General features: G+C 42.3%; 5 protein-coding genes and 1 long non-coding RNA gene across 9 annotated transcripts; 4 read left to right on the top strand and 2 right to left on the bottom strand.

The window, feature by feature from the left end:
- The first annotated feature begins 4,132 nt into the window (after positions 1–4,132).
- LACTB (lactamase beta) lies at positions 4,133–16,135 on the top strand. 2 transcript variants are annotated; one of them, XR_006523243.2, is made up of 6 exons: positions 4,133–4,572; positions 5,031–5,097; positions 6,622–6,812; positions 7,102–7,453; positions 8,679–8,840; positions 15,355–16,135. XR_006523243.2 is itself a non-coding variant. In XM_014850790.3 (6 exons), the coding sequence occupies exons 1-6, from the start codon at positions 4,210–4,212 to the stop codon at positions 15,884–15,886; spliced, it is 1,671 nt and encodes a 556-aa protein (XP_014706276.2). In that variant the 5' UTR covers positions 4,136–4,209; the 3' UTR covers positions 15,887–16,135. The 2 variants fall into 2 exon arrangements, 1 of the variants encoding a protein (XP_014706276.2); XM_014850790.3 differs by having other exon boundaries at positions 4,136–4,572; positions 8,675–8,840.
- A 13,726-nt stretch (positions 16,136–29,861) lies between these two features.
- On the bottom strand, positions 29,862–33,988 carry RPS27L (ribosomal protein S27 like). Of its 2 annotated transcripts, none has more exons than XM_014850776.3 (4): positions 33,549–33,988; positions 32,545–32,653; positions 31,759–31,869; positions 29,862–30,059 (listed from the first exon to the last, which is right to left on the bottom strand). In XM_014850776.3, exons 1-4 carry the CDS (start codon positions 33,552–33,554, stop codon positions 30,031–30,033), a joined length of 255 nt encoding a protein of 84 aa, XP_014706262.1. In that variant the 5' UTR covers positions 33,555–33,988; the 3' UTR covers positions 29,862–30,030. The 2 variants fall into 2 exon arrangements, with proteins under 2 accessions (XP_014706262.1, XP_070360561.1); XM_070504460.1 differs by lacking the exon at positions 33,549–33,988 and adding an exon at positions 33,270–33,288.
- Positions 33,989–56,118: 22,130 nt separating this feature from the next.
- RAB8B (RAB8B, member RAS oncogene family) lies at positions 56,119–123,117 on the top strand. Its single transcript, XM_070500443.1, has 8 exons — positions 56,119–56,367; positions 105,349–105,409; positions 108,219–108,279; positions 113,303–113,380; positions 114,350–114,439; positions 115,658–115,723; positions 117,924–117,974; positions 118,823–123,117. Exons 1-8 carry the CDS (start codon positions 56,244–56,246, stop codon positions 118,913–118,915), a joined length of 624 nt encoding a protein of 207 aa, XP_070356544.1. The 5' UTR covers positions 56,119–56,243; the 3' UTR covers positions 118,916–123,117.
- Positions 123,118–129,831: 6,714 nt separating this feature from the next.
- Positions 129,832–198,082, top strand: APH1B (aph-1 homolog B, gamma-secretase subunit). Its single transcript, XM_044764768.2, has 7 exons — positions 129,832–130,031; positions 131,424–131,594; positions 137,271–137,341; positions 138,428–138,550; positions 149,331–149,458; positions 156,521–156,715; positions 197,670–198,082. The coding sequence occupies exons 1-6, from the start codon at positions 129,919–129,921 to the stop codon at positions 156,686–156,688; spliced, it is 774 nt and encodes a 257-aa protein (XP_044620703.1). The 5' UTR covers positions 129,832–129,918; the 3' UTR covers positions 156,689–156,715; positions 197,670–198,082.
- On the bottom strand, positions 175,033–224,717 carry CA12 (carbonic anhydrase 12). Of its 2 annotated transcripts, XM_014850704.3 has the most exons (11): positions 224,201–224,717; positions 218,432–218,452; positions 192,296–192,475; positions 191,265–191,407; positions 188,541–188,636; positions 187,580–187,643; positions 187,199–187,356; positions 185,371–185,497; positions 179,473–179,505; positions 178,512–178,599; positions 175,033–177,719 (listed from the first exon to the last, which is right to left on the bottom strand). In XM_014850704.3, exons 1-11 carry the CDS (start codon positions 224,451–224,453, stop codon positions 177,647–177,649), a joined length of 1,236 nt encoding a protein of 411 aa, XP_014706190.1. In that variant the 5' UTR covers positions 224,454–224,717; the 3' UTR covers positions 175,033–177,646. The 2 variants fall into 2 exon arrangements, with proteins under 2 accessions (XP_014706190.1, XP_014706194.1); XM_014850708.3 differs by lacking the exon at positions 179,473–179,505.
- LOC123282907 (uncharacterized) lies at positions 224,380–232,479 on the top strand. The gene is made up of 3 exons (XR_006523242.2): positions 224,380–224,515; positions 228,357–228,527; positions 228,974–232,479. It is a non-coding gene; the product is annotated as an uncharacterized lncRNA (long non-coding RNA).
- Positions 232,480–288,358: the final 55,879 nt, after the last annotated feature.

Here is a 288,358-nt window from a genome sequence, read left to right as displayed (position 1 = left end):
ACAATACTACATATTATAATATAGTATATACTATACTGAGATATAGTTGAACAGAACTTGTGTCCAGAAGCAGCTCCAGAAGAGTATTCCTTCTTCCAAAGAAATAGCCGGGGAGGAGGTCCCGAATAGTCACTTCCTAGCCTCATCTCTTACCTCACTCGCCTTAGGTCTCCATGGCAGCCGCCATGGCCATCTCTTAATTCCGTAAGTGAAACCTCCTCCCTCCCACCACAGTCTCTGCACTCGCTGATTCCTCTGCATGGAACACTTCCTCTCTCTTTCTGCCCAAGGTCTTAGATCTACCTTCACTTAATTAGGAAAACCTCTCCCGATCTCCCAGACTAAATCAAACCTCACAATAATAGCCTCTCAACGCACTATGCATCTCTCCTTCTCAGCACTTACTACAGCGGGATTTTACATTTGTTTCTGTGTTTATTTGACTCATGACTTTCTTACCCTCCGGCCTGTAAGTTCCAGGAGGGCTGAGACCATGTCTGTTTTGAGTCACCATTATAACCTCAGCAACAACTTTGTCTAGCAAAGAGCAGATACCCATAAATATGTGTTGGATGATTAAAAGTAGGGTTCTGCAAAAGCCTTAAAAGAACCTGAGGTCAAAAGTACAAAGGAAAATATTCAGGAGAGGAAACAAAAGTACTACCTCCGAGTCTCAGAATAGCAATGACAGGCTCCCAGCTGTATGAACAACCATCTCAAAAGAGTACTGGCTACGGGACCTCTGACCCCCTGGAGAGAGGTTCCTACTGGTGTACCAGTGGGTTCTATCTGAGGTCCAGCCCTATTCAATACTTTGAATGAGACAGAAGTTTTGCCTGTCTTATTGGAAGAAGATATGAAAGTCAAAAGGTTTATGATATAGCCAAAACCAGAATTTAGATTAAATACCATAGAAATACTAACTCGAAACCAATAAGATAAAGGTTAACAGAGCTATATGTTAAATCAATTTTGCAAGTACATGATATGGAAGGGAAGCTGGATTTGACTATAACATTTATGTAAAAAAAAAAAAAAGACTTGATTGCTGACCACAAATTCATTATGAACCAATGCTGTGATTCAACTGGTAAAAATGTTAACTGTCCAGAGGATAGGAAGTGAGGGTCTAGTTCTTAGAGCCAGTTTGGGGCCTGGGAACCTTGAGATATGAAGAATGGTTAGAGCAGCTGGAGAAGTTTAGCCCGCAAAAGTAAACAAGAGAAAACAAAAACTGACCTCGGAGGCAGGCCACCGCCTTTGCGCTTCAAACTCCAGAGGGAGAGAGATGCCCTTTTTAAAGCTCTCAGGACTTTTTATTTTCCAGAATTTCTGATAAGCTCTTTTTCATATCCTTATGTTCTTGTTGCATTTATTCCTATTTTAGTTTCATAATTCCTTGTTTGTTTCTTGAATATTGTGATTCATTTCTCCCTTTGAGAATTCTTTGAAAAAACACATATTTAGTTTTCTATCGACTCATCTTTTTTTTAGCCAGAGAATGCCCTTTTTTTCACTTTTCCTGTAGATTGTTCTACTGCTTTCATTTGTCTGAGGTTATTTCACTTTTTGATTATTGATTTTGTTGCCAATCTTTCGTAGAAATATTTTCCTTCATATGTTTTGGAAATTTGGTTTGCAGGTTTATTTTTAGCGGAAAAACTCTTTCCTTCTTCTTTTTCCTTCCTTTCCTTCTCCTCTTTCTGTCTTCCCACTCTTCTCCCTGTCTAGGGATTTACTTTTCTTCCATCTAGTTTCTCTGGCTCCCAATCCAGAGCCAGCTAAAATATTGGCACTCTGGGCTCCCCTCCGAGGTGACAGTAAAGATCCTGCCAACACATCTGCTACCTGCTGGGTCAGGTTGCCTCCTAGGCATTGGGCTTGCTTGGAGAACCTTTATTTTGTTACCTTCACAGAAGCCATACTTTGGGTGGCCTCTACCTGCTTCTAAACTGGTGGAAGTCCACAGGAGCTTAGCTTTTGCTCTCTATGTGGCTCTGTGTTTCTGTTCCATTTCTGATCCAAAGAGAGGTAGAGAAGAGTGCATAAAATATATATATATACAGTTTTTAAAAGAATGGTAAAATGAGGACTTATTGTAACCACCACTGGTTATGTCTGTCACATTTTTCTCTTTATATTTTTTCTCTCGCTGTCACGCACCTCGATATGACCTGTAGGGACCCTGTGATGGCAATCTCCAATACCATCTTGACAGAGTGCACATGTCCACCCTAACTGCAGGTGCTGCTCCAGAGACCTGTGAGTTTCAGTGCCAAACCCTGTGGGTCCTAGGATACCCTGATCTCTTGGGGGTTGTGGCTTTGTGAGCAGCCTCAGCACCTTATAATTATTTAGCCCCAGTATCTCCTCACTAGGTGTGGTTACCATTATTGCCTTGTCCTCCAATTAAACAATTATTAGCTCAAGATGTTTACAGCTTCTTCTCCTGACAACAGCTTGTGAATTCAAGTCTGCGAACTCTCTCTCTCTCTATTCCACCTGCAAGGAAAGACAGCAGCATTTTATACATTGGGTATAATGTCCCAGTACCTAAGGCCTACAAGCTTTCAAAAATCTTTAAGAAATATATATATCAAAGTATAAATAGAAAATTGTAAAATCAGAATGGATGTTTAATTATCTTCAAAATTAACATTGTATTGGGGCCAGCCCTGGGGTGTAGTGGTTAAGCTCAGCGTGTTCCACTTCAGCGGCCCAGGTTTGCAGGTCGGCTCCCAGGCGCAGACCTATACCACTGTCGGCCATGCTGTGGCAGTGTCCCACATACAAAATAGAGGAAGTTGGCACAGATGTTAGCTTATCGCTAATTTTCCTCACGCAAAAAAAGAGGAGGATTGGCAGCAGATGTTAGCTGAAGGCAAATCTTCCTCAGCAAAAATATATGTATCTATTTTTTAATTAATATTGTGTAACTAATTGTTCAATTAGGATTCACACATTTTACATTTTGTAGCAATTTGAGGTTTGTCCACTATAGTGGAGCCATTTTAAATGGAGTCGAGCAGCCTTTCCAGAGAAACTGCCTTGCTGTCTTCAACCTTGGGCTGGGCAAAACCTTTGGAGTAGGCCAAAACAGCAATTGTTTTACAAACCATTGTTTGAAAAGTCAGCAGGAGAACTGGACATCCTGATCACAAGGACTGAGGATTGTGGACTTTCTGAAGATAAAATCAACAGTCAATCAATGTTTAGCCAAGACTAGCTCTCTGTCTCCAACTCCAATTAAAATTCTTTGTAATACAAACTTCCTCCTTTGCCTTTAAAAGCCCCTAACTTTTACTCCCTAGTGGGACACTATTTGGGTTTCTACCTGAATCTGTCAGGCTCCTCGAATTGGAATTCCTGAGATCCCAAATAAACTTTTTGCTTCTCTTGCTATGCCTCTTATTCGTTGACAGGTTAGATTTCTTATTTCAAGAGAATCTCTGATTATGTACAGATGTCAGAAATCATAGCTAACTGTAATTTTATGAGTTACTTTTGGATTAAAATTTTTAAGTGCCAAATTTAAAACTTTTTTACAGCAAAAGAATTTTTTTTAAATATAAGGCCTGGATATAAGTTACTAAGTTTGCTGTGGTGTAGAGCTAGACCTCCAGAAGTAAGAGATTTTAAAAGAGCCTTAGGTAAATGGAAGAAGTTGAAATGAGACAAAGAGTGGAGATGGCAAAAGAGAAAAAAGAGAGTTCTCAGGGGAAAAAAGATGCCTGTTGAGCGGCTGCTGTGTGCCAGGCGCTGTTCCAGGAGCTGAGGATCCAAAAGCAAAAGTCCTGGCTCTCCAAACAGGTCACAGCCCGGTAAGGAATCAGATTAGTTCAGCGAAACAAAGCGTTAAGTGTTATTAAGGAGGGGTGCGCACTGGCAGTCCAGGTGTGGCGAGAACATCCACGGGGACGGGAACTAGGAAGTCTTCTCAGATGAGGTGACAGCAGATTTGATGAGAGGCAGAGAGGGAAAGTCGGGGGAGGGGGATGAAAAAATACCCAGAAAGAGACAGGCAAGGAGAAAACAATGAAAGGAGGAAGGGCTCGATGCGATCGGCGCTCCGGACGTCGGCCGTTGACTGCTAGAGTCTGAGCGCGGTCCCCGCCCCCTCCCCTCCCCGGCCGTCCCCTCCCTTCCCCGCGCCTCCGCAGCCCGCCCGGCCAGCGGGAGCTGCGAGGCTGCCGGCTCGCCAGAGACGCCATGTACCGCCTCCTGTCAGCCGTGACCGCTCGGGCCACGACCCCCGGGGGCTGGGCGTGGGGCAGCGGGCGGCGCGGGGCCCACCAGCGCGCCGGGCTGCCGCCGCTCGGCCCCGGCTGGGTCGGGGGCCTCGGGCTGGGGCTGGGACTGGCGCTCGGGGTGAAGCTGGTGGGCGGGCTGAGGGGCGCGGCCCCCTCGCCGCTCCCCACAGCCCCCGACCCCGAGGCGTCGCCTCAGACCGAGCCGCTGCCACCGCAGGAGCTGTCCCTCGCCCCGTGGTCACCGCAGACCCCCGCGCCGCCCCACTCCAGGCGCTTCGCCAGAGCCATCGAGAGCAGCCGCGACCTGCTGCACCGGATCAAGGTGCGGCGACAGGGGGCGTGGGCGGCCGGGCAGCCGGCGGCCCACCCCCGGCGTCACCTCGGAGTGGGGCCCCTCGATGGTCGTTTCCTGGGGCCGAGCGGACCCCAGCCGGGTGGTGGGATGCCCGCGGTCGGCTTCTGAGAAACACTTCCCATTTCCTGACCGCACAGCCACGGTCAGATGTTCTTGGGGGGTTGCCCAAGTCGAGGCGGAGGTCACCGCCCGCCTAGGGGACCGCCCCTTCCCCCTCCGTGTGCCGACGGCGTACACCCCTCACCAGTAGCGCCCGGCCGGCCGGAGGCGAGGTGGGCGGGGCCGAGCGGAGGGGGCGGGCCCGGGCCGAGGGGCGGGGCCTAGCGGAGGGGGCGGGGTCTGGGGGCGCCGGAGGAAATCGGTGGCGGAGGGGCGGGGGCGTTGGGCTGTCTTTGAACTGTCGGTTGTTTCTCCTTCGTTCTTAGGATGAGGTGGGCGCGCCGGGCATAGTGGTTGGAGTCTCTGTAGATGGAACAGAAGTCTGGTCCGAAGGTGGGCTCAGAAAGTGTTACTTAGTGGCTTGTTTTGTGCCAGTTGGTGAATGAAATCTTGATGTTTTACCGCCTGGCGTGAATCCCATGAAATGCTGTTCAGTTTACTTCAAGCCACACGTATTGTAGAGAAAACGTGTCTAACAATGAAGAATTAGGTTTTCTATAAACAAGATTTAAAATGTGACTCTAATGAGTAAATTGGAGTCCTCAAGATGGCTTGTTTCTACCTTTACTTTTCTGTAACGACTGGATTTATTCTGAAAGTTGTGTATAGAACCATCTGTTAACTGCGTATTTGTAGATACCCCTGATGACTAGATAAAGCATGAGAACTTTGTGTTTTTCTTTTTTAATTCAGTCAACAATTCATTGAGTCCCCTGTTTGTAATATGCACTGTACTAAGTACTGGAGAGAGACACGATTCCTCGTCCTTAATGAGTTTACGGTCTACTTTATTACTTTCTTTCAGGAGGCAGAAATGTCCGCTACTTTTTCAAAGAAAAAGCTAGAAACTTTGGGAGGAGGATTTCTAATCATTTTATGATACTTTTATCAAAGCATATTTTATAACTTGATTTACATCTCCATTGCACACCAATTGGTCCAACTGGTCATCCCAGGTTTTGAGGAACTGTGCTTTTAGGAAATGTTGTTTCAGACATCATTTAAAGAAAGTAGTACTTGTTTACTCCTTACTATCGGAGCAGTAGGGTTTTGAATTTAAAGAAAAATGATTCTTCTCCCAAGTATAAGTATAGTCTAATTGTGATACCTAATTCATGGAAATATTTTAGTCAAAAATGAATGTAAATATTAGCTTTATGGGTGAGGGCTTTGTTTTTATGTAGATATTTTTCAGCATAATCCACATTTAACAGTTTAAAAACAATCATTATACCTTTTCTTTCTTTTCAAATCTCAGTTATTTATATCTCAAAGTTAGATTTCCACACTTTCAGCCTGTCAAGAAGGTGAAACCAAACCTAAAAAGTTTTCTAGAAGGAGCTTTAAATTAGTGGTACATTGTTTTTCTTCTAGTTTTTAACTGAATTAAATTGATGGTTAGCTAGATTGGATTTGTGGGACATCTTTTCACATTCATTTTTATTGGGTGACTATTTTAATGAATTCAGTGGAAACTCACTAAAAAATCGAGAATAAATATAATCTGAAGAAGAATGATGTTTTCTTTGAAGAAGGTAGAGTAATTTATTTGAAATGTAGAATAACTAAATTGTTTAGTTAAGCTAAGAAAAATTAGTGTCTGAATCAGAAAATTACTATTGTGCACATGGTACAATTCAGTTTAGCTATAAGGTTAAATTGTTAGACTTACTGTTGTCAGTGTTGCTAAGACACTCATCGCTTACATGTTCAGTTTTAATTCACTTATAAGAGTGGAATATCTTTTCCTTTAGATAAATACACAGGATGTTTTAAGATAGTGTTATTTCAGTTTTTCAAGACTCCTTTGACAATGAAGTCAATTAATAGTGACTTTTTGCTTTTTTTTCCCCAAAGGTTTAGGTTATGCTGATGTTGAGAACCGTGTACCATGCAAACCAGAGACAGTTATGAGAATTGCCAGTATCAGCAAAAGCCTCACCATGGTTGCCCTTGCCAAATTGTGGGAAGCAGGGAAACTGGATCTTGATGTCCCAGTACAACATTATGTTCCTGAATTCCCGGAAAAAGAGTATGAAGGTGAAAAGGTAACAAAACTCACAGTTCATTTTACTAATGACATGTTAAATGGTTTACAGTTTCATAGGATTCTTTGGTTTGTTTTTAATAATTGTTAATGGATTAAGTTTTCTTAATCCAGATGATAATCAAGTGGGTATTTTTCTGAAATTTAAGGCTAAAGATCTGTATATGATATATTTTTCCAGCAGCAATTTAACATAGAAAATATTAATTCCTGATGCATTATTCCAAGGCTACTTACTTTTTATTGTACAATTTAATCATGTAATTGAATTTTCATGTTTTTACAATTAGGTTTCTGTCACAACAAGATTATTGATTTCCCATTTAAGTGGAATCCGTCACTATGAAAAGGACATGAAAAAGGTGAAAGAAGAGAAAGCTTATAAAGCCTTGAAGATGATGAAAGGGACGATGGAATCTGACCAAGAGAGAGAGTTAAAAGAAAAAGGAGGCAAAAGTAATGAAAAGAATGACTTTGCTAAAGCTAAGATAGAGCAGGATAATGAAGCCAAAGGCCGGAATTCAAAGCCTGGCAAGAAAAAGAATGATTTTGAACAAGGCGAATTATATTTGAAAGAAAAGTTTGAAAATTCAATTGAATCCCTCAGATTATTTAAAAACGATCCTTTGTTCTTTAAACCTGGTGAGTTTTAATTCCTTCTCTTAATGAAGTCATCATTATTTGAAGGATTAATTTTCAGAAAATCCAAAATGACACCACTCTGAGTGCATTCGATGTGGTGGGTGATTGTGGCGTGGATTTTGTTGTCAGTGCAGCGCTTGCCTTTTTGTCTGTGGTTCCTCACACAGCCTAGCATCTAGGTGGCCAGTTGTCTAGATTTAGCCTCGTTAGTGGCTACCCAGTCATTCTCAGTATCAGGATGCTCAGTATCAAGATGTTTGTGGAAAAATTATGGAGAAATGTTGGAATGATAGTTCTCCAAATAAAATCTGGACAAAGTGGACAGAATAAAGTATTGCTAACATTTTAGTATTTAGTTAGAATTTAAATTGCTCAACTTATTTTGTACTTTATTCCTTAAATTAGTGTTCATCAACTTAATTTTATTTCCCAAAAAGCTGATCTGTAAAAATAATTCTTTGTTTTTGTATATTTTTTGGTGCGATGCCTACTGAAATCACTTAATATCTTTAAATTTACCATAGATTTATTTACTTTTATTCCATTTTCATTTTTAAAGTTGTTTTTACTGTGAATATATATTATATAGGTATAGTTTTATAAGGGCAAAGAATATAATTATGGATTTTGTCTTAAAAAATAAGGTTCCTATCCATTTTTAATACAGATCATACAATCTACATTTCCAGAATCCAAAATGATTCAAAGGTATATATTTGAAAAAATATATATATTTGAATATGTATTTGTATTTTAATATGTATTTGAAACAAGGTTCTTATACCTACATATATTTTATTAAAATAGCATGTTCAACTAATTATGCCTTAAACAATGGGTAGTAGTATATTAAGAACAAGACAGTTGACTCAAGAAACCGTATTTGCTTTTCTTTCTCTTCCTGTTTTGTTGCTACTTTGACGGATTTTTGTTTTGTTTTGAGGTAGGATTTATTTGCTTATTTCATTATCATAGAAAGGAATAGATTCATATGAAATTTTAAGTATATTGTCATCATTTTATTCTTATGTTAGAGACATGGGATAAGTAAGGCCATTGCAAAATTGACTAAATTTAATATATCATCCATGATGTTTTTCTAAAAGCTGAAGTAAAATATTCCAGTTTTAAGGTATGGCAATTTTCATTGGGAAACTTTTACATGTTTTTAAATAATAATGAAGCATTTTCTTTTTTTTCCCCTTGCAATGATGTCTCAAGGTAGTCAGTTTTTGTACTCAACTTTTGGCTATACCCTACTGGCAGCCATAGTAGAAAGAGCTTCAGGATATAAATATTTGGACTATATGCAGAAAATATTCCATGACTTGGATATGCTGACAACTGTGCAGGAAGAAAATGAGCCAGTGATTTACAATAGAGCAAGGTAAATGAATACCTTCTGGTGTGTCTAGCTATATCACATCTTAACACTATGTTATCAATTAAAAGTCAGATTTTCCTTTTCTTCATTCCAAAAGCAACTTGCCACATTTTGGGAGCTTTTCTACATGTCTGTTTTTCCATCTATAAAGTGAAGGAAATAAAATGTATTTGTAGAGTACCCCAAAGATCCTTAGATAAAAGACAGCAATAATAATTTAAGCACGTAAATAATTAAACCAAAAATTGCACCCATCATGACTATCTATGATTTGCTCTTCAGTCATCTCTTTCTTGTATGTTTTAGCTAATGCTTTGTTTGCTTGTTTACCTTTTATTATTTTTTGTTTTAACTTTATTTTGAAATGATTTCATACTTATAGAAAAATTGCAAGAATAGTACAAAAAATTCTTGTATACCTTTCACCCAGATTCCCCAAATGTTATCATTTTACCACACCTGCTTTATCTGTCTACATTTGAACCATTCTCTGAACCATTTGGAAATAACTTGCAGACATGGTATCCCTTTACCTGTAAATACTTAAACATATATTTTCTAAAAACAAGGACATTCAAGAAATTAACATTGACACAATGCTTTTATCAAATCTACAGACCTTATTCAAATTTTGCCAATTATCCCAATATGTCCTTTATAGCAAAAGAAAAGAACAAAATTTATTTCTGGTCCAGGATCCAGTCCAGGATCACACATTACATTTAGTTGTCATGTCTCTCAGAAGTCACATGATGTCAGTTTGTCCCATTATTGGTGATGATAATTTTAATCACTTTGTTGAAATGGTACCCGCCAGATTTCTCCACTGTAGAAATTTGAAAGTCATTTCATTGAAATGTATCAAACTAAAACTTTATCATAACTTTTATTAGTAATTTGTAAAAGGGACGTTGGGAGAGAATCTTGAGGCTAATGACTAATGTGAGTTTTATGGTTATGGTGTTTTCTTTCCATTTTACTCTTACTATTATTTGATTTGTTAGAAAGCTAACACATTTAACAGATCAACTGTTACTTTTAGCTTGCGTATTTCCATTAGTACATACTTTAAATGGCTTAATGGTACTTGAAATAGATGAAATGATGGAATTTTTTTAGCTTTATCTTCCTATCCCCACACTAGTTTTGTTCAATCTTATGTTGTATTTAATTAAATTACCATTTTTAAATTCCCAGCTTATTTAAAAGGTTTAATGTGCGTTGCAAATCAGCCCGAAAGAGATTTTTTTGGATCCAAAAGAAATTAGGTTAGCAGCAAGCAATGAATTTTAATTTTTTAAATGGCCTATAGTTCTTGACCACTTCATACTCTGATGTTTATTAATTTTAGATCCAACAATTATATGCTACTGGAAAGCATAAGAGATATTGACAAATACAAGAGGTTGTCAATTGAATCTAAAAAAGATTCTCTAGTAAAGATGGCATATATGCATGACCTTATTTTGATTTTGATCTAGGCATTTGAAAATGAATGCCTAGATTTATATATGAGGGAGAGAAGACATTATGTATAATCATTGAGCCTCTTTTCTAAACTGAAAATTAAGGCTCTATGAATGTACACACTACAAGCCACTTATCATTTGCTGTTTCTTAATGAGCAATTAATTTACAAGTTGCACAAAAATCAAAATATGGCATATGATGATGAATTAATTTCATTGTATCTCCCATTTTTTGAAAAAAGGCCGTGGACTTCCATTTCTGCTGTTCAAGGTTCCTATCAGCTCTGGGCTTTTTCTTTAGATTTTGGTGGTCCCCAATGGTGCTACAGGGGTACTTGATTCATTTTAGTTAGCTTTGATGGGCTGCTGTAATAAAATAGGGCATGAAAAGAAGGAAATATTGTCACCTAGGAAAATGTTCTGTCCATTTGCTTTGTTTTTATTTTACTTGATACAATATCTATTTGGGCCTCTAGAACTCTGATTCTTTTTTTTGTAATAATCATTTTAAAAGAGCTTAAAGGCATCAGCTTTTGAGGGAGTTCAGGGAGTAAAAGGAATCTTTTCAAAGATAGGAACAAAAATTTAAAAACCTTGAAGTAAAACTTAGCAAATGCATATATTTCTATTCATTTGTTTTATGGCATCATTTTGCAGCAAATAAAATTTCCAGCCAAAGTTTCCAACTCCTTGATCGTAATCATAAATTAAATATGTTTATACTGTCCTGACCAAGGCTTTTTAGAGTTATCGTATACCAAGAGTAAATATTTATCATCTTTATCACTTCTCTCTATGTATATGTGTGTTTTTAAAATAGTGCCTCCTAGTGTCTGTCACCTATTTAAGACATTTCCCCAGAATCCCACCCCAAAATACTAGTTACATTTCTTTGGCCAGAATTTTAGCCACAGGCCACACTTAGCTGTAAGGGATACAGGAAAATTAGTTTTTAGCTGAATACGTTCTTGTCCTAAATAAAATTGGGGTTTTCAAAATTGACTCTCTATGGGCAGGGGACAGGGGGCAAATAGGATGAGGACTGTAAAAAGTGAATTAGAAAATCTTTCATAACCGACAAGACAGCTGTTTTGCACTGATAGAGGAACAGAAACCAGATTTTAAGGAACTGAATGGATGGAGAGGGTGAGTGCATGGAAACAGTGCATGGACTATTTTATGTAGTTTGGCAGTAAATGAGGAGAGAGAAAGGACTGGTAGCTGGAAGCTGTAACAAGGATAAAAAGATAATAGGGGTTTTTTCCTTAGGATATAGGAAACTAGAGCATTTTGTGAACTAAGGTGAAGAAGTCAAAGTTCCTAGCATGGCACAGAAAGTCCTTTGTGACCTACCCCACATCCCATGTCTATTCCTCCAGCATCATCTCTTGCCACTTGTCCCCTTAGGCTCTCTGCTTCAGCCAAACTGAACTACTTTGCTTCCCAGGCTGGCCTCTGTGGGCAGCTATTTCATCAAGGCTTGCTCTTGATTCCTCACCTCTGTCTTGCTAGTCATCCCCCAACCTGTTACTCAAAGTGAGGTCCAGGGACCAGCAGGATTGGCATCACCGGGGAACTTGTTAGAATGGCAGAATTTCAGGCCCTCCCCAGACCTACTGAAGCAGACTCTGCATTGTAACAAAATCCTCAGGCGATTCATCTGGTTCTTTGACATTTAAGAACTATCCAGCAAGACTGTTAGCCCCTTGAGAGAACAGCCACAGTGTTTGGTTTTACTTCTCTCTCCAGTGCCTTGCAAGGTGTCTCCATTAAATATTTGGCGAGCAAATGATGCTTTGATGTATTCAATATGTTTAATGAGCACTTAGTGGATGGCAAGTACTGTTCTAGGTAGGGGAATCATCAATGAACAAGGTAGATAAGGTTCCTGCTCTTATGAAACTTGCATTCTGCAGGAAGAAACAGACTAACATGTAAACTAAGAATTTCAGGTATTATATTAAAAAATAAAACTGGGCAATGAGATGTAGAGTGACAGGGAGAGGACGTCAGGGGATCTACTTAAAATAAATTCATTTAAGGCCATGTCAGTTGAGCTGAGACATGAATGATAAGGAAAGCTAGCTTGCCTTGTTGCAAATACAGAAATAAGTCTGGCATGAAAGAAGCAAGGCAAAATGTTGTAAGTGATAAAATCAAAGAGGTAAGCAGGGGCTAAATCATATTGGACAGTAAGTCTCAATGCCATTAGGCCCACTGCCCCTTAATTTAATAAATATTTTATAACACCTCCTTTAATATCCTGAAATGAAAGTCATAGATCATATAACCTAGACTCAATACTCTAACTAAAATATAAAAAAGAAAAAGGATGTAATTTATAATAAATAAATGATATTTCAAAATGTTAAAGTTTACTCATGACAACATTAGGAGTCATAATAAAGGTCAGATGCAACTATTTAATACATAAAAGCATTGTAATTGTGACAACTGTAAGTGTAGACCAATACAGGTGTATTGTATTGGTGCTTCAACTCATGCCCTTGGTGGCCAACTCTGGCTAAAGTTGTGAACAAAATAAAGTGTGGTCTTTCTTCAATTTTCACAATGGTTACATTCAAGAAAAATTCATTGCAGAGTGAAAATGTGCAAAAAGTACATTGTGTTTATATGTGAAATGGAGAGGTTCTAGGGTCAGCTAGTTGTAAACAGATTTTTTACTTATATGAATATCTGGTGGGATAGTTGAAGGTGTTACAGGATATGGGAGAATGTACCCATTGTGGTGTGACTTTTCCATACATCACAGGACATTTAGGACCTTTGGACTTCTATCCATTGAATGTCAGTAAGAGCCCCCTAATAATTGTGACAACTAAAAAAATGCCTCCAAAAATTTCCCTTAGGAAGTTGGTGCTGCCTCTGTTGAGGACCATTGAGTGTGTTGTAGGCCATAGTAAAAAATTGAGCTGTATTCTCATTACAGTGGTAACCATCGAAGGGTTTCAAATGTATAGGAAAAGAGGGAGACACAATCTCTGGCTTCTGCATGAAGAATGGACTTCAAGGAGATAAAGTAATCTAGGAAGTGTAACTGGAGGAACAAGGTTGTAGAGGCAAAAAAGAAGCAGTCAAAAATGCAGGTAGTAGAATTTTAGTCTTAAAAACAAAAGGAAAATTTCTTAAGTGACGAGAGAGAAGGAAAAAATAATGGATGATGGCGTAAATACATTTTAAGATAAAGGTGGGCATTGCTAGCTGACTCTAAATGGCCTCAATGTCCTCAGTAAAACAAAGGATATAGTTATCTGTTGACTGGGCCTGAGCTAGGGTAGAGGACTGAGTGGAAGAGATTGGGAATAGCCACTATACACCAGGGAATGACCAGAAAGAATGCTAACAGCAGTGGAGACCCTTAGCAAAAGTATGAACTGATATCAGTCAACTCAGCTTTGTTATATGAACTTCCACAGCCTTTCTTGGCAGATAAGGAACCAAGGGAAGGGTACCTGGATTTATTCAGGATTGGTGGATTGGTGTAATGTAAGGTCACGAGAGTGAGGAACCCAAATGTGCTAGTGAGACCACAGCTGAAATAGCTGAAATGGCTGATGATATAATTCAGGCTGGAACAGAAAATCAGGTGAAATCAGTAGGAACTGAAAGACCTAGGAAAATTGGTCATAGTCAAGGAGAATAGATGGAGGTCACAGTGAGGGCAGAGAGCAGGTTCAGGTGGAGAGTTGGAAGGATTGGAAATCATTGTCATAGGAAGAAATTTCTGAGTTTGAGACCTTAGAGATAAAACAGTTTAAATTGATGGTGAGATTGAGGTCTGACAGTGCTTATGAATAGCCCAAGGTAGCATGAAAATGAAGATCATTAGAGGTGAGACAGTCAGCAAACTGAAAACCTAAGAGCACCATTTTATTATGACTCTCAAAGGAAAGGATCCTCATGAGCCAAGTTTCATTTTTTGTGTAATTATTTTGTAATTTCATTTCATTTACTAATATTTATGGTACAGTCTCCCGATATTAGAGTAGAAACTTCATGAGGTCAGGCACTTTGTCTCTTTTGTTTAACGCTTTATCCCAGCGTCCAAATAGTACCTGACACATGGTAAGTGCTCCATCAATGACTGTTGAGTGCACGAGTAAATAACAGCTACCAGTTATTAAGTACCTACCAGAAATATGCAAAGTGTTTTAAACATGTATTCCTAAGCGCAAAGTAGATACTTTTGTCTCCATTTTACAAATTAGGATGCAGAAACAGAGAGGCAACAGACTGCCTCTCAGTTTGAATCCAACTCTGCCACTTACAAGCTGTGTGACCTTGGACAAGTTACTTATACTCTCTGTGCCTCAGTTTCTTCATCTGTAAAATAGGAATTATAATAATATCTACCTCCTAACATTGTTACTAGAATACAGTAGTTCTTATTTATATAGTTCTTAGAACAATTCCTGGCACATAGTAAGAACTAAGTGTTTGTTAATCAAATAAAATAAACATAGCTAGTAAGGGTGAGAGTTGGGATTCAAACTGAGGCTTGCTAACTCCAGCTTCTGCCACTACACCAAGAAGGTACTACATATCATTCTACATAGTTTTTCTATGGTTTTTTTAGCAGGAGATATAGTCTCTTTATATATTAACCTTATTCCTGAACATCCCACTGTGTGCACTTTTCGTTATAAAACTCACATGGCACATGATTCACCGAGCCCAAGGACTGGGAATGTCTACTGAATGACAGGTGTCTCTGCATACGCCTGGGGCAAATATATCATGTGTAATATTAATCAATACATTTTTGCAGGTATTAAAAGTTTGATACCCTCAGCATAGGCGAGCCATGTCAACAGAAAAACAACCCGCTTTCTATGCTTTAATTACCCAGTTATCTGTGTTTCATCAGGATCTGAATCATACTGAAAATTAATGGTTAGTTTCTCAGAATGTATGATCACTACATTGCAATACAATCTGTCTCATGTACACATTTTCCTGTTTGTTTTCATGTGTAAAGTCAATAATAGACTATTAAATTTTTAATGACCATTCTTATTTCATTTTAGATTTTATGTTTACAATAAAAAGAGACGACTTGTCAACACACCTTACGTGGATAACTCCTATAAATGGGCTGGTGGTGGATTTCTGTCTACAGTGGGTGACCTTCTGAAATTTGGGAATGCAATGCTGTATGGTTATCAAGTCGGGCTGTTTAAGAACTCAAATGAAAATCTTTTACCTGGATATCTCAGACCAGAAACAATGGTTATGATTTGGACGCCAGTCCCTAACACAGAGATGTCTTGGGATAAAGAGGGTAAATATGCAATGGCATGGGGTGTTGTGGAAAAGAAGCAAACATATGGTTCTTGTAGGAAGCAACGGCATTATGCCTCGCATACTGGAGGTGCAGTGGGTGCCAGTAGTGTCCTGCTGGTCCTTCCTGAAGAACTGGATGCAGAAACTATACATAACAAGGTTCCCCCAAGAGGAATAGTTGTTTCTATCATATGTAACATGCAATCTGTTGGCCTCAATAGCACTGCTTTAAAGATTGCTCTGGAATTTGATAAAGACAGATCAGACATACCTTAACATCACAAGTGCAAAATGAGTTGTTTTGTTTTGTTTGAAACATTAAAGTCCCAAAATACATGAGATTTTTAAGAATAAATTTGTAATAGAGTATAATTGAATGCAGAGAATTATGTACCTCTAATGGCTTAATTTTGTAATCGTCTTTTATTGTAGGATTAGTTCTTTATACTCAGGGAAGTAACTATATTGTTTTTACTTTTTGAAAAAAAGTGTTAACTCTTGAAATAAAATATTCTGATAAAAATATGTACTTTTGAATGTATAATATAGAGGAAATCTCATTCAACAGGAACCTCCAAATATTGTTATTTAATATGACAGCAGAAACAAGATTATGATAAATGGTATATTAGTTATCTATTATGGTTTAAAAGAACAAACCTTTATTATCTCATAGTTTCTGAGGCTCAGGAATTCAGGAATAGCTTGACTTGGGTGGGTCTGGTGCCAGAGTCTCTAATGAGGTTGCAGACAAGAAGTTGTAGTCATCTAAAGGCTTCTCTGGGGCTGGAGGAAATGCTGCAAGTGATTCAAAAGAGAGAGAGAGCATACACATGCACGCACAAGCAGGCAACCCAGACAGAAGTCAGTGTCTTTTATAACGTAGCCTCAGAAGTCACATACTATCACATTTGCTATATTTCCTACATCACACAGATCAACTCTGATACAATGTGGGAGGGATTACACAGGATGTGACTATTAGGAGGTACACATAATGGAAGGTCATCTTGGAAGCTGGCTGCCAAAGTCTGACCTCTGGCCCCCAAGGATTCATGTCCCTCCCACATGCAAACTACACTTTCCTCCTCCCAAGTCTTCCAGAAATTTTATCCCATTATAGCATCAGCTCAAAGCCCAAGATCTATCATCCAAATCAGATCTAGGTGTGGATGAGGCTTCTTAGGGGTAGTTCCTTAAGTACCGCAACTAAAATACAGTACACTTCTTGATCTGAAGACCTGTGAACTAAAGACAAGTTGTTTGCGAACGTAACCACTCAAAAACAGGGCCGGCCCCCATTTTTAGGATTCTTGTTGAAGCTCTGAGAAGAGCTGTGAACATTCTCAGTAACTGAGCCAATACACAAATGTCAGGTGTTCACAGACCTCAAGGTTAAGGTTTCCTGTTTGAGATATTTTTGCCACAATAACTTCTTTTCTTACTTAATACTATTAGAAACAGTATTGATAAATTTCCACATCTCCCAGAGTGGTATCTCTGGGGTGGCTGATCCTTAATATTATGGAAAAGAACTCAAGAGAACTTAACACAAATTCCTTGTGTTTTTGTTCTTTTTCCTGAAGTTTACAACTTGTCAAGGTGATCATTGGCTATGAATCATTTGCTTTACCTTCCTTGTGTTAAACTGATGTTTTATTTTGTAAACACTGCCCCAAGACTGCCTTGTAAGGAAGCCAGACTAGCTTACTGGAGCATAGGAGGCCACACAGAGAAGAACTGATATCCCAGTTGACAGCCAGCACCAGCTGCTGGACATGTGACTGAAGCCATCTTGGATCTTCCAGTCCAGCTGAGCCTCCAGCTGAATGCAGACATGAATGAGCCCAGGTAAGACCAACTTACAAAACTTGAGAAATAATAAATCATCATTACTTTAAGCCACCAAATTTGGGGGCAGCTTGCTTTGCAGCAATAGTTAACATGAATATGCTCCAATGTGGTAACGAGGTGGGTATATAAGTTGGGAGAGAAAAATAGAACTTGATAGCACTTGATTTTGAATGGATAGGATCCTTTTTATTTAAAAAAAAATTACTATTAACAGAGCACTTACTATGCATCACGCATTGTGCTAAGCACTTTATACATGTTATTTCATTTTATGTTCATAACAACTCCATTAAGTAGAAATTGATATATTATTTTGCCCAAGGTCACACAAGCATTAACCATTAGAACTTGTTTCAAGCCCAGGTATATCTGACTCTGAAGCCTGTTCTAACCATTATCTTGCTTTCCCATAAAAAAGGTATCTCTGAAAATTTACAGATCCAATAAAAGACACATTTAGTGACATTCAATTTTATACATGCTATGTTTAGTAAATATTTTTTAAGTCAGGGCCAGCCCTCTTGGCCTAGTGGTTAAGTTTGGCACACTCCACTTCAGCATCACAGGTTCAGTTTCCAGGTGTGGACCTACACCACTTGTGTGTCAGTGGCCATGCTGTGGCTGCAGTTCACATAACAAAAAAAAAGAGGAAGATAGGCAATGGATGTTAGCTCAGGGTGAATCTTCCTCAGGAAAAAAAATAAGTAGGTAACATGAAAAAAATAAAAATAAGCATATACTGGCATTTTAATTAGTAAATCTTGCTGCAAATAAAGAAAAATACACAACTTCTATTTAATACACAAATTAATATAAAGACAAGACAAAGATGGCACAGTAGGGTCATCCTTTTACACACCCCCTTCTTTTAAATACATAGCACAATATATAAAATGCAAAATGAGAAAATGAAAAAGACATTCATGGACTTAAAACACAAACACAAAACACTGAGCAGAGCTGAAGCTGATGTCTGCTGAACCCCAGGTCCAGAATGCAGTGGCAGCTCTGATTTCTGTTCCTGTTAAATAATCAAAACTAAAACTCCTTCCCTAAGAATAATTTAAAATGTCGGCTTTTAACTAAAGCCTACAGGACAGTACGATTCTGATTTTTTCCTAAGGTGAGGTTTCGCTAGGCAAGAAAATAACAGTAGACCTGGTACATTAAGGGGGGAGCTGAGCCAGAATATGTAGAACAGAGATAAACTTAGCTATCCTGGCATCCTCTTAGAAACAAGGCTCAAGACAAAGGAATAGGTTATAAATAAGGGAAGAGGACAAAACCCCAGAAAAAGAACTAAACAAAACAGAAATAAACAATCTTCCTAACAAAGAGTTCAAACAAAAAGTCATAATGATGCTCTCTGATCTTGGGAGAAGAATGGATGAACTCAGTGAGAATTTCAACAAAGAACTGGAAAATATTTAAAAAAAAAAACAATCAGGAATGAAGAATACAATACTGGAAATGAAAAATTCACTAAAGGGACTCAATGGCAGAGTAGATGATACAGAAGAATGGATCAGTGAGCTGGATGAAAGACTAGAGGAAATCACCCAAGCTGAACAGATAAAAGAAAAAAGAATTAAAAAGAACAAAACAGTCTAAGGGACACCTGGGACAACCTCAAGCACACTAACATCTGTATGATAGGTGTCCCAGAAGGAGAAGACAGAGACAAAGGGGCAGAGAATCTATTTGAAGAAATAATAGCTGAAAACTTTCCTAACTTAATGAAGGAAATAGACATCCAGGTACAAGAAGCACAGAGAGCACCAAACAAGGTAAACCCAAAGAGGCCCACACCAAGACACATTATAATTAAAATGTTAAGAATTGAAGATAAAGAGAGAATCCCAAAAGTCATAAGAGAAAGGCAACAAGTTACATACAAAGGAAACCCCATAAGGCTATCAGCTGACTTCTCAGCAGAAATCTTACAGACTAGAAGGGAGTGGCACAATATATTTAAAGTGCTGAAAGGAAAAAACCTACAGCCAACAATATTCTACCTAGCAAGCTTATCATTCCCAGAATGGAAGGAGAGAGAAAGAGTTCCCCAGACAAGCAAAAACTAAAGGAGTTTATCACCAAGAAACCAGCCCTACGAGAAATGCTAAAGGGACTTAATTAAGTGGGAAAGAGAGGCCCACAAATAGGAATAAGAAAGTTATCAAAAAAAAAATAAAAGCAATAAAGTCACTGGTAAAGGCAAATATACAGTAAAGGTAGCAGATCAACCACCTATGAAGATAATATAAAGGTCAAAAGATAAAAGTACTAAAATTATCTATTTCCATGATAAGAGGGTAACAGACACACACCAAAAAAGAGGTTAGATATGATATCAAAAACATAAAATGTGGGAGGAGGGGTGTAAAAGACTAGAGCTTTTAGAAAGAGGTCAAACTAAAGAGACCATCAACTTAATATAGATTGCTGTATATGTAGGTTATTATATATGAACCTGATAGTAATCACAAACCAGAAACCTATAATAAATACATAAAAAATTAAGAGAAAGGAACCCAAACATAATACTAAAGAAAACCATCAAATCACAAGGGAAGAGAGCAAGAGAAGAAGAAAGGAACAGAGAAGAACTACTAAAACACTCAGAAAAAAAAGTAACAAAATGGCAATAAGTACATACTTATCAATAGCTACTTTAAATGTCAATAGACTAAATGCTCCAATCAAAATACATAGGGTGGCTGATCGGATGAAAAAACAAGACCCATATATATGCTGCATAGAAGAGACACACTTCAGACCTAAAGGCACTCACAAACTGAAAGTGAAGGGATGGAAAAAGATACTCCATGCAAATGGCAATGAAAAGAAAGTTGGGGTAGCAACACTTATATCTGACAAAATAGACTTTAAAACAAAAACTGTAACAAGAGACAAAGAAGGGCACTACATAACGATAAAGGGAATGATCCAACAAGAGGCTATAACACTTGGAAACAGCTATGCACCCAACATAGGAGCACCTAATTATATAAAGCAATTAACAGACATAAAAGGAAATAGACAGTAACACAATAATACTAGTGGACTTTAACACTCCACTTACACTAATGGAGAGATCATCCAAACAGAAGATCAATAAGGCAACATGAGCCTTAAATGATACATTAGACTAGATGGACTTAGTAGATATATACAAAACATTCCATCCAAAACCCACAGAATACACATTCTTTTCAAATTCACATGGAACATTCTCCAGGATAGATCACATATTAGGCCACAAAACAAGTCTCAATAAATTTAAGAAAACTGAAATAACACCAAGCATCTTTTCTGACCACAATGGTATGAGACTAGAAATCAACCTGGAGACAAATGAAAATGAAAATACAACATGCCAAAACTTATGGGATACATACAGCAAAAGTGGTTCTAAGAGGGAAGTTTATAGCAATACAGGACTATCTCAACAAACAAGAAAAATCCCAAATAAATCTAACAGTGCACCTAAAGGAACTGGAAAAAGAAGAACAAACAAAGCCCAAAATCAATAGAAGGAATGAAATAATAAAAATCAGAGTAGAAATAAATGAAATAGAGACTATAAAAAAATAGAAAAAAATCAATGAAACTAAGAGCTGGTTCTTTGAAAAGATAAACAAAACTGACAAACCTTTAGCTAGACTCACCAAGAAAAAAAGAGAGAAAGCTGAAATAAATAAAATCGGAAATGAAAGAGGAGAAATTATAACAGACACCTCAGAAATACAAAAGATTATAAAAGAATACTACAAAAAGCTGTACACCAACAAACTGGATAATCTAGAAGAAATAGATAAATTCCTAGAATCATACAACCTTCCAAAACTGAATCAAGAAGAAATAAAGAATTTGAATAGGCCAATCATCAGTAAGGAGATCAAAACAGTAATAAAAAACTCCCAAAAAACAAAAGTCCAGGACAAGATGTCTTCCCTGGTGAACTCTATCAAACATTCAAAGACATAATACCTATCCTTCTCAAACTCTTCCAAAAAATTGAAGAGGAGAGGAAGCTTCCAAACTCATTCTATGAAGCCAACATTACCCTGATACCAAAACCAGACAAGGACAACACAAAAAAAGAAAATTACAGGCCAATATGACTGATGATCATCAATGCAAAAATCCTCAACAAAATACTAGCAAATCGAATACAACAACACATTAAAAAGATCATACACCATGATCAAGTGAGATTTATTCCAGGGGTGCAGGGATGGTTCAACAGCCACAAATCAATGAACATGATACACCACATTAACAAAATGAAGAATAAGAATCACATGATCATCTTGATAGATGCAGAGAAAGCATTTGACAAGATACAGCATCCATTTATCATAAAAACTCTAAATAAAATGGGTACAGAAGGAAAATACTTCAACATAATAAAGGCCATATGTGACAAACCCACAGCTAATATCATTCTCAGTGGAGAAAAACTGAAATTTATCCCTCTAAGAACAGGAACCAGATGTCCACTTTCACCACTCTTATTTAACATAGTATTGGAAGTCCTAGCCAGAGCAACCAGACAAGAAAAATAAATAAAAGGGATCTAAATTGGAAAGGAAGAAGTAAAACTGTCACTATTTTCAGATGACATGATTTTATATATAGAAAACCCTAAGAATCCACTAAAAAACTTTAAGAAACAATAAATGAATATGGTAAAGTTGCAGGATACAAAATCAACATACAAAAATCAGTTGTGTTTCTATACACTAACAACAAAGTAGCAGAAAGAGAAATTAAGAATACAATCCCATTTACAATTGCAACAAAAAGAATAAAATACCTAGGAATAAACTTAACCAAAGAGGTGAAAGATCTGTACGCTGAAAACTATAAAACATTGCTGAAAGAAATTGAGGAAGACACAAAGAAATGGAAAGACATTCTGTGCTCTTGGATTGGAAGAATGAACATAGTTAAAATGTCCATACTACCCAAAGCAATCTACAGATTCAATGCAATCCCTATCAAAGTTCCAACAACCCTTTTCACAGAATTAGAACAAAGAATCCTAAAAATTATATGGAACAACACAAGACCCTCAATAGCCAAAGGAATCCTGAGAAAAAAGAACAAAGCTGGAGGTATCACACTCCTTGATTTCAAAATATACTACAAAACTGTAGTAACCAAAACAGCATAGTTATCACACAAAAACAGACACACAGATCAATGGAACATAACTGAGAGCCCAGAAATAAAATCACACATCTATGGACAGCTAATTTTTCACAAAGGAACCAACAACAATGGAGAAAGGAAAGCCTCTTCAATAAATGGTGTTGGGAAAACTGGACAGCCACATGCAAAAGAATGAAAGTAGACCATTATCTTTTACCATACACAAAAATTAACTCAAAATGGGTTAAATATAAGACCTGCAGCCACAAAAATTCTAGAAGAAAACATAGGCAATACACTCTTCAATATCAGTCTTAGCTGCATATTTTCAAGTACCATGTCTGACTGGGCAAAGGAAACAATAGAAAAAATAAACAAATGAGACTACATCAAACTAAAAGGCTTCTGCACAGCAAAGGGAACCATTAACAAAACAAAAAGACCACCCTACACTTGGTAGAAGATATTTGCAAACCACATATCTGATAAGGGTTAATATCCAAAATATATAAAGAACTCATACATCTTAACAACAAAAAAACTAACAACCCAACTTAAAAATGGGAAAAATCTGAACAGACATTTCTCCAAAGAAAATATACAGATGGCCAATAGGCACATGAAAGGATATTTAACATCACTATCAGGGAAATGCAAATCAAAACTATCATGAGATATCACCTCACTCCCGTCAGAATGGCTATAATTAACAAGACAGGAAATAATAAATGTTGGAGAGGATGTGGAGAAAAGGGAACTCTCATACACTGCTGGTGGGAGTGCAAACTGGTGCAGCCACTTTGGGAAACAGTAGGGGGGGTGGGATAACTAGTGGGCCAGCCCGGTGGCACAGGGGTTAAGTTCACAGGTTCCACTTTGGCAGCCTGGGGTTCACCAGTTCAGATCCCGGGTGCAGACCTACGCACCGCTTGTCAAGCCATGCTGTGGCAGGCATCCTACATATAAAGTAGAGGAAGATGGGCACAGATGTGAGCTCAGGGTGAGTCTTCCTCTGCAAAAAGAGGAGGATTGGCAGCAGATGTTAGCTCAGGGCTAATCTTCCTCAAGAAAAAAAAATTGAGACTAGAACTACCATACAATCCAGGTATTCCACTGCTGGGTATTTACCCAAAGAACATGAAAACATGAATGTGTAAAGATACATGCACCCCTTTGTTCATTGCAGCATTATTCACAATAGCCAAGACTTTGAAGCAACCTACTTGCCCATCAAGGGGTGAATGGGTAAAGAAAATGTGGTATATATACACAATGGAATACTACTCAGCCATAAATAAGGATGAAAACTGGCCATTTGTGACAACATGGATGGACCTTGAGGGTTATGCTAAGCAAAATAAGTCAGATGAAGAAAGTCAAATACCATATAATCTCACTTATAAATAGAACATAAAAATAACAAAGAATCACATAGAGACAGAGGTTGGACTGGTGGTTATCAGAGGGGAAGGGAGGAGAGAGGAGGGCAAAAGAGGTGATTAGGCACATGTGTATGGTGATGGGTTGTAATTAGTCCCTGGGTGGTAAACGTGATGTAATCTACACAGAAATCGAAATATATAACAATGTACACCTGAAATTTATATAATGCTATAAACCAATGTTACTGCAATTTAAAAAAAAGAAACAAAACTCAAGGGCTATTTGAGCCTGGATCGATAGCAAATATCTTAACTTGATATAATTCTTTATGCCTTTAGTTGTGAACATGTAGCTGTAAAATCCTAAAAGATTATAAAGTGAGGTCATTATTCTATAAAAGTAGTGTTTTTCCTTTGTAAAATGCAATAGTGAACTCTAACCCTTTCAGGCAAAGATTTAAGTTTTTTCCATTGAAAATTACAACTACATCTTTCCAGAATCTGTTTTCAAATCTGGGGTAGAATTTTATTTTGTTTTATTTTATTATTTTTTGTGAGGAAGACTGGCCCTGAGCTAACATCTGTTGCCAATCTTCCTCGTTTTGCTCGAGGAAGACTGTCACTGAGCTAACATCTGTGCCAATCTTCCTCTAATTTATGTAGGATGCCACCACCACGCTTGGGATCTGAACCCACGAACCCTTGGCAGAGTGTGCGAACTTAGCCACTACGCCACCAGGCTGGTAGAATTTTAAAACTTTGTTTTCTGTGATAGGCAGAGTAATGGCACCCTAAAGATGTCCACATTCTAATCCCCAGAACCTGAAAATATGCTCCTTAAATGGCAAAAGGGACTTTGTAGACGTAATTAAATCAAGGATCCTGAAATAGGGAGATTATCCTGGATTATCCAGATAAGCCCACTGTAATCACAAGGGTCCTTATAAGAGGAAAGTGGGAAGTCAGAGTCAGAAGAGGTATGATGACAAAAGTAGAGGTCGGAGTGATGTGGGGTCATGAACCAAGGAATGCAGGCAGCCTCTAGAAGGTGGAAAAGAGAAGGAAAACTTACTGTTCCCTAGAGCCTCCAGAAGGCATGTAGCCCCATTGACACCTTGATTTCAGCCCCAAGGATTCCATTTTGGACTTCTGACCTCCAGAACTGTAAGATAATATATTTATGTTGTTTTAAGGCACAGATTTGTGGTAATTTGTTACAGCAGCAACAGGTAACTATATTCCAACTATTTTTAGCCATATTTATAATAGGGAGAATTTTTTCTTATTGTAAAAGAAAAAGCAAATGAGAAGGCATTCTAGGAAGATAGTAGCTTATTCTGGCTTCTTTCCATTTCCAAACTCATCAGTAATCAGATATGTAAATTAGAGTAACAATGATATATAACCTTACAATCATCAAAATGGCAAAAAATTTAGATTCCATTCATTAATGGAAGAGATAGAGATTGGGGAGAATATTTTCATATATTGCTAGTGGAAAGCAATCTGGCATCACCTGTTAAAATCGAAAATACATTTGTCAGGGCCTGCCCGGTGGCACAGCGGTTAAGTGCTCACGTTCCACTTTGGTGGCCCAGGGTTCACCAGTTCGGATCCCAGGTGCAGACATGGCACCACTTGGCAAGCCATGCTGTGGTAGGTGTCCCACGTATAAAGTAGAGGAAGATGGGCATGGATGTTAGCTCAGGGCCAGTCTTCCTCAGCAAAAAGAGGAGGATTGGCAGCAGATGTTAGCTCAGGGCTAATCTTCCTCAAAAAAAAAAAAAATTGCCTTTTCATCCAGCAATCCACTCCTGGAACTCTAACCCACAGAAATAAAAGCACCATTATTAAGGACATATTTAAATGTATTTATAGTGGCTTTGATTATAGTGGAAAAAACTAGAAACAAAGTGCCCTTCAATAGGATAATGCTGAATAAATTATGGTACTTTCATACCAAAAACTATTATGCTGCCATTAAAAAGAATTAGAGAATGAAGTTGGACCACTGCCTCACACCATATGCAAAAATTAATTCAAAATGGATCAAACCTAAATGTAAGAACTAAAATTATAAACCTCTTAGAAGAAAACAGGCATGAATCTCTGTGACCTTGGATTAAGCAATGATTTCTTAGACATGACGCCAAAAGCATAAGAAATGACCAAAAAAATCGATAAATTAGACTTCATAAAAATTCAAAATGTTGGTGTTTCTAAGGACAAAAGATAAAAAGCCACACACAGAATGGGAGAAAATATTTGCAAATCGTATACATAAGAGATTTATATCTAGAATATATAAGAACTCTTACAACACACAATAAAAAGACAACCCAATTAAAAATGGGCAAAGGATCTGAATAGACAGTTCTCCAAAGAAGATATACAAATGTCCAATAAGCACATGAAAAGATGGTCAATGTCATTAGTCATCAGGGAAATGTGAATCAAAACCATAATGAAACAATTCGTCACACACTAAGATGGCTATAATCAAAAAGAGACAATAACAAGTGTTGTCGAGGATGTGGAGAAATTGGAACCCTTGTGCATTGCTAGTAGGAATGTAATATGGTGCAGCCTCTTCAGAAAACAGGCAATTCCTCAAAGAGCTAAACACAGAATTGCTATATGACCCAGCAATTCCATGCTTAGGTATATACCCAAGAGAATTTAAAATGTCTACACAGGGGCCGGCCCCATGGCCGAGTGGTTAAGTTCGTGCACTCCGCTTTGGCGGCCCTGGGTTTCAATGGTTCAGATCCTGGGCATGGACATGGATGGCACCGCTCCTCAAGCCATGCTGAGGCGGCTTCCCACCTGCCACAACTAGAAGGACCCACAACTAAAAATACACAACTATGTACCAGGGGGCTTTGGGGAGAAACAGGAAAAATAAAATCTTTAAAATGTCTACATAAAACCTTGTACATGAATGTTCATAGCAGCATTATCTGTAGTAGCCAAAAAGTGAAACCAACCCAACTGTCCATCAACTGAGGAATGGATAAACAAAATGTATATCCTTACAACAGAATATTATTCAGTTAGAAAAAAGTACTGATACATGCTACAGCATGGATGGCCATCATAAACATTATGCTAACTGAAAGAAGCCAGACACAAAAGGCCACATATTATATAATCCCATTTATGTAAACTGTCCAGAATAGGCAAATCCATGGAGATAGAAATTCTATTGATGGTGCCAGGAGCTGGAAGGTGGAAGGAACCGGGAGTGATTTGGGATTATGAAAATGGTCTAGGATTAGACAGTGGTGATGGTTGCAAAACCTTATGAATACACTAAAAACCATTGAATTCTACATTGTAAAAGGTTGAATTTTATGGTATTTACATATCTCAAAAAAAATTAGAACTTTATCAGATGACTTAGAGGGGCAACCAGACAAGAAAACATTTGTCATCTGATCAGGTCGGAAGCCAAGAATTTCATTTTATTTTATCTTTATGTAACTGGTTTTTCTATTTGTGGAAGAAATATAGTTTCCTTTAAAAAATATTTACATAAAAAAATGAAGTCAATATACATAATAGTATTAAAGAAAAGCAGTCAGTAATAATGTATATAGCAGACCTTGAAGATTAGAACAGTCCTAGTGTTCCATTGAGCATTTTTGAAACCCAGTAATACTGCTTACTACACCATTCAGTTCCCAGCGCCAAGCGTCTCTATAACGTAACCCTTAGATACGTTCTTTAAAGTACAATACTTCCTTCAAGGAAATTGTCAGGGATTTGCCCTCTAGATTACTCATCACAGGATTTGCTCCTTTCCATATCACTAGCCCGTCATCCCCACTGGCTCTACTCGGAGCCAGAGTTCCTAAATTGTGCAAATTGAGGCACCTTGGGGCACCATGAGAAAAACAGTGATACTCAGCATCTTTTGGATACCATGCAAACTTATAGTTCCAGGTATTGTTACCTTAGATGGCACCACATTCCTTTCTATGATGTCATATCTTTGTGAAGCTGGGTTTGGGGGCATTGCTGTAATAAAAAGCAAGTACTATGCAAACATCAATGTGGCAGAAATGAGGATGGCAGTGTCCAATCTGATCCCATTTTGAGAAACTGTGCAGTGCCCAAAAGGCACATGATTCCATTAATAATTGTGATCATTTAAGATAAAAAATTATCACTTTTGTTTTAATTTACTGGGGTTTTTTTAAGATTTTATTTTTACTTCTCCCCAATGCCGCCCAGTACAGTTTTATATATTTTAGTTGTGGGTCTTCCTAGTTGTGGTACGTGGGACGCCGCCTCAGCATGGCCTGATGAGCGGTGCTAGGTCTGCGCCCAGGAGTCAAACCGGTGAAACCCTGGGCCACCGATGCAGAGTGCGCGAACTAACCACTTGGCCACAGGGCCAGCCCCTATGGTTTTTCTCCAACAGCTATTAAAGTTATTAGAACCTAACTAAATACATCTAACTGGGGTCAGCCCCATGGCCTAGTGGTTAAGTTCAAGAGCTCCGCTTGGGTAGCCCAGGGTTTCGCCATGGGCGCGGACATAGCACCGCTCATCAAGCCGTGCGGTATCCCACATGCCATAACTAGAAGGACCCACAACTAAAAATACACAACTATGTACCAGGGGGCTTTGGGGAGAAAAAGGAAAAATAAAATCTTTAAAAATAAATAAATGTATGGGGCCAGCCCAGTGGCTCAGCCGTTAAGTTCGCACATTCTGCTTTTCAGCGGCCCGGGGTTCGCCAGTTCAGATCCCAGGTGCGGACACGGCACCGCTTGGCAAAAGCCATGCTGTGGTAGGTATCCCACATATAAAGTAGAGGAAGATGGGCATGGATGTTAGCTCAGGGGCAGTCTTCCTCAGCAAAAAGAGAAGGATTAGCAGTAGTTAGCTCAGGGCTAATCTTCCTCAAATAAATAAATAAATCTAACTGTTAGGTATTTCCTTTGGCCAAGGGACTCCATGAAAAAATTACTGAAACTCTAAAGATGCCATAAACCAAGAAAGTTCGGGAACATCTGTTATTTACTTCTCCATATATTAAATACACCCCAAACTTTCCAGAGTTCTTTAGTTTTCCTGCAACATTCCTGTGATATATGAGTCAACATGTTAAAGAATCAGTCTCTCCCATCGGGGGTGTATATGTAGAAACACCTCTTAATAGGAAATGCCTGTCTTAAGTACTTGCCTTAAAGTTAACGAGTAAAATAGAAGAGGTTATCTTCCCCCTCGAGAGAGCAGTAGGATAGTGGCTAGAGAGGCAAAGATACAGTCTAGTTCCTAGTTCCCCAGGGTCACTTCATAAGCTATAAAAATGACAATGAGACACCAAGGCCACTCAACACACATCTGTAGTCAGGAGTGCTTACCTGTCTGGACCAGAGAATTCAACACCATCTACTATCACCAGCCAGGATATCCTGGAGTAAATCACGCTACTCCTGATTCCTCCTCTCAAATTTTCTACTCCAAAAGGAGCTTCCTATAACTCAACCCCAGCTGCAGTTATTGTAATAAATTATGCAGTATGTTAGGGCCACATGAATCCAAGGCATTACACTGTGATTTCTACTGCATTAAATATGTATTTCTATAAATATGTGTTTCCATAGTTACAAAGGCAAAACTGTATTTTGAATTAACAAATAATGGACTTCTTTGCATTTGTAATTATTTAGCTCATTCATAACAATTTTGAAAACGACTAAAAATCAAATATTTAGGGTTTCTATTCTTGAAATGAGACACAAACTAATCAAAATACACTATTTAAAATGTTTAAACCAAATTCACATTCACAGTATATATAAATGTATAGCATATTCACACATACTTAAAAAAAAAAGGGAAAATTTGCCCATAATCAAAACTTTATTGAAAAACTGACACCCAAATAGGAGATCACTGTTGTACACCTTACAAAATTAAACATAATTACATTATCTTGGTAGATTAACTAGAATTACTGAACTGATAAGGCTTTCTGCGATGTAACACAAATTCAAGAAGCTGTGTGGATCATTAGTGCTGCTTTCTTCTAAATGAGCACCCTGCAAAAGAATCACAAGAGCGTATTAAACACTGGCCTAGTCTATCTTTGCCATAGTTTCAACGACAACAAGTACTTTTTAAGTATAAAATAAGTTTTGGGAATATTACATTAATGTTTATATACAGGTTAGCCTTTAATATCAGAAATTTGCTATAATAAATCTTCTATATTTCAATTATTCTGATGTGACTATAACTGTCACTCCTATTTCTCACATGCTATAATGGAGTTTAAGACCACAAGCCTGAATTCAACAGTTAAATTTTAGATTTTATTTTTCCTTTTTCTCCCCAAAGTCCCCTGGTACATAGTTGTATACATATATATTTTTTTTTAGTTGTGGGTGCCTCCAGCTGTGGCATGTGGGACACCGCCTCAGCATGGCTTGACAAGCGGTGCCATGTCTGTGCCCAGGATCCAAACCAGCGAAATCCTGGGCCACCGAAGCAGAGTGCTCGAACCCAACCACTCGGCTTCTGGGCTGGCCCCACAACAGTTAAAATTTTAACGTAAGGTGTCAAAGATGCAATCTTAATTTTTAGGAACTATTCTGAATTATTTTCCCAAGAAAGTAATTTTGATTAGAATTCTTTTCAGATCTACTAGGAACTCTGGTATAGATACACTCTGTTAATCATATGTCAGCACATGAGCACAAAATTCCAAGATCATGGCATGATATAAAGGTTTCAGAAATCTTCCAAAGACACTTTTAAGAGCAATACTGCAGTTAAATATCATACACTGACTTTATACTTAGATCCCACCAGGGCACACCAAATAGATCTCGGATTTGTTGCCAATCCACTTATGACTCTTCCAGTGAGAACAAGGACTCACAAGCAAATTTCAAATATCACTATGGAATTATAGATCTATAAGTACTACTATGGAAAACAATATACATAATTAATATTTTCTTACTGTGTAAAAGTGAAAGACGAAGTAAAATTGGATTTTTATATTAACCATTAAATAGGTGCTCATGGAAATCAAACCTCTGGCATTTTAATTTATACATTAGTTATCTGTTGCATAGCTAGCAATGATAAAAACTGTCTTACGTCATATGTACCAAATACATAGGAAACAAAATATTCACAAGAGAAATTTGAAAATCCTATGGTTTCAAAAATCCAAATGTCCTATTGTATGTAGTCCTTTTGTTCCATTATGGTTTATGTTTAATATTTCAAGTTAAGCAAACTAAGTGACTAAGTACAACACAATGAGGTGTTCCAAACTAAGGAAAATAATAGTTAAAGGAATTCTGTGCAAGTTGAAGAGTATAAACTTATCCAGTTAATAGGGCACTCTACTGAAAGAGCACACAATGAAAGATAAAATTATTTTGGTAACCATGAATTTAAGATTTCTTTTAGGGGCCGGCTCTGTGGCCAAGTGGTTAAGTTCGCGTGCTCCGCTGCGGCGGCCCAGGGTTCAGATCCTGGGCGCGGACATGGCACCGCTCATCAGGCCACGTTGAGGCGGCGTCCCACATCCCACAACTAGAAGGACCTGCAACTAAGATATACAACTATGTACAGGGGGGGTTTGGGGAGATAAAGCAGGGGGAAAAAAAAAAAAAAGATTGGCAACAATTGTTAGCCCAGGTGCCAATCTTTGAAAAAAAAAAAAAGATTTCTTTTAAACTGGTTTTTCCTCATCACTGCATTAGAAAATGCTAAATGATATACCTTCTGTGAGCCTGGCCTTTCCTCCTGTTGGCTGGCACAATACTGTTGAACAACCTACACAAAGAACCACTGTCTGAGCATGGCTGAAAACCGTAGTAATCTTGTAGCAACCTAAAAAAAAGGGCAATGTTAAAAGTGAAAAGCAGAAGAAAATAGAGCATTTGTTCAACATATATCTAGTAAAGACCTTATAAAAAATTAAGAACTTCGATGCTGTGCAAGCCACATATGTAACTTAAAGTTGTCCAGCAGCCACGTTAAAAAAAAAGTAAAAACAAAATAAAACACACAAACCCAGCAGGTGAAATTATTTTATTGAACTCAAGATTTTCAAAATATTATGATATCAACATGACTTTTTTTTTGCTACATTTTCACAATCTGGCGTATATTTTACACTTAAAGAATATTTCCATTCTGATTAGCCACATTTCAAGTGCTCAGTAGCCACATACGGCTAATGGCCACCATACTAGGCAGCACAGCTTTACATTTTAAAGAATCAGTACACTTTTCACTGCATCGTGAAAAGAAAACTCGTCATCTGAACAGCTGAAAAACTTAGTCAAATGTCATATCCCTTTGGAGTCCCATCTTCACCACCCCTTCAACTGTTTCTAAAATCGTTTGACTACGTTTATGATGAAAACGTCCCTTACGACGTTTCCAATTCTGTAATCCCACTTCTACTCAACAGAGGGTCCTAATGTATCTAAATATACACACCACACTAGCAATCCCTATAGAAATTTTCCTTGGGACGGGAACTAAAATTTAAAATATTACCTGGACATTTTACATCCATAAAATAAGAATTCGGACTTTGAACTAGCCGTTTCTTTTTATGTTTTTTCTTTTCCTCTTCCAAGGACGGATGTAGTAAATCTCTTGCCAACTGAATAAAAAAGCATATTATTACTACTAGAATGAAACCACAATGCTGGCAGATTTAACCATAAGTGAAATATACATGCAAAAATAGGAATAATAGGCATACTCGGCAGAGGCAACGCTTCAGATGTTAGTGACTTTTTAAAGCCTGTTAACTTTCATCAATACTTTTTAGAATGCGTGCGTTCTCCAAGTCCCGGTAAAGGGGCTCTGTGAAGGTCAGGAAGCATATGGTAAGCATATGGTAACCCTGTTCTTGTTTAGTCAACTGAATAATAGTCCCCAATGAAAACAAAACTGCGGTGCTAAGTAAGAACGTGACCCCGACCCTGCCCGCTGAGAGAAGTCGCCGAGGCAGACCGAAAGTGCCTGCGCCGGGGCGATTTCTGCCTCCGGGGCTCAACATCTGATCTGACTTGAACTCTGAGCTGCTGGGCCGTGGCCGTCTTGGACGGAGTTAACATGTCAGGCAACTGCAAAGACAGTTTTTAAAAAGGAAACAAGCAGGAAATCGCTTCTGAGAGGAGGCAGAGGGGGTGAGAACCATGAACCACAAGAGCAACTCGACTCCGAAACCATAACCTCTCGGGCGCCCACCAAAACCAAGACGGCTAAGTTACCCGGGCAGTTGTCCACTCCCAGCCACGGACACCAGAGACCGCAGCCCTGGGCGGCCCGGATCCTCCCCGCCCCACGCCCAGGCAGGGCCGCCACGACGCGCTGCCTGGGCAAGTCCCGACTAGTCCGCCACGCGCGAAGGGCTGCACGCTCCGAGCCGCCCAGCCGCTTTCGGCAGGGGCCGCCCGACCCCGGGGTGTGCTGGCCTAACTCGCCCCGCTGGACCCTTGACAGAGTGAGAAGCCCAGCACAAATCCGAAGCCCGAAAGTAAACAACTCACAGGCATGCTGACGCTTCCGCAAGCCCAGCCCGTCCAGATCTCTAAGGCGACACACACCCTAGCGAGCCGCACGCGAGCTGCGGCGCGGCATCAACTTCCGGGATAGAGGAGGCTGGGAGGAGCGGAGCAGCGGGGCGGGCGGGCCGGTCCGCTCTAGGCGCTGCTCTCGGTGGTGGGGGACGGCTCTGGCCGTTCCGCAGATCCCAGACGAAGGAGAGGCTCTGAGGCTCGCGCCAATCCGAGAGCCCCAACCCCGCGAACCTGACGGTCTCCAGGGCGGGGCCGCCGGTCCTAGAGCTCCGCGCTGGACTAGCCCGGCTGGGAAACCGCCTCGGGCTTTAGCTGCAGAGACGGAGCGCTGGCGGCCGCCCCGGCCCGCGGCATCGCGGAACAGGGCCGCTCGGTCGCTGTCCGGCCAAGCCCGTCGGCCCTCGGTGCGCTCTGCGGGCGGTGCCGCCCGCTATTGTCTGTTCTTTTGTGTATTAAAAACAGTATTATTAATTAAAACTTTAACATGTGCCAGCGAGATTATGAAAGAGGCTTGTATACTTGTGCATCCAGCTTCCAAGTTACCGGTTATTAAATTCTTTGCGGGATGCGTCTGTGCCTTGGGTATGCTTTGCCTTGAAAAAGTTTCTTTTTTCCTTTGGTGAGGAAGATTGGCCCTGAGCTAACATCTGTTGCCAATCTTCCTCTTTTTGTTTGAGGAAGATTGTCGCTGAGCTAACATCTGTGCCAGTCTTCCTCTATTTTGTATGTGGGACACGGCCACAGCATAGCTTGATGAGCAGTGTGTAGGTCCACGCCAGGATCCCACTCCCAAATCCGACCACCAGCAAGCAGAGTGTGGGAACTTCACTACACCACGGGGCTAGCCCCTAAAAAGTTTTTAAAAGCACTGTCCTGCCTGCTTAGTTCACGTCAGGCTATTTCCTGTCCTCTGAGGATTATGCCTACTTCCCAGAGGGGACAACTCAAGCCTAAAAAAATGGCGCGTGTCTCAGATAGCCAGACATGAAATGTCTTTGATCAGGAAGACAAGCTTGAGGGATGGGTGTGAGCGAGTGTGATTGAAAGCTAAGAAATCACGGAGAGAGGCTTGACCAGAAAATTGTCCTAGACAGACGTTCTCAATCATCTTTTATTTCTCTTTGCAAAAATAATACGTGTATTCTGCACATTTTGGAAAATGCAGAAAAATAGAAGAAAATTAAAATTACCATCCAGAGATAAACGTTGTTAACATTTTGACCTATATCCTTCCAAACATTTTTTATTCACCTGCATAGGTTTGTTTTGGGTTTGGGTTTTACATAATTGGTATCATCTTGTGCATATTCTTTTTTAGACTTTATTCCCCCCACACGCTTACCATATAATGAACATTACTCCATGTTACTACATGTTTTCCTATGTTATGACTTTTAATGGGCACACAGCATTCATCGTATGAATATATATCCTTTCATCTGTACACTAAATTGGAATTAGGCTTGGGTTTTTTAATTTAATAAATATTAAACATTCTCAGTGAGATAAGTATATAGAGTAATACAATTGTGTAGGCAGAATAATGGCCCCCAAAGCCTTCAATGTCCTAATCCCCATGACCTGTAGTTACATGGCAAGTATAATTAAGGTTGCTAATTAGCTGATTTTAAATAGGAAAATTATCCTGGACTGGCAGGGTAGGCCCAATGTAATCACAAGTGTCCTTAAAAGTGGAAAAGGAAGGCCGATAAAGAGAATCAGAGAAAGAGATGGGGTGACAAAGAAGGGCCTGAGAGATGCTATGTTGCTGGCTTTGAAGATGGAAGAAGGGGCCATGAGTCAAGGAATGGGGGCAACCTCCAGAAGCTGGAAAAGATAAGGCCTGGACTCTCCCCTAGAGCCTCCAGAAGGAACACAGTCCATTTTAACCCAGCGAGACCCTGGTCAGACTTTGAACTACAGAACTGTAAGATAACAAATCTGTGTTGTTTTAAGCCACTCATTTTGTGGTAATTTGTTACAGCAACAATAGAAAACTAATACAATAATGGAGACCCATGTACCCACCACCCAACTCGTCAAATCTTGGCATTCAATACTCCTCCCCTGCAATTTTTCACTATTAAAATAACACTGCAGTAAAACATTCTTGCAGATAAGTTCCTCCCCGTGGAGCTGTCAGGAGCCCAGATTCCTACTCCTCCAGGGTAACGAATCAAGGATACTTCCCTAGACTGGAGCAGGGAAGCCCGTCTTCCCCTGCTTCTCCAAGATACTTTGTTCATCCCAACAAATCCCATTATCTCATACTGTGTCTAGGAACTCTTTAAGTCAATGATCCTCAAACTTGGTTGCACATTAGAATCACCAAAGGAGCATCCAGTCAATTAAAATAAAGTATTTGTGGATGGGATCCAGGAAGTAGTATTTTTTAGAACTCCCCAGGTGCTTCCATGAGGAGGCAAGGTTGAGCCCTACCTCTCTAACCTCTCCAGGGGGCTCAAAATTTTCAAAAGCGAATCCCAGAAAGAACAACAGGCTACTCCTGCTTAAAGCTAGAGAGAGGAAAAAATACAGAGAGAAAAAAAAATTATTAATTAATATTCGAAATATCCAGGTGACATCTCCCAGTACTGTCTTGCATGCCTAGAGGATCAGGTCTCAGGCATTCTCCTCCTCTCCCTGGCGATTGCTTCCTGCAAACTCTCACTGTCTGCTTAAATCTCTAAGGAAGAAAGTGAGCTACTTAGAGGCCAGGTGCTCTCTCCAACTTCACTGTCTCCCCACAGCTCGTAGTGAAGGTGTTTTATGAAGATGCCTGAGATCAGCAAAAATTAATGCAAATGTCATCCCTCCCTTTGCTGAGCTCCTGCAGTGCTTATTGCCTGCATTAATCATTGCTCGATAACCACTGCTATCTTGTGTAGTTTTTCTTTTTATGTTCTTGTACTTCAGTTTCGCTTTCCTTGTGTCTACGTCTTCTCTAAAAGTACATAGGCTTCTTAAGATCAAGAGTTGGTCTTATCTTCTTACATGCCTACTACTGTGCATAAGTGCAGGAATGTGTCCACTGAGTGACATACTCAGTGTAACTGACTCAATGGTCATTCTTTGAGGACTAACTGTTCTGCCTCTGGTTTATCCAGAACCCTTCTTTTCCAATCATAACTGTACTAGGTTCTTCTTGATACATGCCTTTGGTCTTTCCTCTTCCTCAATTTGGTATGATCAAAAGACCACTGAATTCTGAATTCTAAGCCTCAGTTAACTTGTTTCTAAAATTGGGAAGACAATTCTTAGCCCTTGTAGGGTTAATGAGATATTATGGTGAGCTCTTCACTTGGAAAATGTGTACAGGCAAAATAAATGAAAATTATTCTGTTTTCCCGTTAGATAAAAGCTGATTAAAAGGCTAATGGGTCAAAGGGCTCAAAGTACTAAGAAGAATGGTGCTCTATTTATTCACATTAAAAAACTTATTCAACTATTTATGGAATGTCTGCTATATACAAAGTAGTAGGCAATGTAAACCCTGTTTCCTAGGAGCGCAGAAGCTTTTCAACTCTAATAGCCACTTAACCTCTTTAAGTTGTTTCCCAACTGTAAAATGAAAATATTTATACCTATTTCCTAAGGTAATATGAAGATAAAGTGACATAATGCTTGTAAAGTACATAGTATACTGCAAGTGTTCAATAAATGCCAACTGTAATTGCTAGAGCTTGTTGATGATATAGAAATCAGTTGGCACTGGGAATCGGGCTGATGGTGATTTCCCTCATAAGGAGTTGTAAAATGCAATGTTTTTAGAATGGTTCTCCCTTAAGGAAGAGTCTCAATACATTCTGTCTGCAGAAAATACTTGCTGGAGTCTTAGCTTTGAATTGAAAGCTGAGCAATTGTTCTTTCAAAATCCAATAGGTGGCACAGGAGCCACTTGTAGTGCAGGACAAGCGCTGGCCAGCAGAGAGCTTTATCTTCCCATTTCCAGAAGGCCTTTGTCTTGGGCATGGTGTTCTAGTCTGTTACACAGTCACTCCATAAGAAGATGTGCATAATAGACTCTTTAGATGTACAGACCATGGTTATTATGGGTTTTCTTAAAGGAAAAAGAGATGTGGCTTAGAAGGCAGTTGAGACTGAGTCTAGTCCTCCCCAAATATGTTCCCCTAAGTATTCCACTCGTCTGAAACTAGTTAACTGTATTACACTACTTAAATTCTGAACTGCCCTTACATGAAAGTTAAATACCATTGGCTCTAAATATATTTTTTCTAGAGACACATAGTCCAAAAATCTAGTAGAACGTCTGTCGACATTATCAATCATGCCAGCCCAGTAGTCATTGGGTAGCATAGACTCTAAAGCGGGGGAGCACTAGGAAGTGAGCTGGGGAGAGTCGTGTTGCTGATCTATAGTGTTTGCTAATTTCCATAAATGTTTCCACTATAGCGAATTTCAAGTCCTAAGATGAAGTCACTTTATACAGAGTATGGAAGAGATGAGTACAATCTCCTGATCAGGTAATGCCAAAGTCTTACTTTAGGAATATTTCCATTATCATCAGAAGTGCTGGTAAAATATCCATATTGATGATTTGGGCCTTCCTTTTCTCTGTCCTCTGATCAAAAAGCAGAGAGCAGGACTGAAAAATGGGAGAAAGAATGGACTACTAGACTAACCAAACTGGATGACTGGCCTTGAATAAAGAAGAGTTGACCTACTTGATCATTGTACCTACCTGAGCACAACACATACAGACGAAGAGCTCTACAGGATGTTGCTCTCTGACTTACGAATAAAGAGGTGATTGATTTATTTATTATTATTTTTAAAGATTTTATTTTTCCTTTTTCTCCCCAAAGCCCCCTGGTACATAGCTGCATATTTTTAGTTGTGGGTCCTTCTAGTTGTGGCATGTGGGACGCTGCCTCAGCATGGCTTGATGAGCGGTGCCATATCCACTCCCAGGGTCCAAACCGGCGAAACCCGGGGTCACCGCAGCAGAGCGCGCGAACTTAACCACTCGGCCACCGTGCTGGTCCTAAAGAGGTAATTTATTAAATGTGGAATTTCAGGTTAGCAAGGGACAATCCACTCCAATTTTAGTCAGCTCTAATTGTTCCTTATATCATGTCAAAATCTGCTTTCTTTTAACTTAATCTATTGAAGTTCTGACCCAGGAAGAGAACATAGAAAATACATGTTATTCGTTTTCCAAATGACAGCCCCAGAGCTAATTGAGGATGGTGTTTTATCTCCTCTTGGGCTTTACTTCTCCAGGATGAATATCACGGGCTCTTACAAACAGTATTTGCAATTTCTCATCACCCGTTTCATGTTTCTCTGGACATGCTTTAATTTACCCACGTCCCTCTTAAAACAGTCCCAATGACTGAAAACACTGCCAGCTCAGAATCACAGAGAACCATTGACTTGTCTTGTTCTGATCATCATATGTGTATCAATACAGACCAATATCACATAAACTTTTTTGGCAATACAATGGCATCACGCTATTGATTTATATAAACTTACAGCTGACTAAAATCCTAAGTCTTTTTAAGTGTTATTAGATCTCATATCCCTTTTGCTATGACTGCATTTTAAGAAATCTAACTCCGGTGAATATACTAAAAACCATTGAATTGTACCCTTTAAATCAGTGGATTGAATAATATGTGAATTATATTGCAATAAATCTGTTAAAAAATCTAAGTGCAGGAAAGAAAGATGAATGTATTTTATTAACACTAAATTTTGCATTTTATTAGATAACTGCTAAATTTTGCCAGACACGTTATCATTATATAACCCTTTCAAAATCTTTTTGAGTTCTAGAGGAATTAAGAAATTTGTGCAAGTGGAGGAGGAGAGATTTGAACCCAGGCCTGCTCAGGTTGCCCATGCTCATGTCATGCTCATTCTACCACACCACATTGCTTCTCTGTCTGCGTGCTAGGCTTTGTGACTGGTGGCCAGTTAAAGTCAGTGGGAGGAGGTCTGCCAGGCAGGCAGAGCTTCAGGACCATGTAGACCCTCAGAGTAGTTTCAGGTGGTATGGTGATTTAGAGAGATTCAGGGTTAGAAAGGTCTAGAAGGTAGGTGTACCATAAATGGAGCAAATATGATTATTGGCAGTTGTAAAAGTAGGGGTGATGGAGTGGTGGGGAGATGTTGGGAAGAGCAATGTGAATGACACGACTGGAAGCATGGGTCAGACTGGACAAGGGGCAGGTAGCAAGCTCCCAGCTTGGTCTGCATTTCAGTTGCATTCCCTGGGGAAAAAGATATAAGCAAATTGGAGTCCTGATTTTGAAGTGACCAGGATCTTGGTCAGGTTACGGAGGCAGGGGCTGAAACCTGAGGAATCGAGGACTCAGGTCCTGGAACAGGGACTCAGAACTGAGACTCGATGCCAAGACGAAGGCAGAAGCCCAGAGGCTAGAACAAGGGCAGAGCAGGACAAGTCACAGGATAACTTAACTTTGTCCCCTGAACTACTAAAACAGGGCTCCTTGAAGCCTTCAGCTAGAGATGGGATTTGCCCCCTGAATCTGGGGCAGGGCCAAAGCTGTGGATGAATGTCAGTTGGCTAAGCAATGGTGATTGACAGATCATTAGAAGAGACTAGTGCCTATCCAGTTGTTTTGTGTGTGTGTTCTGAAACATGCATGACCAATGACAGCCACAGGTACACATACCCCTGTCGAAGTATTCAGGGTTAGGCAAAATTCTGGGTGTGCCATCTCTAATGCCACCTGCTTCCCTCCTACACAAGAAAGTGTATTGCGAACTGACTAAGAGAGAAGGTTGTTTCAGGAAGAACTTGGAATCTGTTCCACTCAATTTTATCATCAGCAAAAATTACTTGTGTGCATGTCTGATTTTTGGCAGGCCAGAGTGATGGGACCACCCAGGGAGCACATCACCAGGCAGACCCTGCCTGCGCAACCAGAATCCCTGGCTTAGCCTCTCTCTCTGTGCCAACCCACTCACTTAGCCAAGGCTCCTTGGGTTTCACGTAACAGATACATCTCATGCTTCCCTGAGCTAAAATGGAGAGTGTGCTGGACACAGGCCATGGCAGGAAGGACAACTGGGCCTCATGAGGGTCAGAACAAAGCCTGAGAGGCCACTGGGAATGGAGACAGCTATTCTTTTGCCACCTCCCTTTTACTCTCAGGAGCGACCTGGTTTCTCATCTCTACTTCTCCCTGACACTGTTTCACTCTGCTTTCCCTACATCCCAGTTTTTTCTGCCTCCCAGAGCACATTGTGAAGATGGTCCTGCCCGTTCCCTGTTATATGCTGTCCTTGTTCCAGAGCCAATAGTGACTGACCAGAAGGCCTGTGTCACCAATTCCAGATGCCCTGGAGAGAGAATCTGGTTGTCTCAGCTTGGGTCAGGAGTGTCTACTCCAATCAGCTGTGGGCACTTGGGGTGATAGTGACTCCTGGGGCCCACCCTGTGGACGGGGATGGGGAAGCTCTTAGGAAAGGAGGCGTAGTCTGAACAGAGATCTCATAGGTGCCTACTCCCTACAAACTGTTGTCATTTCTGTCTTGGGCAAGGCAACCTGTGGGCCAAGTCCTCCTCTCCTCCGCCTCCCTGTGCTCTGCCTTCTCCCTGAAACACTGAACATTAACTGGACAAAGTTTGTTAACTGAGAATACCTTCTTCATGAACTTCAGCAGACTAGTGATGAATGTTGCAACAAAAACATTTTTTCACATAGAAAAATCAAATCTAGGGACCACATGTTGAAGGGAGAAACCAGTTTAAATTAAAGACATATCAAGTACATTGGAACGGAGCCCATTTATAAGGATCCACATGGCCTAACAATATATCTTACAACCAACAAAATTACTTATGCATATGCACCAGTAATTAATTTGCAAAGTGCCTTTGTAAATAGACCTCATATTATGTCTGAAAGAGAACTGTCTTATTCATACTTCTTTAAGTATCCAAAGAATAAAATCTGAAATCAGGGGCTAGAAGCAGAAAATCTGGTGGTTCTGACCTAAATGGGTTTCTGCTTCAGATTTATATGGTGGCATTAAGGGAACTATGGGGCAGGTTGTTAAATCTGAAGGCTATACTCCTAGGCTGTGAGAACAGCCAAGACTCCTTTCCCTACGATCTCTGGTGATGATCATGATATTATCTGAGCACTTATTTCGTGCCAGGCACTGTGCTAAGCACTTTACATGGATTATCTCATTTAATCGTTACAACAACTCTGTGAGATAGTATTATTATCCCCGTTTTACAGATGAGGAAACAAAGGCACAGAGCTAGTTAAGTACCATTCTCAAGGTCTCATGAATGGTAACTTGCAGAACCAAGATATAAATCTAAGTTTGAATAAAGCTGAAGACCTTTGATCTTAACCAGTATGATATACTTGGATCTTCTAACAAGAGATTTTAAAAAGATGTTTGAAAATGAAGCTCCCTAATGGACATTAGACCTTTCTATCATTTTTCATCACTCATTAGGTCTTTTCATTTTTCAATGCATTTGAACAAGTATTTTTTTGTGTCTCCTAAAAGGAAGTTACCGATGTCCAGGGCAATGTAAAAATGATTAAGACTCGCTTGGAGTTTTCAAGGAGCTCAAGATCATATAATATTAAGGAAAAGGCTGTGCAAGCATAGTAATAATATACAATACACCATCCTTGAAACACAGAGGCTCCAGGAGATTAAGAGAAGGAGTGATCAGGTCTATTAAGTATATAAAAGTTATGATTTGCTGCATATGAATGTCGTTAGATAAATTGTGTGAGAAAGACCCAAATCCCACATTAGCCAAAGCAATCAACAACTCCCAGGTGTGATTCTCAGTAGGCTCAGTATGACTTCTGGTAAATCATGTAGCCACGTCTTTAAGCGAACTATGGGATGTGACCCCTATGAACAAGACACAAGACTTTAAAGGAAGGAATGGATCCTAGACAGACTTGATCCTTGTTGCATGTTCTCTGTAAACACTTCCCTGAAAAAAGTACCTCTAACGTGAGCTGTCAGCCAGCAAACTGAGGCAGAGACCACAGGAAGAAGTGCAGGGGAGATCTTTGGAAAGAACTCTCCCCTCACTGTGACACTTAAGATCTCAAGGATCTTTCCAGAACAGTTCCAGAAATAAATGGGCACACCTGTTCTTTGTCCTTTGATTACAGAAACCAGCCCATTATCTGCCACCAGCTGGACCCAGTGGCTCTTGGTGCTGCCTGCCATCCAGAAATCTGAAATATGCACGAATTAGTTGCTCTTTGCCCCACTCCCATTACCAAACCCTGCTTTCTGTTCAGGTAATGCGAGCCCAACTGTGCTTTTCTGTACCCCTGAAGCCTGCAGTAATTTGTGATCAGGACTTAGAGGCTTAAACGGTGAGAGTGGAAAGCAGAGTGCACTCCAGACTTTGGATAAAATAGCTCTAATGCTCCTTTTCATTTATATAGACTTTACATTACAAAACCCGTCACAATCATCATTAATTAAACCTGCCACTGGTTGCCGTCCGAGGTAGGGCTGAATTTGTCTGCTCATTTTACAGCTGACAAAACAGTTAGAAAAGCCTAGGGATTTGCTGAAGTGAAGTGGTGTTCAATCAAGGAAGCCTGGCCCAATTCCTTTTCTAGTTCATTCTTTTTCGCCTGGAAGAGGCCTTCAAAGTGCCTGGCCCTTAACTCCAAGCAGCTCAAAGAAGTCAACTGGGAAGAGTTGCTTGTCAGGGAAATGGCAGCAATCTAGACCAGAGCAGCAGTGTGAGGACGGAATTATTTGAAAACAGCCAAATCGTGTTTTTCTGGTTCTCAGTGGATGTTAAACACACACACACACGCACATACACAATTTCTCCTGTCAGGCCAGGGAGCAGGGCCAGGACATGGGACATAGTTGTAGCAATGCTGCACTTGACCGGCGGAAAACGGCCTACCCACTAGCCACACTGCAACCATCCGTTACCACGTTCTTCATATTAAGATTTTAAACCAACTCAAAATCAAACCTATTCCAAGAGCAGACCTAGTCCCATATTTGTGGGACCTGGGGTAAGAGTAAAAATGGACACCCGCATATCATGTGACTAAATATTTAAAAACTATGGCTGAAGCTAACAAGCTAGTTTCCTACCTTGACAGATAGATGTTTATAATGACCTATAAAAACGGTTTGAATTTAGAATATTCTGGCGCCTCAGAGCTCCGCAGCAGAATGTGATGGTTCAAGGAGAGCAGGCCTGGCCTGAACCAACGTCCTTCTTTCCCACCCCTAGGCCTGGCCTGCGTCGTGAAGGGCCTCACACATGCATGATGGGGATCCCAACCCATATGTTCAAGCTCTGGCCATATCACCACCCCGTTTTGGCCACCACTTGGACCCATGGTGCCATGCCAATGGCACAGTCCACCCTCAGAAGGATATATCAGGAGAAGAGGCCCACACCAGTCCTGAATGCAGGGCCTCTGGCAAGGAATTCTGGGGTCTGGGTACCTGGAGTGTGGCCTAAAAGGGTAATGTCTCTACGGGAATAAATCCACGTGGCCTGCAGATTCCTTGCCCAGTGGGGAGGAGTGACCAGAAGAGAGCAAGCGTAGGGCTCTCTAAAGAGTGAGCCCAAGGTGAGGGGCCCCTCTTGCCAAGACCTAAGAGTGTATGATATCTGGCCAAATAATGAATAAGCCCAAAGTGTGAGTTAATACTAGAGTCTACTCAAATCTGGAGATCATAAGTAATTTCAACCTAAACTATAAAACACAGAGCCATGAGCTCTTTCAAGTGTTTTGTCTGCGACCTTCCACAAATAACTTATTCTGGGCAGTAGGCATGGCCTTTGGTAGATAGAAGGGCCAGAAACCAAATGAATAGGCTCTGTAATTAAATATTTTACCAGAGAAGTTGAGCTCCCACTAGAAAAATAGATACCAAAGCTCTAGATGGTGACCCTAGGGGGGGTGCCCCTGCTGTTGCCTCTGTGAAATGGACCAAGTGGAAGAAGAAAAAAAGGGTGATTCCCTGGGTCACCAGGAGGGCCGCACTGCCTTGCTGTTTGTGGAGGGGTCCATGGGGCAGCTGAGGTTGTGAGGAGCTGTGGGACAAAACAGATCCCTCTGTCCACATCATTCCCTCAGAATCAGCATTATGAGCCCAGTCCTGGCTTGTAATGCAAAGAAGTTAAAATTACGAGCTTCCTTATTAATTCGTATCACAACTTTGTTTAATTATTTACAACATTTAATTTAAGGGAACTATGTTCACATATAAAAAATATTTTTATCATTGAATTCTCCAGGCAAAAGATGTAAATAAGGAAATGTGTAAGGTGTGTATTTTTATGCTAATTTATTGTTGTTGTGTATATCAATGCTAACAGCATTGAATTCTGCATTCGTGACTCAGACAAAGGCTTTAGTCCAAACTTCTCTGACAGCATTCTTCCTAATATATGAAGGACATATTTCCTTAATGATCTTTGGATGTTGGTTATATAAATTAATTCCTTAAAAAATTTTACCTTTAGGGGGCTGGCCCCGTGGCCGTGTGGTTAAGTTCGCGCGCTCCGCTGCAGGCGGCCCAGTGTTTCGTTGGTTCGAACCCTGGGCGCAGACATGGCGCTGCTCATCAAACCACGCTGAGGCAGCATCCCACATGCCACAACTAGAAGGACCCACAACGAAGAATATACAACTATGTACTGGGGGGCTTTGGGGAGAAAAAGGAAAAAAATAAAAATCTTTAAAAAAAAAATTTTACCTTTAAAATGGAAGTAAAAATACAGCCTGAATCAGAATAAAGAGTTGGTTCATGCCATCAGGTGGTGGGCGCTTCTGGGGTGCAGACAGACTGGTCTTCCTCCTGCTCCTACACCTTCTCCCCTCAGATCCACTATCGGTTCAGACAGAGCCACTCTGCAGAGCCAGGGACAATTTGTGTGCCTATAGTGACCCCATTTCTGGTTGTCACTTGACAGCTTGGCCTGTCTGCTACTGTGTTGTTGCCCACCACAATATCCACTTCCTGCAAGCATGACCCCAGCCTCCCCACCACAATTCAGGTTCCCACGTCATTGTGACACATCCTCCTCCAGTTCAGGTGAATTGTATGTCCAGAGAAAGTGACTTAGTGCTGGTCAGTAAGATCTTGGTGGGATGGTCCTGTCCTGCCATCTATTGAGAAATGCGGCTCTCGGCTAATGCTGATGACTCCTAGTGAAACCTGACGTCAGCGATACCAAGTAATGTACCCTTCCGTTTATCCAGGACAGTTAGGGAAAGGGGTATTCTAATACACTGGGTAATGTGCTTAACTGTAGACTATCAGTTTTGAACGCAATATAAACTAATTTTGAAAGAACTATAAACTAACACAACAGCACATTACTGGCATATCATAATTCTACCTAGCATTGTAATTATTTACGTGTGTGCCCCACTTTTCCTGCAAGACCATAGGCTTCTTAAGCGAAAGTCTGTATCAGTTTTGTCTTTATTCCCATTGTAGTACCTAGCAAGTTGCTTTATATACTGTAGGTACTAAAAAAAGTTTTTATTAAATGAATGAAAATATAGAGCACAAACTGTCATTTACCAACATGACTTAATCCTTCTTCGATCCCTCAGAAGGCCCTCCAGAGTGACACACTTCTTCAGGTTTAGTATTATGTGTGTCATCTCTGGGGATGTTAATACAGGCCGAGTGGCTGGAAGGGGAAGTGTACAATGACTGGAAGTTAGGACTCCATATCTACTGACTCATTCCGATTCTAAGTCTATGTGCATGTGTTTAAAAGTCAAATATAGAAGTGATCCCGTTTATTATTATATAAAAGAAACACCACATCACAGTGTAATTGTTTATGAAAATAAAAGATTACAAATAAGGAGTGTTAACTAGCTTCTGTTTATAAACCTTAATCAGGTCAAGGAATTTATCTTTGAGATTTTTGAAAAGGTAGGTTATCGTTAGTACCATTAGTGTATTATAACAATTTTATTAAACTCCAATCGTCAGATTATAATTTATTAATTAATGCAAACATATTTATCATTATGTGCCTAATATATGCCGAGCCCTGTGTTAGTCATTGGGGGTACAATGTGAATATAATTCATGCCCTCAAGAAACTTTAAATAATTCATGTTTAAAAACATTTTATTGTGCAGATCATTTCACAGAACTTTGGATGTCGGTGCAGGAGATGAGCCTGGGTGTGATGTGACCCCCTAACAGATCCTCTAACTCTCAAAATACAGAGTGATACAAAAGGAAAAACGTAAATGTTAGCTTAATTACTTGACATTAGTCTTTTTCTGAAAAACATCACATCTAGAATGTTCATTTAAGAATCAAGTGTTTTGTACTTTGAGAATTCTGGGTGAATTTGCTTATGCACATAAGGTGATTTTCATTTCAGTTTAATACAATCCCTGCCAGTCTCCCAGGACTTGGGGGCATTAAGGCCACTGCCCCCGGTGGGGAGGAAACAGCCGTCACAGCACACCCACCCCCTTGACTGATCTTTCTGTGGGTGTGCTAATGACAGAGGCAGCATGGGGGAGCCCTGCCCTGGGAGTCAGGAGACACCTGGGAGGCAGGGACAGGTGTTCTCGGGCCAGTTTGTCAGGAACTCTGGTAATGGGTGCTGCCTCCCTTCTAGACAGCTTCCTGTAAACATGCTGATTTTCATCATGACAGTAGGACTTTACAATTTAGATCTTTATATCTAAAACTAAGGGTTTAGATTAAATCAGAGTTTCCCAACATGTATTCTACAGAACACAGGTCCCTTAGGATGCTCCATCAGAAAGGGGCCTGGGGCTGGAATGTGGGGAAAGCCACGCACGGCATCCAGTCGTGGAGAGTCACGAGGCACATTAGCGTATAAGGGTTCTGAGAAGCTGTTCCATCAAAACACTATGATAGCAGCATTTCTCAAAAGGGTTTGACCATGAAACCCTTTCTTCTAGTTTCACCTACTAACATCTGCTGATTCACTTAGTGATCTGAGATACAAACTTTGGAAACATTAGAATAAACCATCTCTATGTTCATTGGTTTTATAGGATCCTAAAGCACAAAATAGTCTTAGAAGTCAGAGGTCCCTTGAGGTTAGGTATCCTATCAAGGACCTCATAGCTAGTCAGTGGCCAAACTAGGTCCCTTTCATTTGTCAATTTCTTACATTCTATATGCTAATAACCCCAATAAATTAAATTTTACTGTGAGGAGGGCTAGGAAAAGCCTCAGTAATTGAAATCTATAGAGCATCTCTAAGCTCCAGGGTTTCCACTTGCAGTTAAACTCTGTTGGTTGAACTTACTCCTGATTAAGCAAAACTAATGGTGCGTATCCATAGGCTGGTGGAGATGTTACGAGCAGTTATCCACAATTCACGAAGCTAATGAGAAGAGGGGAAGGGGAAACAAATGGCACAGAATGAAAAACTGAGGTAATTAGCTCCTGGGTAGCTAAGAGTTAAATTACCTTTTTTGATATTGACCTCAAGGAGACCCTTTGTTTTTTCATTTTTTTTTTAAAGTATTGAGTCATATATTCCTTTGGTGGCAGGACTAAGAAAAGAGAACTGATGCTTGCTGTACTGATCTTAAAATCCAGGATCCTAGATAGTATCTCCTTAACGCTAACTTAAGAAAAGCCCCACATCGCTTCACTATGATCTTCACCTGGAATTAAAAGGACAAAGATCACTTTAGACTTCAATTTCTTTTCATGCTATTTGCTTGTAAAGAATTCTTTAAATTGGTGGCCAAGCAAACAATAGTGTTCTCCTAGCAGTGAATGGGCTGTCCCACAGTCCCAACTATAGGATAGCTTAACCTCAAAGTAATTAAAGAACCAAGAGATTTGCATTCTTCTTCTACAAAACGACTCTTGAGAAGCAGATGGCTAACACAAATGTTTTGCTCTGGAGACATATGGAAACCTCTCTGTTTCATAAAAGCCTCAATGAATATTAAATGCCGAAGGATGCCCTTCATTGCAGAAATAAGATGTTGTGATAATCCCCCAAACAGGCCTAATTAGGCCATACAACTACTTGGGATTCAGAAAGTAATAGGTGGGAAATTACTATGTGATTGGGATTTCATTAGCAGTTTTTCTTAATCTGAATATTCATGCTGGCCCCAAAGAATCACCTTATCAGCCTTATTTCTTCAGCATTCTATTAGGATTTCACCATCATTTATAATTGTAAATCTCAAAAATGAGTAATCAAAGAGTTCTGTTTGATTTCATATTAACTTCAGTTCTGTCTGAACAGTGAGAGCAAAGAATTTTAAGAAAGATATAGTATTATATCATAGGTTCTACAGCATTCAACATGCCCCCTGATTAATTCCATTTATAAGCCCTTGTTGCTGTTAAATTATATATATAAAAAAAAAAAAGAAAAAGAAAAGGGGCCGGCTCAGTGGTGCAGTGGTTAAGTTTGCACGTTCCACTTCGGCAGCCTGGGGTTCGCCGGTTCAGATCCTGGGTGCAGACATGGCACCCCTTGGGAAGCCATGCTGTGGTAGGCATCCCACATATAAAGTAGAGGAAGATGGGCACAGATGTTAGCTCAGGGCCAGTCTTCCTCAGCAAAAAGAGGAGGATTGGCAGCAGATGTTAGCTCAGGGATAACCTTCCTCAAAAATAAAATATAATAAGTAAATATATAAAGTGGTTAAATTTTTTTAAAAAGTCTATGTTTAAGGTTATTCAGGAAGTGATTATCCATATTAAGTAGGAATTGGAGGCAGGAATCTGACTGGATATGGCTCAAAATACAAAACAGAATTTCATTTTTTTCTTAACTTTGTAGGTTGGCAACACAATAAATTGTTGGCAACCCTATAAATTGTGGTTGCCTTCACAGTGAGACTGAAACTTTGCAGTCTTTGGAAAGAGAGAAGTACTGATAACTGAGTCATAGGGTGAACTGAATGCTATTTAGAACAGGGAACTAGGTGTCTTGAGCTCCTTTCCCAGAACCACACCCTGCCGGGCCTCTATGGGATCTGCTAAGCCTCGAGGCTGTTGATAAATCCCCTTGATTCAGCAGGGTGTTTGGTTGGCCTGGGAGACCAATGTCTCTAAGGCCAGAATCCCCAGGGCAGATCTTAGGTCATCTCTTATGGGAGTTTGGATTCAAGAGTCAAAGGATTTTATAGACAGAAAGGAATTATCTAATCCAGCCTCCCTCATTTTACAGATGAGGAAACTGAGGCACAGAAAGGTGGTTGTCCTTGTTTAGGGTCACAGAGCTAGTTAATGGCAAAGCTGGGAACAGAACCCAGGTCACTTGATACTTAGTTCAATTCTCTTTCCATTACAAAGTCCCAGGACAGACTTGTCAGAGCCTGTTGGAGAAGTTAGAAAGTTCGAGGCTGCCTAAGCGGTTAACCTTAGCTGGTTGCTGAAGTAGGGTAGGAAAGGGACCAGGTGTCTAAGTGCCTATGTTAATTCTAGCTTTGGACCACTCATCCCTTCCTTAAGGAAACAGTATTTCCTTCTTGCCTCTTCTTCACAATTCAACATCAATCCATCTGTTTAAGAGAATAAGTCAGAATTTTCCTGGATTCAGCTCCACGACTTCTCCAGAAATTCCAATATAACCAACCCCTTAGCAGTACTTGATACAAATATCAATATGCATTTGACACTGCAACAGGTGGTAGTATGCATTTGTTGCTTCTGTAGCCTTGTCTCCTCCTGTCTTCTCTATTTCTAACTGAACCCTGTGATTTAGGGTGAGTTTGACCCCACACTCAGCTCCAATGGCTTAAGCCATTTGGCCTAGGCTATTCTCTTGGACCCTAGAATTGATCCACAGAAAGGCACTCAGGGCCCATGGAACTCAATTCTAGGGCATTTATTTGAACTCTTGAGGAAAAGGATTTTCTCTGCGTTCTGCTATGTTTGAATTTGGAAGCAAGGAATCCCAGGAGTTTAAGAAAGACAATTTGCAACAACATGGGACTGGGCTGTTGAAATAAGTATTACTTTGAGGAAGAATTGCTAAGAAACCAAGAGAGAGAAACCAGAACCCAGGCATGTCATTTGAGCTGCTGAAGCCTCACCTGTCACTAGTTCTATATCAGATTCTTTCAGCATGTGATTAAATAATGATTTTTTATTATTTAATCCATTTAGTGTTCTGACGTTTACTACCATAAGCACCCCAATATCTGTTAGGATGTTGACTGTGAATTTCAGCACATCTTGATTTTGCCATTAGATCAGAGTCCATTTTAAAGTTGGTCCCAAAAGGACTTCTTTAATCACTCAAGCTTAGAAGAAACTCTATGCAAAACACATAGGACTTACTGCATATGCCTTATTTGACACACAATCTTACATAGCAATGCCTAGGTTAATGAGAGGAATGAATTTTACCAACATATTTTGTTTTCAGAAACTTTATTCAGAGAAAGAAATAATAAAGAGGTATTGGAATGGATTCCTTCCAAGTCACCCTTCAATAGAGTAAAATATTGAGCCCTACTCTCTAGTAGGTTAAGCTCTACCTCCCCTTTCTGTAGGTTGGACCCTATCCAGAAATGGAGCCATCCAAAATAGTTGCAACTTGGGTGGCTTCTTCTCTATTCTAGGTGATTAGATATCCACTCCAGACTCCCAAGAAAAGAGTTTTGCCTTCATCTGGGCATTGGCCACGGCCCTTGCTCATATTTTATGAGCCTGTGCTATAGATGATCTCCCATTCAGTCATGCTCATTAACAGGCCTGAGAGATGCAGAATATTCTCTCATCCCCTCTTCACCTTGCTGACTTTGTTATAAGAAGCTAGGTTAATAGAGATTTGTTAATCAAACAGATATTGTACTTTCATGTAGCAGTTTTTTTGTATTATCATGTCATTTTTATTTAACTTTTCATCCACTGGTGGTATGCAAAATATTTAACATTCAGTTTGGCGTGAACATTTGGCCAATCAGATTGGAAGCCTGACCAATCAGAATGTATGCTCAAATAATCTAAATGGACACCCAACCAATCAGGATGGATGCCTGACCAATCCAAATGAAAAGCCAACCAATCAGAATGGACACCTGACCCATCAGAATAAATGAAGCATGTACTAGCCAAATATCTGCCTCTCATTTATCGCTGAACTTTTCACTTGTGAGTTCTCCCCTCAATTAGCTGGGGAGCAAACTGAGGGCAGGGACCACGTGATAGATCTCTTTCTATCCTCCAGGTGGCCTTGCTGAGCTGGTTTCATAGTGTGAGCTTAATGAATATTTGCTTGAGTGGTCATTATTCACCCAGTGATTGCTCAGGAAACATCAGTGGGTGGAAAGAGTACAGTCTGTCCCTCTCTGATGAAGATGATTATAGAATTATCCCACTAGAATATCACTAAACAAATAGCATGTTTTTGGATGACACACAGGTGATAAAAGAAATTGGTATTTTTGAGGGCTTATCATTCAATATGATCTTGACAAGCTAGAGAAATAATATACAATCACACTGATTTCTTAAACAAAACAATGAATAATATACTTACAGAATGAATAACATATAAACACCAGGTAGAATACAACCGGAAAAGTATAGGTGAGGCCAAAAACACATAGCTCTTAGAGCAAATAATAAACTGAAAGTGTCCCAGATGTTTTTAAAATACCTAGGCTGCTGGCATGATAGTCAGATGCTCATCCATTCATTCAACAACTTAAGTGAGTACCTACTCTGTGTAAGGCTTCATGCTAGGCATGCTGAGGGCACAGTAAGAAATTAGCAATGTCCCTTTCCTCAAAGAGCTCAAGTTTTAAGAGAGAAGACAAAGAAGTACACAAACTAGTAGATAGAGAGAGAACTTATTCAATGGCTGAGTCATCAGTCAGTGAAAATAATCACCATGAAGGACATCTTTGTAGCCCACCGGGACAGCTGTGCTCAACAGATGGCAGAGGACCAGAACCAAGAGTGGTTGGGACAGAAGTGTCAGCACTGATGAGTGCAGACTGATGGCCAGAGGCTGCTTTGCCCCTAATTTTTCAGGACAATGTAAGCACATGGAATCTTATAGGATACAATTAAGGAGAAGAAAAGTCCAAATAACGATTGATACCGGTTTGGCCAGCTCTTGACAAGTAGGGGTCTCAGCCAAATTTAATTTCGTTTAAGCAATTAAGAAAGGTGACATTTTTTTTGCAATCAAGTGTTATGGAGCAATTTAAACCAGTTAAAGAATGCTTGAATTAATTTGAAAGTTTGCTGGAGAACACACATACCCTCAAGAATATGTAGATTCTTAGGGATCTTTGACCCCCAAATGAATAAACTACTGTGAGAAGTGAATACGCAGCCGGCCCCATGGCCAAGTGGTTGAGTTCGCACGCTCCGCTTCAGCGGCCTAGGGTTTCACCGGTTCGGATCCTGGGTGTGGACATGGCACCGCTCCTCTGGCCATGCTGGGGCGGGGTCCCACATGCCACAGCGAGAAGCACCCGCAACTAAAAATACACAACTATGTACCAGGGAGCTTTGGGGAGATAAAGGAAAAATAAAATCTTTAAAAAAATTTTTTTTAAAAAGTGAATAATGCCGTCAGCATTGTGGAACATAGCAATCCTGCTTGCTACCATGAGGAAAGCCAGCCTCAGGACAAAGTAGCTGTATAGAGGAAGGCAGCAACAAGAGAATACAGGAAATTGAACTACAGCTCTGATCCAAACCAGCCTGAAGCTCACACAGACCTCACACCAGACAGACCTCCTTTCAGCGTCATCACCCCACCTCATTAGAAAATTCACAGGGAAGAACTCAGATTGACCCAGCCTGGTCACATGCTCACCTCTGTGGCTGGAGGAGTAAAGTACCATGATTCACAGCTGTCATGGGGGAAGAGCAGCTTCCCAAAAGCAGGAAGGGAGAGTGCTGGCCTGACAAAAACCACAGAGGGTAACCCCTTGGACATCTAGATTTCTGTAAGCAAGCTACCATGTACATGTTAACTTTGTCAGGCTTCGGTAAACATTTACAGAGTCAAACTGACGTGCTGGGCTGCCCAGTCCTCTGCAGTAAAGTAGCGTTTCAAGGGCGGGTTTGAGCAACTGGCGAAAAAGTATTGATGTGGTTTCCTCAGGGTACAGTAACATGGATTTTTAGAAAGGAGTCCCCTGATGCCACTTGGAGAAAGAATGGAAAGCGGCAATCAGCAGCCTGTTACCTGTGTTACCCTCAGCTCTACAAATAGACTTACTGTCCAGTCCTTTGGGCAAAGTGCCTTGATTCAATAGTACTCTTACTACTACCAAAATCTGATCTGTAAGTAACATATTGATGTACAAAATATGAAAACTAATAACATGTAAGAGGAAAAAATTGGATTCTTCTTGAAGTAGTGTCAATATATCAAAATGCTTGACTAGTTCACTAGTGGTGCACAGACTTACTGGCTAGAAAGTCCCAATGTTATATACACTTGGTAGTAGAGAAAAACTGGGGAAGTGAAAATAAGACAGAATTTTTTTTTTAATTCCCATCAATTAACAAAATTCCCCTAAGGAAATTTAGGGACTTTAAAATTCCTAACTTTAGTTTCTTCTCTGAACTTAAGTTCTTTACCCCATCAGTGTGTTCTTATTCATACAGAAAGAGAACGCCAAAAGTTGCATGCAGATAGTGGGACTAAAAGTTATTTTAATCATAGACATTTTATATAAAAAAGAAGATTCGCTGGTCTTTGAAGATTTTTTCCCTTCTTTTCCAGAATGAAGATGAAGGTATGGAACTGATCTGTCCCCTCTTTTCAGCCCTGGCTGAGGCCAAGTTCACAGACTTGCCCAAGGATTGGCTGGGGCAAGGAGGCTCAGCCTATGCCAGAGGGCAGAATCTCTCCTCATTAGCAGACAGAAACTGTGGCTTTGACTTTCTTAGAGCTTTGTTCCCATCAAGCGGACTCTAAAATTAGACATGAGATTAGCAGCAACCCTCTGGGTACTGTAAGATCAATAAGTATGAGTTAATGATGCCTTTCATCTTCTTTCCATATAGAAGGTGAAGGGTGATATTAGGGCCAACTGGATCTTCTGCCACAACTTCATTTGTCGTGAAGTCACAAGGCACTCAGGATGTGTTTTAGAAAAGCCAGCTGTCTTGTTTAATTCTCCAAGTTTTATCCTTATTCCACTAGTGGCTGAGTCCACTGGTTTCCTTAATAACCTCTTCTAACCTTCCGGAAGGTGTTTCTTTAGATCTAAGGTAAATGCCTAGGCGAGTGATTCTCAAATATTTTGGCCTCAGGACCCTTTATCCTCTTAAAAATTACTGAGGACTCTAAAGAGCTTTTGTTCATACGGGTCTTATCTGTCAGTATTTGACATATTAGGATTCAAAACTGAGAAGGCAGAAGAGATGAGGGACAAAGAGCTCTGACTGAATGGAACTTCTGGTGTGAGACTTGCTTAGCTGTTTGCTTTGCCCTTCAGCTTTACCTGAGCCAGTAAACCCCCCTTTCACAAGAGCCAGTGAATGAAAGAGGCCTGAGCAATACACCCACAAAACAATTAAAGAATAGTCTAAGAGAGTAAGTAAAGGATTAAACTGAGTATAACAGAATTTTGATTTTCCCCCATTTGTCATCCGTTAAGTGAGAGCCTACCAGAGCTGAAGAAGGTAACCATCACCATTAACATTTCTACAATGACTTACGGGTTTCAAAGTGCTTTCACATTCAGCATCTCATTTAATTTTCCCTACACCCCATGAAACAGCTTGTTCTCTACCCATTTTGCAGGTGAGAAAACTGAGGTGCGAAGAGCCTGTGTGTGGTTAAGCGGCTGAGCCAAGACAAAATCCAAATCTTATTCTCTACATTCCCATGGTCACAGTTCCTGCCTCAGATGATGACTGTAATTTTATAGGGCACAGATCTGCACCACAAGCCTGAATATTTTCAATTCCCCCATTTTTTGTCCATCCTCTTGCGGGCGGAGGGGAGAGGTCTGCATAGCAGATCCTCTAAAATACCCATCGTACGTGTTTGGCTCTAGTCCGTGTGGCATGAATAAGAGAACACTATAGGGGTTCAAGTTAGAACTGCAATCATTCTTTTCGAGTTCTGTAACTGCTTAGAGGTGACGCTGGGCAGGAACTGAAGGAGAAGCCAAATAATGTACTCTGCAGATAATCCACAGGCTGCGCCACAGCAGCGTGAAGGAAAGAAAGCATCTCTGCTCTGGGTCCCTGCGGAAGAGATGCGGAAACCACACGATTCAGATTCCAAGGTCCTGGATTTGAAACGTGCCCGCAGACAAAGAGACCACGAAGTTAAGTTCTACCGGCGCGACGCGAAGAGTTCAAAACCGGGCTTCTCTTCCCTGCTCGGGTGGAAACGCCTAATCCACCCGGCCACCGCACCCGGAGCTGATCTTTCATCCACTCCGGCCGCTCGGACAGCCCGCGCTGGGCACGCCCGAGGCTCCTCGAACGAACTACAAGTTCCATGAAGCCCCGGGGCGCGGGCGGTGATGACGAAGCCCCCGCAGATTGGCCGCGCGGGGCGGGGAACGCAGGCCTTCTCCAAGGGAAGGGGCGGGGAGAGGGGCGGGGCGAACAGAGGCGGCTCGGCGGGCACGCCCCCTCGCCCGCGGCCCCCTCCCGCCTCTCTCCGCCGCTCCTCTCGCTCCCGGGTCAGAGGGCCGGAGCGAGAAGATGGCGAAGACGTACGATTATCTGTTCAAGCTGCTGCTGATCGGCGACTCGGGGGTGGGCAAGACCTGCCTCCTCTTCCGCTTCTCCGAGGACGCCTTCAACACCACCTTCATCTCCACCATCGGTGAGGGAGGGGCCGCGGTCGGGGACGGGGTGAGAGATGGGGGGCGGGTGCGAGGGGGCCGGGAAGAGGGCGCGGGGGGTGCTTGGGAGTCCCAGGGTGGGGACCCCGGGGACGGCAGAGTGGCGTGGGCTGTGGGAGACGGTGAAGGTGTGAGAAAGAGGGGGGGCGAGGACGTGAGGCTGGGAGTAAAGGAAGAATTTGGGGGCAAAGGAAGGGGCAGGCGAACCAGCGGAACAAGGACTACGGGTATTGGGGGAAATGAGAGAGTTGGGGGCATGACAAGGAAGGGTCTCAGAGAGACAAAGTGGGGGGGATACAGGAAATTTCATGGAGAGAGAGAGAAGAGGATAGTGGGTGTGAAATGGATTAAAAGACAGGAAAGAGGAAGGAAATGTGAAGGGGGAAATGAAGGGTTGGAGGAATGGGAGGGACCTGAAGTAAAGGGACACAGGACACAAGGGACAAGAGAGGTGAGAACTCGGCAATTGGAAGCAATTCAGGGGACTGAGTGATGAGGAGGTGAGGGATGAGGGGCACTACCTACAAGAGGTCTGGAACTCTTATCATCGGAGGGGGCAGAAGAAAATTGCAGGATGGGAGGAAGAGTTCAGGGGCCCAGAGGATGGAACGAGGATACTTGGTGGAGAGAGTAAAGGGGAGCTGGGTGTGAGATAGAAAGGAAACGGGGAAGCAGACCATACAGTAGAGAGGTTGAGCGGAGAAGACGGGAAAGGGAGAGGAAATGGAAAGGAGTGGGGCACAGGACTTTCTCCAGTAACTGGGAGCACTGGTTACCATTTTCTTTCTCTACTTTGGATCCAGTGCAGGAGAAAGAGCAAAAAGTGACTAGTAATGGAGTAATGTTTATGGAGCATTAAATTGTTCTGAAAGTGTTAATGGATGTTAAGAGAATTGGTGACTTTTGGGAATGATGTGGTCAGGAAAATATGGTTCATCCCTTTACTACCATCTCCTGAGAAGCAACACTTCTCTGTTTTTTTAATTCTTGGGCTTGAGTGTTTGGTAACTCCTCAGCTGAGGAATTGATCTTACATTCTGCCTGCCTCCCTCTATATTTTGCTTTTGTTTTAATTACTTGCTAAATTAATCACAACATGCAATATACGCCCCAGTTACTTTCAATTGATTCAGTTTTTTCTGATCTTGACTGGGAGCTGTCCTTGCTTTTGCGCTGGAAGACTATGTTCAGGTAACAAGATCTCTGACTTACTATAACTGAGGAGCAAATCAAAGCTGGTTTTAAGCTGCTTATACAAGTGACCTTGATATCATTTCCCTTGTTAAATAGTTGCAGTTAATTAAGTACCATAAGATTCTTAGCTTTTGGTTGTCTGGGTGATGTTTGTGGCTGCTAATAGTAGCTCACTTAGGCATTTTTCAGATGGTTTCTTACAGAATGTTTCACCATGCATTTCTGGGATTATTAAGGGACTAGTGCTATGGTAATAAGTATATTTGAATATTTCTGTGTTTTAAGGATAATTTATCATTTAAAAAACAGAATATTTGGGTATAGAGCGTCCTTCAAATCAAGTACTAGGAAAGGCTATGATTTGTTTGTTTATTCTGGCCTCTTTTGTATGGAGTGAGTGGTCTGAAATCTCCCGGGTGTTATGGTGTCTCAGCTTAGGGAAGTTTGAGTTGCAAGTTCTTGGCAGTCAGTCTTGAGTGGGACTTTTTCTTTTCTGAGGAAGCAGATTTTAAATGTCATGTATCAAGTATATTCCTAAGAGATTTCATGGGAGCTGTTACAGTAACTAAAGTGTGTTAATTTTTGATGCTGGTGCTAATTTCAAAACCCTCGAATAAACCTTTTTCATTGCTGAAGGCGTGCTGTAGTCTGGATGGTAAAGGATAATTTCTGACAAGTTGAGCCTGTAGCCTTTTGTCCATTCTATGTGTGGCCCTCCCAGAGCATTTTCCGGTGTTGCAAGTGAGTGAATCTCTCTGATGCTGTTTCTGTTAAGCTCCTTGAATGACTTTTGCTTGTTTGTAATAGTTTGATTAGTTTTCTGTTTTGCCTTAAGTTTTGTCCCACGTTTCCTGTAAAGGTGTCTGCTTCCTTTTACAATAGTAGCTTTTAAAAATTACTTTGCATTTTGAAGGATTAGAATCTTGCGTGTATTCTTTTTTAATGATTGAAATTTGGTTCTGTGGAGGGTTGTAGCTACTAAGGCAGGAAAACCAGAGTCCTGAAACTGTTTAGAACAGGAGGTAGACGTTAATGGGGTGAATCTCGTGTATGATCTTGGTCTTTATACTTTCTGTGGGGTAGATGTGGTAAAAAGAGGCTTTGAGCTGTGTCGTCAGTTGACTTGGTGGGGGGGGGGAATCCCATGGCTCTTACTTAGCCCCAGAGCTCTGACAGGAAGTGGTAACACACTGCCTTCAAACAGCAGAAGAATTTATCTACCTGAAACCTAATGCTTTGCAGTTGAAATTAAGCTAGGAAAAGAAGGTAAATGTTAACGTTCTAGTGAAAAGTTCCACACGCTCTTCACCAACAACAAACATAGGCTTGGAGTGTCCACATCGCTAGCAGCAAGATGCCCCCTCCCCAAAACTTTCACCCCTCTCCCCAGGTGATCTGAAGTTGTTCAAGCGAGAGTCGGTGGTCTGTCTCCTTCCAGTCATAATGATTTCTTGAGGTACCTAGGCATATAAGTCCCTGGGCTTTTCTGACTGGGTTTTGACAAGGTCGCCTACAGGATTGCTGACAAAACTTGATAAGGTCGGCACAGAAAGATCCATTTCTTAATGCCCGGGGTTTGTGTGTGTGTGTTTGGTAGATATGTGTGCGTGCCTGTTTCTTCCCATGAAGATACATCTAGAGTCTTAATTTTGCTTTGTCAAAATTTAAGTAGTTTTGAAAAAGAGCGTCTGCCATCTTTAGACACTGTTTTGTTAGGGGTTCTGCCATCATGAAAGGAAGGAGACAATTAGTCATTTCGATTACAGAGATACTTGTCTCACAGATACTTTTCCTCTTCTCACTTCTCTAAGGTTCTACTTTTTTCTCTGATTTCCTGGCTCCCCTCATTTCCTTTTTTCTCTGGAGGGTAGTAGAGAGTATATTTTCTTTCAACTGACTTACTGGGAATCTTCCAGTATATCAGTCGGATAATATTTGTTAACTATTGAGTAGGAATGTTTTATCCATTTAAAATTATAGGCCCAGTGCCTAGGATTAACTGGCCTTTCAGTTCAAATGTTTGAGAACTGAAAAAAGTTTTTTGATTGGCTCCCCCAAACCCCTTACATAATCATATTTAATGTTTAATTAAATGTCTGTAAAATATAACCTGAGAGAATTAGGAAATGGTAATACAGTTAGCTATGTATTACCATTTCCTATGGGATACGGATGCATTTCAGTATTGATCCGATGGCGTATTGATGTTTTGGAATGGCCTGTAGCGAACAAGGTCCTGGTAGAACAAAAGGAGAAAAGCCAGTTCTGGCCTCTGACAGGACAATCTAAGCTTCTTCCCTTTGCTATCTCTTCCCTGCCCTGCCCCCTTCTTCCTGTTAGGGTATTTCCTGAGTGGTTTCATTATTTAGTATGGTCATAGTTTGACAGCAGGAGGAGTCTTAGAAATTATGGACTTTATGCCCCTGCCCCAGTTTTATAAATAAGAAAACCAAAGTTAAGTTGACGCCGTCAAGATCACACAGCTGGTTGTAGCAGAGCCTCTAGTGAAACCCCAAATCTGAGTCTGTGTCATTTTTCACAGTCAAGCTGCTGCTATTTCTCATCAGTGTGATCAGATAAATTCAAGTCAGTACCTTTTCCAGGGAGGAATTAAATTTTGCACATATGCTTTTATGTGAGGAAAGTTAAGATATTCCCACTCTGATTAGCCATATCTGTTCAGGGAAATGATAAATGCTAGTATAATGACTCAGGGTCCTATAGGAGTTTGTACTGGGATAACGCAGTATATTATGGCTGTCCTTTACCCTTTCTTTCCATGTCTTTACTTTCAGGTTAGGAGATCAAAGTGCATCCTGTCATTAGAATTCCTTCCATGTGCAAAATAACTAATGAAATCATATTAGGAGCAGTGTGCTGGTAATTGCTGCAGCCTAGTCTCCTCAGAGCACTTTTAGAGGTTTCATTCTGTAACCCTACATTTTTTTCTTGGATGCACTTTCCTTAAAATCAGGGGTTGCCAAACGATGGCCCACAGGCTAAATGTGGCCTGCAGCCTGTTTTTGTGTGGTCCACAGGCAAAGAATGGTTTTTACATTTTTAAAGGGTTATTAAAAAATAAAACAAAACAAAGAAGAATATGCGGCAGAGACCATATGTCTCCCAGAAAGTTTAAAAATATTTACTAACTGTTCCTTTATAGAAAAAGTTTGTTGACCCCGGCTTAAAATTAAAAACTGTTTTTGGTTGGTAGCAATTCAAAACTTTTTTTTATCAAGACTTATTGACTGAAAAACAAACTTTGTCATATTTACATTTTTATCCAAGATGATATCAACATTTGGCTGAGCACACTCCAGATACGTAGTTGATTTTAATTTTCATAGTTGTTTTCCTTGGTTTCAACCTCTCAAACAAAAATATGCAAGGAACATGCAACTTCAAATTGAACATTTTGTACATAAAGCCTCAGTTTAATGTCATTGTGTTCTTTCACAGCTGTCAGTAGACTTCCCATCTAAGTGAATGCTTCGATAACAAAACCATTTCAGAAAAAGTATAAGTTAATACTTGATCTTAAAGGGTTAAACTCATCTCCCCAGTTAGTGTTCTAGCGAATGAAAATAGCCGTTCAACAAATGAAGGATGGAAGGGGGAAACTGAGTCTTGGATACAGACATGGGTATGTCTTAAGAATAAGTGAACTTTAATAAAGAGCTTCGCCAGCTGTTCTGCATGGCAGCAAATCGGGGAGGAGCTTCTCTTGGCAACAGCCCCAAAATTGTTTGGATCCACTGAGAAAAGCTGGAGGGAAAGAGGTTTGAATATTGTCTTAGAGGGCAATAAGTCTAGTCTTTGAAGACAAGGAAACATTTAGCAGTTGATTTTTGAATTGAATCCGATAACTGAATCTGAAAAGAACCATGGAACGAGAAATGGAAGACCAGGGAGCTGCGGCTGGGCCCGAGGCTGGCTCTCTTTTAGGTCTACCTGTCTGCACACACAGCTGTCCTGGGGACCAGCTCTCTTGTGTGTGTTAGGATTGCTTCTTGGGAAAATTTTTCAGGAAAGAGTTTTTATAGTAGGATGAGAAGACGGTTGGAGTGGGATGGGGAAGTAGATTTTAGGTAGTGAGTAATATTGTGGAACATACATAACAGTGGAGCTTCTGAAGTGTGAGTAGCAGATGAAGTGGGCTCATTCACGTTTGGTGTGAGGGAGGTAGCATGGTGAATTAAGAAGAACAGGGGGTCTGGAGTCAGATCTGGGCTCGTGTCCTGGCATCTGCTGCTCGTCGTTTCTGGCCTTTAGTGAGTCAGTTCTCCTTCTAGGGCCTTAGTTCCTTCATCTCTAGTAGAGTATAATAATACTGTGCCAACTTTTCAGGGTTGCTGTGAGTTCCCCGGGGCAGGAATCAAGGCTTGTTCACCTTTTAAATCTCCAAGGCCTGTATTAAAGGACTAATCAACTGGATGAATGAATGGCTGGCTGGCTGAATTGTGAAAGTACTATATGAGCTGTAAAGCGTTGCTTGAAATTTAGTTATTATCTTTCATAGTATTATAGATAATTAGACGATGTCTGAGATAAGATTAAAAGTGCTTAATTTAAATTCTTAACACAAGAATGCTATTTTCTCCAATATAAAATGCTGTAAATCTTTCTATAATCAGTTTTACAGGGATGTTTTAGAATATGAAAGATATTTCACGTATCTTTCAGTCTCCATAATAAGCTGTTTAACACACCCTGCTTCCAACCCCCCACTAACATAAATACCAAATAGAAAATGAGTGAAATCACTGGGTTAGCTTTAGAAGAGCCATTTCAGCTTTGTCTGTGCCCATTAGCTTGAAACAATGCAACAGATGCCTGTTAACAGTTTCATGCCCAGTTTTAATTAGCAGATGGAGCTGTGTTTGTGTCTGTGTTCTGCCCAGCACTCGCTTGAGTGAGGGTACTGAGTGGATTGGAATTGGGCTGGGCATTTGAGTTGAATAAAGCCAAATTCAATTTTTAAAAAGATGAATATAAACATTTATTAGATAGATTTGCTTGTATATCTCACTGGAACAGTATGGTATCTAGAGTAAAACTAATGTTTGCAGTTATGTTTTCTGCTCTTATTACCATTTAAAAATAAATGGAAAAATCTCATTTTATGGCTTAAATAAAGGTTTTATTGTAGTCCTGAAACTATCACGAAGTGGCTTGCTTTGAAGATCCGTTTCAGGATTTTGGCACTGTATGTTGAGGATATGCAAAGCCAGGATGAAATAGCTTCAACGTGGGTGCCAATACTGACGGATTGGTAGCAGCCTCCCGGAATGCGGTGTTGTGTAGAGTTCTGATGTCTTGTCTGAGCTCAGCAAGACCCAGGGCTGTGATGGATTCCTGATGTGGGTCCTGGGCAGTGGAGGGAGAGAGTGAGTGGCAATGGTCCTACACATTTGTTGTCTATTTTCTAAAGTGAATAGGTAGCTATTTGCTGTCCAACCTGTTATGGCTAAATGTTGGTATTAAAAACATTATTTAATTGTCAGTGATTGATTGTTGGATATATTGTGTCTGAAGATGTGTCCTTTTCCTATGTTCAGCTTTGTGTTTTGGGACTTTTCTTATTTTGAGCTGAATTAATAAGAACCTTAAAGGAAGTAGGCACCTGATTATCTTTAGAGGAAGAAATATCTGCTTTTTTAAAAAAAACTTTTAGTTACTCAGAAAGTAATGGAAGCAATTTGGAAACAAGTCTCTGCAGCAGCCTTGTTATTGGCTGTGATAAAGTATTTTCTTGCTGTTACCTGTAGCATTCAGCATCAGTTTAATTAGGTGATTTGGTATTTACCTGTTGCTGAACCTTTGGACATTTTCCAAGGAGCTCACATCTTCCTTGGCCCAGAATTTTAATTCTTGGCTCTGAGGAAATAATGCAAAACTCTGCATGTTCACGTTTATCAAATTTAGGCTTGCTGTCACTAAGATAGACTGGATGACAATGCTGCTTGCAGTCCCATGACAGCATTGCAAGTTTTCAAAGCACTTTGCAGAAGCTGGGTTAGGTATGGAATCCTACCTCATCATGATAAAAACCACCACAAAGTGGTTAAGCAATGTGCAGTGTTGCACAGCTTTCTGCTGGCAGAGCTGGGGCTGGCATGACTACCCCACATTACACTGTAATTTTGGGAAAGAATTTGGCAGTAATTATTTTAATAATTCATAGATATTTTCCTAATGTATAAAGTGGAAGGACAATCTCTAAAATATATGATCACGTTTTGACATGAAATATAGGGTGATCTATTTAAAAGTTGAATTACAGGAGTTCATTTCTTATGACCCTCTGCAATATTTGTTTATCTGGAATAGGTATTGCAAAATATTCTAATCTCATACACACAAATACATAAAGTCCATTACCAAAAAAAAAGTCTGCATTGTGAGATGTCAGTGACTAACTCTACTGTAATTTGTTTGTTGCTTATGAATTCAGACGGGGTAGCTGTTTTGGTTTTCAACAAGGAATTTTTTACTTCTCTTCTGAAGGTCTCTGAGTAAAATCTTGAGATGGCATAGAAAACAATTCTTTATTGAGAGTTAACTATTCCATTTTTGGAGTGATTCTGACTGCTTTCTCATTTCACTCTCGGTTAATACCTCACCCCTACCGGGATTTGGGGAGAGGGGATTGGGTTGGAAGAGGAGAGGAATGAAAACGCACTTCTGCCCTCCGTCCCCGTCAGTTTCTTTGGCTACTTGTTCTGTGTCTTTTGCTTCCATTAGCAGTTGGAGTAAATTATTGGGTGAGGAGTTAGAAGCTTCTGCTTAAAGTAGCATGAGAACTGATAGTGGCATGTGACTGCATTGCTCTCTTATGTTGTTTAAAACTAGATAATTAAAAATTAGTGTTTGTGGCAGTCTCAATCAGTAATGAACAGTGACGCTGATTAGGGTGTCATCCACAAACAAAATAATTTGAATGAGTGCATTTCCTATTTTGTCTTATTATTGTTTTGAAAATTTCCAATCTTATAGAAGCATGAAAAATTTGTGGTGCAAGCAAAATAATTTCTTTCACTTCCACAAAATTCCATTGTAATTAAATTTTAAAACAGACATATGTAATATCATCAGAAGTGGGTCTCTCTTGGTGCTTCAGCCTTCAACTTTGATAAAGTGTTACATTTTACATTTATGTTGTGATCTCATTATATAATTTACCACATTTTTTGTTCAAATCGTCTCTTTGTTTTTGGGAAATAAACTACATAGTTTTCTGAAAAACAATTGGTGCACGTTTCCAATTAGTGATGGCACAAGCCTCTCCTCAGGACATGAGACTCGCCTGTTTTCTCATCATGAAAGGCAAGTGCAGGCTTCCATGGTCTTCGTAGTCTCTTCTGGCTGCAGCATTCTGTGAGTCTATGAAATCAAGTAGTATCTGTAAAGAAGAAGGGGTTTGTCCTTTTCATTCTTCAGTTAATGATTGTGGGTGAGAGTTCTTTTTGCAGGTGGACACTAGTGTTTTGATGAGGTGAAGACAGAAGGAAGAAGTGGTAGCATTTGTTAATTCAAGCCAGGGCTGTGTTGATCTTGTAAATTGCTTAAACTTTTTGTAGTGCTAAAGAGACTGCTTAATGAATTTGAATCCTGTCTTTAAAAATGCCTTGGTTTAAATAATAAACCTTAATGTCACCAGAAAAATAACTACTTGAAAGTTGTAAAAATATTTCTTTGAGAAGAGCTGTATAAGATATTTTCGAATTATCTCATTTTCTTCACATAAAACATGATGAGGTAGGTGAAAAATAATCTAAAATAGTAGAAAGCCTTTTGCTGCTTAGGTTTCTGGTGCTAAATTTCTATTTGACAGATGCCGGGCCTGAGGCTCAGAGGCATGGAGATTGTTCAAGATCACCTAGAGCCTGGCCTTGAGTATTAGTTTTCTGATTTCAAGTCTTTTCTCTTACACCTCATCTACCTTCAGTTCTCTTGCTCTGAAAAGACACTGATGGTATAGCATAACATCTGGAAAGAGTCAACATTTTGTGGGAGAAAAGTCACAGATTGAACTAGGAGATGTGGGGTCCAAGCACATCTTTGCCCTTAATTAGCCGTTTGCTTTTTGGCCAAGTCTCTCAGGGCCTTTGTTTTGTGTTTTTGTTTCAGCTTTTGTTTTCGTATCAGTAAAAAGGAAAGGCTAGGGGCGAGAACTGCAGTGATTTGTTAATAGGCTACTAATGTCAGACACTGTCATTTTCACTAAATTTGCTCGTTTAGTGAACAACATGTTTTAGTCCACAAAGTTCTGAGAAGGGAAAGAGTAACGAGTATCCAGGTGATTTTAACAGAATGATGAAAGGGCTACAAAGGGATAAATATGAGATGTTATGAAAGCATGGAGGAGAGGTAGAGGAAAGCTTCTAGGAGGAAATGACATCTAAGCGAAAGTCAGAACCCGGAGGAGGAGCCAGTTGGGTAGAATGGAAGAGTGTGAGGAGGGAGGGCTCCCCGGCAGGTGCGAGAGACAGCACAGCCTCTGGAGGAGCTCCAGGACATCCTGTTTGGCTGAAGCCTCAAGTGAAGTGGGGCATGTGACGAGAGGTAAAGTTGAAGGGTAATTAGAAGGTAGATTGTAAAGGGGTTTTAAACCTGTCCTGGAGTCTGGACCTTATCCTGAGAGCCCTGGGGAGTCACTGGTGATTTTACACACGGAGACCAATGAGCTTAGCAGACAGTATCGTTTGCCCCTTACCTTCACTTGGGCCTTTGCTGTTGGCAAAGTACTTTCACTTACATCACTGTTTAAACTCCTCAATCATCATATCCGTGGACAGAGATTATTATCCCCATGTTCTGGACAAGGACTCTAAGGTTCTGAGAGGGTAGTTGACTTGATCAATCCAGTAAGTAGGTAGAGGAGCCAAGACTTGAACCTTACACTTCAGTTCTGGACCACAGTCTGTCCACGGCAACCTGTTCCTCTCAGAATGGGTCGTGGCGTTTTCCATGGGCCTCAGTGCATTGGCACTTAGCCTGCAATAGCGTTCACTTCCCCTGGTCTGTAATCAACTATATAAACTGACCAGCAAACCCTTGAGAAGTGTGTTGGGTGGAAAGATGAAATCAGCCTCCTCCTGGGCAAGCCACAGTAACAGGTAATACAAACAAGCATGGTGTTGCCTGTTGGCCCTGGGAGGTCAGTGGACTTGTGCTTCACGTTGTCTCTTAGCCTCTAACCCAGTCCCTTAGGAAGCAGTCAGATATATGCACAGCAGAATGGGGGCAGGAGGGGACAGAGTTTAATTATGAATCCAAGCTTTTTGTAAGAAGGAAGCTAATTATATCGCATATCTTGGCATTGTCCCTCCACGTGGAGCCGTTAGTTTGTTATGCTTGTATGTTGTTGGCCTTAGGTAGACTGAAATGTGCTAGGAACAGCTACTTTAATTGTGAGCTTCCTTCCTTTGACAAATTAAGTTTAAACTTCATGTCAGCCTGTCCTTTCCTTTTTTTCAGGGTGAAATTCTCTGTACTCTGGGTTTTGTTTGTAAAGCCCTGTTTGGCAGTTTTCCTCAGAATGACAGTGACATTATAGACTAGACTAACATCTGATTTGTATGCTAACCTTGAGTCTCCAGAATACTGCTGGGAGCCAGAAAGCAGACAGGCCCAAGCAGCTAAGCTTGGTATAGTAAAGTCTGTTTGCTAAAAATCACAAACTTGCCTCCTAGGGGAGCCCCTGGATCCTCCCTTAGCCTTTGCTTTCTTGATTTGTACAGTGGTCGTTGGTTTCTCTGAGCCCCTAAAAGATTAGGAGCAGGGCTGAGGGCCTCCTAGAGCCAGGCCACCAACATCTGAGAGGAGAAAGTGACAGCGTGGCTCCGAGGCAGTGGCATTCATTATATGACTTGGGGCAAGTCAGTAGTAAACTTTCTGGGCTTCTGTTTTTTCATAAGCAAAAAGGGAACGTTGTGCTAGATGCACTCTAAAGTCCCTCCCAAAACTCTGATCCTAAGTGGTAACCAATGGACGTACCAACAAAATGGAAAAAATAGACATAAGAACTCAAAGTAACATTGCGTAGATTACAGAACTTGGGCTTTTGAGACAGAAACTCTCAAATTCAAATCCTGATTCTGCTACTTCCTATTTGAGAAGCTTGGGCAAATTGTTTAGCCATTTTCTTTATTGATAAAGGAAGGATAGTAACTCCCTTGCAGGATTTTTGTTTTGTTTCATTTTGAGAGTGGAATGCATTATTGTGTGTATAATATCTTTGGCACACACAAAAAAGGCGTGTGTGTGTGTGTGTGTGAATGTCTGTGAGTGAACTCTGTCCCAGTTCTCTGAGGGTAGGTCCGGACAGCTGTGAGAACCTTGGTAATCCCTGGGGGCTTCATTGTTATAATACTTTTTAATGATATGAGCTAACATTTGTTGAGTGCTTACTGTATACCAGGTACAGTTCTAGGCATTTTACATGAATTAACATTTTTCATGGGTTGACCCGTTTGTTCTCTCAGCACCCTCTTAGGTGCATTCTGTTATTATTTCCATTTTCCAAATGAAGTAATTGAGGCACAGAATGGTTGAATAACTTCTCAAGGTCACACAACTGGTAAGTGGTGAAACCAACCCAGGTTTGAATCCAGGCAGTCTGGTTCCCACTCTGTGCTTTTAACCACTATGCCTTTCAGCCCCAACAGTGACTCAGAAATATTAAAAAAAAAAAAAAAGGTAGTTATTTTTAAGGAGGCAGTGTAGGGCAAGGTGGACTGTGGTGCCACTTCATAGCAGCGGAGTGGCATCGCCAAGTCCTTTAGCCTCTTTGGTCCTAGTCTGTCTTCTGCAGAGGGTTGTTGCGAGGTGCTTTAGTGAAGCACTGCTGTAGGAAAGCATGTAGCCGACCTGGCACACAGGCAGGCTCAGTAAAGGGTGAGGGGTTTTGTTTTTTCCTGGTAACTTAAGACTCACTTGTTGGAATGAGTTTCATAAAAAAAAAAATGAACAAGAACATTTTGGTTACTTAATGGGTGTGCTTCAGTGTTGTAGAAAATTAGCTCTTACAGTTTAGGACCACCTACATTTTACAAAGCTTGAATGAGAAATATTTGTCTTCAAACTCATTCCCAGAGTGAAGGTGATTGTTCCTGGCCTCAGCTGGTCTAAGGAGGCGTCCAAGAGCAGCCCTTGACCTCGGGTGCCGAATGTCAGTGTAACGTATGTCAGTGTAACGTAAGGAGCAAGTTCTTCCACAGCCTTCCAGCTGCTGCAGGCTCTCAGGGCTTCTTGAATTCCTCCTTCCGGTGAAAACAAAAACAAAAACAAAATCAGTAAAGAGTGCCCTGTCTAGAAAGGACAAATGTTTCAACTTAAATATTCCAGGTCAATGTCCGGTAGGTCCCTGAATTTTAAGTGCAGTGAGTTTCTGAGTGAAGCCTCCTGAATTTTAATGAGTTTGTTTGCATACATGAATTTGAACAATACATTATATCTTGAAACACCGTAGCTGATCTTAGTGGAGTCAATTACCCAACTTGAAAGTTAGCTAATAGGCTTTTCTTACCTAATAATCAAGATAATGATACTTCAATCTCAAAAAAGTCATTATTCATAATTCTATAATATCAATACATGCTATTAATTTCTTTTTAATCATTAAACTGTCTCATCAAGAGAATTAGGGAAATAAATGTGTCAGTATAGGCAAAAGCATAATTTTTTTCCCCTTTTAACACTTTTCTCCCTTGTGATATTTAGTGCATAACGAATGATTCGCATGTGCATGGTACGCATAATGTACATAGGCTTTGGTTTTGTACAGTACTTGCTTTGGACCAGGAAGGTGAGGTGAGATGCTCTTCACTAGCTTAAAAGTGTTTTTCAACATTAAAAAAATATATACAAGGATGGTGCAAGAGGTGATGGGGACCAGGTCATACAGGACCTTGAGGGCCAGTGAAAGGAGGATAGATTTTATTCTGACTGTAGTTGAAAGGACATATGCAAGGTTATGTGCAGGGAAATGACGTATATGATTTCGAATTTTTAAAGATGCAGTGGTTTTAAGAGAGTTCGTTTTGGGGTTTAACGGCACTGAAAAACCATGCCATGGAATGGACTTAGTCCAGTCCATCCCTAAAATTATGTTGCATCCAGAAAAGTATCTTGTTAAAAGTGTTCAGATAGCCAGAGTCTTACCTTCTAATGAAGTGTAATGATTGTGATGGTGGGTTCAATTAATGCTCTAAGCAATGAAATGTACCAAAATGGAGGAAAGAACAGAAGCTTTCAAGACGTCACAGCTGATTGTGACCTTCTGGAAAACAGGAACCCTGACTTGCCCCTTCAGAGCTCATTTATCTGATGCTCAGGCGCACAGTATCTTTGGAATAAATGAACTAACACCATACATTTCCTTCTGAGGAATGGATTTTGGGCTCTTGCAATAGTGATGTCTCATCCATTAGCACATACATAAACTTCAAAGAGTGTATAATTGTCACTTGTTATTGCTTATGGTCTTTTTGTAGATGTGAGAGTGATAAAATCAACTTGTTTCTCTTTTACCCGGAGTATTTGTCTATAGTAACAAATGCCTACTAACTTCATTTATGCCCATGTATAAAAGCACAGTTTCTGGTGCATGGAAAGCCCTCAGTAAATGTTTGTTGAGTGAATGTGCAGTTGATGGCTGATGGCACTCTCCTCAAGTCTAGCTGTTTGTGTCTCATTCAGATCTCTCCTCTCTTCCACTGTGTTCCAGAACAGACCCCAAGACCCCCGAACAAGAGCTTCCTCAACATCCTTTCTTTACCATCTCATTTCTGGGTATTTTCACCTTCCCTCATTTTCTTTCCCCTTTTCTCCAAGGAGCCAGTGCTGACCTCTTGGTTGATGTTCTTGATGTAAAACCTTCTCATCTGGGACCGGGCTTCTCTCTTACATCATCTGTCTTCCTTCTCTTTCTCTGCTGGCCCTTTCTGCTCTGCTTTGACTCCTGTTGAGATCATCCCCATTCTAATAAGGAGATCCCTTAAATTCGCTGTTTCCTCAAGTCATCTCCTTTCCTTTGTTGTTTAACTTCTTGAAAAAGAAGTCTTGTCACCCACACTTTTCTGTGTCCCCTCCCTCTTTAACCCCTCGAAATCCTGCTCCAGCTGCTTCCACGCCGCGCCTTGGTCATCACATCTTCATCATTGAACAGGCCAGGGGCCTTTTCTCAGTCCTCGTCCCCTTGGCCTCTTGACCGTATTTGCCACTGTTTGTTACTTGCTCCTTGAAGCTCATTCCTCCATCAGCTTCCAGGAGTTGTCTGCTGCGGTTTGCTTCCTACTCTTCCAACCGTGCCTTCTGTTTCCATTGGTTGTCTCATTTTATCTTTTAATTGAAGTCATTTTCCAAGTATCTGTTCTCTATTTTTTACTTTTTTCTCTTGGAAATTAGACACTTTAATACAGTTTGTAATCACACCCATTTGTGTGATTACTGCGTTAATGTCTGTCTCTCCTTCCAGGTTGAAACTCTCTGAGTGCGGGTACCTGATTTGTTGTTCTTCCTTGTGTCCCTAGCACCTCGTACAGTGCCTGGCACATAGTAAGGGTTCAGAAATCCCCAGGTGTGAAGGACATAAGCCTGCCCCCTTCCACGCCTTCTTTGTATGACTCCCCAACTTTCTGTCTCATTATATTCCCAGCCTTTCCCAAACTCCTGCCCTGCATGTCCCACCCCAAAATGAATTCATTTCCTCCTCTTTTCTAGTACCCTTTCGTGAATTTTCATATATCTGTTAACACTACCATCATTTTTTTTCATTCATCTAGGTTCAAAAGCCAGAAGTCATCTTTGATTCTATCCTTTTCCTCAAATTCTTTGTGGCCAAGCCCTCTCCATTCTTCTACCACCCTAGTTTAGGCTGTCAACACTTCTCAGCTGGATTTTGCAATATCCTCCTAGGCGGTCTGCACACTTCCATTCTCTCTTGGGCAGTACACCCCTACCACCCCCACATTCCGTCCTATGCACTTTGATCAAATGAGTTGTAGAATATAGCTTTGATGGTATATCATATTGATCCCTTCCCCCTCCCCCGGAAGTCTTATTTTTCACTTTGCCTAATTGAATATATCTTCCTCAGTCTAGCGTTCCAAATTCCCTACCATGTGGCTTCAGCTGTATTTCCTTCCGCTCCTTACAGTAGTCCTAGACCCTAACCCAGGGACCCCGAAACAGATGTGTCCAGTGGGCTGTGGCCAAGTTTTTACCTGACCAGCGTTAGGTCACTAGCTGCCCTTTCATGAGAAGGAATGCCATTTTTAAGTTTCTGAGATGATGTGCTTCGTACATTTTTGGAATTAAAATGCTCCTTTACTGATAAAATTATGCTGATAATAGACAGTCATTATTTATCTCGCTATCGTTTGCAAAATAAAAGAAAATTGCAATAGGATTCTTGCTGTTTTGTTTCTCTGAGACAGAAAAGCCTTTTTCCAGCCAAGTTTTCTCCCAGGCAAATTTTATGGAACACACAGTTCCTAGCTTAGTATATTCCTTCTTTCAAATTCTTTCATTCTCCTCACCATCACCACTTTTTTTTCTTTTCTGGAAATTCTACTAATCCACAAATTTAAAAGTCTAGTAGAGGAATCACTGCTCTACCCAGAGTGGATGGTTCCATGAACACACCTCGTATCTTCCTGTTGACATCCTACCTTTCCTTCCTGATGCTCCTCACATGCCAAATGTTCTACTTACCAAACATTGTACTTGGCACATATTTGATGCTCAAAAAAATTGTCATTGAACTGAAATTTCAGGATGATATTGGTGAATTAAGTAAATCTCTCATCTTTGGGGAAAGGGGTCCTTTAAAGGTACTAGTTTAGAATTTTTTTTCTGGTGATTCTAAAATTAGAATTACAGTTGCTTACTAAAACATGTTAAGAATGATTGCCCGTTTATCTTTTAAAGGTAAAATAATCTTAGATTGCAACTCTAGATATCTCAGCATGAGATTAAGGTCTGCTGTGGTTGAGGTAGTTAAATTGAGAAATTACACATTTCATTTGACGTTCTTCCATGACACCTTTGTTGGAAGGTTGAGGAGGCCCTAGAAATCTTTCCCCCAGGCGATAGGCTACAGTTTCTTTGCCTCTGGCCTTTTCTAGAGCTGTCAGCACCCTGTGAACATTGGCCTGATCGAGATAATGAGGGTTTCTCTGTGCTTTGAGAAAGCCATCACTGAGCTATGTTCAGGCCTGTCACTTCCATTCTTCTTCTTAAAAAAATTTTTTAATGAATTTGGTTCTTCCCGCTTTGTCTATTTTTACCCTCTCCCTCAAAATCTTTTGTTACTGTGTTTGAATTGTGCAAAAGCAAACCTAGGTGGGAGACAGGTAGTAGCACAGCTAGGCTTCCTAGTAGATGCCTGAGGCAGCCCTCAGTGCAAGGTACTTTCTGCCTTTGGGTTCCCAACCTTCTGTAGTGGAGCCATTTTTCAACTTTTTCCACTGAAGCACTGAGACCACTTCGGACTTGGGGAAATGGCAGGGTTTCTGACATGGGAGACCCTGAAAGGAGAAGGAAGAGAGTGCCACTGCCTCTTCTGTCTTGTCTTTTCTACTGAAAAAGGGGTAGGGGAGGGTGTTGAGTAGCAATGGCAGTGCTAGTGACTGCAGCTGTGGGCAGTGACTGGTGGGCCAGTTCTTGGCCTTCTTTTTCTAAACTGTAGGCTGGTTTTGTGTTATGAGTGACTGGTATGTAAATAAAAGATGAGAAATTGAATTGTCTCTTGAAGAGAATGAAAGTTTAACATCGTACCACAGGGGTCGGCCCTGTGGCTGAGTGGTAGAGGGGTTTCACTGGTTCGTATCCTAGACGCGGACATGGCACCACTCATCAAGCCATGCTGTGGTGGCATCCCACATAGCACAACTAGAAGGACCCACAACTAAAAAAAAAAAACACACAACTATGTACCAGGGGGTTTTGGGGGAGAAAAAAGGCAAAATAAAATCTTTTAAAAAACCCCCAAAACCTCACATCATACCACAGGCATTTTCTAGCAGCATACTAACAGTACTATGTGGTGTGGTTCTAATTAGCTTTGAAAAGCCAGGCCTTAACTCAGCCTAAGGAAAGTTCTTTTCCAAAAGATACCACTGCACCGTGACCCATTGGAGCCCCTGCAATGTCAAAAGACAAAAGCAGGGATAGAGTTTGGGGAGGATTCTGTGGTTTGTTTGAGATGTGTGTCTTATCTGCAAAAGCCCAAGTAAAAGTGAATGATTAGGGCCAGCCCCGTGGGCCCAGTGGTTAAGTTTGCACGTTCTGCTTCAGCGGCCTAGGGTCTCACCGGTTTGGATCCTGGATGTTGACATGGCACCACTCGTCAGGCCATGTTGAGGCAGCATCCCACATGCCACAACTACAAGGACCCACAACAACAAAAAATATACAACTATATACTGGAGGGATTTGGGGAGAAAAAGCAGAAAGGAAAAAAAAAGAAGGTTGGCAAGAGTTGTTAGCTCAGGTGCCAGTCTTTAAAAAAAAAAAAGTGAATGATTAACTCTGCTTTCACTGGCATAAGTGTTTTGCATTAAAATCTATTTTGGCTTCTCTGGCCTAACTTTTCTTTTTTGACAGGGGAACAAATTATAGAATGTCCTTCGTAGATCAGAAGTATAGAAATTACTGAGATATGGGGAAATGCTTCACAGATGTTTCTGAAACTACAGCCAAATTGAGTGAATTCTTGCCCCTTTACGTGTTGGGAGGTTGGGAGATTATTGTCTCACTTACTGGAGTATTATAACTGTGCTCCGCTCCAGGCTGTAGACACTCACTGTCTCTCTCACTGACAGGCTTATTTAACCCTATTATGTCTTAACGAGGACGGCCATTTGAACAGGAAAGAATGTGTAAGACTTTAGAGAGAGCCTTAGTTTGAAATTTTCTTTATAAAGCTTCTTGGTTCTGTATTTAGCAAATACTTCCTTTAAATGTATCTTGTTAAAAGTAAAAGTGAGTGTGGTAGAGTTCAAAATTAACCTCTAGTTAAATCCAGTTATGGTTTTAGTGGATTTTTTGTCAAGCACCACGTTTTCCTTAGTATTGCTACATACTGATTGACCAGTACATCTCGTATATAACAGATCCGAAGGTGAAATGTCCCAGGTTCAACATCATTCAGAGTCCTGCCTTCCTAGCACAATGTGTTGTGGTCCTGCCGTCTGAGCTGGTATAGAAACATCCTTGATACATAACAAGCAGAGCATGCTGAGCTAGTTCACAGCAAAAAACAAACAGCAACAAAAACTTGATATCCAGGTTGTTGCGTAGGTCACCGTGGTTATCATTTTAAAGCATCCGGGGTTGTGAGATAAAGTTTTTGAGGGAGGGATTTCACCAGGACATTTTCTGTTTCACTTCATATTCAGCTGTGACTCATATTTATTCTAGTTTAACCTCATTCTGCTTGGAAACTTTTTGTACTAGAAAATGTCACTTTCAACCAGGGGAGGGGAAATTCTGATTGGGGATCAGAAGAGTCAAGTTATTGTAGTGATAATTTGGTATCACTTTTGACTCAAGGAAAAAATAGAGAATCCTTACAAAGAAAAGTGTTGTAAAGTTCAAAGCGATTCTTATAAACAGATAGGGGAAAGGAAATGTCACCTCTGAGCTTTACTGTGGGAAGGAGAGGGAGGATCAGGGAAATTATTATAAAATGTTCGTACATGGAGGGGAGATAGCCTCTGGACTTCCCCATATGTTTCCCTGTTCCCTAAAACAGCTCTAGTGAATTGCTGCACGATTGGTGTATGAGTAGAAAGAAAGACACTAGAATTCTTAAACTTGATCTTGAAAGGCCCATCTTCATATATAATCATCCACAGATGTCTGTATGTGATTATATATTCCCATAGTGAGGGAATGATAAATGTAAATGAGAGCCATGATATAATTTTGCCTTGCTTGCTTGCACATTTTCAGAATATAATTAAAAGCACATGCCACTGTCAGTAGTTAACTGTGGGGTTCCTGTTAGGTTTTTATAAGGCTTTGGCAGAAACCTAAGACATGTTTTAGTGTCTCAGTCTTCCTTTTCTCCTTCCTCCCACCTTCCCTCCTTCTCTCCCTCCCTTCCTTCCTTTTTCTTTCCTTCCTCCCAGTTTGGAATCAAAAGGAAACTCTCTAGGTTCTGACTAATCTCTTTTCAAAACTAGAGACAATTTCAACATGTACACAGATTAAATTGATTTTCACTTTCTTCTTTGTAGCTGGTACCTGAAATTAACTAAGTTAATACTAGATAATGGCTTTCTGACTTCTTTCTTCAAATAAAATGCAGTGAGGATAATTGTCTTCTAGGCACTATTTCAGCACTAAAAACAGGTGGATATGGACAGCAATGGCTACCGCCAATGTCTCAGTCTCCAAAGAGGTCTCACCTCTCACTGAGAAGTGCCCAGAGCCTACCAGAAATGCATCTTCTTCAGACGTTGGGTAAAGAAGGTCTCTGAAGCCTGTATCTGGTGTTACTATGGCTGCTGCCCGACCTCCTTCCACATCACGTGTGCTCATGCCACTGGGGTGCTGTGGAAGCCTGACGACTGGCCATATGTGGTGAACTTTACATGCTTTCAACGTAAGGTCAACCCAAATGTGAAGTCCAAGGCTGGCGTGAAGGGCATCTCCATGGGGCAGACGGAGATCACAAAGCATCAGAATACCCAGTACTACAGCTGCTGAGTGATGGTGGTGGCCTTGCAGACCTTCTATGGGGTTGTGTTTGATGATGGCTCCTTCAGTAGGGACACAGTCCCTCAGGATACCATGAGCCAAGATTGTGTACAGCTGGGCCCTCCTGCTGAGGGAGAAGTTGTTCAAGTCAAGTGGCCTAATGGCAAACTCTACGGGGCAGAGTATCTGGGATCAAATGTTGTGTATGTGTACCAGGTTGAATTTGAAGACGGATCCCAGATAACAATGAAGAGAGAGGACATCTACACTTTAGATGAAGAGTTACCCAAGAGTGAAAGCTCATTTTTCCACAGCCTGTGATAATGTGATTTGAAGACACCTTTTATGGAGCAGACATAATCCAAGCAGAGAAGAAGAGACAGAGTGCTGAGCTCCAGGTTTAGGAACAAATATGTGGATGACCCCGTGTACCGCACTTTTTTGAAGAGCTCTTTCCAGAATAAGTGTCAGAAGAGACAATAGTCTACCTATACTGCTGTAGGCAGCAGAGCAGCTTGGGCCTCAAGAGGAAAGATGAAGGGACAGCCTGGGGGCTGTGTCATGTGTTTCACTGGGGTAGGTGACAGAGTCTGTCTCTGACAGTGGAAAGTTTGGCTTCCCAGAGCATGGTCACCAACATACACGTATTATGAATTGGAGACAGCAATCTGAAGTCATCTCCTGTTCTTGCTTTCACTTGTGAGCACTTGCCTTCTGTGATCCCAAATAATTTTTCTAAGTGAAAGGAAATAATACTGAATCACCCATAAAAAAAGCCACTGCCAGAGAGGAGGTAGGTTCCCAAGGGTTACTGAGGCCCCTGGTCAGGAAACACATGGAGACACCTGCCCCTACCCCATCAGGTGGGCGCTCAATACTCAGGTGGAAGGGTGATCATTTATACAGTTTTCACAGTCAGGGAAGGAGTCTCACTTAGTTGTTTTAAATGGCAGTTTTATAAAACATTTTTAAAACACAAATGGCATGTATGGTAATGAGACTCACCCTGTGCTACCTGTATTTCCCTTGTACAGAAGTTTTACATTTTTTTGTATCCCTATTTATTTTGATTGTGTCTGATGAGAACTGAGTTGTTGGCCTTGGCGAAATTTTTGGCTCTTGAGAAAGAATTCTTATGAAATGTATGGGAATTTTATATATTTAAAGAGGGAGATCTGGGACTATTATTTTTAAACACTTTTTTTTCATAATACTTATTCTTAGTAGATATTTACAAAATATGTTTCTTCCATTATGTGTTTATAAAACTAGATTTTAAATAAGTATGCTTTGATGCATAATTTTGAACTAATAGGATTTTTCCTTTTTAAAACAGCCTGTACTAGTGTTTAAAAATAAAGATTTTCATTTTCTCAAAAAAAAGGTAGATATGTAGAGAGAGTGGAATATGAGAAGGGAGGCAGAGGTTAGGTTAGGGGAGCAATCATAATATGACTTAGATCACTGGATTGGTACTTAGTAAATCATGCTCTTCCAAATAGTGCCGAATGCTCAGAAAAGCCACTGTACTGCCTAGAGAATTTCTTGTTCATTTAGTCACTCTACTTACGCTTAAAGCTGTAATGTGTGTGTCTTTTAAATTCAGTAGGCTGTGCGTTTATGACTACAGATCTTTCATTTATGAAATAATGATAAAAGTTCAAGTTGTAAACTTAGTTATAATATGGGCATTAAAAAAAAAATCCAAAAAAATCCCCCCAAACATTCTTCCTCTGGTTAAGGGGAATTCTTACATGAATTCTTTCCAACTGCTTTTGTTTATGAGTATTGAAACTTAAAATGAGTAAATTCTGTCTTCCAAATAACTTTCTACATTTTCCGTTTATTCCTACCTCTCATATCTGTTCTCAAGAACAAAGCGAAAGTAGCTTTGTAAAATATAGAAATATCCAGTGCTTAAAAATTGAACTTGGTCATTCCTTTCAAGCTATTATAGTGTAGGAGGTAAAGGGTCTGTCTAACGCAGTTATCCAAGAGCTTAATTTCAGTTTGAAAAAGAATTCTGCAATGGTATTGAATTCCTTGGAAATGGGTGTGTTCAGTCTCTGACACTCTACAAAGCTTGTGCATCTGACAGTGGATGTGATCAGGGCGGGATCTCCTGCCTCCAATTTCAGCAGCAGTTCATTTCTCCTTTCTTATGTAACCCTTTTTTTTTTTTTAAAGGATTTTTATTTATTTCCCTTTTTCTCTCCAAAGCCCCCCGTACATAGTTGTATATTCTTAGTTGGGTCCTTCTAGTTGTGGTACGTGGAATGCTGCCTCAGCATGGCTTGATGAGCGGTGCCATGTCTGCACCCAGGATCTCAACCAGCGAAACCCTGGGCCACCGAAGCAGAGCGCACGAAGTTAACCACTCGGCCACGGGGCCGGCCCCTTATGTAACCCTTATGATGTGAGTTTCTACTTTTGAGAGTTCACATTTCTGGTTTTTTCCTCCTAACTTAAAAACTGCGTATAGTGTGTGTGGTTGTTTTTTTTTTAAGAAAAAAGTGTTTTCTGTGGAATACATATATAGTATTTATATTTATTTTTCTTGCTTATTAAGGTCTTTAAAATTAAGGTCTTCTGTCCTCCTACCTTCCACTTCATTATCATCAAGTCAGGTGTCTGCAGTCTTGACGGGATTCTGAGCTCCTTCCTGTTCCAAACATGGCAGATACCTGCTGTGGCTGTTTGTGACCAAATCCTATGTTTGTCCTAAACCACCAACTGGGGCCCCGGGAATGTGGAAGTTGAAGATTGATGTCTGCATAATTCAGTCCCAGGACTTTCCTCTCATACCCATCCTTCCTCCACTCTCTGATTTAGACTTTTGCCTTCCTCTGTCTGGACCTCAGTTTCCTCTTGTGTGATAGGGATAATAATACCATTCAGGCTTGTTATGAGAATAGTGATAAGGCGTATTAAGTACCTAGCACAGTGCCTGGCACTAAGTGGTCTCTTGAGAAGTGATAGCTATTTTTATTAATGATAGCCTATCCCATTATAGCTGTCAGTATCATTATCCTTTGGGGGAGGGAGGGGTCTCAGGAGAGTATCTTGAGGGATATTATCTGATTCCATTGTACAGGATTATCTAGTCTGATGCTCATTTTGTTTGGCTACATTTTGTTCTTTGGTACAATTTGTGCCCTAGCCATTCTGGACTGATTTAAGCTGGAGTCCTTGATTTTGCAGGCAATTATTCTCTCATTTAAAAGGTATAGTCCCACTTCATTCATTTGAAATATGGTCAGTTACCAAGCCATGTTGAACTCTTCTGCCCTTTTGTGATGGGCCTTTTTCTCTTTTGCTTCTTCGCCTTAGGCCCGATGGATCAAGCATCTCAGGTGATGGAGCAGCAGAACCTCTGGCATTGTCATGCTCAAAAAATAGGGTGTGTTGCCCTGGTAGTATTTCCATTATTAGAATTCTCCTTTTTCTCCTTTAAGTCTTAGCCCCCCCCAACCCCCCGCTCCTTTCTGTTATCTTACCCACAAAACAGGAAAACACAACACACACACACATACGTACACTTTTTAATGGCTTCTTAAATTTAACAAATATTTTAGTGCTTACTATGTGCAAGGCCCTAAAGTTGTCATTTTTTTTTTCTCTCTCTCATTAAAAAGTGAAGCTAGAGTGGCCTTTCCTTATCAACAATACATCTTTTAAAAAGAAAGAAAGAAATAGCATGTGACCTTTTGTTGACTTCTGGAATGATCTTACGCCAATGTTTTTCAATGTGGATTGAAACCCATTATTGGGTCATGAAGTCAATTTAGTGTGTCAAGACCAGTATTTTTTTTTTTTTAATGGAGGAGAAGAGAGTAGACCAGAACATAAGAGAATAGAAAAGAAAGTACAGCGTCCATTTCATGCACAAGAGTAATAAGGAGTAAGGGTCGAGTGCTATTTTATGAAACTTTTGTTTCAGTTATGTAAGTATGTATACATGTGTAATGTGCTATGCTATAAAAAGTCTTTCTTAACTGAGGGTCAGAAAAGCTAGAAAGCCACTGCTGTGGCTGGATTTGCCAAAGACTGGTTTTTTAAACAAAACCCCAATTCTATAGAGTCTGTATTTAATTGGAAAATCCCTTTTTTCCATGAAAGAAAACTGGGCCTTTTAACTGGCAAGCCTTTATTGATGGGGGGCTTCGGCAGCTGGTTTGACTTGCTGTGTTTTTGTTAGGGTCTTTTGGGTAATGAGCCTATTATCCCTCTCCTATTTTGCTTTTCTTCTTTTTCTCTCTCTAAGTGGACCCTAGAAGCCATTCTAGTTGTTGGAGCAATGGCATAAGTTCCCATACAACAGAGACATCTGTAATGTATGGTTTTGTGATTGTTGCTAAAGTTTTTAAATTTTATTTTATTTTAATTTTTTTTAAGGTTTCATTTTTCCTTTTTCTCCCCAAAGTCCCCTGATACCTAGTTGTATATTTTTAGTTGTGGGTCCTTCTAGTTGTGGCATGTGGGACACCGCCTCAGCATGGCTTAATGAGTGCTGCCATGTCCGCGCCCAGGATCCAAACTGGTGAAACCCTGGGCCGCCGAAGCAGAGAACACAAACTTAACCACTCGCCCACGGGGCTGACCCCTGTTGCTCAAGTTTTTAAAAAAATTATGGTTTCTGAAGAAAGTAGAAATCTCTAAGCAACATGAAATAACCAATTCTTTTTTCCCGTCTGGTGGTAGCATTTATAATAGTCCTAATATGATTACAGAATTGGTGTTTATTTCATTGTGTGTGGATTTTTATTTACTTATTTATTTTTTTGGTGAGGAAGATTGGCCTCGAGCTAACATCTATGCTAATCTTCTCTATTTTGTATTCAGGATGCTGCCACGGCGTGGCTTGATGTACGGCATGTAGGTCTGTGCCTGGGATCCTAACTGGCGAACACTGGGCCACCAACGCAGAGTGCACAAACTTAACCGCTATGTACCAGGCCGGCCCCTGTGTGTAGATTTTTAAAAATCACCTACACTCCTAAGCCTGTCTAAATTAATCTGTGATTTTTAAAAATTAGGATTGAGGGGCCAGCCCCGTGGCTGAATGGTTAAGTTTGTGCCCTCTGCTTCGGCAGCCCAGGGTTTTGCTGGTTCAGATCCTGGGCGTGGACATGGCGCTGCTCAGCAGGCCACACTGAGGCGGCATTCCACATGTCACAACTAGAATGAACTGGAGGGATTTGGGGAGAAAAAGCAGAAAAGAAAAATGATTGGCAACAGTTGTTAGCTCAGGTGACAATCTTTAGAAAAATAAATAAAGATTAGGATTGAGACAATGATAACAGAACCTTTAATTCAGTTCCATTTCTCTAGAAGAGATTGCATTGTTGTCTTTTCTCCTTTCTAAAATGAAAAGAGATTTATTTTGTGTGTGCTTAGTACTGTTTTGTTATTTGTTCTTTTCTCAATAGTTTAAATATTTTAGTGTTTGTGTGTGTGCATTTATCACCTAAAGTTAACCAAATATGTAACTTAATTTAAATGTCAGTCATTAAGATGCATTCCAGTAGGATCATTTTGGAGATATGTGAACCTGATTGTATTTAGAAGTAATTAATCAATGTCAAGAGTATTTATTGAGTGCCTGTGATGTGGTTGGCAAACAGGAGAGAGGTTCCTAAAGAAGTGTTGTAAGTAAAGAATGAGGCTCCTGCTTCTAAAAGGCTTATCTTTCATTCATTCCTTTAAACTTTTATTGAATATCTACTCAACTGCATACTGTGCCAGATTCTTTGCCCAAGTCTAATTGGGAAGGCAAAACTTACGTGAAACAGCAAGAATTATTAAATGCCATCTCTAATGATATTTATATTCTAAATTCAGAGTTGCCTGTTATATCTGGAGGACAGAGGAGTGGAGTTACTGAGTCTTGAACCACTGTCAGGATTCCAGTGGGAAGGATAGAGAATATTCCAGACACTGGGGGAATTCTGAAAAATTCTCGGTGGGGAATGTCAGAAAGGAACATGAAGGAGACATTTCTCAGGGTGTGTACTGAGGAATTGTGAAAAGCAGGGTTGGATGTGTTGGGTGGAGCCATATATTTTAAGGTGACTAATTGTAGAGTTTCATAAGCTAAAAAGGTACCCCACACCCTGCTGGTACTAACAGTCTACTTTGGGAGAGGAGAGGGATTATAAATAACTATGGAGGCTGTTCTGTGAGTACTAGGATGGAAGCTGTACTACGATGGTCTACCAGCTGGTCATATTTCAAGTAATATAATTAAAAAGCTTGGAGTCACCATGTCAGTGGCTACCCTTAAGCTGTATTGGTACTGCTCTGGCTTAGGGCTTGGCAACATCTCTGACTCAGTGATAGACTTCCTTGTTGAAGGCCTGGCTCCTAACTTGGCAGCATATGACACTCCCAGTTGCCTAGGTCATCCTGTCCCCGGCTGCCCAGTTGATTGTGAAGCTGCAAAACATACTGGCCAGGACTCCTTTCTACCTCTAGCTGAGGATCCTGTCGCATTCCTAGACAGGTTCTCGAATGTGCTTCTCCTTCAGGACCAGGCCGTGGGTGGGGATCTGTACAGGTGCTTGCCCTCTGCCTCAGGCTCACAAATTAATGGTGGAAATATTTTCCTCAAAGCAATTATGGAAAATAATTATTAATATTGCTTCACATTTGATTCTCCCGTTTATCTGTTTTTTTCTGTCTGCTTATTTATTTGCCTGCTTCATGTTGTTTGTGGTCGTATCTATCAGTCATCTTTTGCTGTCATACAATCCCAAAATCTCAGTGGTTTTCAACGGTAACACACATTTCATTCTTGCAGCTAACGCCAATCATATCCTTGGTCAGTTTTCCCTCAGATCCATTCATTCCTCTTTCTTCCCCTGCCCTGGCTTCTGGGTCAGTTAGCTTCAGACTGGGTTCAGCCAAACAGAGACAATGGCAAGAAATTAGAGAGGAGGAAAAAGGGAGAGACCAGGGTATTTCTCCTTCTCCCTTTCTGCCTCTGGTGGTGTCTTCATTAGAGACTGTTGCTCTGGGGCTCCAGCTCCCACTGAACAGGCCCACCATGGGTCCACCCTCTTGTCAGGTGACACTAGGCCTTGAGCTGCAGTAACACCACCTCCTCCTTTTGTCTCTCTAGCTTAGGAGTGGTAGTGGCTTCCTGCTGTTAAACCTTTTACCATCTCCTCTTTGGCTCTTAGCAACTTTATGTCTTGTGTAACCAATTCCCTGTATTAAATTCCTTCTGTTGTAAATACTTGAAGTGGTTTCTTTTTCCTGATTAGACCCTGACTGAAACATTCTTCCAAAAAAGAAATTTTTCTTTTGTCTCTTTTGTTGCTTTTTTTCCCCTATGGTGCATCCTCAGGAATAGCTATAAACCAATCCATTTTATTATCCTACAGAATGTCTCCTAATGAAGCAGTATGATGTAGTGAATAGAGCATTGAGTTTGGAGCCTCAGTGATGTCACAGAACAGTCTACCAGCTGGTCATATTTTAATTTTTTATGAGCATTTGTAGTTATTTCCGACATAGTTTCTTTCTCATTTTAAACTCAGAATTGGAAGATGGAACTATAATTAGATAGAGAAAAGTTATATAAAGCATTCATCTCATGTTGGAAGAAATTTATGTGCATTCAAAAGGTATCTTTCAAATGGCCAAGAAGTACATTGGACCACTGATAATACCCCAGGTATCCCAAACTTTTTTGGCCCTTTCTAGCTTTCCTGTAGAACCAAGAGCATGTTCCCCGGGGCAGCATGAGTGTCACAATCCCTGCCTTGCAGTCATAAGAGCGGACAGTTTGCCTCTTGCTCCTTCTCCTGAACATCCCTTATTGTGGGCTTTGCCTTGAGGGAGAGATTCACTTTGATTCAAAGCAGCCTTGCAGTGATGGGGCCTTTTCCAGTTCAAAAGATGCCGGGTTGGTCAGATCTATTTCAGATTAATCTTGAATAAGAATTCTTTATGGAATGGCTATATTGAGCATACTCAGAGGGCTCAAAGAACTAATAGCTAATATTCAGGTCCACCCAGAGTGAACTGATTCTCCTTTTGTGACCTGGAGAAGACCTAGAGCTAGTTTCAGCTTTCAGTGCTCTGTGGGAAACTGGTTCCTCCCCAATCCTTTGTCATCTGAGTTAGTACCTCCAGGGGGGCTCTGAAAGGTGATTCCCGTTGGGGCCGCTTGTGTCACAGAATTCTCATCCTTAGCATAGTATGTAGCCCAGTGAACGAGGTAGGCAGATGTGGGCAAACATCCCAGCTCGACCACTTACTAGCTTGTCTTCTTGGACAAGTTTACTTGACCTCTTTGAGCCTCAGGTTCCTTGTTGGTGAAATGAGGGATAATGATGGCTTTTTGCTAGGATTACACCTGGCACAAAGTAGGTACACAATAATGCTCTTTAATATAATTTTGTCATGCTTATCAGGTAAAGGACTTTTGAATCAGGGACTCAAGACTCCACAGCTGAGCCATAGAGGTTTGCTGAACCCCCCAGCCTTGCTAATATGACTTACAGCTGATGGAGTTTTTAATATTACCATTCTTTGTCAATATGGTGTTTGCTAATTTTGATTTTCAGCTCGTCATCAAAGCTCTTAGAGTTCAGAGAGAATTTTAAACTTGACCAAGACTGTAGTTTATATACTCGAGTTCAAGAAGAAAGTGTGACGGTGATGGTATAGTGAGTACTTTTTTTAAAACTGTCTTAAATCTTAAGCCAAATTTCTTTCTAAACAACAGTGAAAAATTGCTATTACCATTTTTGCCATTTGTGATAGACAAATGCCGCTTGTTTACTCTCAGCATTTGAGGAGATAATTATATGTTTGCCTGTGGAAGTGGCACAATTCAAGCAGGCAGTTTCATATCTTAGGAAATCATGTTTTCTATTGGTTTATCATCTCTTATTAGGTCCTGCTCCTGAAGAGCAAACCTTAGGATACTACCTTTAGCAAAAGACGCAGGTATGGCATAGGATTTTCATGTTATGAAATTTTAGTGACTAGTGGTAGTAGTCTACTAGTAGCACTTGTGACTAGTAGTAGCCTAGGAGCTCCTCGAGGCCCATAACTTTTCATCTTTATATTCCTCAGTGCCTAGCGTAGTGTCAGTCTCAGTACTTCTTGTCAAATTAAATATTGAAATTTGCCCTTTCGTTAGTCAACTTGGTTTTCCTTAAGTGTAACTCACTGTATCTATCATATGTGATTGAGCACTCTTTAGCCAGATCTTTAGGTAGCCAAAATGAAGCAGTCCCAGACAGGTTTCTGTTCTATAATTTGAGGAATGGATTATCCTCACACATAGACTGAGGAATTGGTTGTAAAGTCTGAAGGGAGCCAAGTCTGCTACTTCTCTGCCTTCGGTATCATATCATCATCTCCAAGCACGGACTTCAAACCTGAGGCCTACAAAGGTTTATCCAAAGTAGATTAAATATCAGTTCTTCTGAATGTACAGTGGGTTTTTTTTTTTGTTTTTTGTTCTTTTTGCTTTCTTCTGTCACTTTCAGAAACTCAAGAAGTGCAGCCCAGTGGTTGATTTCTTCTGTTCCCAAAATGGCCAGTGACATTTTCCTTCACACTTCTCGTTCTGCTGACAGACCGTTTGGGGTTAAAAATACACAGTCATTGTGTATCATGTTTCTTAACTTCTTTGCATCACTGTCATGTCCATTTCCTGACCTAATGACTATGCTGTCCAAACTGGGAGCACTAGCATTGTGACCACCAGATGTGGAAATCCTGCCCCAGGCTTGCTTGAGGACATCCTTGAAATTACAGTGTGTCTGTAAAATGATCATGTGAGTGGAGAGTTCTGTTTTTGTTTTTCACGTTAGTCACTGAGCGTTACAGTTAGGGTGCCGCCAGTGTACTTCTGGATCAGACAAAAACTGGGTAGATGAATTTAACATTGTCAAATACCACCTTTTCAGTTGCAGAGGTAAATTTTTCAACTTGATGGACAAGTTTGTTTTGTTTAGTTTTTTTCTCAACTATTTATCTATGGCCATACCCTGGCTTGATCCACCCCTTACACATTCAGGAGCCCAGAATTCTCTACCCTCTGTACCCCTGAGTTTACGCATAAAATAATCTATAGATACCTGCTGTAGTTTTTTTTTTCCTAATCCACATTTTAAGAGGCCTTATAAGTAGAAAGATGAGTTAAAAATATACGAAGCGCATTGTTCATCTAGCCCTGTTGCCCTTTGTGTGTGTGAGAATTCACCGGGAGCCTCAGCTGAGCAGCTTCGGAAGTCCAATGAGCTCACTTTATTAAAGCTTGCACTGTTGCCCTCTCCTGTTTACAGCTGATTAGATTAATTAAATATGATTAATAAATTATAGTATGGCAAACTCAGAATTATCTGTGTTAATTAGGGACAAGGATAGCATGGAAAAATGAAATCTGCAGATGATGCCTTTCCTCCTGGGTTTGTTTCGGCAGATGCCACAAAGACACATCATGGGAAAGCAAGCGCACATTTGTCTGTCGCTGTATTTGTCTTCCCACACATTCCGGCAAGTAAACTGGAACTGTAGGAATTAGAGAAAGGGGGACAAATTTGTCTGGGCTGTTTGGTAAATAATGGTTGCAGTCTTCAGTTAACACCAGCTCTTTCAGATGGCTTGTGTGAATTGGTTGGTCGGTGTGCTTTTTTCACAGAAACGGTATACTCAACGGTATGACTTTGCAAGGGCGGGTCCCAAAAGCTTCTTTAATCCAGAATTTGAAGTGTAGTTGTAACGAATACAATTTCAGCTATAACATGTGTAATATTTTCTTCAAAATTGCTTATTGCAAAGGTGAATATGTGACAATATTAAGTTCATAATTTTTAAAATCATCTCACAGTAACATACTTATCCTAACATAACTACTTTACTGTTTTACATGTTGCTTTCCATATGCACATGTATTTTTTACATAGTTAAGATGTAGTACATTTTATGTTTTGCTACTTTTATAACATTATAACATAAATACTTCCCAAGTTTCTGTATAATCTTGATAATGATCAAGGATTACTTTTTTTTTAAATTTTTATTTTTTTCCTTTTCACCCCAAATCCCCCGAGTACATAGTTGTATATTTTAGTTGTGGGTCCTTCTAGTTGTGGCACGTGGGACACCGCCTCAGCGTGGCTTGATGAGCAGTGCCATGTCCGCACCCAGGATCTGAACCGGCGAAACCCTGGGCCGCCCAAGCGGAGTGCGCCAGCTCAACCACTTGGCCTTGGGGCCGGCCCCAAGGATTACTTTTAATAGCTTCAAGATATTCCTTCATGATGAAAAAAATGCAAAGCCTTCAGTGGCTACTCTAGCTTTGGGAAGTAAGGGGAGGGGATGGACTCAGGGAGGGACGGGAAGGAGAGAAGGGAGATGCTATTTTCAAGGAAGTGGGTCTGTACCTGCCTAAGAGAAGACACAGCTCTTGGTCTCTCACTCCTAGGTATTCTTTTGTGGGAAATAAGGGTCATTGCCCTCCAGGACCCAAGGTCAGGCTAGAGATTTCCAAATGAGTCTTTGGTATCCTACATGCCTGTCAGTTGGGGCAACTGCCTGATTATTACCTGTTTAAAAACCATATTTTGTATTTGTAATTTTGAAAAGCTTGCCTGAGAAAGACAGGTGGTAACAGACATTCAGTGATCCTTACAGTGCTTCTCCAGGATTTAGAAAGAACTGTCTCTTTTAAAGAAGTGGGTAAAGGGCAACAAGGTGAATAATTCTTCTGGCAATACTGAGGGCTTGTTGGTGGAAACTGTACAGGTAGTTTCTTGCTCTAACACTTGAGTGCCTCTTCCTTGGTTAATGGGGGTTGAGGGTAGGGGCCTTGAATGGGATGTTCCATTTAAAGTTAGTTTTATAAAAACAAGCTGATAAAATATAATTTAAAATAATTTTTTTGGTCAGTTTTAGAAAAATTATTTTATGTGGTACTGGATGATTTTCCAAACCATTCAAATATCAGGATGGCTTTGTAAAAACAGTGGTCTTGTCAATATTGTTTAGGTTTTCCACCCCTCCCCAAACACTGGGATTTGGGAGTAGGGAGAATAATGATCAAATGTGAAGTCCACTGTAGCATATTTTGACAACCCACTCATTTTATGCTTTGATATAGTTGTTACTCATTCTTTGTGTATTTGAAGTTTAAAGTAGCAATTAGCTGGGGGACAAGGGAGACAAAAGAAAATATGACATGTTCTAGCTCCTTCTCTAGTCCAGACCACATCTATAAATCTGAAACATAGGTTAGAGAAGATTTACCAATCCAGTTGTAACATTTTATTCTGTTATAAAAGCCGAGCCAAAGAAGTAGTAGGTGCCAGAATCCTTTGTTACCCTATAAAGTTAGAAAAATGTCTTAAGTATTTGGAGGCGGTTGGCTATTTATATGAGAGATGCATAATTGACTCATGGAAGCGTTTACTATATGCATGAAGGTTTTATAGAATGTTATCAACTTTAAACTTTTGTATCATAGGGGATTGTGTTTACAAATCGGGGTGATACAATCATCAGTAGAAGTTTTTCATTTTTGATTAGGAAAAACTGTATTCTGTTTGTGCCATTTTTGTTTATTTCGGTCTCATCCTTTTACTTGCGTATACTCCATCTGTTTGTTTTAACTTTACTCATTAGCAATAACTATTATAATTATCCATCTGTCACCCTGGCTGCAGTCAGCTGTAAGTGCTGCTTAATTTTACTATACTTTTGTGGTATTGGTGTTGGTTTTCATCAAGAAAATGCTTTTTTGCTAACTAGATTGAGAGCACTGTGAGTTTGCAGTTATGTTTGTTTGTTTTATAGTCTCTGATCATTTCCCATTTATCTAGCGAGAAGTCAGTGGGAGAAGAGGATGGGAACGGATGAGGTGGGTATTGCGGGAGAAAGAGGGTGACTTTAGATGGTTCTTCTCTTCAGCCTCCAATAATTTGGTACAGACTCCCCTCCCCCGATAAAAAAGTTGATTTGTATTAAGCAGGTGAGGAAAATTAGTAAATTTTATATTTTGCACCAGTATAAGCTGAACTCTTTCTTACATGAGTGATTTGGAAAATTTCTTGGAAAATAATAAAATTGTAGCTCAAGTTTATTTCAGCCCTAGTTGCTAACTGATATATTACATTGATAACAATCTTTTTTGTTTTTCCTCTTTTAAGAACTCCTTCTCAAAGGGAAAAAAATACATCATGTGTTTTTAGTTAGTTGCACCATGTAGTGTTGTTACTCAGTTGTATTGCTTCATAATTTTTTTCTTTTTAGCTTTTACTCACCTCCAAATGAGTGGAAAATATGATACATGGTCAATACTTGGAAAGATCTAAAGGATTAGTTTCACTGCACTTTTGGTGCAACATCATTGGAATGTGGTTGTAATTTTTTCCAGTGATAATTCCAGTGATTTGGCAGTTTGGTTTTCCCAGAGCAATAGTATGTAAAATCAGGGATTTGCTTTTTTATTTTCATCTTTTGAATAACCACAATATTCCCTTCACCCTTAAATGTAACAGACCTGACCCTGAGTTGTCAAAGTGCAAACAAGGAAATTCCAGGTTTGGGAAAGTGCTAGTGGCTCATACTGAAGGAGTTTGCCTGCCCTGAAAGTACACTTGCTCAGAAGCAGTGGACGGAGCAGAGGAGATGCAGCTGGTTTTATTTGGGAGCACTCTGGTTCCTAAGATCCTCATGAATTAATAATGGAGAAAGGGATGGAAATCTCAGAGGTATTCTGAACTTTTATTCTTCAGCAAAGTTTAGTTTGTAAATTAAGCTCTTTATGAGAAGAGATTTTATTGAAAATAAAACTTCTGTTCATTGAAAACCTCTAAACCCCACATTTTGACAGCTTCAAGCATATTGCTACTTCCAGATTGAGTAACACTTAAAACACATTTCCTTTTGAAAATGCAAGATTTGCAAAAGAGACTAGTCATGCATTCATTTGGCCATTCTCAAGTGGTGAGCTGAATGCTGGGTAATCTCTGCTGGCCCCTTAATAAGATTTAAAATTCTCAATCCTTTCTAAGTGTTTCTTCCTGCTTAGCTGAGTTGTTGTAGCTGTGTTATTACACTTTATTTGCTGTTTCTGTTTTTCTCTCTTGACGTTTTGGTAGTTCTAGCATTTACAAACGTTTTATTTGTGATTCAACACACAGTTATATTTTAGTAGCTATCATTTGGTATATAATGATTTATTTTGCCCTTTTATTTCCCAAAGACATTTTAAGGGTTAATTAGATCCTTATATTTTAATCTATAAAGCCCTTTGAGACTTTCAAATATAGACATTCCTTACAACTATTCTTAACTGCACTATTTTTGTATCTGTCACACGTGTTTATGACTCAAAGAAAAATTAGTAAATCCTTCCTGATTTCTACAATTAATTTATGAGTTTATTATCTTTTGTTGGTGTGATTAGATTTCATGGGTACAGCTGTCTTACGAAGAATGCCAAGAATTGGATTTAATTCAGTAACAAGTAGGAAATTCTAAAACAGTGTAAAGATGTGCAGCTTTTTCAGCAGGAAATGGTAATATGTGTCACTGTTGATTTACACCATAAATAGGGTTTAATTTACCACTTCCTGTTCACGAAATAGAAGAACTAAAGAAATCTGAAAACTTCCAGTCTAGCGTCTTTTTAGTATATCAGGTGTCCCTTGTAAGGGCAAATTATATTCCCAGACCACTTGTTACTCCACCTTTAAAAAAAATTCCCGTTTTCCTATGTTGAATTTAACAAAAACTAACATATTTGGTTGCCAGTGATGATTTCAAACTGTTATTAAAATGTCTTCTAAACTTTCTTTTAATATGTTTTTCTTCCTAAATGTTAGATTTTCTGATTTTTAAACAAGAAAACAGATTGTAAATTTGAATATAAATAAACAAAAAATTAAATGGTTCTAAATATACGGAGCAAAATTGGTACATGGTGAAAATATGCTTTTATGAACTTACAGAATGTGTATTTACAAAACAACAATGCCTTAAACTTCTCTCTTTCAATCTAAGTAGCATTCTTAACTTTATTTCTACTTTTACACATTTTCTCCAAATCCTTTCTTTACTTTGGAAAAAAATATTTTAAACCTTCCATCTTTGACTCATGTTTTTTCCTGTTTCAATAAGCTGTTTTCTGAGTAGAAATTTTAGCTAATTATCCTAAGGTCAGCTTCTCTGAAATTTCGTTAATCTCCATGTTTGAAGGGCCACAAAAAAAAGCATAAGCAAAATGTGGATTTCAAAGTTTCAAAACTGGCAGGATGCATCTACACTGTGTCTTCATCATTAATAATAAAAATCTTTAGTAAATTTTGTGGATTTCAGTGTTTGAGAAACTTTTTTTCTATTTCTGGAATATCTCTGAAATGTAAATAGACAAACCACATAACCCATATTCAGATGGCCTGGGATCACAGATGTTCTTTCCAAATGTACTTTTGAAACAAAGCACTTTTTTTTCTTTCAAATTAGAAAAGCACAGTGTTAAACTTCTGCTTCTTAAAGTGGGTCAAAGGGGATAGATGACCCATGCTTTTTCTCCACTGTGAGTACACGCAGCATCGGAATCCTGCATTGCTATCATTCATTGAAAGGCTAAATGTCTCAGAAATCTGAATTTTTTTTTCATGACTCTCTTGACTAGAGCCAAATTGGACTTTTAAAACGTCAGTGGGAACCAGGTGTCTAAAACCTCAGTTGAAGGTGCCTGCTGTTTCTCCACTCCTGATTTTCCTGGGCCAGGCAGCAGACTTCCCCAAGTAACCCGAGATAGAAGAGAGAGCTATGTGTGTTCTGAGTTGCAGCCCCCACAGGGCAACAATGCATCGAGTCACAGCTTATGCTGAAGGCCAGGACAACTGGCTGGCCTGGGGTTAGTTCTGAAGGCCAGGAAAAGCCCTTCTTGCTACTCTTTCCCACGCTCCAGCAATGGTATCCTTTCACCCATTCCCAACCCCAGGGGCAACCTCCCCATTCTCTGGCAACAGAAAAGGTTATGCCATTAATATCTGTTGGCTAACTAATTTGACTTTAGTGTAAAAGAGTTTTGTCAATCTGTTCCCTCTCCATGTTAAATTATATCTAATTTGTTGAATGAAAGGTGGCCCAATACTACTCATTCCAAGGTCCTTTTCCCTGTTAGGGTCTGTTAACAGTGAGCTTGGGCCAAGTTCAAGGTTTGTTTCTCCCTGTTCTGCTGGCCATGCCCTCCCTCCAGCTGTTTCTAACTACACCACTGGTTTCTGAGAAATATCTGATAAGCAGTGCTTTGGCCGAGTGCTCACTCCATATCCCTCACTAGAGCCTTGCTGCCAGGGGTCTGCCAGCTCTCGTGCCTTGTGGGTTGCCTGGGACAATGCAGAGGCCTCAAGTACAGCTTTACCTTCTCCTCAGAGGTACAGGGCAGAGGCGTCCCCCTTCTCACCCCCCAGCAGGGGAGGAAGTCTTCTTCCTTCTCCTGTTGGAGTGGAAAATCAGAACTCCTTTGTTCGTTTCCTGGAGTGCCACTCCCAATAGTGACCACATTTATCTTCTTCCCATGTCCTTGGCCCAAATGGAACTCCTTTCCTCCAGGCAAGGGAGAAATATCCCTGAACCCCTGTTGAAATCAGAGTGACCAGCACTCCTTGCTCCTCCAAGCCTCTGATCTGCCCTCTTACTTTCCAAACTTGATCCACTTGCTGTCATCCCATACCTGATCAGCAAAGGCTTATAGGCCCTCTTGTATTGAACAGGTGGGGAGCGGGTAGTGCCTGCTGTTCCCTGGACTAAGTCTTCTAAGGTGCCTTCATCTCTAAAATTTGGTTCGGTTTTTCTACTACCATGAATGAATGACTGCTACCATATGTCATTTTTCCGGATAACTAATCATTGCTTTTTAGAAATTATGAACAATTCAGGCATACAAAAGTATGCCTAGTATAAAACACTCCCGTGTCCATGTACCACCGTCAGTTTCAGAAATAATAAATTATCGAGTTGACGTCCCTGTGAACCACCCCCCTAATCCCTCTGCTTCCATTTCCCTCCAGAGGTAACAGCTATCCTGATTTTGTTGATAATCATTCTCGTGTATGTTTTTATATTTTACTTACACATGGATGTCTATATAAGTGATTTTGGTATTTTTGAGATATTTCTGCAGTTGCTCTTTTTACTTAACATTATGTTTTTAGATTCATCGTGTTGATACACGTGGCTCTTGTTCACTGCTCCTAAATATTCCCTCGTGTACTGAGGTCCTCTCCTACCAGTGGACATTTCCGTTGTTGCTAGTGTTTGCTGTGATCTCCTCAGGGAGACATGGACATTCTTGTTCACATGTCTTTGAAAAGACCTGACCTTTAAATGCCAAAATTTTATTTCACCCTCTTTTTGTATTGGTCTTTGTGAATCTGGATAAGTTGCTGCATCTCCCTGGGCCTCAGTTTTCATAGGCACAAAGGGAGAACTGGACTAAACAATCTTTAAGGTAGTTTCCAGGTCTAGAATTCTGTGATTCCTTTTATACTTGCTTCCCTACCTCCTCATAGTATAAAGTATGTATCGATTATGAGCAACTGTTTAGCATGAGAATCAATTCAGGAAAAAAAAAACCTCTGTGTGTGTGTGTGTGTGTATGTGTGTGTATTTAAGTTCAAAATGAAAATGGCTTTGAGTCCCTTGGGAATGTTTTACAGTTTAAATTTCCTATTTATTGACTAGATAAATATTAATGAGAAAACTTGCACTGCTTTAAAGCCATCAAAAAATTAATGTTGAGGCCTGTTTGAACAACATGGAAGTGACGGTGGAGTCTTGTGTCTGGAGCGGACACCTTGGGCGGTGTTGCCAGCTGGGTAGGCTGCATGTAGCCTGGCGGCTCATGGATTGCTCATGAGTTGGGATGACTCAGGCTGGTCATTCTGGACATGAATTATTGTATTATGTGCTGCCAGAAAACGATGCTTTCTGAAAGGCCATTGAAATATGAAGGACTTTTTGACCCTAAATGTAATGCCCTTCAGAAGCTATGGTTTTTGAGATTGTATAGTTCTTTTAAATGAAAGAAGAAAAAAAAAGTCACCCCTTACTGCCAGGATGAGCTGTGGTTCTTGTTGCTGTCGATGTGACAGGCCCCTTCTTCTTTGCAGTCCCTAATCATTTGGGGCTAGAGCACGAGCCAGGTCTTTGGAACTGTAGGCACAGGGACTCTGCTGCAGTGAAGAACACGGCCTTAGCACAGAGGTGTCATGGGAGCCACTTAGGTTGCTTATTGTCCTTTTTTTCCTCCATATTTTCTGGTTCCTGGCTGAACACTAGATGAAATTACTTTCAAAGAAGTACTATAGTTATCAAGAAGTTTAATAACATTTATGCCAAGGTAATAGTGATAGCTGTTAGAATTTGCCCATTTTATATAGCTGTGAATATAAAATTTTATTAGTTAGATAGATTTGAGTATTATTCTAACAGGTACTATGATTGATTCAACAGCTTTTCCACTCTCTCTCCTATTTTTAGCAGCCCTGTGGATTGGGGGGAGTGTCCCAGCTTCAGGGATGCGCCTTGATTAATCTAAATTTAGGGATGGGTTTAGATTAATCCAATCTTGGTAACTGCCCACGGCAGTGATTGGTTCAGGAACTCAGCCTCAGCCCCGAGAACGTTCCCGTGGTTATAAATTCAGAAATGAGACATGAAGGAAAGGTTGCTGGAGGCTTTGGGGGAACATTTCTTCACTTTTAAGAGAGAGGCACAGAAAAATGATCTCTTTTCTTCTCGGTATTGCTGTTGTGATCAGGAACTGCTATCAGTCAGAGGATGAAATTGATACTCCCAGGAGGGCAGAGCCAAGGGAGATGCAGAGAAGTGAGCCGGAACAATTGGACTGAGCCCTCCCTGAACCCAGCTCACCACTGGGCTTGTTATATGAGTCAACAAATTACCTTAAGCTAGTTTGATTTGGGGTTTCTGTTATTTGCAGCAGAAAGCATCCTAATTGATATATTATTATTCTTATAACAAGTTATTCTTTTAATCCTGGAGTAGCCTCAGGAAGTTTTCTTTCCTTTAAATTTTAAAGTGAACATTAATCCATTGTATGTTCTACTGATGTTATTGTCAAACTAATTGTACTGTAAAGGTCTTCATTTTCTTACTGTAGTAAGATTTCTCTGCATCCTTACTATTGTTACTATAGTATACTAAGAAAACTTTCAACTTCTAAGGTTTTCTTAGCTCTCTCCACATTTAGTAGAATTTAACCTTTACTTAATTATATAAGAGTATTTAATCTTTCATTTAGTATCTACTGTATGCATGTTTCTGTGTGCAAGCTTACTGACAGAGAGAGGCTGGAGCCCTTGCTTGACGTGGGAGCAATTCAGAGCAATGTGTTAATAAGACCAGTAACACAGGATTGAATTACTGTGCAAAAGCCAGGCCTTGAGTTAGGGATGGACATGGCTAAGTGGAGAGCTGAGGAGGGAAGGAGGGAGGGGACTGCAGGGGTAGAGTGGCATCCTCAGAGAAGGCTGCTGGGTGAGGTAGCCATGCACGTCAGAGGAGAGGAGGTGTGGGGCCTACCGAGAGAAACAGAAGGCCGAGTGGACAGAGGCTCTGAGGGTTGCAGTTTTAGGAGAGCAGTCCATCCGGTGGGATAGGCTGTGTTGCCAGGCCAAGGAAGTTGGTTGGATTCACAGCTTCTTACATAGTGAGGTGACATTACTACAGGGATTGTTGAAAGTTTTTCTCACACTGGCATGCAGGGGAATTAGACCAGGGAGAGATGTTGGCATGACGTCCTGGGAAGCTATTATCATAATCCATGCGTTTAATGACAAGAGCTGTAGGATAATAGAATCTGAGTGTGCAACATCTTACATTTATATGGACTTTCAGAGTTCCCACAGCACAATCAAACACATTATCTAATTTATCTAATTAGATCCTGTCAACCTTTTTATGGATGAGGATATAGAGGTTCAGAGGAGGTAAGCAACCTCCCAAAAGTTGTTAACAGCAGAACCCGGCATTCAGTTTAGGTCTTTTGACTTCCAGGTCCAGTGCTTTTCAATAATACTATAAACAATATTTTCCATTTTTTGTGAAATTGAAGTTGTGCTAATTTGACTGTGCCCTACAGCATTTGTTTTATTGTAGGGGAGGAGGACTTCCCTTCTTCCTTTCTGGGTTCTTTGGCTGGTCTAATAATTAAATTGACATAAGACAAATGAACAGAAGAAAAGTAACAAATTTAATTTCGTATGAATGGGAACCCCAAAGATATGAGGCTCCTTGACAGTCAGACGATTCAGGCTTATATGCCGTCCTGACCTCAGAAGGGGAAACGGGTCTGGGACTTCAAAGGGAGAGGAGTACGATTCACAGGAAGATAGGAAGAGCAAATGTTTGGTAAACAAATGTGTGCCCTGCCATGCAGATGAGTCTTTCTGATGTGAAGTTACCTCTGGTGATAGCTGTCTTCCTGGTACAGGCCCCCTATCTAAGTTCCTTTAGGCAGTTAAGGGGGAGGTAAAAAGCTCTTCTTGAGTCTGTTGGGCCTTGATTTTTTTCAGTTCCAAATAATCCATATGCCAGAGTGGCACATTTCTGTGGCAGCCTGCTCTGAACTCCATCGGTTCCCTCCTATGAAACTTCCCTGAAAGTTTCTTTTTTTTAAATTTTTTTTAAAGATTGGCACCTGAGCTAACGACTGTTGCCAATCTTTTTTTTTTTTTTCCTGCTTTTTCTCCCCAAATCCCCCAAGTACGTAGTTGTATATTTTAGTTGTGGGTCCTTCTAGTTGTGGCATGTGGGACGCTGCCTCAACATGGCCTAATGAGCAGTGTCATGTCTGCGTCCAGGATCCAAACCGGCGAAACCCTGGGCCGCCCGAAGCGGAGCGCGCGAACTTAATCACTAAGCCACGGGGCCGGCCCCTCCCTGGAAGTTTCACATATTAAAAGCTGAGCTGGGGGCCTGCTTTGTGGCCGAGTGGTTAAATTTGCGCACTCTGCTTGGGTGGCCCGGGTTTTGCTGATTTGAATTCTGGGTGTGGACCTAGCACCGCTCATCAAGTCATGCTGAGGCGGCATCCCACATACCACAACCAGAAGGACCTACAACTAGAATATACAACTATGTACTGGGGGGCTTTGGGGAGAAGAAGAAGAAGAAAAAAAGAAAAGATTGGCAACAGATGTTAGCTCAGGTGCCAATCTTAAAAAAAATAAAAGCTGGGCTGGTGGCTGCGGAGAGAAGAATTGGGTTGGTAACTGAGTGGTACATGGCTCCATATCTATTGAATCAGTCTGTTAGTCCTGAGAATAGATCAGTTCAATTAAACAGTTGTGACTCATTCAGGAGGCAGTGATGCAGGCAGGCTCCCAAACTTAGGCCTGTATTGTATAAGCAATCAGGTATTTAATGAGAGGCATTTCTATGGAAACAAAAGGAAAACAATGGTTAATGTTTGGAGCAGACTATAATTCTAGTTTCTAAGTTCTGAAGGCAGCCAGTTAAGATTTCTGGATGTCAGGCCTGAAGCATCTTCAGATGGGATGAGGGCAGGCAGTGATAATCTGACAGATTTTCCTGGTTTTGCAGTTTGAATGTCTCTGGTGATCTTTCTGAGTGGCCACATAGCAACAGGCAGGAAAATTGTCTATATATGAGCTATTGTGCTGATTTCTCTGAAGAAATCAAGTTGTACAACTTTAGCTTGCATGGCTTCGGAAAAAGGGCAGTTTAATTCTCAGTGATTCCAGGTCAGGGTGGGAGAAAAATTGGAAACATTAGTTTGAACATTTGTAGCCAGATAGTTGAGGAAACTAGAAGAATTCAGAATCCAGTCCTGTTTACAGGTAAAAAAATCTAAACCTCAAAGACGATTAATAGCCCTAAAATGTACTATCTACAAAAGTAGAAACAGTTTTTCTCTCTAAAATAACCCCATTTCTATCAGAAATGATCAAAGAAAGACTAATTTCTTTGCACAACAAAGTCTCGATAAATTTGGCTTGATTCTTTACATAAGTGCAGCTAGAAGAATGATTGATCATAATATAGGCTCTTTTAAATCTGCTTTACTGGAATTTTTCATCAGGAATCTCAGATTGTACTTTTAAAAGCCTTGTGTCCAGGAAGCCAAGCCAAGGACTTGCTATCAGACTTTGCCAGTGATATGTATAGATTTGGGTGAATTCCTCTCTTCTCAAGGTCCCCCAAATATCCTGAATTTCCTGGGCCAGCCAGGAAGTGACTTTCCTTACTCACCTGGTAAAGCTGCTTGAAACTCTGTAAGCAAGGTACCAGGCCAATTTTTCCAAGGGGCATCATTGGTTCCATAAAGTCAACCTTAGTTCTTTAAAGCTGTCTGGTGATATCTGAGTCTGTGCATGTCTCTCTCAACTATGACATTCCAGTCAAAGCCTTGGTAATACAACCAATGTTTCCAATTCTGTCCTGCTACAAGGAGAACATGTTCTAATTGAACTTGTGCAAATAATTATATTGCCATGAAAATATAAGAATACTCACTGAGAGTTTCCAAATTCTGGAGGGATCAGGTAGGGAGAAAAAGTAATTGTTTCATCTTTGCTCACAAAGGTATACTTTACCAAATTGCTGTAAGTTGTAGCTAGCTTAAGAGAAAAAGTCTCCTTAAATCTGGCAAAAAAATGGTGAAAGAACTAGCAATATTTCAAAAAAAGTCATAAAAATTATAATCATCCTCATCAGTTCATTTAGTCTCAAGTAATTAATTCTTGGTGATCTTGATCTTTTGTTACCAGTTTTATGAAGCCGTTAGGGTTTTTTTTCATTAGAGTTCTATATTTCTCACCCAGTTCAGTGGTATGATCTGAAAGTTATCAGAAACCTGTATTTGATAGAGTCTTTTCCATTAATCTCTTTGAGGATAAAGCACTCTTGCAGGAACACTTTTGCAAAAGCATATGAGTTACAATAAGAACTGTGTGTAGATGACAGAAAACTTAAAAATGGCAATGGTTAAAGATCAGATGAGTGTTCATTATAATGCAATTGACAAGGAAATTTGGTTATTTCTGTGACATACAGCATTTTAAGATGATAACTGAAATTATGACTGTTAACATTATATATCAGATTTTTAAGAATTTCATATAATTTCTGGAACACTTGTATTAGTTACATTCACTCATACAGTATAATTTATTTTACAATGCTTCCTCTGTAATTTAACATACAAAATAAGCCTGATTAGTTTAATATCTCTCTTTTATAAGGAGAGAGAACAAATCTTTTGAGATGTTCCGGGAGCTCTGTGGAAAGTCCCAAAGTTATTTCAAGGTCAAAAAAACTTCATTTAGAATTTGATTTGGGGAAGTTTGTCAAAAATATCAAAAGGTTTTAAAACACTTGGTCAAATAGGATCATAGGTCAATGTGAAAAAAATACCTAGTTATCCATTTAACCATAGTGACAACTAAAGACTTCACAGGCAGAGTTAATACAGAAAGTTAATAGTTGTAAAAAAAGAAAAGCTTAACTCTTTTCATAGGGAAGACTCAGCTTTCTTAAGTAATCGAAAGACCTGATTAAGACAACACAGGAAATTATTTTGACAAGACACAAAATCTTTTCTTTCTAGTCAGATAACTTAAAAAGTAAAGAAAAATCTTTCATAATCTCTTTCAAGAAGCAGACCAGTAGTCCAAGAAAACTTTGTTCTGTTATCAAATGAAAGAAAATTGTTCAGTGTTACCTAAGTACACTATTGATATTAAATCTTATTTTTAAACCCTTATAATATCACTTCAGTTCTTATCCAAGTTGACTAACTATACAAGGTAAAATTTTCTTTCTCTTTTTCTCTCTTCCCAACTTTTTATTTAATTCATCCTTTATTTCTCCCTTTCCCATTTTGACATAGGCAGTTTTACTTTAGGACAAATTTACTTTCTTTTCCCTTACAAAAACCCGATATATGTAATGTCCATACCTCATACCTTTTCTTAGCCAAAATATATCCTGCTTTCCCTTGTATACAGAGTTGTTTCCCATATTATTTCTGGTAGCTTTAATTAAATATATTAGAATTTCTAACCCTTAAAAGCCTTCATTTTTAGTGAAAATAAAGAAGTAGACAGTTACAAACTCTCTTTTACATTATCATTCTGTGGCTTGGCAAATTTATAAATACATTTTATAATTTCCAGAAACATATATGCTTCGTCCTAGTACAATTTCTTTCAATAAGACATGTTTTCTAATAGATCCAAATTTCTTTAGTTCCTCTGTAATAAGAGGTCAAAAGTAGGTAAACTTAGACTTGTTTAGCAATTAATGTTTCAGTATTTTATCTTATTTGGAAGTGATCTAGACATCCAGTAAATTTTCTGTCATTTCATTTAACTTAGCAAAATTCTAAGGGTGGAAGTTACCAAAGATTTGAGAAACAATTTTTATGTGGAAATACCCTAACATATAATTATTGCTGAAAAGTTCACCTAAAAACTTTTATCTGACTTACATCTGTCTAAATCGTTTACCCTCAACAATTATGTTTAGACTACTCACAAAAACCTCACATGATATTGAAGTCACCCATCATTCTAAGCTACTTTTCTTGCTGACAAATTTTGTAGCAGAGATAACATGATTTTGTTTGACTTTTAGTAAACCTAGGTAGGATAAAAGTATTATACTTAATACAGATAACTAAAGATATGCTTGTTTTAATTAAGCCCACAAACTTAAACTAGCTTTTATTTACTGAAAATTATCCTAGATCATGTGGACTTGAAAAACATTTGGGTTAGTTTCTATTATATTGAGATTTGGAAATAATTCATAAACACTTAATTTTAAGCCAATTAAATAGAGCTTTCATACAAATTAATTTTGGCTGTGCTATCCGGAGGTGTTAAAGTAGCTTATCTATAACTTACACATAGAGACATACATAAACATACAGACAGTCACAAAGAGACCCTATAACTTCTGTTTTAAAATTTTAGCCATCAGTCAGGCACAACAGTATAAAACTCACTAGTTTATAAATAACAATTGGAATAAATTAAGTTTACTTGCTTGGATGGCTAAAGCTTTTTACTATTTGTGGAGAAGACTTCTAAGGTTTGTATTTGCCCTGACAAGTAATCTTATGGAGGCTGTGGCAAGGGAGACTTTATGGCAGTTTGTATTTTAAAAAGGCAGACCCCCCACTCTCCACCCGCCCCTTGACTTTTTTTCTTCAGTCTCAAGCAAGTTTTAGTTACCTCCTGGGGTGTTTACATTTCAAAGACATGGTAAGATTCACGTCTTCAAAGGACAAGAGAAAGAACGCAAGTTTTCTCTCAGGAGTTGTGGGTGTAGTTTTCTATTGTCAGAAGTCTAGGGTAATTACTATTTAAATGTTTCCTTCTTTCTGAGTGCACAGTTTAACCTTAGACTAACTCACCTTAGAGGGGAAAGCCTGTTAATGTTTCCGTTAGTACCTGAATATCAGCATCCCACCTGAGCCATTTCCCGGTCATTTGCAGGAGGGCTTGGGGGAATTTCTGGCTGTCTGTTTCTTCTGGTGGGGTGGGTTTGTGAATGGCCATTAATCTTTTAATTCCTCTTTAAATTTGATCTGAAAGTGGAGGTTAAAGGGCTTCATAATTTAGAAGATCTCCTGTTGTCCAGAGGACATGAATTCGTTGAGTAAGGGTCCAGGATATATCCACAAAGGACATTGCATAGAAAGGCCTGAAGCTGGCAGCTCTGATTGTAGAGTGCAGCAAAACGAGCCTTATTGTCCATCCCAGGTGCTTCTACTAAATTTACTTCCTGGCTTTTAGCATTTTCATGAGTAACATGTATTCCCTGGGTGTAGAGATTAGGTTGGAGTGCTCTCTGTAAATCTTGTAGGGAAAGGGAAGCTGAAACAGGCAGCTGGTGTTTAAGGGATTTTCTGGGGAACATGGAGAAGTGTTGGGAATTTAAGAGAATTTGCTCATGCGACGGGCTGAATTTTGAGAGGGGGAGTTTAGACCAGGGGCCCAGAAATCCGAAAGATCTTCTGGAGGGTCAGGAAATTGGGGATAAAGTGATATGGGTGGAGGGTAGGAATAAGAGGGTGGAGAAGGAATTTACATTAGATGTGGATTTTAATTTTTGTTCTAATGTCTGTTCTTCTGTCATATTGAGTCCCTAAGGCTAGCCATTATATTCTTTTGTATACACTTTTCAACTTGGTCTTTCCATAGGTATCGATAAGACAATTGTTTAGGATGAGAGCTCTCAAAAAATTTTTTTTTTCTCTTTTAAATATAGCCAATTCAAAGGATCCATCTTCTGGCCATTGACAAGTAGGATCTTATATTAATCTCAATAGCAATGCAAACCAAGGAAACAAGAGGCATCCCATAAGTGAGTGAAAAGTTGGAGCCCTCACAAGATCCAGAAAATTCATTTCCAAAGATAACCAAAAGGAAGACTTAGACACACATCTAGCTACAGATGGGGTGCAACCCACATTTCTGTCCAGCCATATTTTACAACAGAGACAAAAGAAAACAGTGACCATCTCTGCAAGGAAACAGGTCAATAGAAAACAAGACTACTCATAGCAAATTTTTACAAAAGTCACTATGCCCAAGAAACAAGTTAACCCAAATATTCTCTCCTGCTAACCTAAATTTAGAAAAAGAAAAGGAAACTCTTGCTTCCAACAGACCCTGCAGGCAGAGATCCAGAAGACTGATGTGGTAAGAATTCTTACCTTCTGCCATGCTTGTCAGAGGTCCCAGGATCTCTTCACTGCAGTAGCCTCTGAACGAGTAGGGTCCAGCCAGGGAGGAGCCTCATGTTGGGCACCAAAACTGTAGGGGAGGAAAACTTTTCTCTTCTTTCCTTTTAGGTTCTTTGGCTGTTCTAATAATTAAATTGACACAAGACATTAACAGGAGAAAAATAACAAATTTTATTTCATACATATAGGAACCCCAAAGATATAAGGTTCCTTGACAGTCAGGCAATTGAAGCTTATGTGCCATCCCAAGCTAAGAAAGAGGTAGGGGTCTGGGACTTCAAAGAGGGAGGAAGATAATTAATTCACCGGAAGATAGGAAAAGCAAATGTTTGGTAAACAAATGTGTGCCATGCCACGCAGATAAGTCTTTGTGATATGAAAAGTTATCTCTGATAATAGCTGTCTTCCTGGTACAGGCCCCCTATCTAAATTCTTTTAGACAGTTAAGGGAGAGGTAAAAAGCTCTTCTTGAGTCTGTTGGGCATTGATTTTCTTCAGCTCAAAATAATCCACATGCCAGAATGGCATTCTAGGGCAGCCTGCTCTGATGCCCATTCCTATCGGCTGGCTCCTGACAGCAGCATAAAGAAAAGCTAAATACAAGTTCACAACTCTTATAAACATTGAAATCCTGTGAATGGTGAAGAGGTGGTTAAGTATCACAGATAATGGTAGGACTTTCTCAAATAACAGAAAGGTAATCCTTCTAACAAATACGAAAAACAAAAGGCTGGGTCAGTAGAAAGTTTCCTGAATATTTTAAATGAATGGAGAGTAACTGAGACTTTAAGGGAACCTCAAAATGGCTTTGTTGAATGAAGGTGGAAAAGTTGCCCATGACTCCCAAATACAGGAAAAAACAACTTTGAAAGAACAGGAGTTATCATCTTCATAAACCAGAATAAGGAAAGTAGTCATTTGGACAGGCATTTTGATATACGTCATCTCTTATTTGAAACGTGAATGAACTATTAGATGATGGAATGTTGAACATCGATCTTCCAATTGAGCGAGTTATTTTCCAGATAATACAGTAGACAGTTTGAAAGTCATGATTTTTTTTTTCTTTTTTACTGTGGTAAAAAACATAAAATTTACCATCTTAACCATTTTTAAGTATCCTATTCAATAATGTTAAGCTTATCCACATTGTGGTAAACTGAATCTCCAAAACCTTCTCATCTTGCAAATCTGAAACTCTATACCCATTAAACAACTCTCCTTTTCCCCCTCCTGCCACCCCTGGTAACCATCATTCTATTAGCTGTTTCTATGAATTTGGAAAATTGTGAATTTTTTAAAATGTTAATATCAAGAAACATTTATTGGGGCTGGCCCGGTGGCATAGTGGTTAACTTTGGATCCTCTGCTTTGGCGGCATAGGGTTCACAAGTTCAGGTCCGAGGCGCAGGCCTAGCACCACTTGTCAAGACATGCTGTAGCTGTATCCCACATAAAATAAAGGAAGATTGACAAAGATGTTAGCTCAGGGCCAATCTTCCTCACACACACACACAAAAAAATCAGTGCATATTAAGTCTTAAATGAGTAATGGCCACAGTAAATTCTTTGTGATGCTAACAATATATTCATGCTGTGTTGCTAAGTTTTGCCTCTGCCACTGTAGACCCTGCAATGCTGAGGTACCTTAGAGGAGGAAATGTGAGCCAGATAACCTGGGGATAGTGAATATCATATTGTATTTGTTAACAGTACATGGTTATTAGTGAGGGGAAAGAATGATTGAGAAGCTGTTCTGCTGGATTAGCTGTGGTGTGATTGTTGTCTGTTTCAAGATTACAAATAGGCCTTAAATTGGCAGGGTTTTTTTTTTTTTTTCCGTTAGTCAGTTGCAAATTCTAAAGAAACAAATGGAATGACATGAAGGAAGACATTGTAAAGAGGTCCCACGGCCTTCTTTAGGGAAGGATGGGGCGTGAGGAGTAGGAAGCATTTCTTATATGTATTTCAAGAAGTAGAAAATATGGTGTGTTCTTAGTCTATCTAAGTTATATAACTTTGAGGGATATGATCCATTTGTGTCAAAATAATGAGGCATATAATACGTTGCATTTAACATGTGTGGGAATTCTTTGCAGAGTAATTAGCATTCCTTTCTTCAGCCTGTATTCAGAGGAAACATACCATTCACACCCTCTCTGTGTTCACATTTTCCAGTGCGTTGGAGAGCTTTTTTTCAATAGAAACCTTTGTCCTTTTCCTAATAAGACTTGGATTCTATTTGAAGAAATTTAACTTGTCTTTCTTTTTCTTGCAGGAATTGATTTTAAAATCAGAACGATAGAACTAGATGGAAAGAAAATTAAGCTTCAGATATGGTAAGTAAAAAATATATATATACACACAGAGTTCCTACCTTAATCAGAACTTGAAAGTAGGAATTAAAATGTGAATTGTGATGTTAGAGGTATCCTGTGATAGTTAAAACATTTTTTCTTTATCAGAACCAAGGCGAAATGGGTAAGTATTCAGTTATCTGCACCAAGAGTGGGAAGGTAAGGAATGATACCACTAACTCTTAGAGCCAGAAGAGATCTGAGAACTCATTCTTCCAAAATGGTAATTTTAGCAGGGAGGAAACTAAATTCAAAGAGTGTAAATTACTTTTTCATTGTAGCTGTGAAATCAGATAAGGCAAAGCAGTCAGGTGGTAGGAGCCCTGAACAGGAAGTACAGATGTAGGGTCTAGCCTTGATTCCTCTGAATTGAGGACTTGGGGCCAGTTGCTTCCCTTCTTAGGACCTGCTTTTTCTCACTTGTAAATTGACTGGTTAGACTGACGACATCTGAGTTCCCCTCCAGCTCTGATATTTTGTAATTTATTTGCATATGTCTTCTCATTAAATAAAACAATGAGGAACACTGGATTGGGAAATAAGGGAGAAAAAAGTCATGCCTCTCATCTCTCATGTTGCAATCCGCAAGGCAAAGATCTCCTTCTGAGCATCCGTCTCTGGTTAATTTCTGAAGAATTTATCCAGCTACGGTGAATAAATGTAGTTCTTCCAGATTGCCAGGTTGAATGTTTTTGGTTTGAACTCAGAAGCTCTTCTTAGGTTTTTTTTAACCTCCTATAAGCTGGTTTAATTTCTTTTTGGAATAGGCCCTTCTATATAGAGGGAGCCATATACAGCTATTTAGATGGGAGCCTTGAGGAAGCTTTTTGATGATGGTTACTTATGTAATGTGTGATGATGACAGCAGTAGACAAAGCTTGGAAATTTAAAATAGCATAGACTAAGAGGGAGGCAGGACAAAATTATAAAGTAATATATTAATGAGCTTTTTCCTTAGGCTGTTTTTCTCCTTTGACTCTCAGAACTGGGAGAGAACTAGAACATTACATTGAAATCCCCTGGTCCTTCTTTTACAGAGGAGAAAACTAGGACTTAGAGTGGTTAAGTTCATCTGACAGCATATGTCTGCCTTAGTGATACAGCTGGGGCAACCGCCAAATCTCCTGGAACGTCATGTCAGCTTTATATATTAACCTAGGGTAGTGGTTCCCAGTGTACTTCATTGGAAAACATTGTGAACAGTACCATAGGCTGCCCTTTTCATCTATTGGTATATAGTAAGAAGCCAAATATAAAGCTATCAAAAAATTTTTTTAAAGAGGGAAGCAAAGAGAATTTTTGACTCTGTGCTGTATAGTCCTGATCATAGCAATAAGGAGTGTTCTAGGAGCCTGTGGATGATCAGCTAATTAGAACTTAATATAGATGGCCATAACATCACGGCACTATTTCTCAATACTGTCAGCAGCAAAATAGTCTTCATTCAATCTTCATGACCTGTGAGGTTTCTCTTCCTTCCTTGCTGCAAAGCTGGTTCTAAATCAAGCAGTATGTTAGAATCAAGAAAATATGGTTAGTCTGCTCCAAGGTACTTGGCTTCTGTTTTCCCCATGATTTGTTTGGTGTATACCAAAGAAGTGCCCCGTGTCTCTAATCCTGATCAGTGAAAAGAATGGCAGGATAAGATGACTGTGGTGTGAGGCCTGGCCCTGCACTAAACTGCCAAGACCTAGGATGCTTGAATTTCATTCAAGGAGATGAGCTGTCTAGGGGCAGAGCTGGGACCACAGCCCACCTGAGCCTATTTCCTCTTCTGCAGAACAAGGGTGATGGTAATGTCACCACAGTGGGCTATGGTGGGCATCATGTGAGCACCATGTGAAAGTATTTTCTAAGGTATATATAAAGGTTAAGGTATTTATTAATGTTTTTAATTTACCATGTTTCCCTTGGGCCTTCATCTCTTGTTTGGGTTTGATATGCATTCGATTTCTAGTATATTTCCACACATGCCTCTTTCTCCCCAGCAATTAAATTGTCTGTACAGTGTAGCACAGGGAGTGAATTAGTTCTGGCTGTAAGTGGCAAATTTAGGAATATTGATTTTCCCAGATAGCAAGGAAGTTTGAATTCCTTTATAGGGATTGCTTCAATAAATGTAATTAGAAACTTTTGTATTTTTCAGAATATATTTTAATGGTATGCCATCAGCTAAAAAGCAAGAATGTATGAAAGTTGATGTAATTTTGAGGTGTTGTCCATATTTTGAAGTCTTTGGAAACATTGTCAAGAATTATGTATTGAACTCCAGGCTCCCATTTAATCATGGGCTCCATAGCAAAGAGGTTGAAGAGATCGTTTTAGTGTGCTCCGCTGAGCAGAATTTACCCAGTAGTCAGTCCAGCCCAATTGCTTGCTTTGTACAGAAATCAGACTTTCAATCAAGAAAGCAAAATGCCTTAATCATTAGGCATTTATAAAGAGGATTATAACTCTAGGAGTCCAAGAATTATTCTCGATTCTCTCCCACATGTGTTTGACTATATAACATGCCGCTTCCCAGAGGGCCATGCATTTTCCTGTTGTGTTGTTATCATCAAGGTCCAAGGTTTTTACCCAAGTCATTATGAGCTCCTGACAGGCTCCATGGCTACCACCGCCTCCGGCTCACAGATGCATAGCAGTCTCTCTTTGTGTCTCATTCCCCTTTCCCATGAAACCACTGCATTTGTGAGCAGATCAGAATTATATCCCCTACAGCCTGGAGTCTCTCCTCAGTGATGCTGCTGATGACTTTTAAAACCACTCTCTCCTTTGTTTCAAATTTTAGGGACACAGCGGGTCAGGAAAGATTTCGAACCATCACAACAGCGTACTATAGAGGAGCCATGGTGAGTGTGTTTTAGGGGTTTGTAACTCTTCAGGTGAAAGTAAAACATGAATATTCATTTGTCAAGTTTATAGGATGCAAGCTGGAGTCTAGTACAATGGGGAAAATGGATTTTTTGATATGAAAACAAGACATTTAAAGGGTTTTTCATGTTTTGTGTTTAGTAATTGTGTGGTTTGCCATTGGTCTTCATAATATGAATCAGGTAATTAGCTTGTAGATGTTTCCGAATTCTTCCACACGTTCTGAGGTGATTGCATAGTTTTGTGATCTTTCCTTTTATTAATACTTTCTGTAATTCTTAGGAAACTTCAAATTCTGTGACTGAGTATTCATTTCTTGCACCCTCTCATCATTCAGCCCTGCCACCATCATCCCTTATTTCTCACCAGGTCCACAACATCTACTGCTTATGGCTCATCTCTCTGGATTCTCCTCCAGCAGCATTCTGCCAGCTGGCCAGGAAGTAGCTGAATGATCTGTGATTCTTTGAGGCTTATAATCTGGTGAATCTGGACTACCAAATCCTTCTTTACTACATCCTAGCCTCATCCTTGTTATCATAACTTCATCACTTGGATATTTTCCATCCTAAGATGCTTCATCTATACAACGTGTTTATATTGCTTGTTGCCTTGGGGCAGATTCTGTGTGGTGCTGAGAGTACAGTGGTAAATAAGGCAGCTTAGAAGCAGAGCTGTACTGAACCATGCCTAGAATGACAGGCCCAGACCAGGGCTTTATCTCTGGCTTTTAGGCCTAAGTCAGGCACATGTTGGAGCTATGAATTATGATGAAACCCAAGGTGTCAGAGAGTCTTTGAAGTCTGAGTAGTTGAGATCATGAAGCTCAACCCAGTAGATTCTGGAGTACCAGCTGCCATCATACACAGTTCATCATACTCAGCTCACAAAAATCTCTTGTGCTCCTGGGAGTGGTGTCAGGGTGACGGAGCTGAAGGGATGATAGCTGTCCCCTTGCCTCCAGGAAGATGTAATCTGAACCCACAGATCCGTTCGTTATCATGCTGCTCTCTCTTCCTTCTCCACTGCCTCTCACCCTCATTATCTGAGTACCAGTAATTCATTCCCACAAAAAGATTAGGGATTCCCATTTGAAGCTGTATCACCTTTGCACTATACATCACTAAGCAGTTTATATGTATGTGCTCTCCACACTTCACCCTTTAATACTTTTAAGATTGTGAAAGGCCATCATTTCAGAAAGACAGTTGTGAGCTGTTCTCTATTTTGCTTAGATTGGAATCAAAGGGAAGGGACTTATCTTGTGTGCCGGGAAGAAGTTTGTTGTTTCTTTCCTCCAGGAACGATTTTAGGCATAAATAAGAACATCTTAACAGAGATGATTTGGAATAGTTTACAGGTAATTTTGATGAGAGGCATCTTAGAAACACAGCCTTTTCTATTGAGCAGTTTTTTTATTTTCTAGGAGCGGTATCTTGGCACCACTTTCATGCTCATTTTCACTAGAGAGTGGACAGAAGCACTCAGAATGTAGAGGAAATGTTTCTCTTGAATAACTAGCTCTAGTTCATGGTATGAGGAAAGAGGTCATTGAAATGTGTTATTTAATTTAGGTGTGAGGATCATCCGTCGTTCCCATTTATCTGCTGCCTAGTCTTTCTTCATATGATTTCAAATAATTAGAAATTGTTGCTATTCTAAGATAGAATTGTCTTTTCCATTTTGAAGGTAGGGGTTTTTGTCCCTGTTTTTTTTTCTGCTGTAATGCCAGTGTCTGACCCGTAGTAGATGCTCAATAAATACTTGCTGAAGGGGTATTGATCTTAGGTAGATCTTCAGGAAATCCTGCTCTCCTCGAGCCTTGGCTCTCTCAGCTCATCTGTTCCAGTGGGATGTGAGCCCCTCACGTTCTCGTTGGAGCCCTCATGTTCTCTCTGGATCATGTTCTCATTTTCAGCAAGTGGTGGTTCTGGCGGGTTTAGTTTGGTTGGTTGAGGTATGCAGCATGTTGATAAGCACTGTACTGGACCTGCTACCACGGTGGAGTCCTTTGGTCTGTTTCAGACTATGCAGCAACACTCATAGTCACAGCTGTAACCCTGATGGACAGTCAGGCATTTGGGACAAAAAAGGACCATATCCTTACATTATCAACATCTCTCATAGACCAATACTATCTTGTGAATTCTAAGGAAGCTGTTCTTATTATAGGTATATACCACATGTATAATGTTTTAACTGATAGGAACATAGGAAGTAGTTGAAGGGTTTCTGCTATTGAAACCAACGATAGAAATTAGTAATAGCTGCCATTTATTGAGTCTAAGCTGTGTCCTGGGTTCTAGGTGAAGTCCTTGGGTTCAGTAGGTCCTCAGAAGAACCCAATGTGGAAGATATGCTGTCCTCATTTTGCAAATGAGGAAGTGGAGACTGAGAGGGATAAAATAACATCTCCAGGATCTCCCAGGTGGTACATGGTCGCGTGTGGGCTTGACGCCTCTGACTCCACAGCCTGTGCCCTCAACCGCTACAGAGTTCATACTTCCTGTGCTAACCACCCAGCGTGCCACTTGACACACATGAGGCAATAAAGATCAAGGTTGTGCGTTTGGCCCAAAGGTTATAGAGCTCTGGCAGTTATTTGGTTAATTTTAATATTGTAGGCAGCTAAACTCTTTGAGTCAGGAATTATTCAGACTCCACTTTGGTATTTTTTTTATTGTGATAACATATACATAACATAAAATCTATAATTTTAAGTGTACAGTTCTCTACTTTGATTTTTTAAAAATAAAATTATTTGCATTGACACTTGTAAAATCTCCTTTACAGTGTAGCCCAAGTGAAACATTTCATTTGAGGCCAGCAGGAGGGCGGATAGAGGAGAATATTGTTTGTTATTTAAACCATACTGTATATTTTTCTGGTTGTCAAAAGTTTACATGTAGTGTAGAAAACTTAGAAAATCCCAAGAAATCATCCAAAATCCCACCACCCTGAGAGAAAGCTTCTGTTAACATTCTGTGTATTTCCTGGATTCTTTTCTCTATGTGCACATGTGGTTTTTATATGATTTATATTTATTTACAAAGTTGGAGATCAGACCCTGAAGGACTTTGTTTACCATGCTAAGAAATTGTAATTCAATTATGAGTGTAATGGAGAGGTACTGAAGGATTTTAAGCAATGAAATGATAACTCTGGTGCCCTTATGGAGAGTGGATTAGAGGAGGTTGAGAATGAAAGCAGGGGGACTATGATAGTAATCTAGGGAGAGGCTAATTGATGAGAGTGGGAATAAGGCGACGTGTGTGTATCGAGGTGTCAGCTTCCGGAAATATTGAGGTTGCTGGGTCTACGGGGCTTACTTAGTAGCTGCCTGCCTGTGGAGGAGATTGCTACCAGGGGTCTGCTTGGGCTGGCTGGCTGGGTTGGATTGTTCTTCATCAAAATGAGAGTACAAGCAGGAATGGCAGATTTGGAGGGGATAAAGACAGCCTCATGTTTTACTTAGTTGAGTTTTCAGTGACCACAGGGGACAGCTAGGAGCTGATGTCCTATCGGTGGTCTCCAAGGCACAGCTGACCCTAAGTATCTCTTCAGTGTCATCTTGTGACCTTCTCACATTAAATTTGTGCATTTCTGCTGGGCTGACTTTGTTATACTCAATCTGGTGGGTTCTGAGTCTTCCTAGTCAGGAGGATATCTAAAACGTCTCTGCTGTGTGCCTGGCACTGTGGGCTTCCCCTCTTCACCCCAGTCTCAACCCCTTTGCCCAGTTCAAGTCTACTCAGACCTCAGGCCCTGGCTTTAATGTCGTTTTCTCAGAGAAGCCTTCCCTCACCACCTGAGCCCCACAACCAGATTAAGTTAGCCTTTGTTCTCAGAGCTCCCCAGGCTTCTTCACAGCAATTGTCAAAATTATAAGTAATTGTGTAATTATTGGCTCATTGTCTGTTTTCTTTGCCAGCCATCCGTGAGAGGAAGGAGCCTTGTCTATCTTGTTTCCTGCCAGTAGCACTTAGTATAGTATCAGCCACATAGAGGGTGCTCACTCATTACTTGTTGAATGGATGGACACATGGGTGGATCTAGCACTTAGTATGGCAGTGTGGACTGGGGATATAGATTTTGGGATAGTTAGATACAGGTGTTAGTTGGAACATTTTGAAGGTAACTCTTTAGAAATACCTGACATGGGGTCTTTAAAAATATGAGGATAGTGCCTTTTGTCAAACCTGTATAACAAACACATTATATTTTAAGTGTCTGTGATTTACTTACATTGTTAATGACATTTTGATCATTTTTCTTATAAAAAGAAGTAACTTTAAAGAAGTATGGTTACAATCTTAGTAGAGGAGTAAGGGACAAGACAATTTCTACTTGGAATAAATAAGTGCACGACAGAAGTCGTTGCCTCTCACTTTCCATGGTATGTCTGTTTTAACTTAAACACTCTTTCCGCTCCGGTTGGTGTCGATTCTTATCATGTGAAGTCAGGCAGAGAGGGAGTATCACCTTTACCATAATCACTCATTGATAAAGGTTAACAGTGAAAATGTTAACAGAGTATTTATTTGCATGGTGAGACAATGGAAGAATTTATTTATTTTTGCTTCTCTGTACTTTTAGAATTTATTATTAGGGGCTGGCTCTGTGGCCGAGTGGTTAAGTTTGTGCACTCTGCTTTGGCGGCCCAGGGTTTCGCCGGTTCGGAATCCTGGGCATGGACACGGCACCACTCAACAAGCCACGCTGAGGTGGCATCCCACATATCACAACTAGAAGGACCCACAACTAAAAAAATATACAACTATATACTGGGGAGGGGGTATTGGGGAGAAAAAGCAGGAAAAAAAAGATTGGCAACAATTGTTAGCTCAGGTGCCAATCTTAAAAAAAAACTTATTATTCCTTTTATAAAGACAGAAACAAAGGACAAACAAAAGGTTTCTGGAGAGGAGGAATACATTGACATTACATTCTATAACTTTAAATATATAAAGTACTAAATTAAGATCTTTTTTTCTCCTATAGGGAATTATGCTGGTCTATGACATCACAAATGAAAAGTCCTTTGACAATATTAAAAATTGGATAAGAAACATTGAAGAGGTATGTATGGAAAGAGAACGATGATTCCGGAGATCATCAAGTTGCTACTGAAATGATGATCCCTGCTGGGTGCTTGTAAAGGGCTCCTCCTGTCTCTAAGAGGCAGCTGAGCTGCTAAGAAGTAGGGCATGGTCAGGTCAGGCCCTCTTGCTGTGAGGAGCGCCATGGAGGGCGGGCCAGTCTGACCACTCTGCTGAACTGGTGGGTGCAGAAGAGGAGCAGTTTCACAGAATTTTAAACTTGTGCCGGGTCTTGAAAATAATTTAATCCAAGTCCCCATTTTACATATGAGAAAACTGAGGTCAGAAAGAAGTGACTTGTCTGTGCTTGTCTAGCCTTCAAAAAGGAGAGCCAGGATTAGAACATCTGATTCCCAGGTTCTGTCTGTTGCATCACGCTGTTTGGCAAAAATACACCTTTATTCCAGCAACTTGTCATTTTGCCCTTCTAACATTTTCTCCATCTTAGATATTTGAAATCTGGTTTAATTCCACATTGATTGGTATTAAGTTTTTTTTTTAAGTCTTCGACATTTCAGAAAGAAATCTGACTCTGAAATGGTTTTGTACACGTTTATATTAACCTACATGAATTTATTTTTAAGTATTTCAGAATCCAGAATACCTCTTTCAAATTGGCTTACCAGAGTTTTGTTTTCTTCTTTGACCCAAACTAATATTTGGAAGTTTTGTTGTTAGATAACAATAAGTTTTATTTCTGTTTGTTCACGTGCAAAAGAAGCCATGAAAATGATGGCATGCCTTCGAGAAAACAGCCTGCATGTGCTCTTATGCTGTAGCTTGCCCTCCCTCCCGTCTTTTACATTTGTCTGTGAATCAAGGCTTGTGTTGAGTGAAAGATTATTTGTCTCTTAAATTCATGGATGTATTTCTCGCAGGTCAGAATTTGTCTGTTGAATAACTGTGTTTCCTCAGGCTGTTTTTATAACATATCATTTTCTCCCTGCAGCATGCCTCGTCAGATGTGGAAAGAATGATCCTGGGTAACAAATGCGACATGAATGACAAAAGACAAGTGTCAAAAGAAAGAGGGGAGAAGGTAAATTTGAACTGAATGCATAAAGATTAGAATTCACTCACATCAAGCCTTTATTTTCTTAGTATTATTTAATTATTGATTTGTTTTAAAAAATCTATATTTTACTCCTAAAAAAACAACAAAGAGACGTAATTCATACTTGAATGGTGTGAATTAGTATTCGAGATCCAACTCCATATGCTGTGTAGTCATGACTCATTCCTAAAGAATTTGCTGTTTTCTGGGAGATACAAATTGGTCCTTTTTAAGATGCCTGCAGCTTAGAGTTCAGGCTGTTTCTTCCATAGCTGTGTGAAAATGCCCAGTTCTCAAGTTGAAGTAGTTCATTCTCTTTGAAAAAAGTAACAGGATAGGTAAAGTTTCAATAGTAGTCATTGTCCTATTCATTATTTTTTTCTAAGAATTTTTTACTACTCAGTAGATTTAGGTCATGATGGATAAACTCCTTGTAAATCTTCAAGCTATGGATGTCATTTATAAGTCATTTCTAGGCATTTCTGTTTTTTGTCCTGTAAAGTAAGAGTTTATTATATGCACGTATTTAATTCTATGACATTTTCTAAATTAACTTAGAGCCTTCAATTTTTAAGTCTTAGAATTTTGCTTTAGCCTTTTTTTTAGCAAATCATGCAAAATGCATTCTGTTTTTCAATCTGACTGCACACTTTTTTCCCCTAAAAACATTCACTTAATCTTGATATTTATTGTAAATGAAGTGGGAACTCTGGGAGTAGGTGGAAATATGGAAGAATTCACAATTTGTCTCAATCAATAGAAACAAAGCAAAACTTCGTATTTTAAGCTTTTGTTCTATTATGCACTAATTTATTAAAAAATAATTAAAAGTCAGTATAGTAACTGTTGGAGAATTTACTTAAGGAGCATAAAAAAGGGGCAGATGAATCCCAAGTTAATGGTAGGAGTGGGTGTCTGTCTCATAGTTTTTCTTGTAAGTATACTAGAGAACTAAAAATATAATGGAAAAAAAAGAGAAGTACTTAGGCTATGTTTTGAGTGGAAGCTGTGCCATGTTATTTATGATGAGTAAGTTAGATATCTAAATTCCAAACCCAATAGAAGCAAGGAAAGAAGTTTGAGAACTACAGGAGTTCTAAACTAGACACTCTACCTTTGGAACTTTGAAAACCTAAAAAATATAGATGCCTTATGTAGTCAAGCACCTTTCACTGAATTTAAATATTTCTCTTTGCCTTTCAGTTAGCAATTGACTATGGGATTAAATTCTTGGAGACAAGTGCAAAATCCAGTACCAATGTAGAAGAGGTAAGAAAGCAGCGTTTGGGGACTCGTTCGTAGAGGCACTAATGCTTGGGTCCCTGTGCTCGGGCACTCTCAAAGCCTTGTTCCTTGCTGACTTAGTGAATGCCCATGTGAACTCCACCTCCATTGTGTGAACTTTTGTGCCTCTGACTTTTGTGTGGAGCCTGGTGGTTGAATTTCCAGCGCCCAGCCTCCACAGGGCATATATTAGAGTGCTCAATTAAGATTCACTGAACGGAAGTTAGAAGTTTAAGTTCAGTTTGAGTTCAGTTTTGCCCTTTGTTTGGGAAGCTGGAAATCCTGTACTAGCCAACCAAGCTCAGTGTCCTCTGCTCATTTATCATAGTTCATGTCATCCTGTAGTAGCCTGTAGCAGGAGAGGCGTCTGTACGTCTGTACTCTCTCAAGAGAGAATTAAACTGTTAGCTTATTGAACAGATTCCCTTAATGTTCACATTTGAAGTAGATTAAGCATGATACATTCTAACACAGTGGCATTTAGTAGAAATAAAAAATTGTGTTTATCAGAGAGTAGCTTTAATAAATTTTCAGTAAGTTAACTGTTGAAGAAAACCGAATCATCTGAAGTCTTCTAAGAATAGATTTTCTGCACCAAGGGCTGAATTATTGATAATATTTTCTTCTTTAAAAACATTTTTTTAACTGATCATAACAATAATAATATGTGTTAGTACATGTAATTCACTTAACAGTACTAGTGATGGTTTCCTAAACATTTAAACTCTTAGGCTCCTCATTGTTCACCACAACATCACAGCTGAAAGTTGAGACTTAAATGACTTTATGTGCTAGTGGATACTGATCAGAGCTTTCTCTTTGTTGTAAATAACTAACACTCATTTCTTCAGGTTAGCTAATGGGTGTTAGGAAACAGGAAGCATCTTCTGATTTATTTCCATAAGCATAGACAAGCAGAAAAATGCTTCCTTCTGCTTGCCACAGAAGGATTTCCCTCCATCAGAAAGAGGGGAGCCTGTTAAGTCAGCTGTAATGGTGAAGACAGGAGAAGACCTTTGTCACTGAGATGGCTCACCTAGGATTGCCCCCACAGAATGAACTCCACACCCTGGCTTAGTGGAGCAGGCTTAGGTCTCTGTTGGTACCTGCACCCGGATCACAGCTGTGGCTTAGAGAGAGCACCGAGTTATGGAAATCTAGAGCCGAGAGTTGCTCAAACTGCTTATTCTGACTAGGTGTTCTGCAGAAGTTAGCAGTTTTCCCAGAGTTTTAACTTAGTGTGGTTAGCCTCATAAAAACAGGGATGGGCTTATGTAGAAACTTAGACTCACAGGTGACCAGTGTGACAGTGAGACACTGACAATGAGTGATGATAGTAGTTATCATATTGTTTCTATTTGACTTGATTAGAAGTAATCCTTTTGCTGAACATTTTTCGGGGCATTAGGAGTGGTTGGGAAGAAAGAGACTGACATACAGTGGGTTTAGCATGGATGCAACTGAAGAATCTTTAACAGTCTTGGCTCTGTAGAAAGAAAGTAGGGATGATAGATTTAAAAAATGTTTGGTTGGGGTCAAGAGACACTAGGCATAAAATAGCACTGAGATTAATCAGATTTATCCTGCTTCCATTTGAACTGATTTCCTCTGTGTGGAATTTAGCTGCGCTGTGGGAACTATTGGGATTTTGGAGTGTTAAGATGTGGAAGATGATATATTCTCAGGTATAAGAGTAAAGATAATTGAAAGAGAGGAGGTTGAGAACAAAAGGTGGAGATTTTTGTGAAAACAGATTTTAGAGCTCTAGGTTAATACAGAGCATTAAATAGATCCTTGGCATCTCCCAGACCAGGCCCTGTGTCTCGGTCTGGGAATGCAGGGGTGGCTTAGACAGAGCCTCTGCCCCGCAGGTGCTCTCAGTACTGAGGAGGCTGCCCATAACTCAGCGAGTGTCGTGTGGGGAGCTTGTGCCAGATACTACGTGCAGGAAATATTTGATGACTGCACGACTGGCAGTTGGATAACACTGGAATGTTTATGCTGTAATTGAAAAATAAGAGACGATCTTTATGTGTATACTATGATTATAATTATTTTCTTTTCTCAATTAAAAACTTCAAAGTAATATATTTATATTTTATAATGAAATAATGAAGAAATTCTGCATTTTTATTTGAAAATGTATTATAAATGTATAATAATGAAATTTTTGGGTTACCCTTAGGCATTTTTTACACTTGCACGAGACATAATGACAAAACTCAACAGGAAAATGGTTTGTATTACTTAGAATTTTTCTTTTTATTATGCTATTTTTAAAATCTGTTTTCTTATTTATGCTGTTTATTTATTTGATTAAAAGAATAGATGATTATAATATATTGACATTAACCCATTTTTTTCCTGACTCACATATTCACCTGACTGAACTTTCTTATGTCTGTTTCTTCAGTTTTATCTTCTGATATTGATGTTATCTTCTGTTTCTTCTTATTTCTGAACTGCAGCTGTTTCACTTCTTTCATCTAGCTCTTTAAGTGGTCTTTAATTGAATTTAGATCGGAATAATGAAAATAATGACACAAGTTAAATTTTTGCCATAAAATTACCTAGTTGTTTTCATGTGACAGATATTTATGTCTGTATATAATTATGATCTTGAAGTTGCTAAAGTTTGCTTAAATTTGAAATGATTTCAGTGATGGATCATTAGGACAGCCTTGAAAGTTTGTGTTAACCTGAATCCTGGATATAATTGTATACCTTATGTCACCAACTCTTCTTACCTCTAACTGCAGAATTGCCTATACCAATCTTAACATTGTTTCCCTTGTTACCCTTGAAAGTTTACACTCCATTGGCTATAATTTCTTTCAACTGGAAATAGGAGCTTCCTATCTAATATATTACTAGCATGAAAGGTGCTATCCTAGAAACAGTTTTGTCATTTTAATCCACCATTTCCAAAGAAACAGACAACATCAGAGCTTAACTCTAGTCCGCTTTCTAATAAAATACTACTGAATATACATTATGATACAGATTGGTATTTTTATTTTTTAGATATTTGCGGTCAAACCATGAAACTTTTATTTCCTTGGTAACTTTATCTTCATTTTTTAGAATGACAGCAATTCATCAGGGGCAGGTGGACCAGTAAAAATAACAGAAAGCCGATCAAAGAAGACCAGTTTCTTCCGTTGTTCGCTACTTTGATGAACTCTTTCTGAGAGACTGCAGCACACCTAGAGGACCCTTTCCTGCTTCTCTGAAAGCACAGGTCACCCAGCCTCAGAATCACATCGCCCAGCTGCTGCTGAGAGCACCACTGAACCTAGAACTCTTGAGACAGAATGCCAAGTGGATTCCAGCCTCATGGCCTATCAAGATAACAGGCTCCTTTTTCAAACATGGAAGCAATGAAGTGGAGACACATGCAGGACTTAACTTGTTTTTTCTTTGTTTTATTGCCTGTTGCAGAAGCTGCTATCTTTCTTTTTCACTTTGCACATCAGTGTTAACCCTTCCCTGTTACAGCACAATCTTAGACTCCTATTTGCACACTTTTATCTCATAAAGTCCCAGACAAATTTGTGCAATTGGGGATGTTTAAAAAAGAGTAGAGCATTTAAAGCAGAGGCTAATATACTAAAATTAAAGGACCCTTGGTCTGGTTCATATAGCCAAATGTTATTGCATTGATAGCATTTATTTAAGGGCTCTGACTTATGATTTTCTTAAATAGGAATCATTAAATTCTGATAAAATTTATCATAAAAATGCCCATCTATTCATCAGAGGCCACAATTTCTTTATTTCTTCAGATTGTTTAGAGCTTTGCTTCATTCCTGACTTTTCTGCCAGAGTCTGGGTAGCTGAATAATCACTTTTTCAGTTGATTGCCTCTGCCCGCTCTATAGAAACGGTATTTGGAAAAGACCTTCATCTCACTTTTCCTGGGTTTGTATTTGCTGTTGTCTTCAACGTTTGATTTATTGTAACCACTCATTTATCTAAAACATAACATATTTGAACAATGTTGTCTGCTTCTAACTGTGAACTTCTTGAGCTGAAATTTTACATAGGCAGAGAGATTTACCATTTAGGATTTTATTTCAGCATCTAATTGTGGTTCTGTCACATCAGCATATGTAATATGTTTTTTCTTAGGTTCACTCCTTAGCTTGCTGGTTTAGTTGTAATAGCCAGTTTCCACCATAATCCCTGTCTGCAAGAGTTCACAAGAATTAGATTTAGATTTTAGTTGACAGGAAGCTTACCTATACGGAGAGAGATTAACTTGTTAATGTAAATTTAATAGGGATAGTTCTTGGTAATGGTGAAAATAATGTTTTTTGTTCTGTTTTTATTTGGACTTTTTTTTCCCCCCTTAAATAAAAGTAATTAGACCTAGTGCAGCCTCTAGGAAAAGTCTTGCCTTTTCATTAGAGAAAATATGAGCAAGGTTCAGTTTTAAAATAGCTGTTGTTGAATGTCTAGAACCCAGTTCCATCTGTTCAGGTTGGTTGTTAGAGAACTTGGTCTAGTCATATGGGCCAAAGCCAAACAAAAGCTTAGCTGCCTTTCTCAGCAAACACTGGTACTGGAATACCTTTTGTAGATGAAACCATCACATAGGAAAAACAAATATTTAGTGTAAACTTATGTGCCAAATTCAGATCATCATGTCATCGCTGTTATTCTAGCCTTCAGTGTCGTAACACAGAAGGGAGTGATGAAGAGGTGATTAGGGAAATGTATTCTGTTAATGATTATTCTTCCTTTTAGGCCTGTTTTGTTTCACAAAGGTTACCATCATGCTTGAGAGTTAAGAACGCGAGATGAAAGTGGACATGGATTGCTTGTTACCGCAGAATTCCACTTCAGATTAAGATGTATCATTAGAGTGCTTGGACCAGTGAACCTTTACAACTTGTTTGAAAACTTACACACAATTTATTGGCAGCAAATATACCAGAGCTATTTTTGATGGATACACTAAACTTACTGTTGAGAAATTTCAGCCTCTTTGATTTTTTTTGTACTTACCTATAGGCTTAAAGGCACCTGTTGGTGTCCCCATATAATCAGTAGTTCCTTGATTGAAAGTTGATTGTAAGTCTACTGTCTTAAAATTAGATATATTTTTAGGAAGAAAAAATCATTTCTTAGAAACATCCTGTAGTCACTAATTTTCTGAAAAAGGTCCAAGCAGTTAAGCTTTGTGGATGGTAAGAAAGTACTTTCTAAAAGGCAAGTGCTATGACACCATGTATGAATGTAATTCTCTTAGTAATTTACCTCTGACTATTTGGTGTCTTAACACTTTGGTTTCTATCTCAGGGGTTGTCTGCAAACCAAAACTGACATATTCTGTGGTTAGCTTTTTTTTTTTAACAGAATGTTTTGCTTTTTTTCCTTCCTTCTTTCATCTCATATGAGTTAATAACTAGTCTCCATGAACTTCCCTTTGAAAGAGTCTGTACAAGTTAGATGAGTCTAAAAGTGCTCTTTGAAGTAGCAGCAAAGTGGGGGGGGATATGCTCTCTTATATAGAAATAAATTGTCCTTGCTATTTTCTTACATTTAGCTTTGCTAAATTGTATATAATTCAAGCTAAGACCATAGGAAATTCACTTTCTGCATGGTAAAATGACCCAATAAATATTCCACTTTGCTTAATAATGTACATATAGTGCATTATTTTTTCTACTTGTAGATGAATTTAGTGACAGATAATTGTCTGTTCCCTGCTGAAACTGAAAAATCTAGTTTTGTGTGAACATTTTCGTGGTCTTATGGATAAGGTACATGAAGATTTTTGCAGCAGTATTACTGGTTTAGCGGCTGCACTTTATTATCAGTGTGCTAACTTTTGACAATGATTGGACTAGACCTTTTCAAATAGAGTCTGAGGGTCTCAGACAATGAAAATGTGCTGTAACTAAGTAGCATGTAAATCAGTTGATTGTAAACCGTTTCACTGGGAACTTATTTTAGCTATATTTTACTTTAGACAGATGATGAGAAAATAATCCACCTGTGCATCATTAGGAGGTGCTGCAGGCTTTCTTACTATTGACATAAACATTTTGTGCAGTCTTTGGTATAAATTTTCAGAAGACTATACTCTTTACTTTGAAGGACTATTTTTTAATTATACCTCATTTAGCTAACTAGTATTCTAATATCTGGTAGAAAAACAGTGAGCCAGCCTTTAAGCATCCATCCCAATTTAGATTATATGTTTTGTTTTAAACTAAAGGCATCATTGGAAAGGTAGGAGGTAGTTTAGTTTAGAATAGAACATACATGTCATATCCAATAGTGCACAAAAAGTATTATCTCTCTGTCACCATTAATAAATTTAGCTGTGCAATATAGATAAATGTTTGCAGAAATTTCTAAATAAGAGATTATTACTCCATTTTACAGCTTCTGAATGCTGAGAATCTGTATTAAGGCTTATAAAGTTTTTCCTGTGAACAGTAAGTGATACATTTAAGCAGACTTTCCTTTCTAGTTCATGACTTAGGTTTCTTTATAAATTTAGTACTTAATCTTTAAAGATGAGCTTTTAAGCTTAAAATTTTAAAACCGCATTTCATTATGTTGGTTTACTTATCTCAGATTTTAATCACTCATTTCTGCTGTCAGGTTTTTTAGAATTTTTCTCTTAACAGAAAGGACATTCCTTTTTCCTTCTTGTTATATCCAAAGAAAGGGGGAAAAAAGGAATGTCTAAAAATGAAATTCCTTGTCCTAGAGGGACAGGATATGCTAATAAAATTTCAAATGCTAGCACAATTTTACAATAGAATCAAGTCTTTTAAGACTAATAAAATTAACAGGTGTCATGTTCACTATGAAAAGATCTAAGTGAAATTTACAGAAATGAAAATTAGCAAACAATTATTTTAGGAATATTTTCAAATTTTACCTTCATTTTTTGAAATGCTTGTGCCATATGCAGTTGCATTTCTTATTGCCAAGAACTATGGAACTTCTTGTTTCATGTTCTTACCTTTTTTAAAATGTGAATTTAATTGTTATAATTCATTCCTATGGCCTTACAGATGGGTTTTATTTTGTTTGTTTGCAGCTGACACTGCAGTTCCTTTAATGCAAAATACCATAAACTGTTTGACTAAAATCATGCCCCAATGGGAAATATCTACTTTTTCCATACAATTATCCTACTATGTATGTTTCAGCATATTTTACTTTTGCTCCAATGGCTTAATGTGAAAAGCTCCTGCAGATAAAGTGGACCTGTCATGTGGTTAATCTTGTTTAAGCCAATTCATTAACTGTGTACTGATACTGATGCTGTGTTTTTTTTAAAAAAATGAATTTTATTCCAGGTGAACTTTTTTTTACAATAATGTTCGTCTAAAATAAAAACTGCATAATGGAAATACTCATGACTCTCTGAAATGGATTGTACATTTTAAAAATACTTCTTCAGGGGCCAGCCCCATGGCCTAGTGGTTAAGTTCAGCATGCTCCGCTTCCGTGGCCCAGGTTCGCAGGTTCAGATCCCAGGTGTGGACCTGTACCACTCATCAGCCTTGATGTGGTAGTGTCCCACATATAAAGTGGAGGAGGATTGGCACAGATGTTAGCTAAGGGCTAATCTTCTTCAGCAAAAAAAAGAAGTATTTCTTCACATTTGCTAGGTGTGTAACTCAAACCATGGTAGACTTAAGATATTTTAGAAAGCTGAACATCTGACTTAGAGTTGTTTAAAGACTTAGAAAATTGGCCAGATCTCCTGCTCATACTTAGTTCAGAATACGTTGAGGTTATTCTGTTATAGAACTGCAGCCTTAAATTGATCACCCCTCCTTTCTTCGTCCTTGCGAGTTTAGTTTCTGTTGTTTTCACTTCCAAATAACACAGTTTGATGGCCCCAGCGCTGTTGATGTTCTGTCACGATGCCTGCGCATGTTCCCAGTCATAGCCTTTCCCGTTCATCCACACAACTATTTTGAACCTACGCTAATTCTTCTCAGGCTTCCTACTTCTTTCCTTTCACTCTTGGTAGACAGATCTTTCCTCTCCTGCCTCACAGAGAAAAGCATCAGTCTAAAACCACCTTAGCCACCTGTCCCTCCCCCACCTATAGCCTACCATGGGCTGGCTGCTCTACATCTCCCCTCATCCTCACCTCCTTCCTCTTGGAGCAGAGGCATTCCTCCTATTCCGTACTTTTCTCTCTGCCTCTTCCTCCCACCTCTGTCCTGCTTCTTAGGGAACCCGCAGCTCTTTCTCCTACCCCTTCAAACACTTACCCTGTGTTGTCCCTTTCACCTCAGCATCTAAGCATCCTTAACCCTCCCACTCCTCTGCCTCGTGTCCCTCTCACCTATTGCTCTTTTTCCTGTCATAGCTAAGCTGTTTCAAAGAGTTGCCTATGTTACTGTCTTCAGTTTTTCATTTGCCAATTATTACTCAACGTATTCCAGTTTGGCTTCCACCCCTCCCACTTCACTGACATTGTGCTTACAATGACCTAGTTGCTAACGTAGCGGACAATTTGCGGTCCTTATCTTGGATAACCTCTTGGCAGCGTTTGACCAGTATATCTCTCCCTCCCAGAAATGTTCTCTTCCCTTAGCTTCTGTAACAGTATTCTTCTCGTTCTCTACTTTTCCAAAATAATTTCATCCTTTTTCATGGCTCTTAAATACTCATAACTTCTGTGGTAGGCTGAATGATAGCCCCCAAGGATATCCATTCCTAATCCCCAGAACCTGTGAATGTTACTTTATATGGCAAAAGGGACTTTGCAGATGTGATCAAGTTAAGGATCTTGAGACGGGAGATTATCCTGGACTATCCAGGTGGGCCCTAGGTAAACCCAAGGGTCTTTATGAGAGGGACACAAGAGGAGTCAGAGTCAGAAGGAAGCAATGTGATGATGGAAACAGGGAGAAAGGGTGATGTGATGCAGAGCTATGAGCCAAGGAATGTGGGTGGCCTCTAGGATCTGGAAAAGGTGAGGGAAGAGATGTTCCCCTAAAGAACCAGCCTAGCCCTGACACCTTGACCTTAGCCTAAGACTCATCGCATAAATTTTGACCTCCAGAACTATTAAGAGAATAAGTTTGTGTTGCTTTAAGCCACTAAATTTGTGACAATTTGTTACAGCAACAATAGGAAACTAATAATTTCAAATTTGTATCTCTAGCCCCAATCTCTTTCCAGAGGTCCATAATTCAAAGTTGATCAGCTTACTGGACATCTCCCCTTGGATCAAACAACATGTCTGAAACTCAGACTCAACTCTCTATCTTTTCTCTCCTCTCCAGCAGTTCCTGCCAACAACCCTCAATCCCAGGAGGAGAAACCTGTTCTTTCTTTTTTCTCCATTATAATAGATAGCACCATCATCCCCAAACAGTTAATCAACCTCCAAGTCTTCTGTGTCCTAGCTCCTTAATCTCTTCCTAATCTATCCATTTGTCCATCTTTTCCGCATCTGTCTTTGTTCAGGCCTCCTCATCCTTAGCCTAGATTTCGGCAACCTCTCCAAATCAATCTCTCATCTTAGTCTCCTCTCATCCACTTTTCACAGTGCCAACAGATTTTTAAAACTAGAATCTTCTGTCACTGCCAAATCTAATCCTTCAGTGGTACCTCATAACCCTGGGATAAAAACTAAGCTCTTTAGCCTGGCAAACAAAGTCCTTTGCCATCCCCATATCTTTCTCTCCAGCCTTACATCTTGTCGTACCTTAACTCAGACCCATCTTTTGAACCTCACCGGTAACGGCTGTTCGCAAACACATCATACCTTGTTCCTTTGCTTCTGCTGCTCCCTCTGCTGACTTCCTACCCTTTTTCTGGCTAACTTCTTATCTTTCAATGGTCAGTAAGGGTTTTGCCAGGAAAACCTCAGCCACAACTCATCCCTGGTTAGGAACCCTCTCCTGTGTATGTCAAAAGTGTCATTCACTGCACCGGATTCAAATTACCTATTTACTTTCCTTCCCTAGTCAACTCAAAGCTCCTGTAGGGCAGGGGCCATGTCTTCAGTTTTTGTATCCATGGTACCCAGTAAGGAGCCTGGCACATACCAGGTGTTGAATAAATGTTGAAAGAATCAGTGGACTTCAACAGTCATCAAAATTAACATGTTGCTGAAAAAAACTAAGTGTAATTTAGGAGCTGTTTTGTTTTCCACTTTTTAACTTAAAGAAGGATTTGGAGTAAATTCATCAATGCCTCAGTAAGTACAGCAATAAAAAGAGATGCTTCATTATCTGGGTTTTTTTTCTGTCTCTTACCTTACACTATTATGGCCTTTGTTAAATATCTTACACTATTTTAATCTTTATTAAATGCAGAAGAATCTCCTTTTAACAAGATAAATCACCCAGAATGTTGTTTATGTATTGATAAATTGAGTGAATTCTCTCCCACTTTCTTCAATGTTTCCTACCCTCAAAATTCAGGTTTTCTAATATTGGTTCCAGGGTTATATGAGAATGCCCCCATAGCAAATAAAATTAATTAATTCATATATATACACCTTTCTAGAAGCCATCATCCTTGATTTTTCCTTCTCTGTCACTCCATATAGCTCCTCAGTCACTAAATTCTGTTCGCACTATTTGTCTGCTTCTCTCCAGACTCTTGCTATTTCCCTGATTCAGGCCACCACCATCTCAGGCCTGCAGTAGGCCAAAGTCATCCTGTCTGAATCCCATTTCCCGTATCTTTACAAAGGAGCTCTGATCATGTCACTCCCCTAGATAAACCTGTGACTTGAGATAAACTCTAAGCTGCTGGCCTTTCCAGTCTTATCTCTTGTCCCTCTCCTCACACTCCTAGGACATCCTGAACTACTTTCTGTCCCTCAGAAATGCCCTGCTTTCTTTCACTATGAGGCCTTTCCAACTTGTCCTTCCATTTCTTCTCTGCTTCCTGGCTTTGCCAACTCCTAAGCTGAGACCTGAATGAGTGGGTGTAATCTTTAGCTAAATCTCACAAGTTGGGATCGAGTGCCCCTCCCCACTCCTGTATCCTGCATAGCACCCTATACTTTCCTGTCTGCCTTCCCCACTAGATGGTGAGCTCCATGGAGACCGGAGCACATCTGTTTTATTGGTGTATTCCTAGTGCCTAGCATTGTGCCTGCTACTTAGCAGGCATTCAGTATGCATTTTGAATAAATGCACAAATGGTTGAGTAAATAGAAATCTATCAGCACTACCAGAACACAAAGCTCAAGCGAATTCATTAGTATATTGTGAATTACTGGTAAGTACGTCAAAGCCTTACTTGATAAATTACGAAAATGTGGTATTGCTTTTTGCCACCACTCCTCCCCCACCCCCCCAAACACACAGTTAGTTCTGAGGAATTCTCAGCAGTCTCTATCTGTATCCATGGTGTATGCCTGCTTCCTTCCCCCAGTTACCTTTTAGGGATTTAGTTCCCAACATCACTTAGTACCTTATGTTTCCAAGTCTTTGGAGGAAACTATTACTAAGTTCATAAAAACTTACTACTTACCCTCAAATTCCTCACTTGTAAATAGAAAACAGCAATGCATTCTATAAATGTAAGGTGCCATTATTCAGAGAAAACTTGAAATAAGTTTTCTAGTAAAGAAACATGAATGCTGAAGATGACTATTTAATTGGTGATTTTGCTAGTTTGGTCTAGTTGCTTTTTTCTTTTCTATTCCAACAGACATCAGTTAAAGATGTCTTCACAGATAGGGTCCAGACTCATTGCATTGCCTTCCCATTTTTTAACTGGACTAGGGGACTAAGATTGAACTGAACTATGGTCAAAATACCATGAATACAAATTCCCCCAGCTCTGCATGTTGAGTTGCATACTTCCAAAGTGTTTGAGGCAGCTTTAACCAAGACATGTAGATCTTGATTAAAATCAGGTAATCAAATCATTAAAATAGGGATAAAAGAATAAGTCATATTCTGAAGCCATGCAAATAATTATGATTTAAAAAAACACACAAGAATAGTTGCTATAATTGACTATTAAATTTAGCTCCAAGCTTCCTGGAAGCCCAGGTAAAGCCTGAATATTATGAGTCAGCTCTCAAGCTGAGTATATGCATTTGTCAAGAGAAATGAAAATTTTTCCCTCCCTGAACTCAAATAGTAAAGCATGGATCTATCAGAGATATTGAACAACGATAATGAAACAGTTTTATAACATATATGAGAGAAAAGGTAGATGGCCCTTTCTTGTATAAACATCTTAATTTACACTTAATTTACTTAATTTACCTTATGTTCTTGTGAAGGCATTTCTGGATGGAGCTGAAGTAATGCAATTGCATTTGATAACTTTGATCAGGATGGAACCAAAAGAAAGCCTAATGGTGAGTCACTCTAACACTTTGAACTGTTGTCCCAACCTGAGTTTCCATAGGTGCTGAATAAGACATTCCAAAATGAAGAAGTCGTCTGTGGAGTAAATGGAAAACATATATGTCTGTTTTAAACGGGCAAAGGTGACATTTTATCATAAGAATTAAATACCTGTAGTTGTATTATTTGAAGGCCCATTTTCAGAGATGAACCGCAAAACATTTTCAGTCAGGTCCCAACTTTTGTCTACTGGTGTTTGTCTTTTCAGTGTTGACGTCCAAGAGCTTTATTCACTACAGACCTTAAAGAATGAGTACGGGGCTGGCCCCGTGGCCGAGTGGTTAAGTTCGGGCGCTCCGCTGCAGGCGGCCCAGTGTTTCCTTGGTTCAAATCCTGGACGCGGACATGGCACTGCTCATCAGACCACGCTGAGGCAGCGTCCCACATACCACAACTAGAAGAACCCACAACGAGAAATATACAACTATGTACTGGGGGGCTTTAGGGAGAAAAAGGAAAAAATAAAATCTTAAAAAAAAAAAAAAGAATGAGTAGGAATGGCTAACACTTACATAGCACTTACTGTGCAGGCACAATCCTGAAAATAACCCATGAGAGATAATGATTATTCCCATTAAACACGGAGAAAAATCTTAGGTGTGAATAATCGAGGAACTTAACCTTCTGGTTTTAAATTTTAAACCTCTCAGAAATTGTTAAATTAATATAAAATAGCAAATGTTTTTAAGTTCCAGTTTTTAACTTATTTCATTCATTGAATAGCTATTTAGTGAGCACCTTCTAGGTGCTGCGGAAACGACAAAGAACAAAACAAAGGCCCCGCCCTCCAAAAGTTTACATGATGATGGGAGACAAACGAGCAAATAAAAACAGAGCAGGGAGCTGTCACCGTCACTTCAGGGCGATCAGAAAATGCCTTCAAAAACAACTTTTTTGAAGACTTGAGGGGGAAAAAAAATAAAACCGGCTCGCCCAAACAACCCTGAGGACAGCTTTGCCCACCACTATTTCACCCTTTTACTGTCTATGAGTTGTCGCTTGGGTCACTGCTATCCCAGCTTGGGTTTTATAGATGATGGAGCACGAATTCCCGCAACAATGCAAATGGCAAAAAGCGCTTTAAAAAAAGACTCTTATTTAGAGATTGAATCCTTCCTGTGTCCTGCGCTGTTTTTCTTTAGTTGATCTGGAATCTTTCCCCGTTCTCGGCTCCAAAGCGAGCTGGGACTTCCCTTTTTCCTAGTCGCCTCGCAACTGACTCGGTGGCCTGATGGCTGTGTTCTTGCGGTGGGGGGGGGGGGGGGGGGGAGGAGAAGGCGAGGAGTAGGGGGCGCTATTGCTCCGGCCCGAAAGTTGCAAGCAAACACGGCCTCTGGATCCCGAACGGCGGAGCCGCCCAGGGAGGCCCCGGACTCGGCGTGGGGCTGAAAGCCGGCCATGAGCCCCGCCCCTCCGCCGCGCCCCGCCCCGCCCCTCTGCCCGCCCCTCCGCCGCGCCCCGCCCCTCTGCCCCGCCCCTCTGCCCCGCTCCTCCGCCGCGCCCCGCCCCTCTGCCCCGCCCCTCCGCCGCGCCCCGCCCCTCTGCCCCGCCCCTCCGCCGCGCCCCGCCCCTCTGCCCCGCCCCTCCGCCGCGCCCCGCCCCTCTGCCCCGCCCCTCCGCCGCGCCCCGCCCCTCTGCCCGCCCCTCCGCCGCGCCCCGCCCCTCTGCCCCGCCCCTCCGCCGCGCCCCGCCCCTCTGCCCGCTCCTCCGCCGCGCCCCGCCCCGCCCCGCCCTGCGCTCGGCTCTGTCAGCGCAGCGCGCGCCCTGTGTTCCCACCGGGCCCCCGGGCCGCTTTTCGCGGTCGCCATGACGGCGGCCGTGTTCTTCGGCTGCGCCTTTATTGCCTTCGGGCCTGCGCTCGCCCTCTACATCTTCACCATCGCCACCGAGCCGTTGCGCATCATCTTCCTCATCATTGGGTGAGGCGGTTGCGCCGGAAACCTGGACCTGGGGCTTCCCTCCCCCACCGGGGGTACCGGCGACCCCGGCGTCCCCACCAAACGGCTCGACCTTGTTGGGCTTTCGGGGGGAGAAGGGTTGAGAGAGAGAGAGAGAGGCGAGACCCCGCTCCCTGGGACTCGCCCTCCTCCGAGGGTCGGCTGGAGAAGAACGGGAGCCCCGCGACCCCAGAGGGCAGGCTCCGGGGAGGGAGCTCACACTGTGGGTCTCAGAAAACCCTGATGCTTGTCTCCTGAGCTTTTGCCTCGGGTCCGTGGGTGAGCTTTAATGAGTCGTGAAACCAGTAAAACTGAAAAAATCGTGGATGAGTTAAATATGCATCTTGTATTTTTCTGGCGAGGGGATCCCTGGTTCCCTCATTCTCACAGGCATCTGTAATCCCAAAGGGTTAAAAGCCATTAGTACCTGGGGATCAGATGCTTTAAAACCTAACGATGCCCAGCCCTTACCCCAGATCAAATGAATCGGAATGTCAAGGGGGTGAAATTTGGGCCACAGATTTTTTTAAGCTCCCCGGATGATTCAGGTCTGCAACTGAAGGGTGGAAACCTGTGAGAACCCTGAAGCACCTGTCAGCGCATCTCCTTGGGGGAACTTGGTACATACCGAACTCTGGTGGCGAATGTGGTCGTAATCCCAGTTGTCACCTGTCTGGCAGCTCCTCCTGGGGGTCCCCACGTCCCCCTCCACCCTTGAGTCTCACTTGACACCAGGAGAAACAGCCTAGGCTAGGCCGGTGATTCCCACCTTTTCTGAACTTCTTTACCTCTCACAACTGTGCTCAAAGTGCTGCATCACATGTCGTTTTAAAAACAATAGAGATTTGGACAAAAGCTTTGTAAAGCTTGTTATAATCGTTAAAATCCACAGGAATGTTGTAAAAACCAGGCTTGGAAAGCTAATCTAGATCAGAGCACAGGTTTTCAACCTCTGAATTTTAGGCCAATCACTCTGTTCATAGAGAGGTAGGCATTTTTCTGGAAAAGACGCTTCTATTTGCACATCAATGGGCAAAGCTTAATTAGGAAGAGTAGCAAATAACCAGGTTTCCAGCTAGACAGTCCTTGGCAGATAGTCTGCAGATGTTCTTACAAGTAGGGTGACTGAAAAAGAGTGATTGTTTGGAAGAATCTCAGATTCCTCTTGGACTACATGTTCATCTCACCAGGGAAAATGCACCATTGATTAAGAATGGTTGATCCAGAGTATCACTTTATGGGGACTTTTTTTTCCCTTACTAAAGAGTTAGAAAATCTATTCCATCTTAAGCAGGGTTTGTTTGTTTTTTCTTTTAAATCATTATTAATCGTGTTCACTTGTAACCTGTTCTTTTTTTTTCCCCTAATTTTCAGAGCTTTCTTTTGGTTGGTGTCTCTACTCCTTTCCTCCCTTGTTTGGTTCTTAGCAGGAACCATTACCGAGAACAAAGATGGACCAGTACAAAAATACCTGCTGATGTTTGGAGTGTTAGTCTCAGTCTTTATCCAAGAAGTGTTCCGGTTTGGATATTATAAAATTTTAAAGTAAGTTAACTGTTTGCTTTACCTTTCTTCCCAGTTATATTTGAATTATTATTTAGTAGTTTGAAACATTTATATAGTGTATTTGAGAGTCCGTGTCTTCCTACCTAGTTCGAAGCCAAAGGATTGTACATTTCCAGCCTGAAAATATTGAGTATTTTAACTTGTGGACATTCCTTCTTTTCTTCACTCATTCAAAAAATATTTCTTGAGAATTTTCTCAATGTCCTATCTTAGGCACTGGGGGTACATCCTGATCAAAAGACAGTCTCTGTCCTCATGGAGGTTATATTATAGGGGAAAGAGACAGCAAATGAATGAATAAGAAAATACCTTGTATGTTAGAAGATAATAAGTGCCATGGAGAAAAATAAACAGGAGAAATAGTCATTGAAACAACAACCATTCGAACTGAGAGTTTATCTGCTTCTCTTACCACCACCTAAAATAAATAATTCTTATGGAGATTATGTCTACCATTATTTTGACTGTATTAGGGGAAAACGGGTTCATTTTGTGATATTTCATATCTGTAATAGAAAAGTACATTTTAAAAAAAGCTGTGGGCACAAGTTCCCTTTTTAGGCCAGAAAGTAGGTCATCTGTAGGATCCATGAGGACGTCACATGAAATCACTGATTTGAAACACAGCTTGAACTTGGAACCATGTTTTCTTTCAGGCAGTCATGAGGTTGGCTTTATGTAGGAAGACTTAGTTAGGCGAGTGATAAATGTGCTCTCTTTTCATTTCTGCAAATGAGATAATTAAGGCTCTCTGTGAATTTCATGGATGTAACCAAGACAGAACCTCAGCAGCATCTCTTATAATAGGCTTCTGATAATTTGTTCTTGCTAATATGCTAGGCCTTCTGTATTTTTTACTTGTTGCTTTTAATGACAGATACTGAAATTTAATAATGAAGCAATTTAAATTACAAGTAGAAAACCAGGAAGCCATTGCTTAGAAGCAAAAGTCATATCTTAGAAAAGGCTTAAAAATGAAATTTCCATTAGTTCCTGGAAATATTAAAGGGCAACAAACATATATCAATGAAAACATTTAAGTTGCCATGCGAATACGGTATCCTTGACAGGTAGAATTCAGTTGTGGGTAAATGTTTCTGGTATGCAGCAGTTACTACCATTCCAAAATTTAACTGGAGAATATATTAAGGTAATCAAAATCTCCCTCTTTCTGACCTCTGCCCCACACAGGCAAATGAAATCTCTGTCACGTGGTTGTCATCTTGTATCTTTCAGGGCTAAACGTCCCTCATTTCCTCCCCTGGCCCTTAGAAGACGTGGATATGGCTTCCAAACCTTCTCCAGTCTCTGTTCTTTTATGTTAGTAGACTCAGGTTTCCTTGTGCTCAGGACCCAGCACAGGACTCTGTTGTGGTCAAAGTAGTGCAGCGAGCAGCACCCTCCCTTCCCTTGACTGGGGCCTGTTCTCTTAACAGCTCAGCCTCAGTTTGCACTGGGTTTTCCTGTCGGCAACCTCATTGGCTCATGTTGGTTTTGCATTCTCACATATGATGGTTCTAATTTTGAAACAAACTTAATTTTGGATAGATTTTTACAGTTCAGGACATGGGTTTAGTAACCCCTTAGGACTTTGGGTTGTAAAACCTGACTTACCTGGATGGCTCAGTGAATATCTGCTGTTCTTCATTACCTTGTTTCTTCACGGTGTCCACCTGAAATGCAGCCTTTTATTGGCAGTGACCTATGGTTCCAAAGGACTACAAACTGAATGTAAATTGCCTTTTTGTGTGTGTGTGTGAGGAAGACTGCCCTGAGCTAACATCTGTGCCAATCTTCCTGTGTTTTACGTGGGGTGCCACCACAGCTTGATGAGCAGTGCTAGGTCTGTGCCTGGGATCTGAACCTGGGAACCCTGGGCTGCCAAAGCAGAGTGCACAAACTTAAGCACCATGCCACCAGGTCGGCCCCTGAGTTGCCATTTTTAATGAGAGCAGTGAACGAGTAGGGCCACAAGCGAGGGAGCAGGGCCACATGTGGAAGGAGTTACAGCTGTCTTCTGTAGGCTTTCGTGCCAGCAAGTTCAGAGAAGCCTCTTTGGTGTTTTGGGGAAGCCACATTTGCTCCTCTGAAAGGACCTTTGGAAATTTGCAAACAGATAGTAGGACAAACCTGTATTAACAGGTGCCTTTGTTTGCCTTTGCAAAACGCATCTTTAATAAGCCTTTGGAAGATTGTACAATATTTTCCTAGCAAATTTTAGAAATGTTGGATGTTATATAGTTATGTGTTAAACAAAGCAAGTTTGAGAATTATGATGATACTTTAATCATGACTAACATTTATATAGATAGATTTGAGTGGCTCTTTTATGCTACACTACATTCAAATGTATGAACTTTGGTTTAATCAATATTTTAATTATCTCCACTGCCAAGTGCAAAAGTAGGTTTTGCACTTGAAAGTCCTTTAAAGTACTGCCTCAATCAAATTGTTGCTATCTGAATTTGGTATCAGATTAAAATGTGGAGAGTTTGTACCAGTTTTTTTTACATATATGGAATTGAATCAAAACATTTATCATTGCAGTCTAATATAAATTTATTTCATGGATCAGACCTTAGGAACAGTACCTCATCTTGAATGAATGAGTGAATGAATAAATTGTAACTTTCAGCTTAGCAAAGAGTTGCACCATGAGAAATTGGCATGGGCCACAAGTGATAGCCCTTTCTACATTAATTTTTAAGAAATCTAAGTTATGGTTCTGTACATTGCCTAAAAGGTACATTAAAATTTTTTTGGCTTGGATTGAAGCTTTTATAATTTAATTCAATTTTGTCATACTCCTGATACCATAAATATTTGGTAATTTTAGAAAATCTTCCATTTATAGAAAAATGTCAAGATAATCATTGCTACAGTTTCTTAAAAGGCATAAGTCTATTTTTTAAAATTTCCAAAATGGTGTATTTAATTTATATGCATTTTTTTTGGTATTCTCTTAACATATACAAAAAAGAATCAGAACAAATGAGAAAGATGGTATGATTTATCAATAGTTTTTCAAAATTTATATTTTAAAAATTGAGCTTTTTCTTTTTTTGTTCTTGGAAACAAGAATAAATGCAAACAAAGAATTTTCCACTTCAGTAAAATGGTCAAATTGAAAACACTGTCCGTTAGATCATCAGTTGTGTGTTCTATCAGTCAGGAATGCAGAAGCTGATGGTGTTTTGTACTTTTTCACTTCCTAATGTTAGCATTGAGAACTGTTAGTGCCATAGACCTTTCCTCCCACAAATCTGCAACACAGAGTGAGGAAGTTTATTAAACTTTTGAATTTATTTAATACATTTATGAAAGCAGTACTTTACTATACCAAGTAGCAAAAGTCTTTTATTTATTACTGAGCAACTTATATAAAACAGGAATCCTCCAAAATTTATTGATTCTATTCTACCTTTATATCCTATTGTTGATGAAGATTATTACTCTTACATATGTCTCTAAGCTATAAGTAGCCTTTAACAACATTCTTGTGACAGGTAAGTTTAGTTTACTTAGGAAAATTGGATATTTTAGTTGGTTACTGCTCCAGAGAAGGATGACAGTCACTTAAGTTTTGGCTCATGTCCTTGCTGTCAAATGATGCTTCCAAATGAAATGACAGATTGTTTCTTTGGAATCTAGAAAAGCACAAGATCTTTTCATTATGCTTATTACTATTTTGGTTGAATTCTGCTTTGCCTTAATTTAATGTAATCAATGATATTTATATTTATGTAATGAATAAGCCAACTAAAATGAATATGCATACCTTGAATTAAATTAACATAATGCTCATAATATAAGTATGTTCTGGTTAATTTAATTTTTTAAAGTGTTTTTGGTGTGTGTGTGTGTGTGTGTGTGAGGAAGATTGGCCTTGAGCTAACATCTGTTGCCAATCTCCCTCTTTATTTTTTTTCTCCCCAAAGCCCCAGCACATAGTTGTATATGCTAGTTGTAAGTCATTCTGGTTCTTCCATGTGGGGTGCTGCCACAGCATGGCTTGATGAGCGGTATGTAGATCTGCACCCAGGATCTGAACCAATGAATCCTGGGCTGCTGAAGTGGAGTGCATAAACTTAACCACTCAGCCACAGGGCCACCCCCAATTTAATTTTCTACTCTTAGAGTTAACCTAACTCATTTTTGTTTCAACACTTGCTGAAAAACCATTCTAAAATGTTTGATTCCTTTGTTGCTTTAATAAATATACGTTATGTAAATATAATTTAAATATCTTTTGAGTCAGGATCATTGCTGCAGAGCTTCTAGGCAACAAGGCTTAGTAATAGTGACACTAGTGAAACCAACTAGCCACACCTTGCATTCCTAACACGTGTGCATGGGGAGCAGGGACTCATGGAAAGTTTGTGGATTGTACACAATAGACTCACGGATCACTCTGCAGTTCATTTCTTATTGAGCAGTATTTCAGTGTTTCATTCAGGTATTCGTTTATCTCCTTTTCTGAAGATAGCATTTTATTCTCCCCTGAAGCCTGATTGGGGCTATGAAACAAATATGTAAAATATTTTAGGATCAGAAGACCATATGATTAAGTACCCCCGTGAGAGTCGAGACCATCAGTATTATAGGATTTAAGAGTAAGAAGAGATTAGTGATTACCAATCACTGGTAAAGCGGGCTTCTTAGGAATTGCTGCCTGAACTAGACTTTGAAGGATAAGTATAATTTAGGTTCATGGAGTGGAAGGTAGGTAGAGGGCAGGGTGGCAGAATAGGTAGAACCCAGGTAGAAGATAAAGTACCAACAAAGTGGGATTGCAGATATAGTACTTAGGGAAGAGGAAAAAATTCAGAGTGGTAGATGCCATTGGGTATTGAGTTAAATCTTTACTGAGCTCAGAAAGTAATCAGAGGTGTTGCTTTTTTTTCTTATTCAACTCAAAGCCTGATGGGTTGTTTACTTACATTTTTCTTATTTTTTCCCTTCTCTGTGAAAGTCAGATAAAAGGTAAGAGTTTGGAGCCAGCCCCGATGGCCTAGTGGTTCAAATCCAGCACTCTCACCACTCTGGCGGCCCGGGTTCCTTTCCCGATCGTGGAACCACACCACCTGTCTGTCAGTAGCCATGCTGTGGCAGCAGCTCACATAGAAGATCTAGAAGGACTTACAGCTGGGATATAAAACCATGTACTGGGGCTTTGGGGAGGGAAAAAAAAACATTCAAAAGGCAAAAGTTGGGGGCCGGCCCAATGGCGCAGCGGTTAAGTGCCACGTTCCACTTCGGCAGCCCAGGGTTCTCCAGTTTGGATCTCAGGTGCAGACATGGCACTGCTTGGCAAGCTGTGCTGTGGTAGGCATCCCACATATAAAGTAGAGGAAGATGGGCACGGATGTTAGCTCAGGGCCAGTCTTCCTCAGCAAAAAGAGGAGGATTGGCAGGAGATGCTAGCTCAGGGCTAACCTTCCTCAAAAAGGAAAAAAAAGGGCAAAAGTTGGTTGAAAATTTTGGTTGATTTTAGTTAATTATAAATTTGCTGAGTTTGGTTTAAATGGATTTTAGATTTAGAGTATAACCTGATCAAAAAGCCTCAGTAAATATCTGAATTTTGAAATATCTTGTGTATTTTTCTGATATACTACTTTTTCTTTTAAAAAAATGATCTGCATGGTTTTATTTTAGAAAAGCCAGTGAAGGTTTGAAGAATATAAGCGCAGATGAGACAGCACTGTCTATGCGACTGCTGGCCTATGGTAAGTTAGAACTGTGTGGTGTCATTAAGAAAAAAAATTAGACTTGACACATAAAAAGCCATTTTTATCTTTTGTGTCTTTGTAGATTTCAAATAGTATTTTATTAGTCCTTAGCTTATTGGTGTACATTGTTTATTTTCCTAGCTTTCCAGAGCCCTTATGTAAAGGGAAGTGATTGCAGGTGACCCTTATCTGTGTGTCCCCTAACTATTAACCACATTTGAAAGTTAGTTTTTTAACGTGGATACACTCTAGTTTATTACCTAATAGTTTCTAAGTGATGTTACTGTTACCTTCTCTGGGTGGTCACCATGACTTTGGCTGTACTAGGAGGACCCTTCATGTTAATACAGTTAATACCTCTGCATACTTTTCTTTCAGAATTATGTTTTAAAGATTGGATCTAGGTCCCTAAGTTGAGTCACCCCAGTTTGGCCCAGGGATCACTCCTTACCATGCACAGTCACCCCTCAAGCTCAGTGCCAGTTCTAAGCCATCAAACTTAATTCTACAGACTCTTATCATAAACTAAAGCCAGAGCTTCAGCATTGTATCTTTCTGTCTTGCCTGTTGCTTCTGTGCCTTTCTAGATCTTTTTCTCTTCTTTTTCATTTCTCTGCTATGTTCCACTCTTCATTTCCTGTCCTCTTCCTCTCTTCTTTCTCGATTCATCATTTAGCCAAGCACTTGCCTTTTCTGAGCCAGCTTTCCACTGCTTCTCCAACAGCATGTGCACCCTTTCCCCTTCAACACAATATTCCCTAGGGCTGGCCCGGTGGCGCAGCGCTTAAGTTCGCACATTTCACATCTCAGCGGCCTGGGGTTCGCCGGTTCGGATGCCGGGTGCGGACATGGCACCGCTTGGCACACCATGCTGTGGTAGGCATCTCACATATAAAGTAGAGGAAGATGGGCATGGATGTTAGCTCAGCGCCAGGCTTCCCCAGCAAAAAGAGGAGGACTGGCAGTAGTTAGTTCAAGGCTAATCTTCCTAAAAAAAAAAAAAATTCCCTAGTCCTTGGAAATTTGATTTGAAGAGAAATCATAGCATGTAAAGGGCTTAACAGTGTTTTTCTTCCTCTTTAGTTTCTGGCTTGGGCTTTGGAATCATGAGTGGCGTGTTTTCCTTTGTCAATACCTTGTCTGACTCCTTGGGGCCAGGCACGGTGGGCATTCATGGAGACTCTCCCCAGTTCTTCCTGGTTTCAGGTACGTGCCTGGTAGCTGTGATGCTCAGCCTTCTGGTCTAAAGGAACATCCTTATTGGAGTTCTGTAGCTTAGGAATTCAAGTCAATAGAAATTTATGTTATACCTTCTAAAGGCAAAATACTGTCAGACACCACAAAGTAAGGGACCTAGGGAGAAAAAATTCGGTAGGCGTGTTTTAGAATTTTAGAGTAGAATTTAACTTGCATAAAATTTATTTTTATTTTACTATACTAACAGCATTGCTGTACACTTGATGTATTGGAAGTGACTTTTATAGGCTATATGTTCTTTTTAATTTTTATTAGTTTATATTTATCTTCAATATAAGCTCTAATCTTTAATTAATTTGTCATCTTGGCCCCTTTTTTGGATAGGCATTATAATTTATTCTTGAAATTGAGAGGAAAAAAATAGTTGTTTAGTGTGAAGTAATGTCATACATCCATATTTAAACATACATGTATCATTTAAAGAATAACAGCGCATCTTCCCTGTTGCTTAAGACCTGGAATGTTAGCAGGAACTTAGAGTCCCTTGTCCTCATCATTTCTTCACAGGTAACCATTGCCCTGATTTTGTATTATTAATTCTCTAGGTTAATCAGGTTTGAAAGTTAGGTTTTTAACGTGTATATGTGTCTTGTTTTGAAGGTAAAGTATAAAAATTTTACCTTCGTGTATGTATTTGAAAAAAATTAATAATTAGCTTTTCTGCTTTTGAACATTTAAAAATAAATCTTACTTTATTCTTTAAAAAAAGAAATTGAGGGGCTGGCCCCGTGGCCGAGTGGTTAAGTTCGCGCGCTCCGCTGCAGGCGGCCCAGTGTTTCGTTGGTTCGAATCCTGGGCGCGGACATGGCACTGCTCGTCAAACCACGCTGAGGCAGCGTCCCACATACCACAACTAGAAGGACCCACAACGAAGAATATACAACCATGTACGGGGGTGCTTTGGGGAGAAAAAGGAAAAAAAAATAAAATCTTTAAAAAAAGAAATTGAGAGGAAAAGTGATACTAGATGAGTTAACCTTTTTTATCCAAAGATGCAATATAAAAGGACCAATTCATTTCAAACTACTTTTTCATACATCATATAAAAGTTGTCATCATGATGCAATAATCACGCATTTGAGAGTTGGTAATAATGTACATAATTAACATAAGATTTCTCCTCAATTCCACAAGAAGAATCTTTCAAAAACAGTTTTACAAAACCACACTGTGTTTTTTATCCCCATAAGTTATATCATTGAAATAAGCGACCCCATGCACGTATTCTTTTAATTCAGTCATCATGTAATTAACATCGATCTTAAAGTACCTTCTGTCCTCAAGGAGCTTACCCTCTAGTAGGAGGAATAAGACAAAAGAAAGTGAATAAGCGTTTCAGTACAGTTTAAGATAATAATAAAAAACACACAAGGAGGTATGACCCAATTGAAAAAAAATTGCTGCAGTCGTTTAGAGACATCCTACGTGTTACAGTGATCCCCAAACCCAGCGGACACTCGTTCACCATTTCAGTTCAGGCCTCTGCATTTCTTGTCTAGATTACTACCATCAACCCCAGCTAGTTAGTCTTTCTTCAACACACTTTCCGTGTGAATCCATCATGTATGCAGCCAGCAAACTAATCTTCCCAGTACAAAGATGTGTAATGGCTTTCCAAGGTCTACAGGATAAATCAAAGCCTTTCATATCTGGCTACAAATTAGAGGGTGGGAAAGTGTGTTAATGGGTCATACTTATTTAGTGGTGCCTCCAACATAGCAGATTATCTTCCTTTTAAACATTCTGTAATTAGAATTTCTGGCAATTTTTTTTTAATAGAATCTTTTATTCAACCAAACTGATACCTACATAAAGCCCATGGAGATGGGTGCCAGTGCCTGGCTGAACACACACTGGCGGCCTGGGGAAGGCCAAGAGCCAGCAGCAGCTCGTCTAGCATTTTTTTTTTTAATGATTATAATACTGAGTGTTAGGTTTTTAGACCAAATGTTCTATTAATAGCTAAAGTCTGTTAGAGACTTATATGAATTAATAAAACATAATCAGGGATATTACAGCTACATTTTTCTATATTTTCTTAAATGGGTCTATTATATTGCTACATAAGCAATTTTCTTTTGGTTCTCAAGTAGCGTTCTCCTAATGGAACTTATTTTTCTGCCACCTTCTTTCACTAGATGGTGCTAATTCCCTTTAGTGAGCTAGGCTGTTTTCATAAGACTAGCTTAAAATGATTCTTGTGGAAGAAAGTGAAAGAAAGATGTGCTAGCAGTTTGGGGATTGTGTTTGTAATTTCCGTAAACTCAAAGGAAAATTCAAAGAAAATAAAGTATTTTAATGTCTTTAGCTAAGTTGGATGGCAGACTGTGCCATGAAAATGTACCTATAGAGTGAAAGAGCGGCTGTTACTTTATCATATGCAAGAGTTTCTTATTTGTTATAACATCATTCTTTGGAGCATAAACTTTGAGTTGTACATTTAAGAAATTACTTTTGATTGCATTTAGAATATCACCAAATTTTGTATATATTTGTGTTTGTTATATATATTGTTTATAACTGAGATTGTTATTTATTTATGCTTGAACTCATTTTTAATTTTTCATTTAAATCTATAAGTTTATAAGCTAGTTTAACATATTCTATATTCTATTACAAATGCCTAAGTAATAATTAGAATAAGGAATAAGAGATCACTAATTAGTGTATCTATGTTAGTGTCAGATATACACTGTATGATACCCGTATGTACATAGATTTTCATGTTACAGGGAGGCATAGTTTATAAATAATATGTATGTATAAGTTCTTTATTTATAGTTGTGTAGTAGGCTAGCATTAACTTTTAAAAAAATCATTACCATTTCTTGGTAATGCTATATAGAGGCAAGAGTATGGGAATTGGAATCCTAAGTTAAGTATTATCCTGGCTCATTAATTTAGTATTTTGGGCAAGTCCATTTGATCATTTAATCACTTATTCCACAAATAATTATTAAGTATTTTTATTCAACAGGAGTTATACCCAGCCATGAGAATACAGCCCAGTTAATGTCTATACCTTCCACTCACAGTGGGGGATAAAGACAAACAGCTAATTACAATAAAGTGTGATAAATGCTATGATAAGGCAGAGCACTGAGCACACAAAAGACAAGCCCTGGTGGTGGTGCGCTTCTCCTTGGTCACACTTAGTGCAGTTGTAATTAATTAGTCAACCCGGCAGTTACTTGTTCATGTCTTTCCCTCCAGCCGAGTGCTAAGCTATACAAGTGCAAGGACTGTGTCTGTCTTGTTCACTGCAGTATCCTTCACACTTTGTGGAGTCTTTTGTTTCTAGATGGACTCATAAATATTTATTGAAAAAATGAAAGCTAGGCACAGCCTGTGGAGGAAGTGCTGTTTTGGTAGAGACTTACCAGATGAATAGTAGGCAGGCAAAGGAGGGGGTTGTCAGGGAAGAATGTTCAGCAGAGGGAAGAGTTTTCCCTACAGACCTGGAGGTAAGAAAGACATTGTTCACTGGACAAAGGAAGTGCTTGACTTCCATCTAGCCCTCAATTTCCTCATCTTTCAGGAAGGGCAGAAATAATACCTAGCTCGGAGCTGTAAAGTTTAGTTAAATTACTTTAGTATATATTTAAGTGCTTTATAAACTGTAAATGCCCTAAGGGTAGAGAATTTGGTTCTTGAAATGAAAAAACAGATTTTAGAGAGGATAATTTCTCTAATTTGTGGGAATCTGAGTTTATCTCTCTGAACTGCCTCCCTTATGCTTTGGAAGAAAAATGTCTTTAACTAGTACTCAGTAAGAAGAACAGCTGATATATTCTTTTAAAACTTCCCCAAACCATTTAATTTATATTTTCTTGGCAGTGCCCTCATCTAGGTAAGGTTTTAAACTTTTTAGCCACTATGTCTTTCACCAGGACAAACCAGTATGGGTCAGACCTCCTGAGAAGTACTGTGTTCAGTTCTGAGCATTGTGAGTTGACAGCGATACTGAAGAAATAAAGCTGGTATAGAAGAGCATTGTCAGTATGGTGAAGGATCTAGAGGCTGTATCCTATGGGGTATGATTGAAGAGAAGAGGGACATGAAGCTTGAAGAAAAATAAAAGTAAGAGGAATGTGAGAGGCTCCGTTTTCGAATATTTACTTGCATATTTCCATCTTGGAGTTGAAATCTCTTGTTTCAGATGGTAGACTGCTTTTCCATCTCTAGGGGAACTTTCCCCTTACTTAGGGGAACAATGATTTGAAATACTGCTGACTTCACATGAGAATTTCTGGAGGACAGAAGACAGTGAAACAACATCTTTAAAGTGTAGTTCTGCCGTCTTCCACATCTCAGTTGATGTGCTTCCATCTTTCCTGTCCCTCAGGCCAGAAACATTGGAGAAATCCCTGATTCTTCCCTTTTTCTCATAATGCACGTCCAATCCAACTGCAAGTCTTATCTCAAACTTCCATTTAAATGTCCGTCCAAGTTCTCATGGGCTTGGTTTTGCTTTATATATGACATCAGGAATAGATGGTTTGAGAGCTGGTTTGAAGCAAACTTTTAAAGAAAAGAAAAGGTAAATCTGATGGTGCTGAAACTATTCAGGCCAGAGACAAACATGGAAAGGTACTAGTTAATTTCATGAAGTCATTGAAGCATTAATGCAAAGTAACAGAATCCTGAGAGCCTCACACTCACTGCCCACTGCCAGGAGGTGGATTCCCCACAGGGAGTTATACCCCAGGTTCCCATGAGCCCTGCCTTAGACCCCATGCTCCCACTGGCAGCTCCAGCCAATGAATCTTGATGTGGTTTGTTATGCAGCATTTTTGTGACAATAGCTGACTAATACAAAGAATTTCAAATAATTTTTTAATGTGCCACATTTGGAAAAAAAAGAGTTGACTTGTACTTCTTCAAAGAGCCTTCCTAGGATCGACAAGGAAGAGTTGGAGCAGGTTTTCTCAGCCTCGACACTTGACTTTGGGGTCAGATAATTCTTTGATTGAGGGGCTGTCTTGTGAATTGTAGGGGGTTCAACAGCATCCCTGGCTTCTACCCACTAGATGCCAGAAGCACCCTACCCACAGATGTAGTAACCAAAAATGTCTGCAGACATTGATAAATGCCCTCTGGGGCAAGATCACTCCACTTGAGAACCTCTGTGTTAGAGGGCCCATTGGTTTCAGTTTGAGAAGGAACTTTCCCACAGTGACTGTTGTAATGAAGTAAGCTCCTAAACTAAATATTTGAAGTGGGTGCTGTGAGATCTGTTTTTTCATTGCCTAGGGGACTAGATCAGACAGCTTCTAAGGGGTTTCCCGATGCTGACTCTGCGCTCGTGAGCTAACTTGAGGAGAGAATTTCATCATTCTTCAACATTTGCTATGGGGACTTTAAACATAAAATCGTATCCTTGGCAATCTGTTCAGCTCATGAACATGCTTCAGGAGCATTTTCATAAAGATGAAATGATAAATGTTATTTAAATACCTGCAGTCATTCAGATTGCTTTCAGGACATCTTTATGATCTGGTTGGTATTAAGGCACAGTACTATGCCTTTCTTATGGCTATGTAATAGGAGATGGTTTTCAGAATATCTTCTTTTAATCTTGGAGAATGTTATTTGATTAGTAGTATATGTCTATATTACAATAAACTAAGTCACAGAATTCTCTTACATTTTTTAAAGCAAAAATTTTGAAGTTAAATCTCTATTTCAGGAAAGGCGTTTTCAAAAACGTTAGTTTAGTTCTGTGGCTTGACTCCTACTTGGGCTCGGTCATTAGAGACCTTGCAAGAATCCAGAGAGTTTCTGCAACCAAAAGGGATGGAAGAGAGTCTCTCATTTCACAGCACCCTGACACCCCAGACCCTTCTCTTACTTGGAAAAAGAAGCCAGAAGCCTATTGGTAATGACATCCTGCCTCTGGGCAGCTGAGGAGGCTCAGCCTTGGCTCTGGGAGGTCCTCCTTTGTCTGTTGCTGCCGCCACCACCAGCAGCCCTGGGCTCTTTCTGGCATGGTTAGAGATACTCTGAGGTTGTCAGGGGAAGCCAGATGATAGCGACTTCCGTGCTGGCAGGATCCAGTGTTAGAATCAGTTGCTATCTCAGGCCGTTGTCTCTGCAAGGACAGAAAAGTAGATATCAGCAATGAGGGAAAGAGAGACAAGTGTGAAAATGAGGATATTGGTGAATCTAGTACTAGAGCATTTAGGGTATATTCAATCAGAAAGGGTAAAAGAACCGAATAGTTAGTGGAGCTTCTTAAAGGTAACACTGAAACATTTTGCTTAGAAATAAGTTAGATTGTAACATTCTCTACCAAGAGAATTAAAGATTAGAAGAGGAAGTCCGTTATCAAACTAAACAGCTACAATTTCACAAATAGATATACGATACTTGTTAGAATTGTTCCGCTTTCTGATTAATGTTCCAAAACATTAGAAATTATGGAAGCTCCTTTTATTAATCTGGATTATAAACTAATTTTTATATTCTTATGGTTAACTTGGAGAAGTTTTTGTCCCCCCTACTTTTAAGAATATTAGAGCAAAGCAAATTTTAGGGTTAGATTCACTGAAGGACTTTTAGAATTTTCTATTTAGGAACGTGAAATGAGAAAGGTCTAGTAATTAAAAGACAGTACCTGAGAGGTACTATTAGCAATACTTCATTTCTAGTTGGAGTGAATTCCACTGGCTAGAGAGAAGTCTCAAAATAGTATGTGTGTAGCTCTAGTTACGTGTATGTGGCAAAATCGTTTACATATCCAGGTCTCAGTTTCTTTTGGACCTCTAACCAATTACAGAGGGAATAAATAATAAATCCCAGTATTCTAAATAGCACATTGTAATAGTAAAGGCTTCTGAGGACCATGGAAGCTAGCCAGAAACTAGTGCTAGCTAAATAAATAAGCAGTCAAGTAGGAATGTACAGTGTTTTAATAAATGTCTCAGAGTTCCCCTTTAGATGTGTTAATAAAACAGTAAACTGAAAAAATGGGGCAAAGTCCCATGAGACTGTGTTTTGTTCACAATGATAGCCCCAGTGCCTAGAACAGTGCCTGGCCTATAGTGGGCATTGAATAAATACTTTTATGGATTAATGAATGAGGGGAGGAATAAAATAAATGTGAGAGTAATACAAGTCAGAGAAAGAAATAATCTACAAGAGTGAAGAAGAGTGCATTTTATTCTGTTTTTTTTTGGTGAGGAAGATTGGCCCTGAGCTAACATCTGTTGCCCATCTTCCTCTTTTTGCTTGAGGAAGATTGCCCCAGAGCTAACATCTGTGACAGTCTTCCTTTACTTTGTACATGGGATGCTGCCACAGTGTGGCTTGATGAGTGGAGTGTAGGTCCACGCCTGGGATCCGAACCCGCAAACCCCTGGTTTCTGAATTGGAGCATGAGAACTTAACCACTATACCACTGGGCCAGCCCAGAAGAGTGTATTTTAAAACATGGTCAAGTACACAGGAAATCTGGATAAAAGTCGTAATTACTTGCTGCCTTGCCTCATTTTCTCACCTGATAGTCTTAACTCACTAAAGGCTGTCACTTATTCATCTTTGAATCTGGACACCATAGCACATAGTAGCTGTCATTTACTGAAAAGCTACAGTTTGCAAAGCTCTGCTCTTCCCTGCAACAGCCCTATGAGGTGTTATTATCCACGTTTTAGAAATAAAGAAAACAGAAGCTCAGAGAGGTAAATAGCTTGCCCAAAGCTGTACTGTGGAGCTGGGATTCCAACTCAGGATTGTGACTCCAGAGCTCATAGACATAATCTTCAGGCCAGACCATCTAGGTGCTCAGGAAATGTGTGTTGAGTGTTAAAAAAGAAAAGAAAAATGGAGAAGAGTAAGGATCAGAAAGAATTCACGGAGGAGATGGCATTGAGCTAGACCTTAAATACAAGTAGGATTTGGATGTGGTGAAATGGGCAGGGGTGGTAATGAGTAGTAGAATATTTAGGCAAAAGGGACAGTTAAAAAAAGTAAAAACATAGAGGCGTAGACATAGTGTAAGAGTTCTGGTTTTCCTCTAAATAGGATATGTTTGAAGATTAGTAAAGGATAGTAATTTGGGGCTAGGTTGTAGAGGGTCTGGGATGCTAATCTGAGGTATTTGAACTTTACTTTGGAGATGGGGTCAATCCATCAAAGATATATTTTAGCAGGAAAGGACCTTGCAAACAGAAATACAGACCTAGGGGCCGGCCCCGTAGCCTAGTGGTTAAGTTTGGGCACTCTGCCATGGCGGCCCAGGATTTTGCTGGTTCGGATCCTGGGTGCGGACATGGCACCGCTCATCGAGCCATGCTGAGGCGGCATCCCACATGCCACAACTAGAAGGACCCACAACTAAAAATATACAACTGTGTACTGGGGGGCTTTTGGAGAAAAAAGAAAAAATAAAATCTTAAAAAAAATACAGACCTAGAATTTGGAAGAAAGTTCAGGGCTAAAGATATCTTGAGGATGCTTGTCTGAAACTGACAGAATAATGCTCTTTTGGATGAAAATGAACTAGAAGTTCCATAAGTAAGAGCCTTTTCCAAGTAGCTGAGTTCTAGGACTTGACCATAGGAGCATGATTGGCTGGCTTCACTATTCATGGTAATGCATAGAATGGCAAGCATAAGCTGACAAATAGATGACACATAAATGATGTCATTGCTTTCTCTTGACATTTGATTGACGGGTAGTTTTAGAAAAACCTTAGCACGTGAACATTTGTGTCTGTGTAGATGGAGTTTCTAATACCCTGGTCTTTTCTGATGTACACTGAACTCCTGGATGTCTTCAGTGGCCTCAGCTCTACACCATCACATCACCAGGCGTCTATCTTCAGGGGAACTGCTCTTTCCAGAATCATCACTGAGATTAAAATACATCATTTTAGTTTAGTCTACCATTGTCCCAAAGTTTAAAAAAAAAATCCTCTTCTACTTTAAAGTATTTACTGTCATTTACTGAAATGCTGGCATGCTATCACTAGATGTAACAACTTGCTTTCTTCCAGCCACAACAGTTATGACTTTTAATATTGTTTTGCATGTTTTTGACTTTGTGTACATTGAAGTAGTAGGCATTTTATATGCTTTTTTTTCTCCCACTCAACATTATATTCTTGAGATCATTTATATTGTAGATGGTATAGTATTCCATTATGTGAATACACCACAACTTATCCATTCTGATAACCATGGACTATTTTGGTTATTACAAAAATATTCTTGGGGCCGGCCTGGTGGCATAATGGTTGTTTGTGTGCTCCGCTTCTGCAGCCTAGGGTTCGCGGGTTGGGTCCTGGGCATGGACCTGCATACTGCTTATCAAGCCATGCTGTGGCGGCATCCCACCTGTGAGGTAGAGGAAGATTGGCACAGATGGTAGCTCTGGGCCAATCTTCCTCAAGCAAAAAGGAAGATTGGTAACAGATGTTAGCTCAGGGCCAACATTCTTCACCAAAAAAAGATATATATATATACACATATATGAATATATATATGTTCTCATATGTATCCCCTTGTGCGAATATATTCGAGTTTCTCTAGATCGTGGTTCTCGACTTTGACCATGCATCAGAATCACTTGGAGGACTGTTTGAACACGGATGCTGGGCTCATTGTGTCTGATTCAGGAGGTCTGGGGTGGGTTCCAGGAATTTGCATTTCTAACAAGTTCTCAGGTGTTAGTGATCTATTAATCCAAGAACTAACTGCTTCAGAGTATAGATCTAGCTGTGGAATTGCTGGAGAGAGGGAATGCGAATTGTCAACGTTACTAGGTAATGCAAGATTGTTTCAACAGTTTGTTGAACAGTTTGTTTCAACAGATTGTTTTCAGCAGTCTGAAAGAGAACTGTCAAACTTGAATTTTTCCCAGACTGGCGGGTGTCAGTGCTATCTTATTATGTGGCCGAAAAGGGAAATCTGTATCCCTTTTTTTCCATGTTAAAATTTTCAGATTCTCTGGAACACACACACACAGTATTACACAGAAAAACCTGTCTGTGTTGGTCAAATTCAGTCTCAGTTGCCTAACAAGAATCTTAGATAATTATTGCAATTTCTACTAGTTTTATTCTTCCATGGGCCTTTTTTTTTTTTTAAAGATTTTATTTTTTTCCTTTTTCTCCCCAAAGCCCCCCAGTACATAGTTGTGTATTCTTCGTTGTGGGTTCCTCTAGTTGTGGCATGTGGGACGCTGCCTCAGCGTGGTCTGACGAGCAGTGCCATGTCCGCGCCCAGGATTCGAACCGTCGAAACACTGGGCCGCCTGCAGCGGAGCGCCCGAACTTAACCACTCGGCCACGGGGCCAGCCTTTTTTTAAAAAAAACCCAAAAATCCAAGGAGAAATTCTATTTTAGCGAAAAGACTTGTTTAAAGCAAAAATATTCCTTTTAATTGAGAAAAGTATTTCTTAATTAGTGCAACAGGCTAACTGAAAAGAGCTGCTATCGCAGTAGTTTTACTGCATTCCTCAGAGAAACTCCCAAAGGCCAGATTGCAAGTTAAATAGGTTCACCTTCCTGATGAGAAGCCGCTGCAAGCTGACCCCTTGTTTAGACATGTTGCTTTCTGAGTTACCATGCGAGCAAATGTGTGTCAGGGTTCCGCTTCTGTCAGATGGTGGTTAAACTCTCTCATACTAGCATGGTGTACCCCAAAGCCTGTTTCACGACCAGGTATTCAGTGGGCTTTGGCGTCTGTTGTCTGTATGACTGGGCACTAATGGATGTCTGTCTTTCAGCTTTCATGACGCTGGTAATCATAATGCTGCACTTGTTCTGGGGCATTGTATTTTTTGATGGCTGTGAGAAGAAAAAGTGGTACGCCCTTCTTCTGGTTCTTCTAACCCATCTGCTGGTGTCAACCCTGGTGAGTATTGCCCAAACTGTGTTTTTGGAACTCAAGTCCACATATCTAAGGTAGTAGATTCCACTCTAAATGAAATACGTGCTCGTGGGAAATTGAGGAAATTCAGAAAACTCGCCTAAAAGAATGAATGAATCATAGGTAGATAAATCATCTAAGTCTTTCTACAGAAAGACAACTATTAATTTGTTGGTTGATCTCATTAAAGATTTTTTCTACGTGTCTTTTTTTAATGGATACAGTCAAATCTGAAAAAGTCTGGCATCATGCTTATGTTATTTAACACATCTTAAACAATTTCCATTTTATTATAAAACCTTTTAATATGTGAATTTTAATGGCTTTATATAATTACATAAAAATTATAGTTTGCCTAACTGATCACTTCTGTTTCTACTTTTGGTTATTAAAATGCTGTCTTGAACATCTTTGTATATGAAACTTTTTCATGTATCGTTTAGAATCCAAGGGATGAAATTATGAAGTCAAATGGTATAAATATTTTTAAAGCCCTTGATGCAAATTACTAAAATACTCTCCACAAGGGTTGTACCATTTTTATTCATTCTGATCTATAACGAGTGCCCATTCCACTCCCTCCTCACCGACATTATAATAATGCCAGTTTTAAAAATAAAGTTTAAAAGAAAACTTGACTAGATATATCTATAAAGCACATTTAATGCTTTGAGTCTGACTTTTTTGTAATTTGTAATTTATGTACATCAGAATTATCCCCACCACTGCCTTGTCTAGACCCTTGTCATTTGTCACCTAAAGTCTTGAAAAGGCTCCTTCTGATAGTGTCCTGCCTCATGCTTCTCTCCTCTCCATCCATTTAGAGTTCATCTCAGATTTTCTTATACTGGGCTCCTTATACTCTGATCCATCTAAAATGCAGTCTTATTGCCTCCCCTACCTAAAACCTTTCAGTGGTGCAGGATACTAAATTTACCTTTAAGATGATGGCAACTATCTAAAGCCAAATCTTCGTGGAAAAAAGACTGGAAAGAGAATGCATTAAAAGATTAACAGCATTTATCTCTGAGTGGATTCTTTTATTGTTTATCATTTTTGGCATGTTCCAAAACATCTACATCATACACTTTTATAATCAGAAAGGAAGTTACATGAAAAAGACAAATGTCCTTCTTATGGATCCAATTGGTCATTCATTCATTTGATAAATATTTATTGAGGGCCTTCTGTGTTCCCGGCACTGTTCTAGGTGAATAAAACAGTTTAGTGACCAAAACAAAGATCCCTGCCTGTACAATATAGTGGGAAAAAGAGGCAATAAGCAATAGACATAATAAGTAAGAAATTATGTAATATGTTAGTATAGGTGCTGTGGAAAAAAGGAAAAGTAGAGCAGGTTTTTTTTTTAATATCTATATCTATCCTATCCATCTTTTTTTTTTTTAAGGATTGGCCCTGAGCTAACATCTGTTGTCGATCTTCCTCTTTTTTTTTTCTTCTCCCCAAAGCCCCCCAGTACACGTTGTATATTCTAGTTCTAGGTCCTTCTAGTTCTGCTATGTGAGATGCTATCTCAGCATGGCTTGATGAGCGGTGCTAGGTCCATGCCCAGGATCTGAACCTGCGAAACCCTGGGCTGACGAAGCAGAGTGCGTGAACTTAACCACTCAGCCACAGGGTCAGCCCAGTAGAGCAGGTTAAAAGGGACCCAGAGTGTGGGGGTTGGGGAGATAGAAAATTTTTGAACTAGGTGGTCAGAGTAGGCTTCATTGTGAAGGTGACATTTCAGCAAAGAAGTAAAGTAGAGTTGGTCATGTGGCTGTCTGGAGAAAAAGCATCCCAGACTGAGCAGCCAGTGGCAAAGTCCGAAGACTGAAGAACATGCTTGGCCTGTTTATGGAAGCAAGTGTGGCCAGAACAGAGTGAGCCAGGGGAGGTTCGTAGGAGATACTGTCACAGAGTTGAAGATGGGGTGGGAAGTAGAGGTCAGAAATGAGAACCACATCTAGATAATGCAGGGTTTTGGCTTTTACTTTCAGTGAAATGGGAGTCATTGTAGGGTTTTGGGGAGAGAGACATGGTGTGACTCGCATTTCAAAAGGATCACTTTGTGGTGTTGAGAGTGGACTGTAGTGAGGGAAGAGATTAGAGTAGTCAAGAAAGATGGTGACAACTGGGGTGAGATAGTAGTGGAGATAATAAGAAATGATCAGATTCAGGACATAGTTTTGAAAGTAGAGCCAACAGTATTTCCTGACAGACTGGATAAGGCATGGGAGAGAAAGAAGAGGAGCAAAGGATGTCTCCAAGGTTTTTGGCCTGGACAAGGAGAAGGATGGAATTGTCATCAACTAAGATGGGGAAACTTGTGAGGGGAGATTAAGAATTCTCCTTGGCCACATTAAACGTGCCTATTGGCTATCTGAGTGGAGATGTCAGTTAGGCAGTTGGATAAAAAAGTTTGGAGTTTGAGAAAGAAATCTAGCCTAGAAAAGGTGATTGTAAGGAGTAAGTCTAGCAGACAAGAGGCCCAAGGACTGAGCCCTGGGACACTCCAACCCTGAGGTTGGGGGAAGAGGAGGAGCCAGCAAAGGAGACTGAGAAGGAGCAACTAGTGAGGTAGGAGGAAAACCAGGAGCCAGGTGTCCTGGAAACCAAGTGTATTAAGGAGGAGAGAGTGATCAGCTGTAGCAGATACCTTGAAATAAAACCCAGACTTCTTTGTTTGACGTAGCCTCTCGTCTGTCTTACTGGGGAAAGCTTCCCTCCTGCTGTTCCCCACAGTCACATCACAGACTCCCTCTAAATTGATCCAGTGTGGTGTGCCTTTGTCCGTGCTGTTTTATCTGCACTGACTTATCTTCCCTAACCTAGGTCAGTTTGGAAAACTCCTGTTCATTCCATGTGAAGCTTCCCTGGAAAAGGTGCATACTCCAGACTTGGTACTCTCACCAGCCCTTATTCATAGCTGTGTTATAACACTTATCCTTGGCCAGGATTATTTTATTTAATATAGTTTTTACATCTCTCGCCAGTTAGAGTTTGATCACCAAGGACGGGACCTTATCTTGTCCGTCTTTGTATCCTCAGTCCCTGGCACATAGTAGCTGGCCAATGAATATTGTTTAATATTGAATAATTTATATTATTCTCCTTAAGGATTAAAAAGAACTCAGGAAATTTGAAATATTATGTACCAAAATGTTAACAGTAGTTATCTCTGAATGGCAGATTTCAGAGAATGTTTAAGTAATTGTTTTATTAAAATAACATACATACAGAAAAGGATACAAATCAGAAGTGTACATCTAGATGAATTTCCACGTTGTGAACACACCTATGTAACTTGAACCTAAATGAAAACTAGAACACTGTCAGCTCTCGTGAGCCTCCTAGTGCCACTTCACTGCTCCTCCAAGGGGAACCACAGTCCCGAGTTCCAACACCACAGCTTGCCCTGCCTTTTGGTGTTTTATGTCAATGGAACCATACTCCTTTCGCTCAACATTATGTTTGTGAGATTTATCTGAGCAGAGCTGTTGATTGCTCTTTCATTGCAGTGTAGCGTTCTGCTGTGTGACTGTACCATAGCTTATCCATTTTCCAGCAGAGACATTTATGGTGTCTCCAGTTTTGTCTATTGTGAATAGTATCTAGTGTATGTCTCTTGTTGAACTTTATGTAGACATTTCTTTTGGATATATGTCTAGGAGTGGAATCGTGGGGTGTACCTACATCAGCTGTTGGTACCACTCAGTTTTTCAGAGCAGTCATGTCGACTTACACTCCCACCATTAATTTGTGAGTTGCAGTTCCTCCACTTCCTCACCAGCACTTAGTGTGACATTCTCTTTATTGTTATGGTATGTATGTATGTATGTAGTAGTATGTAGTATGTATCACATTATGTAGTAGTATGTAGTAGTATCACATTATGGTTTTAATTTGCATTTCCCTCATGATTAAATGAGGTTGAGCACGTCTTCATATATTTATTGCCCATTTGGAAATTCTTTTGTGAGGTGTCTGTTCAAATCTTTTGCCCATCATTCTATTCAGTTGTCTTTTTCTTTTTGATTTTTAGGAGTTCTTTATATATTCTCTAAAAGAGGCTTTTGTATGTATTGTAAATAACTTCTCTTACAATGTGGCTTTGCATTCTCTTAATGTCGTCTTTTTATGAGCAAAAGTTCTTCACTTTAACGTAGTCTAATCAATTTTTCCTATATGGTTTGCACTTTTTGTGTTCTGTTTAATAAATATTGACCTATCTGAATTTCAGGCTTTAAAATTTATTTTACTCATTTATGTATTCTAATTTTCTACAACAATCACATATTTCTTTTGTAATTGTTTAAAGAAAACAATTTTTTAAAGAAACAAAAGAGAAATACAAAAGAGCTTAGCACCCTGTAAAATAAATGAAAATTTAGTGGATTTGAGGTATAGAATTATCCTGAAGAAGAATCCAGAAAATAATGTTTGCCATGTCCACAGATGCCTCTTGAGAAAAGCGCTCTTATGCATGAGGTGCTACCTCTGAAATCAGCCCATTTCCCTGCCCAGAGCTGATAGTCAAGGTGGGTGCCTTAGCCAGGGACGGATGCAGGTATGAGAGGGCAAGGACAATGAGGAGCCTTGACAGGCAGAGGTCTACAGTGACAAACTGACCCAGTCTGATCCTCTCCTTTGTTAAGTGTAAATGCTGGGTCGGATGGGAACCATCTCCCCACCTGGCCCAGCACAGGAAGTATCTTTCCTTCTGTCAAGGGCCAGCCCCTCCACTTGGGCTCTAGGCCTAATTCTCTCCTACTTGAGGACTTCGCTCCTTTGATGGTGCCATGCATCCTACCTCACCAGCCTGTTCCTCTCTTCATCAGCATACAGACATATCTTACATAAAACTCTTCGTTATTGCCTTTTCCCCTTCTAGCCACCACCTTTTTTTTTTTCCTTCTGTTCCCCATCACAGCAAGACTTCTCAAAGAATTATCTCCACAAATTCTGTCTCCACTTCACCTCTCATACTTCTAGTCGAATCTGGCTTCTGCTCAACACTTCTAAAACTGTGCTTGTCAGGGTCAAAAAGGACTTCCATTTCTCCAAATCTAATGGACATTGTTCATTCTTCATCTCAGCAGCCTTTAAAAAGAGTTGACAACCCCGTCTTTGAAACATTTTCGTCTTTTGACTTCTGCATCACACTGTCCTGATTTTCCTCTTACCTCACGTTTGCTCTTCTCAGACCCCTTTGCTGACTCTTTTTCTTTTTCTTTCTTTTTTCTTTTCCTGAGGAAGATTAGCCCTGAGCTAACATCTGCCAATCCTCCTCTTTTTTCTGAGGAAGACTGGCCCTGAGCTAACATCCGTGTGAATCTTCCTCTACTTTATACAAGGGACACCTACCACAGCATGGCGTGCCACTCAGTGCCATGTCCGCACCTGGGATGCGAACCCAGGGCCGCTGAAGTGGAATGTCCGCACTTAACCACTGTGCCACCAGGCCAGCCCCTGCTGACTCCTTTTCAATAAGAGTCAAGCCTAGAGGGTGGTGTTGACACTTTTAATTTGCTCCTGTGATTCTAAGCAGCACAAATAATTTATAAATGTTCTCAGGGCTTGGTCTTGACTTCTCTTTTCCCTTCTCTCTACAGTTGCTCCCTGGGTAATCATATTCGTAGTCATGGCTTTAAATATCGTCTACGGACTGTGTTTCTATATTCCTTTTTCTAGCCCAGGCCTTTCCTCTGAGCCCCATACTCATATATCTCACTGCTGACCTGACATCAGCTTTTGAAATCTCACAGGCATTTACCCATCACTCCAAGCTTGGTCTTTCCCCAGGTCTTTCAAGCTTGGTCTTCCTCAAGTTTTTGTTATCTCATTAGATAGCACCACCATTTACTTAAAGTCGGAAACATGGAAGTCATTCTTGGCCTCTCCGTTTCCCTCGCATTCCATCCATCAGCAAGTCCTGTCAGATCGTATCATCCACTCTCCATCTGCACCCCGACACCCTGGCCTAAGTCAGCATCCTGTACTCTCCTCATCCACTACAAAGTCTTCCTAACTAGTCTCCCTGCTTTCACCGTAGCCTCCTTTAATCCATTCTCTGCAGTTTAAAAATCTAAATCAAGTCATTCAGCTCCCCTGCCTACAACCCTTCTGTGACCCTCATTGCACTGAGGATAAAATCCACATTCCTTACTGATATGCTTAGCTGGCCCCTGCCTTCCTCTCGGACCGCATCTCGTGTGCTGCCCCTCTGTCCCTATACGTTATTGATATCAGCTCTTCTCAGGTTCTCAGCTGCACTGAGCTCTTTGCCTTCCTTTGGTTCCTCAGTCTGCACAGGCTGGCTCTCTCCTTGTCTTATATGTCTCAGTTTAAATGCCACTTCTTCAGGCCTTCCTTGACCAACCTAAGTAGATCATCTTGTTTTTAGCTATCCTAGCACCATCACAATTATAATTATTCTGTCCCAGCATTCATCACAATTTGTAATTAATTAATTTGTTTCTTCATTCGTTACCTGTCTCCCTTACTAGTTTGTAAGCTCCATTAGGATAGACACTTTGGTCTTTACGATTGTGTAACATAGTATTTCTCAGCATCCCATCAGTGTTTTTTAAATGAACTTTTAGAACCCACAGCAATTGTACAGCTGAAAAAGAGATGCCGTCCTCATATTCCCTTGAATACTAAGGATTTATACTAAAGTAACTTGGACTTGTCTCACTTTCTTGCAAATTCTAAGAGCTAATTAACAAAAATTATTATAAACTGAGCCCAGGTTATATGACATATACCTTCTACTTGGGTATTTCATTAGGTTCTGACTTCTGGTTACCTTGCATGGTTGCCGTCTGACTACAGCAAAGCACAGATTTATGGGCTAGTGTCTGTTGGCTAGGTTACTTCTGTGTCTCTGTGGGGCCTGCTGCTCCTCAACACGATGTACATCATATGTTTGATGAAACACACCGTAACTTTTGAAAGTATTCCATATGTTCCTTTATCTTGGTTGCTCCACATGTTTAATAAGCTTGCTGTTATTACCCAGACTGATTTATTCTCCCTTTGCAGACCTTCATAAATCCTCATTATGGAATAAGTCTAGTGTCAGCATATATAATCATGGTGCTCATGGGCATCTGGGCGTTCTTTGCTGCTGGAGGCAGCTGCCGAAGCCTGAAACTATGCCTGCTCTGCCAAGACAAGGACTTCCTCCTTTTCAGCCAGCGCTCCAGATAACCTCCAAGAACCAGCACCTCTCAAACAGTAAGCTGCATCTTTAGAGGAAGCACAACTGTGCCTTTTTCTAAAAATCCCTTTTCCTGGTGGAATTAAAAAAAACAAACTATCTAGATACGATATGGCTTTCAAGCAACAGCTCTCTGAAAGGGATTCCTCAGTGGTGTGCATCCTGGCTGCACGTGAGAATCACCTGGGGAATCAAAGACTACTGATTTCTAGCTCCACCCTCCACACTTCATTGGTCTGGGCATTTGGTAATTTTTTAAAAGCTTCCCAGATGACTCCAATGTGCAGCCGGATTGAGAACCATCAGTCTCCAAATAGGAGTTTGCTCACATCACCATAAGTGAGTGAGAATCAGGTGTTTAACCGTCTCCTAACTCTGCTTGTGCTGAGCAAGTAAATATCTGAACGTCAAATCCCAGTTAGCCTTTGTCTTTTTAAGTTCTGAAGTCATGAAAGGCTCAAGGGCTATCCTCTCGGTGAACTGTTTTCATGGACTTCACTAGTATCCTGTTTTCTGAGAACATGGTAGGCTGTGCTTCTAAATGCAATAATAAATTGCACTGGCTTACTATGATAATTTAGCCAAAGTAAGCTATTGATTAATCAGCTGTATTTTTCTGTAGTTTTTCCATCCTGGAAGTTGTTTTTGGAGTCATTACATTGTTTTTTGAGCATAGATTCACTTTCTTTAACTAAAAACCAATTATTTTCTGACTTCCTCGAAAGGTATTATAAAGCCAAGAATTTTTGTATAACTTCTATGAATCTTTCCTGGATTTAAGGCTTTGCATGGGCTCTGCCCCAAGGCAGTGTTTGCCAGCTGAGTGCTAGTTGCTGAGCTAGTTGAGGTGAAGTCCATTGTTCTCTCTCTGAGCAGTTCCTCAGGCTGCTGAATGATGTACCCTGGGACAGGCTTCACTGGAGCTGGTGGAAGTTTACCTAAAGCATGAGGAAAGCAAGCAAATAGGGTGGTGTTGACACTTTTAACTTGCTGCTGTGATACTAAACGCTTGCCCTCAAATGGTGTAGTGTAAAATTGGCAATGTGTCTTAAACTGCCAAATTCATGCTTTTACTTAATCCATATAATCTTTAGATCTAGTAAACGTTTCTGGGTTTTGGTAGCAGGCACAGCCTTCCCTCTATAGGAATACCTGAGGCGTTTGTTCACCTGCTAAACAATGATTTTGATTCCCTTTATAAAGAGGAAATGCTAGTGAATTGTGCCTTTCCTAACTAGAAATTGTTCCCAGTTGATGGCTTTTAGGGAGCTGATGGTGTGAAATAGAAATTTCCTAGACTTAAAGTGATAACCTCAGTGAATCCCATATCTGCAGTAGAACATCCAGAAGAAATAGGAGCAGCAATGACAGGGCTCACCAGTGACATGACAGTGGAGGAATTTGACAGTACTCTCATGGGGAATGGTAATAAACATGTTTAAAATGGAAACATGACCAGTATTTTGGGCTAGCCACACATTGTTCCAGGGACCAGAACCTTACACGTGAACTAGACCTTTATCAGTGAAATCCCCTCCCATGTTTAAATACTAGAATTTCTCGGTCTAGGAATTCAAGAGGAATAGAGTTTCTAGTAAGGCTGTAAACACAAGCACTTGTGGGTTTTCCCCTAAAATTTCCTTCAGCACCAATACCAGTACTTCTGCTGGAGTTCACAATTTTCCACCTTTATACAAGATTTTCCTTAGTCTAGAAGAGTCGTAGGAAGAGTCAAGGACATAGGGACTGAATAGTGAAATATACTGTGCAAAGATGAGGGGAACAAGGTACCTATTGAACTGGGCTTTATTCCTAGTGGAACGTGGTGTTCTTTGAGGAACGGAATAAGAAAAATATATAGTTGGTTATTATGGTTGACTTACAACTCTCTTAAATGGATAGCTGATAAAATTTTGCTGATCTGTAAAGTGTAGAAAACCCTGAGCATATTAATATTACTCAGACTTGAGCTCTGAGTATGTCCTCTGTGCATTAAGTTTAATGTTAAGTAAAGAAGCTGAGATAGTGTAAAATCTCACTTATAAAAATTTCTCAGGTGAGGAGAAAATTTTCTTTGGTGGTGAGACTATTGTCTTAGTTCAGGAAATTATTTAATGATCTTTGATTACCTATGCATAAAGAAACTTTGTAATCCTGATTTCTCTTAAAATGTGAGCATTGCCATAGTCAGCTTAGGCACTATTGTTACAAATAGGCTTGCTTGGCCCCGTGCCAAGCAAGCCCAGAGGGGGAGTGTAGCCTTCCTCTGTTGCTGTATAGATATTGACGTGCTATTTTTTCCTCTTTCTCTCTTTTTTTTTTTTGCATTTGTTATCTATAATGGGCTTTCTGAGCCCTGATAGTATTTGGAGAGGAGAACGTGGTGTTGATGTATGCTCTCCCCCACACAGGGCTTTCTCAGTTTGGAGGGAAATGTAGGTGTAGTTAAAGTTGACCTTGGAATGTGAATATTGTTGTAGTGCTTGAATATGTTTCCAAGTAAATAAGACCTTGGTTTTGTTGCTCTCTAATAAATTTGTATTTATTTTTAATTCATTTGAATTAGTAGTTGTAACTGGAGAAGTTTTGTTACCTCGATCCTGACCTGCTTGACTCGTAATATAGTAGTAGCAGCCTCTTTTAGAGCATCTTAATGAAAATATGACTGAAAGGAATAAATGATGATATCTGCAGACTGAATAGAAAATGGCTTTTGTTCCTAATGTTACTGTTTTTATTCTCAAGCACATTTCAGTGTTTGCTCAGAGTGGCAGATTCACATAAATAATGCTAGATGTTCTCATCTGTAGAGTTGGTGCAGTATAAGCAGTTGAGACAGAAGCTTCCTCCTACCTAACACTCTTCCCACTCATCTCAGACTAGCCCCAAGACAGGGATTAGCAGTCAGCGTGGACCGGAGGGCTCCAGGGAAGCCAGGGTGGCAGCCTGTCTCAGGCACCAGCAGCCTGCTCCCTCGGAAGAGCTCCTTGAGAGTGCTAGCTTTTTGTTAGCTAAGTTTCTCCGGGGCGCCCCCGTTCCTAAGGCCAGGTAGACAAAGTAGATGTCACAACAAAACAGTTTTAGAGTGCTTTGCTTAGAGCACTTTGTTCATGATCGCAGTGTTTACACTTCTCATTTAATAAAAGGCTTCACTTCATGCTATTAAACTGTAGTGTGTAGAGAGGTGTATTCTGTCTCTATATATATCATTTTATATGTTATACTATTATGTCTTATGTACTTACAATATCAGACCTTGTGTTCAAAACACAATGCAAGAGACCCTTTCCAGACCTGTATTTTTCAATGAACAATAAAAAGACTGTTTGGCACTACTCATTTCCCATGTTTCCTCTTCTTTAAATAGTGTATTCTTTGGTATCTGTTATTACAGTTTTTGTCTCTTATAAAACTTGGCTGTACATTCTGTTTATGACTGGTCACCTCTGATACTTTTTTCAAAAGATATCTTTGTTATCTGATTTAAAATTCATACAGCCCATTTCATTTCTGTGTGTTCAGAAAGAATTTGGTACAGAGAAGTTGTTTGAGGTGTCTTAAACCAAGTGGAGGGGAATCTTCAAAGATCCTGGAACTTCACCTTGAAAAATCTCCTAAGGAATTGTAAAATAGTAAATTTGTGAAACACCTTATAATAGTGGCTAAAGATGGGAGTTGGTTGATGAGGAGAGTACAGTTCGGTTTCTCCCCAGTGACCATGCGCAGCCTCTAGAGTCCTTGTGTTTTCCTCCCCTTGGTGAGAAGGCAGTGCGGCTGAGGGGTGGAGATTGGCCTTGGCCATCAGGCTGTGTAGAGAATCCTGGTGGCCTCACCCTCAAAGCTGTAGGATGCCTCTTGCCTCTGGCTTGAAATAAGGCTGTTCCCTGTTTATATTGACTGTGTTGTTAGATGAACTGTCCTCAGGGACCAAGGGCTCTTTGCTCCTAACTTGTAAGCCATTAAAAGAGGTGCACATTCCTCAGGTAACAGCCCAAATTTGTGTACAATTTTGTTGGCCCTTCCATACTAAAATTGTAGCTCTAGTTTAACTGTTATTTGGTTGGAATGGGGATTTCCCTGTGACCAGCCTCAACACGTGAGAAACCTCCAATGGAAACAAGTGTATGTTTTGCCTTCACCTCATTGTAAATACTGAATAAAAGGAACCACTCAGTTGGCTCATGGTCTCAGTCTCAGTGAAAGAATTGGAGATTGACACATTCTACGGTGACCAAGATTATGAGCCCTGAGCAGGTCCTGGCTCTAAGGCTCAATAATTTGTGAGTGCTACTTGTTGCTTAAGTGTGAATCACTATAAATCTTGCTTCTTCCTAATAGTAAAACCATACATTTTTCAGTGCTTGAACAAAATCAGAGATGGAGTTCACAGTGTTTAATCAGGGCTTACCATGCACAGAACACTGTGTTAGATACTCTAAAAGGATGGAAAAGAACAAGATGGTGGAGATCTTTGTCCTTAGAGAACATATAATCTAACTGTCCAGATTAAAACACAAAAGTATTACTTTAAGATGACTACAAAATCATGAAACTACGAAATTATGCACTATAAATTAAGTAATGTAGAGTAGCTTGAATACATCAGATGATACTTAAAATTTTAGGAGTGGACGGACGAAGGGCACCTGGGTAATTGATGTAGAGCAAGAGGAAAAAGTGGAGACTGAGGACTGGACGCTGGAGCTCTCCAACTGAGAGGTTGGAAAGGGGAGGTGGAGTCATCACTGAGGAAAGAAGGAAAACCGGGAGACTGGCGGCCTGAGAGCCAGGGTAAAGTATGTCAAATGCTGCTGAATAACGAGTAAGATGAGGAGTAAGAATTGGTCATTGTACATGGAGGGATGAAATTTGCTTGTGACCTTGATAAAAACAATTTCAATGCAGGGGTAAACACCTGCATGGCGTGGGCTATAGAGATTGGAGATAAGGAAGTAGATACAGCATTAGAGTAAAGATAACCATATTTATAGGAGGGAAAGGGTGTGACAGCCTGGGAGGTTGTGGGGGCAAGAAAGAGTGTTTTTGTTTTCTTTTTTTTCCCCTATAATATAGCACTATAACAGCCTGTTTCTATGAAGATGGAAATGGTTCAGTGGAAAGGGAAGAATTGATGATGCAGGAGAAAGGGGGGATAGTTGCCAAAACAAAGCCCCTGAGGAGGGAATAGAGTGGAAAATTTTTAGCATTAAATGCTTATGTTAGATAAGTAAAAATTTTTTAAATCAGTGACTTAACTTCTATTTAAGAAACTAGAAAAAGGGGAGCAAATTAAGCTAAAATAAGCAGAAGAAAGGAAGTAATGGAGAGAACGGCAGAAATCAAACAGAAGGAAAATGAAGACTATCACTAAAACAAAAATCTGGTGCTTTGAGAAAATCAATAACATTGATAAAGCTCTGGCCAGATAAAAATGAAAAGGCACAAATTATGAATATCAGGAATGAAAAGAGACATCATTACAGATCCTCAATTATTAAATAAAAAGGCAATATTATGAACAACTTAATGCCAATAAATTAAAAACTTAAATGGACAAATTCCTTTAAAAAAATAAAGCTTACTGCAAAAGAAATAGAAAATCTAAATATCTCTATATTTCTTCAGACTGTGTTTTTTCTTGCCTCTTAACATGTCTTGTAATTATTTATTGAAAGCTAGACATCATGTATTGGGTAATAGGATCTGAAGTAAATAGGCGTTCAGTGAAAGTTTTAGGTTAATCTGGGCAACAGTTGGACTGTATTTAATGTTTGCTGCAGCTCTAAGTGCCAGAGGCTTCAGATTCCTCTAGCATCCTTGCTTTTGTCTCCCCTCTTGACTTTGGGCTTCCCCATGTGCTCCTCCTCACACAAAGGCTATGTCTTACAGCTCTTCAGTTGTCATCCACTGTTACTACATTGGAGCCCTGTTGGTGTGGCATTGAGGCATGGGAGAGGGATTATGTCCTATAATCATAGGATTAAATCTCAGTTTTTTAGTGGGCCTGCATTCCTCGACTAAGTGTCTCCTAGCTTTTTCCCTCCTTAGGTGAGACAGGAACACTAAAGGGGGCTGGGGTGGGAGAAATGCCCTTCCTTCCTGTGGAATAAGGCTTGTGTAAGGTCTTTTTCCCTGGAGAGTAGGCCTTCGTTATGGAGAACACTCTAGGCATCTTTTACAATGACTACTGTTACCCTTTCCCTGTCAGAGCCACAGGGGCCAGGGGGGTTAGGGGAGGATACTCTTCACTGTGAGAATCTCATGGGGCCCCTGGAAGTAAAGATCCACAAAATTATGGGGTTCCTCCTACTCTGTGCTAGTCTTAGGAATTTCTCACCCTTACGTTATTACACACTCAAGACTCCAGCATTTTGTCAAAATTATTTGTGTCCCTACCAGTCTATGGCTCCAATAGCCTCTGCTCTAGGTAAGCAAATCTCAGCTGTGACTCTGGATTCTCCTGTCTCTCCAGATTTCAAGGTGATGGCTTGCCTTGAGTCCTCAGTTCTCTAATGGGTGCTAGAAAAATTACTGATTTTCAGTAATTAGTTTAGTGCTTCAGTAATTCATTTCCTGTTGTAAGGATGGGAGTGACAGTTTCCAAGCTCTTTACATATTGGGGCTAACCAGAAATCACTTGCATCTATTAAAGAAAATTCCTAGAAGGCTTCACTGGAGAATTCTATCAAATGTTACAAAAAGAGAGAGAAAGAAACAATACCAATTCTACACAAACTCTTTTATAAAATAGAAACAATGGCACACTTTCCAATTCAGTCTATGAGCATTACCAAACATTACTTTGATAACAAAAATATTATAAAGAAGAAAGCCCAAAAAACTACAGGCCAATACCTATAATGAATATACATGCAAAAATCTTCAACAATATTTTGGGAAATTGAATCCATTAATATATAAAAGGTACAATACATATGACCAAGTGGAATTTATCCCAATACTACATGATTTATTTAACATACAAATATCGTTCAGTTCATCATATCAACAGACATGATCATATCAATAGATGCCAAAAAAGCTTTTGACAAAATCTAACATTCTTTTTTGGGGGGAGATTTTTTTTTTTAATGGAAGTATAATTGACATACAATATCATAGTTTCAAGTGTATATCATGGTGATTCAATATATACATTATGAAATGATCACCTCAATAAGTCTAGTTACCCTCCATGACCATACAAAGTTATTATAATACTATTGACTATATTCCCTATGCTGCACATTACATCCCCATGACTTATTTTATAACTGGAAGTTTGTACCTCTTAATCCCCTTCACCTATTTCACCCACTTCCCAACACCCCTCCCCTCTGGCAACCACCAGTTTGTTTTCTGTATCTATGAGTCTGTTTCTGTTTTGTTTTGTTTGTTCATTCATTTGTTTTGTTTTTTAGATTCCACATATAAATGAAGTCCTATAGCAATTGTCTTTCTCTGTCTGACTTATTTCACTTAGCATAATACCCTTTAGGTCCATCCATATTGTCACAAATGGCAAGATTTCATCCTTTTTATGACTGAATAATATTCCATTGTATATCTACCATGTTGTCTTTATCCATTCATCTGTTGATGGACACTTAAGTTGCTTCCATATGTTGGCTGTTGTAAATAATGCTGCAATGAACTTGAGAGTACATACATCTTTTTGAATTACTGTTTTTGTTTCCTTCAGATAAATACCCAGAAGTGGAATTGCTAGATTGTATGGTAGTTCTATTTTTAATTTTTTAAGGAAGCTCCACACTGTTTTCCACAGAGGCTGCACCAATTTACATTCCCACCAGCAGTGCATGAGGGTGCCCTCTTCTCCACATCTTCACAAATACTTATTTTTTGTCTTTTTGATAATAGCCATTCTTACTGGTATGAGGTGATATCACATTGTGGTTTTGATTTGCATTTCCCTGATGATTAGTGATGTTGAGCATCTTTTCATGTGCCTCTTGGCTGTCTGTATGTCTTCTTTGGAAAAATGTCTATTCAGGTCCTCTACCCGTTTTTTAATTGGGTTGTTTGTTTCTTTTAATGTTAAGTTGTATATGTTCTTTATATGTTTTATATATTAACCCCTATTGGATATATGATTTGCCGGTATCTTCTCCCATTCAGTAGGTTTCCTTATCATTTTATTAATGGTTTCCTTCACTGCGCAAAAGCTTTTTAGTTTGATGTAGTTCCATTTGGGGGTTTTTTTGCTTTTGTTGCCCTTGCCTGAGGAGATAGGTTCAAAAAAATATTACTAAGACTGATGTCAAAGAGCATACTGGCTTTGTTTTCTTCTAGGAGTTTTATGGTTTCGGGTCTCCAATTCAGGTCTTTAAGCCATTTTGAATTTATTTTTGTATATGGTGTAAGATATTGGTCCAGTTTCATTCTTTTGCATGTGGCTGTCCAGTTTTCCCAACAACCATTTATTGAAAAGACTGTTTTTTCTCCATTGCATATTCTTGCCTCCTTTGTCATCGATTAATTGACCATATATCTGTGGGTTTATTTCTGAGCTCTCTATTCTGTTCCATTGATCTATGTGTCTGTTTTTGTGCCAGTGCCGTACTATTTTGATTACTATAGCTTTGTAGTGTAGGTTGAAATCAGGGAGTGTGATACCTCCTACTTGTTCTTCTTTCTCAAGATTGTTTTGGCTATTCAGGGTCTTTTGTGGTTCCATACAAATTTTAGGATTCTTCGTTCTAGTTCTATGAAAAATGCCATTAGTATTTTGATAGGGATTGCATTGAATCTGCAGATTGCTTTGGGTAGTATATGGCCACTTTAACAATATTAGTTCTTCCAGTCATGAGCATGGTATGTCTTTCCATTTATTTGTGTCATCTTGCGTTTCTTTCATCCATGTCTTACAGTTTTCAGAGTAGAGGTCTTTCACCTCCTTGGTTAAATTTGTTCCTAGGTATTTTATTCTTTTTGATGCAATTGTAAATAGGATTGTTTTTTAATTTCTCTTTCTGATAGGTCGTTATTAGTGTATAAAAATGTAACCAGTTTTTAACTTTGTATCCTGCAACTTTACTGAATTCATTTATTAGTTCTAATAGTCTCTTGGTGTAGTCTTTAAGGTTTTCTGTATATAGTATTGTATCATCTGCAGAGAGTGACAGTTTTGCTTCTTCCTTTGCAGTTTGGATGCCTTTTATTTCTTTTTCTTGCCTAATTACTGTGGCTAGGACTTCCAATACTATGTTGAATAAAAGCGAGGATAGTGGGCATCCTTGTCTTGTTCCTGATCTTAGAGGAAAAGCTTTCAGCTTTTTACCATTGAGTACGATGTTAACTGTGAGTTTGTCATATGTGGCCTTTATTGTGTTGAGGCACATTCCCTCTATACCCATTTTGTTGTGAGTTTTTATTATAAATGGGTGTTGAGTTTTTCAAATGCTTTTTCTGCATTTATTAAGATGATCATATGATTTTTATCCTTTGTTTCATTAATGTGGTGTATCACATTGATTGATTTGTGGATGTTGAACTATCCTTGCATCCATGGGGTAAATCCCACTGGATCGTGATGCATCATCCTTTTAATGTATTGTTGAATTTGGTTTGCTAATATTTTGTTGAGGATTTTTGCATTTATGTTCATCAGGGATATTGGCCTGTAATTCTCCTTTTTGTGGTGTTTTTGTCTGGTTTTGGTATCTGGGTTCTGCGGGCCTTGTTAAATGAGTTTGGAAGCATTCCTTTCTCTTCAGTTTTTTGGAATAGTTTGAGAAGGATAGGTATGAACTCTTTTTTAAATGTTTGGTAGAATTTACCTGTGAAGCCATTTGGTCTTGGACTTTTGTTTGTTGGAAGTTTTTAAATTACTGATTCAATTTCATTGCTAGTAATTGGTCTATTCATATTTTCTATTTCTTCATGATTCCATTTTGGAAGATTGTGTGTTTCTAAGAATTTATCCATCTCTTCTAGGTTGTCTATTTTTGATTAAAAAAAAAAAACCCTCTCAGCAAACCAGGAATAAAATAGAAATTTCTCTAACTGAAAAGGGGACATCTATGTAAAACCTACAGCTAAGGCCGTACTTAATGATAAAAGACCAAATGCTTTCTCCACTAAGATTAGAAACAAGACAAGGGTGTCCACTCTCACCACGTTTATTCAGCGTTGTACTGGAGGTCCTAGCCAGTGCAAAAAGACAAGAAAAAGAAATGTCATACAGATTGGAAAGAAAGAAATAAAACTCTTTATTTTCAGATGATATGATTGTCAGTGTAGAAAATCCTAAGGAAGCTACAAAAATGAGACTAGAACTAATTAGTGGATTTAGTAAAGTCATAGGATACAAGGTCAACATACAAAAATCAATTATGTTTCTTTATACAAGCAGCAAACAGTTGGAAATTGAAATTAGCTGGCTCTCTAGGACTAGTTTACTTCTCAAACTATCTGTAGTGAAGGGCCATTTTTAAAAAGAATTCTAATCCATCACAGATCAATACTTTTGTAAAACACAACAAAAATGAATTATTATAAAAATGTGATAAAACAGACATTCAAATTACAAACCCAAATTGTTGTTATTAGAGTCAACAGATGTAAAATTACATTTCAGCAAATAAAACAAGCATGGAGAAAAAGAAAAGAATTATAAAAATGTACACGTTTATTGAAAATGTGTTTATAGGCAGTTAATATAGAATCACTATTACACTTAAAACTTTTTGTTGTTCTGTAATAACTGAACAAAATGTGAATGAGAAGGCGATTCCATATTAAATGCCTATTTAACACACTATGAAAGAATACCCAGTATATCAATATTTAACTTTTTAATGAATTTACGTCCAGTTTTTAAATTTACCTAATCTAGATTAGATTGATAACAATGCTACTTTCAGAGAATAAAACACATCTAAAATATTTCTATGTTTACCCTACTAGATACCAACATATACCATAAATCTACAATAAAGGAAATAGGAAGTTCCAGAAGAGGCCCATCTGTATATGAAAATCTAGTACATAATAAAATTGCCATTTTAAATCAATGGCAAAAGAATCAGCTATTCAATAAATGGGCTGTTTGATGATTTATTTGATTATATTTGAGGAGGAGGGGAAAGTAAAGCTAGGTGCTTACCTCGCTTTCACTATAAAATAAATCTAGACATTAAAAATTCAAATGCAAAAAATTAAACCATAAAAAAACTAGAAAACAATTAGAATAGTTTCATAATCTTAAGGTGGATAGAGTATTTCTCAGCACTGCACCGAAGTCACAAATCATAAAGGAAAAGAATGGGCAGATTTGACTGCATAAAATTTAAAACCGTACAGCAAAAGATACCCTAAACGAAGAAGACTGGGAGAAAAATTTTTGGCATATATTACAAATAATTGTCATCTCTAATATATAAGAAGCTTCTATAATTAAAAACAATTAATGATTTAGTAAGAAAGTGATCAAAGGACATAAACAGCTAATTCACAGAAAAAAATACAGTAGCCAATAAACATAAGACAAAATGCTAAACCATTTTAATAGAAGAAATGCAAAACAAGCAAATAATTTTTAGATTGTAAGATTGTAAAAGATGAATAAGATTGATAATATCAAGGGTTGTTGAGCATATGGTGGAAACAGCAGGTTGTGAGAAAGCAAATTAGTACAACCTTTTTGGATGGTAATTTAGCAAACGCTATTATAGCTATAAAATTTTGAGATGTGCATATTTTGAACCAGCAATTCCTTTTCTAGGAATATATCCTATAGAAATACATCCAAGTACACAAGGATCTTATAATAGTCTTGTAACCGTAAGGAATTTGCACCAAATGTCTTTCAATACAGCTTTGCCTCAAAGAGCAGAACACTTTACAGCCATTAAAAAGAATAAGGATATTTTGAATATGTTAGGAAACAAGAGTAAGATATAGACCATTCTTACATTCAACAAATAATTCTTACAGACATTGTGCTAGATATTGAGAATACAAGAGTGAAAATAGACAGGTATGATCCTAGACCTTATGAGCATACCATATATATTCTATCAGTCCATTTTATTAAAAATTTTAAAATATTAAATACGCACACACATAAAGTCTGGAAAGATAAAACTAAATTGTTAGCAATGACTATTAGGATTTGGGGGACTTTTGGCTTTATACATGATTTAATTATTTGTAATTTTTTTTAATGAGCATGTATTATTTATAATAATCAGACAAAACCATAATCTAAGCATTTCCAAGACTTCTTGTTGTCCTTATTTGAAAAGGTATATTGTTCAAGGCCTTTCACAATCTCACTTCAGCCACTTTTTCCTGCCCCCCACCATTCCCTGCCTTCCCCCAGGACATTCTCAAACATATCCCTGAGGCCTCTACTTAGGATGCACCATGACCTTCACACTTCTGCTCTTGTTTTTTAGCTCCAACCAGAAAACAACCTATACCTCCTCCAAGGTCCTGCTCAAATGTCACTCTGTGTGAAGTCTTTCCTGATTAAATTCAGGAAAGCAAGTGGCTTTCGCTACTGTGATCCCTTAGCATATATTTTTTTAAATCAAGGAGTAATTTACATATAATAAAATGCACAGGGGCCAGCTCCGTGGCCAAGTGGTTAAATTGGCATGCTCTGCTTTGGCAGCCCAGGGTTTCGCTGGTTCTGATCCTGGGCATGGACGTGGCACCGCTTGTCAGGCCACACTGAGGCGGCGTCCCACATGCCACAACTAGAAGGACCCACAACTAAAATATACAACTAAATACTGGAGGGATTTGGGGAGAAAAAGCTGGAAAAAGAGGAAGAAGATTGGCAACGGTTGTTAGGTGCCAATCTTTAAAAAATAAATACATAAATAAATAAAATTTAAAAAAATAAAAATAAAATGCACAGATTTTAAGTGTACAGTTGGATGACTTTTGACAAATGTGTACACCTGTGTAACCACCACCCCAATCAAGATATAAAACATTTCCTTTTTCCCAGATGGTTCCTTCATGCTCCCTCCTAGTCAATTTGGACTGCTTCCACAGAGGCAACCACTCGTTCCAACTTATGTCACCATAGATTAGTTTCACTTGTTTTGAACTTCATATAAATGGAATACCACAAAATGTAGTCTTTTTTGTCTGACTTCTTTCACCCAACATAATTTTTTGGGATTCATCCATGTTTTTTGTGTATATCAATAATTTTCAGCTTTTTGCTGAATAGTAGTCCATCTTAGGGATATAAAATTTGTACAGCCATTCTTCTGTTGATAGACACACAGCATTCTTTCCCTACTATTCTTCTATATATTATGGTTAGTAGTTTCTGTCTGTCTCCCTAGATGAGGTTGTGATACCAATTATAATCGAATATAGAAACTCTATCTGAATCATGGTTGAATCCCTGTCACTTCATCTGTAACTTGCGGGCAATAGTTCTTCATTAAATCTTTGCTTTTGTATCAGGAAGTATAAGAAAGAAAGTCAGGTGGAAATTACTTTGAATGATATAAGAGAGATAAAGGAAAACACCATTTCCTTTATTTATAACACTTCTGGCACCAAATGTGTGGGTTTTTTCACACCAAGCAATTCACCATTTCTTGGTGAACACCAACTGGGTGTTCTACAATTTAACTCAATTCTGATGCTAAGAATTGCCCGGAGTTAGTGCAGACCCCATAGGTTAAGGGCTCAATCCCACAAGACTGCCCCTACTTCAGACACCAATTGTAAGTCCCAGGTTGTCACCTATACTTCTCGTCAACTGGCTATAAATTGTGGGTTCCCATGACTCTCTCCTTAGGTCTGATTATTGCTAGAACAGCTCACAAAACTCAGAGAAACATTTACTTATGTTTACAGGTTTATTATAAAGGATATTACAGAGGACTCAGATGAACTGCCAGATAGAGATAAATAGGTCAAGGTATGGGGAAGGGGCGCAGAGCTCCCATGCCCTCTCTGGATGCACCACCCTTCCATCACCTCCATTTGTTGGAAGCTCTCTGAAACTCGTTGTTTAGGGTTTTTAATGGAAGTTCTGTTACACAGGCATGATTGATTAAATCATTGGCCATTGGTGATTGAATTTAATTCCCATCCCTTCTTCCCCTCCTAGAGGTCGGGGATGGGGCTGAAAGTTCCAGCCGTCTAATCACATGGTTGGTTTCTCTGGCAACCAGCCTCCCATCATCCAAGCATCATCTCTTTAGCATAAACTTAGTTATGACTTAAAGCGGCTTATTATTAGTAACATTTAGAGGCTCTGTGCCAGGGACCAGGGACGAAGACCAAGTATATATTGCTTATTATATCACAATATCACAGAAGATTAATCCAGATTTCACCCAGTGGCTAAGAGGGAGTGATGAGCTCTTGACCATGCTTGTTCTCCACAGAAAGGATATACCATATTCAGGAAAACTTTTTGAATGGTTATGTGTTAGGTCGTTGGGAAAGAGAGAAACTAAGATGCATGAGATCTGCTGTTGATGTCTAGTTAGCTTGGGAAACTAGTTTCAGCAGATGAATTAGCTGGTTATGTTACCTGCCTCACCAGAAGAGTCTTTGCTTCTTCCAAAGAAGCTGGTCGACTGTCATCACCGACAGTTGCTGTAGAGGTCTCAGTCTGTCCTTGAACCCATCGGCCCTGTGTTGGTCCTCTTCATTGCAGATAATTAAAAGTTAATGTTTGAAATGAGTGAACTCAAGCAGGAGTAACCACTTTGACTTACACTATCAAGTGGTCATAGCTGGCCACGTGAATAGAGATCACGCTCCTCCCTGGGCTCCCACCCACAGGGTGAGTCCTAGGGAAGTGTGCCAGTCCCGGCCAGTCTCCTTCTAGATGGACCAGGAGGATAAGCTCTGAATGGAAATGCCAGCATGGGGCAGGGAGTCATTTGGCTGTGTGGGGTTTTTTTCCTTTCTTTACAGCTTTGTTGAAATATAATTGATGTAAGATAAATGGCACATATTTAAAGTGTAAAATTTGAACAAGTTTGAAATATCTGGAGAAACCATCACCACAATCAAGATAATGGACATATCCACCACCTCAACAATTTATCATACCCCTTTGTAATCCCTCCATCCCCCACCCACCACCCCCACCTTATCCCAAGGCAACCACTGATCTGCTTTCTGTCACTGTAGTTTAGTTTGCATTTTTTAGAATTTTATACAAATGGAATTACATTGTGTGTATGTGTATTTATTCCTTCTCTCCAGCTCAGCCTTAGGAAGAGAGAAATTTCAATGATTATGTCCTTCGGAATTTGGTTTGCCGAATTAAGAGATGGGTGATATCCTAGGAGCTGAGCTGACTCCTTTGCCTACTTGCAGTTGGCAATTCTTAGTCAGACTTTTCTTGAACAGAGGCCAGGGTTTAATGTCACCAAGCAGATTAGAGGCAGGAGGTTGTTGACTTTTCAGAAATCATTGGCACAAATGCCTTTAGTGCCTTTAACCTATGGAGTTTTATGAGGTTGTGTCATGATTGAGATAAGCATGGTAAATTCTATTACAAGAAGTTGTTTGCATGTCACCAGAGCTGTAGAGGGTGGACCCCACACTGTCACTGAAGACCCTAGTGCTGCAGGAGCTGTGTGACCTTGGCTTAGCCCAGAGTCAGAGCCCTTGTTTAGTTTCCCACTTACAGGATAGGAGCACTGCTCCCACTTTCCTTGGATTGTTGGATAATGGAGTGAAGGTGCATTGAAGTCAATGGTATACAAGTAGGAGACATTAGTGAATCTCTAGTTGACCTGCAATCATAATGACATGCTGACCTGGTGGCAATAATTTTTTTTATAGTGAATAATTCCATACCGCAAAGCACTTTGGCCCTTATCTCTGCCCAGTCATTCTATAATGAAAGGGCACGGGTGGGGCATGACAGCCCTCCTCTGTGGTGTGGTCTGGGCCTCACAGCTTCCCCCAATACCCTGCAACAGTTGAATCCGAGCCAGCAGACCATGGAGGGCCATGCACCCCTGCCGGGCCATATCCGATGTGGAGATGGATGCTGATGCCAAAATGGTGCCCACTGTGCAGGTGGCACCTGTACTTCCTGGCAGGCGGCTCCAGAGGTCTCATTGCCTCTTGTAAGCTGGTTTCAAGACTTCTCCTCACACCTCTGAGGAAGGCAACTTGTTCTAACATGAGGGATGGGGCATGGCTAACAATTCAAGAGACTCAGGTTTCAGGCTGTTCACCCCCTTTGGGCTGGAGGGCTCCAGAAAAGTGGAGACACCTTGTCCAGTGTGGGAACATTAGGACTTCAAGGAAATCAGGAGAGGGGTGTTGGGGGTGGGGGAGCAGTTAGCCTCTGGCACCTGGCCAGGGTCCTGCGGCGAGGTCCCCTGCAATTAACCAGGCACCCTCGTGCCTGTAGCCTGAACTCCCACAAAGGTCCTGGAATGCCCGAGGAGTCACTACTGAGCGCCTGGACCCTAGGGGGAGGCTGAGGAGTGTGGCTAGTATGGGGAGGGCTGGGGAGCCCCTGTGAGTGAGGGAAAGAGATAGGAGGAGAGGGAGCCGTGCCTAAGGTCTGCTGGTCTGTTTGCTTTGGCCTGATTTTCCATATCCACCTCCCTGGATTCCCTCATCCTCTAGCCCCCATCCCCCATGCCCCATCCCCCATCCCTCACTCCCTAAAGCTTTCTTCCAGGGTTTATTTTTGTGAGAAAGTGTTCTAGGTTTAATTCTCTCAAAGGGTATGTCAAAGGAGAAGGTTAGTGTTCCATATCTGCACAGTGGCTGTGCTGGCCACTCGCCACATGTGGCTACTGAGCACTTGGAATGTGGCTAGTGAAACTGAGAAACTGAATTTATTTTATTTCAATAAATTTAAATTTAAAAGCTGATAATTGATTCAGAAGTTTGGAAAACTTCTAAGTGTACTTGGAGCAACTCGAGTATGTGAATCTGCTTTTTCAACTGCAAATTTTATGAAATCTAAATGCAGATCAAATACTTTCAAGGAAAATTTAGCATCTGAATCGAGATGTGTTGTAAGTGTAAAATACACACCAGATTTCAAAGACTTATTATGGAAAAAAGAATGACAATATCTCATATCAAAATATTGATTATATGTTGAAATTGTAGTATTTTTGATATATCAGGTTATATAAAATATGTTGCTAAAAATTAATATCACTGGTTTCTTTTACTTTTTTTTTGGCATGGCTCCTAGAAAGTTTAAAATGTCACATGTCTTGTATTATATTTTATTGTATTTCTATTGCACTGTGCTCCCTAGAGTGTCCATTTATCTGGATTTAGATGAGGAGGTCATAGCCAAGCTGAAGAAGGACTTGAGTCTCCTCTGCCAACCCATGGCTCTCGCCAGCACACTTCCCTGACCATCAACCCAGATAAGTCTTATGTTCAGGGAATGGGGAGAGAAAGGAGATGACTTCTGTTGGTCAATGCTTGCTCCAGAAAGTGCTCCCTCCAGCCTCCCCCAACCCCCACTCCCAGTGGGATGGGAGCCACTGTAATGAATGAGTGTTCCACAGGAACTCTGCCTCACTCCCCACCTGTCCTCATCCCTGCAAGTGTCTCTGACACCTGGAAGGATGCCAGAGGGGGAGAACTGAAGAATCCTTGTGTTCCAACTGAAGAGACCATCAGAACCTGAAGGAGTTTGTCATGTTTCTCTTCCAAAGCTGGGCCCACCGCTTTATCACCTACTGGAGCAAAATTACCTTTGAACAGTTCGCCTGTCTCGGTCCTAGGGCAACTGAAATGAAAACTGGAAGCTTTTTGAAACCACTCAAACAATGATGGCACCGATGTGTAACCTTTATAGACTGCTTCCTTTAGCAAACTAGAATGTGAAATCTGGATTTAGACAAAAGATTATATGGAGGATGATAGCATGTTTTGCAAAAAGGATCCACAATAAGGTAGCAGTCCCATAACTAAAAGAGGCTAAAACCTGCTAGGTACAATACCTAATAGAGTAAAAAGAGACATAAGCCTCGTTCCCTATATTCAGGTCACTTTGGTTAGGAATGTCTCCATCTTTTCCATCCATCTATTCAAATCTGACTTATGCTTCAGGGCCCAGCTCCGATCCCCTCTTCTCCTTGAGCCTTTCCCTGATTTCCTCTGGACTTCCAGCTCCACTAACTAGGCAGCTGTGTGGCCTGGGGCTGCACATGCCATAGGCCTCCGTCCTCGTAAAATGATTAAGTACATCAGTGTGTTTTCCTTCGGAGCCAGTTTCTAAGACCTGGATGCAAATAACATTATTCTTCCTTCTGATCAGTTACCTATCAGCATAGGGAACTATGAAGGACTTTGTCAATAGCAGTGCTTTACCCTTACCTCCACAATTTACGTCTGATGTGAAAAACATTTTATTTATAATTTCTCATATTTACAGTGGATGTCTTCATTACAGTCATTCTTACAATAAATACAGAAGTGCTAAAGGGACCGTCATCACAGTGGCCTATGGTCCATCCGAGGCACAGGGACGGAGGGGTGCTACAGACCCCGGTGCTTCCTAAGGGCCAGTCAGGAGGCCTCCAGAGAGTTTAGTGAAGGGGTGAAGAATTTAAGGTAAAATTTAAGGTAAAAATAAAGAGGAATTTAAGAGCTTGAAGTGGGATTAACGTCAATGCAGCAAAATCCTAGAATATGTTTTAAGGAAACAGGTATATATAAAAAAACAGATTTTTACCATTTTTACCAGATGATACTAAAGAACAAAACAAAGAGACTCAAGATCTCCCATTAGTGAGAGGCAAAGAAGCCAGAGCTTTCCCTGTGTCCCTCCCCCAGCCTGGGCCTTGTGTTTGTTATCTCCACCTGCCCTGCCCCCAGCACAGTGCCTGAGCTCTTTGAGGGGTGAAGGCAAGGCAACGGAGCTTCACGTCCCACAGCCCTGGTTTCCTTTAGTAGCGACTGGTTCAATGGAATGAGTGAGAACCTGGAGAAAGGTTTCCCAATGCCAAAGCTGGATCCTCAGGAGTCCTGTAGGATTAACAAGGAAGTTGACAGTGTGGATTCTTGTAGCCTTCTGTCTGCCTCCCTGGTTTTGATTGTCACAACTCCAAGGACCGAGAGCCTGGGCTGTGCTGAGGTGGAAGAGGGCAGGAGAAATGCCACTGTTTTCACCACCCAGTAAATCTCCCTTTTTATGAACAGCCATTGTTCCAGGTACAATCATCTCTCACAAAATTTGTCCATAAAAGGTGTAGAGAGCTTCTTTAAGAGACAGTCCCACAGCTCTGGAGTGGTTTATGTTGGTTTCTGATTGGCAACTTTGGGCTGAGGCCAAGAAAGCATCACCTAATCCACATGGCTTGGTCATGAGGGTTGTCCCTGCTGTCATTTGATCAGCATCAAGCGTGCTAATGGCAAAGCCAGGCTTTAATGCCACCCCAGGCTCCAAGGCTGTCAGAGGTCTTTTGTACACATATGTCTGAGTCTCCGTTAGGTCATTTGTAGCTCTGCCTAACAAGCTGCAAAGACATAGGGCTTGTCATCACTACAAAAAGTTGTGACAGTGGAGAAGGGAGAAGACTTCTCAGAATTAGATGGAGGAGTGGAAGGAAAAAGATGATAAACCTATGCTTCAAGAGGACATTCTATGCTCGCAGCATGAGGCTATAAATGAGAATGTTCTCTGTGAACTTTGGGGTGCTAGCCCTGAGAGGCTGGTGAAGGAGGCTCCTTCTCAGGCCTGGAACTAACTCATTTCCAAGAGGCTCTCACATCTATGGGAGGAGAATGAAAAAGGAGTTAAGTCTTCTCAGAAATTTCTCTGTGACTTGGGGAGAAGACCATGAAGAATCTTTGTAACAATTCATTATTATTGGTTCCTAAATACCGTGATGCCAGCCCCTGCACAGATAAATTCCTGCTTTTATAGCTTGAAAATATATTTTAACTAAGCCGTGACTCTGCATCTTCAAAGTCAGAGAAGTAGGTGAGTTCCAATTCCAGGTTGACAGTAGGGACACCGCAAAGGGAGCAGAAATGAATTGGGCAAAAGAGACAAAGCTCTTCAGTCATTTTGCTTCTGCTTATTTCTTCTAGATCCAAAAGCAGTTTGGGTCATCTCGAAGCTCACGTCTACTCTAAGAGAGAGAAAGCAGCAACACATTTTCAGAGAACAGCCTAATTATTTATAAAATCTGTAGAGTATAAAACATAACTGCCCTGCTGACAGGAAGTTGGGTTTGGGCTTAATATTCTGTCCTCCTCGCACGTATGGCTTGACAAACAATTTCTGATTCCAATTCTGATTCCAAAGTGATACTCTTCCAGACCTTACGTGTCTTCTCATTCTCTCTCTCAGGTCCATCAATGCCTCTTGAGCCAAAGGACAGGACTTGGAAAATGCCTCTAATACAGTCGAAGTATATCTCTTGTTTTCTTTTTCTCTCTGACATCTTGACCCTTCCTGTATCACACCTTCCCCCTCAGTTGTAAGGTCAGACTAAAGGCTTTGTCATAGCAGAAAGGAATCAGAGGAAGACAACAACCCTTCCCTGAGGAAAGAAACTGAATCTCAAAAGCAAAACCTAAGCAGAGACTGCACATTCTGGTCTGAAAGTTTGGACAAAAAGCAGAATTTCCAGGACACTTGAAACAACACTTGAGTGAACCCGTGGATGAAAGTGTCTTCCAACCCAAACAGCCCCCAGCAGGTGACTTGGTTTGTGCCCCCAGAATCCAGACCACTTAATGGTCTCACACAGGTGACACAAACAGCTCAGAGTTCCCACCTCCTGGGCAAGCTCTTCCCATCCACGGATCACACTGGGGGTGGCCATGGCATCAGGATGGCAGGGCACCCAACTAGAGGCCCCTCCAGGGTCTAGGGTATTTGCAGATTGAGCTTCAGAGAACTCTGGTGTTTCAGATGTCCAGGGAGCCACAGTGTGTAGCATCCAAAGCAAAGTTCTTCCTTGGACGTGCCTGGGAGTGCCCAGGCCTCAGGCGTGGGCCTCAGTCTCCGTCTTGATGGCCGGTTTGTAAATGACTCCTTTGTTGTCACCCTTTTTGCTACTGGAACAGGCAGAACACATGAATCATGTTAGTCAAAGAGGTGAGAGAGCCAGAGAGCAGCCTGAATCAACTATGGAATGAGGCAAGTTTTAGAGGTCAGAATTCTGCTCTTGAGGGCCTTTCCCCAATTCTGTTGGTCTTGGGAGGGAATGTCCCCCAAATAAAGCATTAACCAAAGTGGAACCTGTTCATTTTCCAACTGTTCTCTTTAACACCTGACAATACCAGACCTGCATTTTGAAGGTCTCATTACTGCTCCCACTTCAAACCTTTGATTCCATAACAGGGTTCCTGGTAACCTTTTTTTTTATACTAGGAAAAATAAATTAGGTTTTAGGAAAAACCAGACATGACGATAAAAACATGCTCAAAGGACATTAATACTAATGTGAATGAGAAATCAGGTTTTCTTTCACTTTTTTCTTTTTGTATTCATAGAAGAAAAACCAGATGTAAAGATTTTGGAAAGAAGACAGCCTTGCTGCGTGTGTTTAGGCAAACAGGACCTCCTCCCAAATCAAGAGACTTGTCCAAAGTCATTAGCTAATTAGCAGTGGCAGCAAGGCTGGCAGACACACCTCCAACTCTGAGCACAATGACCCTTGAACGACCAGCAGCCAGTGTCTCCTGCAAAGGAGGCCTGGGGCAGTGGTGGCTGGGAAACAGCACTCCCAGGATAAGTGCTGGTAGAGGTGACAGGGGCTCTTCACTCTGCAGGCTGCCTTCCCAGACAGATCGATCCTCATGGACAAATAAGCCTCCCACTCCCATTTCCAACCAAAACCGGCTCACCTCTTCTTCCTTCTGAAAAGCCAAATGGACACTGCCAGGACAATACAGATGCCAAGAACACCAGCCAGGGCCACCGAAAGAATGATGCCTGGTGAAAAGGCAGTGAACACACATTACTTTCCTCCCTTCCCCTTCACCTCATCCCATAGCACACAGGTGTGAAGCCAAGTGACAGCTGCATAATGATCCACAGAAAGGTATAATTTGCCCATCTGTGTCCTCAGGTTCTGGTCTTTGGCTTAGCAGGACTGGCTGCAGGACTTAGAGGGGGCCATTTGCAAACTGTAGTGATTCTCCAGCAAGGATTCTCAAACTTGCACCAGGATCATCTGAAGAGCTTGTTTAAAATGTAGAGTTTTTTTGAGCCCAACACTCAGAGACTTTGATTAACTATCAGTTTGGAGTGGGGCCTCAGACTCTGCTGGCTTACCAAACACCTCTAACTGATGCTGCTGTATGTGGTCCATGAACCACACTTTGAGAAACCCTGGGCTACAGATCAAGAACTTACTCAATCTTTGCTTGCTGGATTTGAGGCCCATTGAGATGACTCTTTATCAGCTTTGCCCCCAAGTTCTCTTGCATAGTCCTAAGCAGTCCAAAACAACCAGGGCCTGTTGTCAAGGTCACCTAGCCAGTCACCCATCTTGCACACTGGGCTCAGGCATGTGTTTAGGCAGTGGCCACCCACCATGGCCAACAGAAGGTCTTGGATAGGCTCTTTAAATGTGCACATGCTGTAGAGTGATTAGGTCTTTCATTAGGGGAGCATTTGATTGGCAGTTCATCTTTGAATCAGAGAGTGACTTGAGGGTAAGATCCACAGCGAGGATAGGGCCAGGAGCTAGTGTGACAGCACAGAGAAGCAGAGAAGATGGGCTGGAAGTATCACGGGCTCAGACCACACCAAGAATCACAGTGATTACCCAGCTGCAGCATGCACGGCCTGCCGGCCACATACCCAGACTCAGTCCTGTGGAGGTAGGGTCTTGCACTTTAAAGGGGAGAAGAAAAGATTGGAAATTAACTGAGTCAAACCGTGGTGGACTTGACAGTGTGCTGAGCAAAGCCCTACCTTTTGTTTGGTTGGAGGTACGTGTCTTATGCAGACCTTCTGGGAGTGGCCACCCTTGGCTCAGGTGACTGCCTACTGGGTAGAGGGAATTGCCCACCTAGGGAATTCACATCATGACCCTTCTTTCTAATGCTCCTTTATCACTGCAGTCTCTTTGCTAGGCAGGACTTCAATTTTTAATACAAAGTGGCCAAAGCGGAAGGTGAGGAAAGGTAAGAATCAGAGTCTACCTAAGCAGGCTGTTCTCTCTTCTCTGGTATCTACTCTGCTTCCTTAGCAAGGAACATGCCAGGTTCTGGCTGGCTGGCAGAGCTTAGTTGGAACCTGTCATCAGACTTCTGACCCAGTCTTGTTGTTATGGTCTGGTTCTATTTTTGCTGTGGCCCCACTGGACAAACTGAAGAAAACCCTCCACCATGCATCCACCTCCCTTCTCTGCTACATGGAACCAGAGGACTGTGGCTTCTCCCAGTGAGTTATTGTTGGGCATGAATGAGGTGAGTTAAGAGTCCTCAGTGGGGCTGAAATAGTACCCGGCTATCTAAGGTGAAGTCCCATAGTCAGCCCACTAGGGACTTCATTCAGGGAGGCTCATGGATGAGCCCATCTAGTTGAGTATGATAGAGGAGCCCAGTCATGAAGCCCTCCTGGGTCATCCGCAGCCTGCTTCTTCCAGGCTCTTAGAACTACTCCCCATCCTCCCAATCAGGTCCTCCATCTAAAGAAAGTCTCTGTTTACAATACCCTCTTGTTTGGTGGCTTTCTGATCTCAGTAGAAACTTCTAGTGGGTGTGTGTGTGTGTGCGTGAGAAGGGGTGTGTGTGTGGGTTTGGGTGTATACTAGTTTCAGTTCACATTGGAAGCCAGAGTTATGCAGATGGTGGCCACCCAGCCTGACACACAGGAGAGCCTATTCCTATAGAGCTCACTGTGGCAATTGAGACCCTGGGAGAGCCCTGACCGAGTGTGAGATGCCAGCAGAGAGCCAGGGCCTTACCCTTGGGGTGCTTGACACCCCAGAGGACCAGACCTGAGCCTGCAGGGTGAGGTTTTGCTCACCCCTCTTCTGTCATGTGGCCAGAGTCTGGCTGATTCCCTAGGAGCCATCAGCCTGTGTCCTTTCCCTGCTGTCCTCTTCCACAGCCACATATTAAGCCTGCAGCTTCCCTGGTTCAAGACCAGCCCCAGGGAGTCCCTGGTCTGGCTTCCCCAGGTGGCCCCAGGCTGTTGTGAAGACACACAGAGCTGGTATGGAGAGGAGCTGTCCACAAACGACAGGGTGGCCTGTTCTCTCTGCTCTTGCCGGCCAAAACCAGCAGCCCCTGGCCTCCCAAGCGGCAGAGAGAGTGGCTCCCCTGGCCAGATTCCCTGCCCCAGGCCTCTTGTAACTTGAACACAAGGAGCAATCTGTACCTTTGGGGAGACGCTCAGGACATGAGACCTGGGGAGAGTGTCAAGTGTTTTGTACAGCACATGCTCTGTTCCCTGTGTAGCCTGTGGCCTTTACACAGTGTAATTTGGTATTTTGGGGGCCTTTTTTTTAAGGTACCTAGAAGCCTTGGTGCTTAAGATCTTAAAAACAACCACCACCACCACCACAAGAACCCAACTAGTTCTGGTTTCTTTTCCAAGCCTTTTGATGAACTATACTTTTGTTCTTTGTTCCTAAAGCGCCAGGTGCTTATGGTACCAAAGCAGTTCCCACCATATGAGACTATTACTAGTAAGCCTAACCACTTGGCTAAGCCGTCCAAACTGGACAGTTTCTGAAGTCGTTGCTTTCACAGTCACCTCAACCATCCTGTGAGCCCCACAGGCCCCCAGACAGCTGAGCAGCCCGACTCCGTGGCTGGAGAAGGTGCCCCCAACCTATGGTCTTAGAGAGCTGAGCAAAGTCTACTGAGAGCAAGGCCCCAGGGGTGGGACTTTTCTCAAGAGCACATGACCTAGATTGGCAGCTTATCTGCAGGGAGAGTCTGGCTTTCCTGGTTCACTGAGGAGTGCTCTTGGCTGTATTGGGCCCTATAAACAACAGCCTAATTTAACCCAGGGCTCTAACCAGGGCTTCTTGCTCCTGGACAACCACTTTTTGGGGTCTAAATTGCCTCTCCTTGGAAACAATGAAATGAGACCAAGCATCCATGAAGACAAGGAAAACCCCAGAAACTGGGACAGATGCTTTACAGGCAAGACTTTGATGCAGCAAAAACCAAGTTGCTTGACTGGGCAAGGAAAGAGCATAAGGCACTAAAGAAGAGGAATGGCAGTGAGACTGTCACCTAATAAGCATTCTACCCCTCAGGAAGCCCACGGCAGGAATGTTGTTGGGATGCTGTGCCCTGTCAATTGAGACAGCACCAACCATCACAGAAGTGGGGCTTCGCTGCAGAGCTGGACAAAGCCCACAGGGCTTGGAGGCAGATGCTCAAGCATCTGGTAACTAAAGGGAGAGGGATTTGTATACTTCTCTTAAAGGTGAATAATTGTCTCTCATCTACTTCTCTTAGCCTCAGATCTACCCAATTATATAAGAATATCTACTCAAATTCTAAAGGAAGATGGAGAACAGAGTTTCTCTTGGTTTTGGTTGTTCTACTTCAGTAACTCCACCCTTACTGTTTCGGCAGTAATCATCAACAAACTGAAAATGTCATGCTGTAACCGAATAAAGACCAGGGCATGTGATATAAAACTCTAGAATCCTGTGATATGAGTGAAAAAAATCAGTCTGGGCCTAGGAAAGTCATTGTACAATTCCTGGGGCAATGGTTCTCAATCGGGGGCAATTTTCCCCTCCTCCCCCGGAGACATTTGGCAATGTCTGGAGACATTTTAGCTGTCAAGAAATAGGGGGATGCTATTGGCATCTAGTGGGTGAGGCCAAGGATGCTGGTAATGCTACAATGCACAGGACAGCCCCCCACAACGAGAATTATCCAGCCCTAGATGTCAGTAGTGCCAAGGTTGAGAAATCCTGCCCTAGGGCTAAGTCATAGTTAGACCATTTACCTCTTAAGGACAGAAACCAAGTTCTGTATTCCTTTTCTGAGAACAGTTGAGGAAACAGCAGGGTCATGTTAAATGATTCAGTCCCAATTGTCCCAATTTGGTTAAACCTCAGATCCTCCTCTCAAAGTCCATGCACTTTCTCTTCTAGAGGATTTCCTTAACAGAAACCTGGCAGAATTTTCTAAGTCCGTTGTTCTTGTTAACTTCCAGATAAAACCCTAAATAAACCACACCCTAATTACAAACATGCATCAGTGGAAGAGTGTGCAAATAGTGAGTCCAAATTGCTCAAGGTTCACGCTGACGAACAGGCTCACCCCCTAAACCTGAAAGGGCATATTACGGTCTGAGGCCTGCTCCAAGTTGGTGTGAGGGGGCCCTCCTGAATGCGGGCGCCCCTGGGGGCATGAGGTTTGGGGCTTCATTCCTTTGGGCTGCCTCCTCATTGCTCCTTGGGAAACAGGCTGTTTGCTGCCTGCATCTTTGGGAAGTGAGAGGGAGGGAGAATTCTGGCCAAGTTTCCATAATCAGCCTGCAAATGAACACGTTTGCCTTGGATTACCACAGATTCTCACTCCAGGGAGAGAGCTGGGCCCAGCCTGGGCTCTTGGAAACAGCAGCCCTGGGTGAGCCATGCAGGACGGGCACAGCGGTAAAGCTGCCTTTGGGCTCTGATCTTGAGGTCCTAAGCCAGGAGTCAGTCTGCAGGCGTCTGCTGAGAGGCCCCTCCACCCCCCAGCCACACTGGGAAGGTCTGCAGAAGCACTCTGCTACCTGCCCCACTGCACTGCCTGACCAATCTAAGAAGACAGCTAATTATTCCCAACGCCACAGTCCAGCGTTAGAAGAGGGGGTTAATTTGGATGTCAGACTCAAGTTCCTGCATGGTTTCTTCTGATTTCTTGTAACTGCCCTCAAATACTGTCCCTGCAACATAAAGTCAGGATGGACAGTTGTTAGTGTCCACTTAGGATCATAACATGTTAGCATTGAAAGGACTGACTAGCTCTCCTAGTCCAACCTGTCATTTTATGGCTGAGGAAACTAAGGCCAAAGAAGGGACATGATTTGCCCACATCTTACAGCCAGGAGGAAACCAAGTGAGGCCTTGAACTGAGGTCTCCTGACTGTAGGGGCAGGATCTGTCCCCTTATCCCCTGTGACTATAGACTAGCCCAGAGAACAGAGCTGATTATTATTCTTGAATTCTAAGCAAAATTCTACCTGGTCTATGTGGGCAAAGTCCCTTATCTCCTGGCAGAGTTTTTATGTTTTTTATTTTATTTAAGAGTTGCAGTATTTCCATTTAACCCTTGATTACTACATACTCCATTTAGAAGAATGGGAAAAGAGAATGTTACATCCAGAATAGATCACGAAGGGATAATTCTGTACATTTGAGGCATTTGCTACAAAAGAAGTTGGCCATCATCATCATAATATACATTCTCAATTTTTAGGAAGGGCCATTGTTCACAGATTCAGTTTTCAGACCAGGAAACTGAGGGAAAGAGGGAAATTACCTTAACTAGTGGTCTCTGGAGAGGAGAACACAAAAGACAAATTCTTGAGCAGTTCTTGATTAAGTGACTGACAGAGGACATAATTCTGACCATATCCATGGGTCAATACAGAAGGGTATGTTTCTAAAGGTTTCAGGCAAGGACCTTGAGTACAAACTCCCTATTTTCAACTAGGCGTAGTAGGTGATAGTTATAATCTCACACAATAAGAAAGGTACAAAAAAATGTGCACCAGGTGAGACGAGGAGAGCTGACTCTCTGACAAGGGGGTTAACAGGGTCATCTTTAATATGAACACCTGGCCCAATTTGGTCACAAGTGATGCAAGGGGATAAAGTGGAACTTCATGGACCTACCTTGCTTCTGACCACTCAAGATCCCCAAGAGCAGCTCAAGAATCTACAGTGAGAAAGTGAACTTGGAGGTTGGAAGAAGGGTGTGGGCTGCAAGAGTGTTCCCTCACCCCTGTCCCCTGGACTCCCAGCTTCCGGCAGTATTGATGTAGGTACTGAGCAAGTAAAGACGCTAAGTGTCCTTCTGGGGAGTTATGGTTACAGATTTTAAAAGAAGAACCAAGCCTTCATAGCATTAGGAATAAACCAAACTATTAAGCTTCATTCCGTGTAGATCCTGTGTGTCCGTGTTCATGCAGGCTTCAAGGAGATGAGAGAAAAAGGCAGTGAAGGAGGATGCTTTCTTGCCTCATGGGCCTGTCACATTAGACCATGAACTGCCTGTGGCCATGGATGTAGGTTATGCCCACTTTCTAAAACCTTATAAAGGAGCATCCCTGGATGGTGGTGGTGGTGGTGCCATGAATCACTTGGCAAGGACAAAGATGAACCTTGATGCCAAGAAAGCCTAGGATAAGAAGTGAGAAGTTTGATCTCATGAAAAGGGTGGTATCATGTGGCTTAGGAGAGGGGGTAGTTCTTTAGAGCAGAGAGGTCCCCAAGAACATCTTCTCTTTCCCATCTGTGGGAGACTCCTGGACTTAATGAGGGCTCTGGTCCATACGCCTGGAGGCCCTGGCTTGGCTTCCCTGCAAAGGCTCAGGGAAGTCAAGAGCAGTGAAGGGAGACCCAAGTAAACCCGCACAGAGTTGCTCCTCACGTACCCTGGTTCCCTTGGCAGCCACAGTGCTCTTAACCTCTTAAGGGCATTGGTGACAAAGACCGAGGGCAGAGTACCTGACTTCATGTAAAACAGACATCTTGGCGCCACACTCCCCACAAACACTGCATCTCCTCACCTTCTTGGAAGGAGACGTACACCAGCCTCTCATCAAACTTCTGGACATGCCGGAAGTTGTTGGTCATTTCTCTGGGGGATGGGTCATCCACGTGTGTGCAGTACAGAGCTGTCTCCAGATCCAGCAGCTGTGGGGGGAAGAGCAGAAACACGCCGGGCGGAGAGAGTGACGCTCCCTTGCCTGGCCTCAAGGAGGAAAACACTGCCAGCTCTCAACTCTCACACTTGGGAGAAGCATCTGGAACCAGCCCCTGTGGTGCTTGGTGGGAAACATGTTAGAAAGCAGTGGGAAAGCCAGAGAACTGCTTCCCTCCCCTACAGGTGTCTGGGTGACTGGGCACCAGGCCTGCTGGGTCTGTCTGCCCACCGCTTGAGGCTGGAGGCCTGGAGACGGTTAGGGCTGTTAACTCCTGATGAGCCCTGAAACCTGCCCGGCAGGGAGGAAAACCTGGGGTGGAGGAGGGGCTCCTCAGCCTCCCACAGCACTGCATTCCTCTCATGAGTCTGAATTAGAACCCAACTCTAAAGCAGAGGGGACTGGGGGCTTGTTCTGATAGTCCCATCAAAAGGAATAAAAAGACAGAGGCAAGAGTTTCCTAGGTCGGCTGACTGCTCGTTCCACGGAATTCTCATACACCCACATAGATTATATAATCTGTTTCCAAAGCAGTTTCTAGATTAGGATGTTACTGCTTCCCCACACATTTCATCTCTTGATTCATCACATCTTTATTCCTGTCCGCCTACTTACTGCCGTTTATCTAGGTGACTCAGATCAGAAGCTCATGGTAAAAAAGAAAGAGGAACAGTGAGGGCTGTACTGGACTCATGAAGGGGCGTGGACGGACGGGGGCATGAATCAGTGTGCAGCACTGCCCTGGCCCTGTCTCCTGGACAGATATTTTTCTTCTTTTTTTTGAAGTTTTTTTTTCATGTATTTATTTATTTAAAGATTGGCACCTGAGCTAACATCTGTTGCCAATTTTCTTGTTCTCCTTCTTCTTCTTCTCCCCAAAGCCCCCTGGTACCTAGTTGTATATTTTAGTTGTGGGTCCTTCTAGTTGTGGCATGTGGGACGCTGCCCCAGCATGGCTTGACGAGCAGTGCCATGTCCACGCCCAGGATCCGAACCTGCGAAACGCTGGGCCACTGAAGCAGAGGACACGAACTTAACCACTTGGCCACGGGGCCCCAGATATTTTTCTTCTTGATGAATCTAGGCTGTGGAGTGGAGGGACAGGAAGTGACCTGGAACTCAGAAGACCTGACTTTGGGTCTTAGCTTCATCACTACCCAGAGGGTGATCCCGCAAGTTTTCTCAACTCTGCAACCCTCACTTCCATCACCTATGAAATGAGAGGGTTAGAGATGATTGCTGAAGTTTCTGTTCCCCAGTTTTGCATCAGACCGAGGGCATCTTGAGGGCAGAGACCTTCACTTACTCAATGCTGCAATCCCAGCTCCGCAGTTCACTAAGTGATTTAACCTGATCCTGTCTTTATTCTGCCCCTGTAAAGAAACCATACCCTCTCCTGCCGGGGAGGTGACCATCATCCAGCCACTGAGGGATCTGTTAGGAAATGCAGCTCAACAACTCTGTTTTAAAGATCTGTGGAGACAGGTTCATTTTCCCAGCTTGACTTAACAGCTCCACTTTTGAAGCTCAGTCTGTAATTTTTACAGCGCTTCCAGGTACCTGCGATCTTTGGAGAGATTTCGAATAGCTGCCAATGAAACTAAGTGAGGAAATCCAGTTGCTTATTATGATGTGGGTGATGATATGGTGAGGTACCATGTGGTCTCTTGCGTCAGATGGGCACGACAGTTACCTGCTCTTGGGAAATCTGCACAGGGTTCCGGAAAACCGTCCAGAGCACAGTGGGGTGGCAAGGAGGTGTGGTCAGGGACCCTTTGTAGCGGTAATACTCATAAGGCCTCTCAGGAAGGAGCTCTTCAATGTTGAAACCTGGAATGACCACTTCTTGACCTGGAGAGACATGTTCGGAGGAGGATGTTGGCCTCGCCCTCTGTAGCAGAGGTGCAGCTAAGCATGATTGAGCCTAGAAACATGAACTAGCCCCTTTCTGGGCCATCTGACCCAAGGACCTGGTCACAGACAGCACCCACCACCTGCATTTGTTTTTCTTAAGGTCACACTGCAGTGACTATATCCTTCTCCAACAGAGGATGAGTAAATAAGGACCCCTCACCTTTGTACTTTACCTCCTGAAGGTGACTGAAGATCTTATCGTATGATGGATTGAAGGAGCCCATCTGCAATAGACAAGACAGGTTGAACTGGGACAGAATTCTGTAGGCTGGGCCTGGATTGACAATTGCAAGTGGAAGGGCTTGGCTGGAGGTATGTAGTCACCACGGCCCAGGTCCTCCCCAAAGGATACTTTACTAGGACGATTATGATGCATCACTAGGCTGTTAGGGAGTTGGTGTAATGGTCCTGCCCTCTTGCATCTCAGGACATCCTGTTTCCAGCTGACAGCACTGGGGCTTGAGTGTCCCAGGGCACAGGGTATAGCTTGCGGTCCTGATTATCTGGCTGTGAGCCTGAAGGCCACAAATAGCATGTTCTCTAACCAGAACTTAAGGGAGCTTGAGTTTATGCAAGCCAAGTCAGGCAAGTAAGCATGTTGAGAAACGAGATACATGCTGTCTCATTGGGAGGGGGGGAAATGCAAGCAAATCAGGAGATATTGCCATTTTCTGGGATTAAGGAAAGAACTCATTCCAGGGTCCATATAAAGGATGGAGCTCAGATACGAGGAGTTGTATTGGGGTTCAGGCATCTGATGGAGCAGCACTGAATGACTGAATGATCCCCACACCCCACCCTCTCCCCACACACAGTCCTATCCAATGGGGCAATTCCACGCCTTATGCAATAGGGCTGAGGACTGCGGCTCGTTTTTTCTATGTCACAAAGGACATGCCCATTTCTGCTGCCCAGCCACAGAAAGTGCTGCCTCCAGGCCAAGAAAGAAGGAACCCTATGGGGGAATACCTCTACTCTAGAGGCAAGACACAGCCGAAATGGGAGCAGCTTATTACCAGAGCCTCACACATCCAACAGACAGGTGTGCATGGAACCAAGGGCCAAGTCTCAACTCATCCTGGCTTCAAATTTCACATAAAATCCCTTTAAACATCTCTTACCTCTATGAGAACAGCTAGGACGGCGAGGCCTTCTGACTTGTCACTGGCAGTTTTGGCGTCGGGGTACCGGTCCGAGTTATAATGGACAATGTGCAGCTGCAGTGGGAGAAAAGCTGCCCATCAGGGGATGGGCGACTCATGGGAACCTTTCAATTCTGCAGGAGACTGAATCCGATGGGAGGGCAGAATCCTCCCCCTCTCCCTGCTAGATTAGGCCTCTCAGACCCTACCCTCATGCCTCCCCAGTTTTTCCTTCTCTCTCAGTCCTCTCCAGATGGCAGACTCCACCAAAGCAGACTGTCCGTCTTATTCACTTATTGTATCCCAGTGTCTGATAGGGTGCTTGGAAGGTACCGGGTGCACAATAGATACTGAATGAATGAATGAATGAATGGGTTTTTATACTGGGCATGAAAAAGCTTGGGTACTTTGGAGCACTTCTCCCTTCTGAGTTTTCCTACTTATTCTGGAACCTGGGACAAAACGGTCTCAAATGGCTTGCCCAGCCTCAACCTGGCCACTCTGCACTTGATCTGGAAGCAGTGGGGGCTGGGCCAGTGAACATCGAACGGTAACTTAATTGCTTTGTCTCCAGAGCAGGACAGTATTTGTCCCTCAGGTGGAGAAAATCACGGCATGGCTTTTATAAAGGTCTTATCAGCAATATTTTAAGAGGCCATGAAACAAGAATGTTACTCCATGAATGCAGACTTTGACCCTTACCAAATAAAATTCTAAACTCATTTTTTTCAAAGCAGAAATTACTTGTCATTATTAAAGTGAGGAAAAGAGAAGTTTTTGAGAAATCGTGGATTTAAAAAGTCTAGGTAAGCATGAAGACATTGTTATGACAAATTCTGACAATGCTTAACCTGATTTTTAATCCTAAAGGTGGTGTCACCTGTCTCTCTAAAAGCTATCTTAGTAGATGGATCTATAAATATGACACATGCATTTTTGATTCTGTGCCTCTTGGGACTGTGACATACTGAGATTTTATCTCTTCTTTTTCTTCATTCATCTCTTTTTCCACCTTATGTGGTTATAAATAGAATTCAAGCATATTTTATTGAATACAGCTCAGTGTTCTCCACTTTTCAAGTGGCCCTTTCTAATTTTTAAAAATTCTATCAAATAATTTCTTCTTTTACGTGGTCCTCTACTAAGGGTCTCCTGGGGCTCCTGCTTCACCATCTTCCCGTGAAGGATGTAGCCCCCCGCATTGCGCCACACCCTTGTGACCTGGCATCACTGTGAGAAACGGAGCGGAATTCTATATGGCTGAAACCCGAAGGGCCTAGATCCTTATTTCTTTTTACAGCTGACATTTGAGCTCGTGGTCTGTCTGAGCACTTTTCTCACTGTGTTTGGATTAATTCAAGAGGAGGTGAAGACTAATGCAAACAGAAGGGAATCCCTGCTGGGAGGATTAAGAGAGTCTTCTTCTGTAGATGCAATCCAGAAGAACTGCTACCCTTTCAAAGGCCCTTCATAGAGAATGTGCCTCTTTAAGGTCACCTTGAGTATTTTCTCTATTACTGACATTTGTGGTCCATCTTCACCAAGCTCTTGGTCTGAGGATGTGACTTAATAGCAGAAAATCCAGTAAATAGAAATATTTTTAAATGCCCAAACCCTCCCAGCCTGCACCCTAACTCCTTCTTCATTCTCCGTGGGCAAGTAGAAGCCTCCACATTGCAATTAGCCTGAAAGAAATTGCAGTCCTGGAGGTTCAGAGAGGGGCCTGGTCTGAAATACGTGCACCTCCAGTAGTGCCATCCTATTGGGCCTGAATTATAGTCCCTCCACGCTTGTTACTCGACCTGCAATTAGCCTGAGACATTAAGCAGTTCAGCATTGAGAACAGAGGAGACTGGTCATGTCATTATTTGCCGTGGGCTCCACTGGCTGATCAGCGCATTTATCTCCTTGTATTGCCCTGTGAACATTCAGAACCACATCCCCGAGTTCAATCCCATCGGAGCTCTGAAATGGATCAGCTCAGCCCCCTACACACACCACTGCACACTTGTAGTGCAGGAACAATGCTCTGCTCCTCCTCTTCTCTTTTGGCATTTGGGGTTAGCACCTCAGGGTGACATAACACAATGCCCTGCTGATGTCCCACGCTCTGAGTCCTCAGTGAGTCTCTGATTGCCGGATGTCCCCTGCATTATAATGCCAGTCATCCCTTGATTTGTGGAGAGTGGCTCTGGACCTGGGGCTCCAAGTTCCCAGCACAACCCATGCCCAGGGAAAGGAAAGATGGGTTGGGAAAGACCCGTGCCAACAGCATGGCATGTGAAGAAAGACTGAGAAGTTTGGGGGAGCAGTTAGCCCAACATGATTCAGTAACGGGATGTATCAGCCAGAGAAGCTGAGCAAGCAGGAGGACGATGTCTAGAAAAGGGGCATGGGTGTCCCCCTGGGCCACTCTGGGAGGACAGCCTTCTGGGGAGCATGACTCAGTAAAAGACATAGAGACAAACTCAGCATGTTCGGGAGAGGAAGTGGGGCAGGAGACCATGCATGAGCTGCAGGGTGGCTAGAGTGGCTCCACCTTCCTCTGCTGCTGAGGGGGCCAGGGGTGGGTGTGTAGAGCATGAAGGCACCCCCACACACACCTGTCCCCCTGCTCTGATCTTATCTGCACACTAGCCAAGTGGACGGGTGCCAGACCACCCACCGCCGGGCAGCTTCTGCCAGCCTGGCTGCCCCACTCACCTCAGCAGCGAAGTGCTTCCCACCAATTGTGTGCTCGGAGCCATGGGGGTCATTCTGGTCCCCCCAGTGCAGGTGCAGCTGCGTGGCACTGTAGCGGGACTGGAGGCCCTGGATGTGCATGCCCGGGGGCAAGTTCATCTTCACTGTGGGGAGTGGAGGGGCAGCCTTCAGAGCCTAGCCAGCTGAGCGCTGCCTGAGAGCCGTCAGGCAGGCAACACCAGCCCAGGGCCCAGAGCGGGGCAGGTGGATGCCACGAGGTGGAGACCAGAGAGACACAGCCTGCGGGTCAGAAACCTGGGCTCTTTCCCTGAGAACAGCCCCACTTCGCTAAAGCAATTCCAGCAGCATTAACCCCTCTTGGTTCCCCTTGGAAAATGATAGCAGGGACACCAATACCAGACCAATGGATGGATGTTTATTTACATATCCATGTATTACACACCTGGCTATGAAGATAGAACCTTTAATGAAGTATCCGCCAAGCTGTAGAATTATATAACAACAACAACAACAATAATGACTATATATGAAGCATCTACTCTATTCCAGATCCCCATATATAAAATCTCTAGTCTTCACAGTACCCATCAATATGCCATTTTCAAGGAGGTTAAAATTCTGACCCAGAGTCTCATGACTCATAAGTAGTGAAGCCAGGATGCAAATCCAGGTTTGTCTGACTCCAACACCTGGGAGCTCCCAGTGAACTGTGTGTCCCCTTGAGTAGTTCATGATGCCCCAGAATTCACTCCTGCACCACAGCTAACAGGCAAAAGGACCTGGGCCTGTCTCCTCTCCCATCCCAGGAGGTGTGCTTCTTCTGAGAGGTACTGCCCTGGCACAACTGCTTGAGCCCAGGGCCTCCAGCATCCCCTGAAGAGAGTGGTCTAGGAATCCCTCAAGGGCTCCCCTCTGCCCCTCCTCCCGGGTGCCACAGCAGAGCCCCTCCCCCCCGGAAACAGAAGCAGGCCGGCCAGGGAGCTGAGGGAAGCTCAGACATCCCCTGCGAGTCTCGGAGATCTGTCCCTCACCTGAATGGCCATTGTTGGTCAGGATAAATTGCTCTGTGGCAGACACATTGTAACCTTGGAACTCAAGGGGCACAAGGCTGGCATCGTACTGGAGGATGTCACTGTGCAGGTCTATTGGGGACTGCAGCAGACCCCCACATGATGGGTACTTGTGGGACCAGCTCGTCTCCCCATCAGGACCTGGAAGGAGAGAGTCAAACCTAAGATTAATGTTTGCCACACAAGTTTTTTCCTTACCTTCTAATTCTGTGTTCAATACAATTACTCCTTGTCTCTTCTTTCCTTAATCCCCTGAGGTATATTCTTCAAGGTCCAGAGATCTCAGCCTACAGAATCAGGTCCAGCAAATGCCTCAAGACCATTTGGTCTTAAAGTGATGTGGAGAAAGAGGGACTAGAGCAGGCCCATTCCAGGGACTAGAGCTTTATTTTGTACACTGTTCATATTTTGACAGAATACACATCCTCTCCACGTGAAGACCTGTTGATCTGCAGCAATTTAGCATCGTTTATTGAACACCTATTATGAGCAGGAATTGCTCTGGGTCTTGGGGCCGCCATGTTGAATACAACTAATATGGGCCCTGCTCACCCAAGCTTGCAATCTACTGGGGAAGAACTTAATGAATCTGCTGGGATGCCCCAGGTTGGAAAAATTGGTGTCTAATAGCTACCTGACAGCTCTAGGTAGGTCTTTGAGGCTGATGGATTTACTAATCTCCCTGATAGGAGACATAATTACAATATAATACAATACAATTGACGAACTATCAGTGAGGAGGAACAGACTTAAAAAATAAATCCTCCAGGGCTCAGGCTTCTTGCTAACTATCAGGTAATAGTCCTTCCCCTGGAAATGAAAACAAACAATGCAATCCCACGTTCAGATAAACCTTCTTACTCCCACAGGGAAAAGTCTTTAAAGAATGTAAAGCTGCGTTTAAAAGATTATCTCACATGGTAATTAAATGGATTTTCGGGTTGAAGTTTCTCCAGAAAAGCAACTAATTGGCATGTCATGGCTCGTTAGCTAGAATCCTGGTGCCCTGTGGGCGCTCTTGGAGTTGGGAGCCAAGTGTTGCCATCTGGGGTCCATTCATTAGTATTTCAGCACAAGGAAGGTGTTAACCAGAGCAGAGGGGGAAGGAACACCACTTCTTCTGGGAACCCTTACATAGACAACGGCACCATTTCATAAGAGTGGAAGTGTGTATATTGGCCCTGCAGAATCCTAACTGCCCATACCTTCTTCTCTAGGGGGACCTCATCTGAGAGCAGGGAGAGTCAGAAGCAAAACTGGATGCACGTGTTCATTTAAAATGCTATGAGCAGTTGGTCCTAGGTCTGGACACGCACAGTAGAACCCTACTAATTTTCCAGGCTGTCAACCTTTGGATACACCTTTTCAGAAATGTTAGAGCTTGAAGGGATTTCAGAATCTCCAGTCTAACCTTTCAGTGGACTCCAGTTTTCTCTCTTGAGCACATCAGTCAGAGTTTCCACTGAACTATATTGTTTTTATTTCCAAGCCTCCAAGCCTTGGACTCAAGGCAACTCAATGACACCAAGATGGCAACTGGAGGATCAGGAGGCTGGGGGACAGCAAAGCAGTCACTCCGGGGGCAAACTGGAAGAAGACAGTTAGTCAGCTGAGGGCAAAACCTAATTCTTTAGGAACAGCAGGGAGCAGAGATGAAGCAATCACAAGGTATCGTGCAAACCCTAAGGGTCAGGAAGAGGCACAGCTACTCGATGGCAAGCCTTCCAGAGCAAGGCTGGCAGCCTTTTCTCTGCTCACAATACCACCTGGGCCCACAGCCAGGGTGGCAGAAGCTGCCAGACAGGCATGAATGGAAAAACTCAGGAAGTAAAGAGGCGTAGCAAGGAGATTTCTCCTTGCACACATGACTTAAAGGAGCTGGGTTAGAAGGGCTTTCTTTTCCCAGAGCAGAGGTTCCAAAGGTTTCCTGGAGAGAGCATTTTAGTGGTAACTAAACCCAGAGCTCCTCGGGGCCTGGGACATCTTATTTTCATCTCTGTGAACCTGTGTTGTGATTAGAGTCACATGCGTAACAGACATTTAGTAAACATTTTCCCAAAGAATGAAAGAAAGACCCCAAAGAACAGAAAGCTTGGGAAAAGGTTTTCAGGAGGAATTTTTCTCTTTTTTTTTTTTGCCCTAAATACTCTTTATTGAAACTTAGGCTGAATTAGGTATTTGGGGGCAGGAAAGACTGAGGCATCAGTGCCTAATTTGAAAGGCATCAGTCAGTGGTGGGAAAACCTTCCTGGGAAAGAGAAGCAGCCATATCGGGCCAGGAGAGTCCAGAGAACAAGATTCCAGCATCAGCTGTCGCACCACCTCAGTGAGTGACCTTGAGCAGGTCACCTCCCTCCTAAGCCACCTTTGCCCTTCGCACAAATGAGAGGATTGGACACTATGTTCTGGAAGGTCCCTTCTAGCTCTCAAGCTCTAAGATTTATTAAGTTACTAGGACTAAGCACCTTCACCCTCTGTATCAGGTGAGTTTGAACAAGTTGGAGAGAGTTGCTCAAGCCAAGGCAGCTGCTGGGCATGTGACGAGGTGCCCGGTGGGAACCAGCTGTGGGAATGAGGGCACTGCTGTTCCTGGGGCTGGCTGGAGAGCGGGCGGCCGAACACAGGGGGCGCTCAACCTTGAGTATCAGTCACAGGGCCTTAGGCAGCAGGGTGTAAAAAAGACTTTTCTACTCCCCCTCCTGCTGCTGCTTCATTTTTATTATTATTATTTCGGTTGTTTTGGTCTCTCCAACTTTACAGGGTCAGCAAGGCAAGAATTGCCCCATTTTATAGATGAAAAATTGCAATTAACTGATTTGCCCAAAGTCAGACTTGGGCTTAGTAACAGAGTTACTTTGCCTGGGTCACAGGATTTCTGTGCCCTTCTGTTTCAGTATTTATCCAGGAGATTTTGTGCACACCTGTTTCCGCCCTTTCCCGTGCTCTCCTTGCAGGAAAGGACGGTGCCTCATTCATCCCTGCCTTGCCCACAATGCCTGGCCCAGAGCAGGCCCTCACATGTTCACTGAGCTGAATTCTCATGCTCATTTTGTGCTTTTTCCTCTCCAGGGAAGCATGCTCCTATATTAATAGCCTCCCATTACCCCATATAATTTTTTTCCCCTCAGAAAAGAAAAGGAAGGGGGCCTGCCCAGTGGCATAGTGGTTAAGTTAGCACACTCTACTTTGGCGGCCGGGGGTTTGTGGGTTCAGATTCCCGGTGCAGACCTACATACCACTTATCAAGCCATGCTGTGGCAGTGCCCCACATACTGCCAAGTATGGGGCTTCATGGCTGTTCACAGGACCCTCCACCAGCATGTGATGGCTGATGTGCCCTTCTTACACAGCTGGAGACACTGTCAGAGCAACCTCCCGTCTTCGTGGCTTGTGAGTGAGAGGGAGAGAGGTGCCACGTGGGTGGGCACCAGGACAACCAGTATCAGGGATGTTGGCAGAGGACTTGCTTCTGCCCCCCATCTCTGCCTGGGCAATGTGTGCCTTGCCGCTGCAATAACACTGGCTTTTTCGCTGGCAGCTACAGCCCAGACTGTAATTTTTCAGCTCAGTCTCAGCTTTCACACTCATGCCAAGTGCTCTGCTGCCAGAAAACGTCTCTTGAGACTGACTCTGCCAAAGAAGCATTTATTTCCAGCTACCGTAAAAATGTGACTTTTCTGAGTTTTGACCTTGCCCCTTCTGTTGGTTGGATTCCTCCCATGACAATGATAAAGGAGATCACATGTATCTCCCGGTTTGTTTTTCCAAACAAAATCAAGGCATTATTTGTTTCCAGTTCATGAATTTTTCTGCTTTAGGCAAAACAGAAGTGGACCGAATTTCTGTTTTGAAATGTAACAGGAGATTAACATGGCACAGGCCAAAAAGCCTCTCGTGATTTCGGATGGGGAATTATGAGGCCCAGGGTGCAAGACTCGCATTCCCGGAGGACCAGAATTTTTCCCTGAAAAATTTCAAATGTATAAAATGGTAGAGAGAAGAGTAAAGTGAACCCCCACGTCCCCCAGTTTCGACAGCTAACAATTCACAGCCAATCCAGCTTCGTTTACACCGCACCCACTCTCCCCTATTTCTGGATAATTTTGAAACAAACCCAAATATATTTCATCTGTACATATTTCCATATGTATCTCTAAAACATAAGGGCTCAAAACAAAACTATAATACCATCACCACACTTAAACAGTTAACAATTCCTTAATATTATCAAATCCAGACAGAATTCAAAATTTTCCAATTAGCTCATAACTTTTGAATGGTTTATATCTAAAATTCAAGATTCAAATAAGGTCCACATATTGCAGTTAGTTGACGTGTTATGGCCTAGATCTCAATTTGATGGGGCGATGCCTCATCAGAGAACAATTGGCCCTACTCCTCCAAGACTCACAATCGCAGAGCCAGGCTGGCTCGGTCCACCCTTTGCCCTCCCGGTCATGGGGTCCCAAGTTTCTGTCACCACCTCCACCTCCACCTCCACTACCCCGAGTTAAGCCCTCACCATGTCACACTGCACAGGCTCCCCACTGCAGGGAGGCCCGCCTCAGCCCTTCCTGTTAGCTGCTAGGCTCCTCTCTTGTTGCAACCAGGTTTAACCAGGTGTACCCTTGCTCCTGTGGCACCACTCCATCCTCCACTGCCTCTCTCTACAGCATGCCAGCCCCACCCTAATAAAAAAGCAGGCCCATGGCTGTCTTTCATGGCCTAAAATGCCTCAGCCTGTCAAGGCCTTCAAAGGCCCGCATACCCTCCCCAGTCTGCCCCCGTGGACAGGCCGGCTCCCCCGTCCTCAGGACAAGCTATGCCCACCAAACTTCACAAATGTTCTTATGCTAAAAATTTGCTTAAAATGCCTTCTTCTTTCCTCTTCATCTTTCCAAATCTTGTCCACTCTTCAAAGTCCAGCTCAAGTCCCCTGCCAAAGCTACTCCAGGGCTTTCTCCCTGCCCGGAACTTCTTGGCCAGCCTACTCAAGGTTTGCCCAATGCGACAGTGCCTTGAATTGTCACTTAACTGTCACCTGTGACTGCTCTCTCCAGACTAGCACATAAACCTATTCCAGACTAGAACTCTGTCTGCAAATTTTGAAGACCTTTTGAAGACTAGAACTTTTTGTCATATTCCTCCAAGTCTGAACACATAGAGGCACTTAGGAAACACTTAATGAATTGATTTGGAGGGTTTTGTTTCAGAAAAGTAGTCAGAAAGGGATGAGAGAAGAGTGTGTATGAGTGTGAGTGTGAGTGTGAGTGTGTGTGTGGTGATGGTTACAGGAAGATGAGGGTAATGAGAAGGGTTTGGTTTTGTTTTTTAGTGGAGAGACTTGAGCATATTTCCATGCAGAAGGGAACGGGGAGCAGAGAAGGAAGGTTGGATCCAGGAGGAAGAGGAGCTCATCAATGGAGTGTGGCCCTGAGAAGACAGCAGTGGAGGATCCAGCCAGCACAGGCAGAAATTAATTCTGGGTGAAGGAGGCGCTCAATAAATGTTTGCTGAATGATTCAGACCAGAACACTGAAGCCTGCCTGGAAATGAAACCCATAGAGTGAAAACCCAGTCAGACATCCTGGAACTCAGCAGGCCTCCCAAGGCCATTAGACAGCGGGATTGGCTGTGAGAAGATAAGCCATCCATGTTTCTCACATTCTGAGATGTACGCAGCCAAAGGACACCAATGAGCCTAAAAAGTCGATGTGATTTTTTTAATGAACTTAAATTTGGCTATTTTCTTAATGTACATTTTGTCTTATTTTAAAATTTAGTTACAGAAAATTTCAAAGGAGGTACAAAAGTAAAGAGTATAGTATAACGGCCAAACCTACCCATCTATTCATGACTAGTTCAGTTTCGTCCATCCCCCCCACCCATCTGTTCCCTTCCCCTCGATTACTTTGAAGAAAATCTGTGGATGCTTATGTCTCATTAAAGATAGGAACTCTCTAAAAATAACCACAACGTCATTTTCTCATCTGAAAATCTAAAAACTGTTAACAATAATTTCTTAATGTCATCAAATATCCAGTGAGCGTTCAGACTTACCCAGTTGTCTCATAAGTTTGTTTAACAGTTTGTTTGAATCGGGGTCCAAATAAGGCCCACGTATTGTGACCGGTTACTCTGCCCCTTAAGTTCCTTGTTATCTGCGGGTCCCCCTTTTGTCTCTCTCCAGTGCCGTGTACTTACTCTACGTATAGACTCAGTGCTGGGCAGACCCTTACTGCCCTGGGCAGACAACAATTTATGCAAGTCAATGAAGGATGATTTTATTATTGTATAACCTGTGTGCAAACATGGTATACGGGCAGGTGAAAAATTTTATGGGTTGAGTAATTTCTTATATTTATGCTCCTGGTACATATACACTATAGCATATATTGTAATAATAAAAGCACATAGAGCTCCTTAGAAGACCAGAGCTATGTGGTTACTACTGCAGTTTGATTCCTGTTTCTTGCTGACTCTGCATCCTGTGTGCTCAAAAATAATAAAACTTTTAATGAAAATAAATATGTTTGTAACTTAGACTGTATTTGATGAGCCTGGACCAAAAAAAGGTGAATTCATTATTATCCTGTTTTGAGGTTTGTCTTTTGGGGTCTTTCTAAGTTAGTCCCTCAGACCTGCCTGCTGCTCCTGACATTTCTTAGTGGTCCTACTCTCTGAGGTATATGCCTCAGTGTGGGAGATGCTGGTGTAGGCAGCTGCCTGGGGAACCAGCCCTGGGCCACAGGCTCCAGGGCATGTCTCTTTAGACTGTCTGTCAAAACACAGTCAGATCTGGGCCAGCCCTGTGGCCAAGTGGTTAAGTTCATGCACTCTGCTTCAGCGGCCGGGGGTTCACTGGTTTGGATCCTGGACACGGACCTACATATGGCTCATCAAGCCATGCTGTGGCGGCATCCCACATAGAAGTACTAGTGTAACTTACAACTAGGATGTACAACTATGTGCTGGGGCTTTGGGGAGAAAAAAACAAAAAAACAAGCACAGTCAGATCAAAATTTGCCCCAATGGCTAAAACCATGTGGCAAGGTTTACACATTCTTTCCCACTAGCAGTCAGAATTTCAGTACAATAAAAGCTTTTGGTCAGCGTCCAAAGTTTGTTTTGTAAGGGGATCTGACTGTAGTAAAAATGTACCCCATCCTGGTATATATATTTATATGCAAGTGATCACAGATTGTGTACCAAAATCGAAGACACATTTAATAAAATAGATTATATTTGCAATAAAAATTGCGTATTTAAATGTTGAATGAAGGAGAAAAATTGCTAAATACTCTGCTTGGAGTGCTAAATAACACTGAAGTTAAATCATTAATTTATTCAGCAAATGTGCCTGTTATGTGCCAGGCATGGCATTAGGTGCTGAAGATACAATGGAGAACACAACAAATCTGGTCTCTGTCCTCATGGAGCTTACATTCCAGTGGAAGAGACTGATAATAAACTACAAATTAGCAAACAAGCAAAGCAATACATGAATAAAGTAATGGCACCTGCAATCAGTGCTGTGAAGGAAATAAGCAGGGGCTGTGATGGAGACAAAGGAAGGGACCACTATGGACCAGGTAGTACAGGCAGGCTTCTCAGAGGAGGTGCCATTAAAGTTGAGACTTAAAGGATGAGATTGAGCCAAATATGAGCAAAACCAGAGGAATGGCATTCCAGAGAGAGGGCACAGCAAGCTGAGAGGCCCTGCAGCAGCAGAGAGCTTGTATATTTTATGTGTACATGATGTAGAGATTCAGAAGGAACCCAGCACTCATCTGGCCTCCCCTTGTCCAGGGCCGGGCGCTGCCCTAGGACGAGGCTGAGTGGAATCAGTCAGCACCTGCTCACATACACTCCTCTGTGTATTGGAAAGGTCTTGCTTTCAGATGGCTGGTACCCTCCTCCCTATGGGGGTCATCCATCCCTTAGTCATGGTCCCGTGGTTGGAGCCACAGAGAACAAGCTAAGCCACAGGACCTCATGCAGAAGGGAAGGCAGCCTCTGAATCCATCTCAGTGTCACACATCCTCAGGATGTTGTTGGGATGTGGAAGCCACATTTTCAAAATATGTTTAATATGTATTTTACAGCTCCTGCAGTTCACTTCCAAAGTTGATTAAAAGATATAAAGCTTCTCAAAACAGTCCAGTGGGCTCAGCCAGTTGGTAGTACAGGGTTCCCACAGCATCCACCGTGGCTGGATTCTGGCCCCCTGAGCAGAAGGCCACATTCTGCTGACTCTGCCTGTTTTTCTGCCGGTCAGGTGAAGAAGCACATGCATAAAGCCCATGATCCTGCCCGGAAGGAAAGGAGGGGAGCAGGAGTGTGGGAGTTAATGATTGATGGATGAGGTCTTCTGGTTTTACTATAAACAAACGCAGGCCAAGGGATCAAACTGGCATTGAAGCTTTTCCTCTGTTAATGTTGCAAATGAATCAGGGCCAGGGCAGGGAGCAAAGGGCTAGAGGGTCAGAGTTCCTTATTACTTATAAAGTGGAGAGCTGGACTGCCATCGCAGGCCCATTCTGCCTCCTTGGATTTTATGTTATAGATCCAGAAAAAAAAAAAAGAAAAGTTTTCTAAATGCTTTAATCCATATTTTATATCAAACTTTTCTCTTTATTATTTCCATTTTTGTTTGGGTCAGCTTGAGAGGGAGGGCTGAGACTGAGACTGGGTAAAGTGCCCAGGCCACATCATCTCTGGTGTAGCCGTGGCAGTGGGACCAATAGTGCAGGCTGGAAGGGAGAAGAGGCGAGCTGCCAGACTGGGGCCACCAGCTCTGCTCTCTGCTGGCCCTTGGGAAGTCCTTCCCCTCTACCTTGCCATATCTAGAGGGCCACTACCTCTCCAATAACCACTCTCCAATATCGCTGGGGAGAGGTGAGAGACCAGGACCGCCACCTCTCTGGACTTCTCTGAGCCTGCTCTCACTTCTACATTTTATTGCAGCAATGCCGGGCTGCTTGCACTCTTCAGACACGCCAAGCTGCTTCCCATCTCCCTGAAACACCCTCGCCCTGCCCCATTCACCCACTAAGGCAGGACCACGTGTTTCTCTCTCCTTGGTGCTCCTGTAGAGCGCTTTGCATTTCTCTCTGCTAGCAGCACCTACACTTCTCAAAATAGTATTTTATATCTTTCTACCCTAGTAGACTAGCGATCCTCAAAGGGTAGTCCCTGGACAAGCATCATCATCGTGACCATCTAGGAACTCACTAGAAATGCAGATTCTTGGGCCCCACCCCAGAACTACCGAATCAGACACTGCAGAAGTGGTGACCAGCATCTGTCATTGAACAAGCCACCAGGTGATTCAGATGCTCACTGAAGGTTGAGAACCACGGCACTTGGCTCCCAGCTCCTCTCGTTCATTCTTGTATCCCTGACTCCTACCACACAGCCTGGCACATCGGAGTGTTCAACAGATGCTTCTTGGATAACAGCATCAACAAACGACTCATAAGTCAGACAAGTTGCTAAGTGTTAACAGCCCAACCCGGATAATGAAACCTAGCCAGGCCCAAGTCACTGGTCAGCGCTCAACACACGTTATTCTCTTTGATCTTCTTTGACCCATTCACAAAGGAATCATGGCAGATGTAAAACTGCCAAGCCCACAGTTGAACCAGACGTCCTGCTCTACCCCCCTTAAAAAGAATATTATTCAGTGTTGACTATGAGGAACATAACTTTCTTTTCTAAACTTGTTTTCATGGCTCATCTCATTTCTTTACTCTTTTTTTTATTGTGGTAAAATATACATGACATAAAATTTGCCATTTTAACCATGTTTAAGTGAATTCAGTGGCATTAAGTACATTCACACTGTTGTGCAACCATCACCACTATCCATTTCCAAAACTTTTTCCATCACCCCAAATGTACATTCCTGGCGGGAATGTAAAATGTTGCAGTCACTGTGGAAAACAGTTTGGTGGTTCCTTAAAAAATTAAACACAGAATTATCATATGATCCAGCAATTCTACTCCTAGGTATACACTCAAAGGAATTGAAAACAGGAACTCAAACAGATACTTGTCCACCAATGCTCATAGCAGAATTATTCACAATAGCCAAAAGGTGGAAATAACCCAAGTACCCATCAACAGATGAATGGATAAACAAAGTGTAGTGTATACATACAATGGGATATTATACAGCCATGAAAAGGCTCATCTCATTTTAATATACGACTTTTTTTCCAAGAATCTAACCCACTAGATGTCTGAGGAGAGCCCAGGTAGGTCTCTATATTTTCACACCTATCACAGAACCAAACTTATGGTAGATGCTCAGTAAACGCTCATTGGTTGAGGAAAATTTGTGATTTACTTGGTTTAGACTTGGAACAGTGGTTGTCAAACTTTAGCTTGCATCAGAATCCCCTGGAAGGCTTGTTAAAACACAGATGGCTGGGCCCCATCCCCAGAGTTTCCGATTCAGTAGGTTTTGGGTGGAGCCCCAGAATGTGCATCTCTAACAAGTTCCCAGGTGATGCTGATGATGCTAGTCTGGGGACCACACTTTGAGAGCCACCGATCTAGAGCAGGATTTCCCAACCCTGGCTGCACACTGGAATCTCCAAGGGCTTCTGAGTTTGCCCCCTGTCCCAGTCCCTACCATCTGGTTCAATTGCTCTTGGGTGGGATCCAGATACACATGGCTTTAAAAAGCTGCCCAGGTGATTCCAATGTGCAGCCAAAGTCAAGAGAAGCCGTTGGGAAGCCCTCATCAGATTGCCGGTGTTGTGGCTGGAGCCACGACGTTTTACTCTCTCTGCTTTTTTTTTTTAAATTAGTTTTTTATTGTGGTAAAATATATATAACATAAATTTACCATTAATGACATTTAGTATATTCACAATGTTGTGCAACCATAACTGCTATTTAGCTCTAGAACATTTTCATCACCCCAAAGGAAACCCCACACCCATTACACAGTTACTCTCCATCTCCCCTCCCCCCAACCCCTGGAAACCACTAATCTACCTTCTATGTCTACGGATTTGCCTATTCTGGATATTTCATATAAATAGAATAGTACGATTTGTGTCTGGCTTCTTTCACTTAGCATAATGTTTTCAAGGTCCATCCATGTTGTAGCATAGATCAGTACTTCACTCCTCTTTATAACTGAATAATATTCCATCGTGTGGATATACCACAATTCATTTATCCATTCATAGGGTTGTTTTTTGTTGACATTTAAATATTCGACTCTGGTTAAATTGCTATTCTCTTCTATAAAATAGCTGTTGACTGAAATAAAGCATTGGTGTCTCTCCTGTGTGGGTTTTAGAAAATAAGCTGTGAATAGAGCTGGCATGAAAGGAAGATGGAGAAAACATAGCCTGGTTTTCTGGAAACGAGGATCTGGGGGGGGGCGGTCAGTGAAGCTGTAATTCACAACAAGCTCCTGAATGAAAAGGGAAAACTTCAAATAGTAATGATGATAAAGGCATATCCCATACAAGGTGATATAGCAACGTTCTCTGGCACTAAAAGGAAATTAGTGGGAGAGCAAATAACGTGGGCAGAGGCTGCTTTTGTGACAGGCTCCTTCCCTGGCAGAGAGATCTGAAAATGTCACACATGCTTGTCATCATCGGTAGCTGTCTCTCCCGACTGACAAAAAGCCGCTCTGCTCTCCCTCTCTCTCCCCATCCACCTTCTCAGCACTCATCTTTGTTAAAAGTGGAAGGCAGAGGGTGAGCAGCCATGACTTGATTCAGCAGTTAGACAGCAGCTCAGGGACAACCCAGGATATCTAAGTTGAATGTGCCCAGAACAAATTATTTCGTCATGGGCTTCTAATGTTTATTTACTAGGATGAGTACTTCCCCTTTCGCTCCCGCTCTGATTTCTCCCTTCTTCGCAGCCAAGCATCTTACAAGAATTGTGTACACTGCTCACTTCTGCATCTTTACTTCCCATTCAGATCTGACTGCTCTGGGACTCGGACTTTCAGGCCCACATCCCGCTGAATTCAAATAGACTCTTCTGTCCTTGTTTTTCTTGAAGCCCTTGGCCCAGTGCCCACCCACTCGCTTCTGAAGCCTCTCCTTTCCTGGTTTCTGGGGACACTGCCTTATCTGAGTTGTCTTCCCATTTCTCCTGCCCCTTCTCAGCTCTCTGTAGCTACCTGCCCCTTAATATCAGCTGACCCCGTGGTTTTGTCCTCCACTCGCTCCTCTTCTCTCACACACACTCCCCTGGGATGATCCTATCCCTTCCCGTGGCTTCAATACCACCTCTGCCCTGCTGAGGGTCTCCTCCTGAGTTCCAGACCAGTTGCCTACTGGACGCCCCCACTGGACGCTCTGTGGGTTCCTGAAATTAGACATGGCTGGAGGGGGAGGCAGACAGGCAAACACATAATTTAAAAATAACCAAACTCAGTATCTTTTCCTCTCTCACCCTCTTCCCTCCAAAATCACCTCCACCTCCTTCAAGGTTCTCTAGCTCAGCTGATGGTAGCACCCACCGCACCAAAAGCCTGGAATCACAGTCTGCTCCTTCCTCTCCTCTCCCTTGGACCCCAACTCTTTTATTCTTTCACGTGTCTTTTTAAAAACTGAATTAATCCTAAGGTCTGTAGTGCAGCCCACAAGACTCTCGTGACCCCACCCCCCTCTCCAGCCTTTGCCTTCCGCACTACAACCTGTCAAAACATGGTAGGAGGAGTCCTAGGACCCCACTCAGAATAACCAGTTAACCTGCCACAGTTTTATGGATACTGGCGAAGACACGAGACTCCTGAGTCAGAGACAAAGGACAGTCTAATACTCAGCGGTTGCAGAGTGACATTTGCACCTGTTTCCCAAGCCCCCGTTCCATAGGCTGATGCAATGAGGGCCCGGTGACACCTGCCCATGCAAGCTGCTCGGAGTTATAGCTGAGGAACTCGGAGCTTAGGAAGCCCCAGTCTTTTAAAGGGAGTGGTTAGCAAACCTGCCCAACCTTTGCCCCCAGGGGAGACATTATCTTTATTTTACTGGACAGCAAACAAATCTGCTTTCTGACCTGGAGGGAGACATTATCTCTATCTTGCCAGACTATTTGCTACATAAATATCCTTGAAAAGATATTCTGGAACAAAAGCTGTCAGTGCCTCTGCTCCCAGCCATGCTGCAACAGGAGACCCAGGGAGAAGTGTCTCTCAAAACCACTCCTCAAACGTGGGCTGTGCCATCCTGAGTCTAACTGCGCCACAAGCATCCGTTCACCCACTCTTTGGATCTCTGTTGCCTGCGATGGAACGCCATCCGCATCCCTAAAATGCACAGAAACCCTCACACGCTCTCCTTCCCCTGCTAACTCCTTTGTCTTTCAAGAATCAGCTCTTCAGGCAGGGCTGACCCTTGCCCCAAACTGAGGACTTCTGTCCCCGCTCTGCGTCCACAGCACCAGGGCACATTATCATGGCACTTGATTTGCTCCATTGTAATTACCTGTTCACATGCCTGCTTGTCCCTCAACTACCAGCCCACTGAGGGCAAGGGCTGCGTCGTGCTTGTCTCTGATCCCCAGCGACCAGCCCACAAAGGGCATCATTAAGGACTGGTCAAAAGAATAAGTGAGTCAATGAATAAACTATTATTTTCAGGCTGCCAGCAGTTTCTTCCTGTCACTTGAGGTGGAATCGGATATAAAAACTGAAGCTGGAAAACTGGCCTGGGACAAGGCGGGTGGGGGGCAGGCGGGGTGTTCATAAGCATTTTCCACATTCTGCAGGAGGGACCAGAAATCTGTCCTTGGGAGGTCCTCCCCATGTTGAGGGACAGAGCACTTGGATAAGCCTTCTTAGTTACACAGACATGAGGCGGGGAACTACCCAGCGTTTCTGGGAAAGCCTGGCCCGAGCCCAAATAATCCACAGGCTGGTGCTTCAGGCAGAGATGGTGGGCGATCAGTTTAGTGATCCAGTGATACAAACTGAGTGGATCTTAACAGGTCTGTGACCTTGTAAAGAACACTGTTTCTATAAATATGAATTTAGCTGTCCTGGATGGAAATGTTGCTGCCCCGCCTGCAGGGTTATTTCAGACTAAGCCCGTGGTTCTCATCAGGAGGGATTTTGCCCCTCAGGACATTTGGCGACGTCTGGAGATATTTTTGGTGTCACAACTCGGGGAATGCTACTGGCATCTAGTGGGTAGATGGGATGCCAGGGACCCCGCTAAACGTCTACAGTGCACAGGACAGCCCCTCACAGCAAAGCAGTATGCTGCCCAAAACGTCAGTATTGCAGAGGCCGAGAAGTCCTGGACCAGACTATTGTGAGCGCCTCGTCTCGGCCATGAGGAAGCAGGGAGCAGATCACATACTGAGGAGGAGGTTTTTCTCGAAGGAGTTGGGCGCTCTCACTGTCAGTCATCCTGGGGCAGGGAAGAGGAATAGGGCTCTGGCCTTGGGGAAGAGCAAGCACAGTCAGGACGACTCCAGGCCAGCAGAGCAAGGCCAGGGCCTACAACACGATGGTAGGGCCCCCTGGGAAAGGGATGATGGTTGCCGGTTGCCCTCAGGCAGTGCTGAGGACTGAGATACCTGTTTCAGATTTTCCTTTAAGGCTGTAAGTGCCTTGTCTCATCCCAGGATCACAATCAAATTTTGTTAAACTCCAAGGCCTAATGAGTTATTTTTTTAACTGTCATTTAATGAGCACTTACTGTGGGCCGGGCATAATTCTGTAGTAGAGGTTGGCTGACACTTTCTGCAAAAGGCCAGCTAGTAACTATTTCAGGCTTTGCAGGCTGCAGTCTCTGTCAGTACTCCCCACCTCTGCCGCTGGTGCAAAAGCAGCCATAGGGAATATGCAGATGGACGAGCATAGCTGTGTTCCAAGAAAATTTTATTTACGAAAACAGGTGGTGGCCTGCATTTGACTGGTGGGCCATAGTTTGCCAACGCCGCTCTATATGCTCAACATATCTGTATTGATTTAATATGCATAAAGACCCTACCACGTAGGTACTATGTTCTCATTGAGTAGATGAGGTGACCGAGGCCCACCCAAAGTCACACGCTGGCTCTGACCCTGACAGTCATGCTCTCCACCACGGCAGCCTCCCGACGCGCTTGGAGTGTACAGAGCCTGGGCAGCGACACCGGTTATGAGGTGGTGAGGGGACCAGCAGGTAAGCCCTGGGCAATGGTCCAAAGCTAGAGGAGAGAAGCAGCAATGGAGGGCTTTGTGACCTTGTCAACATTCCCTGGGGAGTCTAGAAATAGCAAAAGGAGGGGATCTGATAAAAGACGAGAACTTGCTGCAGTTACCCAGGGTGGAACCTGAACTAAAATGAAAGCCGACTGGCCCCTAAACATTGACCCTGGGTTCACCCAGTTCTTCAGTTACCAGCTTTCCCAATGAGGATTGCCTTTCTGATATCTAATCTATTGCTGCTATTTAAAGCTACTCCCTCAGTTTTCCCTTAAAGGGAGAAAACTTGCTTTTCAATGGTTCTTCTCACACCTAAAAACCTACACCCAGGCTACTTCTGTCTCCTTTCCAGAGAGGCATGAAGTGCAGTGGGAAGGCCAAGGGCTTTGGAGCCATCAGATCAAGCTGCCAATCATAGTTCTGCCACCTACTAGTTGTGTGACCTTGGGCACAGCTCTTAGATTCCCTGAGCTTCACTTACAAAGTGAAAATGGCAGTACCCACCTCACAGGGCTGTTGTGAGGAACAAATGTGGTAGTGTAAGATTAGTGTCTGGATGGGATGGACTCCCAGACGGGCTGGTTCCCCAGCCCTTCTGAACTGAATAGTCTCGATTCTTCCTTTTGTTCTTTGGGGCTGTTGTCCAACCTTTTAGAGCAAGTTCTCCCTTTCACCTCACCGGAATCTAGGGTTCCCTATGTGTCTCCTTTTACCTCTAATGAGATACACATGGTGAGGCAGCTTTTCATTTCAGACTGGTTTCGCCTCTGAAATCCTACCATCCCAGATCAAATGCCATTTTGTCCCTGGTGCCTTTCCTGACTCCCGGAGCCAAAACTAATTAGAGAGCTAAACTGTTCTTTCTTCATTCACTCAACAAATGTTTCCTGAACATTTCCCCTGGGCTGGGCTCTGTGCACCTGCCCGAGCAGCCCCTGTAGGGGGGAGGGTGTCGCCCCCACATGCTGGGTAGGTATGTCCCCTTCCGGATAACTCTCTTTGAGGCTAGAAATGGCTCCTTCCTCATCCCGTACCCCTCTGAGGCCCTAGAACACTGCCCTGCTTGCAGCAGCCTTGTGCTAAGAAACCACCATGGAGGGAAAAACTGCTCAGTGGTAATCAGACAAGTTGATCTTCACTGGAAATAAGCGCTTGTTATTAACCCAGGAGGTACGTGTGCTTCGAGAGGCAGTTCTGTGAAAGGAGAGCATAACATTCCCGCAATTCTCCACTTTTTACCAGAGTGTAACAAATTTTCTGACCAGGCATCTTTGCACACTCAGTCTTACTTGCACACCTTGCACGCTCAATCTTAGTCAGTGATGCAGACATTCCCTACTTTATCCTTGCTGATGGACGAGTTTAAGCATCACACTGAAAGGTTTATCAAGAGCTGGGAGACTCTTGGGGAGCTGCCAAAAGGAAACAGAGGAGTTGCTTTAAGGTTTCACCTGAGCACCTCTCCAGGCAGGAGCTGTGAATGCACATACCTGACCCTCAGAAACAAGCAGAGAGCTTACTCCAAGTGCACTGTGTAGAGATGGAGGTGTGAGTGTGTGTGGGTACAGACACATCTAAGAAGGTAGATACAAGTATGAACATGGCTGTGGTGGCACATGCGCACCTTCATCTCCTTCCTGAATAACCAGAAGGACCGAGCACAGTGGCCAACGTTCCTCTTCCTTTCAGTCTTGGCAGCCTGGGCTCTATTCCCGCCATGGGCTGCACGCACACGGTACTGCTCACTAGATGCTACTTTCTGCCCTGCAGCCCAGCCCACTCACTTTGCCCGGCCTCCTGGCGTGCTTCTGCACTTATGTGTGTCCTCTCCTCCCTGTTCTCCCTTCCAACACTGATCTTTCTGATTCCAATCACCACTCTGCTTCAGCTGTCCGTCCTCTCCCTAAGAACCCGAAAAGCGTATTGATTCAGGATCATCCCTAGAGGAACCCCGACATCTCTCCCAGCTGCGTGCTGCCAACAGTAACAATGTCTGGATTCTTTTGATTTTTTTTCCTAGCAAGCACACTAGTTCTTTGATCCACATGTCCCATGAGTGTGTCACAAGGAACCGTATCAAATGTTTATTTATGTCAAACAGGTATTAAGTCTATTGTGTTTTCTTTAACCGCTAAGCCTTTCATCCTGATGAGAGGAAGAAAAGCAAGTTAATTTGGCATGATTTGTTTCTGGCAAGTCTACATTATTTACTTTTTTAAAAAGTCATTGCATTTCCTCAATGGCTTTTACACAATGTCATGATGTGTAGTGAACGGCACGCAATGCTTGGTATAAAATAAGCATCTGCCAAATGGCTGGGAAAGCACATGAGACCAGAATCAGGAGACACGGCTCTGCTCCTGGCTTGGCTCCTCATGCTCTGTTTGGGCCACTTGACAGCTCTGAGTTTCCCTTCCCTCATCTGTAAATGGGGGTGGGGCTTGGCTACGTCAGTGCTCCCCACTCCGGTCCCATCTAGGCAATAATGGCAGTCTGGATGGCGATCTGAATACGTCGTGAAGCCCAACAGAGACAGGCCCTCGTCCACAATCAGGCTGCATTGTGTCTACACTTCTGTTAGGTGTGTACATTTCTCACCGAATTATACCAACATGTCAAGACTCCCATTGCCTCTTCCTTGGTTCAGACCCCCACCCCCTTCTCCCACATCCCTCTGATCTCCCTTCCTCCAGTGTTTCACAGTCAATCCACTCTCGACCCTGTGGCCGGGATGATCCTTCTAAAATGCTTATCTGATCACTTCAGTTTTCTACTTAGAATGCTCCAGCAATCCCCTGCTGCCACCAGAATGAGGTCCCAACTCGGCTGGCTCACAGACTCCTCTCTCTGACCCTGGCCTGTCTCCTAGTCCCCTCTCTCCTTGTTGAGCTCCTTGGTAGTCCCCAGAACACACCAGCCTCAGTGATCATTGCACAATTTGTCCCTTTGCCCCTAACGCCCTTTCATCCTCTGCCCTTCGCCTGGCTAGCTCTTCCATGTCCTCCTGGTCTCAGCTTACACATCTCCTCCTCCGGAAAGCCTTCTATAGTCCTTTCCCCAAAACACTAGGTGAGGTCTCTTCCTTCCATGCTTCATCTCTCTGTATTGTAAGGCCGTGTCTAATTCACTGTCCCCTCCTACCTTCTCATAGTGGGGACCGCACCTTGTTCATCATTTCCTTAGCACCTGGTCCAACACTTGGCATTTAGTATTCACTCAATAAATGTTTGTGGAATGAACGTGAACCAATGATCTTGGGCTAACTGAAAACTTGGATTGGTTTTTATATCTATCTTTGATTGACAAAAAAAGAGAAAAGTTAACTATTTCATTAATGTATTAATTTGTTAAAACTTTTAAACAATGGTATCCATAGAGGGAGGCAGAATAAAAAAGTCCCTTCCAAATAAAAATTCCAGAATTTGTTACAGCATTTGGGCTCAGGAGCAGACAAAACACGTATCAACTTGTATAAACTAGAAGGGCAGTATCAAGGGAGAATCTTTAGATTTGCAGGTCATAGGAGAATAGACAGTTGCTCCAGTTGGAGCCACCAGTTTGCCTCTGGGTTTCCTGGTGTCAAAGCCAAAAGGGGAAACAGTCCTTTACACAACTGCCTCAGACTTGCTACAAAACATCTTTGTTACACAAACTTCAGAATCACCTTTTCTCATTTCTCCACTTCTCATGCAGTTCCCACAAGATGGGGCACCAAGGAGGGGCCACCCTATGAAAGTACCAGGCACCATCTGCCAATGTCACCATTTCCTGTTATGTGTCAATCTCACTCTCATCATAACCAAGGAGCCTTTCCTGAACCACCTGCCCCAGAGGTGGGGGCAGCATGAACCATTTGCCCTGAATCCGCAGGCATCCTTACGAGACCCCGATGGGTCTCAGCCAGTTCATCCAGAAGTCACCAGCCGATCCAGTCACAACTTAGTGATTGTAAAATCATTTAAAAAGATAAGATGAGCTAAACAAACTATTTTATGTAGAGTTATACCAGCTCTGAGTCAACCTTTGTAGACACAAGGAGGTGGCAGCTAGTATTGTTCCTTCCTGGTTGGCATAAATCAAATGCTTGTCAGGTCATTGGAAAGCTTCTTCCTTAAAAGAAAACTTTTGTAAACTAAAAAAATAGCACCTAAATTGCTTCGTTTATAAATGCTTATAATACTGATCCTAAACCACCAAGAAGTATATGTGAACTGCGGATTGACTGAAACTCAGAAAGTTACCATTCAAAGTCTAATGCAATGCCCCATCATTCCTATATGCTACAGGGGACGGCATGCCAACTAGCCATTGTTTTTACACTTTTTTGCCACTCCCTTTGTTTTCACTATTTATTGTTGAAATTAATCATTTCAGCTCCTTTCTTTGTGTTCTTAGCATCTAACAGGGTGCTTCTCAGTGAGTACATGTGGAACAACTACCATATTTCCTTGCTTCTAGATGCCAGTGATGATAAGATATATCTCAGTTTCAGAGATGCTAAAATGTAGAAAAGGTGTGTATCTGAGAATCAATGAAATATGGTCTTTGTCCAGCAGGCGCTCTCTTTCTTGGCCACGTGGCATGGCCCCTGGAGGAGTCTGGCTGTGCTCCTGGGCTCCACAGTGGGGCCTGCACCTTTCACACCCATGGCTGCCACCACAGAGGAAGACGGTAGCAGACCAAGAAGGAGGGCCCTTGCTCTCTGCCAGGAGACTGCAGATCCTGCTGAAACAATCTCTGATCCAGTCTCTTCCTCATGGAAAACCAGACTTTCTAGTCCCTGCCTGGAGCCACCTTCACACACCAGCTTTGAATTTAGCCTTTTGGCTTTAAATCTTTCTTCTGAGCTGGTTTACCCCCACGGGCTCCTCTCTCTCCCCATGCTGAGGATGGGCTGTCAAGGGTTTAATGGGCTCCTGGAGGAATATACCCTGCCTGCCTTCACCTATATAGCTGGGGCTCAAGACCAGCACAAAGCAGAAGGAGCAAGTTCGAACACAGCTTGAGGCCTGGCAGGACGCACTCTCGGCTCTCCCAGCCAGCTCTCCTGTGGTTCCAAGACTTGACTGCCTCCAGTGGGCAGGGTCCCTGCACAGGGCTGGGCTTGGGTAGATTTCTGCCTAGGTTCAGACCTCCAACTGGGAAGCCCTAAATCAAGGCTCAGCCCAGAGGCTGAGATGCAAGTGGAGCCCAGCTGGATGAGGAGGCAGAGGGCACCGCCTGCTCTCTGGTGACTTTAGCTGCATGACTGAGGTGGCCATGGCTATGGAACCAGATATCTGGTGCCTAAAGGCCAGGAAAGCACCCGGGAGATTTGATCTGACTTCACCTGGTCTGAAGGACAAGGCTAGAAAGAACATTCCGGCCTGTGAGGCCCTTGGGAGAGGGCTTGGAGCCCTTGTGTTTTTGTTGAATCCCTTTCTCGCAAAGGAAACGCTCTTCATTTGTTCAGAATATAAAAGGAGCACCTTCTCGCTGTTAAAAACTCAGGCAATTTAGAAAAGCATGAAGAAGCAGATCCTGCCTGACAAAACTTGTGTTTGTTTGGTGCTGTAGCGTTTAAAAGGCATTTTCCCACATATTACCTAATATAATTCCACCATAACTCTGCGAGGCGAAGGGACAGAAAGTGAGGATTAGCTTTACCAAGTGCTGACGAAGCGCCAGGCACTGTTAGCCTCTCTCCATCTATTTTCTCATCTAATCCTCACCACAAGCCTAGGAAGCAGAGCAGTGGTTCTCAAACTTGAGTGTGCACCAGAACCACCTGGTGGGCTTGTTAGAACAGATTGTGAGGCTCAGCCCCAGAGTTTTGGATTCGTACATAGATCTGGGATGAGTCCAAGAATTTGCATTTCTAACCCAGTCACACATGGTGCCTTATTGCGGCTAAAGAACAGGAGATGAAGGGTTTGGGTTTTTCGTGCCAGCCTCCTTCCTTGTGTTTCACTTCTAGCTCTTAGTGTTTGGGAAGGGCGTCCCAAGCCCCAGGTGATGCTGACGCTGCTGAGAACCACTAGGGTAGATGCTATGACTCCCATTTCACAGTTGAGAACACCGAGGGTCAGAGAGGTTAAGTTACTTTCCTAATGCCATTCTGCCAGAAAGTAGCCTAGCACATATTCCCCAGGAGGTCTGCCTAGTTCTGGGCTCTGTATGCTTTCTGCTTCTTCCTCCTGGTGTTCTGCCTTACACCCCCCCACCCGACCCCACCCCATGCCACTCCACCTGCCTTTAGGAACTAAGGCTAGCTTTCCTATCTTTTCACCCAGCTGGTAAGGCCAGCTGGGAACACTAAAGTGCAGGCATTTTGGCAGCTACAGGCCAAGATCTCCTGGAACAGACAAACCTCAATTCTGTAACTTGGGAAAGATGAGAAGTAATTACGAGTGGGTGGACCAACCACAACCAAACAGATCCTGGATGTCACAACTTCAAGTAGAAGTGACTGGAACTACAGCACAGAGTGGGTTGGCTGGCAAGCCTCGAGGGAAATCTCCAGGACACAGGGATAGAGATTCAGTTTCCTGGTATGAAAAACATGTTCTGGCCTTTTCTGGCTCTTTCCCCTGGGAGTGCTTTGTGCCTCTTCTCATTCATCCTCAGGGTGGCAGCTGCAGTGGGTGAGAAGCCGCTGGGGTGTTCGGAGTTGGCTAAGCCTCTCTGCCTTTGGTGAAGACAAGAGCTCTCCTTAACTAAATCAGCCTTTTCATTGCACGTGCTCCCTGACTGCCGTTCTCAGTTCTCCCTTTAGCTCTGACTGTCTGTTCCTCACACTGCATTTGAGTGTGCCTTTATCACGACTAAAGAATAGAAAGCAAAGAGTTTTTCCTCTTAGCCTCCTCCCATGTGTTCCATTTCTAGTTCTGGTTTGGAAGGATGTCCTGAGTGCCAGGGAAAGTTCACTTATAGCAACTTAATATTCCAGCAGATTCAGGACAGAAGGTGGGTGGAGGTGGGAGCCTAGAAAACCACTGAGGTTTGCCCTGAGGGAGGATCCCTTTCTGATTCTCAAAGGAAGTTCTTTAAGACAGAGAATCTATCACCTGGGAGAAAGGAGAACAGCGTGAGGAATACAGTGTCAGCACCCGGGTCACACAGAGTCCTGCCAGAGCCGAGGGCCGTCCAGCCACAGCAGAGAAGATGGGCAGGAGGGCCTGGGAGCAGCTGCAGCCTGCTGCCCAGCACCCCCCAGGCCAAGCCACCGTCCAGAGTTCCAGAGTTCCCTGCACCAGACTAGGGAGGGGCTGGGCTGATGGATGCCCCACGGGGCCCTGGCTGGGCGAAAGGTGGGACTCCCCCTCCAGGAGGAGCACTTGACTTCCATGGTCCCTTCCATCCCACCTCCTTTGAAGGTTTGTCTTATTTCTCCCAAATCTCTAGCAAACAGTGGTATTTGTCTATTTCTGAACTAGCTCACTTCTGAGGAGCACCAAAGCAATGTCTGGTATCCTCAAGGATGGAGCATGGTGCCCATTCTCTGCTCACATGACGTGTTCTCGGGTTGTTAGTTCTAACACAGTCATTCTTTCCGGTTGCTCTGTTGTTTTGAACGCAGTAAGGGGTTTTTTTGGTTTTTCTCGGGGGAGGGCTAAAAAAAAACTATCAGGGTAAAGATGACTCTCCCAGCCAGCTGGAATTTTTTAACTCTTTTATTGTACATAATATTCACACAGAAAAGGTGTCTGTATCGTAAGTGAGCAGCTTGAAGAATTTTCACAAACCGAGCACAGCACTTACATCAAGGAACTGAACATGACCAGCACCCCTCGTGCCTCCTTCTGGTCACCTCTGCACCCCAAGGGCACCCACTATCCTGACTTCTAACAGCACACATTCACTTCAGCAGACTAGAGTTTATCCTCAGCCCACGTGACAACCTGACGTACAGTCGCCCTCCGGTTCAGAGTTGGTGAAGCCCAGCAGGATTGATTTGGGCTGATTTCCAGGGGGAAGGCCCACTCAGCAATTCTAAACCCAGCACATATCCAGATGCTCCTTCAGCCACCCAGGAGGAGTGCAGGGGGCAGGGTTGGCCCCATCTGGGCTGTTAGATGGTCTTTCTGTCTCCAGGGGGACCATCCAGGAAGTCAGCCTGCTGACTCAGTGTGGAGGGGGATGAGGGCAGAGTTCTTTCCATGTGTTTCTAGAAGTCCTACCTTGTGCAAGGCAGCAGGAGGCCGCTGGATCAGGATGACTCAGCAGCATCTGCATGCAAAGCAGCTGAGGTCTGCACCCTGGGAAAACTAGCACGTGGCGCTGGGTGGGACTTGCCCTATTCAAGGCAGCCCTTACTGTTTGGAACTGTTTTCCCCAGCGCCTACACCAGGCCCTCCGTTTACCTGTGTGACTCTGAGAACAGGTGCCAGCTGCCAGCCTGGACCCGTTTGCCTCCTTAGCTGGCCTCCATCCGTCCTCCTTCACTGGCCCCCACTGGGGAGCGCTGACTCCACGTCGCGTGTGTTCATTTCACTAATAAAAAGCCAGAGTTGCCTTTGTGCTCACCCCATGCATGTCGTGCAGCATTAGACTCTGCCCTCTGCTTCCTCAGCAAAGAGCTGCTCTAATTGTGCGAGGTAGGAGGGACAGAGGGCTGGCGGTCAGGAAGAAATGCTTCTGGCCTGGTTAACGCCCTGCTGGACAGAGAAGCTCGCCCTCAGGGAGCACCACGTCATGACTAAGGGGCAGTAAGATTTTCCTCCCACACCTTCATGATGCAGTGTCTCTGTGTTCTCCATAACCATCTTACTCCGCCCTGGGGGGCTGTCACAGAGAGGCAGGGACCCCTGAAGTGACTTGATTTGCGTTTCCACTATACCTGGGAGGCTGTGGGGCAAGTTACCTCTGACTCTGGCTAGAAAGGCCTTGGGAACCATCTGATCAGAGGTTTTCTAACAGAGCGTGCATAAGAATCACTTGGAGTGTGCATGAAATAGACAGGTTTTTCAGGTTCCCTTCCGCTCCCAGGTCCAGCCCTTAGGCCCAGAAATCTGCATATTTGGAAGGCATTCCTGGTGATTCTGATATAGGTCACCCTGAGCCAGTTTGCGGAACACTGATCTAAACCTCTCCTTCCTCAGGTTACAGATGGGGAAAGCGAGACCCAGAGGGCGTGCACAGCTTACTCAGCGTGGCTCACTCAAGATCGTTGGGAATAAGGCCCAGGACGAGTCTCGCCTTCTTTCCAGGCCCGCCCTGCTCCTGTCACCTCCCATACACTGAACCTGCCCAAGGAGCCCTGAGGCCCAGACTCTGCCCATTCTCCCTCAGTCAGGTCTCTCGCTCTGCCCTTCTCTCTTACTGCCATCACCGTAAACTGGACGTTAAGACACAGAACGGGATTTCTACAAAGGCCCAACACCTCCTTGCTCCCTCCCATCCTTCCCCCTCCACCCCCAGCCACCATGTTACTCTCCCTAAAACGCAGATCACACCCTGCCCCTCCACCTACGGGACAATGTGGGACAGGCCTGGCCTGCCCCCGCATGCCTCCCCTGATTGACCCCACCTATCTTTTGGACCTTAGAGTCCATCACTCCTCTATAACTCCTTCTCTACGAGTTTTCCCTCAAATACCATCTTGCTCTTTCTTGCCTCCACTCATGTGATGTCATCATCTTGGCCAACAGTACTTCCTCTCCACCACACTGAATCCTCCCCACCCTCTAAGGTCCAGGTGACAGCCCTCCTCCTTCAAGAAGGCTTCCTTGACCATCCAGCTCTAGCACTCTCGTCCTCCTCTGAACCATCAGAGCACGGAACCATTTATTCATTATCTGTTATTATTACCTATTATATTCTGCTTTGAATTGTGAGTTTTAAGTGATTCCCAGCAACAGACCACAGCCTACCCTTCTAATTATTCACCCACTCAGCAACGAGCCTTGCACATAATAAGTACATAAAGGACATTAGTAATGATGGAGCAATGCAATGCTAGAGCCAAGGAGACCTTGGCCTGTAGGTAAAGGTCGATTAGTTCAGTGATTTTTCTACGCCTCCTGGGCTAACAAATATCCAAAGGCTAACTTTTGCAAATCTAAGTCAGATCTTTCTCTGGATTCTGTTTCCACTGTAATAATCTACTTCCCTGCCTGTCACCACCTTTCCTGTGCCAACGAGGCGGGTTCCACCCTCCTGCTCACCATTATAATCTATCCTTCACATCCCTTGTGACTCTGTCCCTATCAAGACATTATTAACATTCCTGTACTTGCCAGTGGGCCCAAGTTTTTGGCTTCCCATTCCCACTCTAACTCATGGCCAAATTTCCAATTCATTGCAACACACCAGCTGAGCCAATTTCCAGCTGCTTATCTTGCAGGTCTGCCACAGAGGGCTAATGCCGTTGTTAACCCAATCCCATGGAAACCCTGTTGCACACTTGATGTCCCTCTCTCACCATTTAAGACAAGCATCCCTCTTGTACTAAAAACTGACCATCACCACTTCGTCCATTACTTGCTTACAAACATGGCAACAAGAAGTTAATTCTAGACACACTGACAGTGTACGTCCTGGGGCCTGAGCCAAACTTTCAGAAAGGAGCCCTTTATTCTTTGTTTATTGTTGGATCAATGTCGTACTGAGGAGAAAGTCTCTCTCCTGCCCAGCGTCCTTGCAGTCTGGGGATAACCTAGGCATCTTCTCCTGGGAGGTTTGGGAGAAATCCTTGCAGGAATCTGGAAGCCTTAAGGCTCTGACTCACAGTTCAAGTGCACAGAGCAGGCCCATCTGCTGGAAAAAGTGCTGTATGCCACCTGTATGGAGCGATCTTCAGAGAGTCCTTGTGCCCTCTTTTAACAGCACCAGAACTGCTCGTCTCAAACCCCCAAAATAATCTCCACAGATCATGGCATTTCTGGCTTTCTCATTAGATACAGCCATCCCTCCAAAAAGTATTTAAGATCTCTACTTACCAATATAGGTCCACTTGGATCCTGCAAAGAACAAAACAAAGCAAGTCAGTATAATTGAGCTTGAACAAGTTAGAGAAAACACTACAGATTTTATTTTGAAAGGGGTAAATTGAAAAGGAGGTGGATGCCCAGAAATTAAAACTTTTTCAGTCTGTGTCAGAACAACTGCTTCTCTGAGCAACCATGCTCCCAAGGGTGGGAGGCACAGGCAGCGGGTTGGTGCAGGGGCTCATGGTTTGGGAAGGGCTTCTTGAGGGGAAGCCTCCCAGACATCCTTTTTTTTTTTTGAGGAAGATCAGCCCTGAGCTAACTACTGCCAATCTTCCTCTTTTTGCTGAGGAAGACTGGCCCTGAGCTAACATCCATGCCCATCTTCCTCTATTTTATATGTGGGACGCCTGCCACGTCATGGCTTTTGCCAAGCAGTGCCAGGTCCACATCCAGGATCCGAACCAGCGAACCCCGGGCAGTGAGAAGTGGAACATGCAAACTTAACTGCTGCGCCACCAGGCCGGCCCCTCGAGACATCTTAGAGAAGCCAGATCTTATTATCCAAATAGGTAATAAATTCCCAAGGCTCAAAACCCAAAAGCCATCAAGGCTGGAATCTCTTCCTTCCCCACAACCTCCCTGCTTCCTCTAGAGACAGCCAGTCTCCGCAGTCACCGTGAACCCCTTCACAGCACGAAGTCTGACGACACACACACAGGCATTTCTATTCTTTCTCTCCTCTCCTCATCCAAATGGTTGGCATACCGGAGACACTGTTTTGCATCATGCTTTTTCCCACTTAACAACATATCCTGGAGAATGGCTCACGACAGTCCATAAAGAGCAGAAAACGAGTCTCAAAAGGAAAAGTTTTCTTTGAGGGAGCTGCCACCTTCATCTGGGTTAGAATCCCAGGGGTGGTAGGAATGTGTAGGAGAAATGCTGCCAGGAATGTAACGAAAGTCACCTACTCCTCCTCCTCCACCCTTCACACCACAGGTCCTTCCTTCCTACATCAACACAGTTTCTAAAAAGTCATTGCAGAGCCGTGCTCTCATTGCGCTGCCTGCACACCTCCTCTGCACCTCCAGAAGGAGACTGAGCCCCCAACTGAGACTCAGGGTGTCTCAGGGGACACCTCCAACAAAGGGGACTCTTCAACTCCCAAGTCCCTCTCTCCTAGCCTCTCCCAGTGCCTCCAGGCTTCTTGGTCACAGGGTACAGCTGGAAGGGGAAGACTCTCCCATCCCCTCTCTCTCTCGGGAATTGATTTGCAGGAAAATGTAATTGACCAGCAATCTGCTCTCTTATCACAGTTGGGCACTTCCTACTCCAGCCAGTTGTGGTCTTTAAAAGCTAAAAGAAGGCTTTGATTTTTTTTTTTAAGCTGGTTCAATCTCATACTTTTTGTTGTTCTATTTCATTTCTTTGCCTCAGTGTTTTTAATTAATTTTGCTTTTAATTTTCAAGTTCAGTTGGTAATTTTATCAAATTACACTTGTACGTGGTTTAAAGGGTCAGATGGCTCTGTAAGGCTTTTTATACAAATATCAGTCCCCTGACACCCCCTAGCCATCTCCCCGCTCCCTAGGATAACCACTTTGAATCTTTTCACAACGATTCTTCTGGCATTATCGCCACATGTCTATAGAACATACCTATATTGCTCCCTTGTGATTTGTTTAGGTTAGGCATGATTTATTGACAGCCCACCCTGGAAGAGAAGGACTGAGAGCTCTTCACACAGCTGCAGCCGTCACCTGATTTTATAGATGAGGAAATGGAAGTCCACTGAGGTGAAAGGGAAGATCAGTGCCTGCTAAGAAGTCTCTCCACAGCTCCCTGACTTCCCAGAACTTAGGGAATCTGTGAGTCTCCTTCCCAACCTTTGGGATAGTGGAGGGAGTGCAGACCCCATAGAGTATCCAATGAGTACTACGGAGCTTTTCCCCATGAAAATGCCCAGAAGCTTGGACACAAAATTCCATGTACAATTAACCTCAGGAAGTCCACAGAACCCCTGAAACCTGCTATGGACCCCACAGGAGTTAATAGCCCCAAGGTGAACCTCCCCCGAATTAGCGATTGGAAGAAGACATTCAGAACCACGTTTGGGCAAACCAAACTTGTATGTGACCCCCACATCTGCTACCACCCCTTTTACTGAAACGATAGTGAAAAGGGACAAAGAGAGCCTTGCCTTGGAAGACATCAAATCTCTTTTCTGATCATTTTCCTTCAGCATTTTGTTTGAGGGGTTCGCTATTAAAATACAATCATGGATTTCAGACAGAGAAGCCAGATTATTGCCACTTAGCTGGGCAGAGCACTTGGCAGCCCGGGATATAAAATTTCACAAGGACCCGGGAGGTTCATCCTACTGCTTCTCTCGAGAGACACAGGCCACTTCAGCGATTCTGGAGGCCACCAGAAAAACATCTGCTGCCTCCGAGCGGTACTGCCATGGCCAGAAGTTTTCAATGCACCTTCCCTGAAATCCAGTCATAGTCCCAGTATCCTCCATGTCCACTTTCCTCCCCAAAGCTTACTAAGCTGAGGCTTCTCCTATTACTGCAGCTCTCATCCTCAGATGAGAACACTCAGGGCACAGTGTGAAAGAGTGGACATCTGGGACTGTAAGGCCTCCAGTGGGGACACAAGACCGGGGACTTGTGCTTGAAAAGCAGCAGCATCCAGAGCAAACTCTCCTGCCTCCTCTTTCTGAGCAAGTCTGAGTGGTCCTCTGGACCTGGGGCTTTGGGTGTAAACGGCAGCGTCGGAGGGGCTCAGGAGCTGAGGCTGGGGAGAAGACACACTGTAAAATGTCAGGGGGTTCATCGCATAAAGGTCAGGCCCAGTCTGGTTCACCATTAGCTCAGAAGCGGCCTCAGGGAGACTTTATAAAGGATGTGTGTGTGTGTGCATGTGTTTGCTTTATTTGGAAATGGTGCCTCCTGGTTCCCTGCCTCTAGCTTTACGGGCAGGAGTCTTTTTTTTTTGAGGAGGATCAGCCCTGAGCTAACTACTGCCAATCCTCCTCTTTTTGCTGAGGAAGACTGGCCCTGCGCTAACATTTGTGCCCATCTTCCTCTACTTTATACGTGGGACGCCTACCACAGCATGGCGTGCCAAGCAGTGCCATGTCCACACCCGGGATCCGAACCGGCGAAACCGGGATCGGGCCGCCCAAGAAGTGGAACGTGCGAACTCAACCGCTGTGCCACCCGGCCGGCCCCAGGGCAGGAGTCTTAACAAGACTAAACTGACCCCATAAGGCAGGCCAGGGCAAGGCCCCTGTGGCTACACTTCAGTGGCTCCCTGAGGGCGCAGGCCCTTCCAGGAGGGGAAGTGTTCCTTCCCAAGAAGGTCATCTGTTCTATCTGGAGACTTGGGAGGCCCAGCCTGACGCCTGCTAGAACCCGCAGGCCCAGTTTGTACCGGACAGGGAGAATTTCCTGGGCGCTTGCTGAGAAAATGCTATTTGCAAAGACCCAGGTGAGGGGTTCAGGGCCCTGCCTGCCTCCTGTCCTGGGTGCTAGACCTTCCCTGAGTAACCGTTATCTGGGCAGCCCAGCTCTCCACACCAAGTTCAGGCAGAGCAGGCTCTGTAGAATTCACTGAACGATTCCCCCACAGCAACTAAGAAGTCAAAGATTTCTCCAGAAGACACTGACTTCACCTTATTTTGCACCCTCCCTCCCCAACCCCAGACATTTTTCTCGGACATTCACTAGTGCCAACTGCTCGAAGTTTAAATGTTCCAGGCAAAGGGTAGACCCCATTACCCAACCTTAATGCCCCTCCACCCCCAACCTTGGGTTAATACTGACACTCTACACATCAGTGATTTTTGCTATGACCTCGTCCCCTAAGGTAGGTAAAAAAGCCAAGAAGTCTGCATGAGGAATTATAGAATAAAAATTGTATTCTTAGAATCTAGGGGGAGGCAGGCTGGCTACTCAGTGGGAGGTGAAAGTAGAGTTTTGTTTTGTTTTGTTTTTTATTCTTTTGCTGAGGAAGATTTGTCCTGAGCTAACATCCACGCCAGTCTTCCTCTATTTTTTAGTATGTGGGCTGCCAGCACAGCACGGCTGCTAACAGACTAGTGGTTAGGTCCACACCTGGGAACCGAACCTGCAATGCCGAAGCAGAGCACACTGAACTTCACCACTGGACCAGCGGGGCTGGCCCCAAAGTGGATTTTTTACTGCACATTCTCCCACCCAATTTGGAGAATGGGGAGGGGAGAGGGGCTGAAGGAGGAGGGAAACAGAGGGAGTAGGAAGGGCAAGGAGGAGAGGGGAGGAGAGGGGCAGGGAGGGCACGGGAAGAGAGAGAAGGGAGGAGGAGCTGCCCCAGAGTTGAGAGGAGTAACAAGCTTTTGGGAAAGACAGCCAGTGAATGGCTGCTTCTCTCTTTTGGCCCTAGATTTCTGGTGAGATTTAGGGTCTCAGCGCAGCTTTCTTGAGAAAGGAATAGGTATCAAAGTTGGCAGGTTTGAAAATTAATTTCCACTTTTATATGACTCCTTTCTCCCATCTACCTTCTATTTCTCCCCGACCAGATGAGGGAGATAATATCAAGCATATCATGCCAGCCAGTGGCTTTAAACTGAACTAAGAATGATGCCAAAGCTGCTGACAGTCCAGCTCGGCCTGCTTCCCCTGCCCTGCCCCACGGGCACAATGACCTCCAAGTCAGGAGGAGGCTCTGAGCTTCCCCGCTGCTGAGCAGGACCAATTTTCCACCACCACTGCTGAGCTGAGAGGATCGATTTTCAGCCACTATAGTCACTTTGGGCCCTTCTATAAACGTTTCAACCCAACCTGGGTCCAGGAATCGTAGCATCTACAAATATCTCTCAATTTGGGGCAAACTCTGTCAAGGGCAGGAGCCACCATCAGTTATGCAGGAAATTTCCAAACAAGTCACCATCTACCCCCCCCCCCCACCCCCACCCCAAGAAAAGCAGTCACTCAGCTGGTGGAGAGGCAGGCAAAAGCTTGGCATCCTCCTCTTGCTCCAAAGGATGAACTCCCCTGAGCTTGGCTGTTCACAGCAACTCACTGCCTGGACCTGAGCCCACAGTTCACGTCCCCTCACCTCCTCCTGCCACCCCACTAGGCACCCTCAGCCTCCAGCCCTTCCAGGTGAAGGGCCCTAATTACACTCAGAAATAAGGCGTGTATGCTCTTCTGAGTGCACGTACACACATACACACATGTACGTTCAGGATCGTAGAGCGCTTCTGGGGAAAAACAATGATTAAGGATGAGATGCAAAATCTCTTTGGCTTGGAGGTAAAACTTAATGGTGAGGAGTCTCTCCTCCAAAGGAAGCGCCCACCCCTGTCGGGGGACCTGCAGCTGCGCTGCCCCGACTGCAAACCGGCCCTGGCAATGCCGGCGCTCAGAATGCCCCAGCCACTTCTCTCCGATCTGCACGTAGATCGAGGCACAATATTTTAAATCCTGGTTCCCTTTCTCCTCCCCGGTTCGCAAGTTCCCAAGCCACCCCTCCAGAGCTGCGGGTGGTTGGAGAACACACTGACATATCTAAAATGAAGACAACGCGTTCTCGGCAACCGCAGCAGGTCGTGCATTCCAACGGAAAACGAAGCATCCTTTCTAAAAACTGCGCTATTTGATACTATGCCTGTCCTTCCCTGCTCCCCCAAAATGATTTTACTTCGTCCTTAGAGAGCCCCGCAGGAGATCCTTATGTCCAGGTGTGGCTGAGCGCTCGTGACTGTTAGGAAAGAAGGGGCAGAAACTTTACCGTTGACCGGGGCTGAGCTGGAAGGCTGTTCCTTTAAGCTCAGGAGCAGGAGGACGGCGGCCGCGTGCAGGCTGCGCTGGGGCATCTTCGGCTGCGGCTCCCGCGGGGCGGGCGGCGGCTCCCCCTCCTTGTTCTGACTCCCGTGCTCGCGGCGGCGCGTGTGCGCAGCCCGGCGCCGTGGCCAGCTCTTCGACCTTTGGGCTGCCGGCTCCCCGCGGACTGCTTTTATGGAGCGACTCAGCCCCAAACACATGATGTCATCGTGCGGGGGGAAGAACGCCCTGCCTACGGGAGGTCTGGCGCCCCAGGTCCGAGGTGAGTTGCAGCCCTGACTTCAGCCGCGCGCTGCAGGACAGCGACCCCGGCGCTCCCCGGGCCGGGCTCACCTGGGAACCCGGTTCTCCGTGCGAGCAGCGGGCAGGCGTGGGCGAGATCCGCCCGCCTCGGCCGCGTCAGGAAGGGTGCGTCTAGGGACTCGCTTCAGTGGCCACGGCCTTGGTCTGTCGCTGCCCTTACTGAGAAGCCCCCTAAGTGCAATGCCGTAGGGACAAGAGCCCCTTTCAGAGCCAATCCTCTGCCTGCCTGGATTGGGCACCCCTTAGGGACTGGATAGGACAGCAGAGGGGCTGCATTCAAATTCAGAGTTTCTGCGGATCGTACAGTGCGTCCTGATAATGTCCTGCCTTTGAAATGTAGACACAAGTGAATGAAGAATAGGTGAATAGCAAGATGCAGGTGCACAGTGAAGAGCTTTATTAAGCCCTTAGACTTTCCCCTAATAACAGGTGAGTAGACAAGGGTCATGCCAGTTCAAAGTATTGATCCATTCCCTAGGAAGCTGGCGTGTTCCTTCTCTGGGAGAGCAGTGGAAGAAGGGGACTCACGTTGGTTATCCAGCCCCTGCCGTGTGTCAGGCACTGTACTACTTGGTCCAGATCAGGGTCTGAGATCTGTTCCCAGGGCATATTATCATCACCTGCTGCTCATTTCTGCCCACTGTTCTCATATGTCTGTGTTCTTGTCAAAATACATCTGTGTATACATACATCTGGTCATATACACGTGAGTCTGATCCCCTTTGTATTTATTTAGTCCGTGTTCAGTTGTTAAGTCAAAGGTCTTATTAACCTGCCGCTCCCAATGCTCACTAAATCTTCCTGCTGCTATCACTGCCACTTGCTGTTCTCACCACCCTTGTCATTTGTCCTTCTGGCTTCCCTGGGCCCTCTGAATGTGTCTGCACTGCACCCTGTGCTGGGCTCAGTTTCCTTCCTGCTCCGTGACCCTGCCTGTTCTCTTGGTTCCCTGCTGCCCACAGACATTGCTCAGACCACATGGTAGGGTGCCCTACCCAGCCTGGTACATGACGCCCGGTTTTGTGACCTTGCCCATCCCGCCCTCTTCTCTTGGCCACAGCCGCCTGACCAGCCCTCACTGCTCTCAGGTCTGTGCCGACCCTCAGCCTAAGCGGACTCTCAGGCTGGCCTCGATGGCCCGTGAAGCCACTTGTCCCTGGTAGCTTTGGAGGGATAGAGCAGCTTCTCTGCTGAGAGCCACCAGAAAGCACATGCCACCCACACTTCAAGGAGTGCTATTGTTCTGTCCCTATCAGCTCAGCTATTGTTTGGGTTAATAAAGGGCTCCGAAGCCTTTTTAAGGAAGTAGTTTCCACCTTGTCACAAGCACTTCCAGACTACAGTAGGCTTAAGGATGACCTTTTCTGCCTGCTACTCCTGAGAAAGGGCCTTGAGTGACCTCTGGAGTAGTCAGCAAGCCTCTCACTTGTGGTTCTGAAGACATTTGTGTCTCTGATTTGTCATCATGGGCTTTAGAAGAAGAAACGTCCTAAAGGAACGTGAGAGGTTGGGGAGGAGCCACTGAGGGCTCCGAGAGGTGCGTACGGAACCCATGGAGGTGAAATCGCTTGCCCTGCGTCTCTCAACTAGTTAAGGTAAACCGGGCCATGTACACACATTTTGTTACCCCCACTCCAGGTGTTTAGGTCTGGTATTTAGGTGTTTAGATATTAGGTCTGGCTAAACATTAAATTCAGTTTCTCCTTGAACCTGTACCTCTAAGTGTTCTCCAGGGATCTCCAGAAATGGGCAGGTTGAAAAAAGAGGAGTTTAATAGAACAGTAAGGCAAGATTGTGAACTGGGTTGGATGGAGAGAAAGGACAGGGCTGGGATGTTTACTGCATGTCAAGATCAGAGACCTGGTTAATTAGTAAAGAATGGATAGCAATTAAAAAGGAATTGAGAACATAAACTGAGACCCAATTACCCTAAGTGCTTTGAGTGAAGTTTTTTTTTCTTTTCTTTTTTTTTTTTTTAGTCTTAGGAGATCAGAGAAGGGGAAAAGCAAAGAGAAATGGATGGAATGACCAAGCTTCTAAAGAACTGATGTCAAGGGTGCCCCCCCAAATAGCACAAAGCTAAGCAGCTGAAGTGCCCAACTCTGGGAACCTTCTCTCCCGGAGGCTTCCTGAGGCCTGTGAAGCTGCACTTGTGCAGACTTGCTTTACCATCTTCAGATGGGGCTGTTGTCAGCCGATAAATAACCCATTACTCAGTGGGTTAGGGTGGAAAGGGACTTTCATTACTCAAAATGTGGCAACTGGCCACCAAATGACACACCCAGACAGAAGGCTCCAGGGAGCAGAGCTCCTCTAAAATGTCACCATCTGGATCCATGTGAGGGCGAGGCTGACAAGTCAAAAGGCAGAGGACAGTGGAGGAAAGGAACACGAGATTCCGTGTCAGCAGGTCTGGGCTGAGGTGCCTGCCCACCACTTACTGCATGGCCTTGACAGTGGTACAACCTCTCTCAGCTTCACTTTCCTCATCTGAAAAGTGCAGGTCATAATGCCAGCCCCGGGGTCACTAACAGAACTGATATATGGCTGCAATGAGATGAGGCAAGTAGAAACTTGACCATTCATTCATTCATTCCCCCTCCATGTGCCAGGAACCATGCTAGGCATGATCCTTGCTCTTGGAGAGTATGTAAACACAAATAATCTCGTAAAGAACTCTATAATTACGATTGTAATCAGTGCGATAGAAGATTGATGTATAACCAGGAGAGGGCCACTCTGTCCTGGGCGGTGAGGGAAGACATTATCAGTGTAAGGATTAGATTCTGTGACTTCATAAAACCTCTGAAATACACAGCTAATACCAGGCTCCTCTTTCTCAATCTGGTGCCATTTAGAGGTATTTGCCCTTTAGACGGCTGATCGCTGGCCTTTCAGGCATAAGGTTTGAGTATAGAGAATTTTATTTCTTAGGATTAATTCTTCAAATAGAGTCAATCAATTGGGAATGCACCTTTGTATGCTGAAGAAAGGACTGGTGGGAGGAGAACTAACATTTAGTGAGTACCTTCTGTTTGCCTGATGCTGTGTGTGGCACTTCATTCTTACAACAACCTGTGGGGATGGTGTTAGGTTTGCCACTTTACAGATGAGGAAACTGAGGCTTGGAAAAGTTAAATCCATTCCTTACACACGTTCATGAGGCTTTTGAGTGGCGGAGACTGAATTCTCAACCAGACGATTCTGTCTCCAAGGTCCAGGCAGGCTCTTTCCACGCCTGTCCTCACAAATGCCTCAAATGGGGACGATTTATTTCTGGATCCCTCTGAGATGTGCATTCTCCAGTTTTCGAGATGCTGTGAGTGGCAATTCTGGCAATCAAATAATAGACAGGGGATGCGGCTGTGTCCTTCTCCCCAAGCCACGTGGGGTTCCTGAGGGATATTGCCCTCTGATCAGTGCACAGAGCTTCTGCCGGAATGTGATACAAGGAACCTGAGACCACAGAGCTTTGATTGGACACAGTTCTCCAGCAAAGGAGGAGAATATGAGCCCAACCGCAGAGTTCCTTATTATATTAATGAGCTCTGTCTTGACCAAGGAACAGGGGTGGGGTGTGGATGGAGGCAGAGATGGGCAGGGAGAGGGAGAGGGAGGAAGGAAGAGAAGGGAAGGAAGAAGGAAGGAAAAGGCCAAGGGGTCTCCTTTGACTGGGCAGTGGCTGACAGAACCTCTAGGCCAAGACTTGCAAGGCCCCACTGACCCCAGTGCAAATGTCTAGGTCTTCAAAATGCAGTCACTTTGTAGCTTTGTTCACATCTGCTTCTTCGCTTCTGCAGCTGTGCCTTGGAGTCGTAACCTCTGTGTGAACCGTAGCTGCCCTGCTCAGTTTCAGGCAGGATTGGCTGGAGGGCAATGTGCCTCACAGGAAAGAATGCCGGACTCACAGCTCTGCCAGGAACCAGCTCTGGGCCCTCAGCTGCCCCGTAGATGCTTCCATTTTCTGATCCGTAAGTCAAAATAAACATGTCTAACCCCACACAGGGCTGTGGGTGTGGGATGAGACCCTATGTGTGAAAGTAGTTTGGAAAACAAACGCACTTGACATACACAAAATATTCCTAAGAGTGGGCTTGAAATAAAAGAAAAAAATTTATTTTGCTCTCAGCCTTGGTTTACTAATCTCAAAAATGAAAGCTGGATTCCAACAAGGGACCGTAAGTTTTCAGCTAGTCTGGTTACCATGGTAACTGGTGACTCTGATCCAATTATGTGTCCATGGAATCCTTCAGCTGCTTCTTCTGTCGAGTGGGGAATAATGGCTTGTCGCGGAGACTTTTATAAAGCACTCTGCATGACTCATAACAAATGACAATAATTCAAAATCCTATGCAGAGAGAGTTAGCGTTTTAAGTGGAAAATAAACCTTGACGCAATATGTTTTACTTCTTTCCAGGTAAATTATTCTGAAAATTGGTTGGCCGACGCCAAGAATGCTTAAGAGATAGAATTAGACTTTGGTAGCTTAAGGTTTCTCACATCTGTCTCTCCTTTCACACCTGCTGATTGGATCCACTCTCCTCCGGGTTTGATCCAGATCCTGTTCTTCTTGTTCTCAGTCTGAAGCACCATCCTCTCTCACCTCGGTCTTTTAAACCAAAGCACAGTCACAGACCGCATTCCAGCAACATCACAGGTGCCAACCTAAAGTAAATAGTCCTAATATCAGTTCTGACAACTCTTGCCCAGGGTTAAGGAGGCCAAATGGTAGTGGCGAGAGGTCTTTGGCATCACATGAATCTGAGTTTTGAAACTTGGCTCCACTGCTCACTACCTGTGTGACCTTGGACAAGTCACTTAACCTCTCTGAGTCTCAGTTTCCTCGTTTTTAAAGAGATGAGGGCCATAGAGTATGTATACTCCAAAGGGCAATAAGGAGGAATAAATATAATAAGTGAGGCATGTGAAGAACTTAGCACAGTGGCACATATTAAGCACTACGTAGGTGGTAGTCCTCTGCTGGAGAAGGGTCTTGACTGGCTGAAAGGGGTTATTTGACCCCATAGTTCCTGGTTTGGGCAACCCCACCAACTTCCCTAGCTTGGGCAAGCCCACTGACTTCCCCAGTTTGAGCAACCACACCAACTTCTGTGAACCCTCAGAGAAGAATAAGTGAAGATTTCCAGAAATCGCTTCCCTCCATAATTCTACACATTGGCCTCTCAAGAATGTAGCTTTTGTCATCACAAACCAGTCTTCCTAGTGAAGCAATGATGCATTCTAAACAAGTAGACTCAGAACCACTTTACCACAGGAAATGCCTGATCACTGGAGTCTTGGAACTGGGAGGTATTCCTGAGCTCAGAGATGCCTCATACTATTGGAATAAGCTAGTAATTTCCTCTTGCTTTGATACTCTAGTTCTCCACAATTGCAGGAATTTATGAGCTGATCCCCATTTCAGGTCCTTTCAAAGAAAACTGGCGAGCAGCCCCCAGCTGCTTACACTTCAGTTTGCATTCTTCTCCACTGGAGATAAAGTACTAGGGACGCGCAGTGTGAGTCTTCTGCTTTGCGGCCAGCTGGAGTTCGTGTACTGAGGTGGGCCACCTTGTTTTGGCTCCGGTGCCTGACCGAGAGCTCAGTAGGCTGGAAGCCTGGTGCAGTTAACATTGCTAGCTTTATGGCATGGACAGGTGAAGGCCAGTGAGCTTCCCAACAGACCACTCAAGTGGAGTTGCCTCTCTGGCCAGAGGCCAGCCCTGGCAAGGATGCAGCTTCCTCTCAAGCCCTAAGACAGGGCTCAGGTATGTCCGGTGGCCAGCAGAGCAGGTAGGCGGCCAGGGCTTCCTAGCTCTCCCACTCAAGACAACACAGCCAGCAAACTAGAGATACCTGCCTAAGGAGAGGCTGAGTTATGAGCCCACTGACACGAGTAAAGAGATCTTACCTATGGAGCTAATTTTTTCATGCCCACCCCACTCCGCATCCTTGAAGTAAGAGTTTGGGGCTCACTCTGAAGTGGAATAAATTAGAACTAGATTACTTATGTCTGCATCTCAATTTCTTAACACTGATATGCAAAACTTATTTTCTATGTTAGTATCTCTGTTTTCTCGACTTGACAGGATTTTGTGGGTGGTAGAAATGATGGCAAGATACAGTGAGGGTCCTTAAAGGATGTTCAAAGAATCTGAAAATTAGAACCTAGAAACTTGGGCTCTCTCTTCAAATTCTGTTTCCCCTGCAGGGAGTGGGAAGGGGAAATGCCTCAAACACCTCAGTCGTTTCTTTTCTATACTGGAGATGGTGCCACTTAATTCCAGTAAGACTTTGTAAAATTCTTTTGAGATATTTTGGAAGGACACAATAATCCATAATTACAAAGTGGATTGATGTTGTAGCTATACAGCGGTTTGTTTTTAGTGAAGGCATCAGAACTGTCTGTGATAAGAAAGATCCTGGGCTCGTTACCCCTCTGAGAGAAGAAACGAGTTAACACAGGCCCAGTTCATAGGAAAGAAATCAAAGCAGAGATAGTGAGTAAGAGAAATCTCATCATAATAGGCCTAGTATAACTAGCTGTCAACAGAAGGAAAATGGTAAGAAATGGGGAAGACGGCAGAGAAAAGTTATGGACGGAACAGTGCTAACTTGTTACCATTGTCCAGACAAAAGGGGAGGTACAGGGAAGTGAAAGATAATTCCACGGTCGTCCGCCTGCGGGATGAGCAACATGGTGATCTTGTGAAGACTCAGCACAGAGTCTGATGCTGGACAAAGTAATCTTGGCCAAGACTGGAAAGAGAACTTTAAACATTGAGCTGGAATAGGGAAACATTTCAGCCATGTGATTTTTACATACGAAGTTAGAGGGAATTCATGAAAAGGAAATTGCCCACTAATCCATCCTACCCGATGATAACTTCATTCGTGCATGTTCCATTCTTGTTCTTGTCCACGTCAGCAAAAAATACCTACCTTGTTACTATCCAGTAAATATACCGTATTTTGTATACTACTTTTTAAAAAAAATTTACACTGGATCATAAGCACTTTCCCACATTTCTACATAGTCTTAGTAATTTTAACATTGACAACATCTTAAGACAAGTTTCAAGAAGTCACAAAGCCTAGGATGACTAACAATTTAAAATAGGGAGTCAAGTTTCTTGAGTGACTTCCTCAGGAAGGTCTGCAAACTCCTAGAAGAGCAATGAAGATACAATTTGACAAATTCAGATAAATATGACAATGGGTAGATTGTCGGTAAGTCAGTGGCTTGATGGCTTTGGGGACAACAAGGAGAAGCAAGTGCACAGATAGTGCTGGCTGCTGGGGGGAAGCGAGCCCTCTAGGACGGGTCCACGTTCACAGCTCGGGGCAGAGGCAGCCATGGTGCATGACAGTGAGTCTTCATTCTAAGTTCTCTTGCTGAACAGTGTGTCATCAATAAGCCCTCTCAAGATGCTTCTGGGCCTCAGAGCTCCTACAAGAGCCCAAGAGCCATGACGGAGAACCAACGGCACTCAAGGAAGGGAAAGGTCTGGGGAGTCGTCAGAGCTGAACATTCATGAGGGACTTTTCATGCCGTGTCCCACTTCTAGGCAGCTATCGGCCATCCTCCTCACACTGACTCTGGCTCTGCTTTTGCTCTCTTCTTCTGCATTTCATTTACTCCTCCTCCTTGAACTTTCTCCGTCCTTCAACCTGAAGAATCCATGGGCTGTGGACTTCTGGTTCCACAGAGTAAGTGCTGTCCTGTGGAACCTACGGCAGAGGTTGAGGAGGAATGAACTCAGACCTCCCGGAGGGATTGGCTGGGGCAGTAGGAAGCAAACTATAAAGACAGTGTCCCAGGAAACAAGGTGGCAGTTTTACTTGTTACACTTGTGTAGTGTTTGGGTTTTTTTAAACAGCAAATCTGTTACATGTTAAAACAGTTGCACAAATTAAATTTTTTAAAAGTTGAAAGAGGCAAATTTTTTCTTTTTTAAGAGAAAGAAAAGAAGCAACAGACTACCTAAAGAGAGCAGGGTGTCAACAGTGTCAACAAAAGTCGCAAGTGCAGAGAAAATGTCTTGGACAAAGCGGGCGGTCCTTGGTGCCTCTGAGAAATGGGTTTCTGCAGCCAGAGTGAGCCGTGACAAAGAATGCCGAGGGGAGAGAAATGGAGACTGGTGAGAGACGGGTCCTTGAAAACCTTTAGCAGGAGGGCAAGGAGAGAGGGCAAGAGCAGGAGGAGCCCCAAAGGTTTGTAAAACTGGAGGCAAATAAGGAGAATAAGGAGAGCTGCCATTTCTGAAGCCAGGAGGGAATGTTCCCGACGGAGGAGAGCTGGAGAAGAAGAGCCCAAGATGAGTGAGGAGAGAGCAGCTAAGGCGCACTGTAGAAAAAACGGTTTGAGTTTTTGAAAACTTTTTATTGTGGAAAACTTCCAAACACAGATAAAAGGAGAGAGAACAGTTATAATGAACCCCACGTCCCCATCACCCAGCTTCAACAAAGATCAACTCATAACCGGGCTTGTTAAAACACAGATAGCTGAGCCCACCCCCAGAGCTTCTGATTCAGCAAGTCTGGGCTGAGAATCTGTTTCTCTAACAAGTTTCCAGATGATACCAATGCTGCAGATCCAGAGGCCACACTTCGACAACCACTGTATTATTTCATCTGCACATATTTCTCTTTTAAAAAGGCCTCCCTTCTTTAAAACATAATCACAATGTTAACACCACTCACAAAAATCAATAGTAATTCCTTAATATCGTGTTTTCCCAATTGTCCTCTCAGTGGTTTTACTAACCATTTGTTTGAATCGGGCTCCAAACAAGGTCCATACATTGCAATTGGTTAATACATCTCTTCAGACTCTTGATCTATAGGTCGAGTTTGAGTGAGTTGCATGAGGAATAGATTGAGCAGTAGCAAAGAGAGATGTGCAGGTGTGCATTGTGCAAAGAGCACAAATGCTGGGTCCGAACCCCACTCTACCATTTAGCAGCTGAGAGAGGGTGGACCAGTAATTTCAGTGCTCCGAGCCTCACTTCCTTCATTTGGAAAATTAAGATAATAAGCCTATCTCATAGAAAATGTGAGAATTATATGAAAATTAAGCCTGTGGCCTGATATCTGACATATAGTAGGGCTAAGGAATCTGAAGACATGGGTTCACAGAAGCTCTGTGATCTTGGGCAAGTACTTAACTTCTCTAAGCTTCAATTTCCTAGTCAATAAAATGGAGATAATAATCGTACCTGTTTTACAGGGTTTTGAATGAGCTAATGGGTGTAAACATCTTAATCAGAGTATCTAATGTGCAATAAGCACCCACATTTTCTGATGTTATGAAAATACCAATCATTATTTGGAGCACAATGAATGTCACTTCTCTTCCCCCAAGTACGAATGCCTTGTTAGAATCTTGATTTTCAAAGAGATGGATTGGGAGACCCGAGGCCATGAATTTGTGCTCCCCATCTTACTTATATCTTAGTTAACGACATCATCCTCCTCCCAGTTACCCAAGATAGAAACTTGGGAGGTGATCTTGGACTCCTCCCCACATGTGGTACATCATCCATTGTAAATGTTTCTACCTTCAGGGAACTCCTGAGATCCCAGAGAGAATGAAAGAACCTAACAGTGCCTGGTACATAGTAGGCCCTTAATCAACACTGATTGTTTCTATTTCCATTACCTCTGCTCTGCTTCTGACCACTATCTTCTCCCACCTGTACTGCCCCATCAACTGTCCCCCGGCCTCTCCCACCCTAGCCTCTCCTTCTTTGTCCACCCTGCCAGAGTGACACGCTTTCTTTCTGTTTCTCCCCCTCATCCTCTCTCCTTCCCTCTTTCTCTCTCTCTCTGACTGAAGTGCCATGAGTGGAGTTCATATCTCACTCATTAGCCGTCTGTCTAAGGAACTGTTCTTGTTTTATTTTATTTTTTTTCCCTCCTCATCCCTGATTCTTGCTTCCATTTTCCTCTCTCCCATAGACCTTCACTCTAATGTTTTTGATACAATGTTTTTGGCTCTGTATGTGAACATATAAATACATTATGTTATTTTGTGTGGTTTCTGGTTTTAAATCTACCTACCATATTTACTTATTCGTTCTCCTAGCAAATGTCCCCAACTGCCTGCTACCAGTGCTACAGTGAGATGAATACCTCTGTTCATGATCCTTTAGGACCTGTACAAGAGTTTCTCTGAAACATATGCCCATGAGTGGAATTGCTGAGTCGTAATATCTACGCGTATTTACTTTTACAAAGTACTGCCAGGCCGTGCCTGAGAACTGCAGAACTCTCAGTATCTAAAGACTCCAACAAAAACAAACTCATAGGAGCAGACAACAGATTGGTGGTTACCAGTGGGGAAGGGGTTGGGGGAGGGCAATATGTGTAAAGGGGGTCAATTATATGGTGATGGATGGAAACTACGCTTTTGGTGGTGAGCATGCTGTAGTATATACGGTGTTGAATTATAATGTGGTACACCTGAAACTTATATGATGTTATAAACCAATGTTACCTCAATTAAAAAAAAAAAAAAGAATCAGGGCCAGCCCAGTGGCGTAGTGGTTAAGTTCATGCAGTCTGCTTTGGCAACCCAGCGTTTGCAGGTTCGGGTCCCAGGTGCAGACCTAGCACCACTTGTCAAGCCGTGCTGTGGCGGCATCCCACGTAGAGTAGAGGAAGATTGGTACAGATGTTAGCTCAGTGACAATCTTCATCACAAAAAAAGACCCATCCAAACCCCTGCACTGAAAGACTTGACCAAACTCTAGCATGGCTTCTAGCAACCTAAGGTCCTATTCCTAGGATGACCAGGCCCACCCCTCCCCCCCCCCCCCCCCCCCCCCCCCCCGCCACCTTAAAATGCCTACCTGGAAGATTTACTATTTGTTCCAGCCAAAACTCAGTGGTAGGCAGATAAGCACCCCCCTCCCACACTCCTCTTAGAGCAGTTACTTTAGAAAGCTTGCGATTATAAATCCCTTCACTGCTCTTTGAGGTGTAAATCGACCACCCAAAACTGTTTCCTCAAGGGCCTGAGAGCCTTCTCTTCAAAATGCAAACATTCAGTCCCTGGGGAGGATAAGGGACTGACTTTGTGGGTGCCTTGCTTCAGCTTGCTCCACTGCCTCCTGTCATAAAGATAGAAGTTTCTCCTCTGCGTAAGCACCAATTAACAAATCCAGGGGGCCTAGTCACTTGGACTAACCCCTCCTAACACCCTCAGAGCCTTTCCCTTGGCACATCTCAGTCTTTAAAATGTCTCCATCCTTTTGTTTCAGGGAAGTTGAGTTCAGTTCACCCTGGACTCATTTTCTTTATTGCGGTAGTTACTGAATAAAACCTGCCCTTGCCACTTTAACTAGTGTCCAGGTTTGTTTATCTTTGACATGCCCTAGAATAGCTCTACCGGTTTACTTTCCCACGAGGCTGGCTGACGAGTCTCTGCTTCCCTATAACCTTGCTGGAGTTCCGTGTTATCCAATCTGATTTTTGGATAATCCAGTCCAAGCCAACCTCATGGGGACAAAGAGATATCTTGCTATTGTTTTAATTTTCATTTATCTAATAACTAGTGGGGTTGAGCATTTATCTAATAACTAGTTAGGCTAATCAAAACTAGTGGATTTTCTTGTGTGAGTCACATATTCCTATCTTTTGCCCATTTTTCTATGAGGTTCTCTGTCTTTTTCTGATTGATTTGTAGGACTTTTTAAATATATTTTAGGTAATAATCCCTTGCTGGTTTTAGAAGTCTCAAATGTCTTTTCTCAGTCTGTCACCTGTCAGTTAATTTTGATAATGATATCCATCGTTATCATTATCATTAACTTTTACATAGTCAAATCCATCAATTTTTTTTGGCCTCTGATTGTACTTTTCAGCTCATTTTAAAAAAAATCTTTCCCCACTTTTAAGATCATATATATATTCTCTTATGTATATTTCTACGTATTTTTTTTTTTTGGTATATGTGAAAGAGTTGCCTTTCACATTCATATCATTAGCGCATCTGAAGTTTACCTTTCTTTATGGTGTTAGGGATCCAACTAAATTTTTCTCCACATCATGAGCCAGTTTTCCCTGCAATATCTACTAAGCAGTGCATCCTGTCCCCATTGACTTGTGGTGGCTTTTTTCCATACAGCTGGTACACTCACACCCAAATGCATAAACACACACATGTACATTTCTGAGCACTTTCTGACCCTTGGTCTATTTGCAAGTTTCTGCATTGGTACAATAGCGTTTTATTATATAGCATTGACATTTGGTGGGGCAGGTCCTTCGTCTGTGCTCTCTTCTCAAAATTGGCTTAACTAATTGTGGACTTTGGTTTTATTCTTCCATATAAATTTCTTTTCCAGTTTTATTGAGATAAAATTGACGTACAGCACTGTATAAGTTTAAGATGTACAGCATAATGATTTGACCTACATATATCATGACATGATTGCCACAATAAGTTTGATTAACATCTATCATCTCATATAGATACAAAAAAAAGAGAAAGAGAAAAATTTTTTTCCTTGTGATGAGAACTGTTAGGATCTACTCTCTTAACATATATACCATACAGCAGTGTTAACCACAGTCATCATGTTGTACATTACAGGCATACATTGTTTTATTACATTTCACTTTATTGTGCTTCGCAGATACTGCCTTTTTTACAAGACCCTCCACTTGCAAAAAGATTACGATTCCCTGAAGGTTCAGCTGATGGTTAGCATTTTTAAGCAATAAAGTATTTTTTAATTACTCTTTTTTAGACACAATGCTATTGCACACTTAATAGACCACAGTATATTGTAAACACAGCTTTTATATGCACTGGGAAACAAAAAAAATGCATATGACTTGCTTTATTGCCATATTCGCTTTATTGCAGGGGTCTGGAACTGAACCCACAATATCTCCAAGGTATGCCTGTACATCCCTAGTATTTATTTATCTTATAACTGGAAGTTTGTACTTTTGGACCATCTTTAGCCAATTCCTCCTTCTCCCACCCTTTCCATATAAGTTTTTGATATACTTTTTCATTCTCTCACAAAATTGTTGGAGCGTATTAAAATTGCCTTGAATTTTTAGATTAACTTTGGGAGAACTGACATCTTTACATGTTAAGGAGTCTCGTCCACCAGCATTGCACACCTCTTTGCTTTTGCAAGTCTTATATTACGTCCTTCAATAGTTTTACATTTTTCTCCAAAAATTTATTTTGAATTTTTTGTTAAGTTAATTTTTAGGTGCTTTATATTTTTGTTGCCCCTCTGAAAGTTATCTAATTTTCTATTATAATTTCTGGTTGAATATTGCTGATGTAGAGGAATGCTACTGATTTTTGTTAGCAGATCTTGTTCCTGACATCCTTGCCAAACATAATTAGTAGTTCTAAAAGTTTTCCTATTAATTCTGTGAGGTTTTCTATGTAAATAATCAAGTCACCTGTAAATAATGAGAATTTTGTCACTTCCTTTCAAATCCTTATACCTGTTACTTCTTTTTCACGTCTTAGCACATTGGCCAAGACCTCCAGTACTCTGTTGAGTAGTAGCAGTTCCTGTTCTTAGAGGGAATGTAGATCTGCACCTGTTATCTCCTTCCTATCCCCAGGGGTTAAGCCTGCCCTAATGTAACCACAAGCTCCACCTGCTGCTGATGCAGGTGATTCTGTTTCGTCTTGTAGTAGAGTTGGGGTGGACCATAATCTGTTCCTGGAAATAAGGGGGGAAAAAAGATCCCAAGATAAAAGCTTTGCCACCCGTGGCATCTTTCCTCTTCTCCTGTAGACTAGTCTCATACACACATACCCTGGGACCCAACTATTTACTGTCCCTCTAGAGGCTTCTCAAAGTTATTACATTAGATACTCAGATCCATCAACTGCCCCATTTCTGAGGCATGCCCAGGGCTGGGTTGAGGGAGGGAGCCAGTAGCCTAAAATGAGTTGCCATTTTGTCAGGATCCAGAAGCCAGAGTGACATTTCTAAAATAATTATAATCATGAGAATGCTTTAATCACAGGCCATTGAAGGCCTTCATTGCAAGTTCTTTAATAAGAACATTCAAGGCCTTGACAGGCTGGCCTCACCTCCTTTCCTCCTTACCACAACGTATCCCACACACAAACCACCCTGGGTGATCTCCTTTTCCTAAACATCTGTACTTTAAACCTTGTCTGTTTACCATACAGTTCCCTCTCCATGGAATTCTCTCACCCTTTCTCCACGTTGAGAAATCCTACTCATTTGTCAAGGCTCAGAACAAAAGTCATCATTCTCATGAAGTCTTCTCAAGTTCATCCCATTGGTGTAAGTCACTCCTTCCCCCACCGCTCCCCATAGCATTTATCTGTCAGGTTTGCCTTAGAGTTTGTTGTTAGTTATCTAACTGTCCCATTGGACATGACCTCCAGGAGGGCAGGGACCGTGTTTTATTCATCTCTATCTCTTCAGCAGTTCTTCACACATAGTAGATTCTCAATAAATGTTTATTCATCAAATTAAATGATAGAGATCACAAGTTATGGGAAAAAGAAGTCATTAGTAAGATGAAATAATGCTCTTGCCCAATCTTGGTTCCAGTAGGATGGGATGTGAACTTGCAGAGGTGTTGTTATCCTCAGTAATACTCAGCAACATGCAAATAGGAATGAGAGCAGACACTGTAAACTCCTAGTCATTCTCCTTATTATCTGATAAGTCCTTCAAGTCCAGCCTGTGCAGTGCTGAGCAATGATTTAGAAAAAAATGTACCTGCAAAGTCTAACATAGAGGCAGTTGTGGAAGGTAGCATGTGGCCAGAGGTTCCTGGGTCTCTGCTCCTGAATAACACTCCTACTTACACCGTTAGGTGGGTGTCCTTACACACAGCCCTTAAAATGTACCTATTTACAAGTGAAGATTATAAGACAAATGTCTTTTGAAAATATTACTTTTACTTTTGATAGGAATTTCTAATAAGTGGGATAGATTAGTCGTGTAGTGGAGGAGACAGGAAAAAGGTAAATGAAGAAACTGAAGTAAAATTAATAATGTTTGTATTGTCCCTTTTCTTTTAATGATATACAGTAGTTTCTTCTGTGTGTTGATTCTTTTCGCATCCCTGGGCAACAGTTAAAGAAAGTATTATTATCATTTGGGTAAAAACTGAGATAAGGAGAAATTAAATTCATTTTTTCAGTAAGTTTTTGCAGCAGTGGCTGTCAATTTGTTCGTACCTCCCTGTACCCACATCCTTGGTCACCTTTCACACTGACTCCGGGCTTGGCCATGTAACTTGCTTTAGCCAATGAGACAAGAGCAAATAGGACACAAGCAGAAATTTAAAAGTTATTGGAGCTTGGCCTCTCTTCCTCCTCTTTGGTACCCTGAAACACCATGATGAGAAGACCATGTGAAGCCTGGCTCAGCCTGCCAGAGGATAAGAGACCACATGGAGCAGAGACAAGCCATCCCAGATGAGTCCTCCTCAACAAACCAGCCTATCAACCTCTAGGCATGTGAGTGAGACCAGCCAACCCCAGATGAGCCACCTACAGACCTTGGGGACCCACCACACCAACCTAGATCAGGAAAACCATCCAAGTGATTCACAGAATCATGAGAAATAACAAATACTTGTTGTTTCGAGCCACTAAGTTTCGAGGTGGTTTGTGACACAGCAAAACCTAACTGGCACGTTCCCCTAGAAAGCCTACTCAGGCTAGAATCTAGAGGTCCTGGTCCCAAGGTTCACATTCAATTGTTGCTACTCCTTTTGTAGTCAAAGGTCAGGTTGAGATATGCAAAACTGAAGGATATTATCTTGTGTGTTAGGTATGATCGAGGTCTTCTTGAGCTCCTCAAGGGCAAAGGCCATGTCGTGACTTCTCCAGCTGGCTTAGGACATTGCTTTATTCAAAAAATATGCTCAGTGAGGGGTATTACTTTTCTGAAAATGAACAAAAGTTTCATTCTAACGAGGATGGAAGGTAAAGCCACATGTGGTGTTTAACTCTCAAACTTTATATAGGGCACAGATATTTCTGGTTACAAAGAAGGTTTTAGACTAATGGTCTTCCCTAAGAGAGAAAACAGACCAGAGTCTGTTTTTGTCCCCATGACCCAGACCAGAGTATTGCGGGGCTGCTGGGCTGAACAACTTCAGGGAGCACCATTCACATTGAGGGTATGAACAGTGCCCCCCTGGAGGTGTGCGGTGCACAACTTATGCAGCTGTACGTGAAGCCCCTGCCTGGCATATGGTAAGTATTTAATGGATGAAGGAGCAAGCTAGTGAGCAAGCGTGCGTGCGTGCGTGCATACAAGTCACCTTTGTGGCGTTTAGCAGAGTTTTAACGGGAAAGAAAAATAAACCAAGTTAGAATGAATATCCCTGTTTAGTGGGCTCCCAGAGCACAAACCACTTAGCTTTTGGTGTGACAAAGTGAGAAAAGAGCCAAATAAATCGTGTAGATAAGATATAGATTCAAAAAAAGAAACTTTCACCAAATTTTGCAGGTTAAAAAAAATAAAAACTCATTTTGGTTAATGGTGACACCTAGTGGTGTATCAAACCTGTGGGGTTTCCTTGGAGTAAACTCTTTCATTTTACACGTTAGAGTGGAGGAGTCCTTGGGATCATCTGCTCCCTTCACAGATTCGGTAGTTAAAGCCCACAGACCTCCCAAGGTCAGCAGGTGGGATGTTGCCCGAGAATGTAGCCTTCCAGAGGCCATTCCGGTGCTGCTGCCCCAGAGTCCTCAGAAGAAATGCCAGAGTGGCAGGAAGGTCCCTGCCAACGGTACAGGGTCACTCACTGTCACTTAAGACTGCTGTCTGTCCCTTTGCATTTGTGTCTTATTCTTTTCCCATCTCCTTCCCTTGCTTCTCTGACTTCTCTGTTTCTTTTATTCTGTTCTTCTTTCCTTTTCTCCTCTGACAAAGCCCAATGGCCTCTCTCTCTTTTCCCCCTTCCTCTCTCCTTCCCATCCTCCTTTCCTCTTCTGCTTTTACTCCCCTCCTTATTCTCTCCACCTTTTCATTCTCCTCTCTGTGCCCGTTGATGCCTCCCAAAGCTGTGGCAACCCCCAGAGCCACGCAGTCTAGTATGGTAACCACAAAGCCATGTGGTTATCTAAATTCAAGTGAATTAAAACTAAGTAAAATGAAAAATTCCATCCCTCAGTTGCACTAGTCACATTTCAAGTGCTCGACAGCACAAGTGGCTACTACACTGGACGGTGCATAACGCAATCCTTTCCATCACTGCAGGAAATCCTGTGGGAGAGCTCTGGCCTAGAGCTGAGTCCACCTACCTCTCCATCTTTCATCTCTTTCCCTTCTCAAGACATCTTCTCTAAGTGACCGTTCTTGAGACCGTCTAGCTCTGCCCCTCCCTTCCCTCTCTGCTCACTCCAGTTTATTTGGTGGCTTTCTGTTTTCTATATACTATTATGTCAACTTGTTAAGGTGACTTTGCCAAGTGAACACAAAAATATATAATCATATTGGACAGTTTATTCAGGACAGTCAATGATTCACTGCGTCTTGTTCTCCATGTATTGGAACACAAAATATTTTTAAACCCAACATATCAACACATCATTTAAAACAATTATACCTCAGGCATTTTTTTGTTTTTGTTTTTGCTTTTGCTTTTTAAATCCAGGAGTTTCAACCTTTCTACCTTGTCTTCAGTTAAAGTAGCTTTAAAATTAAACAGTATATCTTTTTTTAATGCCTGAAAAAAATATATTCTATGGATAGAATAGCTTTGAAATAATACCCAGGAAATTGGTTCCAGATTGTGCTTGCCTGGGATGGAGTGGACATTTGCTTTTTGTTGAGTAAGATTTTATAGTATTTTTAGCTATTATAATATAGAATTTTTAGCAAATTGTGTGTATGTATGTACACGTGTGTATAACTTTTTAAATTAAACTGAATTCTAAATTATTTTCTTTCTGCTTTTTCTCCCCAAATCCCCCCAATACATAGTTGTATATTTTAGTTGTGGGTCCTTCTAGTTGTGGCACGTGGGACACCGCCTCAGCCTGGCCTGATGAGCGGTGCCATGTCCATGCCCAGGATCCGAACCAGCGAAAACCTGGGCTGCCGAAGCAGAGCGCACAAACTTAACCACTCGGCTATGGGGCAGGTCCTCTAAATTATTTTTGAAATTAAAAATAATATCTGAAAATAAATGTCACAACCCTGAGAGGATCAAACCAAAGACAGTCCAGGAAAACGAGCTCCCAGAGAGAAGGTAATTTGTGAATGAGCCTGCAAGGTTTGGGTGGCGATGTGTCTCTTTAAGAGAGAATGCAGGGGGATGTAGCAGTACATTAACTTTAGATTTACGTCCAACGACAATTTGCCAAGAATCAGAACAAGTGCCCTGACAAGTGCCCCTCCTGATTATTGATAGAGACAGATACTGGAAAGAGCGCCTTCCTTTTCCTTCCTACCCATAATTAAAGAACAGCCGACTGGATCCTCTCTCCTAGGGGTGTACTCACCCACCTGTCTTTCAATAAGGGCTTGATGAACACAAGGAAGAAAAGAGAATGGAGTCTGAGAGCTTGCCTGACTTCAAAGCTGGTTTCGGCCCAAAGGTACTTTGAAACTTGGATTTATGTAGCATTTACAGTAAAAGCTAGTGTTTCTTTAAAAACAGATTTGGGGATCAGGATAGAACCATAATACCTATGAGATAAGTAACAACTATAATGCCAATTTGAGAATAAAGGGAAACTGAGGCAGGGCACAGCAAATTGGGTGCCAGCCGGTATTTGCAGTCACTACTCTTGACTTCCCCTAAGACCACACGGCATCAAAACCATATAATCATATGCCCAGACGGAACTGTAGCATCTCTGTGTGCATTCATCTAAATAAAGCACAGCCCAGACCATGCCACCCAGGGGAGTTGGTTTGTGGTTCCTTCTGACTGTGGATTTCTACGGTGCTAGCCTGGCCTTGGGCGGAATCGTGGTCCTCCTAATAGAACACAGCTTTATGTTTAGGCTCCGTGGGACACGCAGGAGTCAATTTCTAATGAAAGGCTCTCTGGTTCTGTATGTTGGGAAGACAGACAGCTGCCCACCCCTTTGGCAGAGAACCAGCCACTGTCCTTGTTCCAGGGAAGACTGGCCATGGGAGATGGAAAGCTCAGGATCATCAATGCTACAGGGGCCCTTAAAAAGCTTCTAGTCCATCGTGGCATTTCTTAGAGAGGGAAACGGAGACCCAAAATGGTTAGGAGGTCAAGTGACCTTCCTGAGATTATGTAAAGGGATTATAGTGCTGGCGCCTCCCACCAGCCTCCCCAGCCCAGTTGGTACTGTTTCCCCTACACCATATCCCAGCAGCCCTAAGCCCCCCGTGCAAAGACTCCTCCTCCGGACTCATGGAAAGATACAAACACCTTCACAATGTTCATTCATTAGTATGAAGATTGGCAAACCAACAATTGCTCAACGTATGTTTTCAGGTCAGATTTTAAAGGTACGTCTGTGCTGTCTAATTCAGTAGCTACTAGACATATGTAGCTACTGAGCTCTTGAAATGTGGCTAGTGCAAATTAACATGTCCTATAACTGGAAAAGGCACATCAGATTTTTGAATACTTGGTATGAAAAAGTAAACTGTTTCGTTAATATTTTATACTGATTACATATTGAAATAGTAATATTTTAGATATATTAGGTTAAATAAAATATAATTAGGTTAAATAAAATATACTATTAAAATTAATTGACCTGTTTCTTTTTACTTTTTAAAATGTGGCTACTAGAACATTTTAAATGACATATGTGGTTCATGTTACATTTCTATTGGACAAGGCTGAAATATATAATATAGACCTTGCCTTCTGCTTTGCACTCTAAGACATCATATTACAGTGGCATCGCCTCGTGTACACACATTTAACATACTTGCACTGGAGGGAGGGAGGGAGAGACAGAGAGAGAGAGAGGAAAAGACGTAACTTTGTGTGTGCCCTGAGTGAGCGTGAAATGGGACCTCATGATTTCACTGTCCCTTTGGGTGGTCCTCATTCCTGTGCTCGACTCTCTACTTTTCCAAGAGTAGAGTCCAGTGTTTTTCCTCCTGCACCAACATGGATAAATCTCAAAAGCCTGGCATTGAACAAAGAAAGCAAGTTGTAGATGCATACAGATGGACTCACTTTACATAAAATTATAAAACTGAAAAGCTGTGTATTAACTATGGACATGCGTGGGAGTGATAAACACCAGTGAGGGACAGTGATTCCCTCTGGGGACGGAGGGGGAGAATGCGACTGGGGAGAGGCTTCCACTGTATCTGTAGTATTCTGTCTTTAGCTAGGTAGTGGTATGCAGTAGTTTGATATTTATTTTCTCTCCTTGGTGTAGACTGGAAATACTTCAACATGAAAGTGCTTTAAGATGCACAGTTTTCACACCCTGGTTAGGTAATAGAAGAGGCAGCACATGTTATTGGTAGATGTGTGTGTTATTTGCCTGATATTACCATTGAAAATTCCTAGACTGTCCACTGTTTATCCCCTTAAAAAGCCCATTTCTGACAGAGAAAGACAAACGCTGTATGATTTCACTCATATGTGGAAGATAAACTAACACACAGACAAAGAGAATAGTTCAGTGGTTACAAGCGGGGAAGAGGGTCGGGGGGTGGGCACAAGGGGTGAGGGCACATTTTTATGGAGACTGACAAAGAGTAATGTACAGCTGAAATTTCACAATGTTATAAACTATTATGACCTCAATAAGAAAAAAGAGCCCATTTCTAATCTGCGTCCTCTATATGGAGAACAGGCAAAGAAAGCAATTGTCGTTAAATCTAAGCAACTACTTTTCCTTTCAAAATGCACATGTATAGATTTACACACATACACACATACGCTCATAGTGACTTGGGGATGCCACATTGTTTCACTTATCTATTACTACATAACAAACCACCCCAAAAACTTAGCGGCTTAAAACAAAATTATTTCTCACAATGTGGCGGGCTGGCTGGGTGGTGGCTCTGCTGGTCTCCCCTGGGCTCATGCAGGCAGCTGCTTTGAGCTGCAAGATCCAAAATGGCCTCACTCACGTCTGGTAGTCAGTGCTGGGCTCTCCTCCAGGTCACATCTCACCCTCCACTGGGGTGGACTGGCTTCTTGATATGGTGGTCTCAGGACAGCATTTCAAGTGACAAATGAAGAAGCTGCAAACCATCTTGAGGTCTAGGCCTCTGAATTCACAGAATGCGGGGTCAGCCACCTATTATGGGTCAAAACAAGTCACAAGACCAGCCCAGACTCAAAGGGTAGGAAAACAGACCTTGCCCTCTTGGTGGGAGGAACTGCAAAGAATCTGTGCTTGGATTTCATCCACCACACACATATATCAAAATATTCATTTACCATTTTGAAATATGCGTAATACACAGCCAACCCAGAAAAAGTAGTCTCAATTCTGGAATTTCTCTTAATTGGTTAAAAGAACAAACATCTATCACTAAACTATCCTTCCATATGCAGAAGTTTTAACTCCATTTAAACCTAGATAATGTTATTTTTTTAAGGAAAGAAAAAAAGGGGACAAAATTGGCTATCTTTTAGAGGAAATGATGAAATACAGGCCTGGAAATTGAGTTTCCAGCAAGGAGCATCTGCTACCACTTAATGTTCAACTGTGTAAGCCCCAGACAATGAGAATGGGTGGGATCTGTAGTTTGGGACTTCATAAGCACCATCTATTTTCCAAATGAATTTTTAGTTGTGCGGAATTTTGTGTTTTAGGAAGATAATTTGAAGAGCACAAAATAAAGCTAAGAGGCATGTAAGTGAGCAAAAGAGGAGGCAGCTCTGAGACAACAGCAGGCAGAGGGGCCTGTCTCTGCCCCGGTGTAGCTGGGGATTAATTAGATGCTATCATTACTCATATTAAGAGAGACTAAAACAAGTCAGTTTTGCACCACAGACAAAATGCATGGAAGAAAAAGAGGAAAGTGGACACAGCAAGAGAAGGAGAGTATTCAATGTTAAAAATGTGCAACTTGTGAAAAAGCTTTACTTCCAAGAAAAAAGAAAATTCATATAATTTTGGAAGAAACCGTTTTGGAACAACTGCTGTTTTAATCCCCAAGCCCTATCCTCAGTGTATGAGACTGTATTCAGTTAAAGAAAACATGTCCTAGAAATGATTTATACACTCAGGCATGGGGAAATGTCACTGATAAAAGGGAGTGTGTGTGATTTTCTTGAGGAGAAAAAGACTGATGACCACAGCAATTCAAGGAGTATGGAGTAAAATCCTGGGCTCCAGAATGCTGAAACGAGAAAAAAACCTAAGCGAGGTGAAAAGAGTCTGAGTTGCAGACTGCGAGAAAGGGAGATAACGGTACGTGTGGGAGTCTACTCACTCCCTCCCCTTATGGTCCTGGAGACACGTTAACTGGCCCCCTAAAGATGAGAAAAAGGAAAAAGAGAAAAGAAGAAGGAAGACTCGGAGATGTCACCATTCTGGACAAACAGCCAAAATAGGGCTGTTTAGAGTGACTTGCAAGGCATGCTGGGTAGGGATGGTTAAGAGCCTGTGGCTGCTTTGGGGTCATGACCCACCCCTCACTAGCTATTTGACTCACTTGGGTGAGTGACACACTATCTATGAACTTGAAGTTTTCATTTGTAAAATAGGAGCCTAAGGTGATGTGCATAGCGTCCCTGGCATGCAATAAAGCCTGGGTTCTTCAGAATAGTACCTCGGTAAATTCCCGTTATTCTTTTCAGGAGGGATAAGCTCCTGCTGTTTTGTCACATTTCCTGTCTTTCTTTCTCAGGAGGTCTTTAAGTATACCAAAGATATCTGTTTATCTGAGTGCTTTTTGCAAGGAGACAAGAGAGTGGAAAGAATGATCCACTGAGTTTTATTTTTAAGCATACCATAATCCTAAGCAGCGGTTGAATTCACTTAACAAATATTGATTGAACATTACTATGTGCCAGGTAAATACAAGTGCTCAGATGAGACAGAGAAAAGTAAAGCACAGTCCTTGCCCTTGAAGAGTTTATGGTCCAAAGGGGGATAAATCTAGCACTCTCCGATAATGACCCTCAAGGCAGATGTAGTAAGGACCACAGCCAGGTAGGAACAAAGTGAATCAGGGGTTTAAAAGGAAGGGTAGCATTTTCCATGGGAGATTTTTATTACCTCAACAATATTCTAATAAAAATAATACCCTAATGCCCTAAGTAGTGATTTTCCTTTTTCTGTGCTCCCTTACATATCCTTATTCATACATTTATGGGATTTTTCTAGTACAGTCACAATACAATTTTGTGCTCTCCTACGTATTAGGTTATAAGCATTTCGCCTTGCTAACTAGTTTTCATCATAATTTCCATCTGTTGGTGAGTGTAATTTCCGTTACGATCCCGTGCTGGGGGATAGTTGGGCTATTTCCAGGTTTTTTCACAGTTAAAAGTTATGGTGTAAGGAGTATCTTTATGCATGTAGCTTTTTTCTTCTTTAACATCATTTTCTTTAGCTGAGCTCTGCAAAGTAAGATTGATGGGGCATAAAGGGCATGAACACTTCTCTCTCTCCTGAAATATATTGTTCCATTGTTCCCCCCTCAAAGGGTTGGGCCCATTTACAGCATCACCAGCAATAGATGTACCTATTTCACCAAAACCGTGTCAGCATTGGATGGTTTTTTGTTTGTCCGCTTTTTCAATCTGCTGACTTCATAGCTAGGCCATGATACCTCGTCGTTATTTTAATTCACATGTCTCTATGCTTCCAAACCCTTCCTGGTTGTACCTCTTACGTGACTCCCCTGTTCAGGTTGGATGAGCAGGATTTCCACAGGCAGAAAGCTGGTGAACCGGCACTTGGGGAGAGTCAGGCAGGGAGGTAGGAGAGTGTGGCGTGTGAAGGAACACAGACGATTGTGGCGGAGGTGTAGGGTATACAAAAAAGAGAACTGGTGGAGCTGAGCCTAGAACATGGAGGAAAGTGGAGGCCAGTGTGTGCAGAAGTTTGTTTTGAATCCTATAGGGTTTTAGTTTAACTTATACCGTGTACCTCTTAGGAGTGAACAACTGCGATGACCTGTCTCTCTCTTCTAACTCTGATGAACCCATGGGCCCAGCAACCAGGAATAACCAGCTCCACATGCCCCTGTTGCCTCACTTCTTTTCCACCTGGGGCCTGCTGATTGCCATGGCTCCTGCTCCACCTGGCTCCCACCCACCTGTTTCCCCTCCTCCATCGTCAGTTTCACACTCCTGTGTACCCCGGCCCCTCCTCTCCTCGGGTGTCGTCCGACACTCGCTCTCAGTGCATGGCATGGCTCAGTCTACTTCTGATGTGGGCTCGATCCACCTGACCCAGCCCGGGACTCAACATCAGTCCCAGGCATTGGACCCGGGTTCTGCACTCCCCCTGGCCCCACCCTGGCCCCCTGAGGGATGTGTTCTGTCTTCCAAGAGGGTTAAAACCCACCAGGACTGGTACGGAGCCATCCACAATGTCTTTCCTCTTCTACCAGGAAAACTGGGAAGCCTGAGACAGAACTATCGAGGAGAAGAGTATGTTGTCCTTTGAGAAAACACCTATGCCTTCGTTTCTGAGAACTGCTAAGCCCCAGGGGGTTGTTTTTGCCCCACAGAGCTGATAGGCCTTGCAGAGAATCATATTTCTTCCGGCATGTCCCCAGCTGACAGAGACAAAAGCTGACAAATGGTACCAGGCACTTTCCCAGGCTCAGTCTTGATAACCATAGAGAGGCCTCTGGAAGGTAAGGAGAAGGCCCTGAACCAGGAGACCCAGACTGTGGGAATGAGCCATGCCAGGCTGTGCTATGCTTCTAAGGACCTGGGGGAGAGGCGTGGCAATTGTCACACATTCAGTTTACTGGAATCTTATGTGATAGTGTTTGCAATTATGAAAATCCCAAATGTGAAATAAGGCTCCCTAGACAATGCCCTGGGGGCACCCTCTGGCCCAATGGTTGCACTTCTGAGTTTCCGTAAGCAGACTTTTTTATAGAAAGCCCTTGGTTCACCACTTCCACCTGCATGTTTTTGGGAAATTTCTTCACCCCTCTAAGCCTTAGTTTCCTTATCTGTGAATTGGGAAGAATAAAAATCAAAGCAGGGTATTGTGAGGATTAAGTGAGATAACGTATGTAAAAAGACTTAGTGTCTAGAGACACTCCATGAATGGTAGTTGTGATAATTTGGGTTGATTTGGCTGCCTGCCTCTGCTCCTTTTCTGAGTGCACTGGCTGGAACACCCATGATGAGGTTGTTGAGCCTCTGGCCCCAAGCCCTGAGAGGTACCACATGCCCAGGACCACTCCCTCCACCCAGATCTGCAGACCAGAGCTCTCTTTCAGACCTAGGTGGTTCAAAACGTGGGTCTCCTGATGCCCACCCATGTTAAGAGCAACTGTTCCTCCAAGGCAGGCAGAGGAGGACAACCTGGTACCCATGGGCATGAGCACCACAGCCTCCTCATTTGCTGGGCCCTGATGGGAGGGGCTGCACCCAGGGGCCCAGGGTGGGGGCTTTCCTGAAGGATCGTGGCTTCCACACTGGTTAGGGGTCTTACAGAAGGTGGCACAACCAAATCCCAGCAGCCACAAAGTGCTCTGCCCAACCCACAAAGCCAACATCATTCTCTCCAAATGGGAGTTTGGGGAATGCTAAAGGTTCCATCCCCGGGTGCTCTGTGTGGACAAGCACTGCTCTGTCTCCACAGGTGGAGGACGGTGTGAAATCTCGTCTGTGGCAGCCCTGTGGAAACAACAAAGCACTCCACAAGTGTAAGGGATGACAGCTGTGATTTCTGGCATGAGCCACATCCTCTACAACTTCACGGGCCTTTGAAGACCATCTGCAGGTACGGCGTGTAGATAGTTGAGCGGACTGCATGGCTCATCAGCACGGTTTTTCAGCTCTTGCTTTCTTTTCTGACAAGACAGATTAACTCACATCCCATCAATCTGGATAGATGCCCCCAGCTGTGAGCTGTGACAATGATATCATTCAGATTCTAAGCTTGTCCCCACACTCACCTGGTGCACACCCCTGTGGGAATTCTGGCAGCTCTGAAAAGTAGAAAAACAATTGCTTTTGATCTTGGACTACAGTTTGCTCTCATGTTGTGGGAGAGCAATTATTAACTTGTCTTAACTTGACATTTAAAAACATCTCAGTTTCTGTGTTCTATTAACTATATCCCACCAGACAGTGTAAGACAAATGAAGGAAAAGGTAAAGCTTTGAACATTATCTTAGGGACTAGTTGGAGGAAAATCAAAAAAGAACAATCATATTAGCATGTCTTAAGTGCCTCCCTCCGATGGATCTGGCCTACATTCTCCTTTTATCCTCACAATAACCTAGGGACCTAGTATTGCCATCTTTGAGCAAATGAATCTTGGTTATTGAAAATTTTATCTGATTTTTAAAATGAAAAATAAATTAGGCTTTAAGTCCAGGTTTCTCAATGCAGTGACTTCACGGATCCTTTTTTCCCTACACCAAAACAGGAGTTCTGGTAAATGTGTTGCTATCATGATTCTTGTATTTTCTCTGGATACTTCCCACCTGTTCTCCCTTGGGCAGGCCCACTACTAACATTTGCAGGGGCCAAGGCAAGAATTTAAATGGGGGCTCCTAGGCACACGGCTCATGCCGCTTCTCTATGCACCCCTGTTCTGTTCCTCATGACAGAGGGCCTTGCATGCATGTGTGCAAACAACCCTGCCCAAATTCCATTCACAGGCTCCCGCCTGAGCACCCTTGGCCACCTCTTGGACCCCGAGGTATGCACATCAGAGCACTGTCCACCTTTGAGAGGATGGATCTGGGGAAGCGTTCATCAGAGGCCCAAGAAGAAGGCTTGGGGCCATTTCAGCAGAGAATCCCAGGGCCCCTGGTACCCAGAGCCTGACCTGGAAGGCATTCCTTGTCCTTGGCTCCCCTTGGCTCCTTGTTCTCACTCAGTGGGGAGGGGCCCAGCCAGAAGAATGCCTGAGCGGGTCCTGTGAAGCAGAGGGGACAGGACGGAGACCTCGACTGCCTGGATCCAAGGGTGAGACTGCCTTTGCATTTAGTGCTGGGTGCCACTGCCAGCCTGCGTCAGCTGGGAAGCCAAGGGGAGAAGTTTTGGCTGTCCTGGGCCCAGAGGACCAATAAGCACATCCATGGACCCAATGAGAGACCCCAAAGTGGAACTCAGGGGGACCAGATGACCTTGCCACCTAAAAAGTTTTTCTCTGATGCTAAAACTTGATTTGTTCTGTGTTTCGTTTTAAAAATTATTTTTAAGTCTAAAATTCCTCCGTTCTTGCTTCACATTACCAAAACAACATTTATCTGGGAAATCTCAAAGCAACTAGAAACAATTTTACAAACAGAAGAATGAGTTACAAGAGAGGCTCTCCAAGCTCGGAAGTTGGGGAGAGGGACAAATGGCCTTGAGGCGAGATGTCCCTGTTTTCAGCCCCTCCCCCTGATGCTGAGGCCTCACTCTCTGGGAAAGGAAGAACAGTAACCATTGTGTGTAGCTCCGGGTCTGGAATAGCTAAGACCTGAATGAACACATTAGAGTTTGGATTTATAAGGACTAGAATTTCCAAGAGAAAATAAGCCCTATGCTTTAAGGAGAACCAGTCTGTGGACGCGGCAGGAAGCTGGAATTTTCTAAACAAAAACCCTCAACCCTCACAGCCTGAAAGCAGTGAGCCAAGTCTGTTAGTCTGGGAGAATGAGGATGGGGTCTGAAAAAAGGGGTAGGAACTCGTTTAAACTGGCCACAGGCAACTGTGTTTGATACTAGATATGCAGTTTCTGCAAAGAATGTGTATCCACACTAAATAAGAGGAAAGCGTTTAATTCAGGGGTTCTGGGTGTTTTCTACTGACAGAATATTTTCTTTAATGACAGAACCCAGTGGTCTTGTACCCAGGAGCCTGAGACCATTGGCCAAAACTGCTTGGAGCAAATGCAAATTTTCTTCTATTATGTGTTTTCAAAATGTATAAAAATTGTGTCTTCACTTCCACTAAAATTCCCATTTGTTTAACGGAAAGCTCTAAGGCCAGCAGGTTCTTGGGGGCAATAGGTGTGAGGCTTCTACTTGTGAAGGGAGGTCTGAAGCAGGTGAGTGATCCAAATCCAGGTGTTTCTGACCAGATGTTGTGACTGATTAATAATCTAGAAGGCTGACTTCAGCCAAGGTACACGGGAACAGTGACAGCTGATGGCTGATGTGGGTTTCTGTTCCTGAGCCGAAATTCTCGTCTGCCTCAGGCCTCAGCCAGGTCTAATACACCTGCTGGCCTTGTCTGTGTAGTACCTTGGGATCAAGAGAGAGGCCTGAGTCCACCCTTGTGGGAAAGTGGATCAGGGGAGCATCTTGGAGAAGGAATTCCAAGGTGGCCAGCGGTGACCAAAGGAGAGACAGCAAGCCATCACCCGGCAAACAAGCTAAACACCACCTGGAAAAGAAAAACTGTCCCCAGGACCCTGAGAAGTACTGAAGAGGGAGACAGAGCTACTGGAGCCAGGTCAGTGGGACTGCAAGTGTATCAAGGCTTCCATCAGTATATATGGCACCTTTTGCAAACTACACAACAAGGGGCCCGTTGAGCAATCAATTACAAAAAGGCTGATTTCAGCCCCACTTGTCACCTTGCTTAGGCGCTTCTGTGCTTTACACAACCTGCACTTACAGAACGAAGCTGGTTGGATGTTAAAGAGAAGGTGACCCTAAAAATTGCAGACCTTGTAAGCACTTGGGTTGTAAAAATAATATTTCTCCAAATTTTCTGGTAAAATCAGTGCTCTAGATCAGGGATTGGCAAGCTACAGCCTGTGGACTAAATCCAGCTTAGCACCTGCTTTTGCAAATATACTTGTATTGGAACACAGCCATGCTCACTCACGTGGATATTGTCATGGCTGCTTTCACAATGCACTGGCGAAGCTGAGTAGTTGCTACAGAAACTGTACAGCTCACAAAGCCTATTCACTGTCTGATCCTTTAGCAGAAAATGTTTTCAAACCTTGCTCTAGAGAGGGGTGCCGTGTGTTTCCTGTGGCTTTTGCTCACCTCTTGGTACACTGCTGATTACCTTTAAAAAACAACTGTAACCAGTTTGAAAAGCTGGGGATCTATCTATCATTGAATCTCAGAGTCAATAAAGGAAACACTGAATCCACTGCTGTAGGACTCACTCTCCCAAATAAAGAATTGATGACTAGACAAAAAGGAAAGAAATGGGTTTGCTTTAGCGGGTTTGCTAGAAACCATTAAATTCTGGTCTTTTCTCTCTCACTCGCTGCCTGCCCTCCCAAATGTTATAAAGCCTTGAAATGTCTTCCACATCCAAACCTTTCAATCTATTCCCCATCACCAGCCAGTTTCAGGCCTTAGCACAGCTCATCCCTGGACCATTTCTGCAGCTTCCGAACCAGTTTCCCTGTCTCCAATCTTCCTCTTCTCCCTCCCACGATTGCCGAATTAATCTTCCTTAAGATAGTACTATTGCTCCCTTCCTTCGATAACTGCTCACTGCCTACAGCAAGAATTTCACCATCAGGCATCAAAATGTCCTGTTAACATTTAGATGCTCAGACCCCAACCCCCGCAGAATCTGATTCTGTAGAACTGGCCTTGGACCCCCAGCCTGCGTGTTTTTAAAAGCTTGGTCCTAGATGATTCTTTTTTTTTTAATTGACATGTAATATTGTATTAGTTTTAGGTGTACATCATAATGATTTGACATATGTATATATTGCAAAATGATCACCACAATAAATTTAGTTAACATCTATCATTACAGTTTTTTTTATCTTAGTGAGAACTTTTAAGATCTACTCTCTTCGCAACTTAAAATATACAGTACAGTATTGTTAACTGTTGTCACTATGCTGTACATTATATCCCCAGGACTTATTTATCTCGTAACTGGAAGTTTTTACCTTTGGACCACTTTTGTCCATTTCACTTACCCCCTCATCCCATGCCCCTGGCAGCCACCAATCTGTTCTCTGTATCTATAAGTTTGGTTGGTTTTTTTATTTTTTAGATTTCACATCTAAGTGAGATCATACAGTATTTGTCTTTCTCTGTCTGACTTATTTCACTTAGCATAATGCCCTCAAGGTTCATCCATGTTGTTGTAAATGGCAGGATTTCCTTCTTTGTATAGCTGAATAATATTACATTGTGTATATATATATACATTATACATGTATTATACATATATATATATATGTATAAAATATCTTTATCCATTCATCCGTCGATGGACACAGCTTGTTTCCATGTTGTCCTGGCTGTTGTGAATAATGCTGGAATGAACATGGCACTGCAGATATCTTTTTGAGTCAGTACTTTTATTTTCTTCAGATAAATATCTAGAATAGAATTACTAGATCATGAGATAGTTCTATTTTTAATTTTTTGAGGGACCTCCATACTCTTTTCCATAGTGGCTGCACCAATTTACACTCCCTCCAACAGTGCACAAGGGTTTCCTTTTCTCCACGTCCTCGCCAACACTTGTTATTTCTTGTCTTTTTGATAATATCCATTCTAACAGGTGTAAGGTGATATCTCACTGAGGTTTTGATTTGCATTTCCCTGATGATCAGTGATGTTGAGCATCTTTTCATGTATTTGTTGGCCATTCATATGTCTTCTTTGGAAAAATGCCTATTCAGATCCTCTGCCCATTTTTTAATTGGATTGCTTTCTTTCTATTGAGTTGTATGAGTTCTTCATATATTTTGGATATGAACTCATCAGATATAAGATTTGCAAATATTTTCTCTCATTCTGTAGGTTGTCTTTTTATTCTGTGATGGTTCTGAGGCACAGCCAAGGTTGAAAATTACCAGTCTACAGGATATGATTCGATGTCCTTAACCTGATCTCCACCTACTCAGCCCAACTTATTCCCAGCATGTTTCCAATTAAGGATTAAGCCCCTGCCCGCGGTCAAAGGGTCTAGGTCTGAAGCTACTGGTGCAAGAGGCTTTACCCAGAGGCCCCACTAACCACACAGAATCAACAAAGTGGGGTGGCCAGAGAGAAGATCGGCTTGAAGATAAGACAGAAGAACAGACGAGAAAAACCAGTGTCTGGCCCCTGCTTCCATTCCTGAGTAAAGTGCCTGGAGAAAGGTGTTTACAACTTAAGTTTTAGTGGGTGAAGGAATCATACAGCAAACCTTCCACTCAAGTCACTTAACAACTCTGAGCTTCAGTCTCTCCACTATAAATCGAAAATAATTCTATTTCCTCACAAGGATGTTGCAAGGCTTATATTGGATAATGAGAATGAAAATATTTTATGCTATAAAGTGCTTCACAAATCAAAGGGAGTGTTCCTGGGTAATCTGGAGATCAGCTCAAGTCACTTTTTAAAAATAATTTTAATGAGGTGTACTTTGTATACCATAAAATTCACCCATTTGAAGTGTACAATTCAGTGATTTTTTTTTTGGGGGGGGGTAAATTAAAAGAGTTGTGCAACCCTCACCACAATCCAGTTTTAGAACATTTCCATCACCCCGAGCGATTCCCCCATTCCCTTTTACCGTAGATCCCATTCCCACCCCAACCCGAGGCAACTACTGATCTGGTTTCTGCATCTTTAGATTTGGCCTTTCTGGACATTTCATACGAATGGAGTCATACGACAGGTAGATTTTTACATTCAAGTTACTTTTTACAACACTTTATATGTTGTCTTTTCCTTTTCCACTCTGTGGCGTCCAACTCACCAAAGGATTTTATTCTAAAAGTTCATGTCTTGAATTGGTCTTTGAACCTCAATTACACTTTCCAATAGAAATAATGTTATAAATCCTGGTTAAGTTCCCAAGCCAACTCCAAAGCCTGTTTAACCCCAAACAGAGCTGAACTAGAGTATAAATACTTGCAGCCTGAATTCTGGGTCCTGGGAGGAGGAGGCCACAGGATGCATGAGGGACAAGGTAGGAACAGGGTTTTCTCCTCCTTTCTCCTGTGCAGGATGCTCCTAGTAACATTTTTTTTTAATTGAATCCATAATAGTTTACATCAATGTGAGATTTCAGTTGTACATTATTTCTTGACTGTCACCATGTAAGTCCTCCCCTTCACCCCCTGTGCCCACCCCCCACCCCTCTTCCCCTGGTAACCACTGAACTGTTTTCTTTGTCTGTGTGTTTGTTTATATTCCACATATGAATGAAATCATCTGGTGTTTGTCTTTCTCAGTCTGGCTTATTTCGCTTAGCATAATTCCCTTCAGGTCCTTCCCTGTTATTGCAAATGGGATGAATTTGTCTTTTTTATGGCTGAGTAGTATTCCATTGTGTGTGTGTGTGTGTGTGTGTCTGTGTGTATACACACATACAACACATCTTCTTTTATCCAATCATCAGTTGATGGACACTTGGATTGTTTCCATGTCTTGGCTATTATGAATAGTGCTGCAACAAACATAGGGGTGCCTAGGCTACTTTGGGTTGTTGATTTCAAATTGTTTGGGTAGATACCCAGTAATGGGATAGCTGGGTCATATGGTAGTTCTATTTTTAGTTTTTTGAGGAATCTCCATACTGTTTTCCATAGTGGCTGTACCAGTTTGCATTCCCACCAGCAGTGTATGAGGGCTCTCTTTTCTCCACACCCTCTCCAACATGTGTTATTTTTAGTCTTAGTGATTATAGCCATTTTGACAGGCGTAAGGTGGTATCTTAGTGTGGTTTTGATTTGCATTTCCCTAGTAACATTTTTGAGACGGGCAAAACTTCCTACTGCAGCTTTCTCTAGATCTAAGTGTGATCCTTGGATTACCTGAACTAAAATTTATTCATTCCTTTAACAGAAACGTATTGAGAGCCACATTAGGCCAAGGGTCTATTCTTGGCTCCTGTCTCATATTCAGAAACAGAATCTCTGGGGTAGGCCCCAGGAATCTATCATATTTTACAAACTCTGCAAGAGATCAGGATGCGCAAGAAAGTCTGACTTCTGTGCTGGACTGGCTTTCTCTGAATTTAGGATACCCTAAGCCTTCCAGGCCTAGGCCAGCCACCAAGAATCTGCTACCTACCTGCCCTCCAACCAACAAAATCCTCTTCCCTCCGTGTAGCTCTTGCCTGCTGGGTAAAAAAAGGAGCACACAGCATCCTGCATTACCCCTTCTCTTCTTCGTATTTTCCAAATTTTCTTATTTAATAGTTTAAAACTAAAAAGAGGGAAAATATAAACAGCAACACAGGCAAAGCTGTATTCTGTAACCCCCTGTACTTGCCTGCTCAGGGCCCTATTATAACTGCACTGAATGGTTTGATCATTGCCTCTCTCTTTCTTTCTGGGCCACAAGCTCCCGGAGGGCAGGCTGCCTTTGTCTGCTCTGTTCCTAGGGCCTTGCACAGTGGCCAGCGCATGGTCGATGCTCAATAAGAACCTGTGGAAGGTTGTTAAAGATCGCAGAAATCTGATTTCTGAACGACTCAGGCTTGGGGGCTGGATTCCCATATACCTGCAGGGAGTTAAATTCTTCAGAGCCTGCCTCTCTGAAAAATGTGTGTATTTATAAATATATACATTTGTGTGTGTGTGTGTGTGTGTATTTGACATATATATATTTGTGTGTATATATTCCAGGTAAACTGATCCATGAGAGATAGGAGATGATTATATATATATTATAAATATAGGAGATGATTTTATACACATATATGCTTGTAAATATGCATAAATTATTTTTGAAAGAACGTATTAAAAAAAAACTGGTAAAAATGGTTGCCGAGAGAGAGGAGGAGGAGCTGGGGGACAAGGACAAGAGTTTTCTGGGGGGCTTTTTTTGTACCCCTTGTGTATTGAACGATGTAGATTTGTTTGCCTTTTTAAAGTTAAATTTAAAACGCTTTCCAGATAGTGGCCTAGGAAGGCCAGAGGCCCTAAAGAGGACAAGGAGAGTACAGAGTGAGTCGTGCAAAACTGAGCTGACGACCAGATAACAGATAAGGGACGTGAGGTCCCAGAAGATGCCAGCGTATTCTGGACCAAAGGCAAGTCAAGATGAGTCGCATTTCAGGGAGTTAAATGAGGGCAGGTGTCTCCCTCTGCTATGGTGATGACACTGAAGGTGAAGTCCCTCAGGATGAAGAAGGGCGGACACTCCAGGGAGAAAAAAGGAGGGGACACACTGACTTGACTGAGCTTAAAACTGAAGTGACCAAGAAACACTCTCAAGTGTCTGAATTTGCCTAGAATTGTTGTTTGTTTGTATTTAACCAGGAGGCAAAATGGGAGCTCAGGATAGTGTTTAAAGCTAAATTACGGAAAAATAAAATTAGATTTTCTTCTCTGGATACCCAGGGTGGTAGCCTGGGAGATATAATACCCACACATGTGTTATCTGGTTTAGTCCTCTCAACCGTCCCTACAAGGTTGCTGTCATCCCCATTTTACAGATGGGAAAACCAAGACCTAGAGAAGTTAAGTGACTTAATCAAGATTATACAGCTTCTCAGCGTTAGAGCTGGGATTTGAACCTAGACTCCAAAGCTGATACTGTCTTCAAATTCTCTTTTAAATGGGGTTTATTTCAGCACTTCTAAGAGAGGTTGGTACATCTGCCAATTGGTTGGCTCTTAAGGACCAAATTATGCTCTTGGGTTGGGGATAGGAGAGACAGAAATAGAGGAGAAATGGGAGAAACAGAGGGGAAAAAGTGAACCCAGGCCCACCCATTTCTATTTCCCTTTTTGGAGAGGGCCTCTTGTCTGACTGGTTCCCTCTCCTTTCAAAACAGTTTGATCTAGGTGTGTCTCCCGCTCTACTCCAATTCCTGGCCACGTGGTGTTTTGGAGGCCTGATTTGAGAAGGCTTGAGTTGATAGGATAGGCCATGGTTTCATGCAACAGGATATCTGTTATTGCCAGAGAGTCCCCCAAGGGGGGACATTGCCCAAGGGACAATGATGACCTGGGTGTGCCTTGATGGTAACTTCCCCTGAAGGCAAATGAGATATGAAGTCTCAGTTACCCCTGAATAAGACTAAGGATCAGGGAGCCACAGGTGAAGCTGTCCCCCTGCCCCCACCTAAGCATTAGTGACTACTTAGTGCATGAATGAATGAATGGATAGATGGACAGATGGTTGAAGGACAAATGGAGAACAATGGATGAATGGATAAATAGAGGGATAATGGATGGATGGATGGATAGATGATGGGTAGACAAATGGATTGTCTCCTCAGCAGCTCTGCCCATTCTTCACTATCCTCTAATTATACAGTCATGTACTGCATAATGATGACGGACTGCATATGCAACAGTGGTCCCATAAGATTAGTCCCATGTTGCCCAGGTGTGTAGTAGGCTACTCTGGCTAGGTTTGTGTAAGTACTGTGGGGGAGGAAGGAATTCTCCTCTACCCTGCTAGGTTCTTCTGGCTGGTCTAAGAATTAACTTGACATGAAACAGAATAACAGAAGAAAAACAAAAGTATAATAACATGTATACATGGGAGAAACAAAGGAAAACCAAGTAATTCACCAAAATGACCAAAGCCTTCACCTTAGATACCATCCTTGGCTAAAGACAAAAGAAGATGTTGGGGGTGGGGAGAGTCAGGGACTTCAAAGGGAAGGAAGGCAATTCACAGGTAGGTGAAAAGGAGAAAATGTTTGGAAAACAAGTGTCTGGTGACACAGAAACAGAAGAAGACAGAGGGGAGCCCAACAAACAGGCTTTTCTAGGTCCCTCCCTGTCTCCCACCTCCCTCATGTTATGCTAAGGTGATAGCTCGATTCCTGAGACAGGTTTTATCTGAATTCTTTTAGGCAGTTAAGGGGGAGGTAACAAGAAAAACTTTCTGAGTCCTTTATTGCTTAAAAATAATCAGCTTAAAATAATCCTCATTTAAAGAGACACATTACGGGGTAGCAAATTTTGTCCCCTTTGAGTACACTCTATGACATTCACATAACAACAAAATTGCCTAATGACGCATTTCTCAGAATGTGTCCCTGTCATTAAGTGATGCATGACTGTAGTGGCTTACATCATTTCCTCGTTTTAGCCTTCTATGCTTGGGGTCGCTCAGATAAGCTTCTAGGACTGGACTGAAAAGCAGGTCTCCTCTCTGTCATCGGCTGTTCTCTCAGTTTGACTTCATAAAATTCAAAGGATTCTGCACCAGACTGGTTCTGTATGATTAAAGAGCAACAATATTCCTCCAGCAAAAACTTATAGATTGTTTATACAAAAATTAAAAAAAAAAAAAGGCTGACATTATGGAAACTGGAAGTCTTCTGACCTAATTACAATTAGTAACAGGAGAGCTTCATGTTTACCAAACACTTTCTTTCCCTAGGGCCCCGGAGTTACTGCGTTCAACTTCCTTGTTTTCATGTTTTTGTCTATTATCTGCCCTCCAGGGTAGTTCATTCATTTCCCCTCATGCCTTCCTGCATCTTCCTTTCTGGTTGAACTAAACCACTAGCTCTGATTTTCTACCTACTTGTTCTATCAGTTATTGAGAGAGAGGTTTTAGAATTCAGACGATAACTGTGGTTTTGTCTATAACTCCTCGTAGTTCTATCGGGTTTTGTGTCGTGTATTTTGAAGCTCTGTTATGAGGTGAACAGATGGTTAGGATTATTATGTTATCTTGATGAATTGACCCCTTCATCATTACGAAATTACTCTCTTTAGCCCTGGTAAAATTCTTTCTCTGAAATCTACTTTGTCTGGTGTTAATATAACCACTCGAAAGTTTTCTTTTGACTACATTTACCATGGTATATTGTTTCTATCCTTTTACTTTTAATCTATTTGTGTTTTTATATTTAAAGTGGATTTCTTGTAGACAATATATAGTTGAGCCTACTTTTTTATCCAATATGACAATCTTTGTTTTAATTTGGGTACTTAGCCTGTTTACATTTACTGTGATTATTGATATGTTGCCTTTAATTCTATCATCTTGCTATTTGTTTTCTAGTGGTCCCATCTATCTTTTTGTTCATTTTCCCCTCTTGTTCTGCCTTTTTTGGGGTTAGTTGGATGTTTTTCATAATTCCATTTTTACCTCCTTTGTTGACTTATTAGCTCTATCTCTTTGTTGGGCTACTTTTGTGGTTGCTTTAGGGTTTATAATTTAAATCCTTAAATTACCAGTTTAACTTCATGAGATATTATACCACTTCGTGTATAATATAAGAGCCTTATAATGGTATACTTCTATTTCTCCCCTCCCAGCCTTTGGGTTGTCGTTGTCATGCATTTTCTTCTACGTAATGATGTGGATTAAGGCTGCCCCAGCTAGAGAAGCCCAAGGTGACCTGGCCTACATGCCAAACTATACAACCCAGTGGACTTTTTTTATGGTATGAATTAGGACTTCCCCAGGGAGAGAAGCCCAGGGCATCCTCACCTACATGCTGATCTATATTCCCAGATTCGTATCTAAAGTTATATGACCGCACAATAACCAGACCCCATCTGCACTGAAATCATTTAATGACTTTTTACATCATCTTGTCTATTCTCCAGTAAAAATAAGTCACGTACCCATGCCTTATAAAATTAGCCCTAACCCTCAACTCGGGGCAGCAGCAGGAGCTCTGACTGCCCATGGGTCCTGTCCCCATGCAGGAGCAGCAGGAGCTCTGACTGCCCATGGGTCCTGTCCCCATGCAGGAGCAGCAGCTCTGCCTGCCCATGGGTCCTGTCCCCATGCTATTCCACACTATTCTCTAAATAAAAGAGCACTACTGCCAGATCTTGAGAGTCTAAGAAATCTTTCTTTCGACTCCTCGGCTCACCGACCCCGCATCACGTAATACCATTGTTATTTTTGCTTTAAACCGTCAATTATCTTTTAAAGAGATTTAGCTAAGAAGACAAAAGTCTTTACTTACGTAGCTGTCATTTCTGATGTTCTTTATTATTTTATGTAGACACAGGTTTCCCTCTGATATCCTTTTCCTTCTGCTTGGAAGACTTACAATAATATTTCTTGTAAGATAAGTCTGCTGGTGACTAATTCTTTCAGCTTTTGTATATCTGAAAAGGTATTTCGCCTGTCTTTCTTTTTTCCTCTTATAATTCTTTTTTTTAAAGATTTTCTTTATTTAGAGCAGTGTTCGGTTCATAGCAAAATTGAGAGGGAGGTACAGAGATTTCCCACTTACACCCTGACTCTATACATGCATAGCCTCCCCCATTATCAACAACCCCCATGAGAATGGTACATTTGTTGCAATTGATGAACCTAGCCTGACACACCATAATAACCCAAAGCCCACAGTTTACCTTAGGGTTCACTCTTGGTATTGTACATTCTATGGGTTTGAACAAATGTAAAATTACATGTATCCACTATTATAGCATCATACAGAGTATTTTCGCTGCCCCAAAAATCCTCTGTGCTCTGCTGACTCATCCTTCCTCCTCACTCCAACCTCTGGCAACCACTGATCTTTTTACTGTCTCCACAGTTTTGCCTTTTCCAGAATGTCATATGGTTAGAATCATATGGTATATAGTCTTTTCAGATAGACTTCTTTCACTTAGTAATATGCATGTCTTTTCGGGGCTTAATAGCTCATTTCTTTTTAGCACTGAATAATGTTCCATCATCTGGATGTATCACAGTTTATTTATCCATTCACCTACTGAAGGACATCCTGGTTGATTCCAAGTTTTGTTAATTATGAATAAAGCTGCTATCAACACCCATGTGCAGGTTTTTGTGGACGTAAGTTTTCAACTCCTTTGGGTAAATACCAAGGAGTACAATTGCTGGATCGTATGGTAAGAGTATGTTTAATTTTATAAGAAACTGCCAAACTGTCTTCCAAAGTGGCTGTACCATTTTGCATTCCCACCAGCAATGAATGAGAGTTCCTGTTGCTCCACATCCTCATCAGCATTTGGTGTTGTCAGTGTTTCAGATTTTGGCCATTCTAATGGGTGTATCGATTAGTGGCATCTTGTTGTTTTAGTTTGCATTTCTCTGATGACATATAATGTGGAGCATCTTTTCATATGCTTATTTGCCATCTGTACATCTTTGGTGAAGTGTCTGTTAAGGTTTTGGCTCATTTTTTATTTGGATTGTTTTCTTATTGTTAAGTTTTACAAGTTCTTTGTATATTTTGGATGACAGCCCTTGATCAGTGGTGTCTTTTTTGTTTTGTTTTTGAGGAAAATTAGCCCTGAGCTAACATCTACTGCCAATCCTCCTCCTTTTTTTGGCTGAGGAGGACTGGCCTTGAGCTAACATTGGTGCCCATCTTCCTCTATTTTATATGTGAGATGCCTACCACAGCATGGCTTGACAAGCGGTACCATGTCCGCACCCAGGATCCAAACTGGCAAACTCTGGGCCGCTGAAGCAGAATGTGTACACTTAACCGCTGTGCCACCAGGCCGGCCCCAATCAGTTGTGTCTTTTACAAATATTTTCTCCCAGTCTGTGCCTTGTCTTCCCATTCATTCTGATCACCTTCATTTCTGAAAGATATTTCCATTGGGCATATAATTCTAGCTTGACAGGTTTTCTCTTTTACTACTTTAAAGATATCATTCTTCTGTCTTCTATCTTGCTTTGTTTCTGACAAGAAATCTTTTGTCATCTTCATTTTGTTTCTCTGTAATATGTCTTTTTTCTCAGCTGCTTTTGATTTTCTCTTTATCACTGGCTTTAAGTAATTTGATTATGATGTTGTTTTCTTCATGTTTTTGTGCTTGGGGTTTGTTGAGATTCTTGGATCTGTGGGTTTATAGTTTTCACCAAATTTAGAACATTTTTAGCCATTATTTCCTCAAATATTATTTTTGGTCCCCTGGCTCTCCATTTCAGGGACTCCAATATCTAAATTACACATATTTTATACCATTTAAAGTTATCCCACAGTTCACTGACACTCTCACTTTTTTGTTTTAGTCTTTTTTATATGTTTCATTTTTGGATAGTTTCCATCGCTAGGTCTTCAAGTCCACTCTTCTTTTTCCCTGCAATGTATAATCTGCTGTTAATCCTAACTAGTGCATTTTTCATGTTAGACACTGTAGTTTCTGTCTATAAAGTTCAGTTGGGGTCTATTTTATGTCTCCACGTCTCTACTTATCATGTGCAGTCTTTCCTCTAGCCTCTTGAAATATGGACTATAGTCATAATGACTTTTAAAAAATATTGTTGTAAGTGAATTCTGTCATCTGTATTCTTTCTGGGTCAGTTTTGACTAACTGATATTTCTCCTCATTCTGGGTTGTATTTTCCTCCTTTTTGCAGGCCTGGTACTTTTTGTTCGGTTGCCAAACATTTTGAATTTTACTTTGGATGTTGACTATTTTTGTACTCATATTAATATTTTTGAACTTTGTTCTTGAATACAATTAAATTACTTGAAAATAGTTTGATCATTTCAGGTCTTATTGTTAAATTTTATTAGGCCAGATCAGAGCTGCATTTAATTTAGAGTTAATTTTTCCCCCAAGGCAAGACCCTTCTTGGTACTCTCATTAGTGCCTCCTGAATTAAGAGGTTTTCCCTCTGGCTGTAGGGAACAGGCATTATTCTTTGCCCTATGAGCTTTGAGTTTTCTCCAATCCTTTTGGTTGGTTCTTTCCTTGGTCTCAGCAAGAGTCTTCACATGCATGGGCTGATGAGCACTCAAATGAATACTCAAGGGGGACCCTCTGCAGATCTTCAGAGTTCTCTTTGAGGGCAGCTCTCCTTTCTGCTACTCTGCCGTGTGAACTGTAGCTGCCTTAGCTTCCCTAGACCCTGTCTCTGTTTACTCAATTCAGGGACTCTTCTGGGCTCTGCGTGTGTTCCCCTCCATATGCCACAGCCTGAGAACTTTCTCCAGGCAATGAACTAGGTAATTGTAGGGCTTACCTCATGTGTTGCCGTTGTTTCAAATATTTTGTCCAGTTTTTTAGTTTTTTTGCATGAAAGGATAAATTCAATCGTTGTTACTCCATCTTGAGTAGAAATGGGAGTCCTTTAACTGATGTTAAATGTCCTTCTGCACCCATAGAAATGAACAGAGGACCTTCCCACATGGCCAGTCCATAGCTATGAATCCTTGAAGTAGCCCAGCAGGTCTAGCCCCTTGGGGACTCGAGTCCAGACCCACCTGAGCTGGGCACTCACTAAAGGTAAATGTTATAGCCCCCTCAAACTGACAGCCAAATATTGTATCTGGAACAACAACATAAAAAGGGTGAAAAATCAGTTGACAATTAATAAGACAGACCTACTCCTCTAAGACCACTCTAGTCTATGTCTTTCCCTTTGACAAAAGTGAGGAGTAACCTGGAATTGACACTACTCCAAAAATCCTTGGGGAATCACTAGACCCCCAGTAGCATAACCCTCCCCCTCCCCCGCCAAGTATCCTAACGGTTTAACCCACGGGTAACCCCGGGGTCATTCCCCTCTGATAGGCCATCTCTTTTCACCCTATTCTGTTATCAATGGTCAAAGAGAATCAGGGATCCTTTCCTTTGATATTCTGATAGCCCCCTAAATAGACTCATTCGCTAGAGCCTGCTACTCAGTGTGAGGTCCATGGAGCAGCAACAGCAGCATCTGACAGCTTAGAAATGCAGAATTTCAGGCCCCAACATAGACCTACCGGATCAGAATCTGCAATTTAACAAGATCCCCAGGGGATTTGTATGCACGTGAAAGTTTGAGAAGCTCTGCTCTAGAGGAAGGGTTCTGAGGGTCTTTCTGTGATGAAGTCTATCTGGCACAAAACCTTTTCAATATGAGGCTGTCTCCCCAGTCTATCCACACCCTCAATCTTGACCTCAACTACAGGGCCTTGGTCCAACTGCTAGTAAAGTTGAAGATATGCATTCCCTGTAACCCAAGAACACTGCCTCTAGGTATTTACCTTCTTAAAACTCCTAGAACATGTACACAAGGAGACTTGTACAAGAAGGTCCATTGCAGCGTAGTTCATAGCAGCAAAAATTTGGAAACAATCTGGATGTCCATTAACAGGAGAATGGATAAATACATTGAGACATATTTATTGTCTTAGTTTGAGTTCCCCCAAAAGCAGACCCTGAGACAAGGACACATACGAGTACAGTAGTTTCTATGGGAGGTGATCCCAAAGATGTGACAGACGACAAAGCCAACAAAAAGTGTGTCCTAGTGGTAGACCTGGATGTGCTGCCCAGAGCCCCCTTCGGGGAACACCTTGCTGCCCAGCTGCTGCGCTTGGGGTCAGCAGGCGGCCTCCAGCTGCCAGCTTCTTCAGGGTCCTGAGGACACGCCCTCTCCAGGGCAGCCCACAGCTGGGGAATGAGTGGGACAGGGGTACGAAGACCCAGCCATTTTGGTCCATCATGGGCCACTCCGAAGGCCGCTCCTCGCTCCCGAGCTCCCTGCCGATTGTCCGAGGCTTCATCAGGCTTGCATCGCTGTTCCACTTCTCTGTCTGCCCAGTGCTGCCTTCTCCCCCGTCTTTTGCAGGTGTTGATTACTAATAAACACCTTGTGCCCCAAGCTTGGTTTCAACATCTGCTTCTGGAGAACCCAGCTGAGACGATTGTCAAGCAAGTTACCACTGTGGGCAACTAGCTGGAGCTTAGTCCCATGGGGAAAATCTAGGAGACAGGAGCCCTATGCCTCAGAGTTATCCCGCCTGAGGAGCAGGCAGAGCAGGGAATTTAGCTGCTAACTCCCCTCAGCATTGGTGAGGGCTGCTCCTGGGGCTGTTACATCCCAGCCCTCTGGGCCTCCCCACGTGGCCATAGAGCAGGCTCCAGCAGCCAGAGAAAGCCCTCAGGACATGGTGTGCAGGTGTGCGTGCTGGCAGTGGGGAGCCAGGCCTGTGTGCAGAGAAATGGTGAGCTTGGAGAGGATACAGGAGGAGGGGACACCAACAGGCCTGCCACATTCATACGAAGGCATAGTAAACAGCAGAGAAAAGGAGTTTTATTACAAAAATAATATTGAGTGAAACAAGCAAGTTTCAGAAATTTATAGAAAAGTTTAAAACATGCAAAACAAGAGCAAATATTTTGAGAGCTATATATACATGGTAAAAGTAGAAAAATATGTTGAACAGCAAATCCAGGCTCATCTTGACCACTGAGAGGGAGGGAGAGAGGGATGGGATTGGGGTCTGTACCCAGAAGGCCTGAAAATAAAACGTATTTTAAATGTTTTGTTTTTTATGCTGGGTAATATGTACACATATGACTATTTCATTAAATTCTAATTTGTTTGTATGTCTGAAATTTTCAAGTAAAAAATGTTAATAACCAAAGTAAAATCTTGTTAAAAGAATCCAAATGCTCTTAAAGAAACAGGTACCAATCATTGTGAAGAAAACGATTTGTTTTGCTTTATTTATAACTAAAAATAGCATTAAGGATCTTTTGTGTGTGTGTGTGTGTGTGGTTTTTTAATAGATTTTATTTTTTCTTCTTCTTCTCCAAATCCCCCTGGTGCATAGTTGTATATATTTTCAGTTGTGGGTCCTCCCAGTTGTGGCATGTGGGACGCCGCCTCAGCATGGCCTGATGAGCGCTGCCATGTCCGCGCCCAGGATCCAAACCTGAGAAACCCCGGGCTGCCAAAGCAGAGCACACGAACTTAACCACTTGGCCACGGGGCCAGCCCCAAGGATCTTTTTAAATTTAGAAAATGCATCATGAAAAGAGCACAAGAAAATGTAATGGGAATTACCATTGGAGAGTAGAAATACTTTCAACTTTATGCCTTCTTTATTTGAAATTTTTTTAACATGAGCAGAAACTGCTTTCTAAAAGAATTAAAAGCGCCTGTGATTCCACCAGCCTAACATGGCTATTTCCCTTTTCCTTAATTCTTTTCCAGCCCTTGCCCACACACTTACGTACTGTGCTTAGTTGCAATCATATTGCACGTGTATTTTATTCTCTCCTTGTTTCACTTAATCACATATGATATGACCGTAAGTGTTTCTCCCTTTCTGTATGGTCTAAATCATCATCATTTTAATGGCCACATAATATTTAGTTGTGTTAATACATAATAGTTCACAACCAGTTCGTTATTTTGGACATTTATGCTGTTTCTAAATTTTAGAGATTGAAATAACCTTATGATAAATATACTCGTGGAGGTTTTTATGTTAAATATAACCTTGCAGAATCCCAGGGGTACAATTACTAAGTCAGGGGGTGTGACCGTCTGCGTGGCCTTTGCCACGTAACACATAGAGCTTTCCCTTTGACAATGGCTGTTTACTTAAAGCCCTGGGTCTTCCCAGATGCCTAGGAATCTTCATTTTAGAAATCCTCTATTTTTGGCTTGTTTTTGTTTTACCAGGTTGTGGGGAGGGCAAAGAAGACACTAGGACAAGGTGGGCAAATCCCAGTTTGCCCAAAGAAATATCTATTTTCTAGGGGCATGACGAATTTCGGAGTAAGGCTGACCCGATTTCTAATCCTGACTGCTCCTGGCGAGTTGTGTGGACTTAGGAAAGTGACCGGCCCTCTCTAAGATTCAGTTTCCTCGTCTCTGAAATAAAGATATCAACCTTATCTACCTCATGGGTCTGTCCTGAGGATGAAATGAGAAAACACACCAAAATGCTGGATACGGTGCTTGGCCCACAGTAAGTGCTCCACAGAAATGAGCTGATTCTAACATCAGCAAAAATGCTCCTTCCCGCAGACCCGCGCATCCCGGCAGAGCCCAGTCCTGCTGAGGGAAAGAGTCCAGAAGCCCGACCCATGAAGCTTCCTGGTGACAAGGTCAACTCTTGGACGCGGGGCTGATATTTCTCAATGGCTCTGATGCCGGTGAAGATTAAATGACTGAAGGACAGAGAGGGAAAGAATGAAAAGACTCTTCTCTGGAACTGTGAGCCTTGAATATCTGTTTTAGCGCCACGATGAGAGGAAAGTGGTGTTCGCTGAGCAACTATTATGTCCCAGGTGCTTCCCGTGCACTCTCTCTCCCAGGCTTCCCTGTGGTGACAAGGAGGACTGGAGTCTTCTAGGTGACCTGTGTTGGAGTCGCGGCCCTGATACCCACTAGCTGGGGAACTGCACTGCACTGTATGTAACGTTTCCTCGTGCATAAAATAAGGGTGATTATCATGCTGGGAAGAAACCATTTCTATGAAGACCATGGCACATAGTAAGCATCGGGTGGTGGCTATATTGGGAAACTTGCCCCAGGTCACACAGCTTGAAAGTGGCAGCACTGAGATTGGGGCCAGGTCTCCTGCCCCCAAAGCCCACATTCTTTCCACCACATCACATTTTATCTCTGTGCAAATACCGTGGTCTGTGGGATACAAAATAGTTGAGAAATACTCTCCTGGTCATTCAAATGGAGGATTCTTCTGGGATTTTTGTATTATGTCCAGAGTGTTCTATAACCATGAAATTCATCTCTCCAGTCACTTCTGAAAGTTTTCCTTCTTATTCAGGAGCTTAGAAAGGATGGAGACCCCAAAATGCAGAAAGACTTAGCCCAGATCAGAGCAGCCAGCCAGGAACAGAAGGCCCGATGCCCTCCCCCAGAACTCTCCCGCCTCCTCTTGGATGGCAGTTTTCCCTGGAATTCCTGGACACACACAGGGGAAGCAAGTGCAGAGAAGAAAGAAACCTCATTTTAGAGCCTCAGGGATGTTCCCTACACCCGGCTGAACTGTTTGGTTAACAGATAAAGAAACTGAGGCCCAGTCACTCACATTGGTCATGACTGCGCTACACTTTCGTGTCTGGAACAAAATTACCAACTTCCCTTGTGCTTCTGGTAAACAGTGTTGGAGGTTTTTAGCATCAATATGAGCAATCGTATATGAGAATGTCTCTGGCTAAGCAGTTAAATTACCACCTTTCTAAAGGCGTCTCGGCCTGAAATACGTTGTGGCTGGAGCAGTCTGTCACACGTCAAACGACCATGAGCTCCACAGGCATACAGAGGTTTGAATTAGGAGAAAGCTGTTCCACTTGTCAAGGTGGAAGGAAACTTTATGTATATCATCTTTCTGGCAACAGACTCAAAACAGGGCCTGCTTCTGTCAAATAATTCCTCTTTGCAGTGGGCCCTATGTGAGGCAATGCTCTGCCACGCTAGGTTATTTTCAGCCTGCTGGAGCAGAGTAGAGGCTGCTTAGTAGAGGAAGACCAGGCTTAAAGAACTGGCTCTGAGCGTAGTAGGTACCATGCTTTGTTGCTCTTAGCCTCAGTTTTCTTATCTAGAAAACAGGTGCAGTAATATTTACTGCATCTAGTCCTATGGCTTTAAATACCGTCTATAGACTGATGCTTCCCTAATTCGAATCTCCAGCCCCAGTCTCTCTCCTGAGCTCTGGCTTCATATATATGGCCGTCTACTGGACTGCTGCTCTTGGTGTCACAGAGAAGAGGCAGATGAGGAGAAGAGCAGGCTTGGAGGGGCAGGAAATGGAAAGTTCTTTTCGGGGCATGTGGATTATTGGTCGTTCATCCACCTGCTCAGCCCAGACCCAGGAGTCCTAACTCCTCTTCCTTCCTGCTCCACACTTAATCCATTAGCCAGTTCTGCCAACTTTACTTGCAAGATACATCTAGAACCTGACCATTTCTCACCACATACACTATTTCCACCTACTCCTGGCATTTCTTTGCCAGGAAGCTATGGAGCCCTGTATCAGAATAATGTTTCTAAATACATAAAATAAATTACCGAGAATACAAAGGAAACCATCATACTAAAATATAGTTATCAAAATATTTTAAAGAACAAACATGATATATTAACATATGTGCTTCGTTATTACCAAGTTAAATAGAAAGATTGAGTGGTGAGTCTAATAACTATCATAATTCCAAAGTAGAGAGGAGTATAAACAGTATTTCTAGCTACCTGCAGGAACTGTATGTTATGTGGTATAAAAACATCTGTGAATTCTAGCGGTGACAAAGTCACAGGCATTACTCATATTCATGTGATTTATTGCCTACATTTATCATTTAGTTAGAAGTTCATGAAAGTTAATGAAAATAAAGAGATATGCATATTCTGCCCTCCCCCCACCCCATCTAAGTTCATGACCCCCTGAAGTCTGGGTGAGAACACCTGACGGAGTCCACACTGCGGGCAACTCTGGACTGAAGTTTTGCAGAAGCTTCCAGGCTTCCAACCCAGCCTCCCTCAGTCCATTCTCCACGTAGCTGTCCCAGTGAGTAACCTCCTTCCTATCGAAGTCATATTATTTCTCTGCCCTGCTTCAAAACCTCCAACAATGTCCTCTCACCAAAAATAAAATCCAAAGTCCTCAACACAGTCAGTGAGGCCTCACGTGATCCAGGCCCTGACTCCCTCCCCGTCCTCATTTCTACCACCCTCCCCTCACTCATTCCACTCTGGTCTGCTCACAGGGCCTTTGCCCAAAGATGCTCCCCACCCCAACACCCACATGGCTCCTAGATTTCCTTGGGGCCTCTGTTCAAATGTCACCTCCTCAGAGAGGCCTTCCGTGATTCCCTCCCTGTTCTCCCCACCTAAAAAGCCCCTCCTGTCAGTCAGCCTCTATCCTCATGCCCTGCTTTAGGTCCTTTATAGCACGGATTCCTACCCAAAATGTGTTACGTATGTATCCGTTTCTTTCTTGTCTGTCTTCTCCACTAGAATGTAAGGCCTTGGTCACCGCTATCGGAGGAAAACAATGCCCGCCCTATAGAGACGACTCTAGACTAAAGGAATGGAGACATAGAAGGTGCAGACTCATCAGCCATGAGAGTTCTGGCAAGGGAAAGGGCAGTCGGGGAAGTTTTTGGAGAATCTGGAACAAGAGCAGGACCTCTGCCAGTTTAAGTTGTCCTCTGCTTCAGTGTCTCGCTCCATATGCTCTGGTCCCCACGTTGCTCACGTTGCCATTGGTCTCCCCATCTCAGAACCTGCAGAGAGCCCAGAGGGCAACAGGACACCGGCAGAAGTCCTGCAATAGCTGAGCCCACTGCCTCAGAAGGCCTGTATGAACTGCTGTTACCAGCACGCCCTGGGGGCTCAGCTCCCACCCCGGGTGCAGGATTCCTTCCCACACCTCACAGCGCTCTCCATGAGAGCATCGTCAAGAAACACACTTCCGGAGGAGTACTGTCTGAGTCCTTTTTGGCTGCTATAACAAAACGCCACAGACTAGGGGGCTGATAAACAACAGAATTTTATTTCTCACAGTTCTGGAGGTTGGAAGTCCAAAATCAAGGTGCCAGCATGGCCGTGTTCTGGTGAGGGCCCTCCTCCTGCTTCATAGGTGCTCCTTCTCACTGTGGCGGAAGGGGCAAGCAAGCTCTCTAGGGTCTCTTCGATAAGGGCACCAACCTCAGTCATGAGGGCTCCACTCTCAGATGTAATCGCCTCCCAAAGGCCCACCTCCTAATACCATCACTTTGGGGGTTAGGATTTCAGCATACGAATTTCAAGGAGACACAAACATTCAGACCAGAGCAGGTACTACCGTCCTTTATCAGCCAGTGCTCAGCTGATCCTCTCGTGACCGACTCTGGAATGGGCTTCGCAGGCCTCACTTATGGTCTTGCTCTGGATCTGGGCTTTGCTCTCTCCTGGCCTGGCCACCTCATACTCAACTTCAGGTTTTGGCAGAGCCCCAACTACCTTCAACTCCCTCCAACCGTCATGCTGCCTGTGCCCCGGATCTCTTGGGAAACTGCCCGAAGAAGCAGTCTGTTGGCCACAGAAGAAACCAACCCTTCCCTTTAATGGCCTCCCACATCCTGAAATAAACAGAAGCAATGACCTAGATAAGTCCCAGCCTGATTCACCAGGTTTGGTCCCCAATTGCTGAAATTCCCTTCCCGGGGCTCTCAGGAACCAGGCCTGGGTAGAAGCATTGGGTGGGACTGGCCCTGGGCCGTATGGCAGGACGCCACAAGGAGCTATAGGTCAGGATCTGCGGTGAAGTTGAGGTCTTCCAACAGGACCAGGCTGAAAGGCAGACGCTAGGCCAGAGCACCAGGCCACCTGAACGTGTACAAGCTCAGAGCACAAACGGAGGCCACGGACCATATTCCTCAGTGTTTAAAAATTGTAAGTCAAGCTAACAAAATGTGAAATAAAATATGTTCTATCCTCCTACCTTGACAAATATATCTTCATAACAGGATGGAAAGACAGGTTCATATTTAGAACTTTCACACTCTCAAAGTTCTGAGTCCAATATGGTAGCAGGGGAGAGCCCCCAAACACCATGAGGGGCCTTAGGTAAATGCACCTCGACACCCCAGGCTCCCACGCAAACCTCATACAAGCACCTCACACACACAGACAGCTGCCCTTGGCCCCCTCTAGGCCCAGGGTAAGCACAGCATCAGAGCAATCTGAGAGGGAGGTCATGCAGTCCCTGTAATTGGACTTGGAGACCCTTGGGCAGGGAATTTGGGAGTTCCTAGTACCCCGAGGATGGTCCAGTAGAGGGGCACAGGCTCCCCAGGGTACAGACACTTGGCCCCATGAACTCCCTTCCCCACGGAAAGGGCAGGGCCAGAGCAGGCCCTATAAAGTGTGAGGCCAAGGGCAAGTGCCCCTCTTACCCAAGTCTAAGGGTGGTACCTCCCCAAACCCATAACTGAGCAGGCAGACATCGTAGGGTATTGGGGAATGGAGCCTAGAGAGCGTGCCGAGGCAGGGAAGGGAAAGTAAAAATCTGTTTAGAGGGTGCTAAAGACAGAGCTGCTAAAGCCTTAGAGGCAACTCTTTTTTTTTTTATTCTGGGAAATAGTCGCCCTGAGCTAACAGCTGTTGCCAATCTTCCTCTTTTTTTTTTTCTCCCCAGAGCCCCAGTACATAGTTGTATCTTCTAGTTGTAAGTCCTTCTAGTTCTTCTATGTGGGACACCACTACAGCAGGGCAACTGACAGATGAGTGGTGTGGTTCCACGACCAGGAACCAAACCTGCGTGGCCAAAGCAGTGAGAGCACCAAACTTTAACCAGTAGGCCATCAGGGCTGACTCCCAACTCATTTTTGGCTCTTCCTTAAAATCTTTCCTTAAAGGAAGATTTTGCTCTCATTGAGGATGTAAAAAAGAATCCTCTGCAAATAGTTTCAAAACATTCTGTCGTAAAGATTCTAGTATGTTAGTGAAAAATAAGCTTTGTTCTTTGGTGGTTTTACCATTCATAAAATATTCTATCCACCTAATTTGAAAATTAGAACAGGGTATTTAAAACTGTTTCAATAAACACAGGTAAGAACAATGAACATTGAATTGTTTTTTTTAACTTTATTTTGAATTATGACCAGTTTAAGGAAAAATACCATGGGAAATGGGTACAGAGGTAAAGTGATTTAAAAAATGAAGGCAGTAGAATAAATATAGGAAGAAACAGAGATGTATGCACAGACAATGAGAAAAAGAACCATAAAGGATCTACCTACAGGGATGGATATTCTCACACCGATGCCTTTCAAGACACTCTTGCTAAGATTTCGAAACCATGTTGCATTTTTACAACCATAGGCACCATCAGCAATATCATCTCTAAGTACCTGCCCTGTGAGTTGTATGAACTTGTGTGGCAGACTTCTGGTTTCTCAATCTTTTCTAGAACTGTCTGGGCATGAACCTCCAGCCCCAGATCAGGGAGGTGGTTCATCTTATTTCCTGGTCACATAAAAGCATTGAGCAAGTGGTAGGGATCAGGCATCTGAATCAGCAGAACTCTGTGTTGTCCCTATAGCAATCTGTCATCCATAATAACTAATTTTTAGATAGGACTGGACCCTTTTAACATGTGACATCATATTGTGTCTAGTAGTCCTCCCAACAGTCCCGTAGCCGAGGGCAGGTGCCCATTGGTGAGACACAGATAAAGAAAGTGAAGAAGAACAAAGCGAAGCTGCTTTCCTGGGGTCTGAGAACAAGTTAGTTACTGGCAAGAACGAGGAAGCACCTGGGTCCTCCCCTGCCTCCTGGTGCTGTGTGCTCTCCACTTTGCCTCACACTCGCCCTCTCTTCCCTCACCTGTTGTCAGTGGAGAAGAGCTCAAGGCATCTGTGTTCCTGACAGCCACATTACTCGGGCACAGATACCCCACAATGGCAACAAGGAGGTGTCATTCTGGGCTCTTCTGATGAGGGGGTGTGGCTGTAACCAGCTGTGTGTGGCAGGGGAGGACGCAAGAGGAGCTCTGGGAGGACCTGCTTCTAAGAAGCAGAGAAAAAGCAGGGTCTGATGGTGCCTTGAAATTAAACTCATGGCATCCAGGTGGGCTGAATATGGAAACAAAATAATAGCAGTGCTTTGGGAAATCGCCGTCCTTGCCACGTGTGAGGACACTGGCCCACATTAAAAGGGAGGGAGGGTGAGAGGGGGCAAACCAAGGAGGCCCTGCGGCTGCTTTGAGCCAGGTGTGCCCCTGAGGAGAGGTGCCAGGGCTACTGTTCTTAGCTGCGGTCGTGACTGCTACATGAGCCACCAGTAACTCTCAAGACATGGCCTCAAGAGTCAGAGCTTAATAAATACGTATTGGAGGGAAGAATGACTACGTGGATGGATGGATGGAAGGAATGGAACGAAGGAGTCAGTGCTCTGCCATCAGTGTTTCCACACTCAAAGGTTTCTGGCTGCATTTGCTTCTCTGTATTTCTGGAACTGCTTTTCAAGTTGGAATATTGGATTCTGTCTTTAACCAGATTTTTTAATCTTTATTTTTAAAATCAAAATGGGAATTTAACAAGTTCTAGTGAAGCAGCTCCCTCGGTATAGCTGGTTGGAAGAAGTCATCTGATGTCTCATGTCCTCTCTCCTTACCCTCCAGAAAGAGCCCGGACTGTTCCAGAGAGTCATCTGTGGGGAACCCTTATCATCCTCTGAGGTCTTCTTTACAGAAGCTTTGTCACCTGGCAGGTCACACCTGACTTTGCAGCCCTGCAAAGTCACAAACCGTGGGGTGGGAAACCCACCACTCGAAAGCCACATCTAAACATTTGCTAAATTCTGTCTAGCCCTTGACAAGAATTTACAAAAATATTGACCTATGACTTGACTGTAATGGGCCTTGGTTGTTTAGTTTTAAGGGTACTTTTTCCATGCATGCAGCAGAAAACAATAGAAAGAGCACTTGTCTTGGGGTCAGAAAACCTGGGCTCTGTTCTCAGGTGAAACATTTCATGCATTTCAATCCGAGTTTCCTTATTAGTAAAATGGATATGATTCTCCGCGACTTGCAGGATGTCGTAGGAATCAAAAGCCAATTAGATGATGCATCTGAGCATTCGCTGCAAATGTAAACTACTAGTTATAAGAATATTTGTTGAGTGCCTTCTTGATGCCAGGTCTGTGCTAAGAGCTTTACATGAATCCACTTGTTTAATCTTTGTAACAACACTGAGGTGGATACTGTTATTACGCTCATTTCTAAATGAGGAAACGAAGATGACAGCCCAAGACCACTCAGCCAGGAAGCAGAAGCCATCAGATATGCGGCCAAATAATCTGGCTGCACCACACACAGTTCTGAGCCTCACTGACTGTCATCAAGCCTCTTGGTGTTAGAGTGGATGGTTGAGTGTATTAACACTGACGTCATGATCAAAGGCTGATATCAAAACTTGTACAAGGCCTGCCATCATTGCTCGTATTTGTCTGAAGCCATTGATAGACACGTTTCCATAGATTGGTAGGCCGTGAGGTTGTCACGGAAAAGGAAACTGAGGCTCAAAGAGGTGAAGAGACTTAGACCATGGTCACCTGGACGGGAAGCAGCATGAGTGACATTTAAACCAAGTCCCCAGAACCCATACATCTGCCCTCGCACCAGGCTGCCTCTTCTGGTCTGTGCATCCCGCTTAGATCCTGAGCTGAGGCAGACTGGGCACGGGGACAAAGTGCAGGACACATTTCCCTTCTGCCACTGGGGGTTCTACGTGAATAAAAAGCAATAGTTTAATGAGATGAGTGTGGCAAGGCAAAAAGAGCATATTTTGGAGCACAGGGTACTGTCTGGAAAGGAATCTCCTTCAGGCCAGCCTGGCATTGAGAAGACATTTGAAATGAACTTGTTTACTCCACCATGGCCCCGCCATGTGGCTCCTTTCCCCCAAGGAAGCGTGCCCCTGGTGCACACAGCGCGTGTGGTTCCTCAGGTAGGATCTGGTCTCTGGGCTCACCTTGGTATGTCTGCAAGTTGCATACCCTCTGCTTTGGAAGGTTAGAAACATGCTTTTCTTCGAATGGGCGAGTCTGCCCCGCCCCCCCACTCCCACCCCCCGCCGTGCTATTTAAAAGTGAGTGGGCAGAAATAGCAAGCTGGGCTCCCAAATACCAGTGGTTTTCATCCTGACCCCAAAATCCAGGGGGATGATTTCCAAAAGCTCTTTCAGTTCCCTAAACATGGTGTCCACCTCATGTCATCTAAAGACATTGTTCAGAATAGCCCCAGACAGGAGCCCAGGACAGTTTAAGCTTCTTGGGAGCTCAACTGAGTCACAGCTTTGACTTTTTTAGGTCAAGACTATTCATCTAAATAAGGCACAAGAGAAGCTGGTGTTTTAAGCTGTTGGGAAAGGATGAAAATAGCTTCCCAGGCTCCCTCTCTCATGCTTTTCCACCTCCAGCACCTGACACAGAAGTCAGTGGGCCTGTGGCCAAGGATCTGTAACCCAAACTGTGGTAAAGGGAATACCTGCCAAGGGGGCTCCTCTGTTAGCTTTGGATCAGCAAGTGAGAACAAGCCTCTGGCTGCTGGGCTCCAGCTTGGCCCACAGACTCCAAATGTCTGAGACGTGAGAGACGACGTGTGATCGCGGCCGGAGGAGGGCACCAGCTGACCAAACCGAATGAGGAGCTAGAAGTTCTAGGTTTGAAGGACGCCTGTATCTTGCTGATGAGCAAAAGTAGCTGCATTTTCTGGAGCACATCCTCAGTTAGAAACTGACATTAGAGACTCATTGCTAAGGTCATGTTGGAAAGAGCAACTACCCTGAGCAGAGGAACAAATTGGAGACGGAGAGGGACTCTCCTGGCCAAGCTCAGTTAAACTGTGGGCTCCATGAGGACAGCACCGTGTCTGTCCACTTGCTGTCCTTCCTAACACTCCAACAGTGCCTGGCCTGTAGTAGTAAATAGTAAATAGTAGGTGTTTATAGTTAGTAAATAGTTACTGAGTGGGCTCAGGTAACTAACTCATCTACCATCTCTCCTCCCACGGCTACTGGAATCAGTGCGCTTTCTTGGCTGACCAGACATTTCAGCCTGAGTTCTGTTGAGAGAATTTAGTCTACAGTTTCTTAGTAAAATCCATATAAGCCTCCCCTGCCTTTCTCCCAAGGTTACTACAACGGATATGGGAAGTGCTTTAAAATCGGAAAGCCTCTTATAAACGGACGGGATTACGACTATTGCTCACGGGGAATCTCTTTCCCTCAGCTCTATTGCGACCGACACTGAAACAGTCAGAACCTGCAAGTATGTAGAAGGTGCAAGTTGTTTCTTTCCATCATGAAAGACGCTATCTTAAAGGACTTTCACACCTGCTTTCCATGATGGCACTGAAACGTGGCCTCCCTGTGAGGGTAACGCAGGATCAACACACCCAACTGGAGAGACACTATCTTTCCTTTGTAAGTGGCTCACTGTGAACTCAGTATTCACATCTGAGCAGCAGTGGGGAAGTGGAAGTTCTTCACGTTTCCTGTGCACATTAACATAGAACTGATAGCCATTATATCCTCTCTGAAAATAAACACTTGGAGTCTTTTGATTATGATGAAGGGCCTGACAAATCAGTGCCTACAAACATTAGCTCCTGTTCAGTGAGTGCCTTTCCCATGAGCGGGCACCAGGCCAGGAGATGACCAACATAATTTCATTTATTCCTTTTTTCAGTGCTGTGAGGTCAGTATTATTTCCATTTTACAGATGAAGAAATTGAAGCCCAGAGACATTAAGTAACCTTCCCAGGATCACCAGCAGACACCTGGGTTTCTCCAGCAGCAAAGACGAAGAGGTGAAGAGAGTAATCTTTGGACCAACGAATGGAATGACAGCGAGACCCTTCTGTTTTGTCACAGGCCGTTTCTTCCCTCCTTTCTTCTACCTCAGGGCATGTGACAGACTGGAGCCATGTATAAACTACCATCCAGGAGTGTTCAACACAGCACACGGTCTGGCTGCACCTGAATCAAATCTGGTCAGTGAAATGAACCCAGGCGTGCCCGACTGTCACGGGTAAACCAGAATGGCGAGGTGGTGAAGGATAGTTTGGAGCAATCACGTGGGAACTTAACTCTCCAAACCATTGCTGTCCTTTTCAAAGTCGGCCCCCTGGAGACTCCACTTCTTCTGCCAGGGGCCTTGAACCCGGCACTTTGGAACCACCTGGGGAGTTTTACTATACTGATGCTCCGTCTGACTTCCCGAGATTCTGCCTCAATTAGGCAGGTGGGGCCCGGGCATGGGGATTTTTCAAATCTTACCAGGTGGTTCTAACATGCAGAGGGTTCAGAATTACCGCTCCAAGACTTTTGGGAACTCTTCCCATAGAAAAGCCTTCAAAGCCTGTGGCGCTTTCTTTTGAATCTTGTCAACAGTAACCAATCTTCTTCCTTTGATGGACTGGATTTTGGAAAAACAGCTCAAGTCATTCAGAACTGAGTCTGCAGAATAAGAGTGAACTATTTATCCCAAACAGGATGAGAAACCTCAAACACTCACCTGGGTACTTCATGTGGCTCCCCAGGTGGTTTCAAAGGCAATAATTCACCGTGCACCTGTGACACACCAGGGGCCCAAGCTCTCAAGGAGATCAGAGCTGGTCCTCCGGGAGGGACCAGGACCTCCAGGGGGAAGCAGGACCCAGCCCTTGAATTCTCCTGCCACTGGGCCTTCCTTACACTGGAATTCATTTGAAGGACTTTGCCAAATGCCTTGTCCCTCAGAGCTGCCACACTGAGTGTAAAAGCCAGACTCAGGTCTTGATGGCCTGGGTGTGCCCTAGCTGCATCCCCACAATGAGCTCTCCAGAGAAGCCTGGGGACAGTCCCCTGATGCCCAAGTGAGGGAAATGCCTTTCCCGGCTGCCTGTTACATAATTATTGTCACATCTCTGTGGTCGTGGTCGTAGAGGTAAGAGGAAATCATTCTGGACGGTTGGCAGGACTCCTGCAAGTACTACCTCTCTTGTTTATTTTGTAGAGAGGCAAGACTTGCTCATGAATCTTCATATTTCTGTAGGCTGGAGGAGGTGGTGGAGCTGATAACTTGGACCTCAGAAATAGTGTTGAGAGCGGAGTCTGTGAGTCAGCCCTGGGTTCCAGTCTTGGTCTTGCCACTTACTAGCCGTGTAACTTTGGGGAACTTATTTCCTCTCTCTGGGCCTTGGTTTTATCATTGGAAAATAAATGGGGGATAATATCCACCTTGCAGGGTGTGAGGTCAATTAGATACAACAATGCACATAAAGCACCTGGCACATAGTAGGTGATGAATACACAGTAGCTGAAAGAGCACCGTGACCTCCAGGTGTGCTGCCACCTGGACAATTCGAGAACCACCTGCACTATTTATTGCACGATCTCCCCAGCAGGCCCCATTGCAGGTGGAACCAGCCATTTACCTGGGAAAGGGAAACATCTCCAGGAAGAAAAGACATCTGCTCAAAGGAGGAGAGAGGGATCCTTGGGCCCAAGACTCCTTGGTCTTCCTCTGGCTCGTCCCGCCACCCCTTTGACAAAGCAAGGGAACACCGTTCCCCATCTTTGGGGGTAGAGGCACTAAATTATAGCCACTCCCAAAACATGCTTGCAAGAACATAGTATAAACAAAGCCTCATTGTAATTGCCAAGCCCAAATTATTCAAATGTCGGCCAGAGACCAGCCCAGCGTGGAAGGGCCTGGATGGAGGGTGCCCACGTGGTCTCCTAGAAGCCTCTCCCTGACAGCACGACGTGTGGACAAGATAACAATTCTCTGTCTGACTCCAGGTTAAATGCATACTGTGCTCACTATACATTTAAGTATATGGATGTTTTGAGCAGGTAGCTTCAACACCATTTTGGTATATAACCATCATTAAGGAGAGTTTTAAAAATAAGACCCTTTGTACTTGGGGAGGGCGTGGTGAGGGAGGGAGGCGTCAGCATCACGCTAAAATCTGACCTTTTTAGCTTTCAAATGATGTCACTTAACAACTGACCTAAATAGACTCAAGAAACAGGCAACTCCAATGCACAGTTCCTTGTGTTGAAGGGGCTCTGAGAGGCTTGCCCGTCCTGAAGTGCCCTCCTCACTGCCTTGTCCCTGGGCCTAGGGTTGCCACCATTAGCAGGTCTTTCGGGTCATGGACCCAAAGGGAGAGAAGAGAAGAGACAGCAGGAGTTAGGGTTATTAGCTCACTTAATGTTGGAATCACCTGGGGAGCTTTAAAAACTACTAATTTCTGGTCTCCCCTTCCAGAGATTTGGACATAATTGGCCCCTGGTGCAGCCTGGGCATTGGGATCTTTTAAAAGCTCCATATGTAATTCTAAAGTACCGCCAAGACCCTATGCCCTCTCACCCCAATGCTCGACTCTCACCTCCCTCCTTCCACTCCAACTCTGGTCAGTCCAGGAAGCCCTGTGGCTCAGCAGACATCCAGTAACGAACTACAGGGTAGGTATTGTGATCCCGTTTTACAGATGAAGAAACTGAGACCCAGCGAGGTTACGTGGCTTTGTCCAAGCTCACACAAGTAATTAACGGCAAACTGGATCTCTCTGGCTTCAAAGCGATTCCCAGTTCATCAGGCCGCCTTGATAACTTGGAAGCATTAACGCATTAAGCTATTAATACATCAGAGGATTGTGTTTATAGTAATAATGGCCCCTTATGTTTTTATGGAAGTGTTATGATTCACAAAGTACTTTCATATACATTAATTTATTTTATGATATTAAAGATTATTCCTTCCTTTTAAAGATGAAGAAACTGAGGCCCAGAAAAATTAACTTGCTCGTGGTCACAGAGGTAGGGGAACCAGAGTTTGAGTTCAAATCTTACTCCTATTTCCAAAGAATGGAGCACATTGTGAAATGGGGGGTGGAAGCAGGGATAAATTCTTTGGATATAGGGAAGGGTGGAAAGCTTCAGAGCAGAACAAATTCTCAGGTTCACCAAAGGTGAGAACCCAAGGGACTGCAATACCCAGGAGGCAGCAAAAGAGGGTAGGAGGCCACAAAGAATGCTCCATTTCTGTGGTTGGGCCTCTTTCAGCCAGCCTAGCTCCGGGAAGCAAGTGTGGGTGAATGAAAGGCCGCTGATGCCTGAGCCCTACCCCATGAAGACAAGAAGGAAGGGAGAAGGTCTTTTGTCTGGCTCCCTGTCCAGTTGCCGCCACATGACCTGATGAGCTTTATTTTATTTTTCTAAAATATATTCTCTACAACAGACAGCACCCAGGTCTTGGTTTCTAACAACCATTCTCTACTGAAAGGAACAAGCGCCCCTTGGAGAAATGATTGATTCCAGGACTAGTGCAGGGAAGTACAAGGTGAGCCTGGAACATCTTGTGGGGCCAGAAAATGAGGGAGTGCTCAAAAGTTCATGGAAAATACATCAATTAATTTTTTTTAAAAAAAAGCAGATAGGGAAGATGGCGCCGTGAGTAGTCCTCTTTGTCTCTCGCCCTTCGAGTCTACAATTATTTGGACACTTATCGCTTGACAAAGGATATCCAGACAGCATCTCAGGACGTCTGAGACACCCACGCGACTATACATCGGAAGGCGGATGGACTTTCCTCCGGGAGGATGTGGAAATAGGTGAAAACTCTCCGACCCTGACGGGCAGCCTAGTACCCGCAAGCAGCTTTCTTCCAACGGACGCCCCCAGAGGATCCACACACATCTAGGGCAGGAGCGAGAACACAACAGAGGAGCGACGGTGGAAACAGGTGACCAGAACCCTACCTAAACCCCCTGCAATTACTCCTAAACGCAGAGGGAAACTTTGGAGTTGCACACCTGAGCCCGCGGGGAGAGTCTCTCCCGCCATTGGCAGGGAGACCCAGCCTGGTGCTCGGGGCGCCCGGAGGGTCCCAGAGAGAGACACGGAGGGCACGGAGATCTCCCAGCTGCCGTTGCCCGCCCCGTGGGACTAGGGATTGCCGGAGATCTCGGAGAGGACCGGGGCCAGGGGAACTTTCAAAGGCCGGTTCTGCGACCCGGAGGGGAAGCGCCGGAGCTCCGCCCGGGCAGCAGACAAAACTCTCTGTCTGCCGTTAGCAGAGGGGCCACGCTGAGCATTCACGGCTCCTGGAGAGGCCCGGAGAGGATCCCTGAGGGCGGGGCGACCCCCAGCTGCTGTTGCCTGCCCCGTGGGGCTAGGGATTGCCAGAGATCTCGGAGAGGACCGGGGCGGGGGGAACTTTCAAAGGACGGTTCTGCGACCCGGAGGGGAAGCGCTGGAGCTCCGCCAGGCAGCAGACAAAACTCTCTGTCTGCCGTTAGCAGAGGGGCCACGCCCAGCATTCAGGGCTCCCGGCAGAGGCCCGGAGAGAAGCCCTGAGGGCAGGGCGGCCCCCAGCTGCCGTTGCCCACCCCGTGGGTCTAGGGATTGCCGGAGATCTCAGAGAGGACTGGGGCTGGAGAGAGTTCCAGAGACCCAGCTTAGTAGCCTAGGGGGAAACCCTACAGGCTCACAGCAGCCTTAGGGAAAGCCTCTGCACAGCACCAGTAGAAGGCACCCAGCCGCCAGCCACAAGGCTGGAAGACCCCAGGGCAAAAGCAGCATAGCTAGGTGTACTAACCACAGACTGTAGAAGATGCCAATAGCTCTCCTGCGACCCATAGAGGACAAGTGAGATTTGGTGGGTGCCGACAGCAACGGAGTGACAAATATAAGTGATCCCACCCCTGGCAGCTGGAAAAGCCCATAACACCGTTGCAGACCCCAAGGAGAGAGCACATCTAGGTGGGCTGCAACAGTAGGCAGCTGCAGCCTGAAGCACCCCTGTGACGGCCCCCACGGCAGAGGAGGGAATCCAAAGGGCCACTGTGGCTACGAAGAGGGGCCCAGGCCCAGTTAGCAACTACGGACAGGGTTCCTGGTTGGTGAAGTATAAACAGCTGCTCCTCCCACCGCAGCAGCTGAAACAAGTGAAAGGAGCAACTAAACTCTATCTCCATGCGGAGGCACAAATCAACAACATCAAGCAATATGAAAAAATACATTAAATCTCCAGAACAGAAAGAAAGCAACAAATACACAGAAAACAATCCCAAAGAAAATGAGATATATAACCTAAATGACGATGACTTCAAAACAGCCATCATTAAGATTCTCAATGAGTTAAGAGAGAATTCTGACCGACAACTCAACGAGGTCAGGAGCTATGTCACAAAAGAGTTTGATACGATAAAGAAGAACCAAACAGAAATATTGGAAATGAAGAACACAATAGAGGAGATTAAGAAAAATCTAGATGCTCTGAACAGTAGGGCCGATAATATGGAGGAAAGAATTAGCAATTTGGAAGATGGCAATATAGAATTGTTGCAGGCAGAGGAGGAGAGAGAAGCAAGACTTAAAAGAAATGAAGAAACTCTCCGAGAATTATCAGACACAATTAGGAGATGCAACGTAAGGATTATAGGTATACCAGAGGGAGAAGAGAAGGAGAAAGGGGCAGAAAACCTATTCAAAGAAATAATGGCTGAGAACTTCCCAAATCTGGTGAGGGAGATGGATCTTCAGGTGACAGAAGCCAATAGATCTCCAAACTTTATCAATGCAAGAAGACCAACTCCACGGCATATAGTAGTGAAGCTAGCAAAAGTCAACGACAAGGAGAAAATATTAAGGACAGCCAGGCAAAAGAAACTAACCTACAAAGGAACCCCCATCAGGCTATCAGCAGATTTCTCAGCAGAAACTTTACAGGCTAGAAGAGAGTGGAATGATATATTCAAAAATCTGAAGGACAAAAATCTACAGCCGAGAATTCTCTACCCAGCGAAAATATCCTTCAAATACGATGGAGAAATAAAAACTTTCCCAGATAAACAAAAATTAAGGGAGTTCATTGCCACAAAACCTCCTCTTCAGGAAATCCTCAGGAAAACCCTCATTCCTGAAAAATCCAAAAAAGGAAAGGGGCTACAAAACCAAGAGCAGAGGAGATAAGTAGAAGGACAACAACAGAGAGTAGCAGCTCTACATCAGAACAGATTAAACCATGGGACGAGAAACAAAGGAAACTGAAGAAAACCGGAAAACAAGACACAAAATGGGAGTGGTAGGCCCCCACGTCTCAATAATCACTCTAAATGTAAATGGATTGAACTCCCCAATCAAAAGACACAGAGTGGCAGGATGGATCAAAGAACAAGATCCAACAATATGCTGCCTCCAGGAAACACACCTCAGCCCCAAAGACAAACACAGACTCAGAGTGAAGGGATGGAGAACAATACTCCAAGCTAATAATGAACAAAAGAAAGCAGGTGTCGCTATACTAATATCAGACAAGGTAGATTTCAAAGCAAAACAGATAAAGAAAGATAAAGAGGGACAGTATATAATGATAAAAGGGACTCTCCACCAAGAAGACATAACACTTATAAATATATACGCACCCAACACAGGAGCACCAAAATTTGTAAAGAAACTCTTAATAGAACTAAAAGAAGACATCAACAACAATACAATAATAGTAGGGGACCTCAACACACCATTAACACCAATGGACAGAACATCCAGACAGAAAATCAACAAGGAAATAATAGAATTAAATGAAAAATTAGACCAGATGGACTTAATAGATATATATAGAACACTTCATCCAAAAACAGCAGGTTACACATTCTTCTCAAGTGCACATGGAACATTCTCAAGGATTGACCATATTTTGGGAACCAAAGCAAACATCAATAAATACAAGAGAGTTGAAATAATATCAAGCATCTTTTCTGATCATAACGCTATTAAACTAGAAATCAACTACAAGAAAAAAGCAGAGAAAGGTGCAAAAATGTGGAGACTAAACAACACGCTTCTCAACAAACAATGGATCATTGAAGAAATTAAAGAAGAAATCAAATATTATCTGGAGACAAATGAAAATGAGAACACGACATACCAAATCATTTGGGATGCAGCAAAAGCAGTCCTAAGAGGGAAATTCATCGCAATACAGGCTCACCTCACTAAACAAGAAAAAGCTCACGTAAGCAACCTCAAACGACACCTAACGGAACTAGAAAAAGAAGAACAAACAAAGCCCAGAGTCAGTAGAAGGAGGGAAATAATAAAAATAAGAGCAGAAATAAACGATATTGAAACAAAAAAGACAATAGAAAGGATCAATGAAACAAAGAGTTGGTTCTTCGAAAGAATTAACAAAATTGACAAACCCCTAGCCAGACTCACCAAGAAAAGAAGAGAGAAAGTGCAAATTAATAAAATCAGGAATGACAGAGGAGAAATCACAACAGATACCAATGAAATACAAGAGATCATAAGAGAATACTATGAAAAACTATATGCCAACAAATTGAACAACTTGGAAGAAATGGACAAATTCCTAGACTCCTACAATCTCCCCAAACTGAATCAGGAAGAAATGGAGAATCTGAATAGACCAATCACAAGTAAGGAAATAGAAACGGTAATCAAAAACCTCCCCAAAAACAAGAGTCCAGGACCAGACGGCTTCTCTGGAGAATTCTACCAAACATTCAAAGAAGACTTAATACCTATTCTCCTCAAACTGTTCCAGAAAATTGAGAAAGATGGAGAACTCCCTAACACATTCTATGAAGCCAACATCACTCTGATCCCCAAACCTGACAAGGACAACACAAAGAAGGAGAACTACAGGCCGATATCACTGATGAACATAGATGCAAAAATCCTCAACAAAATTTTGGCAAACCGATTACAGCAATACATCAAAAAGATTATACACCATGATCAAGTGGGATTTATACCAGGGACACAGGGATGGTTCAACATCCGCAAGTCAATCAACGTGATACACTACATCAACAAAATGAAAAACAAAAACCACATGATCATCTCAATAGACGCAGAGAAAGCATTCGACAAGATCCAACACCCATTTATGATAAAAACCCTCAGTAAAATGGGTATAGAAGGAAAGTACCTCAACATAATAAAGGCCATATATGATAGACCCACAGCCAACATCATACTCAATGGACAAAAGCTGAAAGCCATCCCTCTGAGGACAGGAACAAGACAAGGGTGCCCACTTTCACCACTCCTATTCAACATAGTACTGGAGGTGCTGGCCAGAGCAATTCGGCAGGAAAAAAAAATAAAAGGAATCCAAATAGGTAACGAAGAAGTAAAACTCGCGTTGTTTGCAGACGACATGATCTTATACATAGAAAACCCCAAAGAATCCACAGAAAAACTATTAGAAATAATCAACAACTACAGCAAAGTAGCAGGGTATAAAATTAACGTGCATAAATCAGTAGCATTTCTATACACTAACAATAAACTAACAGAAAAAGAACTCAAGAACTCTATCCCATTCACAATCGCAACGAAAAGAATAAAATACCTTGGGATAAACTTAACCAAGGAAGTGAAGGATCTATACAATGAAAACTACAAGACTTTCTTGAAAGAAATAGGCGATGACATAAAGAGATGGAAAAACATTCCTTGCACATGGATTGGAAGAATAAACATAGTTAAAATGTCCATACTGCCTAAAGCAATATACAGATTCAATGCTATCCCAATCAGAATCCCAAGAACATTCTTCACAGAAATTGAACAAACAATCCTAAAATTCATATGGGGGAACAAAAGACCGTG

This window comes from Equus asinus, chromosome 2 (genome assembly GCF_041296235.1).
Source record: "Equus asinus isolate D_3611 breed Donkey chromosome 2, EquAss-T2T_v2, whole genome shotgun sequence".
NCBI classification, from domain to species: Eukaryota; Metazoa; Chordata; class Mammalia; order Perissodactyla; family Equidae; genus Equus; species Equus asinus.
The sequence above is the reverse complement of the archived record's forward strand: the minus strand, read 5'-3'. Positions and strand labels throughout refer to the sequence as shown.

Excerpts from the sequence above, each read along its gene's own strand:
- LACTB (XM_014850790.3), top strand. The coding sequence starts at position 4,210 with ATGTACCGCCTCCTGTCAGCCGTGACCGCTCGGGCCACGACCCCCGGG. Across the intron at positions 7,454-8,674 it reads TCCTTTGTTCTTTAAACCTG|GTAGTCAGTTTTTGTACTCA; the intron begins GTGAGTTTTAAT and ends TGATGTCTCAAG. Across the intron at positions 8,841-15,354 it reads GTGATTTACAATAGAGCAAG|ATTTTATGTTTACAATAAAA; the intron begins GTAAATGAATAC and ends ATTTCATTTTAG.
- RPS27L (XM_014850776.3), bottom strand. Across the intron at positions 31,870-32,544 it reads TATGGATGTAAAATGTCCAG|GTTGCTACAAGATTACTACG; the intron begins GTAATATTTTAA and ends CCTTTTTTTTAG. Across the intron at positions 30,060-31,758 it reads AAAGGCCAGGCTCACAGAAG|GGTGCTCATTTAGAAGAAAG; the intron begins GTATATCATTTA and ends ATTCTTTTGCAG.
- RAB8B (XM_070500443.1), top strand. The coding sequence starts at position 56,244 with ATGGCGAAGACGTACGATTATCTGTTCAAGCTGCTGCTGATCGGCGAC. Across the intron at positions 105,410-108,218 it reads AAAATTAAGCTTCAGATATG|GGACACAGCGGGTCAGGAAA; the intron begins GTAAGTAAAAAA and ends TTCAAATTTTAG. Across the intron at positions 113,381-114,349 it reads GGATAAGAAACATTGAAGAG|CATGCCTCGTCAGATGTGGA; the intron begins GTATGTATGGAA and ends TTCTCCCTGCAG.
- APH1B (XM_044764768.2), top strand. The coding sequence starts at position 129,919 with ATGACGGCGGCCGTGTTCTTCGGCTGCGCCTTTATTGCCTTCGGGCCT. Across the intron at positions 138,551-149,330 it reads CCAGTTCTTCCTGGTTTCAG|CTTTCATGACGCTGGTAATC; the intron begins GTACGTGCCTGG and ends TCTGTCTTTCAG. Across the intron at positions 149,459-156,520 it reads ATCTGCTGGTGTCAACCCTG|ACCTTCATAAATCCTCATTA; the intron begins GTGAGTATTGCC and ends CTCCCTTTGCAG.
- CA12 (XM_014850704.3), bottom strand. The coding sequence starts at position 224,453 with ATGTGTTTGGGGCTGAGTCGCTCCATAAAAGCAGTCCGCGGGGAGCCG. Across the intron at positions 192,476-218,431 it reads ATCCAAGTGGACCTATATTG|GTCCTGATGGGGAGACGAGC; the intron begins GTAAGTAGAGAT and ends CTCTCCTTCCAG. Across the intron at positions 188,637-191,264 it reads GGAAGCACTTCGCTGCTGAG|CTGCACATTGTCCATTATAA; the intron begins GTGAGTGGGGCA and ends CTCCCACTGCAG.